This window comes from Peromyscus maniculatus, chromosome 3 (genome assembly GCF_049852395.1).
Source record: "Peromyscus maniculatus bairdii isolate BWxNUB_F1_BW_parent chromosome 3, HU_Pman_BW_mat_3.1, whole genome shotgun sequence".
Taxonomy (NCBI): Eukaryota; Metazoa; Chordata; class Mammalia; order Rodentia; family Cricetidae; genus Peromyscus; species Peromyscus maniculatus.
Genome location: NC_134854.1, coordinates 18,184,992 through 18,473,349, shown reverse-complemented (window position 1 = coordinate 18,473,349; position 288,358 = coordinate 18,184,992). Strand labels below are relative to the sequence as shown.

Sequence of the window (288,358 nt, the reverse complement as noted above, 5' to 3'; positions counted from 1 at the left end):
AGGCATCTGGAAGAGTTCAGAGCAGGGAAAGAAAGTGATACACGGAACCTGGCCAGTAGAATGAACTGGACCATGACAACAGTGGTGTTGGGTGAGGTAGGGAGGGAAACCAAAGGAGGCAGGAGACCACATGGCCAAAATGGCATGGTTATATAGGAATGACAAGCTGGGGGAAAGGGAGCCCGTGAGCTAGAGAAGTTTAGGGCAGGGGCCAGGTTAAGAAGAGCTGAGAGGAGCCTGGAGCCAGGATGCCAGCATGAATTCTGTAACAAGTGTGATACCTCAGTAAAACCCCCCACTCTATCCCCTACAGACAAAGAGAAGCTTAAAACAGGATTCCTAAGTATAGTTAAGAACTTAGACCCCCTTTCCCCAGGTGGCTGTATCTGCTACAGGGACTTTGGAAAACACAGTCAGGATATTTGACCAAAAGACTAAAAAGGGAGGCAGATTAAAATAAATTATATGGTCTATGCCTTTAAGAACTAGCCTCACAAAGAAAGGGGAGGCTCCTTCCAACCTCCCTGCTATGAGTGAGAGATTTGGAAGAGCCTCCCTGGAGGCTTGTAAACTTAGAAAACACCTTACTTTTGCATTCTGTACCTAAAGTCTCCAGTGGCGGCTTTGGGGGCGTGATCTAGACACAACAAGACCCTCACTCTATTGTCTCAAAAAGGGGGTCTTAGACAAAGATATCTCAATATAGATAGACCCAGGCCAGTTTCAAGTCCCCAGAAATGATGGCGCCAGCCCCAGGAACAAAAGAACAGAGTCAGGATGTCTGATGGTAACCAATTAACCACGAGATGCCCCTCTCCGGAGATAACATGACCAGACCCCAGAGAGAAGTTGTAAAACTCCTGACAGGGCAAACAGATAGGCTAGAATAAGATAAAGTCCAGGCCCGGGAAAAACTGGACCAATCAAGGATGGACCCGTACTAACCCCCTCCCCTCTAAGAAATTTTATGGGTTTTGCCTATAAAAACTAACTTCCCCAAGAAAGAGTAACTCTTCTCTGCCTCACTTGAGATGGCTTGAGTTGAGTTCCCTGTCATGACTTGAAACAGATAAACCTTGCTTTTGCATTCTGGTATGCTCGTCCTTGGTGGTCTCTCTGGGGGTTACGATCTGGGCACAACACAAGTACTTGTGATGCAGAGGGCTCCTGGAAGCCCCTGTGGGCTTGGTATGCTACTAGGTAGGCATCACAGCCTTTTGTCCTGGGTTTCTTTTGGACCTGACACTGATGAGTTCCCAATTCTAGTTTTCTACCTGAGTCATCTACCTAAGAAAAATTTTAAAAAATAATAATTAATTAAAAATCCTTATGCTGAGCCTCAGCCTAAATCAATGATATCCTGGCATCTGGAACTTTTTAAAGACCCTTGGATGATTGTGTATAGCCAGATGATGTTCACGAGTATGGTCCATAAGCCTTTCCATCAGTGTCCCTCAGCACTGGCCCACGCTCCATGTTATCGTCCTAGCCCTCCACCATCCGCTTCCTTACTCCACCATCCGCTTCCTTACTCCACCATCCGCTTCCTTACTCCTGCTGTGTAGTTATTTCCTTGGAAATGAAGAAGTATTCCCTCCTGGAGGGAAGGAAGGAAGCTCATGAAATTCACCAGAAAGTTACGAGTGCCATAAGGTCCCTCCCTGAGGTTACAGGAGCTTAATCTGTTGAGTGGGGGAGGAGACTCTTCCAGGGAGCTGCCTGCAGCTAAGGTGAGTCACCAACCATGACAGTTGGGCTTTTCAAGGACACAGCTGCCCAAGTCTCCCATGCTCAGAAGAAACTCACCGAATCATCATGCTTGACTTGAGTTATTGTCAGTGCCTGTCTAGGGTGAAAAACATTTGTGCATGGCTTCCCAGTTTAAAATGCAACAACTTAAAGAGGAACCCCAGGTATGCTTGGGGAAGAATGTGCATTTGAATCAGCAACCTTAGTAGAGGAGATTGCCTTCCCTAACAAGGGTGCACTGCCTTCCAGGGCTGACTGAGTTGTAAAATCCGTGGAGAAAGCAAGAATTCCCCTGATTTCTTGCCTCCTGTCTTCATCTCTTTTCATCTCTTCCGGCCCTTGGCCTTTGCTTCACACAGTTTGGCCCCTGGTTCTCAGGCCTTTGCATTAAATTACTGCAGCAGGTTTCTTGGGCCTCCAGCTCCTAGACTGCAGATTGCAGGACTTTGTAGCCTCTTCAAATGTATGATGAAATTCTCATCATAAATATTTGGGGGCTGAGGGCAGAGCTTGGTGGTAGTTTGCTTAGTCCTAGCGTCATGCACATATATATAAATCTCTCTCTCTCTCTAATATAAATATATGTGTGCGTTTGTGTATATCTGTGTGTATAAACATATATGTTGTAGAATATTATTTTAAGATGTATTACATTTGTTTATGCTGTTGTTTAATGATGCAAAGAAGTGTTGCATTCTTTTATGTTGCATTTGTTTAACTCTCTGAATCTGTGTTACTTTGCCTGTCTAAAACATCTGGTTGGTCTAATAAAGAGCTGAGCAGTGAATAGCAAGGCAGGAGAAAGGATAGGTGGGGCTGGCATGCAGAGAGAATAAATAGAAGGAGAAAAAAAGAGATCAAGGAGCAGGATAAGGAGGAGGACCCCAGGAACCAGCCACCCAGCCACCCAGCCACCCAGCCACCCAGCTACACAGCAGACACAGAATAAGGAGAGAAATGATACACAGAAATAGAGAAACGTAAAAGCCCAGAGGTAAAAAGGTAGATGGGATAATTTAAGTTAAGGAAAGTTGGCTAGAAACAAGCCAAGCTAAGGCCGGGCATTCATAAGTAATAATAACATTCTGTGTGTGATTTATTTGGGAGCTGGGTGGCAGACCCCCCAAAAAGAACAAAGAGCAAAAAGCAAAAGAGTCAAAAGAGTAAAACATAACTAACAACATACATACACATATGTATACTTATTTATGCATATGTCCTCTGGTTTATAATGGGTTTATACCTTGGTAAACTTCTGGAAACTGATATATCAAAAATGCACTGAAGAGCTGTCACAGTATCTTAGTGGATAAAGCCCTTTCTGCCAAGCCTAGTGACCTAAGTCTGACTCCTGGAACACATGTGAAGGAGAGAACCATCACAAATGGTCTTCTGCTCGCCACACTAGCACTGTCACATATGTGTATGTGCATGCACACACACTAAGTTAATAATTTTATTAACTATCACTTAATTTTAATAGATGTGCAATAAAAAATTAACATACCCGACATAACAAATGTCACAGATAAGTCTAGTCTAATTTAAACATGATTTGGAATACTTATATTAGCTTATAGTTGACCAAAATTTTCTAACCCAAAGCCTATTTTATAGTGAAACACTGCATACCTCCTATCATTTTTACAATCTTGTACAGTTCATGAATAGCACATGGCTTTATGGTTACTCTCCATTAACACACACAGCTGCAGGTTCACTGGACCTAAAGAATGCTCAAAGCACTGAATTAGGTGTGAGTGCTAGATGAAGCTCAGTGTGATGCAACATGCAGAATACTCACCTTCATGATTACATGACTGAGGCTGCAGCTCCTGGCTGCTGCTCAGCTTCACAAGAGAGCATCATACAGCATTCTCAACACTCCACTGGCTGAAAGATGAAGATTGGTTTCTACTGGGCCTGGCGAGATTGCTCAATGGGTTAAGATGCTTCCCACCAAGCCCGATGACCTGAGCTTAGGCTCAGAACCTACACATAGAACAGAACAGACTCCAACAAGGTATCTTTGCCTCAGCACACATGTGTGGGCACACAAACATAAATAAATAAATAGAATAATAATTAGAAATGATTTTACTGAATGCATACCATCTTTATGCTATCATTAAAGCCAAAGGAATCGTAAATTGGACACTGTGAGCTGGACTGCTTCTATATAAACCTATTTTACTTTCCCTGTTTCCCTGGAGAGTCCTTCCATTCTCTTTGAGGCTAGAACCAACCACTAACACAGTTCTGGCCAAAACCATGTAAGGAGACTACCACAGGAGGGAGTTTCTGGAAAAGATTCTCCATCATAGGAAGCAGGAAGTAGGACCAGAGAGGCTCAGTGAGGGCTTGTTGCTTTTCCAACGTCCTGATTCAGTTCCTGGAACCCAAGTTAAAAAGCTCACAACCACCTGCAACTCTAGCTCTGTGGGATCTTCTGTCCTCTTCTGGCCTCCATGCCCATGAGCACTCATATACCCATACCCACACTTAGACACACACATATGCACATAATTAAAAAATAAAATATATGCTTTTAAAAAGAAAACATGGCCTCAAAGAAGGAGTTTGGTAGTATTTCTTCTGTGTCTAATGTGTGGAACAATTTAAAGAGTATTGGTATTAACTCTTCTTTGAAGATATGGTAGAATTCTGCGCTGAAACCATCTGGTCCTGGGCTTTTTTTTGGTTGGGAGACTTTTAATGACTGATTCTATTTCCTTAGGGGTTATTGGACTATTTAAATAGTTTATCTGGTCTTGATTTAACTTAGGTATGTGGTACCTATCTAGAAAATTATCCGTTTCTTTTAGATTTTCCAGTTTTGTGGAGTAGAGGTTTTTGAAGTATGACCTGATGATTTTCTGGATTTCCTCCGTGTTAGTTGCTATGTCTCCCTTTTCAGTTCTGATTTTGTTAATTTGGATGCTCTCTCTCTGCCTTTTGGTTAGTTTGGATAAGGGCTTGTCTATCTTGTTGATTTTCTCAAAGAACCAACTCTTTGTTTCATTAATTTTTTGTATTGTTCTCTTAGTTTCTATTTTATTGATTTCAGCCCTCAATTTGATTATTTCCTGGCATCTATTCCTCCTGAGTGAGTTTGCTTCTTCTTGTTCTAGAACTTTCAGGTGTGCTGTTAAGTCACTAGTGTGTGATTTCTCCAACTTCTTTGTGTGGGCATTTAGCACTGCTTTTATAGTGTCCCATAAGTTTGGGTATGTGATATATTCATTTTCATTGATCTCTAGGAAGTCTTTAATTTCTTTATGTTCATAGCAGCATTATTTGTAATAGCCAGAACCTGGAAACAACCTAGATGCCCTTCAACTGAAGAATGGATAAATAAAATGTGGTACATATACACAATGGAGTACTATTCAGCAGAGAAAAACAATGACATCTCGAGGTTTGCAGGCAAATGGATGGATCTAGAAAAAAATCATCCTGAGTGAGGTAACCCAGACTCAGAAAGACAAACATGGTATGTACTCACTCATAGGTGGATACTAGATGTAAAACAAAACATAACTAGACTGCTACTCACAACTCCAGGGAGGCTACCTAGTAAAGAGGACCATAAGAAAGACACAGGGATTGCCCAATGACAGAGAAATGGATGAGATCTACATGAGCAACATGGACGTGAGGCGGAGGGGGTAAATGAAGGGCAAGGGTTGAGGGAAAGAGAGAGCTTAGGGGAGCGGGAGATTCCAGCTGGATCAAGAACAGAGTGGGAGAACAAGGAAAGAGATACCATGACAAATGAAGACCCAAGGTAAATAGGAAGAAGCAAAGTGATAGAGAGGTCCCCAGAAATCCACAAAGATACCTCCACAATAGACTGCTGGCAATGGTCGAGAGAAAGCCTGAACTGACCTACTCTGGTGATCGAATGGCCGAACACCCTAACTGTCATGGTAGAACTCTCATCCAATGACTGATGGAAGCGGATGCAGAGATCCACGGCCAGGCCCCAGGTGGAGCTCCACGAGTCCAATTGGTGAGAAAGAAGAGGGTTTATATGAGCGAGAATTGTTGAGACCATAATTGGAAAAAGCACAGGGACAAATAGCCAAACTAGTGGAAACACATGGGAACTATGAACCAATAGCTGAGGAGCCCCCAACTGGAGTAGGCCCTCTGGATAAGTGAAACAGTTGATTAGCTTGAACTGTTTGGGAGGCCCCCAGGCAGTGGGACCTGGACCTGTCCTCAGTGCATGAGCTGGCTATTTGGAACCTGGGGCCTATGCAGGGACACTCCACTCAGCCTGGGAGGAGGGGACTGGACCTGCCTGGACTGAATCTACCAGGCTGAGCTGAATCCCCAGGGGAGTCCTTGCCCTGGAGGAGATGAGAATGGGGGGTGGGCTGGGGGGAGGGTGAGTGAGGGGAGTAGGAGGGAGGACGGGAATCCGTGGCTGATATGTAAAATTAAATTAAATTATAAAATAAAATTTAAAAATACAAAGGACATAGAAAAAAGCAGAAATCGAATTTAAATAAATAGTATGATATAGATGAAAAAAAGAAAAGAAAAGAAAATGAAAGATGCATAAGAGCACTGGCAGCTCCACCCCTAGGACATGGCAGAGAGAGGATGTGCTGGGCAGCAGCCATCATCAGTGGTCATCGGGGAGACTTCTCTAGGGGAATATGCTGAAAAAGATAGGGCCACCTAGGGATACCTCAATGCTATCATTGAGCTTCATTATCAGGAGATGTGTGACAAGTGATCGTGAAGTTCTTATTGGGTGTTTTGTTTCTTATGGCAGAAGAAATTTCTAATTGCGAAAGGGCTAAAATTCAAGTGAAAATAAGAATTTTTATTGGTGGAGCTAGGTTTCTTGACTTTCATCAACCACTCAGTTTTCTCTATGGAGTCTAAGTACTGCTGTTATCAGCTCACCTAGTCCAGAAAACCAAGTCACTCCTACTCTATGGCACTGCAAACCAAATCAATGGAAAGACATCTGCAAGGGCAGTCCCTGTGACAGTGATGGTATTAAATCTATCAGACAGTCATATGGAGAGAGTTTGGAGAAAACATGCCTATGAGCTTCTTGCTCAGAGAGGAAAAAATTTTTTTCTCACATTTTTTACTCATATTTGCAAGGAAATTGGAGACTATGAGTACATGAGGAAGTATAAGAAAAGAAACAGACAAGACACCAATCATTCACTTTTCATATTAGTTGGAAAGGATTAGCTGATCATAGGAGAGAGGCTCTTGGGGTCTCATATTTATTCCACTTATCAGAACACATTTTAGAAAGTTAGACATTCTAATAACAGCATCTCTTTGCCTAAAGTCCCCCAGATTTCCCACTTCAAGTAACTATTGTCACCCTAACCCCAGTGTCACCTCTGATCATTCATTTGGAAGTGGCCCCATGTATAGAAAGTCCTGTGAGCCTCATGAAGAGCACTGTGACACCTCCACTCAATGTCCTCCTCGTAGTCTTCAGCACTAGCTTTGGACACACAGTAGTCGATGACTGACATGATCTATAGGATCCCAGATCATCCATGCTGTCATCTACACCCTGGGAACCTGTTTTGTGGGAACCTGAATTATTTTTCTATCTCATTCCCTCACACTGAACCCAAACCACTGAATAGTCAAGTGTGTTTCTAAATGCCACGTGGTTAAACAGTGCTCCTTAAGCCCAACTCCATGCATGTTCTCATAGGTTCAGCTCCTCGGTGCCTGGTACATTCTTCTTCAAAATCTCCCTAAACACATCTACTCTGTGGATTTTAAACAAGAAGCACAATTATTTTACCCTCAACACATAACATCTGCTGCTATGTTTAAATACAGGACCTATGGGTTCTTTTATGGGTTCAGAATCCACGTTTCCAATGGACAGTGTAAGACATCATTTACAGCACAGCCAGTATAGAAAGAGTAAGCCTGCATTTGCCATCATGAAAGCACATGTTTCATCAAAGCACACATTTTCTGACCTTTTTTTTGTCTTTTCTCCTCACCTTCAGATCCAAGTTTGATATTCTATAGCAAAAAACGGCAGCTCATTAAATATATAAAGAAATCAAACTCTATTTTTCTCTGACTCACCACAGTTGTGAATCTTACCTTTGGACAAGCCTTATCAACTGGAAACCAGCTAATAAACAGATCAGCTGACTGCACTTGCCTGGAACTGCTCCAATCTCACAAGGAGCTGACTTTTCACCTGGGAGGAAACGCATTGTCTTACAATGAACATAAATTTTCTTAAATCTGGGTTGTCCCCTACTCAAGACTAAAAAGTGGTGCATTTCTCCTAATAGATCAAAACTGAAGTCGTATTTAGAAGAATGTGTGGGAACTTAATAACCCAATACTCCATTACTCCACTTCTGCACTTCTCTGTCTGGGTCTCAGGTCACTGAGGATGGTTGAAGTTGGGCCTTACTCATTATTCGATCTCTAACTTTATTCCCAATAAGTCCTAGTTGCTAAAAGTATAAGAGTAAAGCATTTGCTATGTAAATAAGCTTATTGATCATGGCCCAGTGCGCGTGGAGAACACATCATCAGAAAGTCTTCCTGGGAGTTGCTAAGGGTATAGTGAGTAAAGCACGTATAAACAAAGAGTAATGTGAAATGAGATTCGGTAGCAGATTTAACAGGCTACCCTTCCTGTTTCTGTGTGTGGTCTGCAAGACATATTCTAACCAGGCCTAGATCAACATTGACAACAAGCTAGGAGGAAGGCCCCCAGGCACACACAGGACAGAATTATAGGGTAACTTGAGACTTTATAAGCCATGGCTTGAGAAATACTATGAATAGAAAACTCATAGAATTCTAAGAGTTCTTGTAACAGTGGTGGTTGATTTTTATGGGCAGGTCTAAACATTTGTTTAAATATTAAGTAAAAATTTGTATTAGGACAGGAACTATCTATTAAGCTTGACATTTTAACACTCAGCAAACCTTCCTTTTAGGTCTCTTCTATCAACTGGCACTTCTCAGATGGCTGTTGGTGTTTCTAGAGAAATTTATATGGTAACAATATTATTCTACACAAATACTTCACACACACACACACACACACACACACACACACACACACCCTCATTATGTGCCAAGTATATATTTTAAAACATAAATATAGGTGCTGGGGATTTAGCTCAGTGGTAGAGTGCTTGCCTAGCTCTCTACCTCAGCTCAAAAAAAAAAAAAAAAACACCCATAAATATAACTGCAAAGGAACTTACCAACCCCATAATACCTATGCAAATATACTGTATTTTATAGCCTGCCTTTTACTGAGCTTCATAGAGAGTATGTTTCTCACCAAACTAACCCTATGTCAAGCAAATCGACTATTGTCATTTCTCTAATAGCATGCACTATATTCACTGCACAGAATTTTTGTATCACATTTTGGTAGTTCCCCAATATCTTTTAACTTTTAAGTCATGGGGGGAAATATCAGGCCCACTAATAGCCTCCAAGTGTACAAATGAAAGAAGAACCATATATCTCTCCCTTTAAACAAAAACCTATGCTTAACTAGGAAGACATGAACCAAATAGCCAAGTTTTAAATATAAGGAAAGTATCTCAAGGAAATTAAAAGTGCTACTCCAGGGAACAGCCAAATGATAAGAAAGCAAAACAGTTTTACTGCTGATATGAAAAATTTTAACAGTCTGGATAGAAAAATCAAACCAGCTACAGCCTATTCTAGAGCAAGACCTTAACTCTTAGTTCTATGAAGACTGGGCAATGACAAAGCTGCAGAGATACAATCTGAACCAAAAAGATTTCTTCATGAGGCAGAAGGGGGAAAAGCCATTTGTGTTACATAACAATGCAGTTTGAAGCAGAAAATATGCTGGTGAGCAATCCAGGAGATGCAGCAGCTAAGGTCGCAGATAAAGGTGGCTATGCAAACAACAGGTCTCCATTGTCCGTGAACAGCCTTGTGTTGGGAAAAGAAACCACGCTGGATTTTCATACCTAGAAAGATCCCAACCAATGCCTGGCACCAAAGCATCAAAAGAGCTAGACTCTCCCTAGAGGACAGTGCAGCTGGTTCCCTTGGGCTGAAGCCAATGCTCATTTGTTATAGACAATACAAAGAATTACATTAGATCTGTTTCTTCTGTGCCTTCTAAAGCTCATCTGTTTAGAACATGGCTTGCTGAATATTTCAAGTGTGCTGTTGAAAACTTCTGCCCAAAGAAAAATTGCTTTCAAAATATTATGTTCACTGATTACCCAAGAGCTTTGAAGGAGGGGTGTAGTAAGATCAGTGTGGTCTCCATATATACTACCACAAGATCCATTCTGCAGTAAAGGAATGATTCCACATTTAAGAAACACTGTCTATAAGGCTGCCATTACAACAGGGGGATCTGAGACAAGTGAAGTGAAAACCTAGAAAGGGTTTTCCATTCTAGAGACCATTAAAAACGTACAAATAGCTCAAAATGTCAACATTAATAGAAATGTGAACGAAGTAGATTCCAGTTGCCATGGATGACTTCAAGGAGATTGAGGTTTCAATGGAAGAGATGGTAGAAATAACTTGAAAACTAGAATTAGAAGCGGAGTCATGCCATGGCTGAATCCTGCAATCCTGTAGTAAACTTTAATAAAGAAGCGATTGCTTCATATAGATGAGTAGAAAGAATGGGTTCCGGACATGTAATCCAAGCCTGATGAAGACATGGTAAACGCCATTGAAATGACAGTGAGAGACTTAGATGGTCTACATACTTAGCCCATAGGCAGCAGCTCAGGTATTTGGCTCCTGTTTTGAATGATGCTCCACTGTGGGAAAAATGCTTCCAGCAGCCTGTAAGTAACAAAGCAACTTGATGTGACATTCTGAAGACTCGTCTTATTTGTAGAGTAAGATGCCCCAGCCCACAGAAATCACTGCTCTCATCCCTGAGCAGCCATCTACATGGACACAAGGTCTCCATCAGCTTCAAGAATTTGACTCACTGAAGTCTCAGATGATTATGAGCAGTTTTTAACAACACCATATTCGAAATGAAGATAAATATACATTGGGTTTAGACATGCATATTGTGTAGACTGTACACTTAACAGACAATAGTAAAGCATAAATAAACATAAATCTCATATGTGCGGGGAAACCCAAAAGAAATCCAAAAGTGACTCGCTTTACTCTGATAGTTGCTTCACAGATTGCAATGCTAAGTGTCTCCACAGGCTCATGTGTTTGAATGTCTGAGTTCAAACACAGGCGATGGTGTTTTGAGAGACTGTGGATCCTTTGAGACTATGGCTTAGCTAGCAAAGGTAGGTGGTTTGGGGTAGTTCTTAGAGGTGATATCTATTTTCCTGCTGCTCCCACTGCTCCCAACTGAGCTGTTGCACAGTGCCCTCCCACCATGATGAACCGACATCCCCCGAAACTGAAGCCAAAACAAGCGTTCCTCCCTGAACTTGATTCTCCTATACGCTCTTTATTCAGTGATGAGAAAAGTAGCTGGCACAATTGGAGTGGTCTGGAACAGAGCACTCAAAGTCTCGGGTCTACACTGATATTTCAGTTCAGAGATGGAATCTGGGTAATGAAATGTGACAGAGGTTTTATTGATAAGATGTGGTAGGCGTTATATTCTAACATGCTCCTCTTAGATGAGTTTGCTAAATATATTTGTGGTGAGTTAATACGGATGTATAGTACAAAATAGGAAAGGAGGAGAGAACACAGTAAAGAAAACCACATACCATGCTTACATGCTTTAAAACATGATACAGTATTGACAGATACAGGACAGTGCACACTGCTGCAGCTAAGCAGGAGAATAAAACACAACAGAAGTACCAAACTATTACATGTGTTTCAACCCACAGCTGGGAAATCAATAAAATAGACAGAAACCATAACTCAGTCTTCAGAGAAAAGAAAAGTTTCTAACAGATTCTGCACACATCTCTGTGCTCAGGACTAGATAAATGCCAGGTATCAGACCTCAGTTTCTAGTGAATCCTCACAGTGCCTCTGTAGGGAAGGCCTCGCTATCCTACTTTACTCCTGAAAGGAAAACAGGGTGCTTTCTTCAGGGTGAATCATAGCTCCAGGATTACCATCTGGGTAATCTTAAGTACATTCATTAAGGTATTCATCTTCACTTCTCAAATTCACAAAACAGACACAAGTGATGCCTTGGTCCTGTGTACCAGCCACTTCACACAGTGTCGGGGACATGCAGAGACTTAATTCTAAGGTGGTGGTGGCGGTTGTCCTTTTTCCCAGTCAGATTACCATGTTAGGAAGGTGTCACACCCCGGGTTCTTATACTCTCATCGTGAAAGGTCTAAGTCTAGTAGTGAAGTCAGTTCAGCTCTCATTCTGTGGCAAAGACTTAATTTCTCAGAAAGAAAAATGGGGCCCAAGAATCTCATTTTCTAATATAATATAAATGTTATAAAATATAACATTTTGCTTCATCTCAATGAACTCTGATCCAGTTACAAAGACATCTGTTTATATGAATTTTTAAAGGGGAGAAAAACTCAAGAGGCCACCTTTCCATTTCCTACCCGATGCTCTGTGTGGCTCAGTACTGCACAGCACCATGAAATATTACTGGTAAGAGTGTGCCCTGCTGTAGTGTGGTGCACAACATTTTCCATTCCATAAATGTCATTGTTGTGACAACGTAGATAGATGGGGAAGAACTCTTTCTAGATGTTTTCAAAATCGGACTAAAGGGAAGGTCAAGGAGGCAGGTCGCAAAGGCACCAGTCACAAGGACTGCCAAAGCATTTCTGAAAAGCACAAGATTAAGACAGATGTTCACCGCATCTCCCAGGGAGATCTATTATGTGTGTAAGGGATATTTGGACAGTGTCTGGGAGGTGAGAGCTAAGCCCTCCCGAGTAATAGTAAAGTTCACTGAGCTGTCAGGTGTTGGTTCAGTTTACTGAGCATTTGCCGTCTCGCTTTGGAGAGGATGGAGGCCTGAGAGGGCTTCTGCTATGCTTATAAAAGCAATGGAAAAGAATGAGGGTAAAATTTAATGAACGAGTACCCCGAGATGTAACTTCAGAAAATATTTCAGAATATAACTTCAGATGGTACAACTAGATTTCAGTTGCATCTATCTAGACTGTGGATATTACCTACAATCTTCTATATTATTTACTGAAGCTGATCCCTTCTCTGAGAGGGAGACATGCCTGATTTCAGTATCAGGGAAAACAAATTTGAGGCTGAGGGTGTGATTACATGGTAGAGAACTTACCTGGCACATGCAAAATTTGAGTTCCCAGCATCATTAAAAAAATGGAAAAATGTACTGAGCACAGATCTAGTCATATGACAGGACTCTTAGGCCTCCTATCTTCCTAGCACCCAGTTCAGCAGGGTAAACTACTGAGTCAAGTGCTATTAATTTATATATGTGAATCAATGTGCAAACGCCAATTGCAGTGTGGGTGGTGGTGGTGGCTACCCTAGTGTGGCCGTGCTGGTCTTGCCATATGGGAAAGTAATTTTGTGATACATGTATAGATGGTAATATATTGATAGTCTGGATAGGTTTGCTTAATTATAGTTAGCCATTTACTGTTAATATGTTGATTTGTTTATTCTATAGTAAAATCCCATACCTTTGATATTTTTTTGTTGTGCCATAAAGACACAAACCCAGAAATTTTGTTTAGATTCTTTTGTATACTAGGCAGAGATGGATCTTCCCAATAGCAAAGTAACCTGTGTGCCCTCTTATCTCAGACACTGAAACTTGAAGTTATTTTTTATATCCGAGTAGATATACTGGTTATGCACATAACAGGGAGTGACTTGATCATGACAAAACCCTGAGGGCATGCCCTGAGAGTCTCTGGATTTAAAAACAAAGTGACAAAATCATATGCCAAGACACAGAAGCCTCATTTGAAGGACAATGAAAGTACTGGAAACTCTTTTTAAAAGTTGTGTTGAAAAGTAAATGAACCAAAGAAGCTCCAGTGTGTCTCTATCTAATGATGAGATCTGCTTAAAGACTTATGTGAAAAGCCAGGATCTCTGGGAAGACATTAGCAAACATAACCCCACAGCCTCCTTAGAAGAGAACTCAGCCTGATGAGCCATGCCACATTAACGTCTGGAGTCAACTGTGGGAGGCAGTGCAGATGAATTCTTTGTGAACTGTTCCAGGTCGCTGTGAAAGGAATTGATGCATTCAATCTTATCGTAGATTGCTTTGGAAATGCAAGGTAACACAGGCTATGTGTGGATCAGTTTGTACTGATGGTCCCCTGTTGTATTTGGTAAAGCATCAAGCTCCACTGCCTATATTCTTTTTTAAAAAGGAGGAGCTATTTGTATACTGCAGTCTACTGCAGATTCTACCAGGACTTTGTCTACACAAAATGCTTCTATGTTTTTATAGAAAACAAAAATCCCAAGAAAATGAAATCTCTGACTCCCTCTGTGATTTTTATAAAGGAATTGGCAACTACCTGAAATCCATCTTCACACAGAGATGCAGGAACTTCCTGGAGCAATACATTTTTTAACAGTCATAAGCATTAGTAGAGTGCAACTCTTTTTTTTTTTTTTTTGCCTATCTATTTCCCCTAGCTGTCCCTGATGCCTAACAGAAGGCAGAGGCTTACATTAGTATTTACAGATAGAAAGCAAACCCAAACCGTATTATGTAACTCTAGCATATCAGACAGTGCTGTGCAGAAGGAAGAAAAGGACTTGAGCTCAAGCTATTTCACTGGGAGTGGAATTTCAGAATATTCTTCCCTGTCCTATTTACTGTATCACTCCCTCAGCTCACAGAGTTCTCCCACAACCCAGAGAAGAAAGCTTTGCTGCCTGATGACAGCCAAGCTCCAAGGACTGCTGGAGTATGGTAGAAGGCACAATGTCCCCAAAAAGAAAACTCATCTCCACTTCTACCAAGAGAAGGCAGGGTAAAGAAAGAGGACCAGAAAAGCCTGCTACCAAGCTACTGTCTGTCCACAGGCATTGCCCATCCTGCCGTCGACCCACCCCTAGGTTGGAATGCAGAAGCAGAGAGACATAAAGACTTTCTGTCCCTAAATATCCATTTGGAACTCTGGGAAGGCTCACCTGGAAGACTGTTCTGCACCAGCCTGAAGAGAAACCATGTCATAGGGTGGTGCAGAAGGTCAGCAGGAGGTTGTGTGTTCTTCAGTGGCCTCAGTTTCCCTGTGGTATGTACGGTGATCCTGCAGCCACTAGGCAGTGGTGGGAAGTGTCCCCATTGGGGTTGCTGACAGGGCAGGTCACCAGGCCACTGAATCAAGTGTCAAGAAACCACATGGAACCTGCTGCGCTAAATCAGTCAAGAAGAGACAAGATGATAGAATTTCCACAAAGTGCTTAGATGCTGTCACTACATGAACACTATGGAACAATGCTCAGTGCTTTAATTATTCCTATTACAGCAGAAAGGAAGGTCTAGAAAAACATGGAGGAAGTTAAACTTAGATACAGAACCAAGGAAACCCCACGTACATGGGTTATACAATCCACAACAGCCATGGAATGGAGTCACAAGTACGAGCCACATAGACTGGGTCCTCTACTCCCAAAGGTCACTTACCAAAGACCATCTCCCAAACCCAGCCACACAGTCTCTCCAACCCAGGAATCATGAAAACTACAACAGTCTCCCATCACCAAAAAAGTCATCATAAGAAGAACCAAGGGGATGAATAGATGGCTCAGTGGCTAAGAGAATTTGCTGCTCTTACAGAGGACCCGGATTCTGTCCTCAGCACCCAGACAGAAGCTTACAACCATCTGTAACTCCAGTTCCAGGGGATCTGAAATTCTCTTCTGACCTCTGTGGGCACTGGGCACTCACATGGTACACAGACATACACGCAGCAAAACACTCATACACATAAAATAGAAATAAATTAATTAGAAAGAGTTTAAAGAAGAGTCTAGAAAAGGCCAAGACAGGAAATGCAGAAGGGGAGCTGGTGAGCTGGTCCAGCAGGTAAATGCACTCACCTCATAAACCTCACAACCGAGTTAGACTCCTAGAACCTAAGGCAGAAGGACAGGACCAGTTTCTGAAAGTTGTTCTCTGCCATACACACAAAGTGCATGTACACACACACACACACACACACACACACACACACACACACACACACACACACACCATGGCATGTACATGCCTGTGTATGCACACATATGTGTTCACACACCAATAATAAATTTTAAAAGAAATATGGAGCCAGGCATGGTGGCACATGCCTTTAATCATAGCACTCAGAAGGCAGAGGCAGGAGGATCTGTGTGAGTTTGAGGCCAGATTGATCTACCTAGTGAGTTCCAGAACAGCCAGGACTACATGGAGAGTGCCTCAAAGAAGAAGGAGGAAGAGGAGAAGAAAAAGAAGGAATAGGAGGAGGGGGAGTAGGAGGAGGGAGAAAAGGAGGAGGGGGGAGGGGGGAGGAGAAGGTGGAGGAGGACAACAAAAAAATATGAAAGATTTTTTTGTGTGCTGAACATTATCTGGAGGGATTGATTGTTTTATTATTTTAAATTAAGATTTTATCCAGACTGGGTGAAAAGTAAAGTGACTTTTTTTTTCTTTCCTACTACTAGACATCAGGGGCAAAGCCAAAATGTTTATAGAATAGAATCTAAAGAAATATTTGCTGGTTATGATATGAGTATGGTTAACAACCCAGGTACAATGCTTTTAAAAGTCATGAGAAATACAAGTCTGCCTATTTATAATCAGAGTAATGTCAAGGATGAGCTTGAAATGTAAAGTTTATTCTTTATCTGTTTATGCTATGAAAATCAACATGGTTAATTGAAGGATTAATCTAAGAGATCATGGATGGCCAGAAAAAAAGTTATTTGCTATTACAAGGACATTTTAGTTAGGATAGAACATACTGAAAGAATTTTCTTTCTCTTGGACACAATGGCTGGCTTCAGAACATGAAGCATACACTGAAACAACTCTCTTGTGGTCCCTGACCAGCCAGTCTAGACAATTAATGAGCTCTACATTTAGTGACAGGCTCTGCTTGGAAAAACGAGGTCCAGAGTGATAGATAAAGATCCAAGATGTTGACCTTTACATATACATACATACACACAAACCTGCACACATGCATCTACACACACACACACACACACACACACACACACACACACACACACACACATTGATTAGTCAATTATAAGGACTGGATTAAAGTTATTTTTGCTTCCAAAGAAGTCTACTTCTCCAAAGAAGTGGGCTTCACAGTCACATTGCCAGCTCCGAAGGAGGACACTGGGCTGTGTAACCCTGCTTCTTGGAAGCAGTGAAGCTGAGTTTCTTCTCCCAGACTGACCTAGCCACTGCAAGTGCCTCTGAAACTCTCCTCCAAGAATCTGATACAGTCACATTTCCAGGATGAACCTGGACAATCCTTGTGAAGCATATCAATGTCTCTGTCTTTAACCATCTATAGCAAGTGTTCAAAGCAGATTCAAAGGAATCTTAGTGAATGCTGTCTTCACACTTTCATCAGTAAATCAGCAAAGCACAAAGCATGTTAATGGTGTAGAAACAATTTCCTTCTACAGTCCTTTTCAGATCTTCATTCCACCTTGTCTTTTCCACAGTCTGAGAGACCCTGGATAGGCTCTGTTTTCAGCCATGACACTGCCACTTTGAGTGGTAATGTACCCTTGAGTCACCTGAGCTTATACACTTGAATCTATTACCAAAGACCTAATAAGATAGACCAAAATTGAGAAAATAAATCTACAGACATGCAGTATTTGAGTAATGTCTATACTTAATGACATTTAGGAGAGGACAATATGAAATTTGTTCCGGGTATGTTTTTGCCTAATGAGAATGTAGGATTAGGAACACCTCCTGTCAATCATACTTAAAGAAAAAAAATGAAGAAAAAATGTGTGTGTGTGTGTGTGTGTGTGTGTGTGTGTGTGTGTGTGTGTGTGTGTGTTTAGGCAGAAGGAGACATAGCAAGTAAACACTAGATAATTGTCCAGTGAAATACAATTGTCCCTCTTTACCTTCAAGGGATTGATTCTAGGGCACCCAGGCAAGAATAGAAAATCTCCAGATGTTGGAATCCATGATGCAAAGAACCTGCATTTGGACTTTATATGCCTTCCTGCTACACTTTCTTCCATCATTTAGATTACTTATTTTGCCTAACACAGCATAAATATAGAAATAGGTAACTAATTCGTATACAGTATTATTTAGGGAGTAGTAACAAAAGGAAAGGCCTGCGATGTTCTGTATAGGTAGAATTATTTTCCTGAATATTTTCCATCTGAAGGTGGTTGGATTCCTTAGAAGCAAAAGAACTTGCAGAAGAGCTAATAAACTAGAAAGATAGCAGAAGAAGATGGAGGCAACTTAGTGCCTAAGAACCAAAGCCTGTGGAGTATACAGATGGAGAAGGTACTGGAGTGCTGAGAAGCTGGAGGCCTACAAGGCAGAAGTCAGTGTCCTCAGTAACAATTCAAAAAGACTTCTGGAGCAAATACAGCTAGCTGTCTGTTGGATTCTGCTTTTCTATTGTTCTAAACTAACAAAATTCACATTTTTTCTCTAGGTTACACATATCAATAGTTCAAAAGTTGAACTTCCCAGACCCCTTTCAGCTGGTGTGTGATATACTACCACTGAGACATGGGCATGCATCTCAGAGGTGGTCCAGCCTTCCCACTGAGTGACAAAGTCTGAGAAGAGGAGGATGGTTTTCCCCTGAGAACTCTCCTTCCTGCCTTGTGAGTGGTACTGATGCTTGTGATGCAACTGTCTTAGAACTGTGAAGAATAAAACAATGACTAAAAAGACTAGGATGGAAGGAACTGAAGGATGAAGATGTGGGAATCCTGATGGATGCTTGAGCCATGGCATCTCTTGTTATTTGAAGCAGAGTACATTTCTAACAGATAGAATACAGTCCATCTTGATGACAAAAGATGCTACTGAAAATACATCCTAACAAGTCTTCCCCATTGCTTCTCAGCTTTTTGGCCAAGATAAACAAAGCACACTTTCATCAAAAAGTATTTCATTGGGTGATTTCAGGAATATTTCATTAGATGTTCTTGGGGAGGAAGTACTATGCTAGGAACCTAGGACTGTGAACCTCATGTTACACGCATCCCAGCAAACATTCCTACAGGCACTGACTTCACTCTCCTTGAACTCCTAGGGTTTGGGTATGACCTTCTGGAAACCAAATTAACAGCTGGATGAAGGAGAAACTAATATCCCCAGTAATGTTGGCCACCATGCAGGCTCCTTAACAAACACTTTAATTCTAATGCTGCACCCCCAGGTTAAATGATAGAGACTTAATTACAGATTTCCCAAGGAGGGGATGGCAGCTGAATGGTTCTGATCCCTGAATCATGCTGTTTCATAGATCTGAACTGCTTTACTTAAGTTCTGCCTTTATCACTGTCAATATGTTAAGTGTGAATACAAGACAGATTTCCAAATGATTCCTTTAGGAATCTTGGTGTACAGTTGTTGACATCAATAGGTAATGAAGAGAATATTCTTTCTAAAATTCAAACAAGTAGAAAAAGGTAGTATTTCTATTTCTTAAATAAAAGGCAAATTCGTTTAAAGTACACAAACAATCCACATGTGAATAACTAATAAAGACTTATCAGGAACAAGAACACCCAGTCCTGTTTCTAGTGTCTGTTTTAGCACTGAATCAGCTATTGTGTATAACATTATAAGATCAGGCTCTTTACTCAGGTAAACAATACAGGGGAGCTGTCAGTTCTTTTCTTTCTTTCTTTCTTTCTTTTTTTTTTTGGTTTTTCCAGACAGGGGTTCTCTGTGTAGTTTTGGTGCCTGTCCTGGATCTCACTCGGTAGACCAGGCTGGCCTTGAACTCACAGAGACTCTGCCTCCTGACTGCTGGGATTAAAGGCGTGTGCCACCACTGCCCTGTGAGCTGTCAGTTCTTAAGGAAATCATTTCCATCCATTTTAATAGCTGAAATTTCAGGGAAAAAAAAAATGGACCCAGTGGGGCTATGTCCATAAGCAGAGATGACCACATTCCACATGGCAGTGTGGTTCCAAGGAGACTCATGGCAGGGGGTCTTTACATTAAGGATTGGTTCAATACTTCATTACTGAGAAAACGTGTTTGACCAGGCAAGACCTTCCAATCCGAACTGCTCTGTGGTCAGGGGAATGCTAATGACTGTCGACAGCTTGTCACAGACATTGGATTTGTCCTCAGAGTTTTTCTTCTTTTTGGGGCCTGTGACAATGCAGACTGCCAAGAGGCACCATTCTCATGATCTTGAGAGAAGTCTGATCCCAGCAAGCTTTCATCTCTGTAAGCACAAGACTGACTCCCTTTTCTACTTTATCAGTCTGTATCTGATCGCCCCAGGAGATGAAATTGCCTGAAGAATTTAAATCTCTCCAACATGAAGTCCCCGAGAGACTGTCTGTGCCTTTGATTCGGTTCACAGCCCTTCAGGACACTGTCTCCACCCACACTCCCTTGCAGATGACGCCTGTGGTGATAGTTTGAATATATTGAATCTACTCTGAAAAGAAAAAGACATAGAAATGATAGAATAAAAGTAGATTATTGAATCGACTCTGAAAAGATAAAAGGGAGAATATGGATATGTAAAATAAAAAAGTAGATTATTGAATCTACTTTTAAAAAGCAACTACTTGTTTTAAATATTTTACATTGGGTTGGATTTTTGTATATTATATACAAATTTTGTATATTGATACAAAGTTGAGATTATTTTTGTGGGAACATATTGTACATATATTTCTACTCTTGTTCAAGGTATTTTACCTATACAGTTCATTTAACAATGCAGTGCAAATTGCTAGTCTTTGAGAGTTATCACTATGTAGGATAATAAGGAAATGCAGGTTAGTAGTTAGTCACCTATTACAGTTGAACTTGTAGTCGGGTTAGGGATGTTTTTAAGGTCAAACAAAGATATATTTTAGATAGTCTTCAAACACTTCAGAGATCTGCAGAATATGGCATTTAAGATGCTTTAATAACATAGTTTTTTTAATGGCAATGAGACATCTCTGCTCCTGACAGCACTAATCTACTTCAGAGAATATGATGGGCATCAAAGAAACTCTATATGAAGTTTACTTTCTTTGTGGCAAAAGTTTCTTGCCACTGGGCAAGAAAGTGCCCTTAAGTCAACTGCTGACAGTATGCTGTCCAAATGGACAAGCAGGACACAAAAGAAAGGATTGCTGAAACTTGCCAAGACAAAGTAGGACAGCTCTTTAGAAAATCCTGCTTCACAGATAAGTCTGTCAGATATGCTAGGCCTGTAAGCCAAAGATGGATGCCCCAATGTTGCAGAGGAAACTTGGATGACTGTCCAGGCAGCCAGCTGTTTCTGTCATTTCTCACATTTTTTTGGAAGTCATTTGTTTGCACTTTCTGCTTACTTAGTTAATATTATTTCCTTCTTGGGTCTTGGAAGAAGTTGAAGACTAGATAGTTATAGTTTTCCTTGTTAACAAATTCAGAAAAGAAATTTACTAACGAGCTGTAAAGTGAATAAGTTTGAAAGACATCAAAAGATAGTTTTGGGTTGGTAATACAAGTTAGGATAGAAAGTGAATTAGTTACAACATTTTGGACTCACCAAAACAGGATAAATAATGGAGTATTTTCTCTGAAATTGTCAATTGTTAATGGACTGGACATTTTTAATGTAATTATTGACTGTATATTGTATATATTTATTGTACTTATTGTATATAGTTTTTCTTATATTAGTTATAACTTTCATTTATTATTTTAGACAAAAAGGGGAAATGTGGTGATATTTTGTTGTACTCTAATAAAATTTGCCTGAAGATCAAAGCCACTTTGCCAGCCACTAGATTAAACATAGAGGTCAAGCAGTGGTGGCACACACCTTTAATTCTAGCATTAGGGAGGCAGAGATCTGTCTGGATATCTGTGAGTTCAAGGCCACACTGGGCTACATGAGATTGATATAGTCTAGGAGAGAAACAGAGCCAGGTAGTGGTGGCACACACCTTTAACCCCAGTATTTGGGAAGAACACACACCATTAATCTAGTCACTAGGGAGGTTGAGATAGAAAGTGAAATGGCTGGGTGGAGAAAGGCATATAAGGCGTGAGGAGAGTCTTTTGGCTGAGGACTCAGAGGCATTCAGTCTGAGGATTCGTGGAGGAGTTGGCGAGGTGAGAAGTGGCTGTGGCTTGTTTCCACTGATCTTTCAGCATTTACCAGGTTTTTTATTATAAGACCATTTAGAATTCATGCAACAGACCTCCCCCTCCAGTATCCTAAATTATTGAATGAGGAAGAGAAGGAAAGGACTGCAGTCTAGGGCAAGTCACATGACCTGTTGCCAAGAGGAAAGGCAGCAAGCTGGGGAAGCTTCCCCTCCTGTTTTTTTTTTTTAATTTAAATGACATATTTTTCATTTATTTTACAGTTTCCCCTCCCTCTTCTCCTCCCAGGACCCCTCCTGCTCCTCATGGGTCTTACCTCTTACATGACATGACACAAAGCTTCTCACCAATGACAATAACTTTTACTTTTCAGTAAATGATCTTTAAAGCAAAGAGTGATGGTTTTTATGATGGACTGTCATTATATGATGCCAAAGCAGTGACCTCAACTAGCAATAGTAAATCGCAGATGATGAAAGAGTACTTCACCAGTGGCCCAGATCAGAGTTCAGTCTCAAGTTGGTTCTAACCATACTGTGCACAGGCATAGGGGTCAGGACTTTGATTTCTGTTTTTCCATCCTTCCTATGTGACTATGCCCACACCTGTGTCAGAAAGCTCTGGTTATTCTGAGTTCTGAAAGGCAGGCTATCCACACGAGAATAAGCCCTGTAGGACTAAGGGATGTGTTTGTGGAGTATGATAGATGGACATCTTCCCTGATGGAGTTGACAGGCAAAGGATGGTCTGTGGGTACAGGATGAAAGGTGGAAATTATTGCCTCTCTGCATGGGTACAAGTGGTAGATACTGGGATAGTGATGCACAACGAGTCCCCTCCTGGTTGGATGTGATACAGAGACGGGTCCACCAGTCAGTGCTGGGAGATGGCATGCCAAAGCAGGAGACTTGTAGCCAGCATTCGCAAAGCAGAGGCTATGGTTGATCTGAAAATAGAAAGTGTGCAGAACCTCCAGCATCAGGCAGTAGACGAGGCCTAAAAGCTTCCCATTGTTAGGCTTCTATTCCAGGCAAGAGGTGAGCCAGTGGGGACACCAGAGTAAGGACAGTGTGGCTGAGGCTGAGGTGTCTAGGGAGTTGAGAATTAGTGTCCTCTGTCATACACAGTGAAGGTGGCACGTATGGACCCGAGGGCAAAGACACACAGCCAAGTCCAGTATTAGACGTGTGAGTCAGGAAGCACAGGGACAAACGGGACTCTGCCACTGGACTGTCATCCATTGCCTTACCCCAAGCCGGCACACGAGATGCTTTCCCACGGCCGCTCTTCCAGCTCTTTGCAAGCTTGCTGCCTAGCAGCAGGTAAATGATAAATCTTCGTTGAAAATGTGATTAATTAAACTGGCTAGGATCCCATCTCACTTTAATTATAGGGCAGATGAAGAGTCAGGTAACCTTTGAAAATCTATTCTGGGTTTAGAAGTAATCAAAAGCCATGTGTCCAGGTAAAAGAGACTTGGTTCTCTTCCTCATACCCAATATCATCATTCCCTTTCCTTGATGGGAAATAAATCTATTTCGTTTATATTGAGTAGCAACAGCAGTCTTCAAAGTGATCCTCCCCCACCCTCCTCTACTGGATAATATAGTTGGTTACTGCTCTGCTGTCCACACAGGGACTTGTCTTGGCCACTCCAATTGACCAAAATCTTTGAGAAGCATTTTCTCCATCCAGATAAAGTCTATCTAATAAGGCAAAGGAGAGGTGGATGGAGACTTTCTGAGTTTTATCTCTTGCTACCCCATGAACCAGCCTTCCTGGTCTAATGCCTTGGTGGGCTGCATGATTCTATTCAGCAAAACTTCCGAGTGGCACAGAAGAGTTTTCTACAAGAATCCCACCTTTTCCCGGGGCAGACAGCCTTGCAATATTATCTAGACATTCGGGATTCTCTACTGCACTTTGGTCAGGTTTCCTTTCTTCAATTTAGATCTGGGACCCTTAGTTACTCCCCTTAAAACCTCTTTGAAGTTAAGTTATGATAAATAAGATTTCCCTTTAGATAGCTTTACCCAAAATAGTGAAAATTAGGAAATGCGGAGAATTAGAAGCACATGTAGTTTTTGTTTCTTGAGGTCTCTTTAGTCACATGGAATTCTTTAAAGATGTAGAAATATTTTTTCAACATCATCATCAAGATCTTATTCAGTCACTAGCATCCACCAGATTATAATGTATCTCTCCCCAAGGCCCAGACTTCATCCTGAACCTAATATATGACTTGCTTACAGCCCCCAGTGGATGTTCATCAGATGAATGAAAGCACCCATCAGTCAATGAGGCAGGAGAAATTTGGACATAAGAATTCTTCTTTTTTTTTTTTTTTCAACAAAAGAGAAACAGGCAAATAAGCAAATGTGTAAGGTTGACAGGATCAGGGAATCCTCTTGACTCTTTTGGAAATCTGTTACCTCATTCCTTGTGTACAAGGAGAATGTTACGATTTAATATCAAATTGTATGCAGCAAAATGCTTTTGTATATCATATTCAACCAGTTTGATGTCTTTTTGTGTTTTTCCTCATAGTATCCATGGATCCTAGTCACATAAAGAGATGTAAAGAAAGTAGAGAAACTAGGTTAGCTTGTGGGGAAGCTGTGGGGATGGGGAGAAAGGAGGGATTTCCTTCTGAATGCCTGTTTTTGATTTGTAATGTTGCTCTCTTCCACATGACTGTCTCCTCTATCTACTTCTGTGGCAAAAAGAACTCAGAACAAAGAATGACTGGACAATTCAGAAATGGCTGTAGCCTGTGGAAGAAAAGATACATATAGATGTTGCTTTGTCACTTTTTAATGAGGATCTGTTTCTTTGGTACTTCCACTTGGTAACATCCCACTATATTTTAAAATTGTGGCTGAAAACTTGCCCCTAATTGTATGATCCTGGCTGTTGAAGCTGCTGTTTATGCCTGAACACCCACCCAGAATATCACTGTAATTACACATCTGCCACTCTGGGTTCTGCAGAGAGAGGAGCATGCCATAATTGGAGAATGTTACAAAAGCGCTTACTGCTAAAAGGAAAATGAGCTAAAATCTGCTGCCATTTCCTTATAGCCCTGCATTTTAAGGTGGTCTTTATTTTAATGGCAATACTTTGAATTAGTAAAGTTCTTAATCCTTATCATATATTCTTCCCTCCCCTGGATATGTGATGTAGGATTGGCGGTTGCCATTATACACAAGTTTCTGACGTTAAGAAATGATTTGTCCTGCTCTGTGTCTTCTTCTATACTATGATCTGTGGGAACACTCACCTCACTGAGCCCTGATCTCTTCTATGTGGAGAGAAGACGGCAAATCATCATCTCTCCCCCGTGTAGAGATTCAGTCCCGCCTCTCCTCTTGGGCACTGTCCGTCATGATTCCTCACTTCCCTGAAATGATGAGGTGAGCACTGGACTCTACATCTTCACTCTGAACTTGTCCACTGTTTCGTCTGGTAGATGCCCTGCTACCTAGTCACTGAGACCCGAGTCCTGGCCTTCAGCCTTCCATTCCTATTTTCTCTAATACCCTCCCTGTGTGGTTCCTCTTTCTCTTTCTGACTCGGCACAGTCCGCCCCTTCTAACTGCTTCCATGCATGCACTGCTGAGACAATGTCCTGGTTGACCTTTCTGCTTCCAACCCAGGCTCATCTAGCACATGTAGCCCATGGCAGTTTTTGTGACTATACATCTGAAATTATCACTCTGCTAATTAAAGATTTTAAAAAGCGTCCCATGAATTTTCTCAGCTAGCTTGCATGGCCTGATGCTCTCCATCTTTGGAGTTCTCATTTCCCTGCACTTTCCACCCCTTTTTATAGTTCACTGAAGGTGCCTATATGCTTGGATTCCTACCTAACATTTGTCCATAGCAAGATAAAAGCCATGTAACTCAGTTTATTTAATGTTCTTAAAATGACAAAGTTACAGAAATGGATAACAGGTTAGCTTTCCATGTAATGCTCCCAGGGTGAAGGAGGAATGGAGGCAAGTGGAAACGTGACAGCTATGATAAACAGAAGCTGGTCCCTGTGCCTATGGATGTGGCTTGACCTTATTTGCATTGACATGGATCACTCAACTGTGACACTGTGTGATGGTTTTAAGCAAGACAAGGTCAAAGATGATGCTGGTGAGGGGAAGAGTGCATGCAATCCCTCTCCTGTTATGATAGTTCTTGAGGTGTACTTCAGTCTGTAATTATCTCAAAGTGAAATATTTAATAAAAAATATCTGACAAAATCATTATACTAAACACATACTGGTTTGAGCAAATATGTCCATGATTATTTGCAGACTAAACCTCCATGTCTTAGCCTGGTCTTTTGGTAAAACTCCATATCTGAGACAGTACTTTACGAACAAGATTGATTTTTCAGTTTTGGAGTTAGAAATTCAAAGTTGAGACACCGACAGGTTTAGTGTGTGGTGAGGTCCCCGTTTCCAAGGCAGCTTCCTGTTGTTGCTCGCATTAGAGGGATGCAATGTCTCCATGTAGCACAACAGAAAGAGTGCCTGCGTGCTCCCTAGAGTCAGTCCTTTGATGAGCTCACTAATTTCAGTGCAAAGGCCCCATCTCTTTTCTTCTTACATGCTAATTTGCTCTTTAGGATTTTTCACACATGCATGTAATACATTCTATCACACTCATCTTTTGGCTTTCTTTCCTCTTCCTCCCAAGTCCCCATCCTATGTTCATGTCTTAAGGCTGCTTTTGTTTTTCTTTTGTGAACCATTGGGTTTAACCAGGGCCACTCATACGAGCTTGGGTATAAAGCTATCTACGGGACCATGAGTAATCTACCTATAGCTACATTCCTGAACATACAATGACTTCCTCTCCTCCAACAATTCCCCTGGGTAGAGCAGGGTACCATGCGCTCCTTACCATCCATCAGTGGCTCCATCTTGTGATGGCAACCATAGATAGGTGTTGCAGCTTCGTGAATGCTATGGCCATGTCACGCCATTAGACATCATTTCACAGCCCTCCTTCCTCCATTCAGCTCCTTCATTCCTTCTCCTCCCCTCTGCACAGGGCAATGGTTAATACAGAGACTCATATCCCATCTATGCTGAGGAAAAGTGCCTGATGAGCACACTCAGCTTTCAGCAGGACAGACATCTGTGTCAGGCCCAAGGAACATCAAAGAAGAGAGAAGAATTTAAGAGTCAGAGGATGGGAAAGAATGTCACAAAATGCTGACATTCAAATATGACACTAACATTGCACCCATGAAAACCTCAAGAGTCACTGTTAGTAGGCTTTTCTTTTGGGATTAGAAGGATGCTAGAAGAGGAGGAGTCATTTTCTATAATAGTGAAGCCACTGAGAGTTTAGGTAGGAAGAAAAAGGCTTAGAGGGGATAGAGGGGAGATACCAGAGAACAATGATGATAAATATTGTGCATATGTATGAAGCTGTCAAAAGAGCCTGGATGAGAATTACTTCTAGGGTTAAGGATGATCTCAGCCACAGCACTTGGAAGTCTCACCCCAGTATGTATGGTGACTTAGTCATAGCTGTATAGATAGAGTCCCCTCATTTAACATCCATGGTACTAGCACCTTTGAAGAATAGCATTCTACAGCATTGTGTTGTGTTAGAATTGTTTGGTTTTAAAAAGTGCTGTTTGGGATGCTGACTTGAGTTTTACTTTTATTTTTTAAAATCGTCAAATGAATTTTGACTTGGGATTAAGATAGAATTTCTAATGTCTGAAATAGCCCCAAACATATTTCTGCTATTTTGTAATATGTATTAATGCAAAGTGGCTTTCTCAACATTGAGAGTTATAAAATCAAAATACAAATCAGCTCTCAGAATGCTGAAGATGTTCTATACCCTGCAGCATCAAACATTCAGCTGCAAGTTAGTTCCTTATGGAAAAACAAGCAAGCACATCTCATTAGTCTGTGAATTTGATTCCATCTTTAGTAAGTGGTAAAGTTATATGTACACTAAAAAATTGTTTTAAAAGGTATTTCTTTAAGTGTTATCACCAACAAATGTTTAATTTGTATACCTATGCCTATGCATAGACAAAATGGAGAACAGAAATTTTAGATGGAATTATAAGTGATTCTCAAATACAAAGCAGCCCTGAGAAAGAATAAAGCCAAGATAAGCCACCTGTTTTCAAACCACACAGCAAAACTGTAGCAGTCAAAGCTGTGTGGTGTTAGCAGAACCGGACATGCAGCTCAGCGGATCAGAGAGCCGGAAGTAAATCCACACACGTGGTCAGTCAGTGTTGACAATGGCCCCAAGAATTCACAGTGGAATCAGAAGAGTCTGCTGGGTAAACTGTTACGCCCAGATCACGGGGAGCCCCCAAAAGACCACCACGGAGACCTAATCCCACATGTAAAGGCAAAGAGCCTTTATCTTCAAGCTCTGAGCTTAGTCCTCTGTCTCACAGCAATGAGAGCAGAGAGCCCTGAGCCCAAGTCGGGTAGAGTTTTTATCATAACAGAGGTTGGTGTGAGGGGATTTAAAGGGTTCAGGACCCCGATTGGCTGACATTTTTTAGGGGTATCTGTAAAACAAAAATAGGTGTGTGCAAGACTAAGGGACATCCAGCCACCTTATCTAATGGTTGGGATGTTTGGGATGTCAGGTACTTCCCCTTAGATGTAGGCCCTCCCTGGGTGGGGTCAGTTTATGGCTTTTCCTGGGTCTGGGTGTTGCCTGCCAGTAAGCCTGTCACAGACGCTGTGTCTGGGCCTCTAAGCCTGTCTTGGCAGCTGTGTGGTCAAGCTGTTTGGGGGCTCCTCTACATAAGCAATGCTGGAACATGAATATCACATGTGAGAGAAAGAATCTGGACACTGATCTTACACCACATGCAGAAATCAACTTGCAATGAGCTAAAAAGTCTTTAATGCAAGAACATAGCTAAACAAAACACCCTGCACAGCCAAGAGGGTGCAAAGGTGAGCGCATGTGCAAACTAGTGTCTGACAGGAGGGGAAAATCCAAACCACGGGGACATGCAATGCAACAGCAAAGCCACCAAAGAGCCAAGCAAGGAACTGGGAAAGGACTTAAATCAACATTTTTCAAAGATACCATATAAACAGTCAACAACAAAACGTCTTTATTTTTGTTAAATCCGCAGAGAAAGAGAAATTTTAAAATATGGCATATCATCTCATACATACAAGCATGGTTACCTCAGATCAAGAAATAAATGCTGGCAAAGATGTAGAGAAAACAGAACTATGTACACTATTGGTGGAATTTAAAATTAGTACAGATATTAGGGGAAAAAAAAGTATGAAGTCCCTTCTTCCCCTAAAGTAACTGAAAGTCAAACTACCACACATTCCAAAACTCTTACTTCCACACAAACTGCAAAGGTCTGAAACCAGTTAATCAGAGACACCTGTGCTCCTAGGTTCTCTTGCAGCAGTACTCACAGGAGGTAAATATGAAATGATCAGAATATCCGTCAACGGCTGGATGAGTCAAGACTGTGATAGACACTCACGGGAAGGAGTATCTTTTTTTTCCCCTATTGTTTTCCCCAGAAGGTGGGCGTTTCTCATTCCCAACAGATTTAAGTAGAGGTTGTTATTGAACTAAGATCAACCAAACAAAAGAACAGGCATGATCTCACTTAGATCAAAACCCAAAACCTTCCTAAAAATGTTGAACTCAGAAACAGTACAGAACAGCAGTCGTGGGCTGTTGGGAGATACATGGCTATTGAGCAAACAGAAGGCGCTTTCGGATAGAATCCTGGAGAGCTAATGTGCAGAATGGTAACTGGAGTTTGTAATAATATATTTTACGTTTGAAATTTGCTCAGAGATCTTAAGAACTCTCACCATCATCATCATCAACAACAACAACAACAAAAAAAAACCAAAGTAACTATATGTGGCCATAAGTATGTTAATTAGCTGATTATGGAAGTAATTTCATAACATGCTTATATTTAAAGCAAGCTGTACATCTTAAATACAAAGTGTTTATTTGCCAATCATACCTCAATAAAATGAGGGAAAATACAGATATTTAAGAAAATATATTACATAGAATTCTGTAGAAAAATTATGTTCTTTCTGGTAAGCCTGAATTGCTTTAGTGTCTTTTAATTATTTAATTATTTATTTTATTTTCTGAGATTACAATATAATTACACCATTTCCTCCTTCCCTTTCCTCCCTATAAACCCTCCTGTGGAACCAAAATAAGACCAAAATGCTCTCACCCCAAAACTAAAGGCCTAAGACTGCTCCTTTTAGCTACAGGCCATAAGTTACTGGAACAGGCCAGAAGTTACTGAAACCAGTCAGTTCAGATTCCAGAAACCAGGAAGTGTAAAAGTACAGAGCCACAAGATAGTCACGAGGTAATGCCTGCCAGACTATGGAATGTCCTCTCCCTGGTTTCCAGGGTAACTGACCACAGAAATACCCCCACCTGAGGGCAGCCAATGAGAAATGGTGGCGGGCAACCACTCCCTTAGAAGTAATTTCTAGAAGTCCCTAGAAGCGAGCCAATCAGAATTGTACCTGTACTAGCACCCCTAAATGATGTAACCTTGTGACTTTTCCCTTTAAAAGCTGAGCTTGCAGACAGGTGGGCACTTCCTCCAGCCTCCACTGCGTTGGATGTATTGGACGAAGTCCCTGCCTAGGCTTGTATTGCTTTTGGATATCCAGAATTAAACCTTGCTTTTGCATTCTGGCATGCTCGTCTTTGGTGGTCTCTCTGGGGGTCATGATCTGGGCACAACACTCCAATACACCCTTCCTTGCTCTCTTCCAAATTCATGACCTCTTTTTTCATTAACCATTGTTATGTAATATGTGTATTTACACACATATTTCTAAATATGTGAACACAGCCTGATCAGTCTCTATAATGTTACTTGTATGTGTATTTTCAGGGCTGATGATTTGGTATTGGGTAACCAACCGGTATGCTCTGAGTAAGACTCTTTCTCCTGTTCTCAGTGTTCCTTAGTTGTCTGTAGTTCTTTGTGTTGAAGCCTCCTGGTCTTTTTCCCATCCACTTTGCCAATGTCTGTTGTCCTTGTTTGGCTCCTTTGAAATGATTGCTCTTTAAAGGATTGTTAAAAAGCACAGGTTGCTTAAGAACTCAGCTACTGAATTTTTTATGCAGTAGGAAACTTTAAGTCCTTCAGCATGGACAGTGTGATATGTAGATGTGTGTTTATGTTCACTTTAGACTCAAGGAGAAGTTTAACACCTGAAGTATTGTAATCATACATTCACTCTTGACAGATGAGTGACATGTGAGATGTGCCATGTTCAGGATGGCATTTCTGCAAGACTTTCAAAAGCAGTCATCCAAATCTGTGATTTTGGAACTTTGAAGGGAGCGTTTTAAGGCCATTTTCAATAGTAAATGAAAGATACGTTCTGTTCCCAACTTTGATGAACCACACTATACCATGCCAAAAAACCACCGAAGCCCGCTGCTCAGGAAAGAGCGTTATAACTCAGAACCTGTACTCTGTGCTTCCCCTGCGAGTGTTCTCTTCTTTGTTCAATCACAAAATTAGCTGATTTTTCAATATTTTTTTTTCCTGAGAACTAGCCTGGCTGCCATGTTTGTCCACATCTTGGTGTAGGACATATCTATACGACAGGTTATGGGAAGGAAGAGCTCCACCTCTGTAACTCCACATCCTGGAGGGGCCCAGGTCACGTGATCATCTGTGGGGCATTTACCCACCACCCCCACAGCTTCCCAGAGTTTTCTTGAGTGCGAGCAGCAGGAAATATTAGATAGAAGGATTTATAGCGGAGAATCTTGCGGAGATAAACAGATAGAAAATAAAGGATAGCCTCGAGAGGGCCTGGAACCTATTCCAACGGGCCCGGACTGTCTCTGGTCCAGGGTTTTTATAGAGATGCCAAGGGGTGGAGCAAAAGACCTCCTCCCCCAGCACAGCCAAGTGCAGGCCATCTCAGACACCTGCACTCAGGCCCGTGGTCCTGATCATCCTCTATTCGGACCTACTGGGTAAAGCCATGAGGAACCCCAGAACGGGCTCCCACAATCATCTAGTCCTTTTTACTCCAAATAATGTACAAGTTTGGATGATAAACTATATGCTCACTCTTGGGGTTTTTTGTCATTTATTTTTGGGGTGCAAGGATCCAACCAAGGTCCTCACACTTGCTAAACAAGTGCTCTGCCACTGAGCTCCCAGAAGCCGCTTTTGTAGTGTTTTAAAATTTTTTTTTATTTTTGTAGTATTTAACCGCCCCCCCCCCTTAATTTTTTTTGCTATTCCTCCACTCAGGAGCCAGAAACTAGCTTCCCATCCTTCGAGAATGAGCTGGATCTGGTGGCAGGCATCTCAGCAACAGAGTAAGAAGGAAGTGACTGTGAAGGACCTGGTCTGTGTCATAAAACACACTCCAGCTCTATTTTGGAACAGTCACTCTCAGAGGAGACAGCTTCCATGTTGAGAGGGCACCCAAACATCCCTGAGGAGATACCACATGGCAAGAAACTAGTCTCTTGCCAACAGCCGGGTCGCAGTCCTTTTTAGAAGCACCTCCCATTGCCAGCACTGTATCTTCAGAGACACAGCCTGACCGATGACTTCACTACAACCTACAAGAAGCCTCTAACTAGACCCACCAGCTAAGCTACTCCCTGTTTCTGGAGCGAGATTCACCAGCTGCTCCACTATCTCCTGTCTGACTATGTTACGGAGACCCGTCTCAATGCAGCATAATGTGGATCATACTACCAACCATAGCTTTTTATCAGGTTCTCATCTTTAGACTTTATTAAGCACTGGAAAGATAACTGAGCAGTTAAGACCATATGTTGCTCTTGCAGAGGACTAGAGTTCAATTCTCAGCACCCATGTCACATGGCTCCTGCACTCACATGCACACACACACACACACACACACACACACACACACACACGATTAAAAACAATGTTAATAGATTTTATTGATATTCACCAGAGATCTAAGTGAAAATGACCAAACTGCTTTCAGACTGATTGCTTGAACCCAAATCCTCTCAGTATGCTTGGATTCAGCATAGCACAGCAGAAGTCACACAGTAAATTACCGTTAATGGGAGTAAGTCTCCCCAGGCCTTCATTCTCTATCGGAAAAGGACACCTTGTGGGACTGACTGTCTGGTGTACTCAGGGTTAAGCTCTGTGGAAGGATGCTAGCCGGCTATGTGAAGCCAAAGAACCAGCCAGGCCCCACAGCCAGGCAGTGGAGGAGGCAGCTCTCACCTCGGCCTGCCCACCTCCACAGCCCATTCTCCACCAAACTGACAAGCACCCTCTGCCACTCCGCAAAAATGAGTCCAGGAAAAGATACCAAAGAAATCTCAGCAAAAGGCCATAGGCAAACCCAGAAGGACTGTGTCTGGAAGAGAAAGTAAGTATAAGGCTTCTTATGCTGTTCCTACATCATTTTTCTTTCAGAGTAGTTGATAGGTCCTCACAGCTCAAGAGACACAAAATGTATTTCTGTGAAATCTCTAATTGCTCTCCCCAACCACCTGGTGCCTCTTCCTGACATTTCCATATCTTTCTGGAGCTATTTTATTCATGCTCAAGGCCAAACACATCCATGGCCTCTACCTCCACCATTTTCTTTCGTGGCTGGCAGCATGGAGCACTGTGGGCAGCTACTTCCTTACCTCGGGATGGATTTGCACGTCAGCAGTCATCACGTGACGACAGCTTTCTTTACACCTGCGCCACCTGCTAATGAATTGTGTGGTGTTTTATGTAACAAGCACCCTGTGAAGAACTGGTTTACCTATTTTTTTAAATCCTCTCTTACATCAGTAAAATGTTGCAGTGAATAACCATATCTACATCATTTCTAGATACAAGGACTGAGTGTGATCACCAACTCCATCTTTCTGATTTGCATTCTGAAACCTAGGGCACTCTGCACTACTTGTTACCATTAATTACTGGTTCGAAATCAGAATCTATGAGACTGTCCTGTGATATTTATTTATTTTCTTTCCTCCTAAACGTCTGTCCAAGCTGTTGGCAGAAGGGACAAGTCTCTTCCTCCCACATGTGCCCTAGCTAACTCAGTGTCCATCCCATGAGTGTAGGGTTTCTGTTTGCTTGACTGCTGGCGTCCCTAGACAAGTTCTGTAAACAGCATCCTCCCAGCATGGAAAAGAAAGGGTACCAAGGGCACATTTTCCTCCACTGGAACACAGACTGCACTCTACACATCCAGCAGGGCACCCTGCCCCCGTTACCCCTCTGTGGGGAGATCGAGAACAGAGATCTCTTGATATCTCTCCCTTGACGGCCCAGTCCAGTGTTTTTTTCCTTTTCCTTTAATAAATCTTTTTTTCTAAACCTCTACTATAATATGTATAATTTGCCCTGACCCTAACATGATATAAATGGTAACCATAAAGACACCCATTTTGCATGACAGATGCCAGTCTCCCGATCCACCTCATCATGCAAGAACGTTTACTGAAGGATGGGCTTTGTGGGAAAATGGACTGATTGTCTGTCTGACTTCCCCCTCATACCTGCACTGGGGATTCATCCCAGACCAGCCCTGGAAGATATCTAAGACAAGGTCTGTAACCTTTCAGATCATTGTCACATAATAAACAGTCCAGCCTCGCTGACAGCTACAGAGCAAAGGAGACAGAGTCCCAGCCACAGCCATAACCCCACCTGTCTGGCCTCAAGGGGACCGACATGCGCACCTGCACCTTCAGACAAGGAGAAGATGGACCCCACTGCTCTACAGCATCATTCTCACAAAGCCCCAGTGGATACAGGATCCAAGGCAAGAAGCACTGCTCTGTACTGGATAAAGCTGTGCCTCCCTGCAGATCTGGGCAATTCGAGGACCTAATCAAATCAGAAGGCGTTCCAGGCTGAGCGGCAGATGAGACTGCTTCCCTTTAACAAGCATATCCACCCCAGCTTCTGAGGTGTACAAATGTGAGATGATGAAGCTGGATTCCTACATGTGCCATAGGACATTTGGAATCAGCAAGGCTGGCGTGATACATCTGCTCCATATTTATAAACGATTACCAAGGGAGAAAAAACGATGTTACTGACTGGCATGGCCAGGCACAGGTCACCAGAACAGCAACTCTTCCCACTTAGAGGTCACTTTGTATTTAGGCAGAGAAGCTGAGCTCCAGGTGAGCATAGTTGTTTCACGTGGGCCTTAGACATCAGAAAAGAATTTGCATCTTAAGATACCAATAAAACTTTTCTCAATATGAATTCACAAATGAATGAGGAACCTAAGTCATTCGGAGAGATATTAAGCCTTTCTTTTGGGCTCATAGGACCTGCCAACACTTTCTGGAAGGGCTTCTGTCAACTAGAAGACTCTCTTAATGAGGATCTTTAGGAAAGGTCTGTCAAGCATGACCCTCTACCACTTGACAGAAAGAAGAAAACATCCTCATCTTCCATATTGTTGATACAAAGCAACAGATGTGGCCAATAGGAATGAAAAGTATGACTGTGCTATTTATTCCTTATAGGAAATGTAGGACATTCACCAGAGAAGACCGCTCACTCAGACATGGGTTTAAGCCAACAGAAATTCTTTATTTGCCAGCCTCTGCACTGGGTGTTTGGGATCCCGGCATAGCCCCAAGCCTTTCACAGGCTGAGATTTTAAGCACAAAGACAGTGTTCTGGGTTGACATACTTCAGTGAACAGTTAGCCAGAAGCAGAACTTCAGAAGCCAAAAAACAAGATTAGTACATTTAGAGACTTTCCCAGACCTGTGGACTTTGATGGATTAGGTCTTTCTTTTAGTTTTGGCAGGTGGTGCTGGCTACATGCTGAGTTTTACAACCTGAACGGTACTTTCACCATGGAGTCAGTTATGCTAAGGTCTGGTGTAAGGATTCTGTATATGTGCAGCTTGGGGGTCTTGTCTGGCGCCTTATTACATCATCAGCGGGCGACTGCGTCTCAGCCTAAAAGCCGGATGTGCACCCCAATGCTCTCTCTGTGTCTCTCTTGGCCTCTCTCTCTCTCTCTCTGGACCCCTCTATCTGTGCTTCCTATCCCTGGCTCTCTCTCTGTCTCTCTCTCTCTCTCTCTCTCTCTCTCTCTCTCTCTCTCTCTCTCTCTCTCTCTCTCTGTCTCCTTCTCCTAATAAAGCTCTAAAAGGTGGCACTGGGTTCTGTTGTGACTGTGACCTTTCCATGCGGCAAACAGTGCCAGCCACCAGCCCCGTACACCCTTTCACTGGGGATTTACTAAGATTTGGGCCTGTTACAGGAAGAACATGAAAAGTCCACTTTTTAAAATATGGTTTCTTACAGGAAGTACATTAAAAGTCAACCCTTTTGCAGAATTAGCATATTCTTGTTTGGTTTGTTCCTGGACATAGAGAAAAGTACTGCCTAATAGGAACCCTGAATATTATAATTTTAGCCTAGCATCTAAAAATATCCCAGAGAGAAAAATAAGTGGCATTCTTTTGTTTTCAGTTTTCTCTAATCTGAAAACTGCAGTTAGCTCGCACCTACTGTAGAAGATTCAGAAGCAAGTATACCAGCTTCATTCCTTGGGATAGTCAAAAACCCACAGAAAGTAAGCTGTTCACAAAGAATAAGGCTCCCTCTTCCACTTTTTGGCTTAAAGGAATACACAAGTACAGTGTAATTGGGTTTATAATGAAAGCATGTTCTTACATTTTTCTTACATTGTTTAGGTGCTAGAGTAAAATTCCCCACACTAAGTGCATAGCTGTTGTACAGGTTCTACGCAAATGCAATACTGGCCGTTACACAGTTCAAAGTTCTAAGTATAAGGAATTACTTCCTGCTCCCTGTTGTTTGCACGGGGTTAACTTTTTTCTTTTTTTTTTTTTTTCACAGTCCTTGGAAAGGAACCCAGCTCTGGGCTGGCTTTATCACTGAGCTGTGTATCCTCAGCCTCAAAGTCTCTGTAAGCTATGCAGGCTGGCCTTGAACTCACTCTACAGTTCAGGCAGGCCTTGAACACGTGATTCTCCCTCAGCAGCTGCCAGAGATTTTAACCCTGTTCCACTGGGCCCAGATGAGTTCTTTACAATTTTCACCGGACTTTTGCAGACAGATTTTAGTTCAATCACCATTGACTGTAGATGTGTCAGGTCAAAGCAACTCTGTACACATAAAGGTGTGTAGAACATCGATGCATCTTTTAGAGGAAGCTGCTGTCTGCAATGGCTAGAAAAGCAAGTTCACTGTATTTGGGATCTCAAAATGATCGTACGGGCCCTGAGTCCTTCTAACCCATTCTTTCCACTGCACTTCTAATGGGTATATTTTTACATCACATAGACTCTTAATTAGTCTGTCTCCTTTAGGCTTATATATAGTATTGTATCTGCCGCCAACTCGTGTGTGTGTGTGTGTGTGTGTGTGTGTGTGTGTGTGTGTGTAAGTAGAGGCCGAAGGTTGATGCCAGGTGTCTTTCTCAATCATTCACCATCTTTTTTTCTTTCTTTGTTTCTTTCTTTCCTTCCTTCCTTCCTTCCTTCCTTCCTTCCTTCCTTCCTTCCTTTCTTTCTTTTCTTTTTTTTTTTTTGGAAGAATCTCTCATTGAACCTTGCACTCACCAGTTTAGGTAACCTGGTGGTCAGCTCCAGGGATCTTCTAGTTTCTGTTTCCCAACACTGGTGTGACAGGTGTGTACCAACGTGTCTTTTTTTTTTTTTTTTAACTGAATACTAGGGACCTGTACTCAAGTCCTCACACTTTTGTGGCAAATGCTTCACCCACTGACCCATCCCCACAGGCCCACATCTGGGTGAAAAGCTCCATAACCCTACATCTCCTATATCCCGCATTACTATGAAAAAAGCACCTGTGGATGATACCAAGCCCTCGGGCCTGGTTTGTGCCATAGCTGCAGTGGCCTCTGATGCTCGGGCAGCTGACCTTGGGGAAACACTTCCCTGGGTGGACTTGTGAGAGCCACAGGGGCACTCTGACCTGCAAAAAGTCTCTCTAATTCCTGCAGTTTACCAAAGATACCTTCTTTACTGTGCAAATCCCTTGGCTTCCTTTTAATAGCACAAATCTCTCCAACAATAAAGTCCTCTGTGTCTGTTACTTTAAATGAGCCCCCTTTCTGGCCAAGTTACATATTTTTCACATATTCATGCTCCATGTTTTACTCCAAATTCTCACTGTAAACCACCTAAAGGCTGCCAACAATAACCATCATACAGCCTACACTTTGTTAGGCTATCTTGAAATTTTCTCTGCCAAATTAATTAATCCATTACTTTAAAATTCAGCTTCACTCAAGTCTTCAGGACCTTGGCAAAATGTAGACAAATTCTTTGGCCAGATGTTACCTGAGTGCGACTAGTCTAAATCCTAGTGCAGTCTTTGCCCCATTTGAAACCTCATGGTCACAGCTACATTGTCAACATCTCCATCACCACCCTGTTCTGAATTCCCACTGGACTCCTCCATTGAATTCTGGTCCCAGCATTCCAGGGCTTCTCTAGTCCATATTGCAGACTTTCCTGAAGTCTCTCTGCAAACCAGTTCCAAAAGGAGAACCACATGGCTGGTCACGTTGAGTCACAGCAACAATGCCACTTCTCTGATACCAATTTTCTGTATTGGTTATCTGTGCCAGTGTCATCAAAATTCATGAAAGAAATAAGGGAGGAACCATTTTTAGCCCATGATGCTTACTGAAAGGCAGGTTGGCAGAAACTGTTCATTTTGTCAGGTAGACTAGGTAGGTAAATCTGCCCCTAGGAACAGACTCGACTACCTGGCTTAGCAGAGCAATAGAAACAGAGGCCTCTTCCCTGGCTTCCAAATGGCATTTCTTCTCTAACTTGCTATTTAAATTTAAACTAACATGGATTTTTCAATCATTCAAGCTTTCACAGTTGAGAGCGTTATAAGAGAATTTTTAATAAGCACCTATTGTATTGGCCCTGGAACGGCAAACCATTTTCTGCTTGCTCAAAACTTCTCTTCAGAGGCAGAAAGTAGGGAACAGGAGGGAGTGGAATATGAAGTGGGCCAAGAATAAAACCTTCTGTGCTCATTCAATCTCCCTGCCTCACTTCTGTTTAGGGCTCTATAATTGGATTTCTATTAGTAACAGGAAATTATTATAGTCTATTCTATACCCACTTGGGAGAGACCAGGTCAGAGGATCCAAGTGCAGTCTTTGCCTAAGTCATTCTGGCCTTTTCCAGGTCCAGGGTCATCTTCCCTTTCTCCAGATTCAAAGCTGGCAGACTAAAGGGCAGTCAGCCACCCCTGTCCTGCCTGTCTACCTAAGACTTGGCCAGATTCCCTAAATCAGACTAACATGGCAGCTCTTCCACCCTCTGTGCCTCCTGGACAGACCTGGGCATGCTCCTGCTGGCCCGTGAGTCACAAGTGCACTTTCAGAGAGGCGCTGACTGCAGGTGGCACTCAGGCTTTCTTCCAGATTCCAGAGGTCAAGGGGTTGTAACATACGCAATGGCCACACTAAGAGGCAGAACCTTGGGCCAGAACCACTGTAGCATCTCTCAGGGCCTCCATTTCTTCAACTCTAAAGACTCCTCCTGGACTCTTATTAAAGCAGTTACCTTTAAGAATGGAGCAGATTAATAATCAGAAGGATGTGGCAAGAAAGTTCAGGGCCATTTCCAGAACCATCCCTACTTCTTAGGGGGTTCCACTTCCTTCTCCTGCTGCTCTGGTCTGTCACCTCCCTCCCTCAGCTTCCATCTTTTATGTAGCCCTGCATGTACATGGCCTCATCACATCACTCTTCTGTGAACCCCCCTAACAACTCAGTACCGCATATGCTTCTCATTTGAATTCCAAAGAGAAAAACAGTGTTGGGGGTTGAACCGTGTCCCTCAAAAACACATGTTCAATTTCTAACCCTTGGGGATAGTGAGCCAGACATATCTGGAACTGGGATCTTTGTAGATGTAATCATATTAAGATGAGGTCATACTACATTAGCATTGGATCCTAAATCTAATATGACCAGTGTCCTTAGAAGAAGAGATCACATTCTATCACAGGAAAAAAAAAAAAGACACACCAGGAGGATGTCATGTGACATGAGAGGCAGTGACTGATATGCGGCATCCACAAGCTCAAGGGCATAAGGGATTTGGGGCCACTGCCAGAGGCTAAAAGAAACAAGGATCATTCCTAGTGTCTTTGGAGGTATCAAGCCCTGCCAGCACCTTAATCTTGGATTTCAGAATAAATTCTGGTTGTTCTAAATCACTCACCTTATGATACTCTGCTACAACTGCCCTGGAAAATTAATCTATGCAGCTTATCTTATGATGCCAAGCCAGCCCATCTGGGAATGTAGGTATCTGGACTCACTACTCCCCCTCCCCCAAGTCAGACATGGCAGAGTCGGGGCAATGTGATCCAATTGCAGCCACTCAGGTAGTGAGGCTATATACAGAGCAATGTCCTTATAGGGAAGCAGGAGCTTGATGCTCTCATCACCAATGAAGTGGTTTTAAATCCGCTTCCTTTCTAAAGACACACACTGCCTAGGGGCCTCTACCAAATCTGGCCATATTCCACTCCAAGCAATATTTTTGTTATTGTTTCGCTTGCCAAAGTATTGTTTTTATTGTAAGTGATTTTCTCATCCACAGTTTCCTAGAGGCTGTTCATTAAACACAAAGTATCTTGGTTACTATGCAGACATGCCCTTGTTGGCAGACAGATGCAGCGACAGTGATGCTCCAGCTGAGCAGCCCTGTGAAGCAGAATGCATCTGGACTGACCTTGAAGGCACATTCACCTCACACAGTCAGAGGCAAAAGATCTTAAGGAGAACTAATGATCTCACACAGAAAGTTAAACAGAGCTAACATGCATGCCAAGTGAGGTAAAGAAAGATAGATGATGCATGGCCTGTGGCTCTGTAAACTGGATGGACACAGGTGGTAAAATAAGAAAGAACGTATGTAAAATCAAGACCATGAGTGATGAGTGAGCAAGAATCTCTCACTGTACCAATGGTGTGTGATTCCAGGTTGATGCAATTTTTTCAGCATGTGATAGACAGCTTGTGACTCTACCCCATAGGTGTGTGTGTGTGTGTGTGTGTGTGAATTAACTTCTTTCTTACAATTTTTTATTTATTTTATTTGTGACATGTTGAAGTCAGAGAACAATTGATTCCCTACTTCTTTCCACTATGTGGGTCTTGGGGACTGAATTTAGGTTGTCAGTCTTGGTGGTAAGTGCCTTAACTTCCTGAGCCACATTGCCAGTCCAAATTAGCTTTTCTTAAGGAGGAAAGCACTTCTTGATATGTTAGAATTCTACATTATGATAACAGCAATGAATATTCATCCAAAGCCCTAACTATTAAGACAGGAACCGACCCAGGCACTGGAAGTTATTGACAGGCTTGCTGGAGTGGAACCTGCCTCTTGTTGGGATGTAACCTCCCTTGTACCTCTTAAAGCACTTGTTTCCATCTGTGTGATAGGGCACCCTCTTACTGTAGCAAGATAGCGAGGACTCTTGGAAGTTCATTTAGGGTCTGATGCCAATAATGGCTGAGGACTGGCTCTTTCAGTCAGATCCCTTGTAAGGATCTTAGGACCTTTTATTCATGTCCACTCCCAGCTCTAACCCGCTGTGGACATCTTTGCAGAGGAGGGTTGCTTACCTTGGCTCTTCTGCTTACACAACATTTTAGAGGATGGCAAACAATGCCCATGCACAGACTGCTAGACTCCCTGGCACTAAAGGAAGGATAATTAGTGTACAGTCATCGTAGGAGGAAGGTGAGGGCAGGAAACATGAGTATCAATCAGGGAGTAACTGAGAAACTGAAGAGTGGACTAAGAGAATCCATTCCAAAAGCATTAGGCCTGACAGGGATGGGGGAGGGGTGCTGTCCTGGTGAGAGGGAGGACATGAGCAGAGGGAGGCATGAGGCAAAGAGAGGCACAGAAAACCTACAATGTGCTTCCAGTAACATTTAAAAGGAGAGAGAGCAAGGGTGGGAGAGAGAGAGAGAGGCAGACAGACAGTAGTATGCATGGGCAGGATGATGGATGATCCCATGTTATGAGTGATGACAAAACCAACCTTAGTTCAATAGTATCAGAAAACTATAGCAACAAAATATCTATAAACCTATATCTGCTTTAATTCCAACAGAATATGAAAAAACCACATTATTGTAAGAAATTAATCAAGAGTGGAACAGTTGACAGTAAAAAGCTCAAGGAACTGGGTGATGATACAAATTTTTTTTTCATGTGTACATATTAGATAATTAGCAACTACGATAATATATCTTCCTTACTTCCATTACTATAAATTTCTTTTGATAGAGAGATAGATGCTTATCTAACATGGGTCGACGAATTTGGCAACATCTTTTAAATTAAATTGTTCCAAGTACCTTGGAAAACACTAGTCTAAGGTGTGATAATCCTCTCTTCATCTACATTGGGAAGAGGTGAAACATGTACCTTTTCTGTAAAGATTACTTTTGTAATGTGTATGTGTGTATGCCCAAATCTATGTATGTGTATCATGTGCATACGGATGTCCACAGAGGTCATGAAAGGGCATCAGATCCTTAGGAACTGGAATTACAGTTGAAATTGCCATGGGAGTTCTGGGAACTGAACCTATGTTCTCTGTAAGAGCTACAAGTGAGCTTAATTGCTGAGCCATCTCGCCAAGCCTGTCAAACATCGACTTCCTCAGAATAATTCTTTGGTTCATGACCTTGCTCTCTCGCCATCCTTGTGGCCCTCCTTTTTTATATGTGCCATCTCAAGTCCTTGCTTTCCCTTCTGCTCCTTCTCTACACACTCAAGTTTTTCTTTTTCTGGACCCTACTGTCCTATGGACTCACTCCATGGCAATTCACATCCTCTTCCCATCACTTATTGAAAGAACACTTCCCAGTTTCTGCATCTGTCTGCACAAAGCTTTTGTAATTCTTCTATCCGTACCTGTTTTCTCCCTTTTGTCCTGTTCCTCCTTGGGTCCTGTCTGTGTGAGTTGTTTTATTTACTCTTAAGGCAGCCCCAACCTCTCTTGGGAACACATTCTGAACGTAAGCCTTTCCACACACCCACTGGACCTCTCTTCCTTCATGATCTCAAGTTACAAAACAAATCTACCAGTGTGCTCCACAGCTTATGATTCCTGTCCTCCACACTCACTAAACTATTGTCTTTGCTCTTCCAGGATGGTTGTGGATATTGTGAGAGAATAAGCTCTACCTCCTTCCTATTGAGATACCACAGATCCTGTCTCTAAAAGTCTGCAATGCCTGCTTTGATACTCCTGCCCTCAGGACTGTGAAACATGATCCTAATTAGTAGTAATCAATAAAAACCTGGAGTCAGATGTTGAGAGTGAAAGCTGAAAAATCGGAGAAGCAAAGCAGCAGCCACTAGAGAGTTCTTACCTCTACAAAATCTCAGATTGAATGGGAGCAAGATCCTGTCACTATGAATTTTCAGACTGAATGGGGAATGAGATCCTGTCTCTGTCCGATTTATACTCCTGTCTCCACCTCCCTACTGATGAGATTAAAGGTGTGAGCCTCCCATGTGTTGGGATCAAAGGCGTGAGCCACCACCAACTGGCTCTCTTTTTCTTTTAGACTGGTTCAGTCTTGTGTAACCCAGGGTGGCCTTGAACTCCTGGTCTTCCTGTTTCTTCCTCCCAAGTGCTAGAATCAAAGGTGTGTGCCGCCACTGCCTGGCCTCTATGGTTAACTAATGGCTAGCTTCACCCTCTGATGTCTAGGCAAGCTTTATTTGTCAGAACACAAACAAAATACCATAGAACAAGACTGAAAGGCTGTGGCTGATTTCTTTAAACCAGCAATCTTACCTCTAATGTTTTCTCCTCCTTCACTCAGTTCTTCATGAAGAGGGCTGGAGAATAACACTGACCACACATGGGTGATTGTTTCTTCTACTAGATCAAAGAAGACCATACAGAGTTCCCACAGAGCTACATCCCAAGGAAGAAACTTAAAAAAAAAAAAACCAAAAACCCAGCCCCCTAACCCTTTAATATTTAGTTCTCAGTGGTGTGAAATTAGCCAAAAGATTAGGATTTAAGGGAATCCACAGAAATAGGAGAAAAAGAAATGAAAATGAGAAGGGAAAATGGGGAAAGAGAGAAGCTAATCCAGCAGTCCAAGAGATCTCACAGGATGCAAACAGAACAGAGAAAGCAGGGGGAGGAATATTTAAATGAGGAGGTGGTAGTGGACCCCAGATCTGCCATAATGATGCAGGATGTGGAAATATTGCCAGCGGTAAGCTCAGAACAATGCTGGGCTTCATACACCGTCCATGTGGAATACACCTAGCCAATGGCTACTCCAGCAGATGTTAAGTGTATAGAATTAGCCCCATAATTCAGCCTCATTAAACCACCTATTCATCTACAAGCCTTGTTCTGCTCAGATTAGGACCCCCAAAGAGACCACCAGAGACTGAAGATGTCCAGAATGCAATAGCAAAGTTTAATTCAGCGCACGTTCGTAGTTCAAGCTAGCAGGGAACCCTCGTCCACCACACGGGATGCAGCGAGGCAGGGAAGAGAGTTCTTTCTTGGGGAAGTTAGTTTTTATAGGCAAAAACCACAAAATTCCTTAGAGGAGAGGGGGTTAGTACAGGTCCATCCCTGATTGGTCCAGTTTTTCCCAGGCCTGGACTTTGTCTTATTTGAGCTTATTTGTTTGCCCTGTCAGGAGTTTTACAACCCATCCTGGGGTCTGGTCATGTTATCTCCGGAGAGGGGCATCTCATGGTTAATTGGTCACCACCAGACATCCTGAGTTTGTTCTTTTGAAAACACCTGACTTCACCCTCTCCAGGAAGGGGGAACTGACTCAGTTCTGTTTATTTTTAAGATATCTCTTCCCTCAGCTCTTTTGGGTTTCTGGGGGAACTGTGTCTGGGCTTTTGGTGGGGATCTTTCAGCCTCACTGTCTGAAATGAAGACAAAGTTCTGATCAAGCTTACGTAGACATGCCCAAGCAAGCCCTGACGATGTGCAGCTGCCTGCTGGGATCTGAGAGCAGCTGATTCCTACACCCTTGGAAAGACCTTCATTAGGAAATGAGCTCCGAGCCAATGCAGCCTTGCTGGATAAGACCTTGCCGGTGACTCAGATGTATCAATGTGATGACATAGTTTAGAATGTGACAATAGCCTGGCACACAGATTTAGGTTATACCAAACTCCACGTTCCAATGTGGTGATAGTTTCATAAAGTTTTTATAGTAGCAGAACAAAAAAATAAATAACAAATCAAAACACGTTTTCCAAATATGTTGGTGTGTACACGGGGAGGGCAAGAATGCTATCTGGCTGTGTTCTTAACTTGTTGGAGCATAGCCGAATTTCTAACCGGTCTTATTAAATAAAAACATGGAGTGAAATATAGGGGTGAAAGCCTTAGAGATCAGGGAAATGGTGAGAGCCACCAACCAACCTTACCCGACCAGCTCTGCAGCTTCCCAATGCCACGACTTCCTGTCTACTCAGGCTTTTATTGCCTTGCTGTTCTGCCCTCTCATTGGCTCTTAGCCCAGCTACCTGACTTCCTTGTTACTGTCTGTATATACCGACCTCCAGGTCTCTATGGTTGGTACTGGGATTAAAGACATGTGTCACCACGCTTGGCTCTGTTCCCTAGTTATGGCTTTTAACACAGAGCCCCTGCCTGCCAAGTGACTGGATTACGGCGTGTGCTGCCTGACTTTTGTGTTAACTTAAAATGGCTTGCTATTTCCTCTGATCTCCAGGCAAACTTTACTTATTAACATACAAATAAAATATCACCACATTTCAGCACAAATGAAATATCACCACACTGGAGGAAGCTTCCAACAAGATTTACCTAACAGTCACAGGTTGTTAGGTCACACACAGAGGTATGGACTAAGTGACTAATTAAGGGGCTAAGATAGGCCGAGACACATGGCTCTGCATCTGCAACATTCCAACCTCTCCACAGTGGCAGGGGTTATAATCAGTTAATGGGCCTTGCTCCTGAAAGTGTAACTTTTGCGCAGGAGGTTTAGTGTGCAGCAGATGAGTTGAGGGGAGCCTCCTGTCTGTAGTAGTGAACTCAATCTGGCCAGTCATGCCACAGCAGCACACACACAGTACAGAAAGTCAATGCATTTCTTCAGTTGTGCTGCCATTACAGTTGAGGTTTTCCATGTTTCCATCATCTAGAGAGTTTTCTCCTGCTCATTTGCAGCCAATCCACAGTCCCATCTGTTCTCTCTCTCCATCATCTTCCCTTTTCTAGAAAGTTTAGGCAAACAGGACCACTCACAATATGTAGTTGAAAAGTCTAGTGTCTTTTACTTAGCATATTGTTTTGGGATTGATCCATGTTATGGCAAGTATTAGTATTTTGTTCATTTTATTGTAGTTTGTTTCTCCATTTGCCTAATGCTGGGACGTTTGATTACCTCCAGTTCAGGGCTACTGTGAATGATGTCATGAACTTAGCTGTACATATCTAGTGAAGACATAGTTTAACTTCCCGTGGCCCATTACCTAGGAGTGAATTGCAGATTCTATGCTAAATCTATGCTTCACTGTAAAGAAATTATTAGTGTGTTTTTCTGAAGTGGCTATAACACTTTATATTCTAAAATTTGTTCCAATTCAGTCACATTCAGATCCAGTTTCTCCATATCCTCGCCAACAGCTGGTGTTGAAAGACATTTTCACTACAGCAAATCCCATGAATATGAAGTCATTCCTTGGGATTCTGAATTGCACCTTCTGTTGGATAATGATATCAAGTATATTTTTATGTGATTATTACACAAGTAGATACTTTCTTTGATGAAATATATTTTTTCTCACTTTTAAAACTATATTTTCTGCTGGTCTACATAAACACACCCAATTTTTATAAACTGACCTGGTATTCTACAATAATGATAAACTTCATAGTAATAGATTTTCTAAATTCCTTAGGCTGTTCTATCCCAACAATCATGACAATCTTCCTAGTTCATTTCCCACCTCAGTCTTTACATTGCTTTTCTTCTTGTTTTGTGCCAGCTGATAGCTCCAGGACAGCTTTTTAGTAAAGGCAGCTGCAGCCTTCTTCCCGCCCTCACACAGGAAACTCATCCAGGCTTTCACAGTCACTGAGCTATTACCCATAGCTTTTCAGTCAGTACTCTCTCTTAGAGTAAGGAGTCGCCTTCCATTCTTAGTGTGTTCACATTTAATCAAGAACAGAGTTCCAGTTTCATTCTGTGGCTATGAAGAAACACTTTGACCAAAAGTAACTTGGGGAGGAAGGGCTTTATTTTGCTTACACCTCAAGGTCACAGTTCTTCACTGAGGGAAGTCAGAGCAGGCAGCCAAGACGGGAATGAGGCTGGAGACAAGAACCTTGGAGGAACACTCCTTGCCCTCTGGATTGCTTGGTGGCTCATGCTTAGCCAGCTGCTTACCCAGCCCAGGACCACCTGCCCAAAGGATAGCGCCACTTGCAGTGGGCTGGGCCTTCCTGCACCGACTAACAATGAAGATAACCCCCCATATGCACCATCACAGGCCCATCTGATGTAGGCAATTTCCCAGTGGAAGCTTTTCTCTCAGGTAACTCTGGGCTTTCTCAAGTTGACCAGTTAAAGAAAACTGGGACAAATGGTCCTTAGAATTTTCCAGATGTTTTTCCTGCTTCTACTGGGATGGTAATTTTTTAATCTCCTTTACCCTTTTAATATAATGTATCCTGTTCATTGCCATGGTCTACCCTGCATTCTTGAATATGTTGTAATTGTTTAAGATGTATAATTGCTACTTTTTTCTATTTGTTTTTATGACATTTTATTAAAGATCTTTGTACCTATGTTTATGAACCTAGCTTTATATTCTTACAATGCTTGATCTGGTTAGGGGTCAGTATGATGCTGACCTCTTGAAAGGAATTGGGAAGGATTAGCCCCTTCTGTTTCTTCAAAGAGCTTTTTTTCTTAAAACTTGGCGAAGTTCACAAATACAGCCATTGGGGTCTAGTTTAACTACAAATTAAAATGTTTCTTGTTATGGGTCTACACTCATCTCTGTAGATGTAACCAACCATCTTATTAAATAAGAAACACAGAAACAATGTAAAAGAGAAAGCCGAGAGGTCAGAGCTCAGAGCTAAAATCTCACCCTTCCTCCTGCTGTCCCAGCTTCCCGAAAGAGAGCTATTTCCTGTGTGTAAGTTGATTTTCCAGTCATTCTGCCTTCTCATTGGTTGTAAACCCAAACACGTGACTGCCTCGTCACTGTCTGAATGTACAGCCCCCTAGGTCTTAAAGGCATATGTCTCCAATGCTGGCTGTATCCCTGAACACACAGAGATCTATGGGATTAAAGGCGTGTGCTACCACCGCCACATTCTGTCTATGGCTCTAATAGCTCTGACCCCTGGGCAACTTTATTTATTAACATACAATCAAAATCACATTTCAGTACAATTAGATTACCACCACACATCTCTTCTTCATCTTCACCCCTTTTCTCTTCCTTCTTTTTCCTTGAGGCTCAGTTTCTCCATGTAAACTAAATTGACTGTAAACTCACAATCTCCCTGCTTCAGTTTCCCGGGTGCTCACCACCATGTCCGGCTTAGGTTCCTGGGTGTGCACAAGACCATGTCCAGCCTAGGTTCCCAGGTGCACACCACCATGTCCAGCTAAGGTTCCCGGGTGCACAACACCATGTCCAGTTTAGGTTTCTGGGTGCACACCACCATGTCCAGCCTGGGTTCCCGGGTATGCTCCACCATGTCCATCCTAGGTTTCCGGGTGCACACCACCATGTCCAGCCTGGGTTCCCGGGTGCACTACCATGTCCAGCTTAGGTTTCCAGGTATACACCACCATGTCCAGCTTATCTCTTTGTGAGTCAGGCTGGGTAATTTATATCTTTCTGTGGGTTTGTGCATTCCACTGTAGAGAAGAGCTACTGGGCTGCTATGCACAGTAATTTGGGAGAACCTCTTGAAAATGGCAGAGCTGAGTTGATGATTTTGTGTTGATGGCTTTGGCAACAGGAGAACACAGGGAATGGCCCTCTAGAAGAGGCTGCTGCTTTAACCCTGGGAAAGGCCGAGGAGAGAGATAGTCAATAGCAACCTGCCTTCCACAGGTAGGGGCGGCTGCAGGGCAGGCCCAGCCTGGAGTTTCTGTTTGATTCCTTACCATTGTCCTCAAGCCTTCAGCCAACCTTTGCAACCACTCTGCCCATACCCTCCGGAGCGTGGGGAAAGGGCTCATGTGTGGAACAAAGTAGGATTGTCTGTTGTTTTGCTTGTTTAAGGCAACAACCTAGGGAAGCCAACAACTAGATGTCAAGAGTTGACGTCTGGAACAGAGATTGTGAGATGCTGAATTAGGAAAACAGACAAAAATGCAAAAGTAGCTTTACTTGACAGGCATTGGAACAACAGAACCAGGGGTCTTCTAGTCACATACTGTATGTCCAACAATCACTCTCCACGTTCCATCGGCGGCAGTGGTGCGGAGTAATAGCTGCTTCTTCCAAACTGAAACCATTCAGATCAAGTCGCGCGCGCACACACACACACACACACACACACACACACACACACACAGAAAGAGAGAGAGAGAGAGACATAAAGAGACAGAGAGAGACAGAGGAGAGAGAGATATTCCTCTTCCCAAGGACGATTCTTGCGTGTTAGGTGGATGTATCAGCTATACCAGAGATGCCACTGGCTATAAAGGAATAGCTGTCAACTCTAGAATCCCTGATCACAAGGACAAACAAGTAGACAGAGATTGGGGGTTATTTGGTATAAAACCTTTGGACCACTTAGATCACACATACAGATTACACTGCAATGTGCTTGTCATACACAAAGTTTCATATGTAAACTTCATTGTTTTTTGTTTGTTTGTTGTTTGTCTGTTTGTTTGAGTCAGGGTCTCTCTATGGAACCCTGGCTGCCCTGGAACTCTGTGTAGACCAGGCTGGCCTCAAACTTACAGAGATCTACCTGCCTCTGCCTCCTGAGTGCTGGGATTAAAGACTTCCTCCACCACACTGGGCCATAAATCTCATTCTGAATCAAGTGGAGCAGCCATCCAGGCGAGCTAAGAGGAGTCTGTGAGAAGATCATTTAAACCTCATTAGCAGCCGCACTTAGGCAATCTCCGCATGTCCAATTACTTCCTATTAATGCCTGTGCATCCATCCAGAAAAGACAGTTTTACTTACTGACCACAGAGAGTATTTGAAATAAGGATTTCTTATTTTTCACCATCCTGTATGGAGCCTTATTCATATGAACCAGACATAGAAGGTAACTGAAGGGAGCCAGTGACTTCCTAGGGAGTCTACACTGCTGCCCCGTTAGGAGGGGACTCCCTCCACATCAGGTGTTCTTAAGACAAGAGCCACCAGAAGGAAACATAGCTGGAAAAGTTTTTGGTATGCTAATTTTGCAATTCCTATTCTCTCCAGGTTTTCATTTGCCTCAGCTCTCCCAGCCCTGTCCTATCCCTACTCATGACGTGCTCTGTGCTCAATTGTGGGGGTGTGGATGGATGGAAGACAGAGGAGTGTAGAAGCTCAGGGACTTGTGGATCTGAACATGCCAACTGGGAAGATTAGGGCTGAAGGGGGAAAGGCAGGGCCATTGTATGTGAGCAGGGGAGGGTGCTGGTGTGCTCACTCTTAGAGAGACTGAAAGGACTGAGATTAGAGAAAGCTCATGGCTTGAGGGTGAGAGACACAGATGGCCCAGGAGGAGCAAGACCATGGTTCTGCTTCAGGATAGAGGTCTACCAAAGTAAAGAGGCCTCAGAGACTAGCTCAGAGATTAGCTCAGGGCTAAATCTAGATGGTAGACATTGTAGTCCCTGGGATTCCAAGCCACTGCATCAAAAAGACGAATGTGGGTCTGGGGAGATGGTTCAGCCAGTGAAGGTGCTTGCCAGGCAGGTATGAGGACTTGGGTTGTATATAGAGGTGGAGACAGGAGGAACCCCTCAGCCCCCGCGTTTGCTGGCCCCCACGTTCCCAGGGAAAAGCGCCTTTTTAAAACATAAAACTGATGAACCAAAGTTTGAACAGCCTCCTTCACACTAAGAAGTCAGCACTAGAAACTTGAGATCATCTGGGCCAGAGAACCCAGTGGTTCTCCAAAGGAGATGAGGCAGAATTTTCTGCCATATTAGCTTCAGGAGATCTCAGAACATAAATTAATACATTCGCGGCTAATAGGGATGAGAATTCTCAGTTGCGTGAGCTCAAGTCTGTGTTAATGTGCACATGTATGGGTCCCTAAACACACATAGAAAGCCTGAGAAAGCTTAGCTTCCCTGGAGAGACTTTGGACAGGGCCAAGGAAGGGAAACAAGTTACAAGCAGTGGACAGCCCTTACAACCTGCAGGTTTTCCTTGGAGTAGGTAGTGGTCCTGCTGCTGTCTGGAAGGGTGCATGGGACAGGGTTGTCCCCCTTTACATGCCTCCACCACCTCCTATCCTAAACCCTCAAGCTGCTGATATACGTTTGTTCTTGCTTTTAAGCAAGATGTAAGCTTCAAGTGGAAATCATTAAAAAGGTCTTAATCCCAGTAAATAGATTTTTAAACTTACTGAGAAAAGTTCCCCTGAAATATGAAAAGGAGGATGCACAAGTAAGTTGTTCATTAGGAAGGCCAGGGGAGGCTGAACTGAGGTGTAGGGAGTAGAGAGAAGGTAGCAGCTTGGTACGGATTCCCCAACAGGAGCTTCAGGCAAAAACAACCAGCACTGAGGCATGGCTTCGCCTACCTCGCCTATCTGTGGAAACCAAGGCCCAGCAGGGAGAAGGTGAGAGAGGGACAGATGGAGGGAGAGAGGGAAGGGGAGGGAGGGAGAGGGAGAGAGGACAGAGAGGAGGGGAGAGGGAGGGAGAGGCAGAGAAAGGGAAAAGGGATAGTCTGGAGGCTACCAAAGTTGTATGGGTGCTGGAAGTGGAGTGAGATTGTTTCAACAACTGAAAACTTGCGGAGATGGATCAGGAATGAGGGAGAGGCTGTTGCTTAGGACAGCAGAGTTTGCAGAGGCTTCGGGAAATAAAAATTATGTTTTAATTATGTGCCAAGGAATGAGCTTGTTTCCTCACAAAGATTATGTTGATGAGGAATTTCATCTTTGAAATTTCTTCTTTGCCCTTGATCCATTTTCTCCTGCCTTGTTATCCGTATCCACCAGTTAATTAAGAGTTTATATGCTAAACAAATACTCTCTCAGCTTGTCATTTGTGTGCCAGCCATTTGTCATTCATTTTTTTTGGAGGGGGTGTTGTTCTTTTTGAACTGCAACATGTAATTTTATATAAATTAATTTATTATTTTCTCTGTAGACTCTAGTGTTTATAATCTTGCTAAGAATGTTTCTTACCCTGAAACAAAATGAAAATATTTTATTCCATTGACTTCTATACTTTCTTCCTACGTCTGAGAATCTGAGGAAAGCTTTAGAAACATGTCATGTTCTGTGGCTCTTGGGACCCCTTTCCATTTATCCTTGTCATCAATATCCAAAGCTGCCACAGATCACAGGCCTTCCAAAGTTTCCTTGTACCACTGCTACCAGGATAATTGCTCTTCTGTCTTTCTTTGTACCCTGGCATACTGATTCTTGATCTATGTATGTACCCTTTCCCCCATCGTTCTTTAAATTACTCAAGAGATGGGTTGAACAGGATGTGGACCTTCCTTATCCCATTTGCCAGGGTCAGGATGATGCTACTGGTCCTGTTGGTTCCTAAAGTTCAACTTCAGCAGGTGCCCCAGAACACCATAATGCAGTCTTGATATTTCTTTGGTTTAAACATGGATTATGTTTTCAATTTCATTTTGAAGACAAAGTAATGACTTTATATTCCATTCTTCAAAATTACCATCATCTTCTAAATGAGATGACATTGTTTCAAGTCGGCAGTGCCTCTCAAGGTAGAAGGAATTACTACTCACACGAATAGGCATGGTGTATGTTTCCTCAAATGATTTCTCTAAGGGTACTGCCAACTTGATCTGCCTATATCTTGGAAAAATACAAGATTTAGAAGTAAACTCCCATTTAAAAAATCTCAAAAGCCTTTGTATGACTAATCTCTTAAAATGTTTTTTTTCTCCTTCCATTATGATTTCACCGGTTCATCCAAAAATTTCTGTTTGCAAATCTGCTCTGCAACACACACTGACCAGGTTACTTTTGTGGCTCTGACAAAGTATCTGATGAAAGAAGGAAGATACAGTTTATTCTGGCTCCTAGTTTGAGGATACAGTCCTTCATCATGGGAAGGCATGGTGGCAGGGGTGTGTGGTGGCTGGTCACATTGTACCCACAGTGGCAGGGAGAAATGAATGCTAGCCCCTCCCTGCTTGCTCACTTTGAAATGTTTTTCAGACTCCAACCCATTGGATGGTGTCACCCACATAGAGGGGCATCTTTCTCTTCAGCTAATCCTTCCTAGGAGCACCCTTCTAGATCCAATCAGAGGCTGGATTCCATGGTGATTCTAAATCTTGTCAAATTAGTAAAGAAGATTAACCAACAGAAGTGCTAAGATTAAACTATTGGAAAATGCCCCAATTCTTGCTTTTATGGAGCAGACAAGCTCATGGAGACAAACTGATAGACAAAAACCAAATTCGTCAATGTATACCACGATGGCAGATATCATTACTATGAAAATAAGACAATGCAGACTAAGGGTGTGAGGAAAATAGGGATCACATTAGCAGGGAAGAGTTCTCCAAAGAGAGAACGTGGTTAGAACAGAGACCAGAACCAAGGCAGGTAATGAATGAAGCACTCCAGGAATGGGGAACCTCGGGCCCCCCGCTTTGGAGGAGACTCTGGTTGGTGTGTTTAGGATGCGCAAACAGCTGTGTGTGGCTGCAAGAGTACACACAAGGGAAAGAGGAGAGACACAATTACAGAGGTAGCAGAGCTCTTACCAGTCATCAGCCGCATTCAAATGGTCTACTTTACATCAATGAGAGCAAAGGATGAATCCACGAAGCACACTCTCCCTTTCTCTTCCATGCTTAAAGAGTAGAAGAAGAAGAATACATTTCATAGGGAATGAGCACAATGAATACGGAGAGACTGATTTTCAGTTTCCTTTTAGTCTAGCCACAAGCTGGCCTCTGTAGGTGCAAAGTCAGCTCTTTGAGGTACCTTTTTCTAGGAGACAGACTTGAGTGAGAAGGCTTGATCTATACAGGGGAGATCACAACAGCAAGCATGCCCCCGACATGAGGGAGTACCACAGCTGTCCATTGTTGCAAGAGAGGCTGTGAAGAGTAGCAGATGTCACCAGAGAGGAGCCTTGCCACAGCCCAGGTTATCCAAGGGTCTGTCCAAATCTTAGGTCTAGATGTAACATGTAGTCACAGTAACTGAGACCAGTAACTCATGAATGCAGTCTGAGAAGGCAGATGAGCCTAGCACTCTCCTGGGAGGGGCATTACACTCCATGTTCTTATTGTGAAGCATTCTCATCAACAAATTATGAAAGCTACACACAAAGAATACCTGATTTCTACTTTAAAAGGCTCGCTCTAGCTCCAACATGAAGAGTTGACGATAAGAAGAATATTCCATAGAAGACTTCAGAACTGAATTAAAGGCTGCATTGGTAGTATATACTCAGGAAACTGAGGCAGGAGAATCCTGAGTTCAAAGCCAGCTTGAGCTACACAGCAAGACCCCATCTCACAAAACATAAACCAAACGGAGAGCAAGAACTGGATGCAGAGAGACTATCTGTGAGTTATGTCTACAGAAAGTGCTAGTGACTGACCAAGGACATAGTTCTGGACTTGGTAAAAGGTGGTAAGATTCGCCAAGAAGGTCTCAGAAGCATTTGGTGTGAACCTGGGCTTTGGGCAGAAGCATGAATAGCAGCATTATCATGGAGACACTGAACTGGGAGGTAGGTATCAATTTTGAGGGTTGTTTTGATTTGATTATGTCCCTCTAAATTTAAGTATAGATGTAATTCTGAATGTTTTTTTTAAATAAGAAACACAGAGCCAAATGCAGAGTTAAAAGCCCCAGAGGTCAGAGAGCAGTAGCTAGGAGCTGAGACCAAGACCACCTTCTTACCTCTCGCTGCCACTGCCTTCCTTCCCCTGAGAAAGAGAGCTACTTCCTGTGTGTCTGTGTTTTTATTGACTTTCTGTTCTGCCTTCTCTTTGGTTGTAAACCCAACCACATGACCTCCTCGTCACTGCCTGTCTGTATAGACCTCCAGGTTTCTATGGTTGGTATTGAGTTTAAAGGCCTGTGTCTCCATGCTGGCTGTTTGAACACACAGAGATCTGTCATGTGATCGGGATTAAGGGCGTGTGCTACCACTGCCAGACTTCTGCTATGGCTTGCTATTAGCTCTGACCCCCCAGGCAACTTTATTTATTAATATATGAATAAAATCACATTTCAGCACAAATAAAATATTATCATATTTATGTGTTAGAAATGGGGTTCTTCAGTGGCAATTAATGCATTAGGAATTGATTAATGTTTTTGTAATGGAAGTGGGTTCATTTAACTTGAACTATTTTGATATAAAAGGAAGTTTTATACTCTCTCTCTCAGACACACACACACACACACACACACAAGTGTAATGTTTGTTTCTATGTTATAATTCATCAAGAAACTCCTCATTAGACTCAAGCCCTTGATATAAGATGTCCCAGGATCCAAAATAGTGGGAAATAAAAATTTTCTCTTTGCAAATTACCCATATGTGTTATTCTATTATAGACACATGAAGGGGACAGAAAGAGGGGATAAACGATAAAGTCTGATTTTAAACACATTGTATTGAGGAGCCTTTTAAACATGGGTATGTTTTGGAGCAGACAGATACCTAAGACTAGAGGGCAGAGAAAAGGTGAGTGATAAAAACTGATAAAAATCACATAAACAAATAAATCAATGAGACATGTGGAGAGGAAGAGAAGAGAGAAGCTCTCTGGTGCCAGAGGTCAGGAGAGGAAGAGGATGCTGAAAGAAATGGTGAGTCCCAAAGGAGGAAGCCAGGAGATGATTTCCTCAAAATTGGTGGGAAAATAAATACATACGAAAGTGGAGTTATCTGCTCACTAGGGACAGTGAAGCTGAGTCTCTGCATTACCTTAGGCTGCTCCCACATTTCTCCCCAGTTGATGGAACAGATGTATCCTCATGATCCTAGAGCCAGTGTTCCACAGTTTATTCTCTACACGTTGCCGACTGAATACTGCTGCTTTCTTAAAGAACCCCATTTCATCCAGGATGACATGACTCTACCACCCATGAACTAGAATTGATCTTGTGACACAGATCCAGCCAGGAGCTTGAAAACAAAAGCCACATAATGCAGAATTCTGGAAAATTCTTTAAGAGACAAATTCAGCTGGCCTAAGTGCCCATTTCCCTCAGGCCCTCTCTTTCTTCCTGCCCCAAACATGTATGATCTGGTTAAAAATCCATCGGGACACCAGTCAGACTACAGACACTCCTTGAAGAAAGTGTGTTGGGATGCTGGAAGGAGCCTAGACTGTCCAGTAACACTACTAATTTGCTCAAAGCACTGTGGTACATTGGCTTTTTGGTGCTCAGTAGCTGTGCCTAATCCCGGATGACATACTAGCTGTACATTCCTTGTCCACAGTTCTTCCTGTGAAAGCAGCCCCTGTCATCCCACACGATGGGAACAGGACGAGACAAACTGGCAGGCCCTGGTCCCAGAGCCATCTTAGCCTGCTCTCTATACTAACGTGCCTTTGATCAAGTTGCGTGAGTTCTTTGATGTTTACTTTGTCTATAAAATCTGTGTCAGAAGATACAGCCTCTATCCTTCCTTTATCACTACATATTATTTTTCTTCACAGTTGTCATTTTTCTTGGTTATCAGCAGACTCCAACTTCTCTGCCCATGCTGCTTGAAGTAAATGTGAATGGAATGCCTCCCCAGGTCCAGATTAGATCAAGGATGTGAAGAAAAAAGTCCACAAGCTACAATAAAAATACGCTTTAAAAACTTGATATACTAAAATAGAAAATGTTGTACCTTTTTAATGACCGCTCGGTAAAAGAAGAAAATACAAAAACAAAAGTTTCAGTTGTGAACGGAGGCTCTACACATTTAAAGGCCTAGAAAAATAGGTCAAATGTCTGGGAGCTTTGTCTAAGTGCAGTTTGAAGAAAACTTTATTAATAACTGCTAGAGACGCTGGGACCCCACCAGTTCCAGAGAGTAGAGGGGATTATGTAGGTCAACTTTGCTGGGTGGAAACTGGCCTGGAGCCTGTTTCAGAACAATAGGGTTAACCATGGAGAGGGATGTGTGTATTAGAGAGCTCCAGAGTGAATATGCAGGGCTGGAAGAAGGAAAGTAGAAATGAAAAGTCTAAGATTAAGGGAAGAAAAGATGTTAATCTCTCAAGTATAAAGACACTCAAGAGTCGTCTACACTAAAAGTCATATCTAAAACTGATTTCAGTGGCTGAGTCCATCCAGGATCATGTGACTGTCTTGTTGGAGGTCTTCCAAAGTAACCTGAGAGGCAGAAGAAGAGCCTCAGCCCAGGAAAGAACCGCCTAAGTCAACATCAATGCTTGTTTTTGCCTAACCCGAGACAAGGATTGACCTTTATCTCAGCCCATCCTCATTAAGTACCTTGAGAGGCAGGTTAAACAGGTCCAGGGCTGCTATCTGAGGTGTAGCTAAGCACTCTTATATTTGAGGAGGAGCAGGCCTTTAAGAGAGGGGAGATGGGGCTGCACTCCTGCAGCTGGGCAGCAGCCCCGGTGTTGACCCCCTGCTCATTGTCAAGGCCCCTCTGATCTATAGGTGAGCTGCCTTCAGCTTTGCTACAGCCTGGGGTAGACCCTATTCTCTACTTGCTTCTGTGGGAAATCAGAATGTGCCTCCCCCAAATATGAAGGAATATTGAGCTGCAGGTAATTTGGAAGAAATGGATATAGGAGAGTGCTCTGTCTTCTCTGTATTTGTCTAACAGTAGGACTAACATTTATAAAGACGGACTTGGACCTTCCTTGGCCCCATCTCTAGCCAAAGAAACAAAGGTTAACCCTGGAGACAGCTTTGGACCTTCTGGGTCTGGCAGTGGTATCGGGGGAATTTACATCACCAGGTACTCACCAGCTCTTATCTTCTTTTACTTGCCTCGCTCCAAGCTGCCGCCATGACCTCATAACCTTTATCTTACTTCCTTATAAATGCCCTGTTCTTTTCTGAGGATAGAATTCAGAGCCATCATCTTAAGGATTGCTCATTTCTGACTCAGAGTTATATGAAACACATGACATAATGTATTAATGAAGTTCTGTGGGGGGCCTGCCCCCACATTTTCCCTCAGAGTACTCTTGAGCAGGGAGAAGTGAGAAATATTTAGATAGAAACATAGAGGAGAGAGATAGAAACACAGGACAGCCTTGGGAGGGCCTGGGTCAAATTCCACCAGCCCCTTCTGTCTCTGCTAAAGGGCTTTTATAGAAATGCCAAGGGGTGGAGCAAAAGACCTCCCCCTAGCACAGGCAAGTGCAGATCATCTCAGGCACCTGGTGACCTGGTCAAGCCATCCCCTAATGCAACCCTGCTGTGTAAAGCAAGCTCAGATCTCACTAGGAAACCTCTGTGCGCCTCCACAAAGTCCTCTGATTCTTCCTGTTGAACTGTCTGTTGTAATTAGTTCTATTCCAACTTAGTGGAGTTTTGTTATTGTTTTATTTTGTTTGTTCCCTGATGCTCCAACATTTTGCTTTCTTTAAATGGTGTGTGTGTGTGTGTGTGTGTGTGTGTGTGTGTGTGTGTGTGTGTGTTCTTATGTGTGAGCACAGACCCACAATGCCATGACACTCAGATTAGGGACAACTTCTGATGTCAGTCCTTGCCGTCCTTCTTACTTGAGACACAGTCTCCTTTTTTCTGTTCAGTGCTGTGTACTTCCAGCTAGCTGGCCCACACGCTTCCAGGGATTCTCCTGTCTCCCTCTCCAGTCTCCCTGTAAGAGCGCTGGAATTAGTTACAGATGCTTGTTACTGAGTTCTGAGGCTTCAAACTCAGCTCCTCAGTCTTGGTCATGAGCATTTTATCCACTGGGCTCTTTCCCAGCCTCCTCTTGGGACTTCCTGTGTCTGTAAATGACAACTGCCTGGTTAGATTTCAGTCCTAAGCAGGATTATGGGGACTCTGGAACTGGGAAGCTCAAAGACCTAGATTGTGCAGTTGATGGAATCTCGTGGCAACTTTTTGTAGCTCTTCATCCACAGCTGCTTACATTTGGAAAAAGAGATCCCAGGAGGCAATGTCTTAACTCAAAAGAATGATTGCACAGTGCCTTTAGATAAAGCAGTACACAGATATGATGGATGTTTTGAAGCCATAGAAGACTTCCCAAGCCTTTCACATTAAAGAACTCACAGAGTTCGGGACACAATACCTCAATACCTTATCTCAGCATTAAGAAAAGAGCAGAAGCAAGAAGGTCATTCCCTCATGCTTGTCAGGTCCAAAGGGCAGCACATTCTCCCCCCAAAGGGAAGACCCGCTGACCCAGCCCCAAATTGAGTCTAAGTCCAGCTCAACCTGAGCTATAGGAGGTGGTTAGATAAAAACTAACATTCCCCAGGAACTTGTGAAACTGGTTCTCATCTGCCAAAAGGAGACAGAAGGAACATAGAGTTCCATCGGCATCTACCTGTGGCCGCATATCAAAGCCCATGTCTCCTCCAGGCTCCCTCAATCCCTGCTCACAAGCACTGTTATACAGTTCAACCCACCCGCAAGTCTCCTGGCTCTTCTCTCCCCCAGCTACTCACGCTCCTTATAACTGAACATTCCACCATCCTGACACTTACTCTCTCTTATTCTCACTCTCTCTCACTTCTCTTACTATGCTAGCTCCTCTATTCTCTCCCACTGTCCGGCTTCCCTAGGCCAGCCATATCCAGTCTGTGTTAATTTCTCTCTGCTCTGGACTCCTCCAGATGCCTCTGGATGGTCTCTCTCCTACGCACAACAGAACCTTTCTCTAACGCTAGAGTGGTCACATCAGCAGTTTCTTTACTGCGGCTCCTCACAGGCACTGTTCTTCTACCCCCTTCAGAAACCATAGGGTGGACTCATGACTAGTTCCTAAGAACATGATATGAGGCCAAAGTGGGTGGGGAAAGCCTGCAAAACCTCAACCATATACAGGGAAATACAGGCAACTGAGGAGAGCTGGGAGCAGGTCAGGTGGTCTTCCAAAGGGAAGAGCACATGGATTAGTTGTTCAGTGCCATGTGGTTGGGCCTGAAAACATAGATACAAGTAACATTATATGGACTGAGCAGATATATTTATAAATATATGTGTGTATACATATACATGTATGTATGTAATAACAATTAGTAAAAAAGAGGCCATGAATTTGAAGGGGAGTGTGTAAGAGTACACAAGACAGTTTGGAGGGAGGAAAGAGAGGGGAGAAGTGAGATTATACTATAATCTCAACAATTAAAAAAAGAAGACTCTCATGTAAGGTGTTTCCAGGAGGAAAGGAATGAGGAGACTAAGCATTTCTGTTTATCAGCCAAAGCCTCCCAGTTCATTCTTCACCAAAGTCACTACAGGCTGAGCAGGCCTAAGCCAAAACTCCAACATCTGAATGCACCTAAATCTGAAACATTTTTAACACTAACTTGCTATTACGGTGAAAAACCCCACACCTCAAAACCTTGTTACTTTCCAACTGTGTGTATAAGGTCTATACTAAATATAAATTAATGTCCTCTTTAGATTTATCTCCAAGGTATTTTACTATTTTACATTCATATACTCTACAACCAAAAAATAATCTAAACTCCAAAACACTTCTGATCCCAACCATTCTAGAAAACAAATACCCAACCCACATAAAATATATCCAGGTTTATCTGGGCGGGGGAGGGGTGTTCATTCCTGATGAGAGTTCCCATGGTGAGTAGAACTTCCGTTAAACAAGCCTTTGCACTCTCTTCTTACTGCTTTGCCTCTGGTGACAGGAGCTGGAGCTGTGAACCTAGGATGCTCGCAGAAAGCGTCGTATCTGCCACAGAGCCTTGGAAGCTGCTTCGTCTGTGCCTGAAATCCGCATGCACACACAACTGCTGTCACGGACCTTGCTCATCATTAAAGTTATTAAAGGCAATAGAAATGAGGTGCTGCATGACCCAAGGACAGGAGAATGAGGAAGAAGCATTTCTGAATCATTTATATAAAACACAGGACTGTAGACTCTTCACTTTTTCCAACCTTTCACCCAGCTCCTAAGAGACTCCTTCACTCATTCTTACAATTCATACAAACTCACTTGGACACTTTTGTCCACATGGTATACTGCACTGGCTTCGGGGATATAGTGAGCAAGACATGCATACAAGGCACTGGACCTTAGAAGAGGTAACCAAAAACAAACAAACAACGTGGGAAAGAGTCCCTGTGGGAAAGATGGCTCTAGATAGCATGGTCAGGGAAGACCACAGCACTGAGAAGAGCAGACCAGCCATTCAAATTGCTGAGAAAGAGCCTCCTAGGTTGAGGAAGGAGAATGTGTAATTACCCAAGGCAGGGAGGGGCCTTGTTAGTGGAGTGTTAGAAATGATGAGAACAGGCATGGGGAATGGAGGGGAGAGGTAGCAACATCTGTGTCACACTGTGCCCTGTCTTGCATGTTTAATGAGAGGTCACTGGATGCGGTTAATTATCAGAGAATGGCTAGATATTTTAGATTGATAAAGACCATGGGGCAGCTGCAGAGGCTGGAGGGAAGGGAGTTGAGAATGATTAAGGAAGACTGAGGAATTCTCCCACAGCCTTGTCTGGTAGCACTCGGCTGTCAAAGGCAAAATTACAGCTTTGAGAAACATGGTGTAATCCCTGTCTGGAACTCTTTGCCAAGTTTCCAAAGAACTTGATGGTGCTGACTTTTCTCCAGTGCTCCTTGGATCTGTTCTGCTAGGTGTATGTGGCCCAAAGCAGCACCTGCAGCCATCTGGACGCTCACATTACCCTTCCTCCCAGAGCTGTCCTCTGCTCTTCAGCTGATGTTATGAGTATCCAGGGGTAGGTCCAAGATTTTGGTATTCTGCTGCTGGTAATTCTGCCTGTGCTTCTTTGAGTGGCTCCAGTCAAGCTACCTACCGTCTGTTTCAGCCTAACAACCAACAAGCCAGGTTTGCCTCAGCCACTCCATGTGCCCATCACATTTTCTCCTGCTCTCAGTCTGACCATCAGGATTCTCATGCTAGACTCTGCACCAGACGTTGCCCTCGCTCATCGACATTTGTGGATGGTGCTTCTGAGACGTTAACATGGACGTCTCCTGTCTTGGCTTGCTCCTCCACATCCCTGTCACTGCAGCAGATATGGATGGGCCCAGCTGCTCCACTGGACCCTGCTTTCCAGTCGGAAATGCTCTGGGACTTCCCTGGGTGCACTCTCTGCCCACCCCTAGATATTTCACCATTTGACCCAAAGTTGCTTTTGTCCTTTCTCCCAAGAGTCAGAGAAAGTTCCCTTTCAAATTAGACTCCCATCTGCCTTGGTATTGGAGGGTTCCTAAAGCAGACAAGAACATGAGGTCTGGGCTGTGGCCTGTATTCAACATATGTAAAAATAATGTGTGAGGACCTGTGTCTTGCAAAAGCATTCCCATTTCTTCATAATTACTCTTCAGATACCACTCATTGCTTTATACTTTCATCTTGAACATGAAACATTACTCAATTAACCACAGAAATGGATGCCGAGATTACATCACATTTGGGCCCGCCACACAACTTACATATCTCAAAGGACAAGGTTTAGGCTTTGCTCTTTCTTCCTCTGTGGACATCCTTGTCTTGGAAGTGTTGAGATTAGAGCAGATACTGGGCTGAGAAATAATTTCCTCACTACCTGCTCTCCCTGTGGATACCATTCATCTGAAAAATTATCCCAGCATGCTTCTTCTTGCCAATCTAAAAGAGTTTAGTAATATGATTCAAAGAACTAGATTCAGCAGAAATAAGAATGTCAGTCTTGCATTTTAAGAGGCCAAATGTTGGACAGGCTTCCTATGTGAAAGAGAATGGAAATGATCCCCAAATATTTAGGCCTCTTTTGTAGAAAGCAAGAGAAATCAGGCTTTCCAAGCACATGGTTTTCTGTTTACGTTTTAGAAGAGCTGAAGAAAACTGAGTTTACAGCAGTATAACTGGTGTGTGTGTGTGTGTGTGTGTGTGTGTGTGTGTGTGTGTGTGTGAAGTAGGAGTAGAAAATCAGATGAGAAACATGAATGCATAAAATGAAAACAAACACCAGAGCATGAAAAAAGCCCTCGTGCCCTAAGACAAAGTGGACACCGAGTTTCCATGTGCTGCCCATGTATGATGTTGTTGTGCAAATGTCTGCATGTGTTGGGAGCCCTGTTCTCTCGGCTTCTGCAACACTGAGGACCTGCCTATGAGTGGCACCCTGCTGAATAAAGGCAGAGTGGGAAGAGCAGTGGGCAAGAAGACCTGGAATGGGTGCCATGTGAGGGCAAAGGGCAGCAGGCCTCTGTGCGAACTTTCCCCCAAGGGAACTGTGGAGGTCCACAGAGGCGTCCTAGTGAGATCTGAGCTTGCTTTACCCAGCAGGGCTGCATAGGGGATGACTTGACCACTCCAGTGGTTACCAGGTGTTTGGAAGGGTCTGCACTTGGCTGTGCGGTATTCTTTGATCTAGCAAGGGGGAGGTCTTTTGCCTCTCCCCTTGGCATTGTTATAAAATACTCTTATGAAGAGACAGAAGGGGCCAGTAGATACTGATCCAGGTCTTCCCGAAGTTCTCCTGTGTTTCTGTCTGTCTCAATCTCTGCTATCTTTCTATCTACAAGTTTCTTATCTCTCTCTCCTCAACAGTACCCTGGGTAAAAGAGGGAGCTGGCTCCCCACAGAAATCAAAGACCCAAGATCAAGTCAGTATTCTGACTGTGGATCAATCAACACAGTTAATACTAGGACTAATCTAAAATTTGAGCCCTGCTCCAAGTAGTGACAGCAATGATTTGCTTTTGATACCCACAGCTCTACCCCTCATCCCCCCCCCCCCCCAGCCATGGCAAGCCCGTGTTTCTTCTAAGACAAGCCTTCTCACGAAGCATCTCACACAAAAGCAGGCTTCTGGTACAGCTTTGCATCCCAGGGGAAAGGACAAAATTCTTTGTAATCCAGAACAGAGGCATCTTTGATAGGGTCTTTGCCACCTAGAGCAGAAGGGGTCAGCTGGACACCAGCCATCTCTGGGCCTAAGGGAAGCTAGAGTTCAGGCATGCCTGAGAGTGGTCCCGACAGAGGAGCCTGGCTGAAGGCAAATCCATGGTGATGGCTGCGCTGCGGCACCCCAGGGCTCAAGTGGCCAGGAGACTGGGGTTAAGTGAGAATGTTCTGTTCCTGGTACTTGTGCCAGCACCTGGAGAACACACATTAATTATGTGAAAAGCCTACTAGGGTCCTTTGATTCCATTCTGTGAGATTTCATTTTCTTTCCCTAACATTGGAGTGCTACCCTCTAATCTAATTCTTAAGGGGTGTGAAATGACTGCTGAATTAGAAGGACATGTATTGTGAAAATTACCGATGAATTTCAGTGTTTTAATGTAAAGGGGGGACTGGTGGTTTACAAATAATAGTCAATGGTACTTGCAAAACAATTATGTAGAACATGATGCATAGAGATGTGTATAAATTCTAATAAAACCTGCCCTGGATCCCTCCTAAACTGCAGTCTCCATCCAGAGAACAGAAGATGGGAAGGGCCCATGTAAACAGTTGAAGCAAGTGTTTAGCACCCTGAGACTCTGCTAGTCTTGCACTACACACACACCCCTGACAAACAGTGCACTTAGAACCTAAGATCCTTGTCTGCAGGTACAATTCACTTATACTCTCTGAACAATTCACCTAGTGCTTGCTAGCAACCTAAGGCCCCTACCTACTTTGAGCTATATAAAGACCTCACTCTGAACAACAGAGTAAGTCCCTCCTTCTATTAAGGACCATCAAACACAGACAAATTCTATTCTATTCCAATTCATCTGGGAATAATGTACAATAGGCCAGTGTGACCTAAATTGGTTTTGAGTGGAAGCATAATAAAGAAAAGTGTCCTATAAGTGAAATGTTGGGGAGAACCTTCTATTTACCATCTTATGTAAAATTGGGTATGCATTATGATTAAAATCAGATGCATTATGGGAAGAGACATGGTCGATAAAAATGATTATATAACTTTATCAATCAAAACAGAAAAACACTCCCACTATGCCCCTTAGCAACCAAACTCCTCCTCTTGAACCCCACAAAGGGAAGCCCCAAACAATAATTGGAGGAACCTTTCAGTACTCTGCTCTCTTGCACATGCTATCTCACTTTGAGTTGAGTAAATTTCCCCTGCTACTTTACAGATCTCAGAGTGTTTACTTCAATACTTTGAAAAATACATCAAGAACTGGAAACACCAGGCCCAGATGCTCTCCACTTATAACACTTTGGCATTTTGGGAAAGGAAGTTAGGAGTTTGGTTATGTGTTTTATTTTAAAACCGTAAGATACTTGACTGGGCTACAGTCAAGGTCTAGGTAACACACTCAAGAAACTCGTTAAACGCTCTGCTTCCAAACTAACACAGTATTGCAGGTAGCTCGTGCTCACTCACATGTAATGTCTTTCCCACATGGAAAGCAGTTGAGATCTGTTCTAGTAATTGGGCTTTCTGGCGCCACAGTGCAGAGCTGAGTCATGGCTAGTCAACCCTTCCAGACACCCGTGACCCAGGCATGACCCAGACCTAGAAAAGCTAAGGATTCTTACTTCTTCACTCTGAGGCCTTAACAAATCACAGAGTAAATGGCACCTGGGCCTGTGCCAGATCTGGACCAACCTTTGAGAGCGAGTTTGAGAAAGATTCTTGGCATGTCAGTTACCCTGTTTCCAGGGACTCTAGGCAATGGTGTGGGCAGTGAATGAAACTGCAATGTTCCTTGGCATTTGAGTTGGTTTTGAGTAGTAACTCCACTAACTAACTAGTATGACCAGCTAAATTAACTAAAATGACCGTAAAAAAAAAAAAAAATTCCACCTCCAGGAACTGAGTCGTGACATTTATAAACTAAAAGCTTTCTACTCAACTCAAGCAGTGAATCATGAACTTCTGTCAAGATTTATAATAGAGAACACAGATTTTATATAGTTTAGCATATAAATATTAAAACAGGAAGTCTAACTCTTGATTTTTCTAGAATTCCCAAACCATAATTTTCAAATCATCCCAATAAAACTGTCCTGTAGTTAAAAGATGCCTGGCTAACACAGCATCCTGGATTTCCTTAATAATAGGCAAACTACACTTCTTTAATATATCTAATATTATTTAAACTAAAATGAAATTTCAATATTAGATAAAGCTTAGATTGTAAGAATGATTCTTTTAGACAGAACCTGACATCCCCTAAGAATGCTCATGCTATGAAATATTACAGCTGATTTTCTATCTCCATGTGGATTTAATCTTGGTCTTTTTTAGTATATAGCTTGAGTAGGGGTGTGATGTCTTTGCTTCCTTCTTCGTCCCAATAGAATGTAATTCATTACTCTAAATATAGTTAGCATTGAATAATTTTGTTATTGACTGAATTCAGGCAATCAGGCAGAAAAAGGGCATGTCACTTGTTTGATCTGGCCCCTCTGATTAAATGTCACTTCTGCCTTACCAGATAATCAGTCAGTAAGCTAAGCTTTCGAGCGCACCTGATGTTCCCCTGTAAAGAAAATCACTGCTGAAAATGAGACCGAGAGGGCACACACTTGGAAGATTCTCGTGTGCACAGCCATGGGGACATGAAAACACCAGGTGCCTGCTGAGAGCTGCTCCAGAAGTCTTAGTGTTTCCAGGGTAGCCCCAACCCCCCCACCCCCACACTGCCAGTTCTCAACTCTAGTAGATACTGTGTTACAGGAAGAAGAGGAGGACAAGGGGGGGGGGAGGGAAAGAGGGAGGAAGGGGAAGAGGTAAGGAGGAACACTGATTTTAAAGAATCAGTTCACACAGTGTACAACTGGAAAACCAGGCATCTGCAGAGCTGGAGACCCAGGGAAGAGTTAGCAAGCTATGGCTTTGAAGGCAGTCTAGAAAGGGATTTAATTATTTTTATTATGGCCAGCAGTCCTTTGGATGAAGCCCACTCACATCACAGAGGGTAATCTGTTTGACCCAAGGTCTACTCATTTAAATACTAATCGCATCTGTTCCCACAACAAGGCCAGACTGGTTTGGGGCCGGAATATCTGGGCACCAAAGCCTACTCAGACTGACACAGAGCATTCACCACATTGCATACTAAAACAGAAAACTTTTGACCTTCTTGGTTCTCTCCTGTGGTCTCTGGCTTCGTTTGCCATTTTAAATATTCCTCAGATAACAAATAGGGTGTGTGTGCTGATGGTTTTCCTAATTTTTAGAGGAGCAATCTTTTTCTGGCCCTTCATTGCCTCCTCCCTCTAAATCCTGCTTCAGGCTATGTTCATTTTTCCTGTAGCTATTACATGCTCCGTTCAGGAGACACAGAAGAACGGGCAGTTTTCAAACCAAAGGCCCTTCAGTGTGAGAAAAGATGAGTGTACAAACCATCGCCACGTTACCTGTTGCGGCCCTGAGTTTCAGAAAAAACAGAGGAGGTAAGGTTTAATGAGGAAGCTAGCACATGGTGGTACTCGCACACACAAGGGCTTCCCATACCTCCAAATTCCCAGTAAGGTTTAATGAGGAAGCTGGCACAGGGTGGTACACGCACACACAAGGGCTTCCCATACCTCCAAACCCCTGTCCACTCCATATTCTCAATGCATAATGGTTAGAAACGGAATGTCCAGGAGCTGAAACTGAGGGTCCTTGGCCAAGTGGCTAAACCCATCATCCCATGCCCCAGACACAATCGGCTAACTAGATTCACTCTGCCAAATCTGTTGCCCAAAGGGGTAAAATCATTACCATGGCAGTTACTCTTCATTTTGACTTGCAACTTGACATTTATCTTTCAGTTTTATGTTCCTCAAGCCCTGAATTTTAAAATAGAATTTATAACTACACCTGATGTGTCTGGGGATGGGCAGACAAGGGTACTAGCCCATATCACTGAGACTAAAATGAAATCTCCTTTCTTGTGTTATCAAAGAGACTGCATTACGTACTCAAAGAGGTGTGGAACAAGCCCAGGGTTTTAACTAAGCCTTTTCCCTCCAGGAGCTGCTGGTAACCCAATAACAGCAGGAAGTGGATTCTAGGAACTGGGAAGCACACAAATAGGCCTCCTGGAATTTTGTGGCTTAGACAGCGGTCTAGTAGGCCTTCTCTGCCTAGCCCTAGTAGGAGGAAGGAAAAAGAGCTGTGGACAAGAGAAAGGGAGAGAGGGTCTTGGATGGAGACTGAGAACTTCCGGAGATCTTTGGTTCTAGATCTCAGAACCTTTTGCTTTCTGGCCGAGTACTAGACTCTGTCCAGGGAACAAAGAAAGCTATCACCTGCTGATCCAAGAGGGGACTGTCCTGTGCCAACCCAATACACTACAACCACTTTTCTTTGCTTTTCTTGGATTCTGCGCACAAGCCCCATTCATTTCTTTAACAAGGATACAAAGGTTGAGAAACTCTTCAATCCACTCAAAATATAAAAGGCTCTGAGTTTTAGATGGTGCTGGACATATCTATAATTGCTTTCTCAAGTATTGGGGAAAGTAAATAGACCTTCATTTCTCAATTATTTGCCTCATATGCTTAAAATTTCAGAGCACCATCAGATCCTAGAGTATTTCAGAGTGAGAGTCCCTGAGAAAATAGGATTATTATTATACAGGATCCTTAAACCATGGGAGGAAGAGAAAAGGGAAGTGGCAGAAATTGAGATGCAGCAAGACGTAGAATTACCTTATCTCTTCGAATCAGAACCCATTGTCAGGAAACCCATGTATAATTTTCTTGAAGCATTTTTGTCAAGGAATTAGGAAATAAATTTTGTTATTAAGTGTTCTATGCTGGACATGTGCTGGTTAGTTTTCATCAAACTAGAGTGCTTTGGGAAGAGGGGACTTCAAGTGGAATGACTTCCTTCACATTGGCCTGTGAGAGTTTTCCTGATTGACTGTTGATGTGGGAGGGTCCAGCCCACTCTGGATGGTGCCACCTCTGAGAAAGTGGTCCTGGATTATGTAATCCAGCATCTCTTCTTAATGGTCTCTGCTTTAGTTCCTGCCTTCAGGTTCTGGCCTTGGATTTCCCCAATGATGGACTGTAACCTGTAAGCCAAGGAAACACTCTCCTCCCTGAGTTAGCTTTAGTCAGTGTGTCACCACGTTAATAGAAGCCACACTAACTAGGTCGCTCAGTTTGACGTGTGTGCTTTGACTTGCTTCTTGTCTAAGCTTCCTATGTAGGCACTTTATCTTTTCATTTTGGAGAATTTACTTACCTATATTGTCACTGAAAATTCACACTGCATCAAGATTCCCTCTAGTCAGAATAACAGTCATTAAGACAACAAATAAGGCCAGAAAACCAGATAGCCTGCCTACAGATCTTCTCTTCTCCCTCTGTACCCCCAGATCCAATTCCCCAATCTCATCCCCAGCTCTTCAGCAAAACACCAGTGGCAGCCCTCATCCCTGCACCCCTGCTCCCATCTCCTGTGGATCCCACAGATCTCTTGTAACCTCCCTCTCCCCACTCTGCTTTGTCCCAGGCCCCAACCCAATCAGGCACCCCCTGATAACCCAAGGGCACTCCTCCCAGGGCAACAATTATGCAGAAGGCAGATCCATACCTCTTCTTTTCCTACTCCAGTTATAATCCCCCAGTCTCATTCCCAGCTCTGTAGCAAAAAACAAAAACAAACAAACAAAAAAACCTGCTGTCTTCTCCCTTTTCTCTCTGACTGCATCCCCAACACAAAGACCTTCTCCCTCCTTTCATCCTCCCATTCATCCCAGTATCCCAGCCTCCAACACCAACAGGTACTCTCTTTGAACACACCAGCTGAATAGGTCAGGAAAACAGGCAACACACAGCAATCCGGAGAAGAAACAGAAACCAATGAACAGAACACCCACCTAACAAAGACAAACCCAGATCAGCACCTAGACCTTTAATCATCCCAAACCTAGATGCCTAGATGCCAGTGTGAAAACACAAAATCAATGCCAGGGCAATATGTTTCCACTAGAGCCCAGCTATACTACCACAGCAGGCCCCGAATATTCCAACACAGCTAAAACAAGCAAGTGAAAGGCCTGTATGACAATATCTTCAAGTCTTTGAAGAAAAAAACTGAAGAAGATATCAGAAGATGGAAAGATTTCTCATGTTCATGATTCTGTAGGATTAACATAGAAAAAATGGCCATCCTAACAAAGGCAATCTACAGATTCAATGCAATCCCCACTAAAATCCTAACACAATTCTTCACAGACCTCAAAAGAATAATACTCAACTTCATATAAAAAAAACAAAAACAAAACAGAATAGCTAAAATAATCCTGTACAATAAAATAACTTCCTAAGGTATCACCATTTCTGATCTCAAGGTCTACTACAGAGGTATAGTAATAAAAATACATGGTATTGGCACAAAAACAGACAAGCTGGTCAATGGAATCTAATTGAAGACACAGACATAAATCCACACACCTATGGACACCTGATTTTTTTTTTTATATAAAGATGCCAAAAATATGCAATGGAAAAAAGAAAGCATCTTCAACAAATGGTGTTGGCACAACTGGATGTCAGCCTGTAGAAGAATGCAAATAGATCTATATCTATCACTCTGCACAAAACTCAAGTCCAAATGGATCAAATATAAAACCAGACCCACTGAACCTGATAGAAGAGAAAGGGGGGATTAGCCTTGAATGCACTGACACAGGAGACAACTTCCTGAACAGAACACCAATAGTACAGACCCTAAGATCAACACTTAATAAATGGGACCACATGAAACTGAAAAGCTTCTGTAAGACAAAAGACATCATCAGGAGGACAAAACAGCAGCCTACAGAATAGAAAGAGATCTTCACCTGTAGCAGTAACACCCGAGCTACCACCACCCATTCACCATGTCCAAACAAGGGGCTGTGGATCAAAAAACAGAGACAAGAGACAGCGGGTCATTCGCCTCAGCAGAATGCCATATGCCATTTATTGAAAGAGGGAGGAAACCTTAAATACAGGCTTACAGCACAATGGGAGAACCCCGGAGGGCAGAAGTTTGCTACAGATGTTCTACATTCTTGCATCTAAGCTGTTTATACCCAATATGCAGGATACACAAACAAGGAACCTCTGTTGAGCATTCAGGAAGAAGGAAATCAGTAGGGAATCAGCATAGGGAGGACATCTGGTCAAGGTCAGCAAGCAAGGCAACAGCTACCCAAAACAGGGGGCCAGGGCCCTACATTCACCAACTCCACATCTGATACAGGGCTAATCACCAAAACATATAAAGAACTCAAGAAATTAAGACATCAACAAACCAAAAAATCCAATTAAAAAATAGGGTGCAGATCTAAACAGAATTTTCAATAGAAGAATCACAAATGGCTCAGAAACAGTTAAAGAAATGTTCAACATCCTTAGCCATCAGGAAAATACAAAACTTCTTTGTGATTCCATCTTATACCTGTCAGAATGGCTAAGATCAAAACCACAAGTGACAGTTCATGCTGTCAAGGATGTGGAGCAAGAGCATACTCCTCCATTGCTGGTGGGAGTGCAAATGTGTACAGGCACTTTGGAAATCAATATGGCCATTTCTCAGAAAATTGGGAATTGATCTACCCCAAGACCCAGCTAAACCACACCTGGGCATATACTCAAATGGTGGTCCATCCTACCACAAGAACACTTGCTCAACTATGTTCACAGTAGCTTTATCCATAATAGCCAGAAACTGGAAACAACCTAGAAGTCCCTCAACCAAGGAATAGGTAAAGAAAATGTGATACATTTACACAATGGAGTATTACTCAGCTGTTAAAAAAATGACAGTATGACATTTGTAGGCAAATGGCTAGAACTAGAGAAAAATCATTCTGAGGGAAGTAACCCAGACCCAAAAAGATAAATGTGGTATGTATTCACTTATATTAGATATTAGCCATTAAGTAAATGATAACCAAACTATAATCCATAGACTCTGAAAAGTTAGGTAGAGAGGAAGTGTCTAGTGTGGACACATGGATTTACCTTGGAGATAAAAATAGAATAGATTTTACAGGTGGACTGAGGGTGGGTGGGTGTTGTGGAATATTATTTTAATTATGTAAATATGTGTTGCATTTGTTTCACCTTGCCTGTCTAAGGCATCTGATTGGTCTAATAAAGAGCTGAATAGTCAATATCAAGGCAGTAGTGGGATACCAGGGCTGGCAGGCCGAGAGAATAAATAGCAAGGGGAATTTAGGCTCAAAAGAAGAAAGAACGAGGGAGAAAGACACGGAGGAAGCAGGAAAAGTAGGACATGCAAATGGTAAAAAGCCTCGAGGCAACATGTAGATTAGAAGAAACAGGTTAATATAAGTTATAAGAGCTAGTGGAACAAGCCTAAACTAAGGCCAAGCATTCATAACTAATAAGAAGTCTCTGTGTCATGATTTGGGGGCTGACAGTCTGAGAAAGCCTGCTACAGGTGGGAACAAGAATGGGAAGATCAGGTGGGGAAGGGGAACTAGACAGGAGGGAGAGAATTCAGGGAGAGACAACTGAAATTGAGGATCATTTGAGGGATGATATAGAAATCTACTGCAGTGGAAACTTCCTAAAATATATGAAGATAACCTTAGTGAGGTCTCCTAATAATGGGGAATATGGAATCTCAACTGGCCATTGTGGTAGTATTCTAATTGTACTGAAATGTGATTTTGATTGTATGTTAATCAATAAAGTTGCCCGGGGGTCAGAGCTATTAGAGCCATAGAAAGAGCATGGCGGTGGTGGCACACGCCTTTAATCCCATAGATCTCTGTGTGTTCAGGGATACAGCCAGCATTGGAGACATACGCCTTTAAGACCTAGGGGGCTGTACATTCAGACAGTGACGAGGCAGTCATGTGTTTGGGTTTACAACCAATGAGAAGGCAGAATGACTGGAAACGACTGACACACAAGGAAATAGCTCTCTTTCGGGAAGCTGGGACACAGCAGGAGGAAGGGTGAGATTTTAGCTCTGAGCTCTGACCTCTTGGCTTTCTCTTTTACATTGTTTCTGTGTTTCTTATTTAATAAGACGGTTGGATACATCTACAGGCCATCTCTTGTTACCAAATGAGGTTTACAGTAGCATGACTGGGTTGCATTCATTGAGTTTTTGGCCAAGGGGGTCACATGAAAATCCCCCCAAACAACCCAGGCTGTCACTAAGACAATGGGATGCTCTGTGCAAACTGACAGTGGGGCCCATTGCTGAGAACAATGCCCACATAACTCATTGCACGTGGAGAAGTCCTGCTGGTGCCTACATGGAGCCCTTGCCCCATGTTCTAGTGTCTTTGATGTGGGAAGGTGATCTATGGGCTACCAAAAGAGAAACATAAACATCAAACGAGCACAAAACCTTTTACCTACAATCTGTCCTGCCTGCAAGATATTCTACAGCAATGGTGCCACAGAACTTGTGGGAATAGCCAACCAATGTCTCATTTGATTTAAGGCCCACTCCAGGAGATGGAACCCACACCTGACACAGCTTTGGTGAATAAGAACCAGAGAACTGATTGCCAAGAGACCTAGAGTAAAACCAAACACTACTGCTCTAGCAAAGAAGGAGGAGGAGAGGAGAAGGAGGAGGAGAGGAGGAGGAAGAAGGAGAAGGAGGAGGAGGAGGAGGAGAAGAAGAAGAAGAAGAAAAGGATCAATAAAAATGACTCCTAATGATATTCTACTATCATATCATAGATCTGAGCCTTATTCATTCATCATCATCAGAGAAGCTTCCTCCTGCAGTGGATGGGAACAGATGAAGAGACAACTTACACAGAAAGAGAGCCTAATGGAATCAAATCCCTCCACTCAGAGCTCAGAGGACCCCATGGAAGAGGAAGTGGAAAGAGTGTAAGAGCCAGAGGGGATGGAGAACATAAGGAGGGGAAGGCCGACTGAATCAACCAAACGTGGCACATATGAATTCACAGAGGCTGAAGCAGCAAGCATAAGGCTACATGGGTCTACACCAGTTCCTCTGAGTATATATTATGGCTTTTAGCTTAGTATTTTTATGGGACTCCTGACTGTGAGAATGAGCGGGTCTCTGACTCTTGTGCCTGCTCTTAGATTCTTTTCCTTCTGTTGGGTTGTCTTGTCCAGCCTCAAAGTGATTGTTTTTGCTTTATCATGCTGTATTTTATTTTGTCATGTTTGGCTATTATCTCTTAGAAGCCTGTTCTTTTCTAATGAGAGGCAGAAAGGAAATGGATAATGGGAGGAACTGGGAGGTGTAGAGGGAGGGGAAACTATAATGAGGAAATATTGTATGAGAAGAGAATCTATTTTCAATAAGAGCAGAACAAAGACAACAAATAAAACAAATACTGGGAAGAACACCAAGAAAAGAGAACTCTTACACATGACTAGTTGGAAAGAAAACTTACTAAGGAAACTAGTATGGAAGTTTCTCAAAAGCCTGAAAACAGGTCTACCACATGACCCAGCTTTTCCACTGCTGAGCATCAAGTTGAAGGCTTCCAAATGAACATACCACAGATATGCTCGCCAGCAATGTTTTCTGCAGTACTGTTGATAGTAGCCAAGTATGGAACCAACTAAGTGTCTGTCGATAGAGGAATAGATAATGAAAATATGATATATACATATACACAATGGAAGTTTTTCAGCCATAAAATAGAATGAAATAAGGACATTTGCAAAATGGATTCTGGAAGCATTGGAGCCGGCATGGAAAGATATTCTGGCATTTGGTTGCCAAGGAATGCCAGTGCAGCAGCTTACAGCTCTGCTCTACCAAAAGGTTTCCCTAGTGCTAGTGTAACAATTTTGCTCCGGGAGGGGAGGGTTCCCAGCGAAGTTGTTACAGCTGCTCTGCTTAGGTCCCCTGGAGTTTAACAGCTCTGCTCCCCTAGGGAAAAGCTTCCCCCAGCAAAAGTGTTAACGGTTCTGCTCCGCTCCACTCTGCTCAGGCCCTGGGACCTCCTACCCGACCCCCTGAAAATGTCACACTGCACAATCAACCTCTCAAGAGATATTGGGAAGGAAGAATCTAGGAGGGTGGCTGCCTTGGGTGAGAAAGAGCAGCAAATTGAACAGGGCACAGAGTTTATAGAGGATTTCTTCGGGTGGGGGGTGGAGCTTTTCAGGGTGGCTTGAAATTGGTGAATATTTGTGGCCTGACTCTGAGGCAAGTTCAGGGATTGGTGGCATCTTGAGCTCAGGGACCTCAGGGATTGGTGGGATTCTGGGGCCTGACTCTGGGATAACCTCAGGGATTGGTGGGATTTCAAGCCCTGGTCCTGAGGTCAAGTCAGGGGCAGGGTATTTTTCTTTGGCCCTTTTCACCTTGATGCAAGCGAGGATAACCTTACCAGGGAATTACATTAGTCTCAGAAAGACAAATGCCATGTTCATTCTCATTTGTGAATCCTAGGTCATGTGGCCAGCAAGTTCCATTAATCCTCCTGTCTCCACCCCCAAATGCTGGGGTTACAGGAGAATGTAGCTACACCTGCTTTTGGGGGTGGGCTTAGTACTGGGGATCAAACTCACATCCTATACTTGTGCAGCAAATACTTGTATTCACTGAGCCATTTTTCCAGCCCTATCCTAAATTTTATATAGACATATAAAATCACATATGTATGATTTTTCATATACATTTTCACATAACTCATATGTATGATTCATAAGGACATTTTCTAATATGTATATGTATATACACACACACACACACACACAAACACATGCACACATACAGTGCAATGAATATACACAAACTGAGATGTTACTAATAAAAAAGAGTAAGGTTTTAATGACATGAAGAGTGAACAGGCAATCCATAGAACAGACAGGGTTTCCAACACATGCATAATGGAAACAGATACAAAATACAGAATATCTAAAAGTTAACCTAAAAGGCAGATTGTTCGGAATATTAAATGACAACATGTCAAGAAAAAGATTTGGCACACAATTTGCAGTTGATGTGTTATGAGTAGCGGTGATCTGAACAAGGTTTCAGGGCCTTCCTCTTCTCAATTTTTGTCTGTCTTTTTTCATCTAGTGTTCAGGTATTTAGTTTGGAAAGCATGGTAACCATAGTAACAAAACATCAGTAAGGTAAACCTACAGAATCTAAGAAATCTATGACTTAACAACTGGAAAGAGAATACCCATTTTCCCAATCACTGAATAATTGTTACTGCTTTCTGAGTTGTGTAATCTGAATTCAACACAAGCTGAAAAGTGAAAAGCATGAGGCCTTCTGCCTATTTCCCTGCCTCTCCCCGAACTGCCCCATCTCACAAGCTTCCTAGTCCTGGAAGACGTTCCAAACCCCAGGTGTGGTGACATTTTATTTGTGCTGAAATGTGATATTTTATTTGTATGTTAATAAAGTTTGCCTGGAGATCACAGATCATAGCCAGCCATAAATAGAAGTCAGGCGGTGGTGGCACATGCCCTTAATCTGATCACATGGCAGGCAGAGTCTCTGTGTGTTCAAGGACACAGCCAAGCGTAGTGACACATGCCTTTAATCCCAGTACCAACCAGAGAGACCTGGAGGTTTGTATGGACAGGCAGTGATGAGGAAGTCATGTGGCTGGGCTTAGAGCCCAGGAGTAGGCAGAACAGGAAGGCAACAAAGGCACAGGTTAGACCAGAAGAGTTCTCTAACCTGGGAAACTATGGCTAAGGGTAGTTGGCGGCTTTCCCTATTTCCTTGATCTCTCTCAGGCTTTCACCCCTATATCTGGCTCTGTGTTTTTTATTTAATAAGACTGTTTTGGAATTCGTCTACACTCAGGGTCTGATAGGACATCTGAGCTTAGAGCCTTCCCCAAGCCCTACGGCACAACAACCTGAAGCTGATTATTCAGGAGGAGGCAGTCACCCCGTCAACTTTACATTTGCCCTTCCCCAAATCCTGTGTAAGAAAGACCCATCTCTGCAGCCTCACATTCATCAAAAGCCTTCAAGGCTCAGATCCTCTTGTGGTGGTATAGAGAGCATGATCCATGTCCGTCATCAGCCCTGCCTTGGCCGAGTAACTCACAGAATGCAATGAAATCCCTCCAGAATGGCGGCCTCGGGAGCTGTTGTCTTCTTTTCCTCTGCAGCTACACTTTCTCATGGCCCTGTTTGGATTTTTACCATAATTAGAGAAGCAGTCATGCCTCTGAAGTAATATGTTTAGGTAGCAGACCGTTAACTACAAGCATCATACTTGCAATTTTCCTTTATCCGTTTCCATGACACTGGCTCTTTGGCTTAATAGAAGATGCAAGTTACTGAATCCTTTTGTTTCCCAGATATCACCAATTTTGGAATGATTGTCTCTCTAAATTTCTTATGTTAAAGTGTAGAACCCCAGTACCTCAGAATGTAGGTGTTTAGAAAAGAGACTTACTAAAGGTGAAGTAAGGTGAGGGCGTATGTGGTCGAGACCAAGTCAATATGACTGATGTCCATTAAGAGAGAGCCTAGGAGTGAAGTGCTTGCCTTGGAAGAATGAGGACCTGAACTTGATCCCAAGAACCCACTCTTTTAAAGGCAGGTGTTGGTAGGGAAATAGAGAAGCAAGGACCCCAGCTTGCCTGCCAGCCTAGCCTACTTGACAAATTCCAGGCCAATTTTCAAGACAGGGTTTCAAAATTTAGCTGAGAATCGAGGAAAAGATTCTAGTAACTTAAAGGGAGCAAGGGATGCTTCAGTTAACTATTGCCACGCAACAACCTCAAAACTCAAGACTGTAAAGCTAACACATAGGATTACTAAGACGCCGAGAAGGAGCTGGATGGTTTGTGACTCTGAGCCTTGCTGAACTCACTCACGCATCTGGGGTCTGGCTGAGGGCCAAGCATCTACAAGGACCCTACTCACAATTTTGAAAATCGATTTTCCATGGATTGAGTTGAACGAGCCAAGTTCCTGTCAACATCCCTCACACTAATTCATACGGCAATGCTAGGCATCTACAGCAGAGCAGAAGTCTGTGAGATCTCCCAAGGCCTTGTTTGTCAGGAATTGGTATAGCATTCTGTCCTACAGGCAGCCAGGGTTCACTGTATTAGGATTGATGTAGGAATTGGATTGATGTAGGAATAGGAACTATAATTTTGACCATGTATACCAGCAGGTACAACAAATGAGAGTCATGTTTTGCAATCATGAAACAAAAGTTGGCTTTTTATTGTTTGAGAACTTCATACATTCATATAATGTGTTTTGATCAACTCCGCCCCTCATTCTCTCCCTCATCCGTCTTCCCCTATCCACCGCCATCACGTTCCCTCCCAACTTCATGTGATTTTTCTTTCAAAACTCACTGAAAACACTCAGTGCTGCCCGCATGTGCACGTGAGGGTAGGACCGTCTGTTAGGCACGGGTAACCTCTTGGGGCCCACGTCCCTGAAGAAGACTGACTCTTCCTCCCACAGCAGCCATCAATTGCCAATAACATCTCAGATGGGGTGGGACTTCGTATGCCCTTTCCACATCCATGCTGGGAATTTGGTTGGCTTATTGTTTTACATGTCTTGTGTGCGCAGTCATAGCCACATAGTGCTTCATGACAGATGTCCACTGCTCCTGATTTTTATGTTTTTTCTGCCACCCTTTCATCTAAGATCCTTGAGTCCTGGGGGGAAGGAGTGTGATATAGATGTCCCGTTCAGAGCTGAACTCTGTACAGTCCCTATTTGCCCACACATTAGCTAGCTGTGGGTATCTCTACTGATTGCTAACCGCTGCAAAAAGAAGCTTCCCTCATGAGAGTTGATAAATTCACTGATCTGTGGGTACTGTATCAACTTGGGTAGCAGTTTATCACTGTGACCATTTATTTTGTTCTTAATGGGATAGACTGTTATGGGATATTTTAAATGCACTCCGGAGACTGCCAAAAAATTTAAACCTTGAATCAGGGGGCAGAGTCAGCAACTAGATGACTGGAATTAGCTATAGCGAAGCCAGGAATTTGGATAGAGAAGACGTAAAGGAGAAAAGGGTGGGACTATAGTTTGGTATGGATTTTTGTTTTTGTTTTGTTTTTTTTTCGGTCAAGGAAGAGATGGATCTCTTGCTGTGTCTCTGACCAAAAAGCTATGCCTGTTGTTTGCTTCTTGGCTTCTCTTATCCAGCAGGTTTTCACCCTCACATCTGACTTCCGAGTCTTTGTTGGTAAATAAAATGATAGAGACTTAGTTTAAACCAACATATTGCAGCCACAGGAGAACCAGGGCTGGAGGAACAGAAGGTCCCCCAGGCTGCAGCCTTGGGCTGGTGGGGCTATAGCCAGTAATTAAAATATCAGGAGATGCATTTGCAGCCTCTAGGCTGACAGAAAGACTACATTAGGCTTACTCGTATTTAAGTGACTGAGAAGGGAGTTTTGTGTAGGGAAGGCTGAAGATGAGGATAGACAGAATAGACGAGATCCCTGAAGGAAGGAAGTTCCTAAGGTGACTGGAGAATGTAAGCTACTCATCGGAAGGTGAATGGTGAGCCAGCTTCCATTGTGGGGGGAGGAAGGGAGTGGAGAGCAGAGCACGTACTGACTTGTGCAGGAAGTAGGCTAAGTTGTTGCTGGAGGGCTCTTTTTCTGTAAGGAGGGGGAAATGGATTTATCAAGAGTGAGGGGGCTGTGTGGTGCTTGGAGGTCTAGAGACCTAGTGAAGAAAGTACAAGTCCTGGCTGAGATATGGGGCAAGACTCTAATATTTCTTCAGATTGCATGCTTTTAAAATATTTCCCTTGCCGGGCGGTGGTGGCGCACGCCTTTAATCCCAGCACTCGGGAGGCAGAGCCAGGCGGATCTCTGTGAGTTCGAGGCCAGCCTGGGCTACCAAGTGAGTCCCAGGAAAGGCGCAAAGCTACACAGAGAAACCCTGTCTCGAAAAACAAAAAAACAAAAAATAAAAAAAAATAAAAAAAAAATAAAAAAATAAAAATAAAATAAAATAAAATATTTCCCTGACACGTTCCATTGTTTAGAAGCAGACTTACACAAGATCGACTGCGGCATTCACTAAGGTTCAAATTTTGCCAGGCCGATGAACTGAACTCAAAGAGTGAGGAGGCAGAGAAAGCAGTGACTCGTGGGATGTGGACCAGACAGAAAGCGGGATAAGCATGGAAGGCAGGTGCACTAGTTCCTATGTCTGCCGTGGAGCATGTTCTATGCAAACCAGTTTGCAGAAACAACAGAAGTATGTTTTCTTGCAATTCTAGAGCCTATGTGGAAAGTCAGTCTTTCTGCAGGCTTTGTTTCTTCTGAGGCTTCTCTCCTTGGCTTCCACAGTATACACACATCATAATCTCCTCTTTGTTTTTTTCCCTGTGTGTGTAGGTGCGTAAGTGTGTGCAGTGTGTGTAGAAGCCAGACAGTAACCTCAGGTGGTCTTTTTTACATGCTGCCCGCCCATTTCTTTTCTATATTTGAGACAGAATCAATCATAAAGAAATCAGAGATCTCACAGACTTCTGCTCTGCTGTAGAGCCTAAAATTGTCACATGAATTAGGGTGAGGCATGACGAGAGAGACTTGGCCCGTTCAACCCAATGCATGGAAAATCAATTTTCAAAATTGTGAGTGGGGTCCTTGTAGATGCTTGGCCCTTAGCCAGTCCCCAGATGCGTGAGTGAGTTCAGCAAGGCTCAGAGTCATAAACCATCCAGCTCACTCTTGGTATCTCAGTATCTTAGTATCTTAGCTTTCCAGTCCTGAGTTTTGGGGTTGTTACGTGGCATTAGCTAACTCATCCTCTTTAAGCTACTAGGTCCTTCCTTCTTAATTTTCAGCTAAATTTTGGGAAGAAACACCCTGTACTTGTTGTCTCTTCAGTCCTTCAGGCTCCTCGGTCCTGTAGAGGCCTTGACAGTCCTTTGAGAGTGTTTCTTGTCAAGATCTTCAGAACTGTTACACTGTTCAGTCCAATGAATACTGTGTGTGTGTGTGTGTGTGTGTGTGTGTGTGTGTGTGTGTGTGTATGTGTGTGTGTGTGTGTGTGTGTGTGTGTGTGTGTGTGTGTGTTCACAGGCACTCATATGTAGTTGCACATGTGTGAGATAAATAAATAGCTTCTCAGTGGGTAGTGGATACCAAACGACTATACACATATTCCACCATACCATGCTTACTGGCTTAAAAAATCACCATTGTTTTATGGCTTTAGTCCTTCTTTAAAACTTCAGCTGATGTCATGCCAAATTTCTCCCTCTTGTGTTCCATGCTTGATTTTCTTTCTTCATATTTGCAATCTCCATTTCTGTTTTTTGAATGATCTTCCAGTTTCCTCTCCTCTTTTGTAGGTGATACGTCATCAATGTTATTTTGATAGCAAAGCACTGAGTATATTTACATGCAACTAAATGCACTTTATGAAGTACATAGTCTTATGAATTTTGACAAAACGGGATATAGATTATTACAATATACACAGCTATAGCCATTTCCTCTGTAATGCATGCTGTTTGCATAGTGTAACTCCTTGTCTTTTGTATTCTTAATCTATTTCTTTCTCTGCATTTCAAATAATTTCCTCCATCTAGCAAGTCTTGCTTCTTTTGAGATCTAGTCTGAGATTTTTCTGCCTTGCAATTATATTATTTATACTTAGTACACTTATTTATGTGTTTGGATATATGACTGTTGCTTTGTGTTTTTTCTCATTATCTAACTCATTGAGGTTTTGTTGTATTTTTTTTCTTGCCTTGTTTTTGTGTTATTCAAATACTTTTTAGTATTCCATAGATATCCTCTACTGAATTTTGTTCTATACTTGCATATTTTAGTAGGTAATTTTCTGACTATATCAACCTCCTATACTCAATATTAAGCTACTTTGGATAAAATATATAAATATTGGGCTGGAGGGGTGGCTCTGTGGTTAACAGCACCTACAGGTAAGTTCAGTTCCCAGCACCCATGTCAGACAGCTTACACCTGCCTGAACCTCCAGCCACACTGGCTCTGACAATCTCTTCTAGACTCCATGGGCACCTACACTTATGTACATATATCCCCAAACAGACACACATGTGCACATAATTTAAAAGTAGTACAATAGATCTTTAAATATACATACACACATATAAAATTCGCAACAATATAATTTCATTACCCCCCCATCCATCTTTACCATTCTTTGTACTATTTGTCATATATATTATAACTGTATAGGAAAAATTCCAAAATTACAGAGAAAGAATTTTTAAGCCATCATGTATTTTTAAATGCATTAAGAATAGCAATAGAATACATATATATGTTCTTCAATATAATAATTTAGAGAATAAAAAATACTCCATATTAAAACTCATAGGACATTTTTCTATTTAAAAAAAAGTAAAACTTCCTTGGATAAAAACTGAAAATAAAAACAAAAGGTGTAAAGTACTGGAAACCTGTTCATGACCCTAAATCATTTCTAATGTCTGTTATTTTTCCTTATAATTCAAACACCATCCACATGATTTTTCCATTAGGTAGAGAATTTCCTTTGCTACTTCTTATAATGCATAGATAACGAAAAGGAATTATTTCTAGGTTTCAACTTTCTGTGTCCTATTTAATCTTCATTTTAAATGGCAGTTTCACTGGGCACAGCATTCTATATTGACAACAATTTTCCTTTTCTTTTCTCTTTTCCAATTCCATTTATTTACATATGTGTGTGTGAACACATCATGGCGCATGTGTGTGGAGTCAGGAACAACTCTCAGGAGCTGGTTCTCCTCTTTCATGGTGTGGATCTGTGGGACTGAACTCAAGACGTCAAGTTTAGCACAAGTCACTTTGCCCATCAAGTCACCTCAGCAGCCCAGGCATCAAACTCACCGTGTAGAGACACATGACCTTGAACTTCTGATCCTGTAGCTTTCACTACCAAGGGCTGGAGGATCCAGGCAGGTGCCACCATGTTCAACTCATCCGGTGTGGGAGGTCAGACCTAAACACTCTACCAGCTGAACTACATACATCTGCAGTCCAGGTGTTTTCTGTTTAGCATTTTGAAAATGAGATATTGGTTTTTGGCCTTCAGGTCTTTGATGAGAAGTCAGTCGTTAACCATGTTGTTGTCCTCTGCATGTGTTATGAATGTTTCCTTTAGTCCTTTTCTAGACTTTCCTGTGTGGCCAGGGGTTTTGATTACATGCTTTGGTTTGTACTCATTGTGTGTGAGGCTCACTAGTGTCTTAGGTCTGGGAGATCATCCTGTTTTTCAAGTATAGACTCTTTTCACAGCACTAGAAACTCCTTCGCCTCCTCTTGCTGTCACCATCCCTATAGCAGAGAGACTGCTTCAGCGCCTTGCCTCGTGGGTCATGTGCTTTAAGATTTGTTTTCATCTTGAGGAGTTACCAACCCAAAGCAGAGGACATTGTTTAGTCAAGTGTTTGGTGGCAGCTGGAGCCCCCGATGTCTGCTGATCGCTCTGGCTCCTCTCTTCCCCTCAGATTAACCTATAACCCTTCCTGTCATTAGCTGTTTTTACAAAGATTGTTAATACTGAAAAGCTATTTTAAGAAATATATTCTGCTGATTCCAAGAAAATAGTTTTCATCATATACCAGGTAAAGTAGCCCTGCATATTGCAAGGTACAGAAGTATCTAATTTCAAATAAATTTAAAATATCTCCCTTCAGTTAATAAATAAGAGCCTAGATTAATTAAAGAGATCCTTCAAATGGACACATACTCTTTCTAAAGTGGTGGGAATCTAGAGCCAAGAACGGGCCTATTCAAAAACCATACAATGTTGTTCGGATTGGAAAGAGAACAAAGACTCCCATTATGGAAGTGCAAGTTCAAGGAAATGCACAGAAAGGTCTGGAGAGGGACTTCAGGCTTTTAACACACTCATGCCAGGTTTATAACTGACAGATCTGGAAATCAAGTGACACCATCCGCTTCCACTGCAGAAATCGGTTTGAGAGGCTGTCCTCGAAATGTAACAATGAAAACTCCATTTATTGTGGATGCTCATTTAAGTTTTCCGTAAAACAAACATGACTTGAGGGAGGAACAGTGTTCATATCTGGGAGTGCAAGAGAGCTAACCTTGAATTTGAAAGGAACAGCTACAGGAGAAAGGTGGATAAGAAATACATCACCGTAAAAAACTTTCTACGTCTTTCTACCAAGGAGTGTTTGCTGGAGCCTATGACAGTGAGGATATTAACATTATCTACAAGATTAAGGGCAAAAGCTTTAGAACCCTACTATGTTGAAATTTTGTTTTCTTTATCAAGCAAACCAGGTAAGTCACTTGCAAACATTTTAGGAGATATGGAACCTACCTCCTCAACTACATGTTTATATCAGGTTGCTTTTTGCACACACTGACGGACTTTGACTCAAATGAGTATAATGTCCACACTAGCAAAAAGAACGAGTAAAACCCTCGGTAGGTCTTCAGACATGCTGGCCAGCGTAAGGAATTAACTGCTCCTCTTGTCTCTAATATAGAAGCTCCAATTTAAAAGGTGTGGTCTCCTTCTGAGTGCACTGTTTTCCCGTCACCAAGGTGAGTTAATAATTGAAAATTCCAAAATATCCCAAGGCACAATTCTTTCCTCTTATGTCTATTATACAAAAGTCCCTAACTTCTCCTTATACTTGTTGCTGTATTTCTGAAATTGTTCCTAGCAGGAAGGAGACGACTGCAGCCTCCAGTGGAAGGAGCCACCCTCTCCCTGATACTGCCTTTGGCACTAGCATTTCCTTTCTCTAGCCCATGGCTGGGAACCCAAGTTCACTGCCCCAGGTTGCAGTTAGTTTGACTTGCGCCATTGGTAGTGCCTTCTGGAGAGCCACTTGGAGCATCCTTAGGCACGTATCCTCAGGATCTACATAACATCTTGCTGACCCTGGGGGTGTACATCATCGAGCATCTCAAATACAATGGTCATTTATTTTCAAGTTGCTTCAGTGGAGGCTCCGATAAGTACTAATAATGACCTATTTCTTAAGCTAGGTGACAGATACACAAGTTTTTATGACATTAGTTTGTTATAAACCTACTTTCACATAATGGATATTCTTTTGTATATATCAAATATTCTGCACCATTAGAAATGAAAAAATGGGAATAATTACAACTAAAGGAAATTCCATCTTCACCCAGGAGATGGACAAAAGTTAAATGGGAAGAAGAGCAGGCACGCTCCTAAGTTTAGGAATGTTGAATTGGTACATTGTCACCAGGACAAACGACATGTCTGTCAAAACCACAGCTCTTTGTCCTTAGCATTTCTCTTTATAAATATGCACAGGCAGATCTAGCAAAAGGCCACGGACACTTGGTAAAGTTTTGGTAATCACTGAAAGATACTGGAATATATTTTGATGCCCAGGGAAAGGAGGTGATAAAATAAGAGAAATAACTCTGAGGCACTTAAAAACAATAAGGTAGATCTTAACCTGTGGATAAGGGATGGATTCCATGATGTGAAAGGGGGGATAGGTCATGTCCTGAAAAGGGAAAGATTGAAGGAGGAAAGAAGAGACTGGAGTGTTGGGGAATACTGTTTTAAGGTGTGTTACTTTGTTTATGTTGCACTTGTTTAGCTCTGTGAGCTGTGTGACTGTGCCTGTCTAAAACACCTGGTGGTCTAATAAAGAGTTGAACGGCCAATAGCAAGGCAGGAGAAAGGATAGGCCGGGTTGGCAGGAAGAGAGAATATATAGAAGAAAAAATCTGGGAGAAAGAAAAAAGGAGTAGCTAGAGAAGGAGGAGGACCCAGGGGCCAGCCACCCAGCCACCCAGCTACATAGCTACACAGCCAGACATGGAGTAAGAAGGAAAGAAAAGGTATAGAGGAATAAAGAGAAAAGCCCCAAGGCCAAAGATAGATGGGGTAATCTAAAGTTAAGAAAAGTTGGCTAGAAACAAGCCAAGCTAAAGCAGGACATTTATAATTAAGAATAAGCCTCCATGTGTGCTTTATCTGGGAGCTGTGTGGTGGGCCCCCTCGAAGAGCAAAAGCAACCAACAACACTGAAGAGTTGGAAGATACCAAAGGAGAACCACATGACACTCTTAAAAGGTAGCAACTAGTCAAACAGAACAAAAATGAAAAGTACATGTAAGGATACAGAGGGAGATGAACTGAACATATAAACAGTAGTGTGTGCTTGAAGAACTTTAAATACTATGCTAAAATGTTCATCCTACATTTTGAAGAAAATAGAGAGCCAGCAAAATGCTTTAAGGAGGAAAATGACTAGATTCAAGTCACTGTACCTGCACAGCACTTAGTGACTCCAGATTCCAAGTAGATGCTAAGATTGGAAGTGGGGAGGCCAAATCTGAAGTCAGGAGCAATGGTAGACCCAGGGTAGAGAGGAAGAGCTAAGCCAAACTAGATCTCTGGAGCAATAAGTTACGAGACATGAGGAATAAAGAATCTGGGATGTTTCTCAAGGACAAGATGAGGTCACTAGCCTAAGTACTGTGCCATTCACATAGGAATGGACTACTGAGAGATTTCTTGTTTGTCATTTCTGGGGATCGGGGCACAAAGCAAATGTAATAGGTTTTGTCCTAAGTTCTAACATGGGAAAAACAAGGATAGTATCCCAACATTTGAAGAAATACCATTTAAATTGATTTTTTGCATTTTTCAGTTTTTTATGATAGTAAAACAGTAATAAACAGCACCAGAAAGCCTATACTAATGCCAAATATTTATTTCTTATAAAGATGAGATGAAACAATTACATAACGGAGAGTTGGTTTTGTTTCCCTGTGCAGACATGTTCTGGCTTTTGTTATCTCTGCTTTTTAAATAGCTGAAGGCAACTCTGAGTGGTGATTTATTCATAATAGGATCAGCTTGAGAAAAATGACAAGTTGCAGACACTGGCAAACCATGGAGCTCCTCATTAATATGCAAGAGAAGAAAATGGCCAAGTGATAAATTTAACATAGCACTAAACTAACAATATGTCAAGGAGGAAATAACTGGAGAATTACATTAGTATTTAAAACAGAATGTCAGGAAACTATGAATGTGGCACATAAGGCCAAATTTGAAGGATGATGAAAATAAAATGGAAGTCGCTGGTCCATTTTAGAGGGAACAGGAAAAGAAGACTTTGCAACCCACAATTCCCATTTGATCCTTCAGAGTTCCCTTCTAGGGCTGTGCTTGTGATTGCTTGGCATGAGCGAGCCCTGAGTTCAACACCCAGCACTGGAAAGCAAGCAAACAGAGAAAAAACAAAAAACAAAAAACAAAACAAAACAAAAAAACCAACCCTTTCTTATCATGGTGCAATCTCTGTGTTTGTTTATACAATGGAGGGGAATTTTTCTGGTGGCCATTTGGGAGCCCAAAGGAACATATTTAGATCAAAGAACCTAACTTGCTCCCGTCCCATTCTAGGTACCCAGAAAATCTTCAGAAACTGAGAGCAAGCTCAGAATTACAGAAGAGAACTGGGGAAGAGCCATGGAGACAGGAGAAGCGTCTGGCTTGGCCAGAATGAAAGAGGGGATAGCTTGCCTGCCTTAAGATAATAAGATCACAATGTTGGTGCTACAGGTCAGAACAGGAGTATGCAACAGTCGAATCCAGGGAGGCAGCAGGTCCAGTTACAACAATGGAATGTGAGGAGTGGGCTGCTTCAGAAGGACATGGTGTCCTATCAGAAACCTGATACCATCTGTTCTTCACAGTGTTTTGTCTAAAGCTTAGCACACTAGAGAGACATGGGATCGAAGGATTTTTGATTAATCTAAGAGCTCTTATTTCTGAACCTAATTTAAACAACGCTTAAACATTACTAATTTTTTGAGCCCAGGGTAATTTTAAATGAATTAATTTAAGGCGTTTCCCCCAGGATGACAAATTTATGTTAAATGATAAGAAATGATGAGTGCTTTTAAAATGCAAATCAGTCTAATATTTTTAAAAATTGAAAAATGAAATGCTAGGAACTTATGTGTGAAATAAGAGTTAGGACTGTTCTATTTTTAACAGTCATACACATTTCTGGGCTATTCTGGGTATCTTATTTTAGTGACATTTCATTTAAAGATACCATAAGGAGGGGGAAAATCTTTACATTGCTGTTACTGAACATGCTGGATTAAAGATTTGTAAGGGAAAGGGCACAGTGAGTCAAACATCTGACATCCCAGGGCAACTGGACTCTCTCTGAAGAGCATCCGGGTGGTGGTTCTCAGCAAGGGTCCTCGGCAGGATCACCTGTGTCCTTCTGCTTCTTTACCAAGTTCCTGCCGTCCAGCTCCTTCTGAGACTCTTTTCTGTGTCTTTCCTTATGTTTATTGGGCATCGTATTTGAATTCCTAGATTTCTTTTAAAATTATTGTTTATTTATAGGATCTCTGGGTTTTTCAGAGACATGAAAAAAAAATCTGTTACAGTTGCAAATGTTTTTCCTTCATTCTCCCATATTACTTATTTCTGTGTTCAAGATAAAGAATGAAGTCAAGAACCCTAATTGTCATCTCATAAATTTAACATGGAATTTGTAACAAGTTTTTCTCTGTCTCGCCACCCATCTCTCAAATAATGACAAGAAGACTTCTTATTAATTATGAAAGCTCAGCCTATAGCTTAGGCTTGTTGCTAACTACTTCTTATAACCTAAATTAACCCATTTATATTAATCTTTCCTTCAGCACGTTCTGCTTCCTCCGTGTCTGGCTGGCGACTCCACCTTTCTTCTTCCCAGAGTTCTCTCTCTGCCCAGAAGTCCCGCCTATACCTCCCACCTAGCTGTTGGCTGTTTATTATTTATTACACCAGTTACAGCAACACATTTTCATGCAGTGAACAAATATCCCAAAACAGGAATTCCCATACCTGAGGAGTGTTTTGTGTGGTTAGTGAAGCAGAAGTTTCCACTAAATAGCCAGCATGATAGAAATGATGGTGTAAGATGTTAGCTGATGAGAAATGCTCTCATCAAGTGTGTGGTGTTTGTGTGTGAAAATGAAGTGATGAACCATCACCCTCTTTTCCAGAATCAATTATCAGATCGTTTATTTTCTTTGATCCAAAAAAATCTATCTAGACAACAAGCCCTGTGGCTTTTCCTTCAGTTGCTAATGATGGAGGGGGAGGCTTTTTACTGTCAAAATGGATCTGAGAAGGATTGTTTTCACATTGCTATATTCTCTGTTAAAAATCATCTGACTTTTTCATGATCTTTTTCTACTCCTCTCTCAATTATCATTTTTAAAAAGACTTTTATAAAAATGAATTTAATTTGCTTTTAAATTCACTGAATTCTTCTAGCTTGTAAGGAATGAAAGGCCCATGGAGGAATGGTGTATGATGCCCCCGCTCCTGAACAGCTCAGACAGTAGAGGAGAGAGGCAGTATGGCACAGAGCAGAATGGACTCAGAGATGCCCACTCCTTTATCATTAGAACGCCTGTATGCCATTTCATTTGGCAGAAGACACTTGGAAGATGTCCTTAGAGGGCATGTATGTCATTTCATTTGGCAGAAGAGACAGTAGATATGACCGAGGTGAAGGACCTTGTGGTAAGAAGATGACTTTGGATCATTCAAATGGACACTATCTGACTACAAGCCTTAAAAAAAACAATTACTGGTTCCTAGTCAACTATCCAGAAAGATGGCAGCTTGGGAGAGACATCACTGATGCTGCTGATTTTAAAAACAGAGGAAGGAGCTAGATGTGGTAGTACACAACTGTAATCCCAACACTGGGAAGGCTGAGGCAGGAGGATCACTATGAGTTTTAGGCTACCTTGGGCTATGTAGTAAGTCCCTATCTTGGCTGGAATCAAAACCCCACAAAGTAAAATGAAAAATGAAAAGAAAGGAAAACAGAGTAATGGAGTCTCATATGCATGTCTTCCATCCCACACTCAGAAAGGGAAGCCGGATAGCACAAAGGGTGGGCTATAGAGTATGATCTTGTCTTAATAAACAGAAGGGGGAGGGAGGGGGAGAGAGGGAGAGAAGAAGGGAGGTAGACAGACAGACAGACAGAGAGAGACAGAGGCACAATGGGACCCTTGCCAAGGAATGTAAGTGACCTTTCCATGTTGGAAAAGAGAAAAGGATTCTCCCTAAACACATTAAACATACTAGTTTTAGTCCACGAGACTTCCAATCCATGCAACCATACATTAACACATTTTTTTTTGTTGTTATTTAAGCCACTAAAACTGTGGTCATTTGTTACAGTAGCAAGAAGCAGATGTGCCCCATAATGTGCCAAGCACTTGAGCTTGTGGTCACTGTGGAAAAGGAGAAGACAGAAAACAGGGGTTTGGGTCTTCAGTGCTGGGCAAGAGTGACAGGATGGAGAAGACAGCGCTAAAGAGTGGTTTTGGGGTGGTCCTTAAAGTCATAGGACTTAGTCCGGAAGTAGGGAAAGGAAGAAACCCAAGTCAACACACAACATGTTTGCATTTCAGCTTTCTGTAGGAGCAAAGTTATGAAAAACTTGAAAAGGGAATATAAATACTTTTGTTCCTGTCAAAATTGCAACGAGACACTCTGAAATCCTTCGACTTTTCCAGCAACATATGGTGACTAATAAACACTTTATAATGCATTGCTAGACTTTCAGAAGACAAGAAAATGCCCCAAGCCCTTAATTCCACCACAAATAAAAGAATAAAAATGTGATAGAGCTCAGACCTTCATTTAAGGCCAGCTAAAGAGGATGAAGGACGAAAACTGATGCTACTCTGAAACCGCCCAAGTGCGACAGGAAGGTAAGGAATCAATCACCAGGCACAGAGGTGGGAAAGTAGGTGCTGCCAGCACTTGATGATTTCTGGTCCTGGGAAGTCTTGCCCCCAGGAAAGATGGCTGAGAAGCTGAGCAGTGCAAATATAGACTGGAAAACTTCACTGCATTAAAAATTAAAACAGAAGATGGGCAGTGGTGGTGCACACCTCTAATCCCAGCACTCTGGAGGCAGAAGCAGACAGATCTCTGTGAATTTAAAGCCAGCCCTGTCTACAAGCACTAGTTCCAGGACAGCCAGGGCTATACAGAGAAACCTTATCTAAAAATGGAAAAAAAAGAAAAAGAAAAAAAGAAATTAAAACAGAAAACAATGCCAAAAAAATGAAAGAGAGGAGGAAGAGGGGGAGGAAGCCAGGAAGAAATGAGGGTGGGTTATAAACATGATAGCAATATAAATACCAAGCAAAATAGAACTCAAAATATATAAGGACTCCAAGAACTCAATAAAGAAAACAGTACAATTGAATAAAAAGTCTTATAAACAGGCATCTCACAGAGCAGGAACACAGATGGTAATGAAGCTGGCTAGGATGTTCCCAGAGAACTTCACATTAAAACAAGATACCACGTTACAGTCATCTGAGCAAAGGGGAGAAATCTGCTAACACTAAGTGTCAAATGACAGTGTATTTGACATGCAAACAACACACAACTGGTGGGAACTTACAATAAACGGGTTCACTTTGGGGAGGAAATTGGCATGATGTATACTAGTTTTAAATATATATCTCAGAAATTCCAGTTAAGGTATCTAACCCTTGAGAAACTGGAAATTGTGTTTCCAGGGTCACAAATATGAAAACATCCTCAGTAATGCTGGTAGAATAGTGAAAAAATAAAATAGAAACAGCTCAATTGATCACAGCCAAAGTGGTGATTAGATATTATATATTCCCACAAATATTACACAAGTATGACATTCATACAAATGTATGCATATGAATAACTGTCATCTAGCAAATCACAGAGAAGTACATATTTCAGTAAAAGTTGTCTAAGACTCCAACATTTAAGTAATAAATTATTTGGGAATATATTTATATAGGTAAAATATGGCTTGATTATTCAGCTAAATTAAAATATTAAGTTGTAGAAGGCTAGAATAGAGCATCATTTTTAAACATCTATAAGCTATGCAAGACTAACTATATGTTATTTAGGCATCCATAGAGATAAGAGTAGTTTTACATGTAAAATTACATAGAAAAGTCAACAGTGAAACAAGTTTGGAGTAGACGATCCCTGGCATAGAAAGGTGGCACGTGAGGGGCATAGGAACTTCGACAGAGTCATGCTTTGGTCTAATCTGTAGGTGATATGGTTACTGCCTGACTCATCCTCTTTTAAAACTGACACACATGCGGTATGTGTTCTCTTTTAATAAAAATATTACATAATGCAATTTTAATTATACCACAAAACCCCCGGTAATGTTATCTTGATCAGGATGGCTATCCTTCCATTTCCTTAGTTTGGAGCTTTTTGGTGTCCAACTTGAAGGAGAGTGACAGGCTGAGAAGGAGAAAGCGTGTTGTAGATGATGTGTTAAAATGTTGTCTCAGAACTCGCAGCCTTCCCACACGTGGTGTGACAAAATTATTACAAAATGGTGGAACGAATTCTCGTTCCCTCACCATAAAATCAAGTCTCACTCATGTATTTTTTAAAGGAAAGTATAAAACCTGCTTCATTTTAATACATAGTTTAAGCATGCAAAGGGCTTTGATACCAAGGAGGGATGAGAAGTGTCCATTTGTCTATAATTAGTGAATTTATTTCAGACTTATTTCTCTGTGCTATCACTTTGGGCTAATTTCTTCACTGCCCTCACCATCCTCTGCCACTCTCCCAGCGCTCACAGGCCAACATTCTTACTTTCAACTTTCCAACCAACTTTCATCCAAAGTCCTCCCCATCACAGGCAATTCTCCACTGACTGGCTCTTGAGAGTGGGGGGCACAGGCAGGGTGGGGTTTGATCTGACATCATATGTATAATAGAATGATCGGGAATCAGGGCCATACTGCAGGCTGTGAAGCAGATAAAGCCTGTGTTCTAAAGTCACCCAGCTGAGTCCAAATCCCTAGCACTTCTACCCTTCCGCTAGGTGACAGCTGACAAGCCACTGAAATCATGAGAGTCTTCGCTTTCTCACCAGGGTAGGCAGTTAGTAAAACTATGTCCTATATAATACGATGTAAGTGGTGGTTGTGAGGATTCCATATGTTTATGAACTATCAGTACTTAGTGTATGCTCTAATGTGGTGCACTGTTTGTTAGGCTCTTTCTGAACCTCCAATGGAAGCAGGTTAGTTCATGGTTTAATGCAGGTTTCTCGGCATTCCTTTTCACTGTGGAACCTGTTTCCTGAGCCGTTGCAGCCACTGAACCAAAAGCGAGCACAGGAGTTGACCTGTTTGTCATAATACCATCGGACTACATAGTCACCACAGTTTCCAGGTTTCAGAGCTTCCTCACATCTTGGATCTAGAGAGAAAAGGGGGTGGAGGTTACTAGGAGTTTTTCTTTCTCTGAAGACATCAGGGAAAAAAACAAAAGCTTTATGAAGTAAAAAACATAATTTTTTATGCATAGGAACAGACCAATTGAGAAAACATGATTTTAAGTTATTGAAAGGAGGGTTCTATATTACACTCACTACCTGAAACTCTACCATGGTGATCCATTCCTTCAAAATCAAGTCTGTCATCTTTATGAAACCCCATTAAATTGCACATTTCCAAGAAGGCATAAGTGAGAATCCATTTACTAACACCTCTGGGGAATTTTCTGACAGGAGAAGATAGGATTATATTTTTGAAAAATTGTCTCACAAGGTAGCCTAGGCTGGCTTCGAACTTGTAATGTTCCACCCTCCACCTCCTGAAGACTGGTATTACAAGGATGTGTTACTGTGCCCAGCCCAGGACTTCTGTATTTAATTTAAATAAAACATAAGCACCCAAGGGCAGTTTTGATATTGCAGTTGTCTGTTTAAAGGACAACTGTTACAGGCCCCAAGAAGACAGGGCATGACCCTCTAATGTCAGTTACTGTGGACTTCAGAAGGGCACCCCTATAGGAAAGTCAAAACAATAAGGTCACATGCCGCTAATTTCATCAGAACCTCCGACTCATTGACCAACAATGCAGAGTGCCTTGATTCTTATTTTCTACCTGAAAATAATCTTACCCAAGGTAAGAAAAGCCAGACAAACAGAAACCAGCTGCCCAAGACCATCTTGGAGATGCTTCCTGCATCACCAGTTTCGTCTCTATAGCAAAGCCAGTCTTCCCGTCGACTCCATTGATCATTCCCTCACGTTTGGAGCGTGTCTGGATTTGTTTGCCAAAACCGATCTCTAAATCTACTTCTGCTATGAAGACTCCTTAGAACTAATATAAAAGAAGAGATTTACTCGACCCCTACCTCAAGAACTAAATAACTTATATTGTGCAACCTGTTTTCAAGTTCTTCTAAGCTTCTGTTGGACTTGGGTATTGTTGCTTTTTTTGTATGTTGCAAAACATATGCAGTGACGCACATCTCCGTACATATACTAACTTGGATAACATGTTGCTGGATCAGAATCTGAGTTATACAATCAAAAGGGTCAAAACCCCAAATATCTGCATTTGAGAAGAACACAGAGCCAGTGAGGCTATGGCAAACAGGAAAACAATCACCTCTGAAACATTCAGAATAAAACCTGTGCTGTAACATTTCCATACTGACATTTCCTCTCTGGGCAGCTGCCCCTCAAGTTCCATAGGACTCAGCCAAAACCAGCTTTGTCTCCCCGATTAAGTTATAGCACTTCCTCGGAGGAAATTCTAGAGACCACGCTGGTGTGATTCCCTCACAATGGGGATACAGCAGCTGTGTGACAGATGTCTCTTACCTCTGTGCAGTGATTTTTCTGACTGTAAAATCAAATCGGGATTTCGAGTTCTGGTTTCTGTTCCCTCGGGGCTGCTGAGCAATGGTTCAGGTGTACTGGTGGCCTCAGGCGGACTCAGGACAGCCAAGTGACCAGCCTCAGTCAACACGGTGGGTTCAATCTCTTCATTCTGGCCTCTAGAGACATTAACCTACACACACACACACACACACACACACACACACACACACACACACACATCACATATACACACCACATTCATATACCACATATACAAACATCACATATACATATCACATTCATATAACACATACACATCACACATACCACAAAACACACACATATACCAAACACACACAAACATCATATATACATGCCACATTCATATAACACACACACACACAAGAAAGAAGGAAAAAAACATAATTTTTTGTTTCTGATAATGTCAACTCAACAAGGCTAACCGATTTCTTGGAAAAATAAAGATTTTTTTCTTTTCTTTTTTTTTTCTTTTTTGTCTAATACTATTTCAAGTAAAGCTCACAAAATCGTGCCCTGGCCCTAACTAGAGAAAGACTGGCTTTCCTGCTACTTAGTGTGGGTTCTAGTGTGTACACACTCATTGTCTGTATCCGGGCTCAGATGCTCTTCTGCTGAGAACTTCCATGGAGAATTGCATGCAGGGCATGAAATATGTAAAACTGAAAAGAGATGGTCTTCACTCTTCTTTTGGTTGTTGCTATGAATAAAAAAATTCAACACTAATTTAGCATTATCTGGTCTTTTTTACTCCATTTCCTAACCTTAGAACTCTTACTGAGATATTCCAAAATATCTACCCATAACTCAATGAATCTTGAGTCAAAGACTTGGGACAAGAGAGGACAACACAATTTAAATGAAAGCTGCCCCCCCACGTCCCATTTGATGATTGCTCAGTCCCAGCTGAAAATCCTGTGCCTTCTCCTGCTATTTATCACCAGAGCCCAGCTGATGTCCAGTGCCGTAGGATGCTTAGCTTCTAAGGATTCCGAGAAGCACTTCATCTCTAAGGCACCCAAGACCATAACTACAAAAGCAAATTGTTTACACTCAGACTTTCAAGTTTCATCTCAATTTATGATATATAATGAAATAGGGAAATTACTTTGCTTAAGAAAAAGTCAAAAGTCGTTTTCTTGACCATTATCAAGAGTTAGGCAAGTCACTTGTAGGAATAATTGTAAGTGGGTTTTTTGGGGTTTGTTTGTTTTTTGTTTTTTGTTTTTGTTTTTCTTTCTTGGAACTTAGCTACATGGAATGCAATCAGTCACTCAAATTCAGTCCTAGCCCAGTGTGGTTCTTCTTACAAGGTGCCTCAATCTCCTCCTTTTTGTTGATTTCAGTAAGCAAATCTACGGACTAAATAAAGTAGTTTTTCTGATGATTTTTTAAACCAGGGATCCCAGCAGACAGTGAGCAGAACTAGCTGTCATTAGTAGATGTCCTCTGTTATCTACTGTTTTACAGAATTCGATTCTCTACACACATGCATGCAAACACACTCACACATACTCACATACCCTATCCAGTGAGCCCACTTTAATCTGATTACTTATGTGTGTGTGTCTCTTAGTATCTTCGAATAGAACATTTTCAGGCTGGAAGGAAATGGTTCAGTCCCCTGTTCTCCAACAGGAAGGGAGAAAGGCTCTGACCCACAAAGAAACACTGTTCTCTTCCTTCCCATCGCCACTTTAAATGACACTGTACCAAAAGAAAGCCTCTGGGAGCAGTCTACAATGGGAAACAGAGGGTCTCTGAGGGGAGTGTCCCGTGCTCTGGGCAGCAAGGATTCTTTAAAGCAGTGGTTCTCAACCTTCTTAATGCTGTGAATACAGTTCCTCAAATTGTGGTGACCCCAAACATAAAATTATTTTCATTGCCTTATAACTGTTATTAATTGTAATGTAAATATCTGATCCACATGATATCTGATATTTGACCTCTAAAGGGGTCGTGACCCACAGGTTGAGAATAACTGCCTTAAAGGCATTCCTTCTGCTTTTGAATCTTTACAGAGCTCGAGTCCTGGAGCCTGAGAAGTTCCTCTTTTTCTCTATGTAGAAATGCCTATTTGCTTCCTAAATCACATGATCATTTCAGAAATTCCACAACTGTAACATTATACCATGTTTCAGAATAAACACAATTAACTTTCTTCTATAAATGAGAATAATTTCATCAATCTTCTGGCTCAGTCAAGTTGGAGACTATTAAACAAATGTGTAATTGTTGTTGTTGGCAATTTAAAATTTTTCTTCCTTCTTACAAAAGCAAACATGTTTGCTGAAAGGAATTTTAGGAAATAATGGACAAGCAAAAAGAACGAAATAGAAATCAGAAGCAATTCTACTCACAGATAATTACTGTTGATATAGTTTCCCTACTCTAATTTTTTCCTATGTGAATATAGTTTTAACAACAAAAAATGCAGGCTGGGACTGAAACTTGATTTTTCATTTGTGTGTAACAGGACAGCCACTGTCTGAAAGTGAATTAGGAAGCTTAAACCTAATTCACCACAATTAGGTAGCTTAAGCCTACCCACCACTCTGTCCATTTCTGCTCTATCACATTGTTCAAAAGCAAGTGTAGAGCTGGAGACTTGGCTCAGTGGTTAAAAGCACTTGCAGAGGACCTGGGTTCAATTCCCAGCACCCACATGGCAGCTCACAGCCATCTACAACCCCAGTCACATGGAGATCCACTATCTTCTTCTGACCTCCAAGGGTTCCAGGCACTCAACTATGGGCAAAACACTCATACACATAAAACAATAAAATAAATAATTCTAAGTGGGTTTTTTTTTGTTGTTGTTGCTTTTAAAAAACAAGTACACTGACTGCTTTGTTCAGACTTAGCATTTCTCAACATGGTAGGTCAATGGTAGGTGTTGGCAATACAGCCAACACCTTCAAAGGCGTCAATCTGGCTTTACTGGATTCCTCCTAAATGAACTATCCAAGGTGGTAACTCTTCTTGGAGGTCCATTAGCACTTACTACACAGTGAAAGTAATTTGCATTCCAAAGTTTCTAGACTGCCTTGAGCTGCCCTTCCCTGGAATGACCGGGGCTTTCACAGATGTAGAATGCTAGACTGTACTCAGCTTAAAGTCTCCCACATTTTGATTGTCATTCATCAGGAAGTAACACAAGGAAACTTAGAAGTCTTTTTTTTTTCAAATAGGACATACATGAAATAGATACATCTCCATATTAGAAATAATAAAATGGAAAAAAACATAGAATTTGGAGCTGAAGAAATAAAGTATATATCTTCAGCACTGAGAACACACACCAAGTGTTCTGACTCTGTGTCTGCAGATTTCTTCTAGGTCAGTTCTCAGTATCCAGTTGCCTTGTTTTCTATTCTGGAGGACAGAACACCTCACACTCAAGGGGTAATAAGTCATCAGCAACAGCCAGTGCTTCCCCAGCAACTTCACAGTCTAATAATTCGCTGTTCCATAGGTTTTGCTGAGATTTGGACTTTCTCGCCACAATGAGAGGATTAATTTTATTTTATAAACAAGTAAATTGGGATTTGGCCAATGTAAGCACATCTGGCCGGCATCAGAGAAACTAAACAGCAATAAGCTTGGTATGATGTCTCTTGACATTTTCAGTGCCCTTGATTATGGCCTTGGGATAGGGTACTTTGTCATAGTCACTATAATATGATTAAGAAGCCTATAAAATTTTACTTCTATAGAACATTCAAAGAAAATACAGATACTGTCAAACATCTATGCTATTTCTCCTCCTCTGTCACTGGGCCTTAGCACCAAGTTAACATCGGCTGTCTATTATAAACAGGTTTCTAAGAAAATTCAGCCATAGTGAATTATATATGCAAGTGAAATAACTTGTATCTTTTTCTTTTCCTTCCTTCCTTCCTTCCTTCCTTCCTTCCTTCCTTCCTCCCTCCCTCCCTCCCTCCCTCCCTCCCCCCCTCTCTCTCTTTCTTCCTTTCATTCTTTCTTTTTGGTTTTTCAAGACAGGGTTTCTCTGTGTTGCTTTGGAGCCTATCCTGGAACTCACTCTGTAGCCCAGGCTGGCCTTGAACTCACAGAGATCCGCCTGCCTCTGCCTCCCGAGTGCTGGGATTAAAGGCATGTGCCACCACTGTCCAGCATAACTTGTATTTTTTTTAAGAAGAAAAAAATGACATTGTCATTAGGTAATTAATAAGCTAGAGACTATTTAGGAAAGAGTTGAGATATAAATTATGACCATGTGGTGATATTACTATTATTATTATTATTATTATTATTATTATTATTATTATTATCATTGGGTTTTCCAAGACAGGTTTTCTCTGTGTAGTTTTGGTGCCTGTCTTGGACCTCACTCTGTAGACCAGCCTGGACTCGAACTCACAGTGATCCACCTGTCTCTGCCTCTTGAGTGCTGGGATTAAAGGTGTGCACCATCACCGCCCAGCTCACGTGGTGATATTATTAATATAAGCAAATGAAGAGTTCTTGATTCTTGACATAATGACATAGTGAGAAGAGAAGTTGGTAGAATGGACAGAGGAATGTCAAGAACATTCTAGAGAAGACAGAGTGTGGGGAGTTATACTCTGGACGCATCAAAGGTTTCCTGAGAGATGACTGGCTGGTTGATGGGGCTGCACCGCCAAAGGGAAACATAAAAGAGAACCCAGTGAGTGGGGGTGGGGGGGTGGCTAACCATCTGTGGAACAGTCAGAATAAGGTACACAGAGGTCATGAGAGGGTGACTGTGGGGTCGAAGTCAAAGGTCTGAATTGGGGACTTAGGTGTGGCAGTTGTCAGGATGTGTGTCCCTGGAACTCACAATGAGACTGTAGAAGACAAAAAGCAAGTTTAAAATAAATCTCAGAAGAGAAAGGAAGGGGGAGAAAGAGCTGAGGGGGTGTCTATATGTAAGTGGCAGACAGAGAAAGAGAGAGGAACCCCTGAGGTAACTGAAAAAGTACTAGCAGAGGGGTGGAAATTCACTTCAGAATGTGGCTGTCGTGTTATACACAAAGGAGAGGTCAAGTAAGGATTTGGCAATCAGCTGGTCCTTGGTGGCCGTCTGCAGAGTGCTGTGGATGATTGATTGATAAATAAAACACTGATTGGCCAGTAGCCAGGCAGGAAGTATAGGTGGGACTAGCAAAGAGGAGAATTGGGAGAACAGGAAGGTAGAGTGGAAAGAGATGCAAGACTGCTGTCCAGGGAGCAGCAGGTAAAGGCAGCAGGTAAAGCCACAGAACACATGGTGACATATAGATTAACAGAAATGGGTTAATTTAAGATAGAAAAACTAGATAACAAGAAGCCTGCCACAGCCATACAGTTTGTAAGCAATATAAAAGTCTCTGTGTGTTGACTCGGTTGGGTCTGAGTGGCTGCGGGACTGGTGGGTGAGAGAGATTTGTCCTGACCATGGGCCAGGCAGGACTGGAGAAAACTTCAGCTACAGCAGAGGCACACTGGAGGCTTCAGATGACAGTAAAGGGACTACAGAAAGATGGAAGAAGAATGAGGTACCAGAGAATGAGAGGAGAGTGAGGTGAGGAAGAAATGGGGGAAAGAGAGAGAGTGAAGGAGCAGAAGACACAGACACATGCAGAGAGAATAAAGAGCCGGAAAGCAAGAGAAAGACGGAACAGAAGACACTATCCTAAAAGTGGTAATGTTATTATGAGCAGATAGAAATAAATAGGATATTAGCAAAAGTGCAGAGTGAATTCAGAAAAGGCTGCTTTATTTTTTACAATAGGTTAATCTGAAACCTACTTGCTGAGCCTAGGGAGAATGTCTGGTGGGGAGGAAGAAGCCAAGTCCCAACTTGGAACAAGTAGAAGGAAGCACTGAAGAACTTTAGTTAAATAGCATCACATCAGAGCTGAGGCCAGAGGCCAGGCTCAGATTCTGGAGTGAAGCAATATATTCAATTCCAGCATCAAGTCTGAACCTGACCAGGGTAGCAGTTCTTTGAGAATGTTCCAGTAGAAAGTTGGCATGTTAGCTCAAGTCTGTAATCCCAGCACACAGGAGGCTGAAGCAGAAGGATTGCCATGGATTTGGAGCCAGCCTTGGTGCATAGTGAACTTCAGGTCAGCTCAGACTATAAAATAAGCCCCCATCTTTAAAAAAAAATTCCAATGAAGCCCAGCTCAGAAATGGCTTGTTTGGGTGACCTTGAGATTGGATGATGGGTGCAGAGAGAACTGGAGACAGGGGCATCCAGCTAATGACCCGATGGCACAGAAGTCAGCCCTGTGATGACCTGCAGTGTACACTGGGGCAGAGGATTCCTGTACAGTGGAGACTGGCAGGAAGAGGGCAGCTCTTGCATGCTCCCTCCACCACACCCCCTCTATCCAGTGACAAAGCTGCCCCTGGGGCTCATCCCACACTAGCTTGGCTGTCAGTCATCTGGTTGCTAGGGAACCAGTAAGTATAGAAACCCCACATCCTCCAGAAAATAAAAGTGGTCTGGCTGTCAGTGATCTAAGTTATATGCAGTTGAGGAAGAATTTTTCATGACACGAAGAATTTTTTTTTCAAGAGTAGATAAGATTTCATTCCTTCCTACTTCTTCAAAATGAAAAAAAGTATGTAAAGAATTCTGTAAGAAACTAGTTCAAGTGGATTAATGTCCATGCACAGACAGTAATTATTAATTCATTTAGAATTGTGGAAGATAACTTCACACAGGAACTGGAGGTGCTTATGGAATTAATGGACCATTGCTGGATATAACGATTAAACTGATAAGTTGATGTTTAATTGATTTCTCTGCTTTGCTTTCATTTATATCATGAAAATTTTAACCCAACTGTCCAAACCAGGAAGAATAAATAAACATGAAGTGTTAACGTTATTAATGTTATCATATATTTAGGAAGCATCTACAGTAGAAGGATTTTGCCGACTTTTTTGAAGTCTTTAGTTATTTAATCTTCTCATTTTCCCTCTTCTAGCCTGTCCTCCCATCCCCCACTCCACTTAACCCTTCCTGTTGCATTATTCTATCTGAAACCTTTCTGTCATTGTGTTCTCTCTCCCCTTCTCTGGAGCCCTCCCTCATGGTCCCTCACTAATTTCCAGACCTCTGTGGGTATTCCAAATTTGAAACAGACATGTGTCTGCAGATTCAAAACTAGCATACACAAATGAGAAAATGTGATGTTTGTCTTTCTGAACTTGAGTTTCACCACTGAGAGTGACAGTGTCTAGCTCCATCCATTTACCTACAAACTTCATTTTTCTTAACAGCTGAATAATATCCCACTGTGTGAATGCACCGCATTTTTATCATCCTATTCATCGGCTAATGATAGAAACAGGTGATTTCCGTCTCCTGACTCTTGTGAATAGGGTAGCAATGAACATGGATGTGCAAGCATCTCTATATCAGGTTTGCTGGCTAGTCATATGCCAGCTTCACACACAAACTAGAACTATCTGGAAGGAACCTTAATCAAGAAATTGCCTCAATAAGATCCGGCTGTAAGGCATTTTCTTAATTGATTGATGGGAAAGGGGCCAGCCCATTGTGGGTGTTTCTATCCCTGGGCTGGTGGTCCTGGGTTCTATAGAAACCAGGCTGAGCAAGCCAGGGAAAGCAAACCAGTAAGCAACATCCTGCCATGGCCTCTGCATCAGCTCCTACTTACAGGATCCTTCCCTGTTTGAGTTCCTGTCCTGACGTCCTTCAGTGATGCACAGTGCTGTAGAAGTGTAAGGTAAATGAACCCTTTCCTCCCCAGCTCGCTCTTTGGTTATGGTGTTTTGTCACAGCAATAGAAACCCTAAGGCAGTAGGACACAGAGTTCTTTGTGTATACGCCGAGGAGGGGTAGAGTTGAATCACATGGTAGACCTATTTCTGGGTTTTTGAGGGACGTCAACACCAGTTTCCACACTGGCCCACCAGTTTGCACTCACACTCACACCAGCAGTGAGTCCATCTTCCCCTTTCTGTACATCCTGTGCCAGCATTTGTCGTCTTTTTTTTTTTTTTTTAAACTTAGCTATTCTGACTAGGGTAAGATGAAATCCCAAAGTAGTTTTAATTTGTATTTTTCCTGATGGCTGAGCATTTTGAATATTTCTTAAATGTTTCTCAGCCATTTGTGTCTCATCTTTTGAGAACTCCATTTTTAAATTGAGTTTTTTGTTTTCTTGTTTTGTTTTTTTTTTGTGGAGGAGAGAACTTCGTATATTCTATACACTAACTCTTTAGCTCTTTGTAAGATGTATGGGTGGTAAAGGCATTTTAACCATTATGCAGGCTGCCTCTTACTGAAATCAGAAGCTTTTTAGTTTCTTAAGTTCTCATTTATTATGGTCAAGTCAAGTATAGTGGTGCACATCTTAAGTCAGCACTCCAGAGGCAGAGGCAGGGGGATCTCTTTGGAGTTCAAGGGTAGCCTGGTATACATAAGAATTCCAGGACAGCAAGAGCTACATCGTGAGATCTTGTCTCAAAAACACAAAACAAACAAAAAATTTGTTGGTCTTAATTCCTGTGCTACTGGGATCCTAGGATCTATTTATGTCTACAATTTTACAACAGTGTAATTAGTATTTTTCATTGAAGAAAAGCTTCAGATTTTTCTTTTAGGCCAATAGCTAATATTACATTTATTTCATCAATAAGTATGGTTTGAATGTCTACTAGATGTAAAACAAAACATAATTTTAAGTCAGGTAATTAAACAAGGTTTAATTAGATGCAGATTGTGTCCTCAAGGGATTTCAATCAATTAGAAAATTAAGGTACATACACACATAATTATTAATAATATACAGTGTAATAAATTATAGAAGAAAGCATAAATTACCCTTAAGAAGAGGGGCAGAGTACGATGGATAATCACAGATAGCTCCCCTTGACTGTTCTACAAGAAAAACAGCGGAGTCTTCCCAGCTATGAACCAGGAGATACTTCTGCTATCTTTATTTCTCAACATTACTGTTCTCAGATATTTAAGAGTACAGCTCAGTCAGGATCAAGTCTCCTTCTATAGTTAAATGGAATGCTTAAAAGGTTAGATTTTCTTTGCAGTAGACACCACCAACTTAAATTTCAGACTAAAGTGTAAATAATTCGTACCAAATTTTTCCCTAAGAACAGATTTTTTTCAGAAAGATAAGGAAGAAGGAATGACAGACCTATCTGAACGAAGTGATAAAAAGGACAGCAAAGAAAGGAATAAGGCACACACAAAAGAAAGAGAAATAGACTTCTAGCCATTTGCATACTTTGCAACATGGCTTAGAATAGACTTGGGAACAATTTGAGAACCTGAAGGTTTTAATTGATTCATTTTATTTCAGATACTTGGATGCTATAGCAATACAGATAGATACTCATGCACAGAATATGACTGGGTGTTTTGAATGAGAATGCCTTCCATAGGCTCATATGTTTAAATGCTTGGGCCTCAGTAGTAGTAGAACTGTTTGGGAAGGATTAGCAGGTGTGGCCTTGTAGAGGCAGTGTATCACTGGGAGTTGGCTTTGAGGTTTCAAAAGCCCATCCCAGGCTCAGTATCAGTTTCTCTTTCTCTTTGTCTGTGTGTCTCTGTCTCTCTGTCTCTCTCTGTCTCTCTATGTCACTCTCTCTGTCTCTGTCTATCTGTCTGTCTGTCTCTCTCTGCTTGCTGCCTATGAATCAGGATGTAAAGCTCTCAGCTACTGCTTGAGTACCTGTCTGTTTCCCACCATGATGTTCATGGACTAATCCTCTAAAACTGTAAGCAAGCCCCAATTAAATGGTTTCTTCTGTAAGAATTGCCATGGTCATGGTATCTCTTCACAGCAATAGAACAATGTGACTAAGACAATAACCATTTATATACACACATAGTTATAATAATATTTCATTTCTGTACATGTACATCTACCTTTAATTGATGAGATTTCTCAGGTATCTCAAAGGTTTAAGATGAGGTGAATGTACGTTTGTCTGCTCAGACTAAATCGTTATTGGGAAACTGGTTGCTTACAAATTCTTCTACTAAGAGAACGCATTGACTTGGGAGCATTCCAAGAAATTCAGAGAATTCTCAAAAGAAGAATCACAAATGGCTGAAAGACATTTAAAGAAATGCTCAACATCCTTAATCATCAAGGAAATGCAAATCAAAATGACTCTGAGATACCACCTTACACCTGTCAGAATGGCAATGATCAAAAACACTAATGACAGTCTATGTTGGAGAGGATGTGGAGCAAAGGGAACACCCCTCCACTGTTGGTGGGAATGCAAACTTGTACAACCACTGTGGAAATCAGTATGGTGGCTTCTCAGAAAATTGGGAATAGATCTACCTCAAGACCCAGCCATACCACTATTGGGCATATACCCAAGGAATGCTCAATCATACCACAAAGATACATGCTCAACTATGTTCATAGCAGCACTATTTGTAATAGCCAGAACCTGGAAACAACCTAGATGCCCCTCAACTGAAGAATGGATTAAGAAAATGTGGTACATATACACAATGGAGTATTACTCAGCAGAGAAAAACAATGACAGAATGAAATTTGCAGGCAAATGAATGGAACTAGAAAATATCATCCTGAGTGAGGTAACCCAAACCCAGAAGGACAAACATGGAATGTACTCACTCATAAGTGGATACAAGATATAAAGCAAAGGATAATCAGACTTCAACCCACAGAACCAGGGAGGCTATATAGCAGGGGGGACCCTAGGATGACTGTGGCTTATAATAAGTTTTTGTTTTACTCAAAATAAATAAATAAATAAATAAAAAACAAAACAACAACAACAACAAAAAAAGAAATTCAGATTATCTCACCCTCCCCATCCTCAGCTGGAGTGCTTCACCTCTCACCATCTGTTAAAGTCACTTGCCTCTCAGGGCGATCAGAATTCCTAGGATACCATTCCAAAGGCACATGGTCTTCTTGTTTCTCATTCCTATAATAACTTATCCTTGGGTGCTACTAAGGGCTTTAACATGGTGCAAACAAACTTCATTATCTTCTATTTAAGAAGTAGCCCCCCCCCCCCACCATGTAGTCTTCATTGTCACCTATGGTATTTCACTCTATCTTATCTCTAAGCTGGTATCCCCATGGTCACATCAAGACCCACCTTTGCTTCAACTGCCAACTCACCAAATCCTGCTAATTCTACCTAGAAAAGGCTCTTCAATCTACACCTTCCTCTTATTTCTACTGCCCCTGCTTAGCTTATTTACAACCTTATAATCTCTCAACCAAGACTGTTACACATCTCATATCCCAGCAAGGCAGGAGAAAGGACAGGCAGGGCTGGCAGGCAGAGAGATTATATAGAAGGAGAAAGAAAGAAAAAAAAAGGAGTTGTCACAGAAGGAGAGGACCCAGGGGCCAGCCACCCAGCTACACAGCAAGCCACAGAGTAAGAAACAAAGAAAAGTATATGGGAATAGAAAAGGAAAAGCCCAGAGCCAACAGATAGATGGGTTAATTTTAAGTTAAGAAAAGCTGGCTAGAAACAATCCAAGCTAAGGCCAGACATTTATAATTAAGAATAAGCCTTCATGTGTGATTTATTTGGAAGCTGCGTTCAGGCCCCTCAAAAGAGTAAAAAAAAAAAAAAAAAAAAAAAAAAAAAAAAAAAAAAAAAAAAACCAACCAAACAAACAACAAGAGACTCTCTAGTTTTCTCCGGATCTGATTGGTTTAAGTCAGTTTCCAGAAGCTTGCTAAGAGGACAGTTATGTTTGTCTCTGTCTCCAGGAGGAAGCTATCCTCACTAGGAAGCTGAGCACCAGTCCTGAGCACCCACCTGTACCTACCTTGTACCATGGTCATGTACAGCCCCCACCCCTCCTATTCCATGAACAGAAGCAAAAAGCCTGAAGGATAAGAATGTGATATGGAGTTGGGAGATTGACACTTGGACACATGTGTAAACTTTGGGAAAACCTGAGAGGCTACAGGTGGCTGCACCAATGAATGAATGTGGGAAATCTGTAGCTTAGTAGAAAATGATATGCAAAGCATAACAAGGGGGTAAATTTAAATAACATAGTATTAATCTGTCCCAGGGCGCATGTCTACTATGATGGTAACAGTATAATATAAATATATTATTTGTGATGCTCAATAAATTATATAAAAAATGGAAAAAAATTAATCCATCTTCATGTTATAAGTTCCAGGGCTATTTCAAGACTGGAAATCTACCATCGAGATGGTAACACTTGGAACCAAGGACCTAAAATTATATGTAGCTCAGCTGATCCTGAGCAGGCAGGGCAGGGACGGACAATGCCTTCAATATCAGACAGACACCATTTCGGTGCAAGGAGTAAGCCAACAGCTACTTACTGACCGAGAGCTACTTCCCAACTCTCAGCTACTTCCCAGCTCACAGCTACTTACCGACTCAGACATTTCTTTTGTGGGCTTTGGAGTAGATGTGCCGAGATCTCGCCCTGACATCCCAAATTCAGGCTGAAGGGATGATGATCCAAACACTTGAATGAGATAGGAATCAAAATCCTCACAAATTTTTTTGGACAATTTTTGCTTCAGAGTATCTTTTTAAACAGAAGCAGAAAAGGGGATTAGTGGAGCAGTGAAACTTTACTCAATCCTACTTAAAGAGATCAGCACTGTCCTTAAACAAGCCCTTCCCATCATTTGAACTAAACTGCTAAGCTAACTATGGTAGGAAACATGTCATTATCTGTAAACGATTGTGTCAAATCTCTTTATTTAATAGTACACAGTAGCACAGAAGGCATAAGTATCATCAATGCTCATTTATCCAAAGTGCCAGTTCACTGAGTTATTCTGGAGACAGGGCTAGCCTCCTAATACTAAGTAAAATAGGTAGTTGCATCTTGTTTTAGGGTTAACAAAAGGCCAATTAATCCAAAAATATATTCTTTATTACTGTAACAAATTAAAAACTCTCTCAGATAAGATGATAAAGCCCTAATTCAATTGGTAAAATATAACTATTTTCTCAAATGTGTGATACTTTTGGTCATTCTAACAAATGAACAGTCCAGTGAAACTGAATACATCAGATGAATCTACCAGTCAGCCAGCGGAACATTGAGGAAATGGAGACCCAGCTCAGCAAATCTCGTGAGCACGGTAAGTTACCCCTATGGCTGGTGGTTTTGGTACTTGGTGTAGGAAGAGCCTGAGTTAGTGAAGTAGTACTCAGCTGCATACTAGTTTTCCCGTTGGTAAGTATCAGTAAATACAAAAAGATATTTAGTTTAAGAATGCCCATCAGGTTAGCATAGTGACATACTTCCAAAGGTTACTATTTAAGATAAATTGCCAAGTATAAATTTTATAATTGTAAATATTATAATTTGAAATTATAAAAATAAAATTTAATAATATAATAAAAATAATGTAATTAATATAAAAATAAAATAAAATTATAAATGTATAAATTGTAAGTATAAAGTGAGCAGCTAGAGCATGACCTCCAAGCCCTGCTGCTTGCATTTCTCATCACTTTAGACTTCCATAACTTTATCATCAAGTTTTTTAAATTTCTTTCCAATTCCAGTTTTTTGTTTGTTTGTTTTGGGTTTTTTTTGTTGTTTTTTTTCTGCTTTGCTTTTTGGTCATGACACCCCTTCTTATAGTTAGGAAACTTGTGAACAGTTACCAATAGTCCCAACATCAAAACTCCCGTTCTTTCCCTTCATCCCTGTCCACTGCCATGGAAACTCCAGTTGAGCTCCACAACTGAACACTCACGACACATGAATAAATACAGGATGGTGTCCTCTACACTCAATGTCACAACACTTAGTCTTTAGCCTTGTGTAGTTTACAGGTTACAATGTAATGTTGACATAATCCTCTTTAACTTCCTGGTTTCTGGCTGTGCGGGGCAGCTACCCACCAACCCCACAGCTCCCCAGAGTTTTCTTGAGTGTGAGTAGCAGGAAATATTAGATAGAAGGATTTAGATTGTGGAGATAAACAGAAAATACAGGATAGCCTCAAGAGGGCCTGGAACCTATTCCGATGGGCCCTGACTGTCTCTGCCTTAAGGTATTTATAGAAACACCAAGGGATGGAGCAAAAGATGTCCCCCTTCACAGCCAAGTACAGACCATCTCAGACACCTGCAGTCAGGCCCATGGTCTAATCATCCTCTCTATGCAGATCTGCTGGGTAAAGCCACAAGGAACCTGAAAACGGGCTCCCACATGGCTGTTGCCAAGATAATCTCGTGGTGATACTGCAAAGAACACCATAAATCTGCAAATACTGCAAAATACCCAGAACACCATAAATCCCTTGGCAGACATCCTTACCTTGCAGGGTAAAGAAATCATCAAACTGATAAACATGTTCTGGGTCAGTAGCAATGACATTCATTTCTTGGTGAAAAATTTCGAAGTTGGGATCATCTTTCTTCACCACCCCAATCACAAATATTTCCACATTGGAGTCATTGGCATCCTTCACCACGTCTGCCAGTTTCTTTTTATCTCGGGAATCTGTCTGTCCATCAGTGATCACCAAGGCCACCTTCTTTACACCTGGCCTTGCTTCTTTGAACATGTCATTGGCTGCTTGAAGAGCAGTGGCTGTATAGGTGCCCTCTCCCAGATACTGCATGTTGTCCACCACCAGCTTGAAATCATCCTTGCTGGAGAACTGCTTCAGGCTAGCCACTTTCTCCACCTTGTGGCTATAGTTGATTATGCCTATCCGGGCTGTGGCAAGGTCCAGGGCTACCCGGTCAGCCAGAGTCTTCACAAAATTTTGGATGATCTGAAAGTTCTCTGGTCCCACACTTTCTGAACTGTCGATCACAAACACCAACTCCAGTGGCGTCTCTTTGCATTTGGGCCCACAACCTAAGGATGAATATAGACATAGAAATGTTGCAGAAATGAAAAAAACATTACAGATTAATATCACCACCATGGGAAAGTGGCAAGATGGGTGGCAATGAACCAAAGGCCTCAGCTGTGGTTTTCTTTTCCTATTGCAGTAGGAACAGCTTATAACTCTCTCCTCTTTGGACTCCACACTTTACTCAAAAAAATATGTATGGGGGATGTTTTGTAGAAATTTCCTCCAAACTGAAATGTTCTAACCTGGACAGAAGTTGCTTAAGATGAAGGAAGTTCTAGAAGGAGGAAATCAACAACTCACAAGTCTTAGGAAGTCTCTGAAATTTACCAGATTCATATAGAAGCAGAAAGGACTGCCTACCAGTCACATAGAGAGTTCTGGATTAAGATTCTAGTTTTATTTTTGTTTTTTGTTTTTTTTTAAGCAGGCACAATGCTTGGAATGTCTTCTGGTAATGCTGGTGCCTTTTAGTCATTTATGTTCTTGTAAGTAACCCCTCCCACAGATTCCTGAGAGTCACCCCAATAAACTCATTGGCTCACCAAGTCGGGCTTTGGTAACATTGTGACTTTGATCTGTCATGCATTTCCTATCTGGGGTAAACAGACATTTTTCTGTCTCCCCACTAATAGTGTCTTACCACAGAAGAGTGGAACTGTAGTACAGCAGATAATAAACACCTGTATGTCTTATATCAAACTGTAAAAGCCTTTTGAAAACTTAGCATGTTCCGTGTAAGCCTCCCTGCTTCCATTCCTCTCTCAGAGGCGACTGCTGTTCTGAATTTGCTTTCCTCATTCTACAGTTTGTATTTAAACTACAGCCCAAAGCTGCTATTTTAACCTTCAACCATATCTTTAAGTGGAACTGGAGATTTGCTCACTGGTATGCCGGATGGATAAAGTGAAAGGATGAAAATGTTTAATTGGGGGGTAGATTAGGGCCCTGGAGCCTACACGAGCGCAGCTGCTCTAGGCAGTGTCTCCAGTCCCCCACTGGGAGGATTATTACAGCTCCCAAGCTCTCAAGGAAGCCAGCAGTCCATCTGCACCTGAACCCTGTGATAAGAGGGATTCCAGGAAAAACTGGTCGATAAGCAACCATTGAGAGCCGGGGTCCCAAAGATCTAATCCAGAAGCCATGTCTAAACTGTCCGATTACCAGAGGTCTCAGTTCTCAGGAGACAAAGAAGTGCTGGAATTTAGTACTGTTCTTGCCCCTGTCTCCTTCAAACACAGAAGTCATCCTCATCCCATCCATCTTCTCCTTCCGCTAATCTTTTTCGTTATTCTCTCTCTCTGGTAACTCTGACTCTAAAGTTCTTGGCCATGAGGGAATTTAGATTTCCTTGTGAAACAAGGTGGACCCCTGAATGTCTTCCTGCCTGTGAGATAGAACACAGTGTCAGAAATCACACTGAAACTCCCTTTGGAGAGACATCCCAGCTGAGGGAAAAGCCTGTGGCTGTCCTTAGCTAGTCTCCGGTGTGTGCTGGGCTTTTGCAACCAAATTTCCACCCTCTCAGGTTTCTTCCCAGGCTCAGGTAAGTCACTGACTATGGATGAGCACAGCACTTATAAAGGCCCTGCTACCCACACCCTGGGGCCTCCCACTCTCCAGGCAGCCTTAAGAAAATAAGAAAACAACAGCCTCCCCCCTGTCACCTCTCCATGTCCCACTGACTCTTCAGGTGAGCCTCCCATTTCCCCACCATGGACATGTGTCTCCTGAACGATCACATTAGCTCTGCCACACAGCACACAGTAGGGCTTATACTGTACAGGACATTTCACTTTCTTGATAATTAAATCTTACCACATATTTCGATAATAAGTTTGATAATTTCTTCTTTCTGGGGAAAAAGGAAAAGGTGTCAACATTAAGTTTATGATTACAGTATGTTTCCTATAATCCTGAGAGATTTGTCTTATAGGCATTGGACCATCTGATTTACTCCTTCACTGGAGAAAATTAAACAAATAGCACAAAAGTTGGAAGTTGGATATAATATATATATTTCTATATACATATCTTTATATATATATATGTAAAGTTGAGCAATCTTTATATATATATAAAGTTGTGTCATACCCAAAATGAGGTTGAATAGTGAAACTTAATAGCTCAGACTTTTAGACCTTAAATCGAAGCTCCAGTACCTGTCAGCTGTGGGGCCATGGCTATTAGAGGACATAACAGTGGGACCCAGGCTACCAGACAACATAAAGTGGGACCCGGGCTGTCAGACAATGTAAGAGTTTCTGGGTCTTGGGGCAATGACACAGATTATATGAGGTGAATGTGCACAGGTCTGAGCTCACAAAGTCCCGCCTCCTCTGGCATGGTGCCAATCAGCAAACGATTTAGACAGTGTGCTGAGTCACTAAGGCAAGTGCTGAGACCTAGAGGTACCTATCCATTCTTGATCCTTTTTCTGTTCCAATACTCATTTCTTAAAGTCCCCTCCTCGTGTCCTGCTTTGCTTCTTGATTCCTTATGAAATGCTCTTGTATTTCTAAAAGCCCCTTCCTGTCCTGCCTGTCTGCTCTGCCCTATCGACAGGCACAGAAGTTGTCTGTCTGTTCTAATGGCAGGTTCCCGAAGTCGGTCTACCAACACTGTGCATTGCTTGTTGCTTGTTTACAAGGGACTGGATGGACTAACAGAGGCCAGAGTCTGTGTTTGCTAAAGACATGGGGCTGAGAATAACGTTTAACAGGACCCTGGATCTCAACAGGAATGAACGGCAGTCAATGTGCCAAGATAAAGCTAACAGATACAGAACATGAAACTTTAGAGAACAAAGCCATGATGACAGAATTGGGGTAAAGACAATATGTAACCGGTGACACAGCTTACTTAAATTAGCAGCATGATGGAGACTATTGGGGCCATTTTAATCTAACAATAGCTTTATGACAAACAATAAAAACAATGATTCCTCTCATATGATACTGAGCTGTACTAATCAAATTATCTAAGAGGAAGGTGTCAACAGTGTCTCTGTTGTGGGATATTTGCACTGTGTGAAGGTGTATTGCTATGGATGGTGTAATAAAAAGCTGAACAGTCAGTAGCTAGAAAGAGGTTAGGCAGGATTTCTGGGGACAGAGAGAACTCTGGGAAGAAGAAGGGTAGAGTCATCAGCCACACAGAGAGGACACAAGAGGTGAAAGATGGAAGAGATGTAATGCCACATGATAGAATGTACTATAAATGGATTAATTTAAGTTATAAGAGCTAGTCAGGAACAAGCCTAAGCTGTAGGCCAATCTTTTATAATTAATCATAAGTCTCCATGTTATTATTTGTGAATTGGCAGCCCCCAAAAAAATTTACTACAGGTCTCTCTTCTTCAGGCATTGCCATACTTTTCCACATTCTGAGAGACAGCTGATAAACCTGAACCAGAGGGCATGCTGAAAGGGAAACTTTATGTATTTATGTAAGATATCTCTAGAAAGAAGAAATGTATGTCACCTGGTTTATTTGAAACAAGGCCTCACTATGTAGCCCAGGTTTGCTTGGAATTTTGTTTTTTTTGTTTTTTTTTTTGTTTTTTGTTTTTTGAGACAGGGTTTCTCTGTGTAATTTTGGTGCCTGTCCTGGATCTTGCTCTGTAGAGCAAGCAGGCCTCAAGCTCACAGAGGTCTGCCTGTCTCTGCCTCCCAAGTGCTGGGATTAAAGACGTGCACCACCACCACCCGACCCTCACTTGTAATTTTTAATCCTCCTGCCTCAGCCTTCTGGCTGTTGAGATTTTAGGTATGTACCACCACACACAGCTTTCTATTTAACTTTTCACATGTAGGAAAAATATCTACACCAAGCTTTATGAGTATATTTTTTCACTTAACTTTCTATCATAATTGGGTTTTCATATTATTACTTATCCTGAAAAACTTGATCATTAAGTTTCTTTGATGAGCAGCACAATGCTCACAGCTACGTTTTAGAGATGTTGTGAGAACTGATGTCTCCAACAGTAGTATAGAAGGAAGTCCATTTGATTTCAGACGCAACACTGGTTATTGTTACTACATAGTCATATTCTAGATGGTAAAAAAATGGGGTTGACAAGTAACTAAGAGGGTGGAGATAGAAAGAGTTTAAGAGGGAGCAGATGATCATGGGCTTGCTCTGGACTATGGAGGCATGAAGAGAGGCAGATAGCCCCGAAGCAAGGATGCTCAGCCTTTTGATTCTTCTAAATTCATTTATTATTATTTTTACTTTTTTGTTTGTATATATTTGAGAGAGAGAGACAGAGAGAGAGAGAGAGAGAGAGAGAGAGGGAGACGGAGAGGGAGAGAGAGAGAGAGAGAGAGAGAGAGAGAGAGAGAGTGGGTGGGGAGAGGTGGCGAATGGCACCTGCTTCAATATATATGTGAAGTCTTGTCTGGATTGCAGGCATCAAATTCAGGTCATCAGGCTTACAGGAATGGGAACAAACACCATTATCCCCTGAGACATCTCAGTGGCCATCTCTTTAGTTTCTTTAGAAGCCAGTGTAGCTACCACAGTCTGAAAGATTTTTTTCTATATTCATAGCAAAAACAAGTATTTTCATTTGCCCTTTGATTTACTATGATATTCAATTGGCCTTTCAAACTACAAACCCTCATGCCTTAACAGTTAACCTTCCCTGTTGAGTCTGAGGACAGGAAGCCTGAGTTCAGACACTGGGAAATACCAACACTGACAGGGGGCCGCTGAAGGAACTGAACCTTTAAAAAACTAATTGTGATTAATGCAGAGGCCAATAACTGGCTGTGATGCTAACAATAATAATGGTGGAGTGCTCAGGCCTAAAAGGGACATTTACATCATTTCACTCAAGGCTCAGGCATCATAGCAGGAGAAAAAGTAGAGAAAACATAATAGCTGAAGGGGTTATTTTCATCAGAAATATCTGAAAAGCAGTCCATGCTTAATAAATAACCTCCCATCCATGCTCATGCAAACAATCCTAGTTAAATTCAGTCACACACACACACACACACACACACACACACACACACACACCATGAAAGTTTGAGGGGCATCTTCTTGGGAAAAGGGGGTTCAGCTGAACGAGCAGGGGATAAGAGAGGGTAAAGCGGTGGAAATTACTGAAACCCACTATAGACTGTACAGAGCAGCCAAGGCTGAATGAATTCACAACAGCAAAGACAAACCCTTCTGTTTAAGAGACAGTCTCTCTTGCCCTGAATACTACCACATATCATTTTGTCTCCTCTGGACTACCACATTCCCCTCAATCTTCTTTTAGCAAAATATTCATCACATGGTAGATGAACTCTTTTTGTCTCTTTCTCCCAAATTCAGGCTCATAGTCTCTTATTTCCACAGGCTCCTATTTTCATAGTGCATATCCATAAGTCTGACCACAGTAAATACCCAAGGAATGTTGGAGAAATGAATATACAAATGTCTAGATGAAGGAAAATAGTTCTGTCCCACCCCCATGTCAGAACAACAAGGCAGAGATCAAGCCATGAGAAATGCTCCCTCCACCATTTACACAGAATCCCGTCTTTGCTACTGTTGGCAGGTAACTGCTGCACAAATGTAGGCATCTTTAGGGATCTGATTGGTGGTGGGGGACAACAGAAAGAAGCTGTTGTCATGACCAGACAGACTCCCTTCCCTTCCCTTTCCGATTTTCCTGCCGCTATATGTAGGATCAGCATTCCCAGCTGATAATTGAACAAAAAAGAGGAAAGAAAAAGAACTAAATGTCCCCTTCTCTAATCTCCAGGAGAGGAAGTGCTTTTTAATCAGAAAGGAAGAGTCTGGATTTGCTATGAAAATTCTAGAACCTTCCCACCCATTAGAATTTAAAGAATCATCTTCTTGTTGTTTTTAATAGTGAGTGGAAAAGAGTAGAACAAGTTTGTAGACATTCAACAAATCTGTAAATTTGGCCATATGTATAATCCCAGCTTTGAGATAACTAGCCTATGGCACTTCCTTAAGGAACTAGCTCAAGAAAAAAGAGCCCCTACCCTGAAGTGAGAAAAGCCACAGGAAATAAAAGCTCATTGGCCTCTGGACTTCTGCTAAGCAGATCACTCCCTTACTACCAATAATAGCAACCTGATCATTTCTACCAGAAGCCAAAAGGGAGCATTCCTATGCCTTCACACGGAGCTGGGCACGGCTCCCTAGTGTGATTTCTTCCCTCATCCAGACTAAATTACCTCCTGCACCCACGTCAACACTGGCCTGGCAGCAAACACTATCATTTAAACAGAACAAACCAACATCCAAAACATTCATAATTCTAGAGCTACAACATGAATGTAATAGTTCCATAAGCATGGACCCCTCAACTTCCCTCCAGGATAGATACTCACCGTAAGTCCCAGGTCTCCTTTTGGTCCTTGTAACCCCTACTTAGGGGAAAAAAGAGTGACATTCAGAATAGGCTAGACCAGCTGATAATATAAAGCTGGAGTGAGGCTTGAAAAACCACATCTTGCCTGTTCTCCTGGAGATCCGGGCTCTCCAATTTCCCCCTTTTCACCTTTCTTCCCCACATCGCCCCGTTCTCCATGGTCTCCCTGTATAAAATATGGTTAAAAGATAAACTCACATCATGAGCATTTAAGCCAAATAAGGAAAAAAAATCCTACCATTTGATTTGTTGCAACTAAACCCCCCTTAAAGACAGAGTTCTTATTGACATAAATACACATAGGGAGAAAAATCATTTACACTTAAGAGGAAATGAGACACCTTCTGATCAGCTCCTTGCCTTCAGGAAACTCAACTGTTGTATAATTTACCAGGTTCCCGAGGTTTCTGTGTCTCCTACATGTCTCATAAAGATTTATTCTTTTATTGGCTGCCTTTGAAGAATGAGGGAAAATACATGGTAAGTAGAAAAGCTGCGGCATTTGGATTCTATGGCAGATGACTTTTTTAGTGTGGTGAGACAGGCAGGAAGCATGAGATCTCTGTCAAAATCAAGGCTAAGCAATTGAGACCATGTGCCTAAGCATTTCCATCAAATTCTGATTCACTTACCTTCTGGCCAGGGAGGCCATGGCCCACTGTGCCCTTTGAGCCTGGAAAACCTTGAGGTCCTTGCTCCCCCTATGTGAGAAATAAGAAAGAGGTGTTCTTATTAATTCCCCAGAATAACTCAGAATGTTTAGGGAGTTAGAAACTAACTTGCAGCTTCTGAACCACATCACAGCATTACCCAATTTTGAGGGATGATATAAAAATAAATATAGATACAGATATATATAGATAGATTTCTTGGTTTGCTAGCATTCCTGTGGTATAGACACCTGTCTTGACTGATTTAAAGCTATGGGTGTTAGGATTCTGCCACTCCAGGTATATGATCGCACATGCGCAGAGAGGAGTCTTATGTCTTACGTCATTAGTGCGCTGCGGTGATTGTGCAAATGCGCAAAGCGCAGTCATACAACCAGCGCATGCGTGGTGTAGCTCTGTAAGTCCACCTGCACATGTGCAGGGGAATCCTTAAAAAGCAGACACAGACTCCTCCCTCCTCTTCTGCTCCTCCCCCCTGCACTTGTCTCTGCCCTAGGCCTGGCCACACTCTCTTATGTCCCCCCACCCCCTTCCTCCTAACAAAGCTCTGATACTGGGTTTTGTTGTGCCTCTGACCTTTCCTCTTATGGTAACCAGTGCCACATATTTTTTAAAATCAACAATGGACACGTGCTTGTTCACAAATAGCTAATGTTTCAGTTTATCTTTGTATTTTCCTATATTTATAATATGCTAAAAGCACTTATTAATAATGGGGAGAAAAAGAAAACATTTTCTTCCAATCAAGGATAAGGATCGATCTGTTTATATAATTACTATAACCTGTTAGTTCCATCTTTGGTTGTTTATAGCAACAGGCAGGGCTTGATTTTGGCTCTCCCCCGCACGTCTTAATTCCCTCTCTTGCACAAAACACACGAGGGCAAAAACAACATCATGGTATAGAATATGAAACAGCATTAATCACTAATAAATCACAAAGTCACAGTAACTGTGCTGCTAAGAAATCTATCCCAAATCCTTACTGAAGTCTGGAGCAGGAGATTTGTCTGTGGCAAAGTATGAAAAATACTGGAGTGGCAGAGCTATCTGACTTCCCTTCATCATACACTCAGAAGTTCCCTAGCCAACCCCAGAACGTCAGTGGGCACAATAAAAATTCTAACCCTAGTCCCAACCTCACACTAGCTTAAAGAGAATCATGGGTGAAGGGAGAGATAAATGTCTGTTCTGCCATGAGTCAATTTCTCACAGCACAGTGTGACTGAACTCTAGGAGTTCCTTTGTATCTGAATAGATTGCAAGCATTGGCTCCTAAATCCAAGATACAAAGCAAGTTCCTTAGAATGGCCGAATTTGAGAAGTTGTTCCCTAAATGTCTTTTCATCTTGGTGTCCTTGAGCCAAGTCTAATGTTATGACATAGCAAGCCTAGCAGAAAGGACTGCAAACTCCGGACACATCTATGAGATGACTCACCCTCAAGAAGCTGTTGTCCACTTTCGGCTTGGTAGAAGTTACTGAGATTGTTTATTCAGTTTGAAATCAAGAGTGATTCTCTTTTCCCACTAGGAAACCTGGAAATACTGAGAGGCCCAGAACTCTGCATGGAAACTGGTGCCAGCTAAATAACACATGTGTCAAGATAAAGAGTAGGCAGAAATGTAAAGAAAACAGAACAACCTCACACTTACCAGAAAACAGGCTCCAGTAGGCATGGATCCCAGCCTTATCTAGAGTTTAGAAGGGTCTGCCTCATTACAGACTGGGTGGCCAGTCCATAGAGAGGTATGAAGGATCCTGAGGAAACAACTGCCTGAAATTCTACTACCCTTCATTTTAGTTAAAAAGTAAACAATCCACATATTACATGTATAGTCTTAAGAAAGATGTCTCAGGGAAGGTCACAGTGTAAATTGCTTCCTCTGATATTTTGTGGAAGTGAATGAGGGCATCTTCATTCAATGAGATATTTGGTTAAAAAAAAAAAAAAAAAGGAAGCTTTGGATTGAGGCAATGCCTCAGACTACTGGTATTTGTGCTGAGGAGTCCAGAAGGACTCTTGGTCATGTACAAGGGAGACAAAAAGTTCATGGCAGAACATTCAAAGGAATCCCATGGTTAGCTTAGTCCCTATCCCAAAGGAGGATGGATAGTAAAAAGCACGATGATACTATGATGTAATGGAGAATCACCACTGGGAAGTCCACATTTAGAGTGGCTTGGGAGGATCTCCACACCTGTTTATCAATTATGCAGAATATTTGTTTCTTAGGCAATATTTCAGATCTCTACAGCACATGTTACAAAAATATCCAATAAAGGTTTATGACTAGCTGCCTTTAAGAAGGGATGCAATTTCCCAACAAAGTGAAAAGCCATATCCTGAGGAAAATCACTGAGAAGGCATCTTTCAAGAGGTAACTGGATGTCCAGGAGCCTACACTAAAATGCTTTCTAATGTAAACATTCTATTTATAGTTGTTAATGAAGGAAGCTGGGCCTCTGTAACATAAAGGATTTCCTTCCTTTGTAACCATTAGCTTTCCTTCAAAATGCTTGAGGGTTTCCTAAAACTTTCAGAGTAGATCAGCTGGCTAAAAGCCTTTATTAGGTAAGCCCATGCTTATTTTAGCAGAGGTGAATGTGCCTTAATCAGGTTTCCTTCTATGGCTCAGCAAAGTGGTAAAGAATGATTTCACTCTAGATTAGAAAGAATGTCAGAAAGGTTGTATCTATTGGAAAATATAATTAAATACACCTTTCAAACTGAACTTCTCAACCACTGTACCCCTATACTCCATTTCTAAGTATGGCCTGCTAAAAGTGAGATAGATTTAGCTTTCAATAATTGATTATTTTATAGAAAAGAAATTTACAAGAGTAATGTGCAACTATCTGAATCTTTTAATTGTTTGTATTGCTAGTAAGAAAGAAAATAATTGTTATTCTTTCTAAATGTTTTATTGGGCATAAGAAAAACAAATCAAATTCATAGATGCTCAAAAAAGTGTAAAATGGACTTGGCTTTTACTCAGAGTATAGAAAGATGAAAAATAAATCATTCTTAAAGCAACAACTATATATAAGATGTTTACATTATGAAACATTTCAGGGTAGGCTCCTGGACATCCAGTGACCAAGGTAGTAATTGACTTCTCAGTGATTTTCCCTCAGGATATAGCTTTTCACTTTGCTGGGAAATTGCATAACTCTTAAAGGCAGTTAGTCATAAGCCTTTATTGGACATCTTTTGTAATATCTGCTGTAGAAATATGAAATATTGCCTAAGAAACAATTAGTCTACATAATTGTTAGAAAGGTATGAAACTCCCCAAAGACCTCTTTGTATAAGTGAAGTCACAACTCTTTTGTAGACTGTTATGGGCCTGTAGTTGTGGGACAACCACTGCTCAACATCTTAGGAAACACTGGATCCCTAAGAAGAGCCAGGACCTCAGCACACCCTCCCCTGATGGCAATACCAGATGTTATGTATAATCTGGCAAGTAGGACTCAGATAAAATTCTGAACCTGTTCCTAACAGCCAATGTGGCTGCTGTGAGATGATGGGATGCTGGGGCTACAGGCAGAAGGGGAGATCACCCCTACCCCCAGGCTGCTCTGCTGGGACCCACCAGAGCTCAGAAGAAGACATGCCAGCAGGAAGGCTGGGCAGGAGTGACAGGTGGGAGGCTGGAGACAGCTCCCTGTGGTACAGGCCTGGAAGTAAAGCCACCTCCTACTGCCTCATTCTGTCCAAGATGCTGCAACGAAACACTGGGGTGTTGTGGAACATTATTTGAAGGTGTGCTACTTTTGTTTATGTTGCATTTGTTTAACTCTGTGAAGCTGTGTTACTGTGCCTGTCTAAAACACCTGATGGTCTAATAAAGAGCTGAATGGCCAATAGCAAGGCAGGAGAAAGGATAGGTGTGGCTGATAGGCAGAGAGAATATATAGGAGAAGAAATCTGGGAAGAGGGGAGATGAAGTAATCAGAGACAGAGGAGGACTCCAGGGGCCAGGCACCCAGCTACACAGCAAGCCACAGAGTAAAAGTAAGATTTACAGAAGTAAGAAAAAAGGAAAAGCCCAGAGGCAAAAGGTAGTCAGGGTAATTTAAAGTTAAGAAAAACTGGCTAGAAGCAAGCCAAGCTAAGGCTGAGCATTCATAAATAAGAAAAAGGTTTTGTGTATTTATTTGGTAGCTGGGTGGCAGGCCCTTGCCAAAAAGAGCCAAAACAACCAAAAACACTGGGGGATAGCAGGCCCACACACGGAGCTATCCATTTCTTACTGTTCTGGAGGTTGAGAAGCCCAAGATTCGGACAGGGGAGGAGGCATTGTCTATGAGGACCATTGTCTGGTTCACAGATGGTATCTTCTGGCTGCATCTTCACATGGTGGAAGGGACAAAGCAGCTCTCTGGACCTATTCTGAGGACACTAGTTCATTTGTGAGAGCCCCACCCTCTTGACTTAATCACATCCCCAAGGCTGTGCCTCCCAATAACATCACCTTGAGAGTGAGGCTTTCAGCATAGGGATTGTGAGTGGACAGAAATGTGCAAACCCTATCTATCACCCAGGGAAAGGCATAGCACTCTCTATGGGGAAAGGTCATCTAAGTAAGGAAAGGACAACCAACACCCTTACCTCATAGGCAAAGGTGATGACTCATTATGGTGATATTTTATTTGTGCTGAAATGTGATTTTATTTGTATGTTAATAAATAAAGTTGCCTGGGGATCAGAGCTAAAAGCAAGCCATTTAGCAGAAGTCTGCACAGTGATAGCACAGGCCCTTAATCCGATCACATGGCAGGCAGAGTCTCTGCATAGTCAAGGACACAGCCAAGTGGTGACCCTAACCTTTAGTCCCAGTATGAACCATAGAGACCTGGAGGTCTGTATAGACAGTCAGTGACAAGGAAATCATGTGGTTGGGTTTAGAGCCAATGAGAAGGTAGAACAGAAAGGCAATAAAGAGACAGGTCACACAGGAGAAGGTCTCTCTCAGGGGAAGGATGGCAGCAGGTGGTAAGCTAAAGGCTATTGGCTAGTGCTCTGATCTCTTGGGCTTTTAACTCTGTATTTGGCTTTGTGTTTCTTATTTAATAAGGACGTTTAGAATTTCATCTACAGCTCATAGCAGTTGGAGGAAGGAAACAGACTGAAACCCACACACAGCAAGGAATCTCAGGAGCAGGCATTAAAGCTGCCCTATGCTTGGGGCCAGGAACGCATGTTCAGCCCAGGCCGGCAGGAGCCACCTGTGCAGAGAACTGGTATGAATTTTGCTGCATATAAATCATTTTCCACTAAATAATGAAAGTAAAAGTCCTTTAAAACTGGAAAGAATTGGAGTCAGAGAACTGGTTCAGTGGTTAAAGCAGCGGTGGCTCTTGCAGAGGACCCGGGTTTGATTCCCAGCACCCACATGGTGGCTCACCGCCATCTGTAACTCCCGTTCCAGGGATCCATCGCCCTCTTCTCTGCAGGCACCACACACACACACGGTATGCATGCCACAAAACATCCATAACACAATTTTTTAATTAAAAAGAATGGAACATTTGACAAAATTTTAATTATGTATGTAGGTTAAACTGTGTGATACCAACAATAATTTTCCGATATTTACCATTGTGCTATATTGCATAAGAGAATGTGCTTGTTTGTAACAAAAAATACTGAAGTATTTAAGAGAAAAAGTAAAAGTACCATATCTTCAATATACTATCAAATGTTTCATTAAAAAATAACATGACTATGTATACACACATGCACATATACTTTGACTTTTCAAATTTGGTGATATTAACATTTACCAGCTCCAGATAAAGGGCCTATAGGAAATCTTTATGCTATACTTGCAATTTGCTTAAATGTGCAATGATTTCAAAATAAAGATTAGAGATCAGTGTATGAAAGGAATAAAGAGAGAATAAGCAAACACACAAAGGTGTCATCTGTCCTCATTGGAGCAGCTGAGCACACAGGCTACCTGGAGTCTGAGAACTCACATGTTAAATAAACACCAGAAGCTACAACAGAGTCCAACATGTGGATTTCATGTGTTATGTGTGTGCACAGACAAGTGTGGATGTGAGTACACCTGGTATGGAAGCCAGAGTGCCGTTCCTCAGGTGCGCTATGCATGCTTTTTGTCCAAATCTCTCTTTAGCCTGGTGGTAGACAATGAGGCCAGGCTAGCTGGCCAGGGAGTCCCAGGGAGCCTTTGTCTTTGCCTCTCGGCACTGGGAGTCAAACCCGGGTCATGGTGCTCACAGGCAAACATTTTGTCCACTCATCCACCTCCCTAGCCTGCAGAATGAACTACTTCAGGGTAGTTCTGCTCTTTGGACTGTGGAGGCTTTGACCATTGCTAAACCCTTTTAGAGCTCCCAGGATTCACTTTTACATAACCTCCGGTTCAACGTTTGAAACAAGCACTAGCATTGTCCCAGGTGAACACAATCAGTTTATACAGCAGTGTGGTTACCACCCACCAGATTAGGACTTCCACCTCAGCAACATGTAAATGTTAACAGTAGCTGGACACCAGGCTACGATTCACCAAAGGGGCTCTCTGACTACCACTGCCCCTTCCCGCTGGAGTTCATGCCTCCCCAGTTTTCTCTGTTACCTCGTAGGGAACAACAATGTTAATTTATAGAACAGAGATTTTTATTTCTGAGAAGAGATATGAGTTTCATATTTAGAAACGGTAACTAAGAAGCCCATGATTAAAGGGAAAATGTACTAAGCCATTCTGAAATGTTGGCTCCGGCCTGCTGCCTCACTGAAGTTGAAAGGCAAGAGAAAAAACAACCTGCACACAGGCTCTATTCCGTGAAAGCATGAACCATCTCGGTTTTATTTTTATCTTTACATCCTTGTCATTTTACTGTAGAGCTCTCCTCCGAGGCATTTTCTATCACTTGCTAAAAGAGAAAGGGCTAAAATCAATAAGGCAAACCAGAGCCAGAAATTCTAGTTCAAACACAAACTTCTCTGACAAGAGGGTAGCCTTGTCTGAGCACCCCAGAGACCTGGTTACACGGTGCAAACAGATGGAGGATTGAGCTAACATTCAGCTGTGGGTCAACCGGGACCTTTGCAGCTCTCAGCCTATGCAATTGTGCAACCATATGAAGCAGTGTAAACCTCAATATTTTGTAATGGTCTTACAGTATCTCAGGATTTCTTTTTTAAATGTCATTCTGCACTGTGTCTCTGTTCTACATTGCCTCTCCCTTTTCTGATCACACTATTACTAATAAGAACTTGGCAGAGGCACTTGAAAGTCTTGAAAGTGGAGAATGAAAACTTTCTGCCAGCTGGAATAAAGAAGGTGGTATTGTGTTAAGATGTTGACTTAGTGGGTGAACGGTACAGTTAATCAGACCAATGACCAGCCTGAACAGTCTGCCAGTGTTTTGCCCCCAAGCCAGAAACCGCTTTGTACTTCTTTGTGGGCACAGCTAGATCACAAGAAGGAAAATTTCCATTTTTATTGGCCTCTGTAGTACATTAAATTGTACATGTCAATAGAAGGTGCTTGTCTAGGGGCTTCTCGAAACCAGATTGGTCTGCTATTTGGGCATTGATTTCCTGAAAGTTCTGACCATAACACTCTGCTGCCGTATGTAGCAACTGCAATTTATTGTTTCCCTATGAGCAAAGAGCAAATTTATGTTTCTGTGTAATTTCTTAATAGTCCTGTGAGCAAATACAGAGGTGATAAAAGTCAGGCTCTAACAATTCTCTCAAGCTACCATGGATTATATCTGATTTTGCAATAGTTTCAACAGTAATTCTGTTTCCCAAATTCAAGCTGACAGCCCCTCCAAACAAAGGCTCCACTGCTTTCACTCCTCTGTTCCAGCTTGGCACCGAGTAGAAGCCCGGGCAATTCTTCCCTCTCTTACCTGATAATCAACTGCTTCCAGTTCCTTAAAATCCCATCCCCCGGTGGCACTGTCTTCCTCTAACTGAATGTCCCATTTTGATATGTTAACACTCTTTAATGGGGACCCAGACAGCCTAATGCTTGTTTGATAAAGTAGTCCATTTGCTTAGGAGGAGAATCAATGAGTAAGTTACATGCTATCAGGCAAGCATTTGTTGGAGCAGAGCCCCAGAGCTTCTGGTACTGGGCCAGATTATATTATCCCAATAGGCTGAATGGAACAAAAACATGGCTTCATTATATTTGATTTCCATTCAAATGGTGATCTAGTTGCAATTGTGTTTAGTGAGAGACAAGAAAATCATTCACAGATTCAATGGTTGACAATCCAACACCTTTACTATGTGTATTTATTTCTTTATTCTTCATGGTCCCAGTGTACAGCCAAGAAATGTCAGCCACATACAGCGAGAGTTTTCAGAACAGCTCCCATGGAAACTTCCAGGTGCTGGACCATGAGACTGCAGACATTAATACTGATGGCTGTATCTTTTCCTAGGGCTGCCATAATGAATTACCACAAATGTAGAGGATTAAAACACTACCCATCTATCATCTCACTGTTCCAGGAGTGAGAAATCTAAAACCAGTTTCCAAGGTGTAGACAGAACAAGTTTTCTCTAGAGGCTCTGAGGATAAAATATGCTGCATTTATTCTTTCAACTTCTAGTGCCTTCCTTCTTCTACGGGTTTCTCCATCCCCTCTACTCCAGGCTGTTTCTAGCAACACATCCCTTCTACCACGGTCTGTCTCCTTCTGCCTGCCTCTTGCTTGAGACTTCCTCTGGGGTCCACCCAGATTAACTTGGAACAACTCCTCTCCCCCCATTCCTAGTTTCCTTCTGCCATAAAGTAATAAATCCACATTCCACAGATGAGGAACAGACATCTGCATGATTCAGGGTTCAGCCTACCATAGTGACTTGTATCTTATTGCTATAAAACCAATTGAATATGGTTACCATGTTATCTGTAATTAACCTTACTATATTTCCCTTTGGTTAATATCACTAGTATGTGAATATGCAAGTTAACTCAGTTTACACTTTAGGATGTGGAGTTAAAAATTTTATATAACACTTAAAATATCTAATAGTGTGCTGTATAATGACATTTTGTTCAACAAGCAGCCATGTGTATCCAGCTGTGGTCCCAGGAGATTGTAAGAGAGATGAAAAACTCCCTTTGCTTCCTGCCATCCTGGTGACATGTGCAGCCTGATCACCACTCATACCTCTGTGGTGATGCAAACGTGACACAGCCAGTCACCTAAAAGTAGAGAGCATCCAAAAGGAGAGGAGAGAGAGTGCGAGGTGGGTTGGATCAAAAGAGAGAACATGCATGCATGCATGAAATTCTCAAAAATAAAAATTTTCAGAATCAAAAGTAGAGCACACTCTGGGTCTGAACAGACATCTCAGTCAACAAGACACCTGCTGTGGCAAGTGTAAGATCTGGGTTTGGATTCTCAGCACCCACATTTGAAAAGTCAGGCATAATAGTGTGTCTCTATAACTCTAACACTAAGCATTAGAATTTGTGGAGATATGTGGACCCTTGAAGCCCAGTGGCCAGTTAATCTGATCAAAACAATGAGCTTCTGGTTTGGCAAGAGGCCCTATCTCCTAAAGTTAGAGAACAATCAAGGAAAGACATGTGACATCTTTGTCATGCTTACACACACACACCACACACACACACACACACACATACATACATACCATACCACACTATGCATACACACAAACTATAGCACATGCAGCTAGGTATGGTACCATGCTTGATGACAAATATATGATGCTTTCTTACATACTAATGGTCCTATATTCAATCATTGCATTAGAGCACACTCCAACATGACTGTAACATGACTATGAAATAGTACCTTATGCTTTTTGGGCAGGAAACTCACAGATGTATGTTTTCTACATCTCTTGATCCCGTCAAAAGGCCATGACAAATGGTGGACCTATACCATCTGGATTTGTGCAAGGACACTCCACAATGCACACACAAGGATGAGATCACCTCATGGCATCTCTTAGAACAGATCCTCCTTGTTAGGTAAAGCATGACTACATCGTAGCTCATAATCCACACTTGAAGACATGTGTTTCAACTAGTACCACATGGATTTGCTCCAGAGGGATATCAAAAATGCACTTTACCCTAGGACAGGGCAAGGTGTACTGGCTGGAATGCTGTATAGGTACATGTCTCTCACTTCAAAGGAACATGAGAGTCAGGTGATTAAGATACAAAATTGGAACTCTGACTAGTCTTTCACTGCATGTGTTTTTGTTCTTACTTTTTAATAAAGAGCTAGACTTCACAGTAGGATTCTATCTGAAACCTTCTCTCACTGAAGCATGCCTTGAGATGGCAGACTTATCCAGGAAGAAGCACGTCATGTCTACGAACCTCTAAATTTCAGAAACCAATAGATAGTCAACCAAAAGAATGAACAATTATAAATACATAAACTGGCATCACAAAACTTACAATACATATAGACAAATATTCTCACCTTGATGACACTGTGCTCCACTAGTCATTTGGCTGAAGCTTTGGTCTTTACTTCCAGTTTCTAAGTATAACCACCAGCAGATGAGGAAGGGGTTGAGGAAGCAGCAGACGAGCATTTGTAAAGAATCCCAGAACAGTCAAGACACTTAGCTTGGCTGCTTGATTGCTTCCTGGACCCACACTCACTGTCATGGATTTCTATTTGATTGGCAGAATTTAGTCTCATTTTCTAATAATAAAGTTGTTCTTAGTTTAAATCCTAGCACTAAATATATTGGCAGGTCATAGTAAAAAAGCACCATAGCTTTGAAGGGTTTTGCCAGCTGGTCTCGGTTGCATACATCAATTTGTCTTGCCCTTCTGTCTAGATCTCTCTATATAAACCTGCCAAATTTCATGACTATCTTAGCTAACATTCAAATATAATTGTACCAAAATGATAAACACAAAGAGACGAGTGGGCTTAATAGGAGTTGGCTATGCTAGGGGCAAGAATATCTGCCACAGCCCCTTTGCTGGCCATCTGTAGTTTCCTGGTTCCCTGCCCTGAGTCTCTAGAAGATCACATATTTTGCTGTTTGGTTCCTTTTAAAGATTTCTTTTAATTATGTGCATGCACGTGTATGCAGGTGGCCATGGAGGCTAGAGGCAGGCATTAGATCTCCTAGAGCTGGAGTTACCAGTAGCTGTGAACTTGCTGCCAGGGTTTCTGGGAAGCAAACTCAGATCCTCTGCAGGAACATTGTATACTCTTAACTACTGAGCTGGCTGCCTCGCCAACCCTGGCTGTGTGGTTTAGATGACTCCATCATTTCCTCTGGTGTCCCTTGTGTTCTCAGGATAGACGTGTACCAGGTTCCTTTCTTATTATTATCCCGAGCATCTTGTCTACATCTGTGACTTTACTAGTGACCCTATAAAGCTAAGCTCCAGTTCTCTAGTTTCTATAATCATTATTATCTCAAACTCCTGGCTTAACTTCCTGTCTACTTTTGAGAGTTTTCCATAAGATAGCCACTGCAGAACCAAATCTATCAAAAACAGAAAGCCTACTCTGTCATGTTTTCTGTCCCTCATAAACTCACCCCTTAGACTCCCAGGATTGCCAATTCTCTGTGTCATGACCTCTGTTCTTTCTGGTCATCCTTACCCAACATATGCGTAAAGACTAGCTCTCCTAAGACATCCAAGCGGTCTTCTCCCATCTGTCCTCACTCCAGCCATAACTAGCATCATTCATATCAACCTCTTTCACACCACGTATGTCATAACAGCTTTGGATGCTGATATCTTATCCATCCTATCTACTATAAATTTCCAAAGTAGAAACTATTCATCCTGCCTTTTAAAAAACAATTTAATTTTATTTTATGTGCATTGGTATGAAGGTATCAGATCCCCTGGAACTGGAGTTACAGACAGTTGTGAGCTGCCATGTGGGCACTGGGAATTGAACCTGGCTCCTCTGGAAGAACAGCCAGTGCTCTTAATGATTGAGCCATCCCTCCAGCCCCATCCGGCGTTATTTTTTTACCTTCTGAAGTACATATTTCTGATCCCTATATATCATATGAGCTATAAAGAGTGTATATGGAGGCTGACCACCTTTTTATAAAAGCTGACTAAGGACCATATACTCTAAATTCCATCTTATTTAACCTCACAACCTGCAAGTATCTAGGTGCCTCGTAGGATGATTAAGAAAAATTTCTTGATAAAAATTCACAGCTCAAACTGATCATAGAGTATCCAGCCCCAGTGGATACATCTACAACACAACTACTGCAACCCAGTGCTCAGGGAACATTAAGTAAGTAAGACTGTAAGAGCCAGGGTCCAAAAATCTCTGTGTGTTTCCTAGAAATGACAGAGAAGCTTCACCCAAGTACCTCAATAATATAATTCCTAAACTAGACCTGAACAAGGACAACACCACCAGACATGCTGATGTGGAAGGGGACTGTCATGTGACTCCACCCCTAGAAGAAGAATGACAGCTAAGTCCAGGGATGCTGAGCTGAAGGAAATAGTTTTCCCCAGGGAGGAGCTCCCTAATTGGTTATCCCAAACCAAGTAGTCATCCCTGAAATCTTGTACATGCAAGCTACACTGAACAGACTCAGCAGGTTGTATTTATATATTTAAGAATATATATGTAACAATAACAACTAAAGCAGAGGAGACCAGGAATTTGAGAGAAAGCAAGGTAGAGGTCATGGGTAGAGTTGAAGGAAGGGGAATAGAGGAAAATTATATAATTATATTTTAATTTTAAATATTGGGGGTTCAATATAGAAAAGAGATGTTAAAATAAGGATGTATGGGAAAGTTCCACAGATATTTATTGGTGAATCAGCTGAAGAAGATATTTATAACTAGGTTCTCTGGGCCAGGAATGTGGAGTTGGGTCCAGGGTCAATTGTGAATATCTCCTATAGCATTGGCTTCTGAGACAGCTGAATAAAATCTGTAAAGAGGTGTTCATGTGCAAGAAAACCCACTGTGGCTCACTTGAGATGAATTCTGCTGACTGCACAGACCACTTCAGCAGGAGTGTGGAGAGAGCAGGAAATGCTGACCTGGACAGCCACAGCCACTACCTGAGCAGCAGAAAGTGGGGCCTCTTAGCATAATATTCAGTCCCTCTACATAAGTTTGCTGAACAAACAGATTCTATGACCTGTTGTGTGCTTTTCAAATTACTCTTCTTCCCCCCCTCCCCCAAGGATCAGTTCATTTACAGACAAAAATGGAAACAAAAGCAGTTGAAAGAGCTAAGCTGTTTCATAATGATGTAATCTTAGAGTAGACTGAACTATGACCTAGAAAGACATGAGTCCTGGGTTACTAAAGCTTTCTCTTGCTGTAACAGAAAGCCTGAGATACGAATTTACAGGAAGGAAGAGTTATTTTGGCTCACGGTTGCCAAGGTTGCAGCACATTATTTGCTTAGCAGCATCTTTGGGTGCCTAAGGCAACACTGAACATTTTGATGGAGAATGATCAGTGGAGCAAACATCTCACCTTGTGGCAGATAGGAAGCAGAAGAAGAGTCAGGAATAAGATACACTTCCTCAAAGGCATACCCACCCATGGCTCACTTTCTTCAATTTGGCATGTTCATCTGGAAACTCATCAAGGAATTTAAGCCACTGAGGTGGTTAGCACCGTAGTGATCCAATCACTTCCCAACAGCACCACCATGCCTTCAATACATGAGCCTTTCAGGACTATTTTATACCTGGGCCATAATAAGCCTAGCATCTGGAACAAGTGAATGTTCTCTTACATGGAAAGGGGGTCTTTCCAGCTGTGACTAAGTTCAAGTTCTTCACACAGGGAGATTATTTTTTATTATCTGGGTGGGTCCTAAGTGTAATCATGAGTCTCCTTCAAAAGGAAGCAGAAGGAAGTATGCCAGAAGAGCAGGTGGCCTGTGGTAGAAACAGAATCAATGAGAAAAGGTAGAGCTCATTGGCTTTATAGATGGAGAAAGGTGTTGTGTCAAGGTACACTAAGAATGTGGATCTACAATCTAGAAAAGACTAGCAAATGGACTCTTCCTCTTCAAAGCTCACTTAGTGTTTTCTGCATTAAGGTTCATTTAATATTCAAAGGTTTCCAGAACTATAAGGAACTGCAGATGAGTTGTATTCAAGCTGACTTCGTGCCAATCTGTTACAGCAACCACAGGAAAGCAACCCAGAGACTAAGGCCATTCCTCTAGCTCTTGGCAAAGCAGGCTGTAACTAGAGCATTTTGTGTTAAATCATCAAAAGTAAGTTGACTCATAAGTATTACTTCAAGTGTCATGAAGCTAAGAAGAGGAAGCCATGAACAGAGCATTTTTGCAGGCCACCATTCCAAGCAAGGACAGTTCTTTGGAGAATACTATTCATCTATGGCATTTCACTCTTGAGGAGACAAAGGAATGCTGGGAAAGACACTCTCACTCCAAGGGAAAGGGATGACTATTCCATGTGTTAGCCCTTGCAATATGGCTAGAGACTGTTGGAAAGCCATGCTTCAGCATGAGTGACAGTTTGATTATCATATGCATCCTTTAACTTACTTAGTTTCTAACATCACCTGTGCTCTATATTGTTAGAGTTGTTTCTTAATCCTATATTGAAAGATGGAGCTCAATTCCATTTCCAGAGCCCCTCTAAGGTGAAGTAGAAGCTTCCTTCTCTTCTTCTCCATGTTTCAAAGGACCCTCAGAGTCTGAAGCAGTCAGATGTCCCACTAAGCAACCTGGGAATACCCACGCACTACAAGAGTCGTAGGCTGCTGTTGCCATGAAAAACACTATGACCAAAAGGTTTTCTGTGGCTGCTGTAACAAATCGACATGAATTCACTAGTTGAATATGACTCACAGTCTTTCACAGTTCTGGACCCCTTAAGTCTGAAATAAATCTTAATGGAGATAACACTATGGTTTATTTCATTCTACAGCATGTAGTTCATCATCCAGGGAAGTCAGGCAGGAACTCAAAACAGGAACTTGGGGCAGAAGCTGATGCAGAGGCCATGGAGGAGTGCTGTTTACTGGCTTGCTCCTCACAGCTTGCTCGGGGGTGGCACTGCCCATGATGAGTTGGACCCTCCCACATAACCATCAGTCAAGAAAAATGCCTCCCAGACTTGCACACAAGCCGATCTTAGGGAGGCATTTTCTCAGTTGAGCTCCCCTCCTCTCAGATGACTCTAACTTGTGTCAAGGTAACAAAAGGGTGAGCCAGCACAAAGAGAGTGACTGTGAGTGCGTACACTGAGGACAGGAATGGTAGGGAAGCAGAAAATGAGAAGAAAGCCTATCCTGCTAACTGTAATATACTCTAATATTCAACTGACCAAGTCACTCTGTCCTTAAAATACTTCCAGAGTAAATATCCAAGTGAAATTAAAATACATATATACAGCTGGACATGGTGGCACATGCCTTTAATCCTAGCACTTGGGAAGCCATCCAGAGCTACATAGAGAGATCATGTCTCAAAACACCAAATAAGCAACAAGAACAAAATGCATATATGTGTGTGTATATGTATATATATGTATATATAATTAGCTTATGTATGTCCATAGCAGTGTTATATATAAAAATCAAAAATAGAGACACACTAATATGTACATCAGTGGAAAAATGGATAAACAGAAGGTAATATACTTACACAATGTATTATTATTTGATTTAAAAAGAAAGGTCTGATACATCATGAACAATCTTTGAAAACTTTATGTTCTATTATAAAAGCTGGTCAGAAAAGTGCACATATCATAATTTGGTTTATGTAAGACACTCAAAATAGGGAGATCTATGAAGATAAAAAGATTAGCGGTTGCCAGGGCTGATAGTTCAACAGGAGGTAATGGGCAGTGGCCGCCAAGGGCCATGTGCTTTATTTGGGGGATTATGAAAACATTCAAAATTAGGTGGTAATGACAGTTGTGCTGTTATGTGAGCATGCTAAAAAAAATTAAGCACCCAAGAATACATTAAAGGAGTAGATTGTGTAGTATGTGACTGAATTTCAATAAAACTTTAAAATAAAACAAATCCTTTTAGGGCTCTGTATCTTTAGAGCAGTAATTCCCATACTGTGGTTACATAAGAAATATCTGTCCATCTTTCTGACAATAGGAATTACTGGGCTCCAGCATCTGAGTCACTTCTCAGAAGATGTCTTTCAACGTTCATTTTTTTTTTATATGCTCTAGGGATTAAAGTCCTATGTATTCTTTAAATAAAGTATGGACGAGCCTTATGACAAACACTTCCTGCAGGCAATCCTCCAGCTCGTTCATCTATATGCAGTTTTCTCTCTCACTGAGTTCAGAACAGCCAAACTTACTCACAAAAGGAAACTTCTCTCTTGAGTGTCTCAGCAAAACTCTGCTAGATTTTCTTCATTAACTACTCAGTGACAACTGATTCGCTAACCCGGAAGCTTAGATGTACACACAGCATCTGAGGTCAAGCAAAACAGTAAAGCCACGAAAAGATTTGTGGAGTCACAGTCTCTTACTAAAACAAATCCTAAAAGAAAACTCATTTGTTAACTTGGGGTTTTGCTGCACTGTGCCTGCTTTAAGGGTAAATCATGAACTCCTATGAAAGCTTAACAGGAAAAGTGACAAATATATGGATGATGGACTTGCATTCCCCCAGATTTTTATAAGCCTACACTCATGTACAAAGTGAAGTAAAAAACCACATCAAAGAATTAACAGCAACAGAAAAATGCCACGGCAGGCAGAGGGCCATCCCAGGCGAGGGCAGCGTCAGCTCTAAGAACGTACCTTACAGAACAGGGTGGAGAGCAAATCTTCAAACAAGAATGAGAAACCGTGAGAAGCTCTCTAACACTGTTTAAGGTGGGCAAGGGTACATAAAACTTTACATCCATCTATGAACTACTATACAACAAAATATACATTGATTTCGAGAGTGTCCCTGTTATGTTAAGCAAGAGAAGAAAATGAAGCTGGGAGCACAGGACAGATTGATTTTAAAAGAGTCCACTCACCTATGTGTGAATATGCACATCTAATGGAAAGAAAGGCACAGAGACTGCACCATGCTATGAGCAGTGATAACGTCCATGGGGCAGGACGGAAGAGGGAGGGGAGTTTTACGAGGCTGAATGGTATGAGGTGTACCAGTGTAAAAAGGGGTATGCCTTGTTACCTTATTTAAAGTAAGAAAGTCTCCTGAATTTGTTATAGTCATTGAAAAACATACAACAACAGAAGAAAGCTTCTGTTCCCAAGAATGCCCCAAACAGATTGTCATTAAGAATGCTGTAGAATTGATTCTTGAGTTGGGTGGTGGCAGGGGGGAGGAGGGGTAGAAGAAATCATTACTGATCTGAACGTTTAAGATATGGGGAGGGGGGCTGGAGAGATGGCTCAGCCATTAAAGGCTAGGCTCACAACCAAAAATATAAGATATAGGGAGGGACTCCATTCTCGTTGGCATCACAGACTTTTGTTTTCAAGGCTATTCCCATCACTACACAGCACACTATGATGTCTCTCACCTTAAAAAAAATACCTTCCTTAATCACACACATGATTTCCCATTACTCTGGTTCTATGTCCTATTTCCCAAATGTTGCCTGTAAATTCTGTCTTCACTTCCTTTCTTATCACTCTCAATTTTTAAACATTTTAAAATGCTTTTAAACTCATGGGAAAAGGATAAAGATAATACAAATATTCTCCACAGTCCCTGGATCCAGATTCATCAGTTAGGCCCCTGTCCCCATGTGTACGTGAACAGCTCTTGTCAGGGTCACCAGTGACTTCCACATTTCCAGTTCTCCTGATTGTGTCCCAGTTTTCATCTAAACAGCAGCACCGACACCACCGTCCTCAAAACTTATCTTCACTTGGCTTCCGGGTGCCACGGGATTTCTTTCCACACCACTGCTACTTCATCTCAACCACCGGCCTTCTCTGGATCTTCTCCCTCCTCCTGTCACCCTCCAAATGCTTAGGGGTGCTGTGCTTTGTTCCCCTTGTAGGTCTTACCTAGCTCAAGAATTTAATTGTCATCTGTATTGTGAGACACGAGTTGTATGTCCTGCCCTGACCCGCCCTGTCCCCTCCCCTGAAACTGAGATTCCTCTCCCCAGTTCCTCCTGAGCAGCTCCAGGGGAAGTTTATCTTTAGAGACCCAGAGTTAAGCCTCCAAGTCCTACTCTCCTTCTCACACCCATTCTCCCTTTTGTCTCTCACCTCAGAAGATGGCAACTCCACCCTTTCATTCATCCAGGCTCTCGATCTTAATATCTCTCCATTCTTTTCTTTGTACTATATCCTACATCCAATGCAGACCCCAGCCACCTGTTAGCACCCCACTCTGACACCCTGGGCTAAGCTGTTCACACCTCTCACCTCTCCTAGCCTCAAAGTTGGATGCACTCTAGTCAAACCATTATTGACAATCCTTGAATGTGCCAGCCATGGATTCTGTCCCCAAACTGTAACTGAAGACTCCTCCAGTTCCTTCTGCCTACTGCCTGGGTTTCCACTGACAGACATACAGCACTGAGTGCCAAGGACCACTTGGGGAAAATGATAATGAACATTTTTAATATGGGAGCATTTTGACAACATGAGCAAAACAACTAATGTAAAATTCTTTCAATGAGAGTCTCTTCCCTATATTTTTTGTTTTAAAAATCTCCCAATGGCATTGTAATGACACCTTTAATCCCAGCACTGAGGAAGCAGAGCTAGGTGGATCTCTGTGAGTTTGAGGCCAGGCTGGTTTATATAGCATGTTCCAGGCCAGCCAAGGCTACAATGCTACACACCAAGACCTTGTCTAAAAAAAGAAAAAAAATTGATTGAGTAACCATTAATTCAGCTGGTTACCCTGGTAAACCATTTATTTTGCACAGTGGTTGACATGATTAAGATTATTTCCAGTTCACAATCTCATCAGTGAAGTACCAAGGTTAAACGTCAACATTGTTTCCTCTTAATGAGGCTGGCTGCAACGCTGGCCCCATTTTTAATGAGAAATGATAAATTATAAACATGTGCTCTGACTCTGAAGGAATATACTCTCTTTAGTGCATGGTTTAGACTCCTTTTAGAACATGAATTCAGTATTATTAATTCTCAATCCTACATTACATACCAACCTTTGAAACAAACATAGCCCATCACCATATTAGCCTATGAGAGCATGAGTGTGGCAGACATCTTGTATTTAAAGAAAAATGCTTTTAACTGAAGTTTAGAGAATTAGACCATATGAACTTGTAATTTTCACCATGAGGTAAAAATGCTGGAACCAACTCTACCAGGTTTTAAATAAGTATCAGGTCAAATGCCTAATAATGTAATAATGTTGCCTTGTTTGGTATCTTTCTAAGATAAAGGCAAGAAATCCAGTTCCACAGGTCAGCTCCCTTTCTTTTTCTCTTCTGCTATGTAATTTTTTGCATTTATTTATTTATTTATTTACTTATTTATTGATTTATTTATTGTGTGTGTGTGCATGTGCACGCGCACTCGCGCACGTGCATGTGTATGCGTGTGTGGTGACATGTATGAATGCATGTGGAGATCAGAGGACAACTTGTGGAGGTCACTACCTGAGTCCTTGGGATCAAATTTAGGTTGCCAGTCTTAGTGGCAACACCTTTACCTTCTGAGACATCTTCCTAACCCACTGTATGTTTTGATATTTTCATTTAATAAAAAAGAATGGGTTTTGGTGTAATAGACATGTCTACTTCCTGCACCTAGATCAGTACCTAGCACATAATATGCTCATTAATATTTTCTCTGAAAGACGAGCAGAATTAAAGATATTGGGGAAAAGTATGGTGAGGACTTCCTCTTTTTGTATTGAACAGTACTTGCTCTGTACCAGGACTACATCAGGTGGTCCAGATCTAACTATAAACCAAGGTATCTGCTATCTCAGCATCTGGTGTTTAGGTAGAAAACGAACAATAAGAGCATGGGAAGAGCTATGCTGGGATGACCTAAAGTTCCACGGAACCCAAACAGAACTCAGGCTTAAGGAAACAGAGGCTTTCAGAGGAGGTACTGTATACCACGAGCCCTGACAACTGACCAGAGTTTACCTGGTGAAGTAGGATGCTAAGGGAATCTCCCTGCAAAACGGGATCAGCTGACACACAGCACTGGGACCAGGGAACCAAGATGTCACAGGGAACTTAAAGGTACTCAGTATGACTAGATCTTCAAGAGCTGAGGGACTGAGAAGACTCAAGAATGGATGCCCATGTCATATGTGCTTGCTGAATTTTGAAGCTGGTCTCTATCAGTGTACGTTGAAAACCTTCTTAAAAATAAAACACTTATTTTCTTGATGAATAAACACACAAATGATTTTTAAATCATAAACTGAACTTGGGATAATATATTCACACCCACATTTACTATGGATGAAGTTTATTAAGAAGTACACACCTAATTGCACTATATAAGACAAGTTCTTTCCAATACAGTTTCAGTAAATTATAAAAAGAAGGATACAGGAAATATGAAGAAGAAAATGGGAAAGACAAGGGGAAGCTTTAAATGGGGAGGAGAGAGGGCGAACAACACAGGGGGAGAGAAAGGAGTAGGGATAACACTGGGATACTTGAAAAGTCATAGGGAGTTATGTTTATCTAAAATTAGATAGATGATTGATAGATAGATAGATAGATAGATAGATAGATAGATAGATAGATGATAGATAGATAGATAGATAGATAAAAAGATGGATAGATAAAGGATGGATAGATAGATAGCCAGATAGATAGATAGATAGATAGATAGATAGATAGATAGATAGATAGATGATAGATAGATAAAGGATGGATAGATAGATAGCCAGATAGATAGATAGCCAGCCAGATAGATAGATAGATAGCCAGATAGATAGCCAGATAGATAGATGATAGATAGATAGATAGATAGATAGATAGATAGATAGATAGATAGATAGATAGGATTCAAAGGCACACCACCTGGGATGAAATTATTCTTCCAAGAGCCATAAATATTATCTAACAAAAATCCGAGTACCAGGCATGAGATACCTCCTTTAGGTTGTAGGTCAGGTGAATCCCAAAGTCTCCCCAAACAATACAAGCTACTTCTGTTGCTCTTGCTTGCCTCACAGAAACTGAAGGTAAATCCCGTTACTGAAAATACCATGTGCTTCAGACACAGGACTCAGGATTTGAACTAAATCTGACATGAAAGTTTCCTTCCTGAAAACTAGCTTTCATAATACTAAAAGGTGCTATGCAAGCTGCCAAGGGAGGGAAGCAACAAATAATTCTACCCAACTGTGACACCTATGAACCACAACAGTGACCATCATAGTAAGATACTCCTAACAGTACAATAGTGGCATTCATATCCTAGAGGTAACCAACAGCTCTCTGATTGGACTTAAGGTTCACATAATGGAGGAAACCATACCTGGTACTAGAGACCTAACCAACTACTCATGGCTAGTGAGGCCACAGATCCTAGATGAGACCTTACTGCTGCCATTTTCCTAAACAATCAAAATTCTTAACTGCATTCTAACTGCTTATCCTTATTCCCACAGGTAAGTGTGGTTCTCACTGCTCATCAACAAAAGCTCTTTGTGCAGCATCAGGAGATGGTTACAGAATGCCACAAGTGATCAAAACGCAGAGAACAACTGGCCATGGAATGCCCAGCCCCAACTGATACACCCATATCACAACCCCTACACCTAAAGTTCAGGGAACATCACAGAAAAAGGAACAGAGAGATTGTAAGAACCAGGAAGTTTGCTTTCAGGTTATGTCTTTTGATATAACAGGGAAACTAGACCCATGAAATCTCATCAATATGGCTGATAAAATAAGGCCAGAACAAAACAATACCAACTCACATGCCTTGTGGATAGGGAAAATTTCATGAGATCCACCACTAAATGAAGGGCTACAGGCAATTAAGTTCCCCAGAGTGGGAGAATTTGTCTTCCTCAGAGGTGAGTCCTTCTAATTGGTTACCTAGCACTATGTGATCAGCCCTAAAAACATATATATAAGCAACACTAAATGAACTTAGCAGGTTGTATTTATATATGTATTCATATATGTCTATAACAATAAGAACGAAGGAATAAGTTCATGAACTTGAAAAGGAGCATGGTAGGGGGCATGGTGGGGCTGGAGGGAAGGAAATTGTGTAATTATATTTTAATTAAAAATAAAATAAACTTTAAGCGGGAGTGGTGATGTACATCTTTAATCTGAGAACTGCAATGCAGAGGCAGGTCTGGTTTACAGAGTGAGTTCCAGGACAGATAGGGCTACACAGTGAAACTCTGTCTCAAAAAACCAAAAGTAAGCAAATAAATAAATAAATAAATAAATAAATAAATAAATAAATAAATAAATAAATAAAATGAACTTTAAAATATGAAATGCACTTTAAAGTGTTTGTTGCTAAGCAATAGAAGATAAATACCTCTTCGTTGAGCTTTGACAGGGAAGTCAAATATGGCAGACAGACCTTCTGTTAGCTGTGCCCTACATCTGGGAATCTTACTGATAACAGCTTAGTAGCTGATGATCATAAACAGAGCAGAGGGGAAAAGCGATGGATTCCAGTCGTGTTCTCGATAGCTGCATATTCAGATACACACCCAGGTTAGGAGCTTTGCTTTGTGGTAGTCCCTGTAGAAACGTGTCCTAGTGTAGCTCAGTAGCTGAAAACCCAGTGGTTCATTTTATTTTTAATTGAAATATAATTGCATATTTTCCTTCCCTCCAGCCCCTACCATGTCCCCTGGATTCCTTTGCTAGTCTGCAGTCCTGGCCGTGGGACAGTCTATCTTCAGCAGAGGATCGCAGGTCTTCCACACAGAGAGTAAGACTGCACCACAACTCTGTCCAAACCCAGCAAGTGCTTCCTTCCCAACTTCACTGTTGAGGAAAGCCAAGGATCCCACAAGCCTGAAGGGTTACACATCCTTCCCCAACCCACTGCTATTACTTCCTGGATGGCATTTCCAGCCAGGCTATCCTTCTGCTCTTCTTTGCACACTCCAAGTACCCTCCTACCTACAGAAACTTTGCAGAACTCTTCCTTCATCCTGGCCATTCCCAGATCCACAAGGCAATCCACTTAAAATGTCTTCACACTCTTCTCCTCCTCCTCCACATCCTCCTCCTTCTCCCCTCTCTCTCTTTTCGTCATATTCATCTGCAAACATGCTCTGTAACTTCCTGACTTATTGTATTTATTGCCAACAAGATGCAGTTCCCATAGGTCCTGAACCTTTACCACTTTTGTTATGATATATCCAGTACCTAAAATGGAGCCTGGAATGTTATATACATTCAAAAACCTTTATTGAATGAACTGCTGAAATAAAGCTTTGTGCAACTAGCCAGAATTAGCCAGTGGGGTCAGCATCCTTTATTTCAAGCAGGAAGGAGAGCTGACTTTATAATTATATGCAAACTGATTTTTTCTGATATGCAAAATGGAAGAAAGTTCCATTTTGAAAAGCATATTAAGATGATTGGTCTTGCCACTCTGGCAAAGAGTGTAAGTATATTATTATCTAAATACATGCATGGCAGAAAAGCACAACAAATATAATGGTTGACCTTACAAAGTCACTCCAGTAAGGTAATTTAGGAAGGGAAGAGAGATGGAGGTTTATGGAAGATTAATTTCTTTGTAAAACTAGCATAAAATCAGAAAGGGAACTATTAGCTCAACTAATTACATTTTTCAAAATCAACAGAAGCCAGTTGGGGAACTTTGAACAGAGACTAGTATTCTAGTAGATGAAAACCCTATTTTCTGCTTTGAAGGCATAGCTTACAGAAGCCAAAGCAGCATTATCAAAGCTCCTCTCTGTGCCAGCACAGCGGACTGTAATGAATGTGTTAGTACTGCTCTTTAAATGTCATCTCTACAAATAGGAATTTGCCCCTTCCCTAAACTTCCCTAAGAAGCAGCTAGCGCTCAGTATCTCATTTCCTTCTAATTTACTAACCTAGAATGGCCATGGAATGTATAACATTAGCAGTGATTGGAAGATCTAGTGACAGGCCACTGCTCTGTCATCTATCAATGATAGGTAAAACATTGGTCATAGAAATCTGTATGAGAAGCCGGGCAGTGGTGGCACACGCCTTTAATCCCAGCACTCGGGAGGCAGAGGCAGGATCTCTGTGAGTTCGAGGCCAGCCTGGTCTCCAAAGCAAGTTCCAGGAAAGGCGCAAAGCTACACAGAGAAACCCTGTCTCGAAAAACAAACAAAAAAAGAAAAAGAAAGAAAGAAAGAAAGAAAGAAATCTGTATGAGTAGGTTCAATCAAGAATTTACTGAATGTATGCCCTATGATCACTGAGCAGAACCACACTGAACAGACAGATCCAATGCCCTCAGATTTTTTCATAGCAAACAAAGACATTTTTTAGTGTATTTGCTGTGATCCTATTGTAATAGTAATAGATACTGTGACCACAACCATACAGTCAAAAAAGCTAAATCTTTCTTCCAAGAAAATGTCCTCCAATAGGCCAAGTGTATCTACCCAGAAAAGCGAAGTAATTACACAACTAAACACTAGGATACAGAAAAAAACTCATTTCACAAGTTTAAAGTCCCACTAGTGGCAGAATTCTGTAATTGTTGAGTTATAGTATATATGAATGACTTGTTTTTGAAGGTCACATAGTATAGCTTCAGGAGAAACTCTATTATCACATAGCACGAAACTTTTCTCCATATGTTTACTCAAGTATTACTTCATTTATTCTTCAAGTAAATATTGATTGGCCAACTGTATACTGGACGCTGATTTAGGTGCTAGGGGATGTAAGCACAAATCAAAGTAACAAAATCTTTACTCTCCTAGATCTCCTTTTCCTAAAAGAAGACAGATAATAAATCAAATGAAACAAGTAAATATTTTCAGAGGCCGATCATGTCATTAAAAACAATAAAGCAGGAAAATAGAATGACCCTGAATTCCATAAAGAGAAGGGAGTGTGGTCAGGGATGGTGTTGCTATGGAGATCATTCTTCAGCTAAGGCTCACATGAAGAGAAGGAACCTGTCGTGTCAAATGCCAAGGGAGAAGAGACAACAGAGCACAGTCCAAGAGAAGGAGTGAAAGCATTTTCAGAAACAAGAGGAGAAACATGATGCCCTCATCATATTGTATAGAGAGGCAGAGAGATGCAGAGTCACATAGGAAACAGCATCCACTCAGAGCAGCTTACATTATTATCATTGTTTACTATTTATATTTAGAAATGTTCCAGGGAGACAATGGAAGTGTTTTAATTGAGGAGAGTAAATTCTTTCCCAAAACAGATTTGATGCAGCTTAAAAAAAAAAAAAAAAAAAAAAAAAAGACTTTCCAGGGAACTGGAAAGCAGACTAGAACATATTAGTCATAGCTCAGAAAGGTGAGACAGAAAATATGAAAAGGCCAAAAGGTTTAACTAACTGAAGTTCCAGAGGGGCTAGGAAAGGGGGTCAAGGAGAAGGAAAACTGGGCCAAAAGTATGTCTGAAGACAAGATAGAGAATCTTCTAGAAATAATAAAAGATATAGTCTAAAAATCAAGAATTATATCAAATCTGCATCTATTAAACACACACTCTACAGCTAAACACCAAATGAAAGAGAAAGAAAACCCTCCAAATCAGAGGAAGTACAAATTACCATGGAAGAAGCAGACTGATGGCTTCTTCAGATCAGTAATGAGTATCAAATGTCAGAGAAAACTCTTTGCACTGAGAGAAAAATCTATATACCTAGATTCTACACAGGGGAAAATGTATTTGGGGAAGATATTACAGAGGAAAGATCTTTTCAAATAAGGCAAGCAGGGAGTCATTCGGACAGACCTGTTTGTAAAGAAAGCTCTTGGTTGTGATTGAGGTAGAAGGAGAGTGATTCCAATCCTGAGACATAAAAATGGACTCAAGAGAATGATAAATGCATGGATCAATCTAAATAAACCGTGAGGATTGTTTTAAGAAATAAAATCTTGTCCTGAGCAGATAAAATTAAGATATGAAATAACAGTATCAGAGTAGGGTAAGGAATTAACACTTCCCTTATCATTGTTGGTAAAAGTACCTTTAGAGTATGGATGTCAATATCTTGTTTATTTGTTTGTGTTTTTTGTGTTTTTTTTTTTTTTTTTTTTGAGATAGGTTTCTCTGTGTAACAGTCCTGGCTGTCCTGGAACTCTCTCTGTAGACCAGGCTGGCCCCAAACTCACAGAGGTCCACCTGCCTCTACCTCCTAAGTGTTGGGATTAAAGGCGTGTAGTACCAACACTGGACTGGATGTCAATATCTTAATCAAAAGTAAATATTAGAAAAGGAGGAGGACATATTGTGTAATTTCCAAACTAATAATGTGAAAAGTACGAATGTCAACAATTAATCTCTTTTCTTTCTTTTTCTTCCTTGTTCCTGCTCTGAGTCTCAAAGAGGCACTAGGTTTGAGTGCCCTCGATTCTCCCTGTTGTAAAGCCTGGGGCAGAGAGACATTGGTTCCTGTGTGGTGACTCATGGTTCCCACCCCAAGAACATTAACTACATTGAGAGAATTCTTCACAAGATGAAGGAAAGAGTACTCTGAAGTTATCTTTATGGTCGGCCAGCTTTAACTATGAGTTCTCATTAAGAATTACAACTGTCCCTTTGCTGTGGATTCTAATGACCTTCACCTAGAACTTAATTTCCTCCCTCTTATATTTATATTTCAAATGAGAAGCCATATATAAAAGTTGCTAATACTAAAAAAACAACTACTGTAACCTTCTTAAGATCAACTCCAAAAACAGTAAAAGTTAGCATAGCTTGTGGGCTTCTCATCAACTGCGCAGAGACGTTTGTAGTGTAATAAAGTCTATCCAGCCTTCAGCAAACTAACCCCAATGAGTTGATAAGCCTGTTGATGTGTACATGCGGGTGTACAGCCTCTCCCAAGGCCAGCCTCTCCCAAGGCCAGCCTCTCCCAAGGCCAGCCTCTCCCAAGGCCAGCCTCAGGCACCAGCTGGACCCTGCTGTAATTTCTAAGAAATCTCTCTTCTCAAAGGTCACTCACTGCACTTGGGGAAAACAACTGCTTTTATACTCTTGTCTCTTCCAGTGGTGGATTAGCAGGGAGAGAAGTCCCTCAAGCACCCCGAATCTTTAAGAGACAAGGATTAACAAGAACATGCAAATTCAATTTTGAGTGGTCCAGGAACGTGTGGAAGAGCAGCCCTGGGTGATCCTGGGAATGGTTTAGTGTCCTAACTCCTGGGACAGCAACACTTGAATACAAAGGCACATGGCCCCAGCTCTCACTAGGAGCTCTAAGCTCTGAGCAGTAAAGTACCTCTTACCTTGCTAAAAGGTGAGGGGGAAATACACACTAATAAATGACTACCAGGCATTGATGATAGAAGAAAGGTTTTTGTAAATTTTTAATAGTAAAACTCATAGGCTATAAAGACAGTAACAGCAGCTAAAAAAATGCATCCATGCCGCTACTAAACTTGGGTTTGTAGGGATGCTATCTGTTACAAAAATGAAGGGGAGATAGATAGATAGATAGATAGATAGATAGATAGATAGATAGATAGATAGATAGATAGATAGAGATAGATAGTACAGTTTCTTGACACATTAGACAGATATCAGTGGGTGTGTAGGAGGACAGTGGATAGGAAGGAGAGATGAGGGAGGAGAGGGAAAGAAGTATTTCCCACTGGCTTACTGTCATTATAAATTATACACTATTATAGCATGGTAGAGCTTTTAAATATATACCAGCTCAAATGAAATGTCTTACATAATTTTCTAGCTTTTGACATTATTTGAAATCTTTTTTTTTTTCAGCATTTGGTATAAGCACACCATTGTACAGTTGCTCATCTCCAGGACCAAGCTAACAGCTGTTTTGACTTTTTTTTTCCTTTTGGAATTGGGAAATGTTGTGAAACTGTGGAGTAGGGTGCCATATTAACTTTGACAAAAGCACTTTGGGGTTTGATTTTTCTTTAAGTTCCCTGCAGTGTAAAGAGTGTGGTCGTAGGGAAGCAAACTGGTGATGGTCACAGATCATTGCCCAGAGCCTTGTTTACAGGATATGAACAAAAAACAAAAACAAACCAACAAAAACCGAGGAGCTGACAGTAATGACTCCAGCTCCACTCATGTGAGAGCTCCGTCCGGCTTTTCATCCCAGCTTTGATCTGGAGAACGGGTCACTGCAAAGGAGACCAGAGACCGTGTGGAGCCTGGTGCTTCAGGCCTGTACTTCAGCACTTGGGAGGGGAAGACAGAAGGATTCAAAATGTAAGGCTGTCCGTGGCGGCATTGGGAGCTCAAGGTCCGCCTAGACTATATAAGACACTGTCTTAAGTTTTAGAAAAGGAAAAATGGAAAATGAAGTTGGAAGAAAGAAATCACCTAGTAATAGCCTCAGATTTAGAGGAGGGGGGAGATAAGGTGGGGCAGAGTCATCCTTATTCCTCACTGGCTGGACAGAATAAAAAGGATTTGGCCCCAAAGAGCATGCAAGTGTGAACTAGCAAGTGGAAACCACAAACGGTTCAGTGCCAATCCCACTGAACAACACCAGCACTCCCGATGTCAGCAACCCGACCAAATGCTCCACAGTTGGTGCTGGCTTACTGTCCCTATGACTAGCTTCTGTTTGGTTTAGGAAGCAATTGTACCACTATGAAGATGTGGGAATGCCTTCCACGTGAAAATGAGCCATGTGAACTTGGATTGCCAATTCCAAGGATCAATTTTTAGCTCCTACCTCCCTTGCCAGTTTTGTTGTTGTTGTTGCTGTTTTTTTGTTTTTGTTTGTTTGTTTGTTTGTTTTGTAGGTATAACCCCAAACTGTAGCAACATTTTACCTTCAGCTGTTTTTCATTTGACATGATTTCACTAGGAGGTTGTCCTCAAACTTAGTTCACCCGTCCCAGTCTCTCCGTGCTGTGATTACAGGCATATACCAATATGCAGGGGCTCTGTGGTTTCTACTTCTCTTTCTTTCTGTGTAGGGGAATTAGAGTGTGAATTCAAAAATAACAATGGGGGGGGGGAAGGTGCTGGAGAGATGGCTCAGCAGTTAAGAGCACTGACTGCCATTCCAGAGGACCTGGTTCAATTCCCAGCACCTAATGGCAGCTCACAAGAGTCTGTAATTCCAGTTCCAGAGGATCCAACACCCTTACACAGATGCACCAAGGCAAGTAAATAAATCATTTAAAAAATAACAATAAGGGTAAGCATCCAAGATTAATCCAAAGACAAGTCACATGCTTGTGCACGCACACACATACACACACACAGGTGTGCACACACCTACACCATGCTGTTAACTGTATCATTTACTTTTTCTATTTAATTTCTGAAATGAATGAAAATTGAATGGAGTGACAGTACCATCCCAGCTGGGTGTAACTTTCTACTTTTTATACTGCTGTTTATTTACTTACAGAAGTGGAAAGAAAACTTTTAAGTTCAAACACCAGGAAATTTTTAGCACCAAAGTCCAAGTAACTCCCAAAACGATGTAGACTATGGCTGTTGCTGTTGTTGCCTCTCGGAGCTTGAAGGTAAGTCCCTATTGCTGAAGACACTGTACACTTAGGACACAGGACTCAGCTTATCCATGCTGGATCGAACCTGAAAGCCTCCTTTCTGCAGTCTAGCTTCCATAGTACCAGAAAATACTATACCAGCTGTTGGGAGGTAAGCAATTAATAGTCCTACCAAGATGTGAGGCTGATGAAGCACAATGGCCAGCATGGCAAGATATCCATCCCAGAGAGTGCAGTGTGACTCTCATAGTTGGAATGTAATTGCCCCCATAAGCTCATTGGGTTGGGAGTAGCACTATTAGGAGGGTGAAGTGGTTATGGCCTTATTGGAGGAAGTGTGTCACTGTGGGGGCGGGCTTTGAGGTCTCATATATGCTTAAGCCACACCCAGCATCTGAGACCACTTCCTGTTGCCTGTGCAAGATGTAGAGCTCTCAGCTACCTCTCCAGCACCACATCTGCCTGCATTCCGCCATGTCTCATCATGAGGATAATGGACTGAACCTCTGAACTGCAGGCCACCCAATGAAATGTTTTCCTTTATAAGAGCTGCCTCGGTCATGGTGTCTCTTCACAGCAATAGAAACCCTAACTAATACAGTGGCACTCACATGTCAGTGGTAACCAACAGCTGTCTAATTGGACTTAAGGCCCTTCTACAGGAGGGAAGTCATGCCTGGTACTAGAAATCTAGCCAGCCTCCTAGGGCTAGTCAGGTCATGGACTTTAGAAGAGAATCTACTACTATCACTTTGCTAACAGCATAATTACTAAGTACATTCTAAATCTTATCCCCACAGATGAGTGTGGCTACCACCCCCATGTAAGAAACCTTTTATGGCAAATTGAGACTATTATGGAAAACCAGAACTGTATACACTGCAGAGATCAGTGGATCATGGAGGACCCAGCTGTGTACATCCACAGCATAACTCTTTTATCTACGGCTCAGAGAACACTGCAGCAGACCGGGCAAAGGGACTGGAAGAGTCAAACACCAGGAAGTCTGCTATGAAACAGCCTCTCATAGAAATGACCAACTACACAGACTGGAGCAATACCAGTATCAACAGATACACTAACACAGAAGGGGGAAATCGCACAGGGGTCCCACGTCCTCACAAGGAGCTACGGGCAAGCAATGATTGCCAAGAGAGGAAGAACTAGCCTCCCAGGTCCAAACCCCCTAACTGGTTACCCAGTGCAAAGTAGTCAGCCCTGAAACTATATCTATATACATACAAACAACAAAAATGGACTCAGCAGGTTATATTTATATATTTGTATGTATGTAAGCACACACACACACACACACACACACACACACACACACACACACACACTGGAAGGAGGAAAGGGAAAGGAGAAACTGATGCATAGTAGAATAATATTTTAAGGTGTGTTACTTTTGCTTATGTTACATTTGTTTAACTCTATGAAGCTGTGTTACTGTGCCTGTCTAAAACACCTGATGGTTTAATAAAGAACTGGCCAATAGCAAGGTAGGGGAAAGGATAGGTGAGGTGGGCAGGCAGAGAATTTATATAAGAAGGAGAAAACTGGGAGGAGAGAGCTAACATCTAGGAGCAGCCAGAGAAGGAGCCAGAAGCCAGCCTTCCAGCTACACAGCAAGGCATGGAGTAAGAGTAAGATTTACAGAAGTAAGGGAATGAAAAAAGCCCAGAGACAAAAGGTAGTTGGAATAAATTAAGGAAAGCTGGCAAGAAACTAAGCCAAGCTAAGGCCATGCATTCACAAGTAAGAATAAGCCTCCACATGTGAATTTATTTGGTAGCTTGGTGGCAGCCCCCCCAAAAAAGAGTAAAACCCCCCTACAGCACTGATGTAATTATATTTTAATTAAAATGTATAAAAAATAAAAACAATAAGACACACAAAAATACCAAAACAAAAAAATGCATAAAAAATCAAGAATAAATACCCTAAAAAACCCCAGAAATTTGGAGGTTATATGAATAGTTATTGCAACATAATTGATGCAAAACAACAGAAATGTACCTAGGAAATGGCGTGAAGTTTAAACACAGAATCCAGATGTTTAGAGTCCTGTGTTCTAACCTGAGTTCCTGGGTCAGAGATGTCAAGCAGGAGTAGCCTTTCATTTTCTGGGTACTGCTGCACTAGGCCCCATAAGCTATGCTGACCTGTCCATTAGCACAGGCATGCCAGCCTCAAGAAGGCTGCTGGTCTTACAAGTAATTCAAGACTCCAACCTACCCTGACTTCCCACATGGGCCTAACTGCTGGCTCCTCTTTATCTCCTCACATGAGGCTTTTTGTACAAGCTCTATCCTTCCCCTTAACATCAGCTCTCAACACCCTTCAACAGCTTCCTGCTTCGATTCCTGGCTCCTCTGTAGATACAGGTGAGCACCTTCTCTCTTATCCTAGTCCTACACTCCCCACCACAAGCTTCCTCCAGCTGTTGACTTCTCAGAAAATCCCTAAGTCAGTCTCATCATCCTGCTCAAAACAAACACGATTGTCAAGACTCCAATTTGTCTTTTGTGAGATGAATGAAAGGATGCTGCTAAACTCAGTACCTATAAGTCTAAGTACTATACTTCACAGTATTAGGAATATCTTGGTATCCTTTATGTTGCCATAGAGACTACCCATGTTTTCTGTTTTCTTCTGAAAGCATCAGCATACTTCAGAGTAACAAATACCTTTAACTTTCTCATCTTCCCTAGAAAAGGACTACATTATGATTGATGGTCACCGTCAATACTTCACCAAACCTTTGGTTATTTTAATTTCTTGGATACACAATCAAGCTACCTTTCCCTGCCTCTGTTGCAAGTAATACAGTCATATAACAACAATATCAACAACAGAACTGTGCAAAGAGATAATATGTGTCACATTCTAGCCAGAATGTTTAGTAGGCGAGTGTGCCCTTTCCTCACGCTCTCTTTGTATCTGTGAGGAGTTAGTGATAGAGGGCACCAGCCAACACCAATGGGGAAACCGGAAGCAGAAGACATCCTTCTTGGAGGAAAATTGCCCGCTAACCATTGTTATGTGAGTTATTACACGTTTGGGGTCAAGCAAACACTAGAGCCCGATGTAAACTAGTACTACTAACATATTATATTTAAGGGAGTCAAATAATTTGAATGTTAGAGCCTAAGACTTTTCTCCTAGAAAATGCCATGCACTTGGCAGAGAGGGAAGAGAGGCAGGAAGAGGTAATAATTATTAGCTGCAAATCCATACCACACCTACAAACAAGTGCATCATCCCTCCTGTGGCGTTCCATTTCAATTACACCTCACAGAAAGTTTAGGAGGCAATACTATTATCATCCACATTATTCAGATAAGGAAACTAAGGTGTGTATGCAATACTCAGGGACTAGAAAAGCCAAATTCAATGTTCGATATTTCATTGCTCATATTGGTTGAGTATCCACCACTGTTGACTAGTCCCCTTCATTTGCAGTCCCTAGATGTCCTTGTAGTATCTATTAGCCTAGTGACCGTGTGAGCATTGCGATAATTTCTATTTGTCATCTCTGAAAACACTGGGGCCTCTGTCAGACAGTATTCACCAAATTTCCCAGCAAGTCACAAAGGTAATGTTTCAACACTGATAATAAACTTGCCAGTCCTGAAACCTAGGCCACACACAGTATATGGGAAGTCCACCAGCTGGATCGGATTAGTCCCGCCCAAGCCTAGGTGAAGAGCTGAAGCCAGTGGCCGAGAGGTGCATTGCCTCCATGAACAAATGATATGTGTATAGGAAAAGTCACAGCAGAACTCAGTGCACAAACCTACTTCAGAAATGCTCTTAAGTATGGAAGGACTTTAAAGACCTCCTGATCCTCTGAGAAACGGTGCTAAGAGAATGTCTGGCTGATCAGGACCCTGAGACAGATTGAACAAGGAAGGCCAACTCCTGAGTTGAATGAAGAGTTTGGGAGGGCCACCTCTGCTCTTTGCTTGCTTTCCCAACTGGAATGTCCTACCACCTCATGACTAAGGAAGGAGCCAACATTCCAGCACCACAGTGAGGCTGAAGCAGAACTCTTCTGTGGTCACAGCCTTGGTCCCATCTCCTTTGTGGATGAGAAGTTACAGGAGAGCAGGATGCAGTTCAAGACCCAGTGTTGACCGAGTTCTCATCAAGGCCTTTGGGCAGGTGTAACAAAAGGTGCAAGCTTCATTGACCCAAATATTCTTAGAAAGTGAGAGAACTATGTCAAGGAATGGTCCTAAAAACTAAAACATAATTTATTATGTACTCTTCAAACGCCAACTCTATCTTTGAGTTCTCTCCCTTTTGTGTGTCTGTGGGTCGGGACAATGAGGAAGGCATGCTGAGGGAAGGATTCATGCCCAGCTGCTAGCTGGAAGCCAGGCAAAACAACATGTCTAAGGAGGCTTTGCGACTCAGCCTTGCAAGCAGCATCAGGTCACGGACCTAAGTGGAGGACCAGCACCTCATCTCATTGCTGATAGGATTTTATATGGAATGTGGTGGTTTGGGTTTGGAGTTTAAACCATGTCATGCCAGGTACTGTGACCTAATTCCACTCAGGGTAGATGTGAACATGGCACATAACCTGAAGGTCATAAGAAAGGGCCCAAAGCCAGATGAGTCATGGTTGGTGAGAAGAATTAACTGAATGCAACCTAAGTTTCTCCAGTGTGAATACAGGAAGTAAATCCCAGAAAATAGAAGGAAGAAAATTGACACCGGATTTAGAAGTGGAGGTGATAGGCTCAGAGGACATGGAAACTGAGCTCATGTTGGTGACAAGGAGTCTCATATGTATTTCTTTCTCTTTTCTCATCTTTAAATCATTTTTATTATGTATATGGGTGTTCTGCCTGCATGTCTGCACATCCTGTGTGCAGTGCCCACAAGGACAGCTGGATCCCTTGGAACTGGAGTTACAAACAGTTGTGAGCTGTCATGTGGGTGCTGGGAATCAAGTCCAGTTCCTCTGGAAGAGAAGCCACAGCTCTTAACTGCTGAGCTATCTCTCCAGCCCCATATTTCTTAAGAAAATTCTTACAAAAACTTCCACAGGACACTACCATCTTTCAACCACAGAATTTAAGGATGGGGTTTATGAATAAGTGGAGTGATGTAGTTTATGAATAAGTGGAGTTCCACGGTTTTCCTGTGCCTGTATGTTATCAACAGTATGCTATCCTGTCTTTGCTTAGAAATTCAGCCTGGCAGGTGAGTAACTGTTACTTAAAGGACCCGTCGTGCAGACTTTAGTTATTGTGTTTGGATTGGAAGATTAACACCAGTTCAGTGATTTTTGCTCTTGACTTAGCTCACTCTCTACAGAAGTATGTGGTTTAAATCTAACATAGGACTTTCATATTTATTTTAGGTGCCTTTTGTCTCTTGTTTACTAAGTTATGCTATTTTGAGAGTTTGTTTTAAATCAGCGGTTCTCAACCTGTGGGTGGCAACTCCCTTGTGGTCAAAAGACCCTTTCCTTTCACAGGAGTCGCCTAAAGCCATCGGAAAACACAGATGTTTACATTATGATTCATAACAGTAGTAAAATTATAGTTATGAAGTAGCAACAAAAATAATTTTATGACTGTGAGTCACCACAATATGAAGAACTGTATCAAAGGGTTGCAGCATTAGGAAGGTTGAGAACAGCTGTTTTAAATGTTTCCCCATTTAGAATGAAGTTCGATTATCTATAGTTTAGATTAGCAATTACGATTTTTCATGAAGTGATAAATAATTGCTGATTTGTTGCACAAAGAAGGATAGATAGGTGAAGAGGTACAGTCTACAGATGAACTCGACATATTAGAAACAGAAAAAGGGAACGTTTACATAGTAATTAGTATGTCATTAGTGAAGCTTTTCTACTTAGATACAGGGAAACCCTGAGAATTCCACCTCATTAGATAAACTCAGTGCTCCTGAGCAAACACAAAGTAGAAGGCACCTGGCTGTGAATTCCAGCAACAAAGACCCGGGGCCCAGAGCAGTAATAGCCACTCTGGCTGCCTAGGAGAACCACCTGGAGGGTTAAGAAGTTCTCAAACTCCACTGCAGAGTTTATATTTCCATCCTTCACGCTAGGGTACCAATAGTACCCCAGAGGCTCCTAAGACTTCTATTGCAAGCTAGAACTAGCAGGCTCTACCAATCCACCCCCCTGGCCACTCCCTGTGCCTTCCTGCCCCACCACTGACCCACTCTAATGCCCCACCTCCCCCGTGTCCTCCCCCTTGGGCTGTAAAGAGAGCCCTCAGCTGAAGCAGGTGAAAGAGCTTCCAGGGAGATAGAGAGCATCCTGTTGGGAGAGATTCCAAAGATTCTCAAACCACTGAGCCATCCGCTGCTTCACCAAGCAATGTGTGTCATGGTTAGTGTTAACAAAAAGACTGCACTTGTACCATTTCCACACTTCTGGATGCTGTCTCTAAATCCTGGATGCATTTTAACTGTGACACTCTCACTAAATCTGTGTTTTGTAATGAAGCCACATGTTCTTCTCATTGCCCTACTGACTTGAGAGAGGATTCCCGTACAATCAGATTCACTTACTTTAATTCCTTGTGATCCATAACCAGGGGGACCAGGCGGGCCAGGCAGGCCTTTTTGCCCAATATCACCCTGTGAAGAGAGAGACAGAAATTGACAACAAACTTTAGAAAGGAAAGGAGAGGAAGAAATGGACATATCACTGCTCGTGGCTTCATTCTTACTTAAGCTGATTAGGATCCTCTTGCCATAAAATAGTTCCTATTTCATTTAAAGCTATGTTGTTCTAAACATTCTTAGGCTATTTGAATTGTTTATAAACTTTTACATATAACCCAAATGTAGGTAAAGAGGCAAGGAAGAATAGCTTGAAGGAAGCAGGAGGAGAGGCCAGGGACTTCTGCTTGGCAAATCTAGATGCCCCCACTCCAGGCTGCCCACACCGAATTCAAAGACCACAAATGCCAGACTCTGTGAAGTCTAGAACATGCTGCTCCCTTTTAATATGGAATGCCAGTTCACTGGGAATACCATTAGAGTCAATGGGAGGGCTGGCAAATGGCTCAGTTCATAAAGTGCTTGCCATTGTAAGCAAGAGCATCTGAGTTTGATTCCCAGCACCCGCCATGAAAAAGCAAGGCATGGTACTTGTAATCTCAGAACTGGGGATGCAGAAGCAGGACAATCGCTGGGACTCAAGAGCTGGCAAAAATCTGTGAGTTCATGTTACAGGAATCCTGTCACCAGTCAGCTAACCAATTGAAAGGAGTGTTTTGGTCCAAGAGGCGGAGTTTTCATTGGGAGACTTGACCCAAAGATAAGACGGGCCCTGTTGGAAAGAGGAAGCAGCTGGCCACCTAGCTCAGAGTCCCATCCCTTATTGTGATACTTGTATACAGATTTTACTCATAGTAAACAGTAATCATTTGACCTCCTTTATGATCTGGCACCGAACACGAAGCCAAGCACCGCCACTCTGCTGCCCTCCCAGATTGGTTCCTCTCGGCTTGCACTGGCATTGCCTTTCTGGGCAGCCCATGGGCACTAAAGCGGGTTTCGGTCCCACCGCCTTTCACATTTGCCCTGTGTGTCGCTACCCTCCCAAGCCCAGTGCAGGCGAGCGCTAGAGTAAAATCTCGTGCAGCATACAGCTGTCCTCTCAAACCAATTTTGTTCATTGAGGACAAGGGCAAGAATACGAGGCCCACTTTCCCAATAGGTGGGGTGGATGGTTTTTCTTTCTCAGGGTTATGAATGTTTGCCATCACGTAGGGGGATTGGTTACAAGTTGTTATAGCATGGGGGCTGAACAAAAGAGGTTTGATTCAGGGATCAGAAAAGAAAGAGGATAGATATGATAGGATGGAAAAGGATCAGTTTTAAACAACTTACATTGGTATGGATTCTTGTATATTGACACAAATTCAAGGTTATTTTTGCTATACTGTATATACGTTTCTACTTCTGTTTAAGATATTTTTCTAAATTGACACAATGAAGAAAAAATGGATCCAACCCCCCCCCATGGTGACTTTGTCATCTTAGGGGAGTCTTCATGCATGTACAGTGACCCATGATTTTTCTAAACTAGCCTTCTTCCAGATGAAACTCTAGGAAGAAAAAGGAATAAACTAAGACTCCTGGTGAGGCTGGGATCCTCAACCAAACTCTTGGATCAAGAATTCTGTCCTCCCTCCTCTCTAATGATGGGGTTTAAATTCTCATGATGTTTGGGTGTGACTAGACCTGTTTAAAACCTGGACTCGTGGTGTGTGGCTCACTGACACTGGTTTAGCCACGAACATGTTGTAAACTTCCTCGCTTCACTGTTTGAACAAATAAAAAATACATTTCTCAAATAAATGTATGAACAATATGAAGAGTGTCTCAAACTCGGCACTACTGACATTTTGGTCAAGATAAGTATGGGGAAGTCGTCCTGTTCATCGGGGTTGTTTAACAGCACTCCTGAACTCTATCCAGTAAATGACAGTATCATCTTCAGTTGAGACAGTTCAAAATGTCTCCAGTTGTGATCTTGTTTAAGTGCCCCTACTAACAGCTCTGGAGAGGAGAAAAAAATCCCCCTCAGTGAGAAACATTGGATTAAAAGAATTAAAGAATTGGTAAGTATCAAGCTAGAGGAGATGAGTGAGTGATACATAGAAATAAAGAAAACAGACACTGAAAGAAGCTGCTCTCAACCTTCTATGGGGAGCATGAAGGTTGATCTTTGCACCAAGTTCTGACACAGTGGCTGGAGATATGCTATACAGTGAATACATTAGCCAGTGACTTGTTAAAAGGCTACCTAAAAACATCTGGCCAAACGAAGATGCAATTTTTTTCTTATCTATATGTAACTCAGGATGGACTCAAGTTTGATATGTAGCACATGTAGACCTTGAATTTGCAATCCTCCTGCCTCTACCTCCCAAGTGCTGGGACTAGAGAGAGGTGTATAGCACCATGTCCAGTTAGTGTTTGCTTCTTGATAAGATAACACAGCTTCTGGAAAACCTGGAAATATTTAGAACACTTTGCAACTTTAGTTCTCTCAACTATGCTGAGAGAAGTTGTGCTGTGGAGTATCTTTCTGTACTTTGTGAGATATCTTTCTTCATGCTGTGAATATGTGTTGCTCTGATCAGTTGATAAATAAAGCTGTTTGGCCAACGGTGAGGCAGAATAAGGTTAGGCGGTACATTCGAACTGGAGAGAGAGGAGAAAGGAGAGTCGAAGAGACACAGGAGCCAGCTGCCCAAGGAGCAACAAGATGCCCGCAGACCAGTAATGCCATGGCCATGTGGCAAAACAGATGAATAGAAATGGGTTAATTTCAGATGAAAGAGCTAGCTAGCAAGAAGCCAAGCCTGCCATAGGCCATACAGTTGGTAATTAATATAAGCCTCTGAGTGATTATTTTATAAGTGGCTGTGGGACCTGAGGGCTGGGTGGGACACAGGAAAACTTCCAGCTACAAAGTTGCCCTTCTGATTTTGTAAGGGAGGCAAATGTTTTAAAGATACCACAGGTCACATGACATGAACAAAGAAGATTTCATCAATAATCCAGAAAAAACCTAAGACAACAACAAAATTAAGGCTTCTTCCTATGAAGGCGCTGTGCAGTGGGCTGGTGTTAAAGCTTGGTTGTCCCGTCTCAGAAATGCTTGTGGTGACAAGTGTCTCAGAACTGATTTCTACACCATTTGGAATAATGTTTGTGTATAATGATAGAATCCATATCTAAACACAAAATGTTTCACAGACACCTTCTACAGAAGCCTGAAGGCAGCAGGATTTTGGCGGTCACTCATTACATGGAGTCAGCTATGGACTCGACATTTGTAGTCAAGCTGTGCTCAAAAGTTTCTGAATTTGGAGCATTTTTTAGTCAGGATTTTCCAACTAGGGATGTTCCAACTGGCACCTGATGCTCACACACATCAGAAACCTGAGGACTTACCTTCGGTCCTTGAGTTCCAATGCCCCGAGGCCCAGAAGGGCCTGGAGGACCTCTGACCCCTGGCTCTCCCTGAAAAGATATAATTAATGACATGTTACCAATTTAAAAAAAACTTACATAGCTTTTCATGTTGAATATATATTTTTAATGTCCTTTGAATTTTCCTAAGAAATTCATTGAGCCCATTTCACCTAAATGAGTTTGTTGGTTTGACATTGTGTGCTCTCTTGACTCTCTTCTCGTCACTTATATACTCTTTCCTGATAAAGGGTTCCATTGCAAATCAATCAGTTAATTAACTTCTTGGCAGCATTAACATGTGCTTCTTTCAGAACTTGCTTCTCTAGAATTTGGAAAAGTAATTACTGCTTTTATTTTAACAGAGGAGGAAAGAAAATTGAAGGATAAAAAGTGGCCACAAAGAGCTCCTAACCACATCCTGAATGAGCTGCCCCTATCATTTCCTCAACTAAAATAATGCTATTTGACTTGGGGGTTGACTCTGTGGTGCTTGGACCACAAGAGTGATTATGAGCACAGGCTACATTCTATAAAGATCTTGCTGTTTCTACAAGGCGTGACACTTTAAGATCTTCCTGAGATGGCATTGTTAAGAAGACACAAATAAAACCCTCTTTATTTGTCAATTTCTCTATGCTAAGATAATGTAAGGAATGTTCAGGGTTGATATCATTTAATGCTCAAACAATCCTCTATTACCATGCTGACTCCTTTACCTAATTCTTCTGAATTTCAGTAAATTCACCAGATATGTGGAAGATAATATCTACACTTGATAAGGATGGAGTGAAATGAGAGAGTGATTCAGAAGGCCTAGCACAGGATAAATGTCACTTGGTAAATGTCAGTTCACTACACACCTGTTTTAATTAAAGAGGATACAACTAAAGCTCTGCAAGTCTGCCCAGGGACTGGCACAAGAGGCTGGGCAGAAGTGGAGAAGCAGTAACCCTCTGACCAGCTATTATAGCCTCTTGGGCAAACAGCCTGGCACTTTCTCTAAAACCCCAACATATATGTACCACCTGCACCAGTGATTTCATTGCTAAGCATATATTCAAGGAAAATAAGAGCATTACACCCAAAGTCCCACAAACATGAGTCCTTAGCAGAATTATTCATTATAGCTCAAAACCAGAAAGAACACAATGTCCATCATCTGGGGAAGGAGTAGACAAAATCCTGCAAGAAACAAACTGCATTCATGCAATAATATGAACACACCTCAAAAACATTGCTCTTAATGACAGATACTGGCATACTGTATGATTCCAATTATTGAATATCCAGAAGAAAATAAATCTACAGAAACAGAAATATACGAGTATTTGCTTGAGGCCAGGATTAAAAACATGAATTGATCATAAATAAGCATGAGGGATCCTATGGGGTAAGGAAATGTTCTAAAACTGATCTGTGAAGACAGCTGTAAACTAAACTTTACTGCAAAAAAATCACTGGAGTGTGCCCCCGAGTGGAGGACTCCTGTGAAGAGACATGCTTCTGTGAAGTCATGAACAAGAAAAGAGGAGGGGCCAGAGAGATGTTTCAGCAGTAAGAGCACAAGTTAGTCTTCCAGAGGTCCCAGGTTTCGTTCCCAGCACCCACATGATAGTTCACAACTGTCTGCAACTTCTGTTCCAGGGCATCTGACACCCTCTACTGGCGTCTGGAAGCACCAGGCAGACATACGGTGCACAAGCTTACATGCAGGCAAAATATCCTATGTATAAAATTTAACTGTTTTAAGTTTTTGTTTTAAAGAAGATTTAGAATCAGGCTTTGGATCTATATGTCCCCAGATGTTTATCTTTCTACAATGTTTCAAGATATAATTAAAATAATCTGGGTAACTCTACAGCTCACTTTTTTACCGGCTCATTTCTCACCATCTTTTCAAAGGATTTACAGGCAGTCCATGCCATAGAGGCTGAGAGAAAGATATTTTTTTTCTTCAGTGGTGTAGTCATCCACAAGTTGCCCAAGCTCATGTAAATAACTCTTCATTCACAATTCTGAAAGTTTGATCCCTATTAAATTCATTGGTGCTCCAAGCTGCACTTGAGTGGAATAATTTCTTTATTTCTGTCATCATGCTCTTGCTGGGATGATTAGACATTTGTTAAGTTTCCTCAGAAAAAGTCCACACGACACAGTTCCATCTCTGCCATCTAGTACTAGTGTGCCTTTGAGGCTCTCAGTACTAATTATCTCTTCAATACCTCTCTCTACTGACTGCCAGCCCTGAGTGACTTCAAATTCCTCCCAGCTCTAAGGATCAGTCTCTCACAAAGGGCTTGAAGCAGGGAACATGAATACTCTGTGTCCGACACATTTCTATAATCTCTCCTTTCTTGAGAACCTCTGAAACACCCGAAAAGCAAGTGTCTGTATCGTGTGAGGGCCTCCAGCTATACCTGACTAATCTACCTCTCTGCTGCTTCTTAAGAGATATGAAGTTCATATCTGTCAGGGTTTTAATACTCTCCAACAAAAGAGAGCGCCAGCAAATATTGCTATACAGGTTTTACTTGGAATCACTAAATATGTTGTCAAACAGATGTGATTGATGACTTCCTTTCCTGGGTTGCTGAGCATCTCTATCGTCCCAGGCTATGGTAGACAGATTAATCATGATGTAGCTGGACATGATGTGCCTCCTCTGTGGAACGCACCACCTGAGCTGTGAATGACGTGGCTGAGAAAAATTGAACCTGGCTCCAGTTTGAATAGGTGGCTAGGTCTGCCTGTTTATAAAAACAGGAAGAAAAACACATGAACCACCACCCTGAGGATAAAGGATAGCATGAGCAAAATCCTCAAGAACAAACAACATACTCCTGAAGGAAGTACAAGGACACACTGCCGGCGTGGGTTGGGTGTGGGGATTGAGGAATAAACTGATTTCAAGAGAGGTGAGAGGTCCCTCAATCAAATGCAGTGTGTGGTGCTGGTTGTTTTTGCTGTTTTCCTGGGGGGAGCCGCCACCCAGCTCCTAAATAAATCACACATGAAGTCTTATTCTTAATTATAATGTCCAGCCTTAGCTTGGCTTAGTTTCTAGCCACTTTTTCTTAACTTAAATTATCCCATGTGCCTTTAGCCTCTGGGATTTTCCTGTTCTCTTCTGTAAATCTTACTCTTACTCCGTGGTGGCTTGCTGTGTAGCTGGGTGGCCAGCCCCTGGAGTCCTCCTCCTCCCTGGCTCCTAGATCTTCACTCCCTTTTCCCAGATTGCTCCTTCTATTTATACTCTCTGCCTGCCAGCTCCACCTACCCTTTCTCCTGCCTTGCTATTGGCCATTCAGTTCTTGATTAGACTATTGGGTGTTTTAGACAGACACAGTAACACAGCTTCACAGAGTTAAACAAATGCGACATAAACAAAAGTAACATACCTTAAAATAACACCCTACAACAGTGTGGGCATCATTCAGACCCAACTTACTTGAACAAAACAATAATAAAAAAATCATGAGGCAAACTGGAAAATTTGAACACTAGATATTTGCTATAGTAAGAAATTGTTGGTGTGGTTAGGTTTTACAGTAGTTTGGCAGCTATGTTTTGAAAGGAACTTCTTTTATTTGAGAGATAAATATCAAATCTTTATGTGGATGCTGTCTGGGGATTCTTTCAGAGAAAGGCAGTGGAGAGAGAAGAAGGAATACAGCAGAAACAAGACAGACTGCGTGCTGGGAACTGAAGTGTAATCAGTATGTTGAACGCTTGTGTCATGTGACTTCCTTAATGTTTACACTAAATGGTTTTAATAACATTTGCTTCAATTCGTGAACAATATCCAATAAAAATCTCACCATTGACCATGAGTCGGTATTTCGTAGTGTTGTAGGAAAAGAATACATAATTTAAATGATGTTTTTTAAGAAACTGGCCAAAGGGGAGAGGTACATGGGTAGATAATGAGCATCACGGATAAAATTTGCACATTTCATGCATTCTTGATATGTACCAAATGTCATATAATTTTTTTAAAAAGGGGGCTGTAAATGAAGCCATAGGGTTTTTTTTTTCTTAATCTCATTCGTTGAAGAAAAAAATTGACACGCCACTCATGGTATTTTCCTTGTGGTTTTGGTTAAAAGTGTCTTCTCAACTAGTACAGATCATATTAAAACATGTACATGTGAGCACACACATGTGTGTGCAATATGCTTTCTATAGACAACAACATCAGAAATTTGATGAGCTGTAAATAGAGAGAAATCGCATCTCACCATGACAGAGAAAATACATCATAAATGTGTTATGTCTCTTGTCCCTTGGGCCAAGGGTCCCTGTTAAACCTGGACAGCTGGGGCATGGAAGACAGAGGACTGATTGAGTCTCATGTCACAGTCAACACCACTGCGTCTGCCACGACACAGAAGACGCTGAGAACCAGTGTGCTTGTCTATGGCATTTCTGTTATGAGGGCTCATTGTCAGTAGAGTGAGTGCCGCTCTCTGATAATGGATTTAGCTGGCCATGTAGCATTGGAGGGTGTTAGAGCCTGCAGAGGGAGCCCTTGTACCAGGAGACAATGAGCAAGACAGCAACTTCTCGAGTTTCTATTTGTACCCATGTCACTCACTCTGTAACCCCACAGCCCAAACTCTACAATCATCTGCTTTTACTCCCTCAAGGAAAGAGCTGTTGAGAAGACCTCCTGCTTCTCAGTGCCCACAAAGGGACTCGAGATGGGAGACGCCTCCTTCCTTTTCACTGGAAATAGCTGGTCTAGGACTGACTACACACTTGGTCCAGAGAATGAATGATCTACACACTTGGTCCAGAGAATGAATGATCTACACACTTGTTCCTGTGAATGGATGATCTAGCAAGGGTTTTAGCTACCATAACCTTACAGAGCAGTTAATTTTGACTCCTTTAAAAACAAGCAAGTTCTTAAAAATGACGGTAGTAAGCATACAATAAGACTCCTATTTTTTCACAAAAGAAAGGACTAGAGAATCGCCAGCTACTCGCACATGCAAGTTTTCCTCATATCAGCAAATTTTTGCTGTAGCTTATAATAGAAATCTTATTGTGAGTAATAATAAACACTTATGAAGTTTATTATGCAGCAAATAATTTCAGTCACTATCTTAGCAATCTTATGAACATCAACTTATTCCATTTGATAAATAAGGAAACTGAGGCTTCAGGGGACAAATGGCATGTCCACACCTATGGAGCTTGGTGAAATCCAAAGCCAGGTGTAACTCTCAGAGCCCATTTTCCCATTTTATGTCTCCTAAAAACAGCTATAAAAGGGCAGCCGTCCCCAGAATCTTTCTTTCAGCTGCTATTTAATGCAGAGACCACAGCTCTGTGGCTCTGAAAGTCTTTTTCCTACAACCAGGTCAGTCATATTTCTGAGAAAAAAATATCCTGAGTTATAAAAAGTCTCATGGGTAATAAAATACCCACGCCACCTGCACGAGTGCCCAGCTGGCTAAGGCTTCCTGCTCTATCGCCTGCCCCCCTTCATTGCTGTTCCTTGATTCTGGGGTTACTCCAAACTTTGCAGTGATCTAGTCCAGATCACCTATCTAGACAAGTCCTTTGTATCTTTTCATCCAGCCTACAGTGTACCTGATTTCGTGGAGTGATACATGTTATGAAGGCTGCTAATTAGAATGCTGTTGGATTAAACGCCTTATGTCCATCGCTTCATGCATCTATCAGAGGGACCCTGGGAAGCAGATGTCATACAAAGCACAGATGAGGAGGCCAGCTCTCGGGGATCATGGAACTGACAAATGGCAAAGGGTCTGGGACAGCAATAATGATGAAAAAAATGGCAGATTGTGGTGCTTCCTATGTTTTGTAAGACTTAAATAAAATACTTCAGACAATAATTAACCTACTAGACTGACTTGCACATGCATATATAGTAATAACGCTTTACTTATCTTCTCTTCTTTTGTTTACGCCAATGAAGGCCCTGACATTCTTTGAGAGGATGATAAAACCAACTTACAGTTGTTCATCCAGTGGTTTCATGCTTTTCTAGTTTGGAGATATCAAAAAACTAAATTGAATTCACTGTGGAAAACATCAGTCTTAAGAATTATTCAAGGAATGATACTCTAAAGATTCACTAAATGATGAAGCCAAAAAAGGTTGAATTTTAAAAATAAGGGGGAAGTCAAAGAAATTAAAGCCATTAAATGTTTCTCTCTTTCCAGGTTCTGAATAAAATTAAACTGTGACTACAATGTCTTCAGCTTCCACCAACATAAGCACTGTGAATGATGTCGTCAGATGCCGTGGGTTAATAACTCATGAGTACCACACTCGCATGTTGTCCGAGTGTCAGTGGAAATTTTAGAGGCCTTATACAGACACCTAGATAAGGGTCATGAACGATTGGCTGACTAACGCTTGTCCTATCCATCTGTCACTCCTCACTGATGGCCATTGTGCAACCAGGAAAACAGTGACAGCTACCAGCATGATCACTATGGGAATACAGGAACAGTTGGGAAGGCTCCAGGAAGTACAGCTTCTCAAGCTGCCGTCACGCTTCCTTTCCGCTGTCTTCCAGCTTCAAATTTCAACTCCTCTACCGCTGCTATCCGCCCTCAAACACTTGCATCCTAGTTTCTGCTAACGTTAATGCTTGCTAAAGAACTTTGAGGCTTGTTGGTAATTTCTTTTTTTTTTTTTTCTCAAAATCAGCTCATTGAAACTGAGCATATGATGGCCTGGTGTTAAGAATCTCACTGGAAAGGGAAAGTCTTTCTTAGTCAGAGTTCAAAATCATGCAAGTAAGGACATCAATGTTGCCCCTAATAAGAGAAGAAGAGGCTCTCTGCTATCTACATTCACCATGCCTCTTCGTCAGAGGAAGTTTCTACAGTCTGCATTGCTAAAAACACAAAATATGGAGATGGCAATGTGGGTAGTGAATGCTCAGGGTTTAGTGTCTTCAGGGTTACGGTGATGTGTACACTCCAGGAAAGAGGAATGTAGCCCCCCGAAAACAGCAGACAGAGAAGAAAGCAGTATTTAAAGTAGTAGGCAGCCTGGAGTCAGCTCAGCTTTCAAGGATTCAAGGAATTGCCTTGAAAAGTTACCTCATCAGATTTCTCAGGTCCTGAATTTGACATTTTCAGAAACCTACAGGTCAAACTCCCTACCCTTCAAACTTCACGTTTCTGGCTTTAATTATTCCTGCTTTGAGCTTATGGCCCATTCCTTAGCATTTTAAAATATAATTTTATTAATTCTTTGAAAATTTCATGAGCATGTATTTTGATCATATGCAGCCTCCAACCCCTCCCAGACTCACCCCCACTTCCCTGCCTCCTCCAAATTTGGGGACTACTAGGGAGAAGTGGGTTTCTAGTCCACTTTGGAATCATGAATCTTTAATATCATTATCCCAAATCCTGCATCCTTGACTGGCCCTTCTTGTCTGGCCTGTTCAAAATGGAGTTCCTTGTCCAGTCCACATCTGCTGATGGAAGCCCCAGATTCCTAATGCATCTCTGTGTGAATTGGTCCTCTATTCTGCTAAGACTTGGTGGTAGCATACACATATGTGAACCATTGCAGAGAACAGAGAAGCAATTCAGACTCTGGGAACATTTTTAGAATAATGATACTCAGTGGAATTTCACATAGACTTGCATTTTAATTTATTACTATGGGCCACTTTTGTCAAATAAAGGATGTATTTACAATACTCAATATTTAAGGCTTGGGGAAAACGTTTAACTCTTTTTGGTTTGTGTTTCTCTTTACAGTTTACACAATCTAGGTTTTGATAATGGAAAAGTTAGGATAGAAAGAAGAGCAATCCAACTGCACGCAAACGGCACAAGGTGATTAGGAAATGGACAGCAGTGGAGACTGAGCACGGGGTGGGGGTGGGGCTGGAAAGCCCTTCTGTCTTTTCTAACTGAGTCCTCCTCTCAGTCTGTCACTCATCAGATTCACAGTTTCCCTCTTAACACACAACATCCATGCTCTGCTATGTTTACATTGCCAAGAGGCAAGTTGTTCAACCTCTGCTCATCAATTTCCTCAAATTCTGTAAAAATAGGGAAAATGGTTAAAACACAATATTCTAGAAATATTTAGGTAATAAATACTAATTATAACCATTATCATAATTCGAAGAACAATAACAACCCAATAATCCTTCTGTCCACATGTTATTTCAACCACTTGGTAGCTTTCTGAATGCCCTTTGAATGCCCCCAAATCCAGGTTAGCTTGGAGGATCGGTCTATATGAAACCATTCCACAGGTTTGGGTGAGACTTTGGCTTTAACAGAATGAAGAGGACCTGGCAAGATGAATTTGTCCTTGAGGGGCTCAGAGGGCCACCCCAGTATTCTGTTTCACCAAGGCCAGAAACAAACTCCGGGACTGGGGCTTATCTGAGGGTCAGCTCTCTCTCAGCCGCAGGCCCCTTTGGGACTTTTCAGGTAAAGTCTGAAGAGCGGTGACTTAGCTGCAGCCCCTAAAAGGAAGCTGAGAGTGTCTCAAAGTTGTCTTCAAATCATAAGGATCCCCTTTATTCTCAGGGCTCCAGTGGAGTGACACGGGCAGGAGTGGGCAGGGTCTCTGAGGATGACTTCCACCCCTGTGAGTGTAGACATCAGGACACAGCAGGAGCTCTTTGTACTCAGCAAGAGGCCAAACGCTCCGGTCCTTTCCCAGCGTGTTTTCCAGGTGGACTTTCAAACCTACATTGACTGTTGTCCTTGAAAATTTTTATAGGAATTTTTTGAAATAGCTCAGAAATTCTTGCCAAAATTTGATGGTCTATAAACATTTTCCGCTAGGGGAAACCAGAGTTCCACAAGGTGCTAGATGCCAGGCATTGCTTTTTATATGTTTTAAAACATAGAAGCTTTGATTCTAATGTTTGTGTCATATGCTAAACATATGTGACCTTAACTAAATATCACATAAACCATCATAAATTAATCATCAGCCTTAATAGTTTCCTCATTTCAAAACACATTTGTTTTGCAAGTTCATGCCTTAAGGCTAACGTTTTAAGGTGACTACACAGAGTTTAAATGAAAAACATACCAGGATATAAATGTGGACACACACACACACACACACACACACACACACACACACACAAACACACCCCTCTAGATACTTACAGTTTCTCTGGCATTTTAACTCACAGTAACAGAAAGATTTATAACATATTTGGGTACTAGGTTTTTGATGTCTGTCATTGACAATTTTGCTGATTTGATCTCTACTTTATGGGAAGGATAAAGTTAACTGTAAGTCAGCTTTTTCAAAATATTTCCCTTACTTTCTTCATTTATGTCTGTGTACATGTTTGTGCATATGTGTGCTTCCATAGTCTTCTTTAGAAAGGAAGGCCAGATGGATACTTAGGGTCTCTATTCAAAAGGAGAGATGGTTTCGAAAGTTATTTAAAAGCTAGTGTTTGTTTCCGGAATTTTCTTTATTTTCAAAGCCATGGTTGAAAACTTTCTTTGAGTCTAAGACTAGCTCATGCTCCTAATATCTCCTTTGGAGCTGGAGTTCTTGTGGCAAACACACGCTGCACAGGAAGAAACAGAAGACAACATAGAGAGAGCAAAGACTGGGCAGTGGGAGGCAGAGATGAACAGAAGCAGGTAGATCCTGGTTCGCGGGGCCCCCCCCCCCCCCCCCCCGCTGGAATCGAGTTGGAGGCCAAGATGAGTTCACTCACAGTTCTAGAAACACACGTGTTACTTCTAAAATCAAAAAGGTAAGATAAAATTTTGCACGTAAGAATACTTTCTTGGTATTTTTGCCAAAAATAATGAAATATGTGAAAGTACAGGGGATTTTTGCAGGAATGTGACACACAAAATCATCCAGAAAATACCTTAGTCTGAATATTAAATAATCTGACAGAGAAGAATACTCGCAAGGATTAAATTTTAGGTGTTCTTTATCTGTGTTGTTATTAATACAAAATATGAAGCAGTAACATAATAACTTAATATAATAATACTTATATAAATATTCATAACCAGCTACTCTTTGAAAATATAAATGGCCATATGCTTCCATTGCAACACAAACACAGCCAAGTATATATTTAACATATTTTATTTCATATCTTATTTTAAACAGAAATAAGCTTCTGCTTCCTGTAGGGAAATATTTAGTATAATAACAAAAGGGTTTACCAATGTTTCACTTGGAGCAGGAAGTAATGATACTTCATACTGAATCTTTCTAGTTTATTGAATTTTAATGTTTTGATAGATGCTATATATTAAAGAAAAGTGACCTACTATCTGAATACAGTATGGTTTGTTGACAACGTTCAGACTCCTTCAAGGATCTGAGTCAAACCCACCTGAACTTGTCAGAGAATCTCAAGTTCTACATACGACATTTGTGTGTCACTTTCAGCTGGGATTCTCACAGTTATCCCAAGAATGACAACTGGGGCAGAGGTGGAAATCCCTCTTACAGACCATTGCTATTGCCATGGGTCTTTAATCATTTTTTCTCCTTGGGTGAGGCAGGAGAAAAGAGGACCCGCTGCCCCGTAGGAGAGTGGTACACAGGCGTTCTCACTGCTCACTACTGTAGCAGAAACAACAACAACAAGGTAACAGTTAGCATTAAACACATGTATCCTCTTTCTGCAATGACCTAGAAGCATGAGAGATCCAAGTGAATAGTTGAGTAGTTAAAAACGAACTTCTCTCCGTAAAAACCCTGGTTATTCACTCGCTTCCAATTCATTCAGTAGATTTTAGAGCTGGGTGATAACACTGCTGGAGTCAGGAGCTTAGCAGAGACTACAAGAACCTGTTCCCAGGAACCGTTACATCTCATGGAACCCATAGAGCACCATCGATCATAAATAAGCATAATGATCCCAGAGAATGATCCAGTCTGCACATGAAACACATGCCAAAGGGCAGCGGTGATGTTTTGTAAGGGAAATCTGGAGGAAAACTTTAGCTGAGGTCTTAACATCTGGCCATCCTTCCAGATCCATGACCCTGAAAGCATGAAAGAGTTGAAGGGACAGCAGCCTGGGGTGACTGGATGTCAGGGCAAGGGAAAACAGGCAGAAGCCATGTCATGGCCCAAGGGCCTCAAAGACTGGGGAAAGGTTGTCGAGTTTCCTTCCAAGGCTAGAGAAGTCACCAGAGTACTTCTAAGCAGGAATGGAATTTTGTCTGATTTACAGTTTTAAAAGGTCAACTAACCTGATAAGTTGTAAGAGGGCGGATTTGGAAGGGGGAAGCTCAGTGAAGAGGCCATCTAGGTACCCAGGCATGGTGGTGGTTTGCCTAAAGGAAGCTGCAGAAGAAAATGATCCAGACTGCAGGTGCATTCTCAACATAAAACTGTCAGAACGAGGCCAAGGATAGAACTTAGAGGAAAACAATGGACAGGAAAGGACTGAGGATGGCTAAGTTCTTGAGCTGCACAGCACTGCCTTTTACAACAACACAGGATAAGAATTAAGGGGACTGGTTTGAATATTAGGTTAAAGATGTCTATAAGAAATTAAATGAAGGTATGTGTAAGAAATTAGATATGTGAGAAAAAGCTGAAGGAAGAAAGGCTAGAGACTTGGACACCATCATCATGAAGACAGGGCATAAAGCTTCAGCAAAGGATGAGAGAAGCTAAGGAAAGAGCAGGATGAAAAGGAGAGAAGAGGGCTCTGAACAGAACCCAGACCTTGGTACAGAAGAGGAAGAAGCAAAGAAATGTGAGACTTGCTACCAAAGGGTCTGTTCAAGAACCATGAAGTCATTCAACACATTCATGGGCATGTTTCCCAGGGAATCCTGGGTAAGGGCGAATAACTCATCAATTACTTCATACATCACTATTCTTCTAGTGTGTCAGATGAAAATGAATCACATTTACCAAGGTTCCCTGTACATACTTTTTTAGAAACTAGTATTGTTACCTACTTTAAAAATCTTACCTTTGCTCCAGTGTCTCCCACGCCACGTAAGCCCATTGGTCCAGGGGGTCCTGGCATTCCTCGAGGTCCCTAAGGTGACGAAGTATGAAAGAGAATAAGCATCCTTGTAGTATGTAATGCTCAGAAAAGTGGAGGGAAGGAGGAAGGGAAGGAAGGTTTCATTATTGCTACAGCTGACTGTATAGTTTATAGGGAACTATAAGAGTTCAAAGGTTCCCAACACGATGGAATTATAAATGTTTAAAGGAACAAAAATGCTAATTAAGCCAAATGTGATCATTACATTGTATAAATGTATCAAATTATCATACTATAGCCCAAATATGTATATTTAGTATGCATAAACTTAAAATGATTTATATGAAAAAGAAGACACAGCCTCACTTACAGCCACACCAGGATAGCCATCACCTTTGAGTCCTGGAGCACCCACTGGTCCTCGAGGACCCTGGACACCCTGCAAAAATCCCAATACCAAGTCATGGTACTACAGTAAGAAACATCCAGCAGATCTTAGGCTGAACACTGCATCAAGAAAACAAAGATGGAGCTGATAAGGCAAAGGAAACTTTAGGGGGATACCTGCCACATTTAGCAGTCCCTGATCTTCTCAATGTCCCATTCATTCAAGGTCACTGGATGTGTGGTGTGAAAGGAAGGGACATATGAACCATTACAAAGTTTTCTATAGGACACATGGGTCATGGGGATCGGAAAACAGCTGTTGCTGGTATTTTAATTTAAAAAATGTACAAACGCTTAATGTACCAAAAATCAGGGAGAAATACAAACATGAGAAAATTTAGGAAGCTCTGTGTAGGGGGAGTAAAAAAAGAAGAGGTAATCAATTTGACTCAAATACAAAGAGCCCACCACACTGGGTTATGTCTACTGTGTTCTGTGTGTTGAAATTACAGAGTACTGAATCACCCAAATGGAGATTCAAACAGGTGAAGTTACAGAGTGATGGGCCCCTGACTATTGCTGCTAATCTCCGGCACTGTGACTTTAACTAGCAGCCATTCACTTCCTATACCAAGGCCAGACATGGATGGTTACTGTCCTTTTGACAGCAGCAAGCTATTAAAATAAAAATCCAAGAAATTTCTGAGCAGAGTAAACTGGGAGCAGAGGACGGAAAAGAACTTGAAGAATCTTTTAGAAGATGTATTAATTTCACAGTCTTACTAAACACATATTTAAAACGGTGTTTTTGCAACACACCACACCGTTTTGTTACTGTGATGGCTAACAGCCTTTGTCTGTACACATCACTTGCTTTGATAAAGAGATGTTTGTGCTTTAGATTGATTATTTATTATTATTTTATATTAGGTGGGAACTCTTGTAACAGCCCAACTTCTGTTTTCCAAGAATAGAAATGCAAATGGTACTTTCACATGTTCCCTTTACACGCAAGCAAATTCTGAGATCAAATGGTGATTATCCCAACCCAAAATGTTGCCCTCAATCCAGCTCTCCATTGATACTAATTCCTGCCAATGAATGACTGAGGAAGGATAAAAGCTACAGGCCGTTTAAGCCCCAAGAAAGTTCCATTTAGTTTGAGAGCCATTAATACAGTAGCTGCCTTTCCTTGTCAATCCCAAGAGTCCGGTTTTATGTGGTTAGCCTCAAAAAGGATCACCATTAGAGACTATTTGGCCACTTACAAAAACAGAGTACACTATTTGTCACCAGCACAAACTCAAGGTGATCTCTTAACGCTGGAGTGTAAAAGGGAGCAAGATGAAGGTGAGGGGAATTTTGGTACATCCCTAACCAGAAACTGGTCACTAACAGAATCAGCTTGCTCAGCCATTCCGGCTCCAATTGACATAACTCTGGCCATTCCTGTATGAGACTTTTTCCCAAATAAGACTCCATCTCTGACCATGCTATAATACAAGGAGAAAGCCAACAAAACAAACAAATCAATAAAACAGTAACTGCCCCCTGGTTATGCTTAAAAGAAAAAGAATCCAGTTTTACCTTGGGTTTTTATTTCTGTTCTCTAAGCCAATGCTATATTACCAACAGCTGAAAGCAATTAGCCACTGGTGCTCAGCACAGAGGAGGGGTCCAGAACGCACATTATATACATTTTCTCCCCACAGGTCTTTGTCTGCTCTCCTGTGGAAGCCGCAGTAACTGTTACTTCCAACCTAACTGTAAGTGTGATAGGTACCCCTCATTGCCAATTTGACGAGATTTGGAATTATCTGGGAGATAGGCTTATGCATTTGTCTTTGAGGGAGTTTCCAAAGAGTTTGCCTAAGGAGGAATGATCCATTCTGCATGTGGATTGGCACTATCTCATCAACTGGGGTCTGGACTTAATAAAAATGGGGACAGGAAAAGGCTACATGACCACCAGCATTCTCCTTTCTCTACTTCCTGATGGGACAAGATATGAGCAAATTCCTGCCACTGTGATTTCCCCACCATGATGGACTCTGCCTCCTTCACCCTGAACCAAACTGAACCTTCCCTACCTTAAATTGCTTCTTCTCAGATATTTGGTCACAGCAAGGCAATGAATCGGGAAGTGTCTTGGGTCAAGACTAGGGACAGATTTTTTTTTTTTTGGTTTTTCGAGACAGTGTTTCTCTGTGTAGCTTTGCACCTTTCCTGGAACTCACTTGGTAGCCCAGGCTGGCCTCGAACTCACAGAGATCCACCTGCCTCTGCCTCCCAAGTGCTGGGATTAAAGGCGTGCGCCACCACCGCCCGGCTCTAGGGACAGATTTTTATTTAGGACATTTTACAATACTTTTATAAATAGAATTTTGCCATTTTTGCCTTTCTCCATTTGATTCAAGAAAATGTTGTTCAGAGCAATTCATTTTGACCTATCTCTCATTCAACAGAAATCAGCACAAAAATTGAAGTGTGGTATTTTGAAATGGGTATTAGGGCAGGGCAAGAGTTCTCCTGAAGTAGCATGTAAAATTGAACTAATGTGCCAACCTTCCATCAGACATTCAAAAGAGTGTATGACCCTGAGAAATGTGAAAATGACCGTATTGGAATGAATGGGCATTAAGAACACCACGAGAGCCCAAAAGGGGAGAAAGTGGCTGAAGAGGCAAGTATCTCTAAGTACCATCATCTGTGATGCCCAATAATCTTCAGCAGATAGCAAGTGAGGCAAGAGTGAGGACAGATAAACAGCATAAAGCATGAAGTACGAACAACCAGTTACCAAAGCAACATGAACCCCCCCCCACCAACACACACACACACACACACACACACACACACACACACACACACACACACACACACACACCGGCACATAACTAAACAAGATAACATCTACAGTTTCTTTCTTTCTTTTTTTTTTTTTTTTAGAGCTGAGGACCAAACCCAGAGCTAGGCAAGTGCTCTACCACTGAGTTAAATCCCATCTATAGTTTCATGTGGGAAATTTCACATTCTTCCTTGAGTCAGCTACATAGCCAGGGTCCTAGGAGCAGGATGAACAACCTGGCTGAGGTTGTTTTTTAAAAAACTTATTCCTAAAGCTTTATATGACAGGAACCCTCAGTCTTGGGCAAACCAGAGCAGTTGTGACTCTGGTGACATGAAAAGAGCATTTTCTAACAATGACTAAGTCAACTAACACTCAACCATGAGAGCTAGTGTTCCCTAAATATGCGGAAAGTAAAACTGTTGCTTATTCCTTTTCTTTTTCCCCCAAAGGACATGGCCTCTTTACATTTATTTCATCAATAGAGAGACTTTACAAGTAAATGATCAGCTTCTTAAATGGGATAGTTTGGATCTTGAACATCCCCCAAAGGTCTATGTGTTCAAAGGTTGGTCCTCAGCCTGTGGCCCTACTAGAAAATGGTAGAACCCTTAGGGGTTCAGGTCTAGTTGGCAGAAATTAGGTCATAGGGAGCATTTCCTTGAAAAGGATATTGGGACCACAGTCCTTTCCTATTTCTTTTAGCTCACTGACTGCCATGAGCTGAGCAGGAATCTTCTATCACATATTCCCACCTTGATGTACTGAGATGCTACAGACCTCAAGCAAAATGAACAGATGTCCACAAACTGAAAATCATAGGCCAAAATAAACTTACAAATTGATGATACATATATTTCATCATGGTGGCAGAAAGCTAGCTAACATGTTAGTGATCAAGTCCTCTTCTTGCTGCTCCTCCTCCCCTTTCTTCCATTCTTCTTCTCCCTCCTCCTCCTCTTTTTCCTCATACCCCCTTGCTGCTCTATTTCTTTTCTTTTGCAGTGCAGGGATCAAACAAAGGACCTTGTGCATGCTAAGCAAGTACTCAGTCGCCTAGTTACATACCCCCTATAAGTCTACCTTCTCACACACAGAAAGGGAGCATAAAAAACAGACAGACAGACAAGAAATGCATACCTTTGGTCCTCGAACAGAAAGTCCAGGTTCTCCTTTCAGACCAGGCATCCCAGGTCCTCCTCGATCTCCCTGTCCATTTCAAATAACATTGGCAAGGCTCTAGGTTATATGAGGAACCATCGATGTGCATTGTGAAAATATATTGCCCATGTGTAAAGAGCTTAATCTATCCATCTCATCCTTTGGAAAAATTTGAAAAACTCAAATGAAGAGTTAACAAACTGGTCAGTAAAGATTTCTATAGGTATCTGGGACAATCTACTAAATCCAATATTTAGATGTAAGAATGCCTAGGAATTCTTTTAAAACTGAGTGCATCTTTTCTTCCAGATTTTACAATTGTAGATTTTAGTAAATCTGTTGTTGTAAATGCAACAACATTCTTATTTGTGTTGAGGCTTGGTGTAGACGAATTTCTAAGCAGTCTAATTAAATAAAAAACACAGAGCCAAATATAGGGGTGAAAGTCTTAGAGATCAGGGAAATAGGAGTAGCTGCCAGCTAACCTTGTCTCACCACGCCACAGCTTCCAAAGTGAACTACTTCCTATCTACCCATGCCTTTATTGCCTTGCTGTTCTGCCCTCTCATTGGCTCTTAGCCCAGCTACCTCACTTCTTGTCACTGCCTTTCTGTACAGACCTCCAGGGCTCTATGGTTGGTACTGGGATTAAAGGCTCATGTCACCATCCTTGGCTCTGTTTCTTAGTATGGCCTTGAAGACTCAGAGACCCTGCCTGCCAAGTGATTGGATTAAGGGCGTGTGCTACCACTGCCTGACTTTTGTGTTTACTTAAAATGGCTTGCTATTTCCTCTGATCTCCAGGCAAAATTTATTTATTTATATACAAATAAAATATCACCACATTTCAGCACAAATAAAGTCTCACCACAGCTTAGGGGTTGACAGAGGGAACACAGAAAAACATGGCAAGCTTAGCATGAGGGTGAGAAGTCCGGCTTTTAGTCTGTTTATCTCTGTGTTACTTGGGGATCAAACTAAACTTCTAGTTCACTAGAACCATCATCACTGACATGAAAACATGTATGTATTTTCCCTCCAACTTGAAAGAGTCACAAGAATGTATACCTTTGGTCCAGCTGGTCCAGGAATTGATGCTCCAGGCATTCCAAAAGGGCCCATAATGCCTGGCTCTCCCTGAGAAAACAAGAATAGCTGTTATATTTCAAGCCGAGAAAACATATGCAGTAATTATAGTAAGAAAAGAAAACAAATGTCTGTATATTTCAGAATATTCAAACCCCTGTCTCTGTAAGTGTGAATATGAAAATGATTGGAACATCCTTTGCAAACCACTGCTGAAGTTATTACCCTGTAAGTTCTCAGTGCCTTTAAATAAATGTGTTCAATTAAGTCCTGAATAGTAGGAATGTTTTATCTCTTGTGTAGCTTTTTACTGGCCAATAAAGATGAAGCAATCTGTGGTGCCTGTGTTTTATATTGCACGCCAAGAAGCTCAGAGAAAAATCTTGTATTCAATTATAGAAATAGTCTTCAGCATAAGTTCTACAGTACTCGGCTAATTTATAATCCTTTTTCCTTTGTTGCTTTTATTGTCATGGCCCATGTTGTGTCAGTATTCCATTGTACAAACCCTTTTTCTGAAACAGATTTTATATATTTTATTTCAAAATTGAAAAGGAAAATTAAAACATCTTTCTCTCTCTTGCTCTTTTCTGACTTCCTGCCTCTGCTCTATCTCTTCTTCTGCCTCCATTTTATTTAATATTAAGTCCCAAAGATTTGAGGAACAATCGGTAATCCCTGTGTCTCCTCTGAATCTAGACCAGTGTTCCTCAAAGGCTATTGCACAGATAGAGTTTGGCAAAGATGCAGTGCTCAGTTCCAAGCCCATAAATCCAGACTCCATAGATCTGAAGGATGGGGCCCAGGAGTGTGAATTTTTATAAACAGCTCCAAGGATTCTAACACCGTGTTATTAACACAGTTTGAAAGACCCTGTTCACAAATACTTGTCATTGCACATCGCAAGGTTCAAAATGATTGATTCCCTGAGACAGAAAAAAAAATCGTAACTTTATATATTGTGGTGGTTTGAAAGAAAATGGACCCAAAGGAAGTGATACTATTAGGAGGTGTGGCTTTGTTGAAGTAGGTGTGGCTCTGTTGGAGGAAGCGTGTCACTGTGGAGACAAGTGTTGAGGTTTCTTTCACTCAAGCTTTGCTCAGTGTGACACTCAGTCCACTTACTGTTGCCTTCTGATCAAAATGTAGCCAGCACCATGTCTGCCTGCATGCCACCATGCATCCCACCATGATGATAATGGACTGAACCTTTGAACTATAAGCTGCCACCTCAATTTAATATTTTCCTTAATATAAATAGTATAAGAGTTGCCATGGTCTGGTATGTAAAATGAAAAAAAAAACTTTAAATAAACAAGTAAACCTTAAAAAAAAAAAAGCTGCCATGGTCATGGTGTCACTTCATAGCAATAGAAACCCCAACTAAGATATATTTTCATTTTCATACATAAATGTATAATATTTTTACATCTTTATATAAAGTTCCAAACATATATTGCAAAATAGTTTATACATTAAAAATTATAACAAAAAATGAACAAATTATTTGGAATGTGATCAAAATTTTACTGGCAGGTGTTTATAATCAGAGACATTTAGAAACTAATGTTCTAGATAGAGGACAGGGAAATGGCAACCTCTGGATCAAAGCCAGCTGGACCCGGGTTTTGAATGGCCTTGGGCAAAGACTAGTTTTTGTATTTTCAAGTAGTTGTAATATAAGTGCCTACACAACAGTCTCAATTTTGCTTCTTGGCAGACAAAACTGAACTATGTTTTACCTGGCCCTTTAAAAGGGGGGAAAAAAAAAGAGGGAGGCCTGACTCAGAGATTGAACTATTTCTATGTTAAGCCTCAATTGGCTTCTAGGATCTTAGTTCAATGACTAATTCCTCCTTTGTCCAATGTAGGTGTTCTTAAAACTCAATAGCATGAACTGTGCACTGGACTATCCAATTCTTCCAGGAGGAACACTATTAAAGCATCCACTGATGAGGGGCCGTGTTCATCTTCCCAGCTGAGGCCTCTGCTATGGGGATTCTCCACAGTACAGCCTACTAACTGAGCACACAGTCTGCTGGAACCTGCTTATGTCACAGCATGTGGGTGCTCATCCTTAAATCCAAACCTGTGGGTGATGGCGTATGACACATGAGTCATGATCTGGCAACAGATAAACCCACATCCAATCCTCTGACAAAGGAACAAAACATTAGTCAGTTAAAATTTTTCACAAAGACAAGTAACTGACTCAGCAGGTAAAGGCATTGGCTGCCATGCTTGACGATCTGAAATCAATCTCTGTAATCCACATGATGAAGGAGACAACTAACTCCAACAAGTTGTCCTCTGACTTGCATACACACACACACACACACACACACACACACACACACACATACTCACTCACACACACACACATACTCACACACACACATACTCACACACACACACATACTCACAAACACATACTCACTCACACACACACACATACACACACACATACTCACTCACACACACACATACTCACTCACACACACACACACATACACACACACATACTCACTCATACACACATACTCACACACACACACATACTCACACACACACATACTCACTCACACACACACATACTCACACACACACATACTCACACACACACACATACTCACAAACACATACTCACTCACACACACACACATACACACACACATACTCACTCACACACACACATACTCACTCACACACACACACACATACACACACACATACTCACTCATACACACATACTCACACACACACACATACTCACACACACACATACTCACTCACACACACACATACTCACACACACACATACTCACACACACACACATACTCACAAACACATACTCACTCACACACACACACATACACACACACATACTCACTCACACACACACATACTCACTCACACACACACACACATACACACACACATACTCACTCATACACACATACTCACACACACACACATACTCACACACACACATACTCACTCACACACACACATACTCACACACACACATACTCACTCACACATACTCACACACACACACATACTCACTCACACACACACACACACACACTCACACACACACACACACACACCATGGCACATGCATACACGCAAATACATAAATAAATAAAATTTCACTAAAACCAGGGTTAGGACAAAAATTATGTTTCTAGATTTATTACTTCTAAAATATGGCAATTTTTCTTCATCTTTAAAAAAAATTCTCTATTAAAATGCCAGGTTTACTTTGAATAAGATTAGCTAAAACATAAAAAGTAATACCTTATTGTTAATGTTTATAAAATACATTACTTTCATAGTGACAATTTCTTATAATGTGTTTCCTGAACTACCTGCGGCCCTTGAAAAAACATGGGTCCCTGGGTGTGTCCCCAAGAATTTACTAAATCTAGATCTCAGAGACTCTGGAGGCAAGACCAAGAAACCTGGATTTCTAACAATTTCCCCCACAATACTGAGAGGTACTCATCTTTGACCCCTTTGTACAGTTTCTCATGTTGTGGTGACCCCCAATTGTAAAATTATTTCATTGCTACTTCAAAACTGTAATTTTGCTACTGTTATGAATGATAATATCTAAAGTGCAGGATATATGATATGCGACCCCAAAGGGGTTGTGACCCACAGGTCCTAAGGGCTATGACCAGTCACAGCTCTACAGGCAACCCTCTTTTGTAGCGCTCACATCTTGTCAACACCAGTTTTCAGAACTTGCTTTCTTGAGACTAGAGAGATGGAGCTGCACTTAAGAGCACTTGTAGCTCTTGCCAAAGGCCTGGGTTCTATTTCCAGCATTCACTTGATGGTTGACAACCATCCCTAACTCCAGTTCCAAGCGATCAGGTTCACTTGTCTGACCTCCAAGGGCACCAGTCATGTACATGGTACATATTCATACATGCAGGCAAAATGTAAGCACCTAAAATAAAATGAATAGATCTAATTTAAAAACTTTAAAATAAACTTGCTTTCTTACAAAGGGATCATTAAATATTCTTACCTCTTTTCTGATAGTTTGAATGTAATTGACCCTCATAAGCTTATAGGGAGTGGCACTATTAGAAATGTAACGTTGTTAAAGTAGGTGTGGCCTTGTTAGAGGAAGTGTGCCATTGTTGGGGTGGGCTTTGAGGTCTCATACACGCTCAAGCCATGCCCAGGATCTCAGACCACTTCCTGTTGCCTACAGGTAAAGATATAGGACTCTCGGCTCCTGCTCCAGCACCATGTCTGCCTGAACACCACCATATTGCACCATGATGATAATGGTAACCTCTGGAACTGTAAGCCACCCCAATTAAATGTTTTTCCTTTATAAGAGTTGCTGTGGTCATGGTATCTCTTCACAGCAACAGAAACCCTAACTAAGACAACTTATATCTCCCTGGAGACATGAACTCTTAGGATTGTTGTAGCAGTGTTCTGACATCAACTGCAGTAAGCTTTTACTAAGTCAGGATACTACTTCTTCTTCTTGCCTCACACTCCACTTCCCCCTTAGCACCCTGCTCTGCACAATTCAGGTCACAGACTCTTATTTTCCATTTCACAGAACTGATTTTTTTCCCTCTTTCTGAATAACTCCTGCATCAAGCGTTTACTGAGTGCCGAAGACTGTGCTGAGTGTCATCTCTTAAACTCTCTATTGTCATGATTGCTCTGTGAAATAGATCACATTCTCCAACTATATGAGCAATTGGCTCAGATGGCTCAAAGCAGAGCAGGATGGGACTGGCTTTGGAAGCCACTCTTCAGCGTCAGCATCATGGAGGCTACCTGTCAATCAATGATGGACTCATTGTAGCTTAGTAAAAGAAGATGCTAGGAGCAGGATGTGCTATGTCCCTACCTTTACGTAATTACTAGAGATGACTGGCAGTCAGATTCTCCCCAAGAAGCACAAATGATTATATACTTTGTAAGAGCTCTTTATTCCATTCTATTATGGTCTGGAAAGAGAAAGTTTTCCAAAGACATTTTCCTTTGGGGGTTTTTGTAGTGTATTTGTTGGGAAGGAAACAAGTAATCAAATTTGAAGTGGAAATTTAATACTCTATTAAAACCAGACACAGTTGCAATCTCCTCAAAGCACATATGAAAACATAAGAAACATACCTTTGACCCCTCGGGTCCTGGAAAGCCCCTCTGTCCTTGATTTCCTTTGCTCCCTTTCTTTCCTTCATCACCCTGACAGAATAATTGCAAAGATGTAGAGGTTGTGTTAGCACATGATCTTACAGCCACACAGCACCCACATCAGAGCCAGGCTCTCAGCAAACATCAGCTCCCAGGTGATCCCACCTGAACACAACCTGGCCATCCAAGGTTTGTCAAGGCTCTTCAGAATCCTGCCCAGTCTTTGTCATTTACTCAAAATGTTTTGATATTTTTAAGTTCTGAATGGCAGAGAACTTTTGTTTGAATTTACAAGTCTTCTGTACCACCAGTCTGTGCACAGATGGTTCTGATACATTCGATATTTCAATGTTCATGCTATTTCAGTTTCAAAACATTAAAAGAGACATTTTTCAAATCAAGGCTCCATTTCTTCCTCAGTGGGGAGTCTAGTTCATTCTACATAAGAAGGCCAATAATTTTGTGGGTAAGAAGATACTCAAGCAGTAACCTGGAGCAGAGCCGGAAACCGCCTCCCACAGCTCCTCGGCATGGCTCTGCTCAGCAGTGTTCCTACAACCAGAAAGAATTGTGCTACCTTCCCCTGAAGCTCTCAGCATTAGGGCACTCTCTCTCAATGAGGCTCTACTGTGAGGCATTATATCCAGATGTTGGTTCACGTCAGTGAAGGACTCTCTCCTTGGGTTTGTGGCTGAGGTCACTGGCACATTACTGGTAAACCCTCTAGAGCACATTGCTGGTACACCCAGTGGGGCACATTGCTGGTAAACCCTCTAGAGCACATTGCTGGTACACCCAGTGGGGCACATTGCTGGTACATCTGGTGGAGCCACAGTCTTCAAACAAGCATCATCATCACCCAGAGTGCTTGGGAGAGCACAGATTTCTAGATCTGATGTCCAGAGAGTTTCTGATTTAGTCAGTCTCCACAAGGACCTAATAATTTCCATGTCAGATATTCCTTGGTGATGCAGACCCAGCTGATCTAGAGACTACACCTTGAAAACCAATGAATCATGTACCAAGGCATCAACAAAAGGATGCTCTACTGAAAAGACAGAGCCTCCAATTGAAACCACAATGGTGCAATTAACCCTGTAGAGTACACAGGGATAGAGAGCAGTGACACAAGTAATGGACACACTCAAACGGCACTTCTCCATCATGATCGATGCAGGGAAGAAAGGCACAGCTACTTAATTTCTTTCATTTACCACCAACTTCAACTTACTGACCTAATCACCTCAGAACACAACAATAGGTGCACAGCTGCTGTGGGATGCTCTGCATGCCGTGAATATGCATTGCTCTGATTGGTTGATAAATAAAATAATGATTGGCCAGTAGCCAGGCAGAGTATAGGTGGGATAAGCAGGCAAGGAGAATTCCGGGAAGAGGAAGACTGAGTTAGAAGATGCCAGCCTGCCGCCCAGGAAGCAGCATGCAATGACACTCAGGTAAAGCACAGAACATGTGGCAACATATAGATTAACAAAAATTGGCTGAATTTAAATGTAAGAGCTAGTCAGTTGTAGGCCTGAGCTAATGGCCAAGAAGTTTTAATTACTATAAGCTTCTGAGTGATTATTTTATAAGGGGCTGCAAGGTCCGCGGGGCTGGGCAGGACCAGAGAAAACACAGCCACATGTCATGAAGCACCAGTGCTGCCCAGGGATAGCCTGGGCTGCATCCTATGTTCCAGCTATTATTTGTGCTGTGTTCTCCTTGGTGATCATGTGTTTTGGTACCTTTGGCCCTGCTTTGATGGCCATTCTCTTTGGTTTCCCACATTCACTATTCATGTGCTCTCGCTGTTCTAGGGACCTTCTCCATCCATCTCATAACCTAAACTTCAGATCCTTCTCAGAGACACTACCCTTTGTCATAGCCTCACTTCTGATTATTAATAAGCCAGTATTTCTAAACATATATTTTACATGATGTTTTAAAAAAATGTTTGTGTCTCTTTGTTTGAAGAAAAGTGGATAGGTTCAAGTGATTGAAATTGTACAAATATATTTAAATTTCAGTTTTCCACATTAAGACTAAGGGTTTGATTTTAGTTAATACTTTTATAAGGCTGATTAATTTGGATATCAGTATTTCAATAGAATTATAAATGGAATACTAATATGTATGTAGTGTGATTGACAACTCTGCATAAAAACTATAGGAATTCTGCTCCCTTAGAGATGGGATTTTATTTTGCTAAAGGTCTCATTCTATGAGTGAATTTATATCTTCTCATCTGTGGAACATTTGTTTAATGATGCAAAGACGTGCTGCATTCTTTTATGTTGCATTTGTTAACTCTGGGAAGCTGTGCTACTTTGCCTGTCTAAAACATCTGATTGGTTTAAAAAAGAGCTGAACAGCCAATAGCAAAGCAGGAGAAAGGGTAAGTGGGGCACCAGGCAAAGAGAATAAATATGAGGAGAAATCTAGGAAGAGAGATCTAGGACTAAGAAAAGGAGGAGGACATCAGGGTCCAGCTACCCAGCCACCCAGCCAGACACAGAATAAGAAGCAAGGAAAAAATATACAGAAATACAGAAAGGTAAAAGCCCAGAGACAAAAAGTAGATGGGATAATTTAAGTTAAGAAAAGCTGGCTAGAAATAAGCCAAGCTAAGGCCTGGCATTTATAAGTAAGAATAAGTCTCCACGTGTATTTATTTGGGAGATGGATGGTGGTCCCCGCAAAGGGTAAAGAGTAAAAACAACCAACTACAAAGAAACCCTGTCTCAAATAATAATAAAAAAAAAAAAGACCCATGTTATTCAAGTGGTATTTCTAGAAGGAGTAAAGTGAAATGGCCATTTTATTTACTTATTAAGAATCTAACCCATGGCCTTGTCTATGCTAAGCACATTCTCTTACTAAGCTACAAACCCCATCCCCTAAATTGACAATGAGGTGATATGCCTTACTATTATGTGAAAGCCTATAAATTTTTGGATAAACTTTATGTACTTTCTAATTCTAACATTGTATCTTGAGAATTCTTTTCCTTCCCATGTTTTCTTTAAATATCAGTTAACCGTTTATTGAGAAAACATGTGTTGAATTCTTTTCTATGCTAGGTCTTAAGATGGATGTGGGAAAATAAAGACACATAATATACACTTGCCTTCTTCTAAAAGCTCACAAGACAGTGTCCATAATTTTAAGCAAGATGTAAACATGTTTGACATAGCAAGAATGAAAGGCAGATGCTCCTAAATTGGCTCTGCAGACTGGGGACTGGAACACACAGCTGCTTCCTGCAGAGGAGCCGTCATTTGCATACCTTGGGGCCAGGCTGTCCTCTCCCAGGCAGTCCTTCTGGACCTCTTGTTCCTGGAAGCCCAGCTTCTCCCTGGAGGAAAGGACACAAATGCCTCAGCTGGTTCCTGGAGCACAGGACGCAGAACCCACCCACAAAACACGCCAGACCTTCGTTATCATCTCAAAATTAAAGTGGAAGCTTATCAATGACTAAATTAACATTAAACTCCTCTTTAACCAGAGCAGCTGAAATACCACAAAGAGCTCCGGTCTCCCAATTTCCAAAGCCCTAAGCTCTCTTTCCTAGGCTCTTCACTCACGTTGAGTAGGTTTTTTGGGCTTGTTTTTTGTTTGTTTTCAACAAGAAAGACATTCCACCTCGCCATCTGCTATTTTTCAGTAGTTTTGTTGAAAACCGAGTGCTTCAGAGGTCAACAGAAAATAGTTCAGTGCATCTTTACAACAGCCTAACTTCCTAGATGCAGCTACAGACTCTCTCTTTTGGAGGAAGAGAGGTGTTTTTGTTTGATATTAAACTGATGTGGTTTCTAGAACTCTTTGAAGAAAGCCAAAGTGCCAAGGCCAAAATACCAGCCATGACAAAGAGTGTGTGGGGCACCACGACAGCCATGGAACCAGGCTCTTTCTGGGGTCAATGAAAAGAACGTTTGTTCTCAAAGATGCTGTCTGCCCTGGGTAGTTTAACCCCGGATCCTGGAAGACCGAACTGCTCCTGTGGTCCCACAGTTTAGACACTGACACTATGAAAACGATAAGATCACCTTCTTTCCAGAGGCTCCATCTTCCCCGGGTACTCCAGGCTGTCCCGGGAGCCCCACTGCACCTGGCTCCCCCTGGTGGATAAACAGATATTTTATTTCAGTGAAGTGTCCTTACTGCGAACCTCCATTTTGTGGTATTTGGACATATCTTACAATACTGAGAAAAGCCTCTGGGCAAAGAAATGTGATTAGCAACTAAACTTCACAACTTTGGGCAAGTAACCTGATCTCTCTACTTTTGATTCTTTTGCCATGGGTTGAGTGAGCTTAGTTGGAAATAGGGCCTTTATAGAAATAACCAAGTTAAGACGAGGTTATTAAGGTGAGTCCTAATTCAGTGTGACTGGAGTCATGATAAAAGAGAGGATAAGGCCCTGTGAAAACAAGCAGAAACCCCTGAGACAACAGAGGCAAACACAGAAGAGGAGCGTGCAGCCACAGACAAGGAGTGCCAGGACTGACGGGCACGGTGGCAGCTGGGCCAGGAAGGATTCTTCCCTATAGAGTTTGCTGAAAGCACGGCTGTAGATATCTTGATTTCAGACTTAGAGACTCCAGAATTATGAGATTTCCGGTTTTTCAGGACTCAGTGTATGGCATTGTCACACCAGCTCTATGAAACTGCTACAAAAGGGAACTGCACAGCGTGGTTCTGACCTCATCCAGCTCTAATGCAGTAATTCCCTTGCTTTCCAGGTGATTTGTGATGAGCAATAACTCCTTTAAGCCATTCACTAAAGCACACACACTGCTTTCAAATGCTATGGTAGTATTCTTACTGCAAAAAAAAAAAGTGTTGAACTAATTCAAAGTCAACCAACCTGCAAAGCTAGTGAGGGGCAGAAATCACAGTAAACCTAAGTCTGACTAGAAGTACATGACAAAAATGAGAAACAGAAAAAACTCAAACACAAAGCAGGCCCACTCATAACATTAAAAGGGGATATTTCTAAAATTAATGATAAATGAGTAGCAGGAATGATTAGTATGTTAAAAGAAATGATGTCATGAGTAATATTAGAAAGGGAAGTTGATATGAACTAGTACACAGTACAGAGTTTTGAAAAGCATTTAAAATTCAGTGAAAATTTCAAACAAGGACACTGCAACTCCTCTATACACATGTTGCACATGTATACACACACACACACACACACACACACACACTCATACACACATAAATAAGAACCTTTTTTAGGAAAAGAAAAGCATTAACAAATGCATAATTTTCAAGAACTTTATTAAAAGGTCGAGCTTAGTAAAGCAATGCTGTTAGCAGAGGGATCTAGTGATTTAAAGCCTCTGGATCAGTGGTTCTCAACTTGAGGGTCGTGACCCCACAGGGGTTGCATATCAGATATTCTGCATATTAGATATTTGCATTACGATCCATAACAGTAGCAAAATTACAGTTATAAGGTAGCAAGGAAATTTTAAGGTTGGGGTCAGCACAGTATGAGGAACTGTACTAAAGGGTCCCAGCATTAGGAAGGCTGGGAACCACTGCTCTGGATTCTTCACTTCCTAAGACAGCGAAGCTCTATTGACTTCCTAGCCAAGCCAACACTAAACTTTCAAATCTTTGAAGAACAGGGTCTCTATCTTACAAAAGATTTCAAAACAAAACAGAAACAGAAAGAGGCAAAAACCACCCATTTTGATTTAAATTAGCCAGTTCACTCCTAGACATTGACTCAAGAAAAGGGAAAACAGGTGTCCAAAGACACCTCAATAAATGTCTCTAATTTGTAACATCAAAAGCATGGAAACAGCCAACATCACCACCAGGAAAAGGGATAAGTGAATTGTGCTATCCCTGTACAATGGGAGGCTTTTCAGCAACAGAAACAACTATTCACACATTCTGCAAAGTGTGTATCTAGATAAATTCTTCTGTGTGGGCAGAAAAAGCAATCCGTGGTGGAGCAGGTCGTTGGAAACACATCAGTATGTAGAAATTAGCGGGACAGAAGGACAGTGTTGCAGAGGATGCATGGTGGCCCTGATGAGCAATGGATGCCTGTATTATCATGGTTGTGAGAGGGTTTCAAGACCATTCATACGCCAAAATCTATCAAAGTGTATTTACTAAGCATGTTTATTTATTACATGCTAACAACACTATGAATAATAAAATAATATTATTTTAAAAGGCCACGACGTCCTCGATAAAAGATTAATCAATTGAAGCATCCTTAAAAAGTAAATACCATGAGAAGTTGAGTTTAACCTAAAAAAAAAATAAAATGTAAGAATGGTTCAACATTGATATCAGATAAACAGAGTAACAACTATTTCAGTAGCAATAGAACTTCACTAAAATTCATTACTTATTTATAACAAATAAGGCAAAACTGGTAAAAATTGAAATACAAGAGAGTATCATTGACCTAAGAGAGTACTTCAAAAACTTATAACAAGTATCATATAATTGTGTTTCTTTTCAGACAGTATGACTTCATATAAAAGAGTATGAAGCACTCCATGGGAAATAGTAAGTGAGTTCACAGGGTGACTATGGGTAAAAGTCAGCATACCAAAGTGGAAACAGAGCAAGTGATTGACCAATAGGCCCGCAGTAGCCAATCAGAAGTTGTTGGAAAGAGAACAATTCATACTGACAAATTTTCTTTGGGGAGCCTGAAAATGACCTTAAGCAAAAGTATGAGATAGAAGATCTTTATAGAAAAAAATGAAAATATTTTCCTGAAAAGTTAGAAAGCCTTACTCTGTGGTTGGAAGAACTCAATAGCTAATCTGTAGATTCAACGAGATAGTTTATTAAATTTGATAATTCTAAAATGTGTTAGAATCACCAATAAGCAAGAAAGATAATAAGAATATTTTTCTTGTCACATGATGGGATGTTTTTTCCCTTTGAGGAAGGTTCTTATGTATCCCAGGTTGGCCTCTAACTTGCTGCCTAGCCTCAGGGATGACCTTGAACATCTGATTCTCTTGCCTCTACCTCTTGAGTGCTGGGATTGCTGATGTGCACTACTACACAAACTTATACAGTACTGGGAACTGAATCTAGGGCTTTGCATATGTGTTAAACCCACAGGGCGAAAATAAAATCACTACCATGATTTTGAGTCAAATTTGAAGCCAGTTTTAATTAAATACTGGCCAGGATGATGAACTCTGGCCAGATCCATTCCTGGGTTCCCAGAAAATGGCAAGTTACATTTTGCAGACACTTAAAAAGGCAACCCCATAAGGCCATCATATTTCCCATCAGGTCCAATCAGGAACAAGTTTATGTCCTGACATACTTCCTACCTGCTTACCTCCCACCTGTATTCATCCAATAGGAGCAAGTATACATCTAGACATATTTCCTGCCCACCTACCTCTGCTTCCCACATACATGTGATCAATCACATCAAGTGTAATAGGGTTAAACAAATTTGTTTATGGGAGTGAAAACATGTAACTTGTTATCTCCCATAAACAATAGCTTCCAGCATCTCAGGAAGTACCTGTCCTTGGACAAGTGGCTTGCAGGTTAGAGACATTTTTGTTTCATGGATCTCTTAAGCACAACAATTAGAACTTAAAACATTGGTTCTCACACATGTGAGGCAAGCACTCTACCAACTGAGCTATATCCCTGGTGACATGATGTATTTTAGATCTGGATGAATCAAGACGGGAAGGTAATAGTGCAGAGAAATATGAACAGATATGGGGACAGAATAGAGATCTAAGTGCTGATTCCTTTGGATATATGCATGTAAGCTGAATCAAGGCATGGGTTGCATTGCAAACCAGTATGGCAAAATGATGTTCTCAACAGCTCGAACAGTCACATTAACAATATGGGAGGGGGCTAGATTCCTCATACTGATGCCCCACACAAAGCTAAAGCGCAGTGGATAAGAAGATTAGGTTAAAGTAAAGCAAAGCGGCCGGGCGGTGGTGGAGCACGCCTTTAATCCCAGCACTCGGGAGGCAGAGCCAGGCAGATCTCGGTGAGTTCGAGGCCAGCCTGGACTACAGAGTGAGATCCAGGAAAGGTGCAAAGCTACACAGAGAAACCCTGTCTCGAAAAACCAAAAAAAAAAAAAACAAAAAAAAAAAAAAGTAAAGCAAAACATAAAATTTTCAGAAAATGACATGAGAATATTTTCATGACTTTAAGATGTTTTAAAATAAGATTTTAAAAGTACAAGGCATAAAATGTGAGAAACACACCAAAATGCCAAAGGATAAATACTGGTTGCAACCTAGGAGAAGAAACTGGTAACTCAGCCAACCAAAGCTTGACATCCAGATGTATGAAGGACTCTAACGATAACAACCTAAAAAAAAGTACTGAGCATCCTTAGGAACCTACAAAGAGAAAAGATGGAGGTCCACTGAATGCATGAAAATGCTGTTTTAGTTTGCAGAGAATTAGAATTAAAAGGATGAAGCATATTTTTGCATATTTCCTATTGTTCCAGTTAAGACAAGGCTACAGTGTGAGCAAGAAGTGAAACGGCAGTCCCCATGAGACAGGGCCCCTGCCCGTGTGCTCTGTGACCTCACAGTGCCACCTCCACCTCTGTCCGCTTCCTACAAGTCAGGCAAACTTGTAGTCCGGCATTTACAAAAGGAAATGTGACATGTTATGGCAGGAACATGGGCAAAAGTCAGACAAGAGAAGAAGCACTTTAAATACCAGAACAAGAAGGGAGTAAACACAGAATGAGATACTCTCCTACAGCGAAGCATTTTACTTTTACGTGAGAGAAACGTCAGATTAACTGGAAAAACTGGGATTTAAACCTTGACAGTCTAACTGATGATCCTTAACATACTATGGACTGTCTTTCTAAATTGACATGTAAATTTTACTTTACATGAGTATACTTGTATACTTATATATGCATCATATTTAGCACTTAGCATAGTATGTATTGTATCAAAGCCATGCATGAATGACAGTTCTATCACTTTATTAATATACCATTATATTTTGTGGTATATGTATATTCTTGTTAAGCTTACATCTGACGTATTTATTCTTCTGGTACCCAAATGTTGACAAGAACCTTGGCAGTGACAGCCAAATAATGGTGAAGTGTAAAACTCAGCGTGGCTCACTAGGGTCTACATACCTTCAGGGTGAGCAACAGAACCTAGGACGGTCAGAGCAAGTATTAATTTATCCCTTCAGCAATATTTAAAAGCCCACCATGTTGTCAAAACTGGATCCAATAACAAATGAAATGAACAAGGTCCCTTGCCCCCAGGGAAGTATGAGTTTTATAGCAACCCTGTCCAATAGAAACACCAAGAAAACTAAGAAATAATAATTACAGTTTTCCTCTTAGCACATTTTAAAGTTAACAGAAACAAGCTATGTATATGGCATATGCATGCTTTTTCTTGCACTTGGAGGTGAAAGAAACCTTACATTGCGTTATGTAAATTGCCTAGTTGCATCTTAGCAGTTAACTCAACTCACCTTTGGTCCCTGAATTCCAATTCCCATTGGTCCTCTAGGGCCTGTGGGTCCCATCTGGCCTACTTCTCCCTGAGAAGGAAAGAATGTTTGAATATTAAAGCACAACAAAACTTATACATTTTCGTCTTTGATCTCCTCACAGCTTTTGTATATCAACAAAGTGAGATGACTTTATGTACCTAATTCACACACATACACACACACACACACACACACACACACACACACACACACACAGTAGTAGTTACATATGAAACCCCTTCAGTTACGTGGAGTTTTATTGTAAGTTTGACTTAAACTATAGGCCATGTGGTGTACACCTTGAAAAGATAGACAAGTTACCTTGTATAACAGTTAAACAGACACATAGAAAGCCCCACTGATCTCTGACCAAGAGCAACAACAAAATCAGAGAACAACCCAAACTCTCAGTGATGCACCCCAAATAAAACAGGGGCCCATTGGAGCACACACGTGTAATCTCAATACTAGGGAGGCAGAGGCAGGGGGATCCTAAGTTAGAGACTCACCTGGTCTATACAGAAAGAGCTTGTCTTCCCCACACCCCAAAAGACAAATAAGTGAATAAACAAACAAACAAATAAGGATAGAACTGATGTTTTTCTTCTTGTATGTGTGCTCCAAGGTGAGCAAGGATTTTTTGAGAAGTATCTTATTTATTTACAACAATGAATAGTAATCCTTGAAGCAGTGTGGAAGGCAGCTGATTATGTAATAACTGCCTCTCCCGAAGCTGTCTCCATCTTTTTAGATGCTGGAAGTTGAAGCCGCTGTGGGAACGCTGATGAGACTGCAAGCTCACCAACCCAGAGAGGCTTGACTGTATTGATGTCTACCTGCACTGCTAAAATAGGGTCTCCATAATTAACAATAAAAACAAGATATAAAAAAGATTATGCAAGTAAAAGCATTTTAAACCAAGAAGAATATGTATTATACCTTCTAAGTCATTAATAAAATCAGTATCACTTGGCATTAGAATGTTCTGATTTTTAAGTTAATTCCATCTCTTCTCTTGCAAAGTCATTGAACTTCAATCTAAACAACAATTATACCATAAATGTATTAAACTTCTCTGTCATTCAGAAAGTTACCTTGGAACCAGGTGAGCCTTGTCCTGGCGGTCCTTGTGGACCAGGTGGACCAATTGGACCTTGAATCCCCTTTAGAATAAAAGTTTTAAATGTTATTAGTGAAATTGAAATGTTTGGAGGACAGCCTTGTATCTTCTGAAGTGAACATATAGCTCCTCATTACAAATTGCTGACACCACACCACCTATTGACGGGACCACTGGAAGCATCCACTCAAAACCCCATTGTTTAAATTCCAATGCATCCACTCAAACCCCATTGTTTAAATTCCAATGCATATCCTTTCCTTCTATGATAATTAGAGAAATTTCAGTTGGCCCACATAAATACCTAGAATAAATCTCATGCTTCCAGCGAACACCTTTAATTCCAGCATGTACTTGGGAGGCAACAAGAAGCCAATCTCTAAGAGTTTGAGGACAGCCTGGTCTATATAGTGAATTCCAGACCAACCAATGCTATATAGCAAAACTCATGCTTCCTCATCCCTAGTAGAGTCAGGTGTAAGTATGTGGACTAGATTCTGGCTATTAGAATGTGGATAGAGTGAGGTATGTAAGTTCTCATTCAGTCTAGAGCAGTGGTTCTCACCCTTCCTAATGCTGTAGCTCTAATACAGTTCCTCATGTTGCGGTGACCCCCAGCCATAAAATTATTTTCATTGCTTCTTCATGACTGTAATTTTGCTGCATACATCATAATGTAATGTGATCATAATGTAAACATTTGTGTTTCCTATGGTCTAAGGCGACCCCTGTGAAAGGGTCATTCAACTCCCAAAGGGGTCACCATCCACAGGTTGAAAACCTGTTGTAAAGGAAGAACTACTCGTGGGTCTTTTCTTCTTCCTGTGGACAAGCCATGTAGTAGTCTTATACCATGTGGATGAAGAAAGTTCCCAGGGAGACAGGCTAACAAGAATGGAGACACCTGGCCCCTTGACGACGCTGATGAACACAGCCTCTGCCCAGCTTGCAATTTTCAAGGTCAAAAGGAAAATTCCATAGTGCTAAACCAATCCACATCTCTTGTCACGTGCACAGAAACGTATTTCCTAGTCGGATGCAGGGACATGTTAAAGATGTGACCTGGACTCTAACAGGCCAGCTGACATACATCAAAATGAAACATGTTTAAATACATAATTCCTTGTTGCACTGTAGGTAAAATGAGGTAGAGGAACAGAGGACTCACAAACTACTTTTCTGGAGAAAGTTATCTAGATTACAAGGAGTTTTCTTTGTAGGAAACGAACGAGAAGGGGCTTGGTTGAGACTTTCTTTACTCTGACCTAGAAGGAGGATTTCAGAGAAGCCACTTTGATTTTTCTTTGGGGGACACAGGGCACTGTTTTCTGACTCATGCCTGAGTAATCTAAAATGGCCTGTAGTAGCCCAAAGGGGCCAGACGGGGACTATCCTGTGTACCCAGAGTTTGTCAGAGCAAAGTTGCGTGAGAGCTTCCTGTCAGTAAAATCATGCCAAGTAGGGGGCAAGGGTGGCCTGGCACGATTTTGAATCTTGCCCAAGAGACTGGGAGGGGCACTAGGGCTGCAGCCGGAAGAATGGCGTCCTGAAAGACGCGACTGAGAGAGATGCAGCCGGGGATCCTAGCAGGACTGAGCAAAGGGATCGACCAGAGGTCAGCGCACGTCTCCCAAACCCTGATGCCCGAAGCCATGCATCACAGAACCAATCAAGAAAGAACGTTCATGTTCTTCTGCCCAGTCTCTCTCTGCCCAGGAGAAAAGAGAGCTCCTCCGCCCCTCCAGTGTGTCCCAGATAATGAAGATTAAGAGAAAGTTAATAGTAACCAGAGAAGTTTTATTTGTTTGATACAAAATGAAGCCCAGTATTTGCAACATGCAGCGGCCCTACAACTTTAGCTGTCTAAAGGAGATCCAAAGTCTGTGCTAGGCTGGAAATTTCAGTCAGTGGCAGGAAAGAGAAGATGTGGTCCCCACTGGGGTATCAAGATAAAAACATTAAAATCATGCTTGTTTGCATCCCATCAACTGTAACCGTAGAAATGTTTATATGATACATTATTAATTTATACTTATATAATGCAAAAAAAAAGACATCTCTTTTGCTAGTTAGATAATACAGCTGCTTGTTTATTTTTAAAATATAAATATTGGGGCTAGAGAGTAGGTTCAGTGACCAAAAGAGTAGGTTCAGTGACCAAAAGCACTTGCTACTCTTATAGAATATTGAAGTTCACAGTACCCACATGGCAGCCACAATTAACTATAACTCCAGTTCTAGGGAATCTGATGCCTTCTTCCAGCCTCCACAAGTAATAGGCATGCACATAGTGAACATGCATACATGCAGGCAGATGCTCGTACATATAAAATAAAAATAAATACATTTTAAAATAAAATACAAATATTCTTTTTTCTCTGGTTGATGAGACTGAGCAGTCCACACAATTTAGGGGAGCCACAGTGGTTCTAAGAAGGAACTTCTCTAACATTATAGCTGTCCACAGTATTATTGAATGGACAAGGAACAAAATACCACTGCATGTACATAGTGCATGTGTGCCTACGTATCCTTGTTGAGTTACTAATATTCCATTTTACTCTGTGAAATATTTACTCTGTGACCATATGAGGTAGTCGAGTCTATAAATTGAAATCTGCAGATCATTTGAAGGACATTGTCTACAGGTTGTTGAGAAACAGATTTTCCTCAGAAGTATATGAGAGGAGAAATACATTTCTATCAGGAATCAACACAGGAAGAAGCGATGAGCACAAGAACATGCCAGATGGAAGTGAAGAACAGAATTTAATGATTGCATTAAGCAGAGAGTAAGTGTAAGTAGCACTTATGCTATTTCTCACAAAAGAATAAATAAATTAATTCTTTGCACAGAAAATTTACAAACATTTCCACTCATTCTCCTGCGCGTTAAGGGTCATCCCTGTAAAGACATTTTACCTTTAAGTTTTTGTTTTTCTTTTGTAACAAAGAAAGGGCATATAAAATCCAAAGAAATTGTTTTAAAAAATTTAACTAAAAAAATAACAATCTCCTTTAAGAACCAGCATAAAAGGGAACAGGAAGCCAGGAAGCCACAGGTGGGAGGTGCAGAATCCACAGACCATCTGGACAGACTGGTCTGTCTTTGAACCTCATTGTCAGTCCCAGATTAGTATCTCAGCCCCAACAAACCACAAAACCCAGGATATGACAGAGCTGCCAGGATCCTGGGACCAGAAGGCAGCCCTGCAGGACCCAGCAGACAAACCATGGGTCTTGAGAGTCAACCTGGGATCATCAGTAGTCAGAATACCCAGCTCTGATTATTACCTCCACACCTATTTACAGATTGACCTTGATGTTTTCTGCACCTTAATCCTTCTAACATATTAGACTGGGAACTCTGCCAAGGGTGAGGAAGTGGGAAAAGGAATATTAATCAACCTTACTATTGCTTGGGATAACAAATATGTACTAATAATGATAAAAAGCATTCTTAGGAATGAACTCAGCATTTCAGGCCAGCAATGAGATTTGGAATTACCTCACTTTCAAACCTTTTTCTTCCATCATCACTCTAGGTCAAGGAAGTACTATTCATTCTCCAGGCAACATAATAATTCAAACTGTAGCCATCAATTTTAATCAGCTGAGCTAGTCACTTTCTAACCAGGGCGATGAATCTGTGTTTGCTGGTGGCTTTGATTAAATGAGACCATACGGCTAAAGGCAGAGAGTGAACCATAGTAGATAGTGCTGTTCGGATCATTTATATTGGATGGTTTTCTAGCTTCCCTGAGTATCAGAAGATTTTAAAAGCAGTTCCAGCTCTGAGCATATAGACATCCTTCCTTTCTTCTGACCACAAGAGACCCCATGTCCTTTACAAACAAATCCCATCATGTTCTGCTTCTTTTGGGGAAGGATGCCTTTAAGTTAACTAGTCAGCCCTGATTCCAGTAATTAAGTCCCAATGCTATGCTTAGATAGGAGAATGGTAAAGGGATGTGAAACACTCCTCTGATGGTACTGGAGCTGAAAATACAGTTACTTCAAAGAGGAAAATACATATAAGCCAGCAGGTAAGAAAATACTTCTCTCCCAAGGAGGACTACACATATAAAATATTATACCAGAATACCTACCTATTAATAATGTGTTAATATAGGAATTGAAAGCTCTAAAATTATAATCTCCTCATGACACAATTTTATCCTTTCCTGCATTATTCTGAACTAACACTCCACTGGAATTCAATTGCCAAATGAGCACAGACATGCTCGCAGGCCTGATCCTCCCTGAACACAAGGACTGGGATGAAATGTCTGTATCAAGAAAGAGGAAGCAAGAACCACTTACCTGCTCACCTTGACTTCCGATGCCAGGAATACCCACTGGTCCCTGGGGTCCTACAGGTCCCAAATCCCCCTGTCAAAATATGAGTAGACAAAACATGATTCACCCATGCCTTGCTAATTTGGAATTGACCTAGATTAAAATCTATCTTTATACTTTTAACACATTCAACATGAAAAATCAAATCCTCTATTTCCTTTCAATAATTTATAGTCCAATGTACCAAAATAATTAGTGGTGTATCCACTGTTTTATCTAAAGTAGTTATCTTTAATGAAATTTTTACTATTTATTGTAGTTTTGGAGATGATAACATAATTACATCATTTCCCCCTCTACTCTGCCCAGCAACCCCCCATATAACCGCCCTCTTTGCTCTTTTTTAAATTCATGACCTCTGTTTTCATTAATTGTTATTATACATAAACATGTGTATATATAAATATTCCTAAATATATAAGAATGATCTAGAATTTGTACCAGTTTACATTTAGCAGCTACTTTTCTCAAAACTCAAGCTATATAGTTATTATAAAGACACAAACATTTCCTTACGGAACACAGCTATTAATTAAAAGTATAAAATTAATAAAGTATGAGAAAAATAAATCAGAGAAAAGTATTTCTAAATTTTTCAGATAACATGTCAAAAATTAAGACATGCAAAGAAACAAAAGGAAAGAACCCAAACTTCTCCAAGAAAACAACGTAGAAATTACCAGTGAGGGCAGATTGGTGGTGTGCCCTCACTAGTAACTTGTACTTTAATCCTACCACTCAGAAAGCTGAGGCAGGTGGATCTCTGTGAGTCAGATATCAGTTAAGTCTACATAGCAAGTTCTTAGCCAGACAGGGCTACATAGTGAGACCCTGTCTCAAAAAAAAAAAAAAAATGAATGTTCATGAGAGAGCACTTGGGTCCTAGGTTGCTTATGAAGTAGGGCTAACAGAATTTGCTGCTTATTGGGAAGCACCCAGGAATTCTCCATGGTTTTTGAAGGAAGAGAGTTACCACTTACTGAGAAAGAGAAGCCACAGAAACAAGGCTGGAGGTGGAGGGATACCTGGAGCTCTGTACCAAACTTGTTCAATTTGAGAAGCCTAAAACTGACATTTAAGTGAAGACACTAAGTGTGAGAGAGCGGGACTAGGGATCTCAGTTTGAGGGCCCTCAAAGTAATTACAGTAGTGAATGCCATGCCTGGGTAACTTTACCAAAAAACTGAGGTCAGAGGCAAGTCCTTCTAGAACTCCAGGCTTTAGAGGTTAGAGAAATGGAACGGCAAGGTGGAATAAGAGTATCCAGAGAGGCCAAGAAAAGGACGGCTTCAAAGGAGGAGGGGTCAGTAAATACCACAGTTAGGTCAAATGCACCTATTGAGAAATGTGCCACTGAGCAGCATGGACAAATATGCCTTGTGTTTGTTTTAATGGCAATTATATTTAGACTACACCAGAGAGAGCCAATGTTTTCTGACAGAGTACTTGAGATTGGATTTAAGGCCTGATTCATGTGAGGCAAGCTCTTTATTATTGAGACAGACACCCAACTTTCTTTTTACCTTTTATTTTGATATAAGAGCTCTTGATGCTGTTTTTGACCTTGAACTTACTCTGTGGTCCAGTCTTGAATCTGTGATTCCCCTACCTAAGCCTCCAGAGTAGCTGGAATTACAGGCCTCTACCTCTAGACCCAGTTAACAAACCTTTTCTTAAAAGGTTGAATAATGAATTTTTTGACTTGACAGCCAATGTAAGGTCTGCTTTGTAACTGAAGGTGCTGCTTTAGCAGTGTGTAAACAGCCTCAGGGGAAAATGACCAGGTGTGCCTTGTGCCAGTGACATTTGGTTCAAAAAGATAGGCAGGCAACTGTAGTGGGTAGCCATTCCAGCTTGGATCTGGAAGTCTGGGTCTCGGGTCTCCAGACGCCTCCCTTGGCCCCGCCTCATAGGCGTGACAGTTGCCAGAATCTCAATGGGGGTTGGAACTTCCAGATCCAAGCTGGAATGTCTACCCATTACATCTCCCCCTTTTTGTCTAAATAAGAAGACTAGATAGTTGTAATTTCCTCAGTTATGATAAAAGATAAGTTAGATATAAAACCTTAAACTCACAAATATAAGATAGATAGGACATCTTCTTTAATATTGTAACTGTAATTCTTGCTTGATAATTGTTTTGTTATATGTAATTTTACTATGTTAAAGTTAAAACCTTCCTTTTTAAAAAAAAGAAGAAAAGGGGAAGTGCTGTAGATATTGCTCTATATAAATAAAACACTGATGGTCAGTGACCAGGCAGGAAGTAGAGGAGGGACAAGGAGAGAGGAGAATTGGGAAAACAGGAAGAAGGGGGAGAGACACTACAGCCACCGCCAGGACAAGCAACATGTAAAGATGCCAGTAAGCCACCAGCCACGTGGCAAGGTATAGATTTATAGAAATGGGTTAATTTAAGATAAAAGAACAGTTAGCAAGAAGCCTGCCATGGCCATACAGTTTATAAGTAATATAAGCGTCTGAGTGATTATTTTATACATGGATTGTGGGACTGTGGGGCTTGGTGGAACCTGGAGAGAAGCCCTCCAGCAACAGGCAACTTGGATGGAATCGTTATTTATGAACAAAATCACATAATTGGATTAGATTTTATATAAATTAAAATATGTTAAACTTGTGTCAAGACATGCCCTAGAATAAAAATGTGTCCAGTTTTGATTCAGAGAAAGACTATCCTGACTCAGAACTTGATCCCTTAGTCCCCAGGGGCTCTGTACTCAGTAGGTGTCATGCCTTGTCTAGTTCAATCATCTTTAAAACTCCTTTCTGTATCTCCACTTCCCAGATGACCTTCAAAACTGGCAAGATGACAGTAGTTAGTATCAATTCTGCTGATTCCAGAATCCAATTCAAAACCAATAATCTGCAGGTAGTAAAGAAAGCAAAGATCCCCGCTTCATGTAGAGTTTACAATTAAATGTTTACGCTGACATTAGTGTTTGGTCTAGCACTATCCACAATAGCTAAATTAGGAAACCAATTTAGATGTTAAACAACACAGAAATGGGTAAAGAAAATGTGGTATACACACGTAATTGAACTCTTTTGGCCATAAGGAATGAAGTTATATCATTTGAAAAAAAAAAAAAAATTTATTGTGAGCCTACCATTTAAGAGTTGAGTCATCTCTCCAGCCCCAAATTTTTTAAAAATGGAAGCAGCTAGGCCAGCAAGATGGCTCAGTGGCTAAAGGTGGTGGGCACACAAGCCTGGCGATCTGAGTTTGATTCCTGGAACCCGTATAAAGGTGGAAGGAGAAGACCAACTCCACAAAGGTATCCTCTGACCACCATATGAAGTAACTCATAAATAAATATTTTTAAATGGATACAATGGGAGAGAATGAGATAAAGAGAATTAAGATAGTCTTCAAGAGACAAACATATGTTTTCTCTTGTTCATGTTCCTAGACAATCCTGTATGCACATATGACTTCAAAGTAGAAGCACAACTATCTGTGGGAACTCCTGGATGGGAGAGAGGAGGATTATGGGAAGGGAAATATGCCAACATATAATATATACTTGTATGAAAATGTCTTTATATTACACAGTACCACATATACAATTAATAATTTTACTAAAGAAAATAAATCAATAAATATCTGTGTCATAAGTATTTTGTATTTTTTAACCAATTACATATTTGTGCATTTTAAGATAGGAATATTAACTACATTGTCACTTGAATCACACACCAAAGTTTCTAAACTTTGTATTTTGCTTAAAATAATAGGAAACGAAAAAAAGACCAGTAAGGGAAGAGCAGACAGAGTTGGTTTTGTAAGAGAATGGCAAATAAAAGCTTTTCTACGAGACAGTGTCCAAAGTTTTCTTTGCATGAACTCCAGATGTGAGAGCACACGTACTATGTCATAGTAACACTTGGAAGCTTAATGTACTGAGGTCACAACAACCACCATGTTCTCACAACTCCAAAAGAAGAAAGAAGTATTTTACATCTGTAGTTACACTTAGAGCTGAGCTATTTGAATTAAGAATTATATTAGATCTAAACTTTACATGACTCCCTGTTTATCATTGCTTTTGCTAATTACAGTCAGAAGAGAATGTATCACTCATGACTGAAACTCAACACTTGAGATGATCTTATCAGTTGCTATTCTAATATAAATAATATAATGATATGCTTAGAGCTTGACAGATAACTCATGATTGACATGAGGTCTCTAGCTTTTGCATACATCTCTCTTTACATCTATTTTATTATTCCCTGCAAGTTCAAACATGAATGTTGTATTTACATCATTTCTCTCCCACCTTCTCTTCCCCAATGGCTCAAGTGCCCTCTACCACTTCTAAAATTCATGACCTTTTAATTATGTATGTGTGTGCGCATGTATGTGTGTATGGCAACTTTCACTCCCCACTGCTCTTTATGGTCTGATCAACTTCTAGTAACTTCTATCACCAACTTCAGTGCCACTCCTAATCACCAAGACCTTTAAAGTAAACAAATTACTAGTGAGGAGTAAGGCAGCTTCTGCTAGCTAGAACCTGGCAGTGAGGCTACAGGGCTGAACAGGAGTTCACAGACCACAAACACCAGACAGTGTTATGGGCCATAGAGAAGTAAGAGTGCTCTGTCATCATGTCTGAACACAGACAAACTAATAATAATAAAAAATGTTCAAATCTCAACAAATGGTTAGACATCTCATATATTGTCTAAATTTGGGTGCTTCTACTATTTATTTAAATTTGACCAGTCACAACTCATCCACAACCATTTTCCCACAACTTCTAGAGGAGAGTAATAAAATACTCAACCATAAGATTCTCTCCCCTCCCTAGAGCATCCAATCCAAAGCCAGCTTGTGTTTTTGTGAATGTGCCTCAAACCACCTAACACAAGCTCAAATCCTATGGAAACCTTAGTCTTGTACCCTTGTCCTGAGTTGGTACTGGTTTCCACCAGCATGGGTCTTCCTCACTGCAATGAGTCTATAACCTTTGCCTAATATTAGGCAAACTCTGAAGGTCTCTGCTTTTAAAGGACAGCAAAGCTAGATTTTTTTTTTTAGAATAAAATTTGCTTGTTTATAATTTTTTACTTGGTGTTACCTTTACAATTTTAGGTATCTTTCATTCAAGTATAGTCTTAAACATTTCTTTTTTTTCATATTTTTTTTATTTATTTTACAATACTATTCAGTTCTACATAATAGCCACAGATTCCCTTGTTCTCTCCCTTCCTGCCCCCCTCCCCTTCCCCCCAGCACACCCCCCATCCCCCCCTCCTCCAGATCAAGATCTCCCCCGAGGACTGGGATCGACCTGATAGACTCAGTCCAGGCAGGTCCAGTCCCCTCCTCCCAGATTGAGCCAAGCGTCCCTACATAAGTCCCAGGTTGCAAACAGCTAACTCATGCAACGAGCCCAGGACCTGGTACCACTGCCTAGATGCCTCCAAAACAGATCAAGCCAATCGACTGTCTCGCCTATTCAGAGGGCCTGATCCAGTTGGGGGCCCCTCAGCCTTTGGTTCATAGTTCATGTGTTTCCATTCATTTGGTTATTTGTCCCTGTGCTTTATCCAACCTTGGTTTCAACAATTCTCACTCATATACACCCTCCTCTTTCTCACTAATTAGACTCCCAGAGTTCCACCAGGGGCCTAGCCGTGGATGTCTGCATCCAGATTCCTCAGTCCTTGGATGTGGTTTATGGCACAACTATTAGGGTGTTTGGCCATCCCATCACCAGAGTAGTGAGATGGCTCAGCAGTTAAGAGTAGTTTTCTTAAACAAGTTCCCTTACTCTAGCTTCATTTTAAGGATAATAATTTTGAATGAGAGCCCAAGGATGTAATGATAGATTCATAGGTGCATAGATACATATTCATGTAATATATTATAGTCAATGTTTTTTTTTTTTTTGGTTTTTTTTTTGTTTTTTTTTTGAGACAGGGTTTCTCTGTGTAGTTTTGCGCCTTTCCTGGAACTCACTTGGTAGACCAGGCTGGCCTCGAACTCACAGAGATCCGCCTAGCTCTGCCTCCCGGGTGCTGGGATTAAAGGCATGCGCCACCACCGCCCGGCTAGTCAATGTTTTTTTAATTTTTGAGATCATAATATAATTGCATTGTTTCTCCTTCCATCAATATACGCACTCCATCAATATACTTTCAACAATTGTGTTCTTTATCAAGAAATATCTTTTGCTAATGTCTGGTTTCAAAGATGTATTGCTGATAAAAGAATGCACTGAAAGTTAGAACTCAGTAAGTGAGGAATTATTTGAAATATAAATGTGAATTTTCACATCATAATTCATCCTGCATAGTAAAATACCTCAAACTTACTAGTTTATAGTTACTAGATACCTGTGTGGGATGGTTATCTTATATGCAACCCAAATTGTACATGAATAAGGAGCAATGTCAAAAATAATTTTACTTTATGATGGCTTCCATCATATACTTCATATGCAATACCTTATCCCCTTTGATTGATAGGCCTTGTGATCCTTGTGGGCCAATTGGTCCTTCAGAACCCTTTTCACCCTAAAAGCAAATTGGAAAGGTATCAGTATACAAAGAAAACTAAGACTTTTAAAAGAGTTTATATTATAGTTTCTTCAAATCAAGCGTCCAAACTCACTGCTTATTCAAAATTAGTAAATCTAACTTTGAGATTTGCAACTCAGAAAAAAAATGGGTTGTTTTTAACATTTAAACAGGAATGAGTCTGTCCAAGAAAGCACGTACACCGCATCACTCAAGCTAAAAAAGAGCTAAATTCCAATCCCATCAGAGAACCAATCAATCAATGACAACAAGCCTCTTTTCCTTACTAATGATGAAAATGGATCCATGGTGATAAGGAAAATTTGTCTCTCCTGTGAACTAATGCTTGCTGGAGTTCGATTACTGAATCAATGTTTGAATTTACAAAAATTCACTAAAAATGTAAGGTTATAAGGATTCATGGAAAATCTTGAATAAGCTATGAGAATCACTTGTTCTGCCCTGATATTAATATCTATAAAGTCTTAGTACCCTCTGCCTTTATGAGGAAATGAAGCCACATGAATCAGTCAGAAATGAAATTCAGTTAATCCATTCCTTAGAACCAAGAGTAAAAACTAAGACTGTTTTCTAAATAATAGGGAAATACAACTGCATTCCTCTCCATAGTCATATGTGTTGGTTAGCTTTAATTCTCAACTTGACACAATGTAGAATCACCCAGGAAAAGTCTCAATGAAAGATTGTCTACATTGGAATGTCTTGTTGGCATGTCTGGGGCCGGGGGGGGGGGGGGGGTTGTCTTGAGTCGGTTAATTGACATGGGAAGACACAGCCTTCTGCAAGTGGCACCAGTCCCTGAGGAGTGAACTGCGGATGAGTGGAGAAACAGAACTGAACATGCGCAGGTAAGCAAGTGACTGTGCGTGCATCCATTCTCTCCTTGTTCTTGATTGAGGGTAGGGTGGGACCAGCTCTCTCAAGCTCCTGCTGCTGTGACTTCCTTACTATAATGGACCCTAAACTAAGCTAAAGTAAGCTTCATCCTATAAGTTGCTCTTTATCAAGTTATTTTATCACAGAAACAGAAATAAAACTGAAACATCATTTAACTACTTATTTCCTATACCATTGCAAATTAGCTATCTATTGACATTCCTATTAGTCCGCCCAGTGGGAAAATAAAGTGTTCTGACTAAGTTTTGCCCAGAATGCAACCTTGTATACTTGATCCTAAAGCATCACTGAGGATACTAGGTCCTTTCTTTGATAAGTCAGAAGCCAATACAGTGCCCTGGGTTATTATTATTACTATTCCAGAATGTAGCATATGTATGGGTAATGATTTGCCTGCATGTAAGTCTGTGCACCACGTGTATTCCTGATGCCATCAGAGGCCAGAAGAGGGCATCAGATCCCCTGGAACTGGCGTTACATGTGGTCATGAATCCTCATGCAAGTGCTAGGAATCAAACCTGGGTCCTCTGGAAGGGCAGCTAGTACTCTTAATTACTGTGCAATCTCTCAAGCACCCCATTGTATCACTTTTATACAGTATAAAATATGTTGGGCATGCCATTAAGGCATGCCCTGGAATATTGTACTTTCCAGTATCTTAGTATTTAGCATAATATTCTCACCCCCTCCTCTGCTTTAACACACAGAGATATGCTGTGGGATGGTCTGTATGTCAAATGCTCTGATTGGTCAATAAAGAAAACACTGATTGGCCAGTGGCCAGGCAGGAAGTATAGGTGGGACTAACAGGAGAGTTGAGAGAACAGGAAGGTGGGAGGAGACACTGCCAGCCGCTGCCATGACAAGCAGCATGTGAAGATGCTGGTAAGTCACAAGCCATGTGGCAAAGTATAGATTTATGGAAATGGATTAATTTAAGCTCTAAGAACAGTTAGCAAGAATCCTGCCACAGCCATACAGTTTGTAAGCAATATAAGTCTCTGTGTTTACTTGGTTGGGTCTGAGCGGCTGTGGGACTGGAGGGTTGCAAAGATTTGTCCTGACTGTGGGCAAGGCAGGAAAACTCTAGCTACAGAGATTTAAAGAGAAATATTCTGGCTATTTGAATTTTCCAGATTACTTGGGTGAGACATAAATAGAAATCTACTAGGTACCAAAGTATTAAAGAAACTATACATAACTTTTGAAATATAGTAATAAATTGCATTTGATCTGCCTTCTTAAGAGTGATCCTTCGAATAGTCACCTTAAGGTGACTTAAGGTCACCTTATCCCACATATTATTTCCAGTCTATAATAAATTTAACAAGGACAACTTTTAAAATTTAACCCATCACTCACAATTTAGTGTCTATTGCTTTAGTTAACTGCTTTCCCCTCTTGAAACGTGGGTTTCTCATGGGTACCAAATGTTTATCATGGTAGAGAGATGCTCTAAGCTCTTAAGAGTATCTCTTAGTAAGATGAGTAAGATGGTAAGAATGAGATGCTTAGAGAATGGAGCTGTAGCTGAGAGCTCAGACCTCAGTGACTTGAAAGAAAGGCACATGTAGGGGTTCTTAGACACTTGGGGAGCAGCATATGATTCTCAGGATTGTGTGTAACCTCAACATGTATGTTTCAGAGAGAGACTTTAGAAATGAAGAAAGATTTCAAACATGTCTCTGAGTCTGAAATTTTGTGGATAGAGCCCAAAGTACCTTCGAAATTTGTTTTCTATGTGGCTGCTGGCAGATATGCTGTAGACTGAAGACCAAGAGTTGGCCAACCACAGACCACTAATCAGACCCCACTGCCTACTTCTGTTAACATGGTTTTATTAGTCAGCCACATGCCATTATTTATACATTGTTTTGGCTATTTTCAGACTACCATAGAGCTGAGTCATTGCAACAGTTTTCAGGGACTCATAAAGCTTGAAGTACCTGCCATTTTGGACCTCTACAGAAAGAATGGCCAACATAGAGGGTAGAGGAAAACAGTAGGAAACCTGTTTTCCCAACTCCAGGTCAGCAGTGGGTCTTTCAGAATGTCTTGTTCTTTCTTTGTGATAAAGTTACTCTTCTTATGATGTTGACAGCAATACTATTAAAACCGAGGTGTTAGACTCTCTTTCTTATCTAGGTTAGTAAAACAAAGCTGTGAGACAAGGGTTGCCATAGCTACACTCAGAAACTTAGTTTCTGGACCCAAAAGAAATGCATGTAGCTTTAGTGCCTATAAACTAAGATAATTTTCTAATTAATACACAGTAATTGCACAAAATGCAAGTCTGCTGATTACTTACTTTATAATTATAAATTTCATGCTTATGTGCTTTCATGTTATAGGGAAATTTGCATATTCTTTTACTTAGTAGGGTGAAAATGGCCAGGAGAACACTTGGCTTGTAACAGTTTGTAATTCATGGCTGTGTAAAACAAGGTACTTTTTCCACTGGTTCAGAAGCTTTTGTTACCTTTGGTCCTGGAAATCCTTCTCCTGGTGGGCCCCTCTCTCCTTGTGCTCCCTCAGGACCACGGGGACCCTGGTTAGGGTAGGAGAGAGTGGGGGAAGAGAACAGGGATGAGGATGGGAGGTGATAAAATGAGGGGGGAAACACCAGAAGAGAATGGTCAGTTTCAGTTCTTACAGACATGGTGATGATGTAGCCCCACTCCATTTTTAGTAAGAATCCTTCTAATGCAATCCATACTGATGAGCTGTAAGGGCCTGTGAGTAACAGGATCCTCACTGCATTCAATATTCCTTTTCTCTGAAAGGCATAAGAGCCTCTAGCTGTCTTCAAATTAGAAGAAAATGGAAACAAAAAATGCTTCAGTGTTGTTGGTTGTTTTTGCTCTTTCTCTTTTGGCTTTTTACTCTTTGGTGAGGCCACCACCCAGCTCCCAAATAAATCACACATGAAAGCTTATTCTTAATTATAAATGCCCAGCCTTAGCTTGGCTTGTTTCTTACCAGCCTTTCTTAACTTTAAAGTATCCCATCTACCTTTTGTCTCTGGGCTTTTTTCCTTTTCTTCTGTATATCTTACTTTTATTCTTACTCCATGGCTGGCTGGATAGCGGGATGACTGGCCCTTAGCATCCTCCTCTCCTTGATCTCTTGCTCTTTCTTCTTTTCCTCATATATTTCTCCTTCTATTTATTCTCTCTGCCTGCCAGCCTCCTTATCCTTACTCCTGCCTCACTATTGACCATTCAGCTCTTTATTAGAACATCAGGTGTTTTAGATAGGCAAAGTAACACAACTTCACAGAGTTAAACAAATGCAACATAAAAGAATGCAACACATCTTTGCATCATTAAACTAATGTTCCACAGTGCAAACAAATGCAACACATCTTACAATAATAGTCTACAACACCTCAGAATATAGGTAAGAAAACACATCCCATGAGACAAGAAATCCAGGACTCTGTGGTCAGGAGAAGGATACAAAGAGACTTACTTGCTTGAGTAAACATTTGGAGAGCCTGGGAAAAGCCCGTGGAGACAGGCCCATGAGAAGCATGACTACTGTTTCCAATTTCTGACCTGACAAACTTCAGTTATTTTTGGAGCTGGGTGAACTCACAGACAATTTTGTTCATAAATTCTATATCTTCCTAAGATCACTAATTGGGGGACATGGTGTTTAGTCTCGATGGTTTTAAGAAATCCTCATAGCTTCTCTCAGAAAGGCACTGGGAGTGGTAAGGAAGGAAACAGTGCAGTGTAAAGTAGGCTGCCAAAAAAACTCACTCATTGAAAACTGAAAGAAAAAACAGCTTTGCATCAACACTAGGCATTTTATTTTAATGTGTGTGTATGTGTATGGGGGAGGGTGTCCCCTGGAGCTGGAATTACAGGCACTTGTGACAGCATCTGTCATGGGTGCTAAGAATTGAACTTGAGTCCCCACAAGAGCAATACATGCTCTTAATTGCTGAGCCATCTCTTCAGCTCTCCCCCTTACTTTCTGAGGCATGTTCTCTCACTGAACCTGGAGCTGATTGTTTCTGTCTACACTGGCTAGCCAGTGAGCCTCAGGATCTGCCTGTCTCTACCCCAACAGTACAGAGGTTACAGACGTGCATCACCGTGGTACAGTGTGCTGGCTTTAGAGCTTGTGGACAATTCAGTGGACTGCTATCTCAGGCCAACTCCCTTGGCCAGGGAACTCTATCAATCCATCTATTAGAGGAAATAGCTTAAATTGTGTTCCAAAATTTTCTCCTTTTCTATTCATTCCCTTACCCCCGAAGAGGAGGGAAACTTTCTGACCTTTGAAAATTCCTATTATGGGGACTGAGAGATGGTCTTGGTCAAGAGAACTGGCTTCTCTTCCAAAAGACCTGGTTTGATTCCCACCATCCACATGATGTCTCACAACTGTCTGTAATTCCAGTTTCAAGAAATCCAGCACTTTTCTTCTGGTCTCCTTGGACATCATCACATGGTACATAGACATACATGCAGCCAATATAGATAAAAAATAAATAAAAATTAAAATATTTCTAGTTTTGGACACTGAGGAGATGACCAGAGGGTAAAGTCATTGCTGGACAATCACGAGCTCAGATCTCCAGCATACATGCCAAAAGCTTTAGAGACGTTTTCTGCACAAGAATGGCAGCAGGACAGGACTCAGCATGATGTGCCTCACTCATTCTAATGTTAGAAAACAATGAACAAGCTGTGTAACAGGGCATGCCCTTAACCCCAGCACGTGGGAGACTGGGGCAAGTGGAACTCTGTAAGTTCAAAACCAGCCTGGTCTATATAGCTAGGACTACATAGAAAAACCCTGTCTCAAAAACAAACAAACAAAACAAATATAAACCTGATTTTATCCCAGTCTTAAACACAGTTTTGCTTTTTCTTAATATTGCGTATTTTAAAAGTTGGTCTTTATTATTTATGCATAGCCTACTTAGTAAAGACTTAATTAAAAGAAAAAGCTAACATGGAATTTAATTTAAATTGCAATGCTTATGGGAAAACTAGCTTTTAACTCCAAACCCTTAATCAAAAGTCTACTATCTATGACAGTTTGCTCTAATGGCCGAGCAATTAATTAGAGAAAAAATTAAAATGAGCATAAAAACTAGATTGTAAACTAAACTGAGAAGTGCCAAGCTAATATTACACAATTTAACAAAAGTATTAACAATTTACTCCCCACTAATGATATAACAAACAAAAAAAACCCCAAAATTACATTAAATAAGAGGAATGTGTGTATTGATTTCACTTATTCATTCAACAAACATTGACCAAATTTAATTGTTTCTCTATTGGTGTGATAAAACACCATTTCCAAAAGGATCTTGGAGAGGAAAGGGTTTATTTGGTTTGCAAATTACAGTCCATCATCCAGGAAAGCTGTGGTGTCAGCTCAAGGAGAAACTGGAAGGCAGAAACGGAAGCAGAAATCCTGGTGCTTACTGGCTCATCTCCTCTGCCTTTCTTATGTATCTTAGACCCCCCTGTGTAGGGATGGCACCACCCATGGTGGTCTGGGTGCTCCCACATCAATTAGCAATGGAGAAAATGGCATCTGTAACTCACTCTGATCTTCTGAACGCCAAAGGACTTGGGCAGTGCCGCGTCTGTAGCGCTGCCATCCACAGCACACACAGATGATCGATTAGGCTCAGGGCAGCTCCACTCCACATCTGGCACTGTCCTCGGCGGTCATCCCACTGCCCTGCCATCTCCAATATGCGAGGGAGGGTCTGCACTGTAGCTGAGGCTTCACCTTCACCGATGGCCTCTCCAGACTTCTTCAGAGCTCCAGTTCTGCCAACCAGTACCACAGCTCAGCTTCTTCCACGACCCGACCCTTCAATCCTGGGGCTTCCACAGCAATCGAGGTTGTACTTCAACCAATAACCTCCTAACCTCAGGAACTCCAACCCTGCCACGTGGTGCCAGGCCTCCGGCTCTCTCCATGACCCCTTCACTTCTTAGGTCTCTGCTACAGAGCTTTGTAGTCAAGTTGACAAGGGGTTAACTGTGCTAGTTAATTCTTGTCAACTTGATACAAACTAGAGTCACTTATGAAGAGAAACTTCAACTGGGGATTGCCTCCATCAGATTGGACGGTGGGCATATCTTCAGGGTGGTTTTTATTTATTATTATTAGTTGTTGATATGAGTGGGCCCTGTCCACTGGGGATGGTGCCACCACTGGGCAGGTGGTCCTAAGCTGTATAAGAAAGCATTCTGAGCAAGACATGGAGAGCAAGCCAGTAGGCAGCTTTCCCTCCATGGCCTCTGCTTCAGTTCCTGTTACCAGGTTTCTGTTTGAACTTACACCGTGGATGGCTTCTCTCAATGATGAACTATAACCTCCCACCTCCACCTCTGCCAAGTTTCTCCGGGAATGGTATTTTATCACAGCAACTCCAGAATAGCATTTTATCACAACAGCAGAATGCTAATTAATAATCAAATATCCAGTTGGTAAAATGAACTGTGCTGGGGTCCAGGAATAACAGACAGACCCACTCCTGGTCTTGGGGAGTAAACAGTCTTTTATGATAGTTAAAAGCTGATTTCAGGGACTTTTAGATTGAGGTACAACAGTAAGTTGTTGTACTACATGTTAACAATGTGAGCTCAAATAAGTAGTTTAGTCTTTCTAATGCTAAACTTAGTACTTAATGCTAAGTACTAATCACCTAGTACATACATTCTAGGGTTGACTAAAAGAGGGGGATTTGAGTCCCACAACTACTGCATCTGTCCTTTGCTGGAAGTCTGCCCATAATCCAGTCTCTGGGGGATTGGCTTACATTGAACAGTGTGGAGAGAGGAACACTGAGCACAACCAACATCAGTCCCCTTTCCTTCCTCTCTGCATTTCTAGAACATGCCAGCTGAGGTGAAAGCAAGCATATTGGCACTCTAAGTAACTCTTGATTCCAAGCCCTGAGGACAGAGCTAATCCTCATGGGCACAGAGTTAGGTGATTTCCAAACCAGTGAACCAAGGATTAATCAGCACAAGCTGAAGTGATAGTCTAGACTGTTGGTACACTCTTAGGTCCTTGAGCTAAGCGGAAATGAAGGAAGGTGGTTATTAACCAGAGGAGAGAAATAACAGGTGCTTGGACTAGAAGAATGATGCTTTCGACTTACTAGGCAGTGCAAACTACCATTTTACAAAACGCTTATTTGCAAATGGTTATGCATCATTTTTATTTTTATATTTTAGTATAAATTGTTATTGATTTTTTGGAAATTTCACATAATGCACCCCATCACATTCACTTCCCAGTCCTCCCAGGTCCACCCCGACCCTTGTGACCTCCCCGAAAACAAATAGAGGAGTTCATTTTTATTATATAATTTTAATTTGTGTGTGTGTGTGTTTGTTTAGATAAGATCTCATGTGGCCCAGACCCACTTTGAAACCCTGGAGCCGAGGATGACCCTGAACTCCTGAACTTCCTGCCTTAAGCCCCTTAGTGCTGAGATACAGTCTGAACCACCACAGTGTAGTGCTGGGAATTGAACCCAGGGCCTTCTGCATGCCAGGTAAGCATTCTGTCAACTGAGCCACTACAGCCTCAGACCTGTGTATCATCCTTTAAAGATACAAAGGCTTCCACAAATAATTTCACTGTCTTTTGTAAAAGCCATGCAGCAATTGCAACCATGACAGACTTATTTGGCTTTTACCAAATATATGTATAATACAGGAACATAATTAGTACAGTCTCATCAGTGAGAAGCTTTATGGATACATTAACAATAGAATAAAAAATGATGGTTCATTATATTTATAATATAACTTCCCTTAATAAAATCAAGCATTAGTGTGCATAGTAAAAATTGGCCATTATCTTCCAACAGTGTCTTCTATTTTATTTTTAACTTCAAAGTAATTGGAGTTCTACTTCAGAGTATACTTTTTAGTGAAAGTACTCTGAATAACCTTGCACACACGGAGAAATTACCTGGAGACTCTTGGCCAATTTACTTTTTATGAATTAGTTATAGTTACTGGATAAGCACCACACTAGTGTAATTACATGGAGACTGGGGCTGACAGTTCAGAGCTAGGTATCGGAGCTCAAATGCTACCTCAGCTATCAGTACACTTGTGTCACTGGGACACCAAGAGTCCCACTAACCGCAAGGTCACTCGAATGATCAGGCAAAGAGGCAAAAACAAAGCAACTTCCACAGAATCCTTCCCAATCTTCTTGCTACTTCTAAATAACTACAAAACTCACATGGTTGGTTTTTTATTATTATCATCATTATGACATAACATTTTTGTACTGGGCTTTTCCTCACATTCGTTATGATCCTCCTTTCCAGCTACAAACCATCAGAGTGTCAGTATAATCTGCATAACTGTAGCTTGGAAAACAAGAGTGGCATGTTCTGACAGCACCGTGACAGTGTTCTGACGACAAACAGAAGGACAAGGAATATAACATTTCCTCTTAAGTGAATCATAAAGACATAACTGAGCCCAGAAAACAGCGACAATCTCAGGGCTCAAAAATAAGAGGTGCACTCTATAGAAGCCAGGAAGCTGCTGTTGTGGCCACAAAAACAGGAGAAGAGGACTCCCCTGTCCCTGAGGCACTGGGTAGGTGTTAGGCACTGTGAAAGCTGATAAATCGCTATTAGAGTTAATGAGAATTTCTTTAAGTTCTTTTTTTTTTTTTTTTGGTTTTTCGAGACAGGGTTTCTCTGTGTAGCTTTGCGCCTTTCCTGGAACTCACTTGGTAGCCCAGGCTGGCTTCGAACTCACAAAGATCCACCTGCCTCTGCCTCCCGAGTACTCCTGATGTTCATTTCCTTTAAATGAGCAAATCACTTTAGGGATGCCCAGGCTTCCCAGAACAAAGGGACTGCCAATCAAACAGCCATCCTCACTACCCTTATGTCACCACAGCCATCACTTAAGGACATCTTGAGAGAATTACACAGTGATTCCCCCCTGGCTCCTGAAGGCACAGCCTTGGCCAGGACCATTTGAAATAGTTTGTGTCAGCCTCCATGGACCTAGATGACCCTGTAGCCGTTTCTCCCTAGGTCACAAGGGGAGAGCAGATGGACTTCTGTGACTTGTGCTAAAGAAGCATAAGTGTGATTGATGCAAGAAGCACAAGCCTTCATTTGCATTTGGCGTATGACGTCACTGGATAAGGGATAAATTATTAAGAAATTGTAAACATATTGCAAACATTTCAAAGTGCACAGTTGTTGGTGGTAGAAAGTGGAATTAAAATGTAATGCAGGTTTCCGTCACTGTTAAGAAGATAAGGGCCACTGGGCAGTGGTTGTGGATGTTTTTAATCCCAGCACTTGGGAGGCAGGCAAATCTCTATGAGTTCAAGGCCAGCCTGGTCTACAGAGAGAATTCCAGGACAGCCAGGGCTACACAGAGAAACCCTGTCTCAAAACCCACCCACCCACCCAGAAAAAGAAGAATATAAGGGCCAGGGAGAAGGCTTAGTACATAAAGAGGATTACTGCCAAGTCATTTGAGTTCAATTCCCCAGAACCCATGATGAAAGTAGAGAACTAACCCTTATGTGTGCCACGGCACATGAGTGTCCCCCCAACATGCATGCCTGCATACACACAAATAACAAATAAAATAAAAGTTCAAAATGGAAAACAAAATAATGTAATTGGAAATTAATACTGTAATAGAAAATAAAAATATGTAAGCCGAAGACTAAGCTTACTGCTAATATACTTTCACTCAAAACAGCTACTAAAAATGCACTTCCTAAAAAAAAGAAAGAAAGAGCTCAGGCAAGGGGAAATGGTGAAAGTCTGGGGACATAGCTCAGCTAGTGGAGTACTTGCCTAGGATCCATGAAGCCCAGGGCTCAACACTCAGCACCACAAAAAAGGAAGGTGGGATGGACGTTTCAGTCCAGCACTCCAGAGGTAGAGACAGGAAAATCAGAAAGTCAAGGTCATGCTTGGCTATGTAAAAGGCTTGAGGCAAGCCTGGACTACATGAGACCCTGTCTAAAATATAAGAGTTAAAAAAGAAAGGAGAGAGAGAGAGAGAGAGAGAGAGAGAGAGAGAGAGAGAGAGAGAGAGAACAAACGAGAGAAGCTATCGTAAACGAGACTGTTAAAGATATGGGTAAAACCAAATAAATGTTAATGGAAAAAATACTGTAACAAAAATAATTTAGAGTGAAATAATGTAGAGTGAAATGATGTAGAACAATGCTAATAAGGGATAAATATCTAGACTCTATTAAGAAGTCAAATTGGAGAACTAGAGACATGACTGCAGTTAGAGATCTTTCTACTCTAGCAGAAAACCCCAATTCAGGTCCCAACACCCACATTGGGGCAGCTCACAACCACCTGCAACTCCAGCTCCAGGGGATCCAATGCCCTCCTCAGGCCCCTTGAGCCCTGAAATAATATGCAACACACACACACACACACACACACACACACACACACACACACACACACACACACACACAGTCATATAAAACAAAACCTCAGACAATATACTGCTGTTTCGTTCACAGGTACTGCAAAGAAACACATTTCTGTTAGTGATTATATGAGGTCATATGTACTACAAAACCACACAGGGAGGCTACTGCTGCGGCTGGCTGCTTTAGCTTCTGCCTCAGTGAGTCAGTGACAGTTCTTTGCTGAGAATAAAGATTACTTGAGAAGTTAACAAAGATCCTCATAACGGAAGAGTCATGTTTTATTCATTTCCTCTGCAGATCTCTCTTGACAGAATCCTTTTTTCCCTTTCCAACAATAGCAAACTTCAAAGCTGCAGAAGGTGGAAGCCGTGAATAAAATAGGCTTGATCTTGGTCCCACCACCAATCCTAACTTTAGAGCCTTCTCAAGGATTACGTAATGAGAAGATCCTCAGCCTCATTCCAGTCCCATTGTTCTCAGGGCTACAGTGATGTCAACCACCATGTATAGACAGTAGGCCTAATCCAGATCTGTCACCTCCTAGAAAACTTTGACACATGAGCACTCTTTTTCCTTTGCCAAGCTGATTAATCTTACAAAAGATTACAGGGAGAGAAGACCAGTTGAAAAGATCACACATACATATTATATGTCTTAGTTAGGGTTCCTATTGCTGTGAAAAGACACCATGACCACAGCAACTTTTATAAAGTAAAACATTTAATTGGGGCTAGCTCCCTCACAGTTTCAGAGGTTCAGCCCATTATCATCATGATGGGGAACATGATGGTATGCAGGCAGATGTGGTGCTGGAAAGGCAGATGAGAGTCCTACATTTTGCAGGCAACAGGAAATCGACTGAAACACTGGGCAGTATCCTGAGCATAGGAAACTTCAAAGCCTGCCCCTACAGTGACACACACTTCCTCCAACAAGGCCACAACCACTCCAACAAAGCTACACCTTCTAATAGTGCCACTCCCTATGAGATTATGGGGACCAATTATATTCAAACTACCATACCATGTATATAGTCTTATTTCATGGATGAACAGTAATGTGGATCTGGTTCTTACATACTTCTGTTATTAAAGTATCTTTTAACACAAAAACATACAAAACAGAGTCACTTGGCCATTTATTTTTACCAGAATGGACACATAAAGATTATATTTTCAACTGTTTTTTGTACTTACTGGCTGTCCCGGTTCACCAATTCCAATCGGTCCCGGGGCTCCTGTTCTTCCTTCCTGGCCCCTTTCTCCCTGAGACAGGAAGAGCAGAGTTACATGGTGAGTTTTTAAATAAGTAATAAGATGTTAGAAAATGTGCTGGCAATTTCAACAGGGAGAAATAGCAAAAGAGCCAAACTTTTCATGTTCAAGAGCAACAACAACATACTTAGAGGAGGCGAATGGGCTTGAACATGAATTGAAACAAACAAATTGCCCTAAAACGTTCACCAGCCCTTGTCTAAGTTCAACCCAGTGTCTCCAGCACTTACAAATGATAGTGTAGCAATGGGGGAGAGGAACTGCGGTTGTTTCTGAGATGGCCAAGGTAAGAAGTGAGCTATTCCCTGCCACTCTCCTAAATGCCGCTCCTTTCTTGTCCCCACACCCACTACCCATTTCCCTCTCCTTAAGCTCTGTTGCAGACTTGATCTCCTTGGGAAGAATCTTCCTCCAGGAATTTGCCATATAAGCTCCACCTACCCTGGAGTCTTTATGTTGTTAACTGCTGAAATGCTGTGTACGGCAGCATTTGACTACCTTCTAAGCACACTGAATAGAACTGCACCCTTTTGGTTCTGATTTAAAGCCTTATTGTCTAGGCCATAAAGTCCATGTAAAATCAGTATGTCCCTCTGCTCTCTCATATGTTCTGTGTGACACAGAGCACCCCAGGATGCTCCCTCCCTTCGCAGTTCCTTACGAATTTCCCTGCCAGCATTGATTTACTCAGTGTGTTGGGCCTCTAGGCTCTGCTCATGTAACGTGAGCAGGTGGTAGTTTACACATTCAGATGCTACACTTCCCAATAGTATATTTGCACATTAGTGTTTAAAGCCCAAGAAACCATGTGTGCATTATGAGAGCTGAGTGTTTGGACAAGCAAAGTTTTCATTCCAACCAAAGCGAAATGTGTCTTGGTTATTCTTATGGTAACTGTCCGAGACCATGATGCTGCAGTGTCCAAAGGCCCAAAATGTACATCACTGCTGCAGAAAATGACTGAACAGGGTCTACACTTCACTTTCCCAGCCCAGTAATAAGTTCAATAGTCATCTATAGACAATGAAGCAAGTATCATTACCTTCACACCTTGCTGTCCAATACCGGGGACTCCTGGGGGACCATAAGGACCAGGAGGACCTGGTTCACCCTAAAGTGAAACAGACAGGAATGTTCAGCTCAGTGGTATTTGTTGAGCAGCTCTTTGGTGTACAAGGTTGTAATGGCAGCTCTGTGACCAACAGCAAAGCCTACTACACAGACCCTGTCCTCAGTTATCTATAGTTTTTAAATAACATTTAAAAATATTGCAAATCATAATAAAAATAAACATAATATTCCTTGACCCCTCTGGCTCCTACAATCCTTCCTCCCTCTCTTCAGAAGGATTCCCTGAGTTCAGCCTAATGTTTGGCTGAGGATCTCTGTATCTGTTTCCATCAGTCACTGGATGAAGGCTCTCTGAGGACAACTGAGATGGCCAGTTCAGGCTACATATCCACCATTGCTAGGAATCTTAGCTAGGGTCATCCTTGTAGATTTGTGGGAGTTCCCCTTGCCTTCCCTCCCCTTCTACCTGATCCTGAAAAGTGCCCTCCCACCACCACCCTTGCCTCCAGTCATCTAAGGACTGTAGGAGCCAGAGAGGTCAAAGATCAAGAAAACTCACAGAAAAAACTAACCTAGCTCATAGGAACTCACAGAGTCTGAACCAACAACCAGGGAGCCTGCATGGGACTGACCTAAGCCTTCTACATACATATGACAGTTGTGTACCTTGGTCTCTCTGAGAGACTCCTAACAATGGGAGTAGGAGCTGTCCTTAATGCTTTGTCTGGCTCTTGGAAATCTATTCCTTATACTAGATTGCTTTGCCCTGCCTAAATATATGGGGAGGTGCTTAATCTTACTGAAACTTGTATCTTAAAACATACATATAAAAATTTTAAATTAATTACTTATTACTTTGATTAATATTGGTATGTTTTCAAGTTTTTATACACACACATGACCCTTTAATTTATGCTAAGGAATAATTCTACCCACTCTCATGTTTAAGGTCAGGCTTTAGCCATATTAAAGATTTCTCTTCTTGTTTGCAAGAGGTAAAGTTAGACATACACTGAGACCAAACTTTGCTCAAGTTAAGGAAAATTTTACTAGTTTTGATTTTCCCCCCAGAGACCTATGACTTTGGAGGGGACAGACAGAAACCAAAGGAATGTTATGCTGGTGTGGAAGAACATGGCTTTAGAGAAGTCTGTTGACTTTGACCAACTGGAAAAAGAAAAAGAACAAGAAAAGTCAACTTCCCAAAACATATGCCCAGATGCAAAATTAATTAAAACACAGGAAATCTGTATAAATATCAGGGTCAGAGTTCATGACACTTTGGCATTTGGGTGATGGCATTCACAGCTGGCTGCTGTGCGTGCTGTGGAGAAAACCCAGTCTGGCAGGTCAATCAAGTGAATTTCTTCCTTTTAAAATTCTACAGTTGCTCCCGCATTCTCCAAATGTTCTGCAACAGGCAGCTAAAGGCCATTCTTATTTGACACATTCTTGTCCATGCAATTTCTCTCTCTTTCTCTTCATATCAGACATAGAAGTTCATACCAAATTTGAATCTGTTTTCTTAACCTCAAAATATAAGCCGTGGCTAGAAAAGACTCAGCCTCTTGGAGATGCAAATCTCCTCTCTCTGAAGAGCATTTTCTTGCAGTTTCTTTCACTTTCCACCCAGGTCGGAATGCCCATGTGTGTTATACGAGCCCCATATGGGTAGCTGGTCCCATCAGTCCATAAAGGGACACCATATACTTGCCTTGTGGAGGACCATGAAGTAAACACAGAGAAGTTTAAGACACAGTTCTTGTTTATTTTTTAAATCTAACAGGGGCATTTTCTCTGAAGAAGGCAAACTCTTGACTCCCTCCCACCCCCACCCCAAGTCAGCACCTAGGAAAAATACTAAACACAAGGCTGGGTGTGTACTTGGGTTGTTTTGGTTTTGTTGAATGTTTTATTACATTTGTTTATTATTTGTTTATTTATTTATTTTACTGGGAGTGTATATGTGGGTTCCCATGCCATGGTACACAGATGGAGGTCAGAGGACAACATTCAAGAGTTGGTTCTTACCTTCCACCATGTGAGTCCCTGGGGTTGAACTTAGATTACAAGTATTAACAGCAAGCACCTCGACCCACTCAGCCCTCTTGCTCTTTTGTTTTATTTTATTTTATTTATTATTTATTTTGAGAAGGTTAAAAAAAGATGCACGGAGATATCTGGAATGAAGCTATTTTAAAATCATAACAATAGTAGAATATTGACCACTTTTTATTTTCTGCTACATTTCAATAATTAACAAGTCCTACCAAATAGCAAAGATATTCACTTAAAATGCACATAGCTAGTTTTTCCAAGATAAAGTCTTTCTATTAATATTGGTGTAAGATAACCTACTCTATTAAAAAATACCAGCTATCAAGAAAAAGGTTAATCACTCCATGAGAAAACATGTTAAAAATTTTAAAGCAGCCTTAATATTTTAAACATATTATTTATTGGGATTTTTTTAAGCTAAATGCCTTATTTCAGAAGATAATTTAAGAAGCTAATGTGTTAATGGTGTCCTCAGGTTACCATTTTGTTTTATTTTGTTTTGTTTTGTTTTGTTTTGTTTTGTTTTGTTTTGTTTTGTTTTGTTTTGTTTTGTTTTGTTTTGTTTTGTTTTGGGAGACAGGGCTTCTCTCTGTAACAGCTCTGGCTGTCCTGGAACTTGTTTTGTTGACCAGGCTGGCCTCAAACTTACAGAGATCCACCTGCCTCTGCCTCCTAAGTGCTAGGATTAAAGGAGTGTGCCACCACTGGCTCTCAAGTCAATTTTTTTTTTTGATTTATCGAGACAGGGTTTCTCTGTGTAGCTTTGCGCCTTCCCTGGAGCTCACTCCGTAGACCAGGCTGGCCTCAAACTCACAAAGATCCACCTGCCTCTGCCTCCCAAATGCTGGAATTAAAGGCGTACGCTACCACCGCCCGGTTAATTTTTATAATTTTTTAGAAATTAAGGTGTTATTTAGCTAATCTTTTTTAAAAACATATTTTTCTTTAAGTTTTGCTTCTTTAAATTTAAAATACCAATTTTAGGAAAATATTAAAATGCAATAATAACATAAAACCTTAAGCTCACTTGCTCTATCTTGTTCTTTTTAAATACAGCTTTGTTTCATAACAGGTCAGAAGCCACTTGCACTAACCATTTGGGGGAAATTTGAGTTGCCGTTAGTGTGGAAGCTTTGCCCTACTCAGTGTTTATCTATAAGTTTGATATTGGAAACAAACCACTGCCCAGGTTTTCAAGAAAGTTTCTTCTAACTACTGACAACTGGTTTGGTGGTTACCATGAAAAGCATGACCCAAGAACATCAAGAAGAGAAGAAGCCATTCCTGCTGTGGGATGTCTTTCTGTATGCTGTGAATATGTGTTGATCTGATTGGTTGATAAATAGAGCTGCATTGGCCTATGGCAGGGCAGGATAAGGTTAGGCCGTACATTTCAAGTGGAGAGAAAGGAGAAGAAAGGAGAGTGGGGAGATGCTATGGCTACGAGCTGCTGTCAGAAGAATCAAGATGTGAAAATACTGGTAAGTCATAAGTCACATGACAATGCATGGACTAATAGAAATGGGCAGAGTTAAGTTGTAAGAACTAGCTATCACGAAGCCTGAGCCATTAGGCCATACAGTTTGTAAGTAATAGAAGCCTCTGTGTGTTTGCTTTGGGTCCCACCAGCTGCGGGACCAGGTGAGACACAGGAAAACTTCCAACTACAATCCCACCTATAAGCCCAAGGCGTCCCTTAGCCTGGTTGGTACCACGGAGATTTCTTCATGCTGCTTTTTCAAGAGAACTATAGGAGCATGAAGACCGTGGGAGGATTGTCTTCCCTTCCTGGAACACGGCCCATGAGTAACACATCTTCACATGCTACTAACTTAAACTTTATTTCTAGGAGATTGGTGTCACAACATAGGACCCATAAATGAGCACTAACATAGGGTTAATGTTAATTCCCTTTGCATTTTCCCTACCATGCCCATGGTGGCAAAGAAACTGATACTCATTGTGAGACACGCTGCCTCAGCAAGACAGGGCATGCAGAGGAATCCACACTCAGAAATGCTCTCTGGGAATTCAGCAGGACAGCACAGACAGGGAAGAGTCCAGACTTGATCCTTTTATCTTTGTTATTCCTGCCAGCCCTAATCAGCACACATGTATGTGCACATGCATGCATGGATCATGTACCTGCAACACTAACTGCACTTGCTATTTCCCTGTTTCGCTTTCCTTGACCATCAGAAGCACATACCACAAGAAAGCATTAAAAGAGAACTGGTTTAAGATGCATCACCCCATAGAGGTGTAATGGTTTGTTTATTATAGCCTCCTTGTGAATGGGTGTATGCATGAGTTGGTCAGGGAGACCATATAGGCCCTTCTCAGAAGTTACAAATGTCTCTGTTGCTCTGGGCCTCAAGAGGAGAATAAGCCAATGTGAAATGAAACCTACTGTTTATAAGCATTGCCCTGATACTTCACATGCATTATTTCATTTGATCTCCAAACAATCCTAGGAAATAGGGTTTCTTCCCATTTCAGAAATATAATTGGCATTTAAGTCCACTTTTCATTATGCATAGAATCACATGAAAAATAAAACATGGCCTTGGAGCCATTTAGTCTAATGGATTAGTTCTTTCATTTGCAATATTAGATCTTTTATGAGATTCCAAAATGCAAAACAAGGATGATTGCATGTACCTTACAAGGATGGTAAGAAGATTCAAAATGTTGTCTGTAAAATTTCCAAGTTATATCCAAGCATATACTGTAGCTGTTTATTATGTGAGCATTCAATTGTTATTCACTGGGGCTTTATTGACCAACCTCCTACAAGGTCTGGTGCTCAACAGCTATCTGGTGAACAGCAACCTATGCCTGTAATCGAGCATTAGTTGATATAATTAGAATCATGATTCACATTTCATCCATACTATGCAGATGCTTATAGTCTGCCCAGATAGACAAGCAAATAAGAAAGTAAACACAAGCGTGTGGATTAGCCAGGATAGAAATGTTAACAGAACATGTGCATCTCTTAGGAAGGAGTGTTTAATTCTGCCTTAACGAGTTCTGAAAATTTATTACAATAGGGGAGATATTTGAAATAAACAAAGAGGTAGGAATTTTATTTACTCTGCTACAAAAGAAAAACAGCAAGAATTGAAGAAGAGGGAAGAATGACATGAGATGTTCTTTGGACAGCAGGAAGTTTGGTAGGCTCAAGCAGCTAAGAATAGGGTGACAAATAGGGTCCCTGTCAAGAGCAGCAGTGCCCAGTGGAAATTACTCAACAAGTCCCAAACATAATTTTAAATTTTCTAGTTGCTACACTAAGGAGGTAAATAGAAATAGATGAATTATAATTAATAACCGGTTTACTTATTACCTGAAATATTATTTCAATGTTATCAATATTTTAAGGTATTAGTGATTACTTTCTTCATTATTTAAGTGCCATCTTTGAAGCTCACATGTACCTTAGGCTTGAAGAAATTCCAACTATATAAAATACATTCCAAGTGCTCAAGAATATGGCTATGGGTTTTGGAAAGATTTAAAAGGCCAGACTTGGTTCAGAACCATGGACAGTACCAACAATTAACTGTGTCCCAGAAACCTACAAAAACAGCCTCAGGGAAGTTTGGGAAATGAATAATTGCAAAAGGGACTAGCCATTTCTACATACAGACTAAAGTCATTTTTCTCCTAGACTTGGTTATCGTCTAGTATTCTCCATCTATGTGATATCTCCACAGTCCATTCCTCTTACGTCAAACCAGAACACAGGAAGCATCCATGTAAAATGTATATAGACACCTGTAGGCATGCCTCTGAAATCTCTCCTGAATTCATCCATCTCTATAATATACACAAGGTTTAACTTTTGTTCAAACCACAGTAGGATCCTTAATAGGCAACCTACAACTCCAGCACCCTCCAATCTGCTTCCTCCATTGCTACCAGAGAAATCTTTCCTTTTTATTTTAACCTGAAAAAACAAACAAACAAACAAAAACTCCTTTGAGGTATTTCCCCTTGCTAGCACAAGAAAACAGCTCATGCAAGGTGCTCCATAGCATGGCACTGCAGCCTCTGTAGCCTTGTCACAATTTCCTCTTTGCTTAGTAGCAATGGCCAGTCCCTTGTGCACGACCTGTTCATTTCTGCCCTGAGATCTTAGATCTTAGAACATGCCACTCACTCTACCTTGGGTGTTCTTATGACCTCTTTGTTATTATCTACCCTCAGATCATATTTTACGCACCGTGCTTAAAGGAGAATTCTCTGATGAGACGAAACTCACTGCACTAATAAGAGCACTGTTTTTCTGCAACTCTGTATTTGTGGTACCAAGCCCCCACTACCATTCTGAGAGGATGATAAGTGAGGGTTTTGCTCCCCTTTGGTATGTCAATGCTTAGCTAATTACAGTTATTCGTGCAAACCCCTAAGCATTGGATGTTTACTGAGCATCAACGAGAGAGCAGGAACTGTATGGATACTTGATCAGCTCTGGGAGAAACTATAGGTCTGGAAATTCTCCTTTTGAGTTACCTAAGTTTTCAATAAAGACAGCTGGTTTAGGTATATAAATTATTAATGCATGATGATGCCAAGTGACTATTCCACAATTTTTCCTTCAAACTCACCTAGACACAATTAACAGTTCTTATAGCTGAAAGAATAATGAGATCACAATAAAGCTTACGTTCTCAGGAAAGTTCAGCCAAAGAAAACCCAAGGCTTGTGTGCCCATTACTGACTCTAACCAAAGAAAACGCTTCCTTTCTCTAAAATAATGAACAGTGGAAGTCAGTGGCTCTCAAGCTGTGGGCCACGGACACTTTGGAGTCAAATGACCCATCCACAGGTGTCACCAAAGACCTTCAGAAAACACAGATATTTACACTACAATTCATAACCATAGCAAAATTACAGTTATGAAGTAGCAATGAAAATAATTTTATGGTTTTGGGTCACCACAACCGAAGAACTGTATTAAAGGGTTGCAGCATTAGGAAGGTCGAGAACCACTTATGTAAGAGCTGCCCAATTCATTGAAACCTAGCACAATTATGAACAGTTTAATCATCCCTTGGGCCCCTTTCACCCTTGAAAAGATGTTTTGACAACTTCTTGGAGTCATTTCTGAGATACAAGTGTGACATATCCAATGGGAGTCTTGGGACAATTGTTTTCAGGCTTTCAAAACGGAAAAGGATAACTGCGAGCATTTTATATGTGCAAAATGGCTCAAATGTGGCCAGGTTACATCTGAACAGGAATCTAGTAAAGAGTCTGTGCAGAGCCTTAGGGGAAAAGTCAAGAAAGCCCCCTTTTTAAAAAGAAGGCCAAATAGGAAGTAGAGCGCAGGGAAGTCAGTCTCCATCGAGTACATTTGAATTGTTCTCTATTCTGAGCTCCTACTTTCTCTTGTTCCAGAGGAAGTTTTGTGTGGTTAAAGGCTTACTTCAGGGAAGAAGAGCGGTATAGACTTCTGATGCTATGAAGAAGGCTGTCAAAAGGTTCAGTTGATTGATAAAGCTTGGCAACATGTGTGGGATCCAGTCTGGGACAGATGCTATAGGGAATGTTTTGCATATATTAATTCCTTCAGTCTTAACAACAACTTTTATCAACCCAGAGCATGGACAACAAAGCTGAGTCACAGGAAAGTCAGTTAGCATGCTGAATTTCACAGGTAATAAAACCTAAAACTGCTGTCAGCCTCGCAGTTTGGCATCAGAGATGGCACCCTTAGCTACCATGTCCAACTACCTCTTAAAGTCACATACTTTTCATTTTTAAATAATTCAAAAACCCATTTGATTTTTGGAATAGGATAAAAGGCACAAATGTCAGAGTTATAATATATTACAACTGAAGATCTTTCAGAGGAAGACAAGACAAATATAATAAGAGGTAAGCCAAGAAGAATCAGATCTTACACAAACCAACTCATATTCCATTTCAGGTACTTAAGATCTACAACATCAATGTGTCATTGCATCAGTGATAAAATTAATGTAAATTATAATTTGTAATGCTGTGGTTACATACTGTAACTTTATATATAAACTCATAGTTAATAAACTGTACTAGCGGTGGAACCATCATTATTTGAAATTTCCAATTTTAAATATTTTTAAAATACCATCTACTCGACCACAGTCCACACGTGTATCCTAAGAGTATCCATTTGTGTTTTCTAAAGAAAACATTCTATGAAAAGAAAGAACTGGTCAAAACTACAAGTAGCAGTACTACTATATTTCAATAACTGTAGGCTGTCAGTGCTTGATCATCTTGGTCAGGCAGAAATGACAGTTCATGCAGGGCAATCTGGTGGTAAATTCAGGCTCCCTCACACACAACAAAAGCTAGAGAAGTGTGTGCCACTCTCACCAAAATGAAAGTCTGGTAGAAGCCATTCAGGAGATATTTTTACAACCATGCCTCTGAAAGACTATTTAGATTTCTCCTGCACAAAGTAAGTTGCTAGAAAATATTCAAGTTGGACACCTTCCATTCCTGTGGCAACAAAACCATTGATATATGGGAAGGGTAACCAATTTGAAGTATGACGTGTTTCTTTAAAAGTCATGCTTGGAGGCTAGAAGGAGGACGTATTGTTTTTTTCATACAGAGTTCACTGAAATGATAAAAAAAATGAAGTATAAACAATAATACCTGTTAAATAACATTGTTAGCATGTTGAATTCCAATGAATTTTCCTCAATGGTCCAAATTATACTAGGTTATGTGTCCTTTACAATTTTAATAAAACGCCTTATCATTAGAATGAACAACTTCCCCCTGCAAAATTGCTATTGTAATGTACTTGAATTAATGACAGTGACATAATTATAAAAAACCATGGCATTCTTCTGAGCACATGGCTGGGTCTATTCTATCTAGCATCCAATCTAACTAGGCATATGAGTTACACACAGAAATGTCCTGGCAAATGTTGGCAGCTTTTTTGGTATTTTTGGCTCATGAGAGCTTCTGTGTTGGCAGGCTCTAACTGCATACACACACATGCACATGCATGTACACAGTCTACCTCAGCTGCTGAAGCCATAGGGGTCAGAGATTCAGGCATGAAAATCATCAGCCTTGAAGTCATTGGCTGACATCCCACGTGTTCTGGGAACTCTTTCATGTGTCACTATCAGTTGTCTCGTGTCAGATGAATTAATAACCTTGCTTAAATTCCTGGTGAGCAGATGTTCATGCAAGTCAAAGCTCTTTCCACATCAGGAATTGCTGAATTACTAACAATCCTTTCCCTTTAATTAGTTTTGGAACAGAAATATTATTTAGACTTCAGCATCTCTGAAAGCAGAAGGGTCTCAAAATCTGGCCAGTATTATTCATTCGACAAATATTATAATAAAAATTATAAAGAGCCCCTCCCTATGCACTGATTCATCATAATCTTGTTTAGAACTGCCAGCTCCCACTAGGAGAACCAGGGAGCCCAATACTTAAGCTGTTTGAAACTGCTTTCCACGCCCAAAATACAACCAATGTGCTTAGAGAATTGTGTTTGAAAACTCTCTTGATTAATTATTTTTTCTAGGAATTGCAGACACTTCATAAGCTTTTTCTGACTTACATCACATGAAGTTATAAGAGATTACATATCATGTTACAAACCATAGTTGGTAGGTAGTTGAAAGCAGCAAGTTGTTTGAGACCTTAAAATAAATCTATACATGATTCTTGTTTGAGGAGAAATCTAAAATTCTTTCAGTTTTTCTTATTATGGCATTTAACTATTTCCAAACTACAACTGGAAATATTAGTCATATTTAGTAGGTTAACCTCCTAGAGCAGAGATTCTCAATCTTCCTAATGCTTCAACCCTTTAATATAGTTCCTCATGTTGTGGTGACCCCCAACCATAAAATTATTTAAATTATTTTTGTTGCTACATCATAACTGCAATTTTGCTACTGTTATGAATATTAACTATAAACAATTTTGGAGCTAGAGGGTTGCCAAGGGGGGTGCAACCCATAGGCTGAGAACCACTGTCCTAGAGCCACTATGTTAACTTTGAGCCAACTGAAGTATTTTAAGACTAGCCAAAAGTAATGTATTTTAAAACTTCTGTGTCTTCAGTAGTGATATTTCTATCTCAGTAAAATGTTAACATTATAGAAATCATGAGACTCTAAGTCATACATGAATCACATCCTCTTACCACTTTGAGGAGAACATGAAAGCATGAAGAATGTTTTAATTTGTGCATAGGAAGCTATTCATGGGTGAACCCTACACCATTCTGCACAATCTATAATGTTAGAAGAATAATTGGCTGTTCCAAACAGTCATGCATTTCCCTGTACTACCCACTGGCCCTGCCTGATTTCTCTGAGTTTTTTCAGTATCTCTGAAGCTAAATTGGACATAAATACTAAGTCTCCTACATAAGAGTACTTAGTGTTTCTTATACATGAACTCAAAGAGGAAGAAGAAAACTCTAAGGAGAAAATCCTTTTGGAAATATTGTGGATATCCTAGAACAATGCCAGGTGGAACATGGAAGATAGCTGCCTCTGAAGATAAGTTCATGTGATATAGTATTAATGGCACCAATCCAATAGTTTGAGGTACATATGGTGTCGGTCACCTGTGCTTGTCGGGCCCTGATCACCAGGCTCTACTATGGGGCACCTTCAAATGTTATAGGCAGCTTCACACATGCTATAACACAGTCCTTCCCCTCAGAAAGAGCAGATTTGCATGAGATTTGAGAAAGAAATATGCCTTAAAAAGAACCTCAGAAAGGTCTCAAGATCTGGCAAGAACAACTAAAGTCTTGTAACCCCTCACTGTGCTTGTTTGTTCGGAATTATTTACAAATTTGAAAGTCCTCCCCATCTTGACCCATTCTAGCTAGCTAGCAGAGGGCCCTGTTGATTAATTACAGCCTGGGACAACCACAGTGGCCTTGGGAAAGTTGGCAGTGCTGACCATCGGGCTCCAGTCTCTCCTGAGTTACAAGTTCAGCTTGGTCCCAGGGCTAAGGCTTTTCAGATACTTCCATAACTATACTTCTAATGATTTCAAAGACTGTTGGGATGCTCTTCTGAGTGCTATCACATGATCCTTGTGAGTGGGAGAGCCTGAGGGCCTCTGAACCAAGGCTTATTTCTAAGAAACATCTATATTTTGTTGCTATGGCAACAAGGGCATTCAGGGCAGAATAGGAGTTAATTTCCATGTGGAAAGTATTAATGGCAGAAATGATGGGTGAAACTGGGCCAGAGGCACATTTTTCCTGATTTAGCACATGCTATTTTTTTCTTTTTGTTCTTTGGCCACCTTTTCTGGGTTCAGAAGACCTTTGATGAAGAAAATCCAACCCCAGAACAACAAACAGTGATTGTAGTTCATGAGAGACACCATTCATAAATTCAAAGCCATAGGCAGGGCCCATCTAGAAACTCTCACGGAATCTTTATGAATGTTGTAAGTGTACAGTGTCTGTTTTGGTCTCTTAGAGACACAGTGCTTGAAAATTCAGCTTGAACGGTTTCTTTTCTCCAGGCAGTTTCCTTCCTTTGTTTCTGGAATTTCATGTGAGCTTATAAACAAGCAGAAATGCCTTTTCAACAAACTGTTTCTGACACTTAGAATGAACTGTGAGATGAGATAGGTATAATTTCCATGTCTAATGTAAGAAACACATTGGTCTTGGGTAAAATATTCAGAAATTCAGCATTTCTTTTCCTGAAGGAGGGTAAATAGCACATCATGGGTAAAAACCGACTTTATCCTCAGGTGCTGAGGTTTTCCAGCTCTAAGGGCCTGAGAGCATTACTTACATTCTTGGAACCTCAGAAGCTTAATTTGTCTAATGGTGATAAGAATAAATCATGCCTCAGGAGGCAATATTGGCAACAGCATATTAAGAACTGTACATGTCACATAAGAAATGTACAATAAATGTTAGCAATGATTGTAGAGGTATGAGGATAAATAATCTTGCCCATGCCCATTAAAAAACACAGACTGCTTGAAATTTAGAGTTTTTGGCATAAATTTCAAATGCAACTTCTTAAAAATATTTTCTAACAAAATAATATATGAGAAGAAAGAATCAATATAATATTCAATATAACATGATTTTTCAGACTGAAGAACAAAACACTTTATTATATATTCACAATTTAGAAGCACATCCCAAGAGGCAAGATGGGATTGTTCCCCCAAACCTTATTCTTAAGACAATATACTTACAAATGTATAAGATGAAAAAAAAAACATTAGCCAATGATTAATGTGACCCTGACTAACAGGCCCAAAAATATTAAAAATTACAAGAAAGTATTAATAATTTCAAAACAAAGATTAAGAGACCAGGCAGTTAAGAGCACTTACTACTCTACCAGAGGATACTAGTTCAGTTCCCAGCATCCACATGGTATCTCACCACTGACTTTAAGTGCAGTTCCAAGGGATTTTATATTCTCTTCTGGCCTCTGCAGACATAAGGCATGTACATAGTGGACATACATACATATAGGCAAATAGTCAAAACATGAAATAAATAGAAAGGGATCAGAAGTACAAGGAAGAGGAAGAGGAGGAAGAGGAGGAGGAAGACAAAGAGACCAATAAATTTATTACCTGAAATGAGAACTATAACTAAAGATATACAGGGAAACTCATTTCTACCTCACAGCTTCCAAATAATACTTAACACATTCTCTAGCATTGCCCAAGCTTGTGTGTGTGTGTGTGTGTGTGTGTGTGTGTGTGTGTGTGTGAGCATGCGCGCACTGCTAGGGATTTAAAGCAGAGCCTTACATACTAAGGAAGTACTCTACCACAGAACTATAGCCGAGTTCTCTCGCTTTCCTTTTATTTTATTTATTTATTATAATTTCGAGACAAAGTCTTACTAAGTCACCCAAGTTGGCCTTGTGGTCTTCCTGTCTCATCCATTGGAGCAGCTAGAATTGAGTCTGGCTGAAATTGACATCTTTTAATTGGCTGTGAACTTTGTGGTAGGGGCAGAAAGATCCGAGTTCAGGGGCAATCTGGGCTTCAGAGCAAGACCCTGTCAATAATAATAATAATAATAATAATAATAATAATAATAATAATATAGCAGCGAGGGAGAGGAAAAAGGAATGGGGAGAAGACGGAAGAGTAGAGACATACAGTGAGGGAGAAAAAGGAGAGAGAGAAGATGGAAGAAAAGAAATTCTAAGTAATTTTATGTCATGTATAATTTATCACAACTAAATTTTTTTTTTTTTTTTTTTTTTTTTTTGGTTTTTCGAGACAGGGTTTCTCTGTATAGCTTTGCGCCTTTCCTGGAACTCACTTGGTAGCCCAGGCTGGCCTCGAACTCACAGAGATCCGCCTGCCTCTGCCTCCCGAGTGCTGGGATTAAAGGCGTGCGCCACCACCGCCCGGCTTATCACAACTAAATTTTAATTGGAATTTTTTAAATTTATATATATATATATATATATATATATATATATATATATATATATATATATATATATATATATCTGAAGGGCATGGTGGTACACATCTCTAGTTCCAGAACTTGGCAAGCAGAGGCATATCTGTGAGTTCAAGTCCTCTGCAGTCTATACAGTGAGTTCCAGGTCAACCAAGGTTGTGTAAGGTCCTGTCTCAAAAACAATGTCTGCATATAAAAAGAAATCCAAACAAATAAGAAATAAAAATGCTTAAAGAAATATTCTTGAGATGAAATCATCCATTATTTTTGGGAAGATGACTCCCTTCTTGAACATGCCATGAAAATCAAGCACAGAACTATTCTGTCTATTATAACCATTCCTCCATTTAAAGAAGTCTCATTTATTAAAAATCAGTGCATTGCTAGAATTAAAATCTAAAGTTGATGAAATGGTTTATTTCTTAAAAAAACAACAACAAACAAAACATAAGCCTAAGTAGAGAGTCTATTAGGCACAAAGAAAAGTGATGGGCCAGGCAGTAGTGACCCATATCTTAATAACAACCCTTTAAGGACTTGTCTCCATACACCCTCGCTGCCATAGCCATCACCGCCACCACCCAGTACTGTTTCCTCCTCCTCAGTCCCTTGTGAAGGTGACAGCCCCACCTCTGCCCCTGCCTCTCCCTCACCCCGCCTCCACCTCAGATGCAGTTCAGGCCCTATTTCTCCTTTCCAAAATGACTACATGAGGCCAGCACACACAATCTCTCACATTCTTTATGGCTCTCATTCATCTGTTTTTCTGTCACTGTTACAATCTTCTGCCCTGATACCCTAGTTTAAGCCTCTGTTTTACAAATATAAAAATCAGCATCTTGCTTGACCAATGATTCCTAAAAATATGTATGTACTGTCAAGACGTGTATGGTTTTTCTTTTGGCAGGATTTTACCTACAGCTGAAGCAATTTTATGAAAACCACTCAGTATTCAGCAGAGCCATTTCTGTCCCCCAGAGAGAATTAATCATAGGCAAGGACTGGAAAAGACATTTCCCTAGATGAAGCTCAAACCTGCTCCTGCTGAGAGGCCCATTCTATTTTAATTTGCCAATTAAAAGTGGCCTGGGAAATCTCAGACTGTCATTATCTCATTAAAAATACACACTTGTCACTCCCTTTCACCCTCTGGAGAATTAACGTTCAAGTAGCCCAACTGTTCCCTATAACTTAAAGCTAACATCATCTTCAAAAGATGACCTTTATTGGGGGTCAATGGAGGATGGCATCGTCTGCAGCTAATAGTTGTCCAAAATTCTACACACCTCCCTTCACTACCTCTGTGGATATGTTACGGGATATTGATCACATCTATGAAGTTTACCAGTCATTGAGAAGAGCTGAGAAAAAAAAAAAAAAAAGAGGAGCATTGTTTCTAGGTCGTAAGTGGCCAGACACATAGGAAAAGAAAGTCCTATAACCAGGTACTTCAACACCGCCCCTTTAGAGAATCTTGGGATGCTATTTGGCTCTTATTCCACCCCTCCCCTCTGTCATACTGGATTATCTATGGGATATTGTCACAAACATGGTACTGAATGTTTTTATGCCAGTCATAAATCCTGTATCCTAATAAATTGTATGTGGGGTTGGTTACTAAGAGAAAAAGGGAATGGCTGGAGTCTCATTGCAGGGTACTGCTTTTCAGTTCCCAGTGAACCATAAATACTAGACATCGAGAGTAAGACAGAAGCCTATCAACAATGCCAGATGATTCCTCATAGTTAATAACGCCCAAATAATAAAGTAATAAATAATAAAAGGATACCACTGCTTCACCTGGATACGTGAGCTTGATTCTGCGCATATACCTGCAGGTTACTAAGTATTTCCAGAGGCACTTTTCAAAGAATTGACTGATTCCTGTCTTATAAAACTCACAGCATCATGGTGCACTAGTGAAAGACACTATGCCCATCTCCGAATTAGGAAAAACTTACCTTATTTCCTTGAAATCCCTTTGGGCCTGGATCCCCTGGAGGTCCACCAATGCCCTGCTCCAAGATGAAAACCATGAATTAGTTTATGTCCCAAACTAGAAGACCAACCAAAAACACGCAAGCCATGTCCTAGGGTTCCTGGGCATCCTGGTATCAGTAGCCTGACTGTGAGGCTCTGACCTACTTTGGGATCACATTCAAATGAGAACCTGCACAGCATAAACTCCTTGAGTCAAATTAAAAGCTTCTAAAACAACATACACTAAAAACAAATATATTTTGAATAGGATCTTTACTTTCGAAGCCTGTGCTTTTCATCTTCTTCCTGTGTTGGATTCCACTTTTTAAAAAGACTTTTGCCTATCAAACAACTTCTAGATATTTCTAAGCAGATCATCGAAAGCTGTCCCTTTGCAACAAGCCTGCAATGGCAGTCAGCACCTTGCTCTGGCCAATCCAGGTCAAAATGAAGAAGCTGGTTAACTAGAAACAGCCTAAGAATTCTGGGGTTAAAAACATAACTTTTAGCCTATCTGGAGAGCTGGGTTTTGTTGGCTTGGTTTTGTCCTTGCTTTGTTTTGCTTTGTCTTGTTTTTGTGGTGCCAAGGATTGAGGCCAGGGCTTCGCGCTTGTCTGATAACCGCTGAGCTGTACCTCCAGACCTTCAGGAGAGTTTTTGCAATGCTATAATTACGTTTTCATGCTCATCTACATCCATTGTTATCTTAGAAGAGACAAGTCACTTCACTGAAAGAATTGATCTGAATTATTTTCTGGGGTCCACAGTATATAACTAAGTTATAGACTCATTTCATATCTTCAAAAATTAACTACTTAAATTGAAGGGAATAATATAAATATTTAGATAAATAAATTTAGAAAAAATGTAAACTCTTATAACTATATTATAGAATCAATAGCTACTTCCTTCTCACATCTACCTTTCTCCATATATTTCTATTCCCTTAGCTATTCATCAGTTGAAGTTATCAAGTGTACTGATGAGGTTCCAATTGGTGTCTGTCTTCAGAGAGCTAAGGTAATCAAAACATTAGTAAAGTGGTTTCTAAACTTGGTTACAAACTGGAATCATCCAGGAGCTTTTAAAAATTACTGATGCCTGGCTGCAATTTCTAGACACTTTGGTTTAATTAAAAGTGGTTCAAATGGGCCAAGGGGGTTGTTGTTGTTGTTGTTGTTGTTGTTGTTGTTGTTGTTGTTGTTGTTGCTTATTGTTTTACTGTTATTCAAAGCTCACAAGTTGAGTCTAGGTCAAATTTAGATTTTCTATTTGCCTCCTTACCTGAATTCCTCTGGGTCCCTTTGGTCCATATGGCCCTGGAGGTCCCTGTGGAGTAAAATTAATGGTAAGTCTCTCTAATTATCCATCTCCATAAAGCATAGATTTTAGATTAAAAATTTGTTCTGGGTAGCATTCACTTTTTCCTGGTTATTCAGACATCAAAGAGAAGGAATCAAAATGATCCTAATGATCCTAATTAACAAAAGACCCCAGAGTCAAACTTTGCTTCAATAAATAAACTCCAAGAAAATCCAACTTACGATATCAGTATTTAGCCTATGTGTTAATATTTGGTTCAAAGTAAGGAACTTGCTCCACAACGGTCCTTAGAACATTTAATTAAGTATAGAAACTCCTGTAGTTAGTGGAATATTATTTCTTTCCAGTAAACCAATGTTGTTCAATCAGTGATAAGTCTGCTTGACAACTGGATTGCTCTTGTCCTTAACTTGGAATTTGACAAAACACTGTTTATATACTCAATGTATAATAATTGAGTATAAAATGTATACTCAATGATCTTCCAAAATATTTCAGTATGCTCCATATCTCAAAATACATTTATGATTTATTTTGTGTTAGTATAATACAGTATATAGATTACCTTTTCTAAGCTTTCTACCTTTTTTTCCAAGTTATTTGATAAAAATCAGGCCCTACCATAATTTGTTACTCATTCCATAGTTTGGACATTGAAGTGCTTCTGATGAGTGCTGTTTTAAATAACCATAGAACTATGTGTGTGTTTACATCTCTGTCCTATTCTGATTCATCACTAAGGATTCTAGAAGATGACTACTGAAACCGAGGCCACGGAGGGTCTGTCACTCCTTTGTCTATCATGTATATAAGGAAAGGAAGAAACTTTATAAATAAAATTTGTTGGCCATGGTCATTGCTTGAATACAAAAATATATATTATATATATTTTAATTGTATGGGATGTAAATCAAGAACAAGTATCATTTGTTGCCTTTCTGTTTGCTAATTTGGTAAAATTATGTCAAATTATGGAAATGTTTTAATTTCACTTCTCTGATTGCAGGCATATTTGGATATTTTCCTTATTTATGTTTCTTTCTGTCTCTTAATGTTTTCACATATTTTTCTTATAAATTTGTGTGAAACAATGTTTCATATCAAGGGTGCCATATTTTATGGACCCTATACATACATACATATTCATATTTTTATAAATTAACATTGAGATACACTTGAAACGAATCACATCCTATAAATTGGCAGTATTTTTCTTTTTGGCACAGAAAATTATGCAGCATTTTACAACATCTAGCATCTTAGTCAATGAAATATATTAATTATTTGTCAGTCATTTTAATCTCATAATATGTGCCCGCGTATTTGGCTTTCATCTCTTTTCTATTCTGTGGATTCATTCTTCTGTACTTACAAATTTCCGTGTCCTTCTCCCACTTAAATGTATTCATTGTCTCGCTTTGGTTTACCCAGAAATAATCACCAGGCTGCATACTGCAGCCTGTCTACAACCCTACAGCAGTTTATCAGCTTCCAGGAAAGATCAAGCTATTTAAAGAATTTGATGCAACATGCCAGTTTCGTTATTTTATTTTCTTCCTCAACCTCTGCTTATCTTACCTTGTCACTCCCATCCATCCATATAACACAGACATTTTATATTTCCTTATCTTGGATAGTCTTCATAGTCAATAGTTCTTTACTGGAATGACAACTATTTTATTCTATGCCTTTTTGGCATCATTTATAATTATATTTTTGGATACACAGTCTGTGTAGTTTGGATCTATTAAGAATTAAGAAAGATGAAGAAAGTCTTTGGCATGCTAAGTTGATTATGTCTCTAGCTTAAGTTCCTCACCTATATTTATAGTGAACTAGGCTAACCAGTTATACTATTGTTTATTCTCTACTCTAGTTCCGCCACCTGCTTCCTATCATCCACTAACTTCATGGCGTTTTTAGTCTTCTGTGTGAAGCTGCACCCGACGGCCATTCCATTGCACCCAACACACCTTGCACTGACTTGCTAGCCCTTCTTTCCACCATAATGTTCGGTAGGACTGACCCCAAAGACTGGGATGTCACAAAATGGCCCTAATGGTCTGGGGGGGGCGGGGTAGGGAGAGACTTCATTATCTAAGTTATGTATTCTCTGGTTTCCTATTTCATGTTTTACATGTTTACTTTATGTTTACATGTTTCCTTCAGTTTTTACATGTTTCAGATGTGAAAACTGAACTCCAGCTCTTCTCAAGATTTTTTCTTAAGGAAACTCAGGCCAAAAGGGATGACAGCTGCTAACATTGAAAACCATGCTCCTTACTTTGTCACCTTTCATTCCTGGTTTACCGCATTCTCCTCGTTCGCCCTGCAAATAAATAAATACACACATAAACAAACAAACAACACATTGGCAGTCTTCAATATTCCAAGTTTTAGAAAAAGAATCTTAGCATAATTACACAAGGTGAGCAGTCCACACCATTTCATCTTCAATACTGAGGGGGGCCATGAACTTTGAATTTTTTTTGTCCATGAGTTATCCTAATTTATTCTAAAGCTATTCAAATCAGTGGTACCACCTAATGATGGCTTGTCATTTTTGACAGAGAAATGGAATTTGAAGGAAAATAACTCATCATCTACCATGTTTCACTCTCTTTGTATAGTGATCTGATTCCAAAAGATGCATCAATGAAATCAGCTTTATAATTCTGTTCTTACAATCAGGAAAAATGTAAGCTCTTTGAGGTATTGTCCTCAGTCATATAGCTTGTATATAATAGGATATATAGTATATATAATCACATAGCAAGTATAGAATAGAACCAGGATCTGAATCCAGCTCTCTTTTAATTGAAAGTCTCTATATTTTTCACAATGCCATGTCCAATCTGAATACTGACCTTGATCAGTTAGTAGCATTAGCATAGAAAACCAATAGAAAGTTCCTAAGACTAGACAGTGTTATATCTGGAGAAGGCAGTCATGGGGAGTTAGCAAGATCCTTCAGAGAAAAAAGGGTCCACTGTTGAGCATGCCGCCCAGCTTTCATTATTACACTCACTGTATTATCTGCCTGCATGGGACCAGACTAGGCCCTCCGCATACAGGAGACAGTTGTGTAGCTTGGTCTGTTTGAGGGACCGCTGGCAGTGGGATCAGTATTCCTGGTGCACGAGCTGGATTTTTGGAGCCCATTACCTATAGTGGGACACTTTGCATAGCCTTGATGCAGGGGGAGGGGCTTGTACCTGCCTCAACTGAATGTACCAGGCTTTGCTGACTCCCCATGGGAGGCCTTACCTTTTTAGAGGAGGGGATGGGGAGTGGGTTGCTGGGGAAAGCTGAGGAGGAGAGTGAGAAGGAATGAGAGAGGGATCTGTGGTTGGTATGCAAAATGAATAAAAAAATTCTTAGTAAAGAAAAAATTAAGTTAAAAAACTAACATTAAAATTATGCTTCCGAGTTTAGAGTAGTATTTTGCTGATATTGCCTGACATTTACTGCTTTAGATAAATGCCAGTTTAACTTTATAGACTGAGCATTTGTGTTTCAAACAAGGTAAGGAAATACCATACACACACATATTTATAGAGAGACAGACAGGAAGAGAGAGAGATATGATGGAATACCACTCCTTTTTCTGACAACACGGATTAACCTAGGACATACATTAAATGAAATAAACCAATGCAAAGACAAACACTCCCATGATCGCCCTTATATGTGGAATCTAAAAACTAGAAGCCGAGAGAAGAATGGCGGTTATCAGGGACAACACATGGAGGTTTAGGGAGACTGTTCAAAGGACACAAGATTTTAGTTAGATGAGAGCAATCAGTTCAAAAGGTCTATTCAATGATATAGACAAAAGATGTATTGTGTAAGGTGGCAATTGTTACCTAAAGGATGGTCTCTTATAGTTGGGGTATGCAATATATCACCACAGGCTACAGCTAACAATGATATTACTCTTGATCATTAAAAAATAAGTTTTAAGTATTGTCACTATAAGAAATGATAAGTGTGGTGACAGGCAATTCATTGAGGTCAATGTGAACATTTTACAATGCATACAAATGTAAAGTATAATATTATACAAAACATATAATTTTCACAATTAAAATATTAAGAATAATACTGTTTGTTTGTTTGTTTGTTTGTTTTTACAAGTTTTACAGTTGTGCAAGTGGACTGAGAGCCTCTGAATAGTAACCCATTTTCTCAGACTTTTCAAACTTCTGGTAGTTAGAACTGAAAAGCACCAGGCAATTAGACAGAAAAGACTCAAGTTTCCTCAAAATGTTAACATCTGTTGTTAATAAGACCCTTTAGCACCTAAAAATGATTCCATGTGTATCTTTATTCTGAGCCTCGAAACAATTCTTACTGCTAAAGCAAGGAAACTGGACTGAAGGGGTTAGTGGTCTGCTTGCGTGCCGACTGAGTCTTACTAGTCCAGAGCCCTTCGACCTCTGCTTCTGCTACATTTGCTGTATTATCTGTGTGCTGCTCTAGCACATGTTACTCACTGAGCCACTGCACAGAGACATGAGAAAACTACACTAGAATGTAATTCACTACATTGCTCCTCTCCGGGGGAAGTCAAACTATGAGAACAAGCAGTTGTAATCCCAGGTCTTAGTGATACAGAATGCTGCATTGTGCTAAATACAGCAGAAGCCCTGGACTTAGTAACACAATGGATTCATATTCTTGCGCAAGCTTTATCTCGTTGCATAATATCAACTAACCTGACTGCCACGCTGCGTGACACACACTGAGTAGCACTGCTGTAAGGAAATGGCCTTGTAATCACCAGTCATGGGCACAAAGTGTGTCCCTGAGCCTTTCCATGGTTGCATATCTTCACAACATATATGTGTCAGTATTTACATACATATCCCAGTCATCTGAAGGGAATGCAAGGCTCAGAGACACTACATTGCCATGACTACAAACCTGACCCTGTTAGACTTTCAAGTCCGTGTTATTAATCGCCCACAGCTCAACAAGGCACACTGCCATGGGCCATAAGTTACTTTCCATTCGCCTAACCCTCGGCCCAGCTCCTGCTTGCGTCTGGGCAGAAGTGGGAAGATGCCGCTCTCACAGGCAGCTGTGCTCTGCTCAGAAGTGATCCATTCTCACCACAGCTTGTGAGGCAAACTGACCCAGGAAAAACTGAGTTTTCACTGAGAACAAGTTGAACATTTATTTCAGAATATAAGTGGAAAAATCGCTCTTAAACTCTCAATTGGAGTGCAATTAATTTCCTAATGTTGGATAGGAACAAAATGACCAAAATATCAAACAGAAAACTACCATAAATACATTCAAAATTCCTTTGGCCAGCATTCACATTCCATTTGTCCCCAGACAGATTTGCTAGCAGCAGGGTTCTGAGGAGCAGCATTTGTTTTGTGGGCAGATTTCTATCAATGAAAATATTGTCTCCATTTTATTTGCCTCAGCAAAGGCAGCTCCTTTTTTTTTTTTTTTTTTTTTTTTTTTTTGTGGTGGGCTCATGAACGCCTGTAGAATGACCACAATCACATAATTCTAGCGAGCAAGTGCTTTAGGGAGCTTTGAGCAGATCTGCCCTGTCTGTCCCAGCCTCGAGTTCCTAATGCTGTCCCTCTTGATTGAGTCTTGAATCTTGGTCTGAGTGTCAAGTGATCTGAGCCACTTTTCTCTGACAGTTTGTATGTTCCAAGTGAGAAAGGACTCTTCCAGTAAGTCTACAATTCCCCAGGAGGTTAACTGAATCTTCACACACACACACACACACACACACACACACACACACACACACACACACGAGGTTCATCCATGAGCTTTCCTCAACTGTATATAAGATAACCTTATATTTATTGATTTTTTAAAAAATTTCCACAAATATCAATTTTATTAAAATCTTTCTTTTTCCTTTTTATTTTTTCTCTTTCCTTTTTATAACAACACTTTACATTTATGTACCAGCAAACAGCTTACAATACGTTGTCACACCCATTATCCCATCTGATTATCCACTAACTATGTAAATCACCCAGGCCGGTATTAATTCAGTTCTGTGTAGAGGAAGAAACAGTCACTCTGGTATCTTGAGGTACTCATGCTTTTCTAGATGCTGAGTTAGGAAACAGAGGCTGTCTTAAGCCTCCCTCTTTTGGGCATACCAATGCTGGAACTATACTTACAGGCCTGTGCTTCGATTCTCCCCTGCTATTTGTGGGGCCCAGATCCAAAGAGTACAGGCAGAAGCCCATATATTATGTTTCTAGACAGCTGAACATTATAAATCCAACTCTCAAACTAATGTTCTGACTCCCTAATTGAAAAATGTACTTATAAAAAAATAAAAAGGGCTGGGATGCAGCTCAGTTGTCAGGGTGCTTGCCCAGCATGCTTGGAGTTCTGGGTCCCATCCCCAACACCAGATGACCTGGAAGTGTCCGAACACACTTGTAACCCCAGCATAGGAAGGCGAGGAAGGCAGAACAGAAGTTCAAGGTCATCCTCCACTACATAGCAAGTTGAAGGCCAGCCTGGGATAGGTGAGAATCTGGCTTGGAAAAAATCAAACAAAGAACAACACATAGATAGTTTAAATATCCATGTACCCCTAGTCCCAAACTCACAGCCTTGAACTTCCTATAACCTGCTCCTTCCACAAGAGGAGAAGCTGTAAGTCTTGAAGTTCAATGGGTACAACAGTGCATTCTATATGATTCCCACTCCTGCTAAAGGCAGCCCACACCTTGGTTCCCTCTCAGACTCAGGAAGTACTTGATTGCAAAGAGGTTTGTGTAAGACCTAGCAGGCTTCAGCCATTTCACAGGAGCTCCTGGGCTTGTGTCTACCAAATAGAAAGATGGCACAAGATTCACATACTGTAAAAGTGCTGACTTCTTGGGAAATGGGGAGACCAAGAATACCTATAATAGAACCCACTAAAACTGCAAGTCCACTGCCCAGGTCTGTGGCCTATATGCTCTGGCGGATAGAATGGATGATAGGAACATGTTCTGACTTCAACCAGAAAATCTGCTCATACAGAACTCTGGGATAGATGTATCAATAAACCACTGAGCACTCTCAGAGATTTCCATACCCGGTGCAACTTCTTAGTTTCTTTTGATGCATTTTAATTTCCTAGTTTGTAATTTGCAAATAATCATGAAATTATCTACCAAGTTGTACCTTGTTTTTTCCATGTCAAACCTACTCCCTCTGCAAGTTGTTAGCTCACTGAGATCAACAGTCCTGTATTGCTTACCCACGGTCAACCCTCTTTCCCCAGGAGATGGTCAGAATCTGGATTCTCTTAGAACATAAGCAACAACACAGCTGCTTCCTCTAAGGATTAGCATTGCTGCATTTATTTGCACAGAGAAACTTTTTTATCAGACAACCTATGTTGCTTTTTTTTTTTTTTTTGTCAAATCAGTTTCTCTAATGAAAAAATCATGTTTGCAGAGCTGGAGGGATACTGGAATCTTAGGGGTGACTCCACCCTCTACAACACATCCCCATCTTACATTTCACTAGTAGTTGACACTAACTGACTTAAGAATGTGCTTGGAAATGAGGAAGGACAACAATAGTACATAAGCATACTATGTTTATGTTTTTATTCTAAAATTCTGGTCAACTGATTGTTACCAACTTACCTTGTCACCCTTGTAGCCAGGAATCCCCTAGTTTAAAAGAGAAATCAAAGGGTAAAGGAAGATATTATAAAACAGCATTAGAGGGAGCACCAGACATTTTTCACATAAAAGGTGCAACAAATCTCATCAGCAAGTCTTGGAAGTAAGTCCACATAAGCGCAAGCTACTGTCGCCCCGAGCTTGGAAATATGCAGTTACTAAGGAGAAGAATGAACCTATGTTTCCCTGTTACATTCTATTGTCAGTTCCAGATTTCTGTGTTTCAAATTCAGTTTTTTACCCTTTGGCCCAAAAACCAAAGGAGAGAATGTACACTGAAAGTCATTGCGAACGTGATGACCAATAACAGTGTTTTCAAACTGTTATATTGACTTTAAAATTATCAAACTATTGCAGCTGAATGTTTCTCAGGGTCAGTTAGAGAGACTGGCTTTGAAATGAGCTGAGACGATGCCCTTTAGAATATTTGTAAGTGTCTGTATCCATCATGGTCCTCCCTTCACATCCAGTCTAAAATATACAACATCGGGGAAATGAATGGTTCCTCTATCAGCCTTAATGAGTCAGTGACCTTTGAGTTATTGGTTTTTATCTCACGCTAAGTGAGATGCCAGCACCTCGGCTGTCTTCTGAGTCACTCGTGGGAATCCTGAGGAGGCTTTTCCACTATGTCATTCCCATAAGCCCTCTAAGAGACACAGTTCTGGGTATTAAATGGGCTGGGAAATTGCCAACTCCAAGAACAGCAAGTCCTTTCCATCATTATCCTACAACTATATTTTCAAGGATGAAAATAGAATTGTAAGATGTATTTAACACAAGCTGGAGAAACTGATGCTGTAAATGAGGTAATACCGCAATTACACATGAATCCTACAAAAATTTCATTTCATCTCATGGGTAACATTTCCAAATAGAATTTCAGAGAGGAAATAATACTTCTTTCTAAATTAATGGGTGTTTAGTAATAGAAGCTGAAAGTAGACTTGGCCAAAGAGAGTGACAGCATAATTTAACCCAGTGTAGAAATATTTGTTCACATAAATTGTTCAATTTCTAAGATGGTGCTTAAAATTAAAGACCATGTTATACTCAGTTAATTTGGTATTTCCTGCAAAAATCATCCACATTTATTATGTCAAGAATAGGTAAGCTTCTGTTCGCAGAATTCTTGGAATATCCTCTGCTCATTACAATACACAACCATTTAAAGTGTTTGTTACTACTTTATGTTGAAAGAGGGAAGAATGGATTTTGGACAGATCCAATAGAGCTCTGCAGACACAAAGGAGTTTTACTTTGTTCACGGTATAGTCTTGTTTTCTTTTGAATTCCTGGTCACTTTATCAATTGGTCACCTCTTCAGGGGTTTGTTCGTTTGTTTGCTTTTCCCATTCAAGGCCTATTAATCACTGGCTTTAAAATAACTCCAATTTAAAATATCCAAAATTGCATTACCAGTCTGCCAAGTTTGTTTCTGATTTTCTCATTTCTAGGCATAAAATTTTATGATTTCTAGTACCATTATATCTCAAGTTACAGGGTCAAATTTTTATAATCATCTTAGTTTTCTCTCCTCTTTGTCCCCACCCCAAGCTCCTTTTTCAGTTAATTTTCTTCACTTACAGCCCTTGAGTTCTTCCCCTCACCTCAAGTTCAGGAGCTTCCCATCACCTAGAGAAACCCAGCACTGAGAATCTACAAGACAACTAAGAAGTACTTCCTGAATAGGTAGCAAAAATTCTGAACAAACTCCTGTCCATGGGATCGAACTTTCTGTCAGATGTTTCCAGGAGGTTAATTAAAAACTCTGAGAGACCAGCATCTTAAAATCCGGTTCTGATTCTGTGCCTGACTGTTTACAGTGGCCAAGGGGATAGGCAAACAGGGGGGACACACCCCAAGCCCTGTTTGTCACTCTGGGGCTACCATTTGCTATCCTTACCGCCATGGCTTAGAAGACGTAAAATTAAAAGTGTGTTAACATACCATGATTACTTCCCAAGCAATCTCCAGAAACCAAACAGAACAATCAAGTTATTTTTGTTAAAAGAACTGAATTGATAAAGGTATAGTTTAGACAATATAATTCTTACACTTTTAACATTCTAGCTTATTTTTTATCATTACAAAAAAAAAAAATACCCACAAGCAGTAAGGCGAAGTGCCTTTGTCACTTGAGTCTTTCATAAATAGTTCAGCTGGGTATTGGGCAATGTCACAGGTCCTATCACCACTCTGTTGATGAGAGTATTTTCTCCCCATAGTTCCACTTCTGAGATCATAGCTGTCTGCCTGCCTGCCTGAGCCCCCGAGAGCATAGGTACATAGGAATCAATCTTGCAATTGCTCTGCAGGGTCAAGCCAGTCAGTCACAGAATCCCAGGGTCACTTTTCAGAAAAGCATTCCAGTTTTGCACATACCCCAGGACCTCTTTCTCCAATTTCTCCTTTCTGAGCATCCCCCTGCAATAAACAACAAACACAGTCAAAATTCTTCAGCAAGTGATGGATTGCTCAATAAAATGTGCTCTTCCTAGATAATGGGTAAGCCAATTAGAGAAGAATCTTAAGCTCTGACCGTTGACATTTTCACCATGCAATCTAAAAGGAAAATGGCAGTTCAGATAAGGTTTGGCCTTTTGGAGCAAAGCCAGATGGTCGGGGTGCATAACGCAGATAGATTTTCACAACTTCAGCCACATTCCAGTTTACAACATGGTGTTTTTTCTCAAACACAGCATTGTGTTTTTCTGGAACAGGACACTCTGGCTTTTCTCCAAGGGGCTTTGAATATTTTCTAAAATGTTCCTCAAGAGAGATGGCCTGATTTCAGCAAGACTTAAGAAAATCAAGTATGGGGCACAAAACTACAAACCAAACTAATGAAATGTGAATATTGACTTCAGTCTAGTTTTTAATATAATAAAAGAAGGTGTGGTGGCATCAGTTAGGCCCTGGTAGAGTAAGTCAACATGAGATGGTTTTGTAGTGTGGCCCAAGAATGCCACACATTAGGTCTCCTTGGCAAGCAGGCAAGTGCCAAGAATACCTTCATGTATACAATGTCATATGGATTATCTTCTTAATAATATTCTTAGAAATAGGATTAAATTAAAGTGTGAGTGTTTTAATGCCTCTTATGTATTTCCTGTTTTCTCCCCAAAATGTGTGTGCCAAGTTGTCCTTGCAGCAGAGAGCAAAGGCCTCGCACACCAGGACTAGTTACTATTATTCAAAGTTGAGGCTTCCATTATTATGAAGAAAAAAGAGAGAAAGAAATATGTCTTGAAACTCAAAACACCAAAAAAACAAGGCTGAATGAGCTAGAAAATTGTTTCTTTTTTTAAAAAAAAAATAAAAAATCATGTGGGATCCAAACTTTGCAAAAATATAAATAGTTATTATTAAAGAGGACCCTTTGCTTAGTCAATTTTTTTATTCACTTAATGAAAAATCTCCATTTCCTTCTTTATTAATTTTATTTCCTTTCTTTAAAATGCTTTACATCATTTGCCTCTTTAATTATTAGATGCCTGATAATTCCTTATCAGCTGTGTAAACTTTTCATATACTACAGAAATTGACTCAATTAGTTGAATGTGGTGGCTCATGCCTCTAATGCCAGCACACAGGAGTCTGAGCCTGGGTTATAGAGTGAGTTCCTGGTTAATCAAGAGTGATTTAATTTTTATAGTTTCTATTGCTGTGATAAAAAGAAAAAAACCTCTATGACCTAAAGCAATTTGGGAAGGGAAGGTTTATTTCAATTCACAACTCTCTGGTCACACTCCATCCCAGAAGGAAGTCAGGGCAGGAATTCAAGGCAGGAACATGGAGACAGGAACTGAAGCAGAAGCCACGGAGAAAAGCCGTTTACTGGCTTGCTCCTCGTAGTTTGCCCAGACTACTTTCTTATATAACTCAGGACCACCTGCCCAGGGGTGGCACCTGCTGTGGGACTGGCCCACCCACTTCAATCATAAATAAAGAAAATGCATTACAGACTTGCCTCTAGGCAATCTGATGGAGGCATTTTTTTTTTCAATAGAGGATTCACATCCCAAATAATTCTAGGTTGTGTCAAGTTGACAGAAACAAAAGAAGCCTACCAAGACACTCTCTAAATAAATATACACCATGTATCAGCTTCAAAGAAAACTGTTTATTCACTTACCGGGTTTCCTTTTGGTCCTCGCTCACCTTTGATACCAGGATTCCCATGGGTACCCTGAAAGTAAATGGAGAAAAGCTTATTTTTATTAAGTACTCTATCAGTTGTCTATGTTTTTTAATAATTTCTGACCAACTGTATCAAAAATTTTGCAGCTGTAACCAAGCAAGCTGATATTCAACTCTGTTACCCCCTTACTGTATTAGGAACACTGCAAATCTTCCATATGCTCAGAAGAGGATAATGTCTGTCTTCCCAACCGAATTCTTCTTCAGTCACTTCTCATCCATTTTTCCAAACAAAATTAAACTCATACAAAGGTTTTTAAGTCTGATTTAATAGACATGGGGTGGGTGGTTTCTGGCCTGGTCTACTGTAGACCTCTACTGAGCCAGCTTGCATGCCTGTGATCAAGAGTTTTATTTAGATCTAGGGGACCAGCTCCAGATACAGGAAGAGGGAACTCTTCCATCCTGTACCAAATACCACCAAAAAGCTTCCTTTCCTGAGACCTGGTTTTGAGGGCACTAAATAAACAAGAAATGAATGATTTACTCCTATGAAGCTGTGACAGTACTGTAAAGTACTATGAAGCTGTGATGAGAATTGTCAGTTAGTTCCCAAGAGTGAGTTTTCCTGTCCACTGTTCACAGTAATCTCTTAATGTAATAAGTTAAACAACAGCTTTAGAGGAAAAGAAGATTAAATCTTCACTTTAGTGAACTCAGCATCTATTGATTGGCATATTATCATATAATAGATCTAACTTTGTATTTTGTGAGAAATAAATTCCCACACTCCAATGCCTTGGTTGGTAGAGTTACTTGAAAAAACTTCGAAGTCTGGATCCAAGTTTCAGGATAAAATACATCACATTCACTCACACATATGTGTTTTTGCCACCACCTTCAAATACAAACTCCAGGTCACAAATGTGACCATTGTCCATTCACTTTGTAAAACCTATTCTCCAGGTTTCCAAACTCTTAGGACTCTAAGATTTAAAATCACATAGATAAGTGAACGAGCCGTGTGGATGCTTTCTGACACTATTGGTCAGAGATAAATAATTATGGTGAATGCCACCACTGTGTTTCAGTTGCTAAGTGACTGCTTTCATTGAACAGAATGTACCTAATTCCCCAAGCATCCTGACTGACTTCTTCCCCATGCGGCGACATGGCATTGCTGCTGCATCCCTGGCGAGATAGATCATCACCTGAACCACCAATATCTTCTATTAGCTCTTTCTATGTTTTTTTCTCATCACTGAGAAATTCTGGCTCCAAATCAAATAAGAAATGACACTGAAAAGCCCTTTCTGAAAATAGTCTCATCACTGTCTTCATCAACCCCAAGTACAACAAAGACATCTACTCACGGGAGGCCCTGGGTCGCCTGGATCTCCCTTCTCACATTCACAGATCTTGTGTTCACACTGAATCAGCAAGAAACACAACATTAATACACAGTGGAATACAGTGTGTGCTAGCATGCCAAATCTTAGTCATTATATAACTAACTGAAACTCTCTTGAAGAAAGTTTCTCTCTCTTTCTACTAAATTATTCAAGGCAAACTCGGGATGGGTAAGAGCCAGCTACTGAAGTATTACTAAGTTTTGCTTTTGTTAAATAAAACAAATGTTCACCCAAATATTTATTAATGCACTTCTAGAAAGAGATTGTTTCAAATAGAAAAATAAGCATTTTTTTTTTTTTTTTTTTTTTTTGGTTTTTCGAGACAGGGTTTCTCTGTGTAGCTTTGCGCCTTTTCCTGGAACTCACTTGATAGCCCAGGCTGGCCTCAAACTCACAGAGATCCGCCTGCCTCTGCCTCCTGAGTGCTGGGATTAAAGGCATGCACCACCACCGCCCGGCGAAAAATAAGCATTTTCTGTGGAATTTTGGAATTTCTAATCATTCTCTTCTATATAACACATCACAGCTCAGTCATATATAAATATTACTTTCTCCCTACTCAACAAAAGAAAAACATGATTTAAACCATATTTTATCAGTTCCAAGATGCACATTTGTTTTTATTTTAACATCTCTGAAAACAGAATGAGTTTTATGATAGCTGCCTAGCAGGCTCAACCATGACGATGTGTTGTTTTCTCTGCGTGTCTTCAAAAGTTACAGACCACATTTAACAGATGCTGCCATATCACCTGTGCTTTTCATGGTGCAGAGAATCCAGTTCAGGAGTCCTGGGTATGCTCATAACCACCTTTTTAAAAACCTGTGTCCTTTTGTACTATGCCCTTTCCAATAGACAGCTACTAGCTAGCTTGCTTTGCAATGTGCTCTGATTGGTTGCTGTTATCTGGCTCAGTTCTCTTCAAAATAGAGAAGTGAATAAGCTTCAAGTCCAACTAACACACAGCAGTAGCTGAGCACTAGATTGGTGCTGGCCAATAGCAGGGGTACCTTCCGAATCAGAGGACCCCCGCAACCAGTTAGTGTCTGACCCATGCTTAGAATAAAACAATCATGTCAAAAGACAAATTTTGTCACTTGGTAGCATCAATCTCTAAAACAATCTCTCAAATCCCACTAAATGTTTTCTACTTTTTCTAAATTTTTCTAACCTACAGTTGAAATACAGAGGCATAAAAATAAAATCATGTGGTTTCCTCAAAGTGAAGTAGCTGATTTTAAAAAGTATTACACATTTTCATTTAGTCACACCTGATGGGAATCACATTCGTTTGCTAATCCAGGTTTTCAGAGTAATTCATAGTAATAAAGCATGTGGTGCCTACCTTGCTTTCAAATAAGACATCCTAGAAGGGGGGGAAAAAGAATGAAACATTAACTCGATTAATAGTTCTGCTTCCATCTTCTTATTAGTCTTAATTATTCTCTATGGGATATGCAATTTCCAAGAAGAATAGCAATTTAGCCTTTTTAACCTTGTAAAAGCAATAAAACCAGCCAGCCAACCACCCAGGGAGCGCCTCAGCCATGTAATAATAGGAGCCATGAGGGGCACTAACATTCAAAATTACTCTTTATTTCCTAAGAATGCTATCCTACTGTACCCTATACTATAGCTTTTCTTTCTTTGATCAGTTCTATTATTTCTTTTGTTTCTTTGATCAGTTCTAATTATCTCTATAATTTAGCTCTAACCTTAATTGATTGTAATGAGAAACTTCTCACTTTTGCTCACAAAGACTTAAGCAAATACATAATTACATCTTTTCTTGTCCCCAGCTCTGTACATATGTGCATTTATTTTTCTTGGCACTAAAACACTGATTTGGGAATCATCTTTTTATGAAATTATTATTAGGTCTTATAAAATTGGATTAAAACTCAAAAACAGAACATCACAAAGGCTGGTGGCATTTTTCAAGATGATCTGAAACATGGGATGCCACAACTTCATTATTGTGATTACCTAGGAGAAAGGATTTTTCACTCAAACTTTTAAGAGACCTGAATATATATTTTATTTATAAAAGCCCAATGTAAGGAAAAGAGGTGTATCCTTTACATCTTAGCAGTATTAAAAATGATATTTTGTGAAACATTTGAATAGTTCATAACAATATACATTATTCATATAAAAGAAAACTACATTTATAACTTCCTATGTAGAAGGAATTAAATGATAAAAAACAATATATGTGCCATGACAAAAAGTATTATTATAAATATGATTCTATGTAGAAATAACTATGCGTGTTTCTCAGCATAACAATCCCGACTGTCCTGGAACTCACTTTGTAGACCAGGCTGGCCTCGAACTCGCAGGGATCCGTCTGCCTCTGTTTCCCAAGTGCTGGGATTAAGGATGTGCACCACCACCGCCTGACTCATCTTTATCATTTTTGCGGCCTTTTTTTTTTTTATTTGAAAGGGTCTTACTATGTAGCCCAAGCTGGCTAGAACTCCTTGTGAGGTCCAGAGTGATCTCAGAGTCATGACAATCCTTCCTTAACACCCTAAGAACTGGGATTACAGTCATGAGCCACCACACTTGGCTCCTTACCTTACTGATTTTTAAATTCATGCTTTTAGCATAGTTGTGCCTTTTTCAGCTCTCCCTTTGAAAACTCAATTTTGCTTCACTGTATTTCTCCTTAGCACCCTAACAACATAACTATTTTTGTAGTTGATTTGTTTTCACATTTTCTGGAATTTATATTTTTATAGAAACAGAAATGAACCCGACACTCATAATAGATAAGATTGTTTCAAACAAAGAACAAAGCTTCATCCCTAAGGGCACTTACAATCAGAAACCTCTGACTGAGGACAACACACAGAAAGCAGCGTAGGAAGTCTTAAACAGGAGAGTGGGGGAGGAACAGTTTCTTGGAATAGGTCGGGCTTCTGGATGATTCTGAAGGAAGGAATGCAATGGACCAACTAACACCCCAATGGTATGCTGCTCTATATGTCAAAGTTTGTGGGGGAAAGAGTCATAGAGACTAGTGTGGGCAATAAGACAAGGGCAACAGTGAGGACAGATAGTCAAAGAGTCCAGTGGACAGAGCCGGCTGCACTGGGAAGTGTGTTTCCATCCTTGGTGAAGAGGTTGGCTTTGAGAATGACCGGGGAAGTACACACGGTCACAGCCAGGGTGAAGGGCATCTTTAAAGGCATCTACAGATTTCAGTTTGAGTTATGGCTTGTAAGTTCTGTTGAAACTCGAGCTTCAATGACAAGAATAAATAGAGAAATGTCCTCACCAAAATAAAAGAAGTACATTCCGTCAATGAGTTCAGATTTGAATAATGGGATAGTGGTCAAAATAGAAGGCGGGAAGGGAAGGGCCAATTGAGTACAAGGCCAATGCTATAAAGGGTGATGGAGGAAATGTGAAGAATTGACAAAGTTATTAATATCATAAAAAATGGGATGGGAGCAAAGGCCAGCAAATTCTGCAACAACAAAAGCCTTTGAAATTTAACTTAGGAGCAAAATTGCTACTATAAACTCTGAAACAGACAGAAATGAACCTCTAGTTAAATTAGTCGCTCTGCGGTAAAAGAGAGAGAGACAGAGACAGAGACAGAGACAGATCACAAAGAAGACAGATCACAAAGAAATTTGAGTAGGCATTTTTATGTTTTGGTAATTTCTGCATTCTAATAGTGTTGGTGATTGTATGAATATGTGTACTTGTCAAAATTGATGGAATTGTGCATTTAAGAAATGCATTTTTTGTTCTTAAATTATGACTAAATTGTTTTGTTTTGTTTTGTTTTTTTTTTTGGTTTTAAAAACCTAACCACATAAGAATTTCAAAATAAAAAGTGAAAATGTCAACTAATGGTATAATAATCATATATTAAATGAGGAATTCACCAATGATGTGGTGAAAAATCAGGTCCTGCTTTATAGATAGGGGCGATGTAAACACAATGTTGGTGTGTCCTTCTTTCCAAAGCCGAATAACAATTCTGGACCTAGGAAGCATTCGGGAAGCAGTATCCCTTTGTCAGGAGAGGTTTATTCACAGAACTAACATCTGAACAAACAAGCTGAAGTCACAGGATGCTGAGGAAGCAGAGTCTCGATGGTCATTTTCTGTTTTCCCCAGAAACAAACAGTCCTAGCTCCAGTCCGCTGCCAAGAGTTCTTGTCCGTGGTTGGGCAGGAATCTCAGCAAGGGTGTGTTTAGAGGGGGTAGCAACATCCCGAGTCCGAACATCTGGCCAAACAAGGAGCTGCCTGCTCCGTGCCTTCTGGAGTCAGGCCTTCTCACACCACAGATGAAGAGAGGGAAGGAACAACGGGCCACTAAATGTCCACCTTCCCAGGATTCTACTCTATATGAAACATCTTGCATTCAGCTGAGTGGTGAGGACTCCTCGAACCACCGGCACAGGCAGGCCTAGGTATTGTTCTCGTTCCATGACAAGCTTCCCTCTTCTGTGGAGTATCTGCTCCCAGCCAGACTCATCTGGGAACCATGGGCCATAGTCTCTGACTCCAGTCTAGATGGGCTCAATCCACGGAGACAAAAGGCAAGAAACAATAGTGACTGTGGGAGAGTCATGTTGCTAGTTTGGAAGACAGTTCTGATTGAGCAAATTTTCAAAATTCATTGTGATTTCCTTTTTAAATATGAGTTTTCAGGGCTAAACATACATACTCTACAGTCTTGGTATACCTTAAATTTCCATTCAGCTCTTTTGCAATAAAATAGGGTGATTGCAGTGGATATCGCTCTGTATGCTGTGAATATGTTGCTCTGATGGGTTGATAAATAAAACACTGATTGGCCAGTAGCCAGTAGCCAGGCAGGAAGTATAGGTGGGATAAGCAGACAAGGACAATTTGGAGAAGAGGAAAGCTGAGTCAGGAGAAACCAGTGAGCTTCCCAAGGAGCAACATGTAATGGGACGCAGGTAAAGCCACAGAACATGTGGTGATACATAGATTAATAGCTATGGGCTAATTTAAGGTATAGAGCTAGCTAGTAAAAGCTTGAGCCATTGCCATGTAATTATAATTAATATAAGCCTCTGTGTGTTTACTTGGGGGACACAGGTGAGAGAGAGTTGTCCTGACTGCTGGCAGGCCAGGACACAGGAAATCTTCCAATTACAGGTGATAATAATCATCTTACATTGTGATTAATGTAAGACTGTGATAGAATAAAGAAAAATAAACCATAGAGGGGATAGTGAGGTTGTTTAATAGTTAAAGCACTCATTCTTGCAGAGGACCCAGGTTTGGTTCCTGGTTCACAACCACCTGTAACTCCAGTTTCAGAGGATCCATTGCTCTCTTCTGACCTTCAAGGACATGTGCTACATATACATACATGCAGGAAAAACACGTATACATGTAGAATAAATTTCACAGAGATTATATAAAACAGGAGTGCTTGGTGGAGCGCCAGATACATGGAAAGCTGGACAGCACCCCACACATGACATTAATTTCTAGGAAAAACGTGTTTCATGTGTTGGCTTTCGATTGATATTAAAAGTTAAATCTTAGCCTGGCAGTGGTGGCGCACACCTTTAATCCCAGCACTCGGGAGGCAGAGGCAGGTGGATCTCTGTGAATTCAAGGCCAGCCTTGAGTTCCAGGAAAGGCGCAAAGCTACACAGCGAAACCCTGTCTCAAAAAAAAAAAAAAAGTTAAATCTTGAGAAAGGGTGAGGAGAGGACAAATGGATCAAAAAAATCTTTGGAATAAGTTTGAATTTTCTTCGCAACATTTAGAAAATATTCATGAGAAATGATCAGTGCCTAAAGGACACCTCTGCCTTGCTGCCATCTCAAGAAAAGTTAAGCTTTTGAAATTCAATACATAATCACACCCTTCTACCCTTTCCTTTTCCATTCTTCAATACTTCCTATATACTCTCCACCTCGTCTCAGCTTTACTCTCTCACAGACTTCTTTACGTGTTGTTGTTGTTGTTGTGTATGTGTGTGTGCTCTTACTACAGAAATGCAATCTGCTTAGGAAAAACTTTTAATTAGTATTTTTTAGAAAATCAGTATTAAACACTTAACAAATCAACTAACTTCTATCTGAGAGTTTTCTCCTTGATAAATGTAAAAAGAGATTTCATTTTGATTGTTTTGCCTAGTTTCCCAAAACAGCAAGGGAAAGCTCTTACACATAGATGGGTAGTCAATACAGAAAGGCACTTCCATAGCTAAGGACACAAAGAGAAGGATTCCCTGGTCTCATGGGAAAATCATTGATTGACTACAGGTGATTTGAAAGTGGATTGTGTGATGGTTAATGTTGACTGTCAACTTGACAGGATCTAGAATTGCCTAGGAGACAAACCTCTGGGCTTGTCTATGAAGGAGTTTCTAGACTGGGTTGACTAAAGCAGGAAGACTTACCCTAACAGTGGACAGCAGCATTCCATGGACTGGAGTCCTGGCCTGAATATAAGAGACCCTGAGCTAACGGATGCATTCATCTCTTTATGTTTTGTGATTATGGATACTATATGACCAGGTGCCTTATGCTTCTGCCAACAGGCTTTCACACCATGACAGGATACCCCCTCAATTTGTGAGCCAAAATAATTTCTTCCTTCCCTACATTGCTTTTTCAGGCAATAGGAAAAGTAATATAGACAGGCTTGTAACAAATAAGAAATAAAAAGAAAAAAATTTAAATATGTTTAAGTAGTAAACATGGAAATAGATAAGGCAGTCAAAGGTGATTCTGCAAGTGGGAAAAGAGAAAGTACAAAGTTAAAACAAATAAGGCAGACCACAAATTGATATCAAAATGAGTATAAGTCAACAATGTACATGATCTTAGATGAATGAACAGGAGAGTATGGTATATGCTTTAAAAGTAATCTTTCTAAAACCTCAGCCTGTGACAAACTTGACACATTCCCAGTAAATTGTCAAGGGAGTGGAAAGAGGCTCCAGAAAGTTTCAGGTTCTGTGCCCAATGAGAATCCTACTTCGTCAACATTTCTTATCTACTCTTAATAGCTTAAGTCTAACATATCAAAATACATGAAACATCTATGCTGAACCCTCTAGGTACCTACCAGGCGTTCCTGGATTTTGTCTACAAGGGTTGGCTCACTCAGTAGGAGAACAGGTTCACTGGATGAATCCCCAGATATCAGCCGAAGTTTGGCTTCATTGACCACAGTGGAAAGTCCCACCGTGATAAAAGATACTCCTGAAATTCTAGCATCTTCAGAAATACTTTGGACATCTGGACTCTTGGGGTGATCGATGCCATCAGTCATCAGCAAAGCCACTTTCACACCATCTTTACGCCCTTCTCTCTTAAGTAGCCTTGTGGCATTGGAGATGGCATAATAAGAGAAAGTACCTTGCCCAATTAAATTCAGTGACTTGACTCGCTGCTTAAATGTCCGTAGATCCTTCCAAGAAGAAAAGGATGGGTCAATCTGGACAGAGCTGCTAAACTGAAGGGCTGCCAGCTTGATGTCATATTTCAGTGAACGCCCAGGAGTCAACTGGAAAATCTTCTCACTCAAGCTGTCCACAAAATCTTTCTGATTATCAAAGAGGACAATTTTAGAGCTTTCAGAGCTATCCAAGATAAAGACAACATCTATGAAGCAAATGGAGTCTGAAAGAGAACACAAAGGGTGTGTAACATAATTGTCCCTCCTCAACATGCAATATCACATAATTAGAACCCCCAAGGTGATGTGCTGTTTGTTTTGTTTCTAAAAGAGTAGTAACTATGAGAGACACTTTGAAGGATGACAGATTGCCTTCAAGGTCATATTAGGACCTTGAAATCAAATTAGAAAATGTCTACACTCATCATAGGAATAACAACAGACAAACAAAGTTAATTTGAAAATAGAGTTGAATGTGAATCTTAGATCAGTTTCTTTTTTTTTTTTTTTTGGTTTTTCAAGACAGGGTTTCTCTGTGTAGCTTTACGCCTTTCCTGGGACTCACTTGGTAGTCCAGGCTGGCCTCGAACTCATAGAGATCCGCCTGCCTCTGCCTCCCGAGTGCTGGAATTAAAGGCATGCGCCACCACTGCCTGGCAGATCAGTTTCTTAATAGCTAATTTGCTTATGGCCTTGAATGTGCCATTTAAGCTCTCTGTACCTGTTTACCTATAATGTGAAAGTGACTGTCTCTGTCTTTCCTATTTTACAAGTGGAGTTCAAATAAAATAATATATGCACAGTGCTCTAAAATCTCTGAGGTGATCTAAATATATAGGGCTTATGACTACCATGATATAATTTTATGAAGTAGAATATCACATATATACGTCCATATGAGTTTCTACTTATATCAAACACTGTTTTAAAATTTTATATTAGTGCTTTCACAGGCTCAAACTAAAACTTTTTTAAACACTCTATTTTTTACCCCGGAAGTCATTTTTCCTGGCCAGTGTGTTTGGCTTTGGTCCTTTCTTTCTTTGTGCATGCACTGCTTGAGTCATAAACGCTGGTAAAAGCAGGAGACAGAAGGCAGCATCTCTTTTTCTCATGATGGGAGATGGTGAAAATTCATATGCCTGGTAACACCTTGAAATGGAAAATCCAGTTATAAATACTTCCACAAAAGGTAACTTTACCATTTTTTTCTTTTATTGAAAATAGATTTTTTTCTCATATCCTGATTATGGTTTCTCCTCTCTCTACCCTTTCCAGTCCCTCTGCATCTCCCCTCCCATTCAGATTGATCCCCTTCCCATCTCTCATTAGAAAACAAGCAGACTTCTGAAGGACTATGATATGATATGATGTGATAGGATATGATAAAACAAAAACTAACACATTGGAATTTGACAAATCAACAAAGAAACAGACAGAAAAGAGTCCAAGAGAAAGCACAGGAAACAGAGACCTACTCATTCACACACTCAGGAATTCCATAAAAACAATAAACTGAAAGCCATAATAGAAAGGGGGAGAATAAATAAATAAACAAATTCGAGCTTGTAGAGTTAAAAATTGGCATATGGGTCAACAACATGGTTCAGTGGGTTAAGGCACTTGCCACCAAGAAAGATGACCTGAGTTTGTCTCCAGGACCCATGTAGTGTAAGGAGAGAACTAACCTCAACATGGTGTCCTCTGCTGACACACACACACACACACACACACACACACACACACACACACACACCCCTTCACATTTCAAATAAAATAATCACACTGAGACTTTTAAAGTTTCTAACCTAAGCAAGTCATGGTACCATGACCAAACATGTCTTAGTAAATATTCACTTATATTCAATAGCTATGTTTAAGCAGCACTAATTTCTCATTATGGAGAGCAGGAAGTAAGGAGGGCCATTTGTCAATGTCTCGGTCCCACACTATTTGGGGACTATGGTTCCATCCCAGTACCTGCTTTACCATTTGCAGAGTTCTCAGAGTGAATTCAGAATGCTTGTTCCATTCATTTTCATTATAACCGATTCTTAGCAAGTGCGCGTCTTCCTTGGACCATACAGAACCACTACCTTTTCAGTGTCGCTATTATTCATACAACATCAATGAGTTCAAAACTCAAGTCAGAACTGAATTATTCCTCAGCTTCCCATAACTCCTTTCTCTTTGCTACTCTTGCTTGGGAAAGTTTGTCTTCATCAGGTTCAAAGTAGAACTGCATATCTAATGAATCGAAAGAATGTGAGAACAAAAGGCAATAGATTTGCTTAAAAGCAGCTTCCAAACAGTAAATGGGAAAAGACTTGAAGTAAAGAGTCTGACTCTTCAAACAACCCAGTGAAACTATTTTTCTAGGTAGATAAACAATGAAAATTCTAAATCTATATCAAAATTCTCAGTCATCTGTGTCAGTCTAATATGCCCAGCTGTACACAATGTGATGTTTAAATCCCCAGAATTCCCTGACAAAAGAAGACTGATATGTATGTTGCTAGCTCAGGATGCCCAAAACTATGGGAACAAAAAGTTTATTTAGAACAAACAATCTGCATGGTTTTGAGTGCTTGCCTCATCTGGCTCTATTAACTCCAGGAGGCCTGGAAAAGGAACCACAGCTTCCTCCTTTGGCACCTTGCCTCCAGAGAATGTGAACTGGAAATTCATGACCATGATTTTCCAGATGCTCAGTAGAGGGTGGAAATACATGCAAAGGCGGTGATGAGTCGGAGACTGACTTCTTTCATACATGCCAGATGGATAAACCAACCCACAAAGAAGCAAGACTGTTAGGTTGGCAACAAAGCAATGGCTGGCTTCATGGCACTAGTCTCTTCTTCAAATAGCACGCAGCAGGACGTTTACTAAGAGAACACTGCTTCTGTATGAACCAGCACCTGGGCTGGCCCATGTACCAAGTATACTTGGCTACATGTCAACCAAGCTTCAGACCAGGTATACTAAGATAAGAAGACAGTTGGGTATTCAAAACAAAAACAAACAATAAAACCCACTCGAACTGTGCAAAGGAAATAGAACATGCAAATGGCATCTCTGTTTTAACCAAGGAGAAGACCACGGAAGAACTATAACTTTAATCCAGAAAGTTAGTGTGAAGATGGCGTCACATAGACACACAAGGCTGCTACTGCATTTTCAGAGGGGAAAGAAATCATGAGTGCTACACAGGTGTTTTCTCTTTGCTTGAGTCCATACCATGAGGAACATCTCAGAAGTTCTGGGAGGGAGACACTGAGAGGATTGAGAGCACTTTGGAACCATTGGCTTCCAATAATGACTTATCCTCCCTTAAAACGAAGCACTCGAACATGTAGTTTTCTTGGCTTAGCGTTCTGAATTTATAGCTAAGCCCTCACGTGTGTGACAGTCACTGACACAACTCAGTCCCTGCAGCCATCATAACACCTTTTGTTATGACTTCTTCTGAGGGCTCTTTGCTAGCCACCTGAAGCAAAGCTTTTTGCTGTCCTGGGCACTCTTCTGCCTTTCTAGTTTTCTTTCTCTAGCTTTTCCAGTCTATCACCTTCCTGAACTCTTTGACTTTATTGGCTTGACATTTTGAGGGCCCACCCGCTTCTAATCACCTTCAGTGTGTTCTATTGCTCTCGTGTCTAATAGTTCTTATCTTTTAGAAAGATGTACAAAAGCATGGAAAGGATGGAAAATGAGTTAGTTAAATGAAAGCAATATAAACCTCTGTTAATATAGGCTAAATGTTATAAATGCAGATCTTTTAGCAAATACTGCATTTTGAAATTTTGCCTAAAATTTATTTCAGGTGAATATTAGGGTCAATGTATTCAAGAGACTTTATATTTCATAATTCTTCAGAAGCAAAATAATTTTTTCTGTAGATTTTATGAATTTTGCTCAGTTTTTGCATTTTACTGGTTTCTACATGAAGATAAGATGATTGGATATTCTTTATTCAAATTTCTAAACTAGTCAAATGTTAAAAATATTCTATAATTAATCCTGAATTATAGGAATTCATTTCAAATCTTTAAAAAGTTTCCCAAAGATATTAACATTATTGTAGTACAGTTTAGTAGCCTGTAAATTTAGAATAAAATTTGTAAAACAAAAAATTAAATACCTTAATAACTTGTCTTAGTTTAGTTTAGCAATTATTCATGTTTATCTAACAGTTGGTTTCAAGTAACAGCAGAGGGCAAGTTTTCAATAAGCTCCCTTTACATGACCAGAACATCGGCCATTTATCCTTGCAGGGTTCCTGGATGGTCCTGAGTTAAAGAATGAAAAGCAAGCAGCTGTGTCTTACCTTAGGCAGTCTGTCAAGCAGGAAAGAGAGACCAGTGCAGTAGATGCCCAGAGCAAGGACGTTATTAGGGATGCAGTTAGCTACTTGATACTGTTCTGTTCTCTGGAAAATGATTGTCTTTGCTTTTGAATTTTCTGCAATCTCTTATTCTTGTTTACTAGAGTGGTTAGGCATTTGGCCAAGTTGCAAGATCTGGGTGGGATCAGTAAGCAACTTAAAGGAACAGTGTCCCTTCAGAATAAGCCTGTGTTTTCCAGACTACTGTTCTGAAAAAGAAAAAAACCTGAGAAAATTTTCTACCCTTCAGACATTGATTGGCAGCCTGCCTTTGTTTCTCACACTATATCCTCCTTTTGATTTCTGTTTTTCTCTTTGCCTGGGCTTTGCTCTCTGAGACACTGGTTAGAATAGCACTGTGAGGCATATACACGATATCAGACTCAGATTCAAAATTGTTTTTTGAAGAAAATGAGATTAATAATTCTCAAAGTTGAATGATGAGCATGTAGCAGCTCATTATTCCAGTCTTTCTACTTCTGATTCTTGGAAATTCTTTGTAATAGAAAGTTTAAGTAATATATAGTCTTAGTTGAGTTCTAGGTCTGCCCCTAACTTCTATGAGGGCCTTGCTCTCCCATCTAGAAAGCAAGGCAGAGAGTCATCTGTCAAGATGTTTTTCTAACTATAACTGTAACTTGGGGGAAACCTGAATAAGTCCTCCAGCTCTGCTTGCTTTTAGCTGAATTTAAATCACCTCCGCTAACTTTGGAGGTGACAGAGCTGAACAATGTGATATTTATTATTGATCTTCCACTAACTGGAAGTGCTGGAGGGGACACCCTTGGAGGTGTCACCACTGACTGAAGCCACCTACCAGGTTACAGCTGTTCTATGAAAAGCTGCATTGCACTATCTTTTCTAGTTGCCTTTCAACCTCACCAGGGGACCAATGCTTCCTCTGTTCTCCAATTAAAGATACCTTTTCAATGACTAAGTGCAGTATTTGAGAAGAACTAAAAAGGCTTGAGTTCTTTTTATTTTCCCAAGACAGGGTCTCACTTTGTAACTCTGGCTGTCCTGGAACTCACTATGTAGATCAGTCTGGCCTCAAACTCACAGAGATCTGCTTACTTCTGCCTTTTAAGTGCTGGAATTAAAAGTGTATACCATTACGCCCAGCTCTCACAGCACATTTTAATAACTAACATTTCTTTACATTTAAAGAAGTCAGGACATCTAGTGACCACCCCACCCCCACCCAGGACATAGCAGTTTGTGCATTAGGAAAGCAGACCACTCAAATGTGTAACTATCCTGGTATCCACCTATCTGGCATGACCCTCTGAAATTCTAATCAGAGCCTTGCATCTTCAGGACCTAAGCAAAATGGACTTTTGCTAGTGATAGCCCCCATCTTTGGACTGCTGGATTTCTGAATAGAACTTTTTTCATGCCTAAAAAAAAATTTGCCTTCAAGTCACTGGCTTTCTCAAATGGCTGGCAAAGAACTTGGGTTTGTGGTTACAGTTTTATAGTGGCTGGTATTCTGAGATGCCTCTCCAAGAAAAGAGGTCATTGCACTGTCCCGGTGTCTTTTTTTCTATTTTCTGATTTGCGGACTCAGTCCATTGTTGGTGGGATGTCTTTTTTTACGCTGTGAATATGTGTTGCTCCCATTGGTTAACAAATGTAGCTGCTTTCGCAAGGCAGGATAAGAGCCAGGTGGGAAGTCCAAGAGAGATACAGGGAGAAGAAAGGCAGAGGCAGGAAAGATGCTGTGAGCCACCAAGGGAGCAAGATGTAATAGAATGCAGGTAAAGCCACGAGACACGTGGTGATACACAGATTAATATAAATGGGTTAACTTAAGATGTAAGAGCCAGCTAGCAATAAGCCTGATCCATAGACTAAACAGTTCATAATATTAAGCCTCTGACTGGTTATTTGGGTACAGAAAGGCAGGGGAGATTTGTCCATTAACAAGTCCATAGTAAGTCAACATTTATTAGGGCAAAATGTACCTTATCACTCTACAAATGATAGACTTCTCTATATGGACTTCCTCTGAGATCCATAACAACTTGATTATTGGAGATGGCAATAGATATATTATTATAATTTTTTAAAATTAGCTTTCTTATTAATTTGTTGATTATTTGTATGTGTGTCTATATTTTCTGGGCATAGTGTGTGTACCACAGTTTATGTGTAGAGGTCAGAAAATAACCTTGTAGAATCAGTTCTCTTCTTCTACCTTTACTTGGGTGCTAGGGACAAAACGCAGATTGTCTGACTTAGGCTGCGAGTGCTCTAACCTTCTGAGTCACATTGCAGGTCCTATAATTAACTTTTTTTTTTTTTTTTTTGGTTTTTCGAGACAGGGTTTCTCTGTGTAGCTTTGCGCCTTTCCTGGAGCTCACTTGGTAGCCCAGGCTGGCCTCGAACTCACAGAGATCCACCTGGCTCTGCCTCCCGAGTGCTGGGATTAAAGGCGTGCGCCACCACCGCCCAGCTAATTAACTTTTTTAGGATGATATTTTAACATATTTGATTCCCTTATTGTAACGATAACCACCCCTGCTTCAAGATCACCAGGCTGGTGTCAGGCACGGTGCTGAGTGCCTCACACACACTTCATCCTCTGCCCTCCAGAGGCATGCACTTCAAAGCCATGGAGTGGAGAGCTGTGGAGTAGTGGTTGGCACAGACTCTCAAGAACCAGCATGGGTAGAGGTAAGAGAGTCCACACATTTATAAATGACAGCAAGAATAACCTCGGTGGTGACAGAGTGGCTGCATCATGACTACCAATGTCAACACCTTGCCCATGACATTGTAAGTATATCAGGTTGCTGCCAATCGGGGGAGGTTGAATAAAGAACAGACTGCGTGGCTCTACGGTATTATCATTATTATTATTATTATTATTATTATTATTATTATTATTATTATTTTAGAATTGCATGTGAATCTACAATTATTTCTTAGTAAAATTTTAATTTAAAATAAACAGGAAATAAGGTTTTTGTGGGGCGTTTACCCACCACCCCCACAGCTTCCCAGAGTTTTCTTGAGTGCGAGCAGCAGGAAATATTAGATAGAAGGATTTATAGCGGAGAATCTTGTGGAGATAAACAGATAGAAAATAAAGGATAGCCTCGAGAGGGCCTGGAACCTATTCCAATGGGCCCGGACTGTCTCTGGTCCAGGGTTTTTATAGAGACGCCAAGGGGTGGAGCAAAAGACCTCCTCCCCCAGCACAGCCAAGTGCAGACCATCTCAGACACCTGCACTCAGGCCCGTGGTCCTGATCATCCTCTATTCGGACCTGCTGGGTAAAGCCACGAGGAACCCCAGAACGGGCTCCCACAGGTTTTCAAGTAAAATAAAAAGAGGACTGGGGAGATGGCTCAGTGAGTAAAGAGCGTGTGGCTCTGAATTCCATCCCCCAGAGCCTATGGAAAGATGGAGCAGCACATACCTATGCCATCAGTGCTGGAACAGTGGATGCAGGAGGAGTCCTCGGACTCACTAGCCAGCTAGTCTAGCCAGAGAGCTCCAGGTTTTGAGGGAGACCTTGTCTCAACAACTAAAATGGAAAGCAATTGAGAAAGGCATCCAACAGGGACGTTTGGCCTCCACACATGTGAATATGTACGTACATGTACATACAAGAAAAAAAGAAAAGCAATTCAGGTATTGTAGATACTGCGACAAAAAAAAATCATTCAGTAACCTTCCTACTGCCATACTGAACTTAAAGAGTGTCAGAACAGTGGCTAGGAAGATGACTCGATGGATTAAAGTACTTGTTACATAAGCATGAAGTCCTGAGTTCAAATCCCCAGCACTCATGGAAAACAGCCAGCCATGTAATCCCAGCACTTTGGGGAGCAGAGACAGGAGGGTCACTGGGGCTTGTGGGCTGCCACTCTAGGTTCAGTGAGAAATCTTGATTCAGAAGAATAATATAGAGGGTGACCGAGCAGGACACGCCATATCCTCTTCTGCACTTCACACTCATGCAATTGACACATTTACCACACATACAATACCTCCATCCTCCATACACATATACCACATACGTACACCATACATAAATACACAAGCACACACCATACACACATGTGCATACACCATACACACATGAACACATACCACATATATACATCACAAAATAAAAGATCACTTGAGTCTCACTTCTAACACCTACCCCATCATCAGATGAAGTTTCCATGTGAATGCTGTGTTTCATGGTTACCTCCTCACAAAGCATACTTTCAAGAAATCCCCTGGGCCTTTTAAGTAACAGTGAAATCTTCAGGTAAAAATCACATGTTTTCTTCCTTCTCTGCAGATGTTAGCCACACTTGTTACCTTCACATGACAGATGTGAGACAAGGCGTAGGAAGTGGCATTTCAAAGGAAATCTATCAGTTGTTGCCTTAAATATCTCAGAACATTAATCCGTGTGAAGTAATAAAAACATTTTAAAAAGCTGGTCACAAATCAGCTGAAAGTTGTATCCAAAGGATCTGTCTGGGGCAAGAGTGAGTGAGTGAGGCGTCACACGATGCTGTACCACCTCCTCTCTGTTTGAGCCACGTGTGCTGCTGATCTAGTGTAAAAGAAGACCAACAGCCACGACAGAGAAGAGAGAAGGCAATGAGCTTCCTAACTCATTGAGAGAAATTGCTGCTAGAAGTCCCTTGCTATTTTCCCCGCAGTATAAAACGTGGTGTGGTCGAACTTCTGACAACTGTCACAAAGCTCTGAGGCTTCCAGGATTCCTTATGCGCCTTGGCCCCAGGAATATGGCCTAGACACTTTCTTGTGCCCTCCTGCAGTAAACTGGAAGAACAGCAAGAAGGTATTAATAGGTCAGTAAAGAGAAAAATCAAAGTTCTTCAATGAAAATAAGGAAATGAAAGTCATCACTGGCAGGGAAGCTTGGGAAAAGGGGCATTGCCTAAGTCTGGAGCAGTGGGCTCCAGTCCCAGCGTCCTCACCAAACTCTGATTCAGTTTACTCCTGGGGATATCTTTCTGTATGCTGTGAATGTGTTGCTCTGATTTGGTTGACAAATAAAACCCTGATTGGCCAGTAGCCAGGCAGGAAGTATAGTATAGGCAGGATAGGCAGAGAGGAGAATTCTGGGAACAGGAAGGCTGAGTCAGGAGTGGCCAGCCAGACACAGAGGAAGCAAGATGTGAAGGCAGAACTGAGAAAAGGTACCAAGCCATGTGGCTAAACATAAATAAGAAGTATGGGTTAATTTAAGTGTAAGAGCTAGTCAATAGTTAGCCTGAGCTAATGGCTGAACAGTTTTAATTAATATAAGCCTCTGTGTGTTTACTTGGGCCTAAGTGGCTGCAGGACTGTTGGGTGAAAGAGATTTGTCCTGACCATGGGCCAGGTGGGACACAGGAAACCTTCAGCTATAGTTTACCTTTTCCACAACCTCTAATTTTATTTTTTGCTATTGCTATTTTTATTTTAAAAACTGTCTTTTTAGAATAACTTAGGCATGCAGCAATTTGAAACAGTTTTTTTCTTACATTGTTTATTCCCTAATATAGCTTTCTTAATCTTCTGGCATTTGGTTTCCAGCTTGAGTAATTGTCTCACATGCAACACATATTGTCTTTAAGGGCAAAAGGACAGCATATACTCCCACAACAGTATTATGACTACTAGAATTGTCCCTTTTATATATTTCCTTCTTCCATGTTGTTTCTTCCTTATCAAAGCAACTACTTCAGATCAAAATATTGGGAGGCTGCCTAGAAAACAATTGACAATTTTCCTTTCTAATAAATACCAAAAAGGAATTAGGTGTGAAAGTTCAGTTTTAATTTGATTATTCTCTTTATCCAATGGATAGAACAGTTAACTTTTTCATTCAACACCCATTGAAAGAAGACCAGATCTTTTAATAACAATGATTGACTCCTGTTTAAAAAAAAACAAAACCAACTTTGTGTATATGGGCATTTATGGTATATATGTATGTGTACCTGTATTCATGGGTGGGATTTCTGGTGTATGGGTACCATGGTGCATGTGTAAATGTAAGAAGAGTTTTGGGGTGTTGGTCCTCCCCTTCTACTAGTGACACTGGCTTCCCTGTAGTTTCTGAGGAGCAGAACTCAGGTCTTCACACTTGTGTTACAAGCTGCATCTTCAGTCCTCAATCTTGCTTTTAATGGAAAAAATATTTGCTAGTTTTCAATGAGTTGAATTTACTTTCTGGTATTGGGGTGGTATTGTATGTTGATGAATTCCTTAATTCCCCAGTACAACATATTCAAACCTTTCTTATGCTGAAGGCAAACAATGGTATCAAATTTCAAAACAGAATGTAAAAACAGAGGATATTTAATTTCTCTCCATTTCAAAGTGGATAAAACAAGGGATAATGTTAACAGCCACAAAAGGGAAAAGCCAGAATTAGAGGGAAAATAAAGTTCAGCTCTTTATTGCAGTACTAGCTACCTCTCGTGATTCCTAAACGCCCTGGAGGCTCATGGCCGTTTATACTCTCCAGGCTTATGGCAGAGGAAGAGAAGAAGGAGACTGTATGGCAAGAAATTTACATTTGGAAACTATGAGTAACTTTAGGGGCATGTGGCTCAGGTAAAGTCATCACGAGCCAAATTCCAACATGTTATGACTCTCACTTCTCAGTGTGTAAATCTTAATGCTTGGCCACCAAAGGTATGAACACTCCATCTTAGAACTTTCTATTGGCTGAGAAACTTTATCCTCCAGGTTTGGGTTGTTTTGTCCAAGTAGCTGAAGGTTTTATACTGATTACATTTTCTGAAGTCAACCTGACCAAAATACAGCTAGCAATACGGTTAGGACTCAGCACTCATATGAGTAATAAACCCAATAAACCAGTCAATGTACTTAAGATTCAAAAGAAGATTCAACAACAACAACAAAAACAACTGAATATTTTTTGAATTCCTGGGCAAAAATGCTCTTAGTCTCCCCCACTGTGTCTCACTGTGTGTCTGTTCATAAAATACAGTTTCACACAGTGTTATCTCAAATTAAGATCATAGAGTCATCTTTAAGTTTTTATCAAAATGTAATTATTCTAAGATAATAGCTTGCTTCTTCTATTCCTTTAAATTCTGCATGAAGGATAGATCAGTTGTAGATAAAGATTACAGTAAAATGAACTTGAAGCAAATTCCTAATTTACTATTTGGGGTTTTGAAAGCTTTTAATAATATTAAGCCATATACTAAAGTTACTTGCTGTAATAATCATAACTTATATTAAGAAATTCTGAAATTATACATATGTCACTTTACTATAAGTGATTTTTACTTAAAATTACATATTGCATATTTTGCTAATTGGTCAAATTCAGAAATGTCGAATACATGGAATTACCATGACTCTTATGCATTATTGCTTGAAAGAAAATATTTGGGCACCACCTTGTGGAACTTTGTGGAAAGTGTGAGAGCCTAACCACAACCAATTAAAGTTGCTCACTGCCTGTGGTGCTGAATGAGCGGGGAGATTGGTTTCTACAAACTTTCATTTTTAAAAATGATTTATTTATTTTTATTTTTATTTTATGTGCATTAGTGTTTTGCCTGCCTGCATGTGTGTGTGAAGGTGTCAGATTCCCTGGAGCTAGAGTTACAGACAGTGGTAGGCTGCCATGTGAGGGTGGGAATTGAATCAGGGTTCTCTGTAAGAGCAGCCAGTACCCTTAACTACTGAACCGTATCTCCAGCCCCGACAAATTTTCTTAATAGAAGAACAAAGAGGTAAGTCAAAACAGTGGCTAGACTACTTTCCTATATGAACGGAAAAAACTGCCTAATGTAGCATAGGATGAAATTGAAATTCATGTAAATTAACTTGTTTCCTGCTATGTGAGGAATAGATAGAAAACAAGTAACAATGTTGTTGTCATCTAGTGTGAGAAATAAGCAAGTAAAAAGACAGTTGGGGGGATCTGGAGAGATGGCTCAGAGGTTAAGATCACTGGCTACTCTTCAGTAAGACCCGGGTTCCATTTCTAAAACCCACAAGGCGCTCACAACTGTTCCAAGGGATATGACACCGTCTTCTGGCCTCCACAGCACAAAGCCCGCAGATGGTGTAGAGACATATATGCGAGCAAAACACCCATCACATACAATAGTAATGTTGATTTAAAAGGCAATGGCAAATTTGACTAAAAATATGTATGGAAAGAAACATATTTTTATGTTTATGTACATATTTGTGAGGTATAGTGTGATAATTCAGCACATGTATATAATAGACAGTGATTTGTAATTGGCATTTCATGCCCCTAAATTTTACCACTTAATTTAAACCTTTTTTTTTTCAAAAGTAATCAAATTTGAATTATGGAATTCTGAAATGTCTAGGGGGAAGGAAGACTATTCAGATTTCTACCTGCAGAAGGATGAAATTGGTTTATATATCTCACCTTGTATACAACAATCAATTCAAATTGAATCTAAGTCTTAATCAAGATAATGGTACAGTCAAGAACCTTTTAAATTGAACATCAATGCCATAGGAACTAACCCCAAGAAGTATTAACAGATGGGACTACACAGCAAAAAGTTTCTGTACAGCAAAGGAAACAATCAGTAAACTTAACAGACAGCTCACAGCATGGGAGAAAATCTTTCCCAGCTACACTTCAGAGAAGGTGCTAATGACAAGACTTAAAAAGAATGTCAGAAATTAAATATCAGGGAAATAACTTGGTATTTAATTTAAGTTGGTATTTCATCATAAAATAAATACCAAGAGGAAAACTGCCAATCAACAAACGGGCAAATGAACTTAACAGACAGCTTTTAAAAAAGAAATACAAATGGTCAATAACTATTTTAAACAGTGTTCAATATCCCTAGCCATTGGGGAAATGTAAATTGAAATACTTTGAGTTACCACCTCACCCCAGTCAGAATGGCTGTCAACAAATGTTGGAGAGAATGTGTAGAGAAATGAACCATTATTCACTGTTGGTGGGGGTACAAAGTAATACAGCCATTGTGGAATTCAGTTTGGAGATTTCTCAAAAAGTTAAAAATAGAACTGCAATATGATCCAGCTATTTCCCTCCTGGGCATATACCCAGAGAACTCCATACCCTACCATAGAGATATTTGCACCCCGAGTTTATTGCTGCTTTATTCATTGTAGAAGAGAACTGAAACCAATCTAACTGTCAATCAGCAATGAATAGATCATGAAAATTTGGTGTATATATACTACTCAGCTCTAAAGAAAAATGAAGTTAAAAAATTCGCTGGAAAATAGATGGACTTACAATGTATGGTATCAAGTGAGGTCACACAATCTTAGGAAGAACTAAACCTCATGTTCATGACCATATGCAGAATCTAGGCAACGATACATGTGTACATGTAAACAAATGTACATGTGGGTGCAGGACACCATGAAGAAAAGAGAACAAAGAAGGCCAAACCTAAGGGATGAGGAAGGACTGCATGCAGGTAATAGATATGACTTATGAAAGAGGACATGAAAATAACAGTTTGTCTTAATCAGGGCTGCTATTGCTGTGAAGAGACACCATAACCATGGCAACTCTTATAAAAGAAACATTGAATTGGGGCTTGCTTACAGTTCAGAGGCTTAGTCCATTATCATCATGGCAGGAAGCACGGCAGCGCACAGGTAGATGTGAGGCTGGAGAAGGAGCTCAGAGTTCTACATCAGGATCGGGAGGCAGCAGGAGGCGGGAGTGAGACACTAGGCCTGGCTTGAGCATCTGAGACCTCAAAGCCCACCCCCAGTGACACATTCCCTCCAACAAGGCCACACCTCCTAAGAGTGCCACCCTCTATGGGCCTATGCAGGCCATTTTCATTTAAACCACCAGACAGTTTTTCTTGTTCTATTTCTGTCATGAGTTTTTTTTTAGGGGGTTGAGCATACAAAATATATTGGGATAAGTGTACAAAATATACTCAATACTTAAAGTATAAAATTTAATGTGAAGTTTCACAGCTTCCATTCCAAATGCCTATTCTAAATCTATAGAAGTTCACTGAGTTGTATAGACTTTGGGTCTGGTTAATTTGGGTGTGCAAATTTTTATTTATTTGAAAGTTTTTTAAAATAATAAAGTTTATAAAATATAAAAGAAAGTTTATTGGTATCAGCAAATTCCCTTGAAAGGCATCTTTTTTAAGGAGGGAGGGTTTCAAGACAGGGCCTGACCTGGAACTCACTCTGTTACCAGGCTGGCCTTGAACTCAGAGAGCTGCCTGTCTCTGCCTCCTGAACACTGGGATTAAAGGCTTGTGCCACTGCCATCCAGCCTTGAAATGCATCTTTTAAAAAAGATAGAGTGATGACTTGTGTGTGTGTGTGTGTGTGTGTGTGTGTGTGTGTGTGTGTGTGTGTGTTAGAACAAATATAGTAAAGGTATGTCAAATGTCAACTGTGGAATGCAAAAGATGGGTAATGTGTGTCATTATCCTATATGATTCTATTTTTCTGCATGTTGCAATTTTCACAATAAAATTTTAAACTAATAAATAAATACATAGGTAAATAAAAGATCTGTAAAATAATTTCCTAGCCAGGCTAACATGAAAGACGGAGTTATAGGAACAAGGGGATGTGGGAGTCTCTACTAGTCTAGTTAGGTTTCTGTTGCTATGATAATGATCATGACAAAAGCAATGTGGGGAAGAAAGGATTTATTTGGCTCACATATCCCAGGCCAGAGTCTGTTGAGGAAGTCCAAGGGAGGAAACTCAAGGCAGGAACCTGGAGGCAGAAACTGAATCAGAAGCCCTGGAGCAATGCTGTTTGCTGGCTTTCTTCCCTTAGCTTGTTCAGCCTGATTTCTTATATACCCAAGGACCACCTGCCAAGAGGTGGCACTGTCCACAGCGTTCTGGGCCCACCCACATCAATCATTAATCAAGAAAATGCTCCAGAAGCTTGCCAACAGGCCAGTCTTAGAGAAATATTTTTTTCGACTGAAGTTCCCTATTCAGTTGGCTAGCTTGGATCAAGTTAACCAGCATACCTGCCCCTGGGATCCTATACAAGAGCCCACATAATCCACCATCTCTTGAATTTATTTACCTTTTTGTCCTCTACTTTCTAACTTACTTTCATGTTTCTGTGTCTTAGCTCAAGAAGTCTCTTCACACCACAGTACATTTGCTCTTACAAGTTCTTTTTGCACAGAATGCTTAGATGCTCAGGTTACAGATATCGTTGTGGCGAGCTCTCTACTTTCAGATTTGTGGTCAAGAGGACTTCCTTGTCTACACACACACACACACACACACACACACACACACACACACACGTATACAAAGCCACAATTATTTTTTCATCATATTTCTGTTTCTTTCTTGTGTTCTACTGAACATGACTTCAAGGGAACAAGGATTCCATCAGTCTTGCTCAATAATTGGCAAAGCTTTTCAGTTAAAGGACAAGTGATTATTTTAGGTTTGACAGGTCACAGGGTATCTGTCACAAGTACTAAAAACTACTTCTATAGCACAAAGGCAGCCTCAGACAAATACGCAAACAAATGGGCACAGTGGTGTTCCGGTAAAATCTTGTTCACACAAATGGGCAGCAAAATAGATTTGGTAATTGATCATAGTTTTTCAACTATAGATAGCTTACACCCAGAATAGCAGATAATTCCTAGATAACTTATGAAATATTTGTAGAATCAATGATTGAAAGTCTAAAGATTGCTGTTAGGGCCACTCAGTCAGCTCACTAGATACCTCCAAACACACAGAAATCCCAGGAAAGAACACAGTTTAGGTTTCAGACTCTAGCTGAGACAGCATACTTCTTAAGTGGATTTCTTAGCCCTTATCTTCCTTCACTCCAAGTCTTCTAACAAAAACCACAACTTTAACTGAGTGACTTTTTGAACTTACAGATTTGAAGGCATTATGCTCTTTCACTATTAGTGACAAAAGTTTGGCTCAAATGAGGTTAGGCAAAAACCAACACAGTATTAAATTTGTTAAACTTTCTGATTGGTAAAGATAAGTGTGCCTGAGATGCTGTGTGTCTAAATACGAGGAATCCTGTTGCTCCACAGGACAAACACATTGGAAAAGTGAATCTAAGCCTCAGACAATCTAGTTAGCATATTTTCCCTGTGCATTTTTTTAGCTCTACCTTGTTTCTCTAGACATAAACCACTGACAGCTCCAAATGCACATCATCTGAGCACCAGGATGATCCTACAGAAGGTCATAGACTTTCTTCTTTGTGATCTACAGCTCAAGAGTCCCAGGATCATGCATTCATTTCTAATCCAACACTAGCCAGATGAATCACATGTCTTCGGTCCTGTTGTGTCTAAAGACACCGTTTCCTCGGAGTCATCCATTATCTCCTCTTTTACATAGAACTGTGGGCCTTGAGGGGAGGAGTTAGATGAAGACATCCCATTTAGAACTGAGTGCTCCAAAGTCCCCCACTCTCTGCACATTGTCCAGTTGCGGGTCTCCGTGTTAATTCCCATCTACTGCAAGAAGAAGTTTCTCTGATGAGAGCTGAGTGATACCAAGCATTATCTTGTAGAAAAGAAGTCCTGTAAAGGGACAGAAGTAAACATTTTAGACATTGGAGACTAATTGAAGTTGGGGACTAATTGGTCTCTGTTGCAATTACTCATCTTATATATGGATAACTTTCCATCCTTGTTAGAGGAAGTATGGCTGATGTCTTTGTTGGCACTATGTAGATGGTTCACAGAAGGAAGGAAGGTCTCTTTGTAAAAAAAAAAAAAAAAAAAAAAAAAGGCAACGTTATCTGCAATAGCTATTTGCCAGGCATGATAGCACTTGGAAGGCTGAGGGAGAAAGATCATCTAGAGGCCAATGTGATATAATGATTTCCAGGCCAGCTTAAACTACAGTGTGAGGCCATAGGCCATAGCTAAAATATCAAAAATACAGCAAAACCAAAAAAAAAATGAACTAGCATACAAAGAGGTGAACAATGTACATATCCCTGCTATATACAGCAGACTCCAGCCAACTTTCCTCTTCTGTGCCAAACCTGCTGTTCTCTGTGGTCTGGAGAATGATCTGGAATAGCTAAACTTATGGTTTTGAATGAGTGAGTTTGTTAAGTATATAGCAATCTAAAGTTAAAGATAAAGTAGCAAGAAATGGATATAGATAGATAACTAGATGATGATGGTGATGAAGAAGAAGATAGATGATAGATAGATAGATAGATAGATAGATAGATAGATAGATGATAGATAGATAGATAGATAGATAGATAGATAGATAGATAGATAGATAGATAGATAGATAGACAGACAGATACCATCAATTTAAGTACTCAAAACACCCAGGAGAAATTGACTAGAGAAGCCCATTAAGTCAGCTGGAGTTCCGAACAGAGTTCCAAGCAAAGCATTATCCCCTTAGCTAAGACTTCCAAGTAAAAGAATAAGTAACAGCAGAAAGTTAACATAATCAAATTGGGGACTTAACAAACATCCAAAAACAACCAACTAGGGAAGTTGTGCCAGTCATCTGCAGTTCCTCATCACGTTTTCTTTGTATGGATGAGCTTCTCATTGCTGAGCTTCTGGCTTCTCTTTCACACTGGAGGCATTTTTACATCACAGGATAAAAAATAGTAACCTCTCCCATTCTGTAGGCTGTCGCTTTGCCTTGTTGACTGTATCCTTTGCTCTATAAAAGCTTCTCAGTTTCAAGAGTTCCCATTGATTGATTGTTTCTCTCAGTGTCTGTGCTACTGCTGTTATATTTAGGAAGTGATCTCCTATGCCAATGCGTTCAAGACTACTTCCTACTTTCTCTTCTAGCAGGTTCAGAGTAGCTGGATTTATGTTGAGGTCCTTGATCCACTTGGACTTAAGTTTTGTGCACGGTGACAGATATGGATCTATTTGCAGCCTTCTACACGTTGATATCCAGTTATGCCAGCACCATTTGTTGAAGATGCTTTCTTTTTTCCATTGTATACTTTTGGCTTCTTTGTCAAAAATTATATGTTCATAGGTGTGTGGGTTAATGTCAGGGTCTTCAATTCGATTCCATTGGTCCACATGTCGGTTTTTATGCCAATACCAAGCTGTTTTTTTTACTGTAGCTCTATAGTAGAGCTTGAAGTCAGGGATTGTGATGCCTCCAGAGGTTGTTTTATTGTATAGGATTCTTTTGGCTATCCTGGGTTTTTTGTTTTTCCATATGAAGTTGAGTATTATTCTTTCCCGGTCTGTGACCAACCCCACATCTGACAGATGACTGATATCCAGAATATATAAGGAACTCAAGAAATTAGACATCAAAACGACCAACAGTCCAATTAAGAAATGGGCTATAGAACTAAACAGAGAATTCTCAACAGAGGAAACTCAAATGGCTGAAAGACATTTAAGGAATTGCTCAACATCCCTAATCATCAGGGAAATGCAAATCAAAACAACTCTGAGATACCACCTTACGCCTGTCAGAATGGCTAAGATCAAAAACACTGAAGACACTTTAGGCTAGAGAGGATGTGGAACTAGGGGAACTCTCCTCCACTGCTGGTGGGAATGCAAGCTTGTACAACCACTTTGGAAATCAATATGGTGCTTTCTTAGAAAATTGGGAATCAATCTCCCCCAAGATCCAGCTATACCACTCTTGGGCATATACCCAAGAAATGCTCAATCATACCACAAGAGCACTTGCTCAGCTATGTTTATATCAGCATTGTTTGTAATAGCCAAAACCTGGAAACAACCTAGATGCCCTTCAACTGAAGAATGGATAAATAAATTGTGGCACATATACACAATGGAATACTACTCAGCAGAGAAAAACAATGACATCATGAGGTTTGCAGGTAAATGGATGGCTCTAGAACAAATCATCCCGAGTGAGGTAACCCAGACTCAGAAAGACAAATGTGGTATGTACTCACCCATAGGAGGATACTAGATGTGGAACAAGGATGACTGGACTGCTACTCATATCACCAGTGAGGCTACCTGGAAAACAGGACCCCAAGAAAGACACGGGGATCACCCAATGACCGAGAAATGGATGGGATCTACATAAACAGCCTGGACATGAGTGGGAGCAATGAAGGGCGAGGGTCGAGGGAAAGAGAGCGGGAGATCCCAGCTGGATTAAGAACAGAGAGGGAGAACAAGGAATAGGAGACCATGGTAAGTGAAGACCACATGAGAAAAGGAAGACACAAAGTGCTGAAGAGGCCCACAGAAATCCACAAAGATACCCCCACAAAAGACTGCTGGCAATGGCCGAGAGACAGCCGGGACTGACCTACTCTGGTGATGGGATGGCCAAACACCCTAATAGTTGTGCCATAAACCCCATCCAAGGACTGAGGAATCTGGATGCAGACATCCACGGCTAGGCCCCGGGTGGAGCACTGGGAGTCTAATTAGCGAGAAAGAGGAGGGTTTATATGAGCGAGAATTGTTGAAACCAAGGTTGGATAAAGCACAGGGACAAATAGCCAAAGGAATGGAAACACATGAACTATGAACCAAAGGCTGAGGGGCTCCCAACTGGATCAGGCCCTCTGAATAGGTGAGACAGTTGATTGGCTTGATCTGTTTGGGAGGCATCTAGGCAGTGGTACCAGGTCCTGGGCTCATTGCATGAGTTAGCTGTTTGCAACCTGGGACTTATGCAGGGACGCTTGGCTCAATCTGGGAGGAGGGGACTGGACCTGCCTGGACTGAGTCTATCAGGTTGACCTCAGTCCTCGGGGGAAGCCTTGATCTGGAGGAGGTGGGAATGGGGGGTAGGCTGGGGGGAAGGGGAAGGGGCAGGAAGGGGGAGAACATGGGAATCTGTGGCTGTTATGTAGAACCGAATAGTATTGTAAAATAAAATTTAAAAAAAATTCTAAAAAACAAAATAGTAACCTCTCTTGGAAATAGTCTGCCTTCTGGCTCTTTTCCAGGACATGATGCTTTTTCTCTAGGGTGGTTTAGCTGTTCTCCTTTCTTTTTATCAAAGAGTTAGGGAGCCCAGCTAATATCCTGACAAGAGGTCTTGGAGAAAAGTTGACATAAATGTGTTTGGGTCCGAAGTGGGGAATGGGTAACCCCACTTCTAGAGCTAGCTTCTCAGTGAGTTCAAATGACATGTGACAATTTGCCAGTATAAAGTACATTACATGTGCCAACTGGCTATTCTGTAAATGAAGATTACACAGATCTGAACTATGCCTACTTGTTATTGGTGGCTGCTTTTTAATACAGTTGAGTCATTGCAATGGAGACCAATAGTCTCCAAAGCCTAAACTCTTTACTTTCTGACCTTTACAGGAAAGCTTGCTAACCTCTGTTCTATAGAATAATGTTCAACATTGTTCTACCCTCATCAGAGAAGCTTCTTCTTGTAATAGATGATAAGTATCACAGACTCACAACTGGATAATGTGCAGAGAGTGAGAGATTTTGGAGCACTCAGTCCTAAATGGGATTTCTTCATCAAACTCCTCCCCTCAAGGTTCATGGTTCTATGTACAAGAGGAGATGATGGGTGACTCCAAGAAAACAGTTTTCCACACACAACAGGAAGAGATTTGGATTAATTCCAAAGATCATTTGGCAAAGGAAATCTCAAAACAGCCTAGTATAGAGTCTGTCACATGGTTACTAGTGTTCATGCTTATAAAGACTTATAATAAAAAGGAGCAAGCTGAGCAAGGAAAGTGTACTTATTTGAGGAGAAAAAGAACACCAGGAAGTAGAATAGAGCTAAATCCTGTATTCAAGGAGCTAAACAAACTAAGAAATGTAATAAAGGGAGTGGTGACCTCAGGGCAAAATCCCACTAAGGTAAGTTTCCAAAATGTAAAAAGGAACTAAAGAAAAGTTTAGAGCCAGGCGTGGTGGTACACACCTTTAATCCCAGCACTTGGAAGGTGGAGGCAGGCGGATCTCTGAGTTTGAGGCCAGCATAGTCTACAGAGCAAGTTCCAGGACAGCCAAGCTCAGGTAGTAATCAGAAACTGAAAGCCGGTGGAGATGTAATGAACAAGGGGGCCATGTTCCAGCCTCCCCAACTCTCCAAGCTGAAGTAAGCATTGTAATTGACTTCCAGTTATCTACTTTAACTGGTTCTCTAGATTGGATATAAATGATCTTGGAATACAGTTCCATGATAGAAGGCTTGTTTAGCATGCATGAAGCCCTGGGTTCAAATCTCAGTATCACACACACACAAAAGAAAAACATGTGGGCTGTCCAGTTGATTTTGAGTTTCAGTTAAAAATATATGGTCTGTTAGCATATGCATATCTCATAATATTTAGGACATACTTCTGAAATTTTTTATTGAATATCTGAACTTAAAATTTCATTTGGTTTCCTAATCATTTTTCCTCTAAATCTTGCAATCCAAACACCTATTTTCTGATTATTGCTCAGACATTGTTCAACTATTAATATAATCAACATAGATGGCATATGTACTATTGATTCATATGTATATGGGTCATAATACATTAATGAACAGAATCCCATTCTCTTGCTGTAGCAGTGGTTCTCAAACTTCTTAATTCTGTGCCTCTTTAATACAGTTCCTCATGTTGTGGTGACCGCCAACCATAAAATTATTACTATTTCATAACTGTAATTTTGTTATTTTTATGAATTGCAATGTAAATCATCTGATATGCAGGATATCTGATATGTGACCCCAAGGGGGTCACAACCCACAGGTTGAGAACCACTGGGCTACAGTGACTCATTTAGAAGAGGACACATTTCAATATCTAGTTCAGGCCAATAAGATTACAAAGATGTTTGCTGGTGATTTCTAGGGAAGAAGCTTTTCTGCTCTTCAGATCTTTCATCAGAGACTTCTCACATGGAGAAATCCCTACAGATAAAGAATCAGCCTTTTGATGAAGGTAATCAAAGAACAAGAGAATAGAAAGAAACATGATCCATATTGACATTCTTCCATCACTGAATCAATGTGGAAGTTCATTAGATCTCTGGACTATAGTATGCAATCCAAATTTTCCCTTTGGGGCTTGAGTTGAACTGGCTGAACCCAAAATCTCTTAAACTCTCTTTCTACTCTAATTTTTTCCAGAATTATCTATGGAAGCATCCATCTAACAAAATGTATAGCATTTTGTACTGGAATGTAAACATTTTTTATTGCCTAATAATATCTCACAAGTCAAGGGAAGGGATTCAATGTTATTTTACTTCTGTCATAATGCATATATATATATATATACATACATACATATAGGCATGATGACTATTTATCAGTTAATAATTGTGGAATGAAGAGCTACTTGAAACAGTGTATATTCTAGAACTGTCTTTTCTTTCCAAAGGCTTTGATCACTTAAACTTGAAAAATTCCTTAGAATCTATCATGAAAATCCCATTCCTCCACCTTCGTTTTCTGTAATATTTCCACTAGTGTATAATGTTTTGGCATCTGTCTGCCCCTGAGTCAATCCTATCTATGGAAGAAATAGTGATATTTATCCTGAACAATGAAGGTTAAAATCCAATATCCACTTTTCCATTTTGCTTGAACTGAAAGAATAAAACTGTGCTAAAGATCATGTATATATGTGACTTCATCTTCTATACACTTGTGTTTTAAGATCCAAGAATAAGAGACAGAAAGTGACATCCTCTAAAGCTGCAGTTTCTAGAAAATGGACTGCCGGGAGCTCAGTCTAAGAACAGGAACTAGGAAGTTTAGATCATAGGGTGGGTCCAAGTCCCATTCAGTGATTCATACTGACATTTAATTTCCTTGTCTCTGACTATAAAGCATATTTATTATTTAGCTCTAAACCCAGAGGAAGAGTGTTCCAGGCAATCACTAACAATACCTATCTGCTGTGTATGTATGCAGACAGTCTCAAAGTAACTATGCATTATTTCATTCCTTTGTATATTCTCCACTCCCTAAACTCTACCTGGTAAAATAAATACAAGTGAAAGAAAACTTTAGCTTCAAAGGAATCATTTACAGTAATCAAAATTTCAAAGAGCTAGTAGTAATAGCAATGTTAATTTTAGCCACAGAAACTTCTGGAGTCAATGCTTTTATTAGAGTGAGTAATCCTATGTGAGTCTATTGAATATGGTGAGTAGACTTTACTTATATCTGGTAACATCAAAGCAGCTGCTGATGCATCTACACCTCTATAGGCCAATAAATGAGAGTCTTATTTCTTAAACTTTTACATAAAATTATAAGAAAGAAAAACTCTCTGTCAATAATCCAGGTATTTAATAAATGTAATTTTAACATTTATATGAATTAACATAAGGTATCCCTACATAAACAGAAGATATTATAAATCTTCAATTAGTTCTGTAAATTTACATATATGTAGGGTCAAAAAATTACATTTAAAAATTTACATACTAAAGCTCATGTACCAAAACCCCCTACGTTTATGTCTTAAACATGAATAGACTGTTTTGGATAGTATTAAAGAATGTTTAAGGCTGCCTATAGAAATGATTGACCAGCCTGCTTTTTAAAATAGCTCAGCCCTTTGCAGTCATACTCAGTCATGTGGGGCTCTTCATGTTATGCTCAATACATTTATTTCTCACATACTTACAAAGAATTGAATGTGATATGCATCTCCTTTGCTGACACGTCAAAAACCAAACATAGATTGGAATTTTAACTCTTAAATAAGTACACAATTACAGAGATTCTTTTCTATATTAGCAAAAGTAAAGATGCTTCCTAGAGAGATTGTTTTTTAACCTAAGTTGGAGCATCCATCACATGATAATTTACCTGCCATGTGTGAGTGCTCCTCATTACTTACGGTATCATTCTCAGTACTATTCCACACTGAGAAAGTTCTTCTCTTATAGACTGTTGTCACCTGACAATGGCAGTCTGGAATGACTACAATTGATGCCAATGCCCCTCCACATCACATCATGTCACACTTCTTATGCAATTCAATCTATGTGTGAAGAAAGTTTTGCATGCCGATTATTAAATTTTATAATTAGTATTATAATGACTGAAGAATTACTTTTTTGTGTAGTTGTTTGTCTTTGAGACAGGGTTTCTTTGTGTAGGCCTGGCTATCCTGGACTTACTCTGTAGACCAGGTTGGCCTCAAACTCAGAGAGCGGCCCGCCTCTGCCTCCCGAGTACTGAGAGGTATCTCACTGTAGAGCACTTGTCTAGCATGTGCAGAGCTCCAGGTTTAGCCTCTAGCACTGAAAATTTTAGTCGCATAAAAATTGTTTTTCTTCTGTTTACAGCTCTATGTTACTAGTTCATTAGAAGAGTAGGGTCCCGTTGACTGCATCACAGTGCAGATTTGTTCCCCCATTTTCATACTTGGTTTTCTTTTCTTTCTTTTTTTTTTTCCTTCGAGACAGGGTTTCTCTGTGTAGCTTTGCGCCTTTCCTGGAACTCACTTTGGAGACCAGGCTGGCCTCGAACTCACAGAGATCCGCCTGCCTCTGCCTCCCGAGTGCTGGGATTAAAGGTGTGTGCCACCACTGCCCGGCCATACTTGGTTTTCAAATAATAGAATTTTCCTTGCCAGTTGGATGGAATTGCAGGCAGAGATCATGAATCTTTGGGCAAGTCTTTGACAGAAAAGCAATTTCTTTCAAATTTCATCATAAAACTATCTTGTTCTTATCAGTAACATGTTTACACCATGTGATTAACTGAACTGGAGTTGGAGGCATTCTCTTCCTCAGCCCAGGCTGCTTCTGGCTGGAAGCCTGAAGTTAAAAAAGGGCATCAGAAACTTTCTCATTTCCCTATTTGGGGGTTTCTGTTTTCCCCAAACTCATGAATAGCAGTGTCTGATCATTTTAGGCAGAAATGAATTAAAAAAAACCACTTAGTTGGTATGTTATTTTTCTGTTACTGTAATAAACCACCATAACCAAGGCATCTTATAGAAAAAGAATTTATCTGAGCTTCCATTTCCAGAGGAATAACAGTCCATCACCATCAAGCAGGAAAGTGTGGCATCAGACTGGCTTGAACAGCAAGCTATGAGCTCACATCTTAAGCCACAAGTGGGAAAGAGAGAGAACAAACTTGGACCAGTGAGTGACTTTTGAAACCTCAGAACCCATCCCCACTGACATATTTCTTTCAGCAAGGCCATACCTCCTAAGCCTCCCTAGACAGCCACTAACTGGGGACCAAGTATTCAAATATCCAGACTATGGAGGAACATCTCATATCACACCCCTGTACTAGATTGGTTATACCTTGCTTTGAGTTTGGAAACTGTCCAAGTACTCTTGTATATTCTTTGGAGACTGCTTTGTTGGGGCTTTCATATCTAAAGTTCTCTTGATGCCAGATTTAATGAAACTTCTCTTGCTGGATATCAAATACAATTTTCATAACATACCATCTTGTCCAAACCTGGATGCTTCCAGCATTTCTTCCTGGAGATGTTCTACTCCAGCCAGAAAGTCCTGCTGACACCAACAGTCTAACTCTTTCAGCCTGGTGGTTCCATTCAGTTGACAGGGCAGGCTTGGGCATCCTCTGGGCTAACAAATGCTTGGAGTCAGCATTGTTCTCAGAACACTTATCTCTTACCTCTTGGACTTTGAAACCAGCTGTCCCATGTCTTTTCCTGCAAGTTTACGGGCATTCCTCTCTAATAGCATCTCACCCTGTTCTGCACCCACTTTCCTCTTCTAAGATGCACAAATCAAGTCTCCAGCAGAGAACAGCACCCCTAGATCTCACCTACAAAATTAATTTCTCTAAAACTAGTCTCTCACAGACTCCTCAGTTCAAAGTACTTTGTATCCTTCAAGAGGGTTTGAGTCTTAAGGCAGCAAAATCTCTCCCATCTCTGCCTCGGTAATGGCACCTCACTTTGAACTATCAGAATATTCAGTCCTCATTTCTGTGTTCTAGTCTGATAGGGCTAGAGCCAGAACTAAAGAAAAAAAATCTCATTAGTGACATCTTGCTCCACAAACGATCTGTGAACAAATCCTGAAAGATACACAGAGAACAAAATAATTGTGCATGGTAGAAACATCTGATTTTTAAGATATGCCTATCAGAATTTAACAGCAATTTTTTTAAAAACAAATCCATTTGGATTAAAGATATTCATTTGCTTGCATGATTTTTGCATCCATTCATTGTTTTAATTCAATGAATAATGAGAGGAACACTGATGATTATAACATATATCTCACCCTCAAAGAATTTTTAATGCAGCCACAATACTGCAAATTTGTAATACAATTTGTGTATACTGAGAGTCTGAGGGGTGGAGAGCAAATGATAGACAGGCATAGGATGACATTACTTCTAGCAGCATATGACTTTAAGGAGGGGCTGAAAGTATGTGTCTTGAGGCATGGATAAGCTTGGATTTTTCTCAGTCTTGAACAAGGGCATTCTAAAGACAAAGACAAAGATGAAAAGGAAGGGGAGGAAGAGGAAAAGGAAGAAGAAATTGGGGACAGGAAAAGTAGGGTTGGGAGAAGAAGGAGGAAGAGGAGAAACAAAGACATTATAGAGAAACTGCTGTGGGAAAGTACATGTTAACAGTTCAGTAGGCTGGCATTAGTGTGAATTCAGGGAACAAATGTGAGAAATAAGTCTGGCCAGAATAGGGGTAACCTCATCAATAACATCTTTCAGTGTTCCAGAGGCTTTGGCATTTCTAGAACCTAATCTTTTTATTAAACTAATGCTGGTTTTGAATTTATTATCTTCAGTTGGATTACATGTACATTCTAATATTATTTTAGAATTATTTTCTTTCTCTTTATTTTACTACCAACAGAATTTCCTACCAATATAATTGCTTTAGGGTCTATGTGCTCTAGGTAATTCTATAATTAATTTTATTCATTGAAAACAAATATTTTTTCATATCAATTGTACTAGTTTGCTTTCTGTTGCTGTGATAAACACTGTGACCAAAAGTAACTTGGGGAGGAAAAGGCTTATTTCATTTTACACTTCCAAGTAATAGTTCATCACTGAGAGAAGTTAGGGCAGAAGATCTAAGAAGAAGCCATGGAGTGATGCTGCTTATTTGATTACATGTCTTACGAACCTTTCTTATACATCCCAAGTCCATCTGCCTAGGGATGGTACCACCCATAGTAGGCTGGGCCCCCTGCATCAATTAGCAATTAAGAAAATGCTCCACAGACATGCTCCATGGGCCATTCTTATGCAGACAATTCTCACTTGAGATTTCTTCTTTCTAGATGATTCTAGCCTGTATAAAATTAATAAAAGCTAGCCAGCACAACTGGCTCCTTGTCAACTTGACACCAGAGTACATTAAATACTATTTAGCCATAACTAGTTTTCCTATTTGTCCGTCCCCAAGATCACATGTTAATATGATGCTATAAAACATAATACAACTTTAAAAGTCCTATAGAATGAAAAAATTCAACATTTTAAGTATTTAATGTCTCTATAAAAGTCTAAGGTCTCTTAACTCTAGGTTTTTACAAAAAACAAAATAATTTATATACTTTCTTATTCCAAGAAGGAAGAACCAGCTACAGTTACAATCAGATCAAAGTAAAACCAAATTTGAACAGAATAAATAGCTCAGTGTGTGACATCTAAGACTTGTGATCTTCTGGGTTCCAAAGAGCTTGGATGACCCCACTTCTGTGGCTCTGCCATCCACAGCACAGGCACCTTATCTACTAAGCTCAGTCTTGAGTCACTCCATACCTGCCATTGTCATTGGTGGTCATCCCATGGGCCTGGCATCTCCCAAATCTAGAGTTACCACTGCAGCTAAGGCTGCATCTGTACAAATGGCCTCCTGGCCTGTTTGTAGGGAGGCATGAATCCCATCACACTGCCAGCCTCAGCCAATTTCCATGATTCCTTCCAACTTTCAAAACCAATACCATGCGGGAAATTCCTACACATTCAAGTTCAATTGCCAGCTAGTAATTCATCCTTGGATCTCTTGGAACCTCAGCTCCTATGTGCTGAACCTTAAGTAATATGTCCTTGACAATTTTACAATACTGCTGGTCTTATATTAATCACAGTAGATTGTCCCAGAAAAGCACAGAAGTGTTCAATTCCACAGATTCTTAATCAAATATATCATACAAAGGGCCCTGATAGAGCCTTTGAGGGACTCTCAAACTTCCTCTGAAACTTCACAGGCCACACCTCCAATGTCTGCACTTTTATCAACATTCTTATCTTCCACACTCCCACAATAATAGCTCATTAAGTTCTGAACACTCACACTTGATTGCTTTTCTAGCCCTAAGCTCCAAAACTTTTCACAATATTTCCCAAAACAGCATGGTCTGTCTCACCATATTCCCCACATTCCCTGAATTCCTGGTCCCAATTTCTCTCCTAAAATGCTTTCTGTTGTGATAAACACCTTGACCAAAGGCAACTTGGGGAAAAAAAAGAGTTTATTTTATCTTACACTTTCAGGTAACAGTTCATCACTGACAGAGGTCAGTGCAGAAGTTCAGGCAGGAACTGAAGCAGAGACCGTGGGGGAGCATTGATGACTAGTTTGTATGCCTGGCAGGTTCAGCTACCTTTCTTATGCAGCCCAGGCCCACCTGCCTTGGAATGACATCCCCCATGGTGGGCTGGGCCCTCCTGCATCAATTAGCAATTTAAAAAAATGCTCCACAGGTCAATCTTAATGGAAGTAATTCCTCAATTGAGGTTTCCTTGTCCCAGGTGACTCTAGTTTATGTCTAGTTGACAAAAACCAACCATCACACTTATCATTATCATCTGCCAGACTAACATCTTGATACTGTGTTGAGAAGTTATGTAATAAATGAAGAATCTAAATGATCACTTGAGGGGCTTTCAAGAAGGCAAATTTGGCCACACAGATGAAATGTTAGGAAGAAGGGAGCAGGCACCACATGGGAAGACTATCGCCTGGTTGAGAAGTAAGAAATATCTAAACTAAGGTTATAGGTTATAGGAACAAAGAGACTAATTTAATGACATTATCCATTTCTAGGTCCCAAAGACAGTTTATTCAAATACTGTCCAATGAGAGATATAGAACAGAAAATATTACTTAAAAAAAAAAAGAGAATGATGTTAATTTTATCTTGTGTAATTCTCCAGAAACCTTTAATGATCCAAGGAAGGAGCCTTCAGCTTTCCAAAATTATGCTAAGACTTAGACCAATGGGCTACCTTTGCCTTCCTTAATATATAGCTTCCATTTCTGATTTATACTTTTTGCCATTTTTCAGGCGGTGGATGAGAGAAGCTTCTCTTATAAGGAACATGGTCCATTTTTGCTCACACTCAATGCTCACACTTACAACTTTTTGACTGCATCCAGCTGAAAGAGAGGCCAAAGGATGGATATATATATATATATATATATATATATATATATATATATATATATAAAAGCTGACTCACCAAGTGTCTTTCTAAAACTTGGAGGCAGGTATGTTCTTTTAAAGTGATAAATGGTCCAAACTTGGTACCACACGACTAATCCCAGCACTCAAGAGGTAAGGAGAGTATTTCAAGAGAGCGAAGCAGTCAGCTGTGCATGACATGCAAGGGTGAGATCTTGATCATTGGAATTGGCAGTGTGAATATCATTGTTGACCTTTGGCAAACAGCGTGGTAGGTATGAAAGAGTGGAGTAAATTCCAGAAAGACACGAGAAAGTGGGATCAGACAGAACAAGTATGAGTCTGTCCTTTGAGGAAAACAGAGTGATTTGAGTATGTAAATGTCACACCCAGCAGAAATGGTGAGACTAAAGATACCTAAGCATAGAAAAAACCCAAGCAGATATTTTCAGGTCTCACAATAGCAGAAACATGTACTCCCTCCATATGTCAGCTAAGAAGTGTGATAGTGATTGAAGAAGGGGTGGTGGGGCCGGAAACAATGGGGGGCTTTAGGGATCCCTACCTAGTAGTTTTGATTTTTTTTTCTGAAGTAAGAAGTCAGTCATCTATTGATGGAGTTTTCCTCAACTATCCAGGTGTTGATAAAGCCATTTTTACAAAATGTAAGGTTGGTCTTACTTATATGGGGACATATGTCCTAGGCCAAAGCCAACTAGAGGATGGGCAGGATCATGCTAAAGTAATGGATCTTATGATATATTTCCTTGATTATACTTCATGTTCTTTACATAGCAGGAGTCAAAAATGTAATACATTTCTCAAACTCACTCTCTTACTAAAATGACCAGTTACTGTCATCATGCCCAACTCCAAGCACAAGGATACAGACATAGGCTGTCAGCCAACTGAAGGGAATCTCTATGTCAGAATGGAAACATCTGCAGCATACCTCAGGAGCCATGCCTTAGAATCTTCATCATTGACTTGGTCAATCACAAGCTTTGTTCATCTCACTTTCTGAATTACCCCACAAGCAACATGCTTGTCTCCTTACCACTGTCAATTTGAGTCTTCATTATCTTTTACTTGGTTATTCTACCTTCCCAGCTCTCTGTGGAAAAACTGGTTATATCACTACCTTAGTTAGACTCATCAGTGACTCCACAATTGCCTTTCTGAAAAAGCCTGTGCAGAGGCTGTAAGCTAATTTTCAATGCATTGCTAATAGGGTTTCCCAAGTTCTCCTCACCTCTTTGGTTTATTCATATATTAGTTTCCCCTTATCCTTGTGTATAAAGTCTGTCAGTAGATACCTCGGACTGTGGTTAGTATCAAATTTAAATATACTATATTTTCCTATGCATATATAGCTATGATAAAGTCTAATTTATAAATTAGGCACAGTCACAGCAACAATAATAATATAAAATAATAGTTATAACAAAAACAGTTGTCCCTTTGTACTCTCCAATGATACCAAAATCTACATATGCTCAAATGTTTTATCTTGATGTGCTTTTTGCAAATAACCTACATATATTCTCTGTACCTTAAATTATCTCTAAATTACTTATAATAGTGTACACAATGTAAATGTTATGTGAAGAATTAGTATACTACATTCTTTAGTAATCATGACAAGGAAAAATTTACAAGTTTAAAACAGACATACCCATACACATACATATGAAGAGGCAGGCAGATGAGAGAGACAGAGAAAGAAACAGAGAGTTATTTTCATACAGCCAGTCTAGCCCAAGCTTACTATATAGTGGAGTCTGACTTTGAACTCTTGATGCTTCTGCTTCAACCTGTGGGGTGTTGATATTACAGATGTGCTCCACCATGCCCAACATATATTGGTCAGTGGTGGCTGAACCTTCAGGTGCAGAGCTGGATGACATGAAGGGCCAACAGCACCATAACAAAATGTATGTGAATCTGTCTCTCTTACTCTTTGTATTCTCACCCTTCTTGTGATGATTTGTCAATTTAATGCCTAAATAAGAGGAAATGGTGATTGATGTAGGCATTGTTATGTAGTATTAGGCTACCAGGTAAGGGTTACTTGAAGGTAAAGCCCTGGCAGATTTGATAGCCCAGAGGACAGCTTAGGTACACTGGAAGAAGGGGTGGTTGGATGACGATCAGGGCTGGACTGAACAGGACCCAGAAAGATTTCATCACACTCAGAGATCAAAATTTATGAATCGTTTATTTCTGGAATCGTCCATTTAATGTTTTCAGACTCTGGCTGAATAGTGCAAACCTTAACTTCGTAAAGCAAACCCACAGATAAGTGAGGGACTGTTGCTTTCCCACTGCTATATCCTGTTTCCTGACCCAGCATTTGCTCTCTCTCAGTTCAAGGTTTTTCTCTTCCAACTCTTCTTGTCGTTTACCTTTTCGTGTAATCAATGTTTGTCTTTCTTAGACTAGTGGTCCTCAAAGAAGCTCTGCTGACACCCGCGACCCACCCTGAGTTGGGCGTTCTCCCAAGTAGTATTCAATTAGTTTAAAAAAGCCATCATTTTTCCGTCCTGTTTCCTACAGGGACCATGTTTTTTTATTCATTCCTGTATCCCAACTTTTCAACACAGTGAGTCGGTCCTTGGTATTCATGACCTATATTTGGAATAACCAAAGGGTTTAATCATGAGCCCCAAATCCTGAATTTTCTACTACATCGCTCGTCATTACTTTTCAGTGTTAATTAAAACGGATCACATAAGCTAAAGCGTGTGCACTGGCTCGATCCTGCTTTCCTGCTCCTGAGAATCAAGCAATTCTCCATGGGCCTAGAGCTAAAGAATGACTAGCTTTTGGGACTTCCGGGGCAGGGCCTACGCTGGGCGGAGCGCTCGCGGGGGTGGGAAAGAAGGCGGGGACTGTAGGCTGCGGCCCCGCCCACGCGTGGGCGACAGGAGGGGCGCGACTCGAGGGCGGGGCTCTCTTCTGGGCGGAGCGCTTGGGTGGAGGGCGGGGTCTCCGGGCGGTGGCCCCGCCCCGGGGCGGCTCCGGGCCAGGGGAAGGCGGGGCTCGAGGCGTGGAGCTCCGCTCGCCAGGCCGCGGCGCTGGTTCGGTCGTGGGCCCCGCGGGTGGCCCCGGTCACCGCCCGCGCTTCGGCGGCCATCTTGCCCGCGCGCGCGGCCCCCGCGGCGGGAGGTGCGGCGTCCGGCCGGAAACGGCTGTGTGGCGGCACGCCACCTCCTCAGGTCAGTGCGTGCGGCCCGGAGCGGGTGTCGGTGTGGGCCCCGGGGTGGCCGCTGCGGCCGCTTCCTCGGAGCCTCGCCGGCGGGTGGCGTGCTGGTCACGGCCCCGGCGGCCGGCGGGCCCCGTGCGGAGCCTTCGGGCGCCCCGCGGCCGCGTGGCAACCGCCCTCGGTGCGCGGCCGCGGCGGGTGTGTGGACGCGCGTCCCCCTTGGGCGAGCGGCTCAGCCGGGTGCCCGGAACGTGGGAGTCGCGATCAGATCCTGGTTTGCCCGGAATTACAGCACGAGGAGTTCCAGTTGTACCCTATTAAATTCTTGTTAAAGGGCCTGTCACCCCGTGAGCTCCGTGCTCTCTGCCTCCACGGATAATGCAGATTGCTTGAGAGGAATGAAGCCTGTATGCCTTGCTGAATTGCTCAGCAAATGACTATTGTCAGCTATTTTGGAATGACTGTTTTAATGAAAATTTAGATGTGTGCAGTGCATCATCTTGGAGATGGTAGTACTGCAAATTTCCTGAAATTGCTATCGCACAGCGATGTAGCTCGGTAAGAAAGTAGCCAAACCCCCAAAGCATATAATGGTTTGTTTTCGCGTTATTATAGTGTATTGAACTTGTGTCCAATAGCCACGTGGGGTTGAGATGTGTTATAAGTACAGACTAGATTCCCAAGATTTAATACAAAATGGTAAAAAGTTTAGTAATTTTTTAAATGTTGGTTGTATATATGTAAATACTTTTGATATGCTAAATTAAGTTAAAAGATATTCTAAACCTGGCGGCGGCGGCGCACGCCTTTAATCCCAGCACTCGGGAGGCAGAGGCAGGCGGATCTCTGTGAGTTCGAGGCCAGCCTGGTCTACAGAGCGAGATCCAGGACAGGCACCAAAACTACACAGAGGAACCAACAACAAAAAAAGATATTCTAAGTTTCACTTGTTACTTTTGAATTGTGCCTGCTAGAGAATTATAGGCCATGGCTCACAGTATTTCTTTTGGATGTTATAGATGTTCTGGTGGTGAACCAGGAACTCTCCATGGTTTTTATTTGCTGAGAAGCCATTGAAGGGGAATGAACACTAAACCTGAAGGTGAGGACCTAAATTATTGGAAACTCCTTCCTCCTCCACGGGTTTTGCAGTGTTTCCAGCATCTGAAAGCATTTGCTCCCTGGACTGTTGGAAAGAAGGGTAGGATGGTGGGGATACCAACATCTGTGCGAAGCAGAGAGCTTATTTATCATCTTGTCTTGGATGTTAGAACTTTGTGAGGTGGAAATTAGGTAGATTTTACACAAGTATGCTGGGAAGGGTCTAAGCTAATTAAGTGGCTAAAGAATTTCCGAGTCCTTATTTGTTTATTTACTTACTTTTCTCTCTCCCGGATTCATATTATGCATGTTAATGAACAAGAACCCATCTGTATTGTGTGTTAGATTTCTTCAGGATGGTTCTAGGCACATTGCTTTCTCTAGGGCCATCTTTGTAATGTGCAGACTATGCGGTAGCACCAGCCTAACCTTTAGAATGAGCAGCCGTTTAAAGCTCTCGGGTCACTTCTTGACATTTGCATTCTTCACTGGGTCCTGTAAATTAGGTAGCTGATCCTTCCTAAAGCATGTGGCTAAGATGGAAATGAACAGACCTGGCACAGAACCAAGCCTTCTGTTCTTGACTAAATGAGAAAGATTTGTTAGTTCCTTTCGAACTCAAAAGTCCTGTGATTTTGTATGCGTTCCTATCATAATTTTGTGGGCGGTCACATATTTTACAAGGATAGCATCAGAATGCTGATTGGTTCTTCACTGAGCGTCATGTAAATCAAAATGTTAAAATTACAGTGCCTTCCTTTGATTTCTGCTGCTGTGGTAAAATACTTTGACAGAAGAACCCTCAGGGGGAAGAGTTCGTGTTAGCTACCTTTCCAGGTTACAGTCCCTCATTTTGGGGACATCAAGGTGACAGGGACTAGGAAGATAAGCAGCTAGTCAAATTACTTTTGTAGTGAAGAGCTGAAATCAGTATTTATTGAGTGCATGCTCACTGCTCAGCTAGCTTTCTCCGCTCTCAGACAATTCAGGATCCCCCTGCCCACTGGAATAGTATCACCCACATTATGTTGGTCTTTCTACTTCAGATAATATAATCAGGATAATCAGTCCCCTTTAGGCAGGCCTGCAGGCTAACCTGATCTACACCATCCCTCACTGAGATTCTCTTATCGGCTGACTCTGGATTATGTTAAGTTGGCTATAACTGGCATGTGCAGTAACCTTACTGTTTCTGAGACAGATTTCCTGTGTCTGAGGTTGGCTCTGAACTCTTGCTCCTCTTACCTCTACCTCACAAATGCCATGGTTACAGGTGTCCACCACTACACCTAGATTTTTCAGTAACACTTGAATTTTTGAATTGTATTTTTCTATATGTAATCTAGGTTTTTTTTATTTATTTATTTTTACTATACATGCTTTGTATCAAGAATAAGATTCCTAAGCCGGGCTGTGGTGGCGCACGCCTTTAATCCCAGCACTCGGGAGGCAGAGGCAGGCGGATCTCTGTGAGTTCGAGGCCAGCCTGGTCTCCAAAGCGAGTTCCAGGAAAGGCGCAAAGCTACACAGAGAAACCCTGTCTCGAAAAACCAAAAAAAAAAAAAAAAAAAAAAAAAAAAAGAATAAGATTCCTATAGTTCTAGGTTAAAGTGTGTTTATATAAGTATTGAGGTGTGTCTCCCCCCCCCCCTCCCCGAGCGTAGCAAGAATCTCAAGACAATGTTTATTAAGAAGCTGCCTCTATTTGTGAGAATATAGGTATGGCTATTATCCTTTACTCTAGTGCGTTGGTTCTCAACCTTCCAAATGCAGTGACCCTTTAATACAGTTCCTCATGTTGTAGTGACCTGCACCCATAAAATTATTGTCATTGCTACTTCATAACTGTGACTTTGCTACTGTTATGAATCATAGTGTAAGTCGGTTTTGGGGATAGAGGTTTGCCAAAGGGGTCACAATCCACAGATGCTGTAGGTGGCATCTAGTTTTTCTTTCTGCTGTCTTAGCTGGTTCCTATTATATGATTTGCTTCCCTTTTTCCTCTGTTTTCAGTTTTCACACTCTTTTCTGTTGACTGTGTCTGTTATCAGAATGCAGCTTTGTTAGAACAGGATTCTATCTGCCCCTGTTGAACACTGTATTCCCAAAGTTGAAAACAGTGCCCACAACATACAAGGTGCTAAATAAGCAGTTACAGAATAAATAGAATACAGTGTATTAAAGTAATCTCCTTTCAGGATGCTGTACTTCTGGGTCTTCTGTCACTAGAACCAATTAGAACAGCCAGTGCTTTGTTCTTGGCCTAGAGCCAGGTTCCACTACCCAGAAAAAAAGAAAAAGTGTTCATTCTTCTGGGCTAGGAAAAGGTGGAAGCATGAGGAAACAGGCAAAACTTTGAAATAACAGTTGTTCAGGAGTCCCTGAACACATGCATTCTTCAGACAGATATTAACCATCTACTAAGTGGCTGGTTCTATCCTGTGTACTAGAGGTACAATGGAAAA

The 288,358-nt window shown here is 41.0% G+C and overlaps 2 protein-coding genes across 3 annotated transcripts in view; one reads left to right on the top strand and one right to left on the bottom strand.

Moving 5' to 3' along the window:
• Positions 1 to 91,691: 91,691 nt before the first annotated feature.
• On the bottom strand, positions 91,692 to 256,326 carry Col28a1 (collagen type XXVIII alpha 1 chain). Its single transcript, XM_006986901.4, has 35 exons — positions 256,192 to 256,326; positions 252,859 to 253,019; positions 251,535 to 252,091; positions 245,798 to 245,818; positions 244,413 to 244,469; positions 243,035 to 243,088; positions 241,282 to 241,323; positions 238,858 to 238,884; positions 233,505 to 233,549; positions 231,182 to 231,226; positions 229,879 to 229,932; positions 214,373 to 214,441; positions 213,253 to 213,321; positions 204,090 to 204,158; positions 200,621 to 200,689; positions 194,108 to 194,176; positions 189,759 to 189,827; positions 188,644 to 188,712; positions 183,189 to 183,260; positions 182,429 to 182,497; positions 179,119 to 179,190; positions 173,946 to 174,014; positions 172,857 to 172,925; positions 168,852 to 168,920; positions 168,464 to 168,532; positions 156,496 to 156,564; positions 153,091 to 153,159; positions 116,913 to 116,981; positions 116,366 to 116,446; positions 116,240 to 116,275; positions 111,696 to 111,732; positions 109,331 to 109,879; positions 107,418 to 107,575; positions 94,984 to 95,173; positions 91,692 to 93,568 (listed from the first exon to the last, which is right to left on the bottom strand). The coding sequence occupies exons 2-35, from the start codon at positions 252,980 to 252,982 to the stop codon at positions 93,396 to 93,398; spliced, it is 3,429 nt and encodes a 1,142-aa protein (XP_006986963.1). The 5' UTR covers positions 252,983 to 253,019; positions 256,192 to 256,326; the 3' UTR covers positions 91,692 to 93,395.
• Positions 256,327 to 284,609: 28,283 nt separating this feature from the next.
• The window catches only part of Mios (meiosis regulator for oocyte development), a 33,308-nt gene continuing 29,559 nt past the window's right edge, over positions 284,610 to 288,358 (top strand). Inside the window, exons 1-2 of one of the 2 annotated variants that reach the window (XM_076566213.1) lie at positions 284,610 to 284,805; positions 285,812 to 285,894. The gene's annotated coding sequence lies outside the window, so the exon portion shown is untranslated. Of the gene's footprint in view, positions 284,806 to 285,212; positions 285,351 to 285,811; positions 285,895 to 288,358 lie in introns of those variants that run through there. The other variant, XM_006986896.4, reaches the window with a different exon arrangement.

Coding starts and splice junctions, on each gene's coding strand:
- Col28a1 (XM_006986901.4), bottom strand. CDS start 252,982: ATGAGAAAAAGAGATGCTGCCTTCTGTCTCCTGCTTTTACCAGCGTTT. Junction 153,160..156,495: donor TTGGAACTCAAGGACCGAAG/GTAAGTCCTCAG, acceptor CTCTCTTCACAG/GGTGATATTGGGCAAAAAGG. Junction 107,576..109,330: donor TGATTTCTTTACCCTGCAAG/GTAAGGATGTCT, acceptor CTGTTTAAAAAG/ATACTCTGAAGCAAAAATTG.